The 288,358-nt window shown below is 38.4% G+C and overlaps 3 protein-coding genes and 1 non-coding gene across 4 annotated transcripts; all 4 read left to right on the forward strand.

Moving 5' to 3' along the window:
* The first annotated feature begins 34,695 nt into the window (after positions 1-34,695).
* Positions 34,696-72,102, forward strand: DSG1 (desmoglein 1). The gene is made up of 15 exons (XM_036874485.1): positions 34,696-34,998; positions 44,530-44,565; positions 44,830-44,961; positions 46,152-46,307; positions 47,916-48,060; positions 53,285-53,451; positions 58,422-58,556; positions 58,861-59,046; positions 61,205-61,464; positions 62,894-63,033; positions 65,109-65,384; positions 66,601-66,734; positions 66,970-67,042; positions 68,760-68,968; positions 71,046-72,102. The coding sequence occupies exons 1-15, from the start codon at positions 34,951-34,953 to the stop codon at positions 72,084-72,086; spliced, it is 3,138 nt and encodes a 1,045-aa protein (XP_036730380.1). The 5' UTR covers positions 34,696-34,950; the 3' UTR covers positions 72,087-72,102.
* Positions 72,103-72,965: 863 nt separating this feature from the next.
* DSG3 (desmoglein 3) lies at positions 72,966-184,805 on the forward strand. The gene is given in 28 exon segments (XM_036874293.1): positions 72,966-73,096; positions 99,368-99,403; positions 100,912-101,037; positions 102,579-102,734; positions 103,076-103,220; positions 106,124-106,290; positions 106,552-106,686; positions 107,535-107,720; positions 112,733-112,998; positions 114,313-114,477; positions 116,789-117,006; positions 118,577-118,877; positions 155,314-155,557; positions 162,402-162,437; positions 162,959-163,090; positions 164,740-164,895; positions 165,484-165,628; positions 166,622-166,788; positions 167,651-167,779; positions 168,054-168,239; positions 170,709-170,980; positions 172,132-172,271; positions 173,349-173,573; positions 175,241-175,498; positions 179,038-179,177; positions 179,481-179,544; positions 180,931-181,178; positions 182,111-184,805. Coding segments are annotated over 28 exon segments (5,046 nt in total). The 5' UTR covers positions 72,966-73,060; the 3' UTR covers positions 182,678-184,805.
* Positions 184,806-200,375: 15,570 nt separating this feature from the next.
* LOC118880420 lies at positions 200,376-200,482 on the forward strand. Its single transcript, XR_005016292.1, has one exon. It is a non-coding gene; the product is annotated as a U6 spliceosomal RNA (small nuclear RNA).
* A 7,039-nt stretch (positions 200,483-207,521) lies between these two features.
* DSG2 (desmoglein 2) lies at positions 207,522-255,768 on the forward strand. Its single transcript, XM_036823688.1, has 15 exons — positions 207,522-207,611; positions 224,944-224,979; positions 227,375-227,509; positions 231,570-231,731; positions 231,877-232,021; positions 232,835-233,001; positions 235,128-235,265; positions 235,380-235,565; positions 239,337-239,602; positions 241,993-242,135; positions 242,428-242,655; positions 247,467-247,694; positions 249,589-249,710; positions 250,926-251,261; positions 252,910-255,768. The coding sequence occupies exons 1-15, from the start codon at positions 207,573-207,575 to the stop codon at positions 253,930-253,932; spliced, it is 3,354 nt and encodes a 1,117-aa protein (XP_036679583.1). The 5' UTR covers positions 207,522-207,572; the 3' UTR covers positions 253,933-255,768.
* Positions 255,769-288,358: the final 32,590 nt, after the last annotated feature.

A 288,358-nucleotide genomic window follows, 5' to 3' on the forward strand; every position in this document is an offset into this window, starting at 1 on the left:
CCTCCACGCCACCCTCCGTTTCGAAGGTGATGAATCAGAAAATCCACTCACCTCGGGAGTGGTTTCTGCCCTGGTAACTGGCAAAGTGCTCCACTTGAGGGTTGATAAACACTTTTTGAAAATGGTGGTGATGACGGACTTGGGTGGGCTCTTGCCATATAGCTGATGAGAGTCGAATTTTAGAGGCAGGATTTGGGATGAAGGCCACTGCAAGTGAAAAGAGCTACACAGAATCAGTAACGTGTGTGGATGTAGGAATAAAAACAGAAGTTTGAAAACATTTCTGTCTTCCACATGGTCATAGCCTTTACTTTTGACCCAGAAAATGAATGACTTCCTTACATGTTAAGGTACTTCTGACAAGATAAAACATATAAACATTGCATCACTATGTCATTTGTATTCTTTCTGAGTTTGGAAGAAGGCACAATCGGGCAACACAGATCCTTGTGGTGTTTATTATTCACCAACTAACCTCTGGTTTGGAAAAATTTGAAAAACTTGTCTGACCCCTTATTTTCTGAAAATTCCCCCCATTTCATAACTTTAGCCAGCTAAGAAAACTAGGTTTCTTTAGTCTCCTTTAAGCTATGCCAAGATCTCAATCAAATGAGGTAGGTTCCCGTTTTATTTTTCACAGAATCCAATAAGTGCAAACTTGCATATTGCCAGGTGTCACAGTCCACATCCTGTCTGTAAATGAATCTCAGGGAGCATTTTACAAACAGTAGAGTAGAGCTTTCCATTTTCCTGAACCATATTCCCTTTTCTTCCCTTATTTAATGTCCTTTTATAGTAAATTCTTTATTAAAAAGAGAGATACATTAACATTCTATTCTGATACCCCAAATTCAAGGTTGTATAAATGGTGCTACCTAATTGCATTTTTCAACTCAATAAACTCTGTGCCCAAATATCTTTCTCTTTCTTTCTTTCTTTCTTTCTTTCTTTCTTTCTTTCTTTCTTTCTTTCTTTCTTTCTTTCTTTCCTTTCTTTTTTTCTTTTTTTTTTCATACTGTTATCCTCTATTCTGGAAACAATCCACAAGAATTTACCAAGCACTTTCCATGTATTTATTCTCCAACATTAATTTCTTCCTTCTCTGAACACTTACTAAATTATAATATAAAAGGCTCTGTGAGACACAAGTAAGCCCTAACCTTTTACTTCTAAGCTTACATTTGAATGTGTGCGTATGCTTGTGTGTGTGTGTGTGCGTGTAAAAGAGAGGAGTGAGTATAGGAGGGGAAAATATGTAAACAATCAATTGCAATTCAAGTCAGAATGAAAACAGCGGTAGAAGTATTTTAGATGCGTTCCTTCTGATTGTAAGACACATCCAAAATGTCAACGGAAGGAGGCAGCCTCTGTGTCTAGAGGTGGAAGCCGGATGGTGACGTGATGGGCAGAGAATGAAGCGGAGGAATTCTCTGCTGAGGCAGCAGCGTAGGGAGAAGGATGACGTGAGCCCTGCGCGGGGAAGCTGAGCTGCCTCTGTAGGTAATTTAGTGCATTCTCATTTGCCTTTGTCTCTAGGGAACTATAGGTCTCCAAGGGATGACTTTGATGATCACACATCATGTCAAGTTAATCCACGTTCACATTAGTCCTGAACGGGTTGGATTTCATCTCTATCAGAAAGTAGCCTCTCATTCAAGCACTGTTTTCTTTTGTAGTTGGAAGTTTCCCATTTAGTTTAGACCTTGGGAAGATAATGTTTTGGACTGGGTTTGAGCCTTTAATTTTATGTGCTTTGAAATCTTCATTTTTTTAAAAAAGGAAACTTAAAAGCTAACAATATCCAACAATGAATCTAGAAAACTTAAAGTGATTTCCCAAGATTACTTTTCTGGGGGAGACCTGAAGGAGACTTCCTTGAACCTCTTTGTGGATTCTCAATATCACTTTCTCCACATCATTCTCCTTACTCTCTGATCACTTTTTTCTTAAACAATTAAAAATTGTTATTTTACTGATTTACTCGCTTACTCAGCTTGTATGATCATATAGTATTTCAAGTACCGTGGGAGAACTTGAGGAATTTAAAGGATTTTTTGTTGCTATTGGTTTTGTCTTGTTTTGTTTTTCAGGGGAAAACTAAAAACTAAATAAAGAGGGATAAATGCTGTGTCAGGGAAGTCCAGAGCACTCTGGGCCTTGTTGTTGGAAGAGTTTTTACTGCCTGTCTAGAGAGTGAGGAAAGATTCCACAGCTCAGCCTAAGCTGACTCTGAAGATAATAAGTAATCACGCAGAGGGAGCAGAAAATACAAGCACATAAAGGTGAGAGAGAACGTTAAAAAGTGAGAGAATCTGAGGCTGTAACCAAAGGACTGAGCAAAAAATGAAGTTGGAGTGGCTGGCGATGCCATGGAAATAAGGGCAGGATGACCAGTTTAGAGTTAAACGTGTTGAGTTCATGGTGCCTGGGGCCATCCCCATCTACCTTTCTTTTCCTCCCTGGAGTAACCCCCCTCTTAGAACTCTGTAATAGCACCCTGTATACAGGGCCAAGTCCAAACTCTGTAGAAGACATTCAAGGTCCTGCAGCTGTGTCTCCGGTGTTAACTTTCCACCCTAATCTTACAACACCCCTGATCTCTCTATTCTCAAATACATCAGGAACTCTCAAATTCTGAGTCTTTGCTTCACAAGTCTGTATTTAGCTTTACTCTACCTGGTAAAGTCTGACTCATTCTGCAAGGTCCATTTAAATGTGCCTTGTAGCTAAAGCATTCTGGGACCCTTCCTGACCTCTAAGTCAAAATGAACATCTGTCTCTTCTATGCCACAATGATACTCTAATCTTACCTCCATTAAATGAGCCCATATAACATTTGACTAATAATAGCGAATTTGACTAATAAATAGCTATACACACCACTTGCTATGTTTAAGGCATTTCTTTAACTATATTTAATTCTCATAACCGACATATAAGGTACATACTATTGTTACTCCATTTTACAAATGTGCAAACTTAAGCAAAGAGAGTTTAAGTGACCCGTCCAAGTCCACACAGCTAATAAGTGGTAGAGCCAGGATTCAACCCAACCAGCTCCAGTGTCCATACTCTTAGCCACTGTCCTATAATAAATTCCTGAAAACTAAAGACAGGGGTTTACTCATCCTGTCTCCCCAGGATCTCTAGTGCTGGGAATACTTCATGACCATCTATTACATAATTATTTATGTTAATATTTTTAAATGTAAGAGGGTAAGTTTTAATAACTTCCTGTGATACTATGTTCTGATCATGAAGTTCTTCCTAATATTCACCTTAAATCTCCTTTAATATAGTGAAATGCATGCCCTTTGGTTCAGTTCTCAATGGATACCAAAAAGCCCTCTGGCCTTTCATTTTTCTTTTCTACCAGATCATTCCAATCACCATACAAATGTATCTCCACTTCTCCCATCAAAAAAAATTTTTAAACAAACATACAAAAAAATCTCTTGATCCCACTTCTCCTTGAGCTACCTCATTTCCCTTTTCATCCTCTATAGCACAACTCTTGGCAAGAGGTCCATACTCAAATTTGCCATTTCATCTTATCCTATTCTCTCTTAAACCCATTGTAATCAGGCTTCCACTCCCATTATTTCTCAGAAATTGGATCCAACTGATGGTCAGTTATCATCGTTCATATACTGTGACCTATCAGCCTCATTCAATACAGTTGATCATCTTCTCTTTGGTACACCTTCCTCACTTGAGTTCCAGGATACCACACTCTCTTTTCTTCTCCTCTTCCTATTCACCACTTCACAGATTTCTTTTATTGGCTCTGCTTCTTCTCCTTCAGCTCTCATTGTTGGAATTCCACAAGACTCAGTCCTTGGTTCTTTTCTCCTTTCTTGCTACACTCCATTGATTACATCGTCTTGTCTCATGGCCTTAAAAACCATGCAGATGCCAATGACTACCAAATTTATATCTACAGCCCAAACCTCTTTCCCGAACTCCAAATGTATTTCTCCAAATGCTTATTCAACAGCTCTTCTTAATATCCAGCAGACATCTCAAACTTAACATCTTCAAACTGCTTCCCTCTTTGGCCCCTTCACTCTGCCCCAAACCTACTATAGCCATAGTTTGTCCCCATCACAGTAAATTGCAACTCCACACTTCAAGTCATTTGGACCCAAAATTTTGATATCTTTTACTCCTCTCTTTCTTTCATGCCCCATATCCAACCTGTGTACAAATCCCTACTCTACTTTCAAAATTTATCCAGGACAACTTCCTTCCACTTCCACTGCTACAATACTAATACTGGCAACCAAGATCTTTTACCTGGGTTACTGTAATAGCCTTCTAGCTGGTATGACTGTTGCTCTTCTCCCTCTCTAAAGTCTATTTTCCACATTACAATGAGAGGAGTCCTTTGAAAATGGAAGTCAAATCGCATCAATGCTCTCTTTAAAACCCTGCAGTATACAGTATTATTAAGTACAGTCACCAAGCTGTACATTACGTCCCCAGGACTTTTATAACTGGAAGCTTGTACTTTTTGACACCCTTCACTCATTTCGGAGCTACTATTTTTTACTTTGTATACGTTTTATTGTTTGAATTTTTGTAATAAAAGCTAAAAAAAGATATTTACAAAAAAAAATCCTGCAGTATTTTTTCATATAACAGAGTAAAAGGTAAATTCCTTATGATGCCTTTAAGATGGCCCTACATCATCTGTCCCACTCATTATCTCCTCCCCTTCAACTCTATGTAAGGTATTTCTGCTTTAAGATATTTGCCTTGCATATTTCCTCCACCTGAGATGTTCATCCTCCTGAAATCTGCATGGATAACTCCCTTTCCACCTTGAATGATGTGCTCAAAAATCATGTGCTCAGTAAGCTTATCCTGATCACCTGTGTAACTGTGGCAAATCCCCACAGCACTTAACACTTAAAATTTCTCTTCCCCTGGTCTAATTTTTCCACAGCACTTAACACTTTCTTATGTGCCACATAATTTACTTATTATTTTGTTATACTTATCTTCTCCACCCACAAGACTGGAAGCTCCGATAACTCAGGGATTTTTTTGGACTATTTATTTATTTACTCCTGTATCCCAAATGCCTAAAATAGTGCCTAGCAGATGGTAGGAAATGACAACTGTTTGCTGAATGAATAGACATGAAAATAACTACCCTTCCTCAAGCTCTAGCTTTCTAGACTGAATAAATACAGTTCATTATATTAAGCCTACTTTCCAACATGAATAATTTTTTATGATTCTCCTCCAGATTTTCTCCATATTCCTAGAAGCTTACATGTTATGTATCCAAATGAAACTCAGCACTTCAATAAAGTCTGTACAGTCTGAGAGTAGAAGAATAGTCACAATGAAATTCTCCAAGTACTCTTCCATATTTATCATGGAATTGCTACTTGATTTCTGATATTATTCCAAGAACTAGAAACAAATATTTCCTAGAAGAAGAAACAATAAACCTGAGCTCTTTATTCAATGACAAATATACCTGGCCTCTGATAACCATATGATTTTAATGGTAGATTATTTGTTCACTAGTATAATCTCTCCCTGACCTCCTTATCGATTATTTCTACTGTACTATGAAACCCTATGTTTCTATATACAATAAAACCTAGAGTAGTTATCTACCAGCTTCATATACCATTCCATAGTAGTGCCATTTGTGCTTCAAAAGGACATGTGACCCTTTCCTGTGGCCTTTTCTTGTCGCCAAAAAGAAACAGCTAGATTATTCTGGAAGATATACAAGGATCTTATTTGCTACTTGAGTGTAACTATGATCCAGTTGTGTCAAAGAACTGAATATGTCCAAATTTCAGAGCTAATAAGAACTAAGAAAATGCAACCTTGAATCTAGCATGATTTTTACCTTGATGCCACATTAATATCATTATCTATCAAAGTGGCAGGGTGGTAGAGTTTTGATATTTTTGGTCTATTCATGTATTGTAGAGTATGATGCCTTGGCAGCAGGATTTGATGATAAATTTCTGTTTACTTGACTAAAGGTACATACTAGTTTTCCCTGTTAAGATTTTACAAGAGATCTTCTCAGAGACAGCAGCTGGAGCCCAACTTCTTTTGCCCCATAGTCAGTTATCTCTCTTCACGCTAGAGCCTGAGAGTCAATAGGGCATCCTGGAATCAACAAGGGCTTTATAGCCGCTTGGAATTTGGCTTGAATACCAGCTGCGTCACTTCAGCAAACATGTATTGAGTATCCATTTTATGCCAATTCTGGTTTGGATGCTGCGTATAAAATAGTTCAAAAAGAACACAAGTTTCCTGTTGTCATGGAGCTTAAATCCTGCAATTTAAATCTCTTTGGTTAAACCTAGTGGTGTTACTCAGAGTTCAACTGAGATAACTTACCAAAATAACTTATGTCAAGTGCTTGCATGATATATGTCACATTCTCGGGAGAATGGTATCCTCATACCTTACATAGTGATGTCTAATGACTGTTCGAAACATTGCCAGTCTAGTGTTCACTCTTTGGGAATGTTATGAAAGACCATGTTGACAGAATAAAGTATTGATCTTTATGACATCAGCTTCAAAGCTTAGCGGCTTACAGACAGAGGTGGTTTGCCTGAAAAAAAGAAACCTCATTATTAAATTGTTATTAATGTATTTGTTTAAGCATTTTTTTAACAAGTTAAGTGTCTAGCCACACGTCATCTCCTGGGGGTAACTTTCTTCTGAATCGTTCTTTTGTATAATGTGTAGAGCACTTGAAAGAGAGGAAGCCTGGTATTCTCTCAAATTTTAGGGAGAAAATGAGTCAGTTATTTCACTTCTCTGGGTCTGCTTCTTCTAGAAGATGAGAGAGTAGGACTTGATCTAATGACATCAAAGGTCCTTACATTTGCAAGATTTCCTGGCTTTACTTTAATTGTCCAAAATTTATGCTTTTTATTTTATTTTTTTAACATCTTTATTGGAGTATATTGCTTTACAATGTTGTGTTAGTTTCTGCTGTATAACAAAGTGAATCAGCTATACATATACATATATCCCCATATCCCCTCCCTCTTGCATCTCCCTCCCACACTCCCTATCCCACCCCTCTAGGTGGTCACAAAGCACCAAGCTGATCTCCCTGTGCTTTGCAGCTGCTTCCCACTAGCTATCTATTTTATATTTGGTAGTGTATATATGTCCATGCCACTCTCTCACTTCGTCCCAGCTTACCCTTCCCCCCTCCCTGTGTCCTCAAGTCCATTCTCTACGTCTGCGTCTTTATTCCTGTCCTGCCCCTAGGTTCTTCAGAACCTTTTTTTTTTTTTTTTAGATTCCATATATATGTGTTAGCATACGGTATTTGTTTTTCTCTTTCTGACTTACTTCACTCTGTATGACAGATTCGAGGTCCATCCTAGGTGACCTATTTCTTTAAAGTAAACATGGCATTTTGGATATTATATTACTTTCCTCCAACTTAGTCAACCCCTTCTCTTCAGACCCTGCTCTTATGAGTTAACAGTCTAGTATGGAAGCAGACAGATTAACAGGAAATTACATAGCAGAATGTGATAGGTACAGGCATGCCGCATTTTATTGCACTTCACTATTATACTACGCAGATACCGCATTTTCTACACAGTTGCAGTTTTTGGCAACCCCGAGTCAAACAAGCATATGGGCGCCATTTTTCCAACAGCATTTTCTCACTCCATGTCTCTGTGTCACATTTGGTGATTTTCACAATATTTCAAACTTTTTCATTACTATTATGATATTTGTTACGGTGATCTGTGTTGAGTGATCTTTGATGTTACTATTGTAATTGTTTTGGGGCACCATGAACCACGCCCATATAGGATGACGAACTTAATTGATAAAAGTTGTGTGTGGTTTGACTGCTCCACCAACTGCCGTTTTCTGTTTCTGTCCCTCTCCTTAGGCCTCCCTATTCCCTGAGACACAACAATATTGAAATTAGACGAATTAATAACCCTACAATGGCCCCTAACTCTTCAAGTTAAAGGAAGAGTCTCATGTCTCTCACTTTAAATCAAAAGCTAGAAATAAGCTTGGTGAGGAAGGCATGTCAAATCAAAAGCTGAGACAGGCCAAAAGCTAAGGCTTCTTGCACCAAACAGTTAGCCAAGCTGTGAATGCAAAGGAAAAGTTCTTGAAGGAAATTAAAAGTGCCAGTCCAGTGAACACACAAGTGATAGGAAAGTGAAACAGCCTTGTCGCTAATATGAAGAAAATTTAAGTGGTCTGGCTAGAAGATTGAACCAGTCATAACATTCCCTTAAGGCAAAGCCTGATCCAGGGCAAGGCCCTAGCTCTCCTCAGTTCTATGAAGGCTGAGAAAGGTGAGGAAGCTGCAGGAGAAGAATATGAAGCTAACAGAAGTTGGTTCTTGAAGTTTAAGGAAAGAAACCTTCTCCATAACACCGAAGTACAAGGTGAAGAAGCAAGTGCTGATGTAGAACCTGCAGCAAGTTATCCAGAAGATCTAGCTAAGATAATGAATGAAGGTGGCTACATTAAACAACAGATTTTTAATGTAGATGAAACAGCCTTACATTGGAAGAAGATGCCATTTAGGACTTTCAAAGCTAGAGAGGAGATGACAATGCCTGGCTTCCAAGCTTCAAAGGACAGGATGACTGTCTTGTTAGGAGCTAAAGCAGCTGGTGACTTGAAGTTGAAGCCAATGCTCATTTACCATTCTGAAAATCTTAGGGCCTTTAAAAATTATGCTAAATTCTCTGTCTGTGCTCTATAATGCAACAACAAAGCCTGAATGACAGCATATATGTTTACAACACTTTACTGAATATAAGCCCACTGTTGAGAACTACTGCTCAGAAAAAAGGATTCCTTTCAACATATTACTGCTCATTGACGATGCACCTGATCACTTAAGAGCTCAGACGGAGATGTGACATGAGATTAATGTTGTTCTCATGCCTACTAAAACAACATTCATTCAACAGCCCATGGATAAAGGAGCAATTTCGACTTTCAAGTCTTATTATTGAAGAAATACATTTCATAAGGCTGCCATAGATAGTGGTTCCTCTAATGGATCTGGACAAAGTCAATGGAAAACATTCTGAAAAGGATTCATTATTCTAGATGTCATTAAGAACATTCATGATTCATGGGAAGAGGTCAAAATATCAGCATTAACAGGAGATTGGAAGAAGTTGATTCCAACTCTCATGAATGGCTTTGAGAGGTTCAAGACTTCACTTCAGGAAGTAACTGCAGATGTGGTGAGAATTAGAAGTGGAGCCTGAAGGTGTGGCTGAATTGCTTTAATCTCATGACAAAACTTTAATGGATGAAAAGTTGCTTTTTATGGATGAGAAAAGAAATTGGTACCCTGAAATGGAATCTACTCCTTGTGAAGATGCTGTGAAGATTGCTGAAATGCCAACAAAGGATTTAGAATATTCCATAAACTTAGTTGTTAAAGCAGTGGCAGGGTTTGAGAAGATTGACTGCAATTTTGAAAGAAGTTCTACTGTAGGCAAAATGCCTTCAAATAGCATTGCATGCTACAGAGAAATCGTTCGTGAAAGGAAGAGTCAGTCGATGAGGCAAACTTCATTTGTTCTCTTATTTTAAGAAATTGCCACCCCAACCTTCAGCAACTACCACCCTGAGCAATCACCCTGAGCATCAACACTGAGGCAAGACCCTCCACCAGAAAAAAGATTCTGACTCAGTGAAGGCTCAGATGACAGTTAGTAAATTTTAGTATTTTTTCATTAAGATAGGTACATTGCTTTTTCAGACATAATGCTATTGCACACTTAATAGACTACAGTATCACTATAGTGATAACTCTTTTATGCACCAAGAAACCAAAAAATTCCTTGAAGTGCTTTATTGTATTTGCTTTATTGCGGTAGTCTGTAACCGAACCCCGAGATACACCTGTATTATAATAGAAATGATATTAGAACACACTAGTTCTTCCCAGGGAGTCAAGGAAGGTTGCAAAGACGAGAAGCCATTTGAGATGCATTTTAAAAACTAAGAAATAATTTGTCAGACTGAGAAATGAGGCGAGGGCTGGGGGAAAGACATCCCAACAGGATGAAACTACATGAGCACTGTCATAGAGGAATGAAAGGGTTTAGCATTTGGAGAAAGGATATGTAGTTCAGTGGAGAACATGCTGGAAGCTGGAAGTGATGAGGGAAGAGAGGAAGATTTGGGTCAGATATGAAGACCTGAGATACCAAGTAAAGAATAATACTCTTCTAGCCAGTGACCTGCCCTGCTCACTGGTTTATAGAAATGCAACCTCGTGGAAGCACACTTACAGGGGCTGTCTAGGCAGCTCATTGGGTATTATACTAATGGTTAAGATCCCCAGTTGTCACTCTCAACTCATTTTCCTCAGGATGGGACTGCGGACAACCCAGAAGAATTTTGGTGCAGTTTCCAGCACTAGCTCTGTTACATCGGGACCCTATGACGGTTTGCATAAAGAGCTGTCTTTCTCAGACAACGTATGTATTCTTCCTTATAGGAGATGTATGTGTTGGTATTTATTGACCTACAGAAGCTATTTGAACCCCATTCAACTAATTTACCCCTTTAAATGACTGATCTAACAGGCTAAAGGACCTGAATACCCGTACAGAATGTACCTTTGCTCCACCTGCTTTGTTGGTTCTTGTTTCCAGCTGTTATGAGAGGACCTCCTTTCCCTACAAAATCTATCCTGTGCCCCAGCTATGTCTAGAACACCCAGAATTCCCAAGATGTCTCATGCATGTTCATGAACGTGTCCACCCGAACATTCCATGACATCTACCATTTTCTTCCTCTCCTCGCTGGCCCCTTCCAGTGACATTTGCTCCAGGGGGCTACAGCACTCAGAGATAAGCCACTTTTACATTATTATCATCACCTTCTGTGATACATCATAGTCTCCTCCTGGAATCCTCAAAATGTAGAAGCTACAATGGGTTCTGCAAAGAAGAGTTATTAGACTTTTCTTTCCTATTGGGAGCCATGTTTTAGTGTTGCCAGTAATTAGTGTTTATAGGTTTTACTGAAGATATCATTTCAGTTTTACATTCAAACCCTCCTTTTCCAATGGAATCAGGTACGCACTGAGGTCAAGAGACAGACTGATACATGAACAACATGGTGTATTCATGATTGTTTCTACTTCTCAAACAACCGATGATTTGTTTCCTAGACCAAACTTGTCTTCCTGTCTCTCTTCACAGGTGAGAGTCTCTCCCAGGTAGCTCATCAGTCCCTCATGCATGCCTAAATTTCTGATGAGCCCATCCACACATAATGAACCCAGAGGCACACAACTGGGTGGCAGGAAGGGAGCTTTCCTTGTACTTCAGTTCATGTCTCCCACATGTCAGCAGCCCTTGCCTTTGAGGAAGGGGAGAACACATTTAATGTAGTTATATATTTATTCATTGAAATTACCAAATTCTAAAGGAGCTTTCTATGAAAAAATGCTTTAAAAGCTCTAAAATGAAAAAAACATATCATTTTATTTATCTCCCTTTAGCATCCTTTGAAACGTTTAAAAAATAACCAAGTGGAGTCATTTACAAAAGATACAGTGATAATCAACATGAGGTCAGGAGGAGAGACAGAGACTTCATGTACTGGAAGCAGACAAGCATAGCATGGCCCAGGAGCAAAGCCTTGTCCTGGAAGAGTGAAGCACACTTGAGAACAGCACAGTATGTGTCACTCAGAGTTCTTCCTGCCCTGCCCATGCCTGAGATTTAGGGAGACAGCGGTACAGAAACTTTCACCTTTGAAAGATGCTACAACGCATTATTAATTTGATGTCCTTCCATAATAAAAGAGGGCGACATTCTCTTTTCCTCTCCCCAGACCATTGCATCATGGGATCCAATTCTTTTCAGTGGGAGAGGAGGCACTGTCTGGGCAAGGGCAGTGGTGCACTTGGCATCACTAGATCTGCTCATGAACACTTTGATGAAATCCTCCAAGAAATCTCGGAAATGCTTGGGGGTTCGGAGGGTGGTCTATTTGCGATCGAAGGGCATGTATTAGCAGATAGGGGCCCTGTCTGACAAAAGATCAATTACAATGAAAAGAACCAGAACTACTTATCCACCCCTTTTCCCCACAGTCTGTTCTTTATTGCCTCTCTACCATTCGTTTATCAGTTTTAGTATAACTATAACCTTTGGCATGTTTCTTGGGTGGTTCACTATCTCCTCAGAAAAGTCCCTGAACAGATTGTACTGTAAAGCACATCATTGCCATTTGTGCTTCTTCAATTCACTACGAACGTTACAACTGGACAGAGTTCCTCATCAGCTACAGAAACCCAGTTTTGGACTTTATGAATGCAGCAACAGCTTTTTGTTCTTATATACTGCCTCCGGTCCAAGTTCGTTCAATTAGCTCTTAATTGGCTTACAAGCAGTGCCTAAAACACACCATCTTGAGTCATAAGGATTCTAGCGTGTCAGGATTGTTAACTCGACTGACTCCAACCTTTCTGTATCTCTTCCCTCAACTCCTTTCACCACTTCACCCCTCCCACATCTATCCCTCTGTCATTTCCCAGAAAGTGTGCAAGAGTGCTAGCCCCCTCAGAACCACATCTCACGCCATGCAAGCGTTAGCTTACATAAACGTTTTTTTTTCCCTTCTCTCAACCTGCCTCCTTTCAAGAACCGAACATGTTTAATCTCAGCAGAGCCTCTCCACCCCTCCTACAGCCCAACCCAGAGTCTGAGCACAGGTTTTTGCATGCTCTGGGCTTCTCCTCCTCCACCCAGCTATACCTCTCCACCCACTGCCTCTGTCCCCCGCCCAGTCTACGCCTGGATGCGATCCCTGCTCTCCCAAGCTACTTACACCAGTATCTTCACCACTCCCCATCCCAAGAGCCAATTTTACTGCTCATTTGTTCACTAGATGGGGAAAAAAAACTTAGCACCCAAGTAAATTTCAGCAGTTGAGGAGGAATTCAGATGCTCTAGACAGCCACTTTCAATCCTTCAAGCATACCCCATCACAAAAAATATTTTATATACTGATCCAGTACATACACATATATACTGAAGAATATATAAATTAATACAATACACCAGAGGAAATAACAGGGTATACCAAGTCTATCATCATGCACAGAATTAACTTACATCAATTCAATCACACATTTTTAAAAAACTGGAAACTTACATGGCGGGTGTGTACTCTTTATTATATTCTGTACATATCTGTGTTATAATGATGATAACTGACACTTATTCAGTACTTACTCTGTGCTTGGCATGTATATTAAATCATGAAATTCTTCTAACACTATGAGGTAGACACTGGTGTTAGCCCTACTTTACCAATAAGGAAACTGAGACACAGGGAAGTAAACTAACTTTCCCAGGGTCACAGGGATTGGAAATGATCAGACTAAGATTTGAAACCAGGATGCCATACCCTGGGACAAGTGCCCTGCCCTCCTACATTAGACATGTGTAACTTTAAGTCACTACGTAGGGTTATGTTCACAAAACAAAGTGTATTGTTGTTGATGGATAATTTAAAGGTTTTTATAGGTTAACATCAATGTTATTCTGGTTCCATCCACTTACTTTACAATAATCTTACTCCCTGCAGGGTGAAGTTCATAATGCAATAAATTGATGTTAATAAATAATATGATGTTTCTAGTTAAATATAAAGCACTTTTAATAAATTCCATTTCTAGATCTCGGGACTGATTGATATTATGAATAGAATGCAAAAGACTTTAAACAGTAATTTACTAGTGCGTCTTTCTATTATTCTTTTAAACAAAAAGGGGAAAGCATTTACATTAATGCCATCATTCTCAATTGAAAAACAAATTTAAAAACCCACCTTTACAAAACCATAACTATGTGCTAGTGTCCAGGCATCTTAAAATTATAAGCCTTGGAAAACTTAACAAAGACCAACTTCTTTCACTTAACAGAAAAAACCAATAACAAAGTTTTATTGTTATTTTATCAATAACAATTTTTATCAATTATTAGCTAAAATTTTCATTCTATTTATAATTGTGAAGATAATATAACTCTTTTGGTTCCTTTAGTTCTAGGAATGCCTGAGTAGTATCTTTATCCATCATCCTGATTGTCATGATAGGTTGTAATAATTTCAATCTTATATCTCAGTGGTATTTTTTTCTGTCTTAATAAAAATGGCTAAATTTATGAAAACTTACATTGAGAGTCTACGCCAGTGCAGAAAGAAAAGCACTAAAGGCGTCAAAGACATGAGCTGACCTTGGACAAGTCTGTTTTGCCATCTCAGGCCCTCGCGTGTCTTTTGTGAACTGAAGGGGTAGACCAGGCAATAATCATGGTTGTTTGCAAAAATTTGATTATTCCAAAAATATATTGAGTTCATATTGTATGCTAAGCACTCGGGTATAGAAAAGTAATAATTTATAATCACATAAGATAGAAAAGTTTACCACACAAAAAATCATCAGAGAATTATGCATTATGATGAGAATTAACCTTGCAGCTTCACCTAATGCAATTCCAAAGTTCCCTTTCTCTTAAATTTACAACAAAATGTAATTATAAAAATATTTATTTCCTAGAATCACAAACTGTTAGAACTAGAAGGAGCCTCATTTCGTTTAATGTAACATAACATTTCCACTTCGTGGAAAAGAACTCTGCCACCCAGAAATATGTCAACCTTGCTCAAGGTATGACTTACTTAAAAATGAGCGGTAGAGAGCTTCCCTGGTGGCGCAGTGGTTGAGAATCTTCCTGCCAATGCAGGGGACACGGGTTCGAGCCCTGGTCTGGGAAGATCCCACATGCCGCGGAGCAACTAGGCCCGTGAGCCACAATTAACTGAGCCTGCGCGTCTGGAGCCTGTGCTCTGCAACAAGAGAGGCCGCGATAGTGAGAGGCCCGCGCACCGCGATGAAGAGTGGCCCCCGCTTGCCGCAACTGGAGAAAGCCCTCGCACAGAAACGAAGACCCAACACAGCCAAAAATAAATAATAAATAAATTTAAAAAAAAAAAAAAGTTGTGCTCTAAGATTTAAAAAAAAAAAAAATGAGTGGTAGGAGGGCTTAAAAAATAACCACAATTTTCCTCGAATATTGCCAAGGAAAACTCATGTTTAATATCATAAAATTTTAAATAAGACTTTTAAAATTCGGTTTGTCTTCTGTATGTTTCCATGCCTTTGAAGTATTTGAAATACTTTGTCTTCAAAACTAAGTTCTATGTGAGTAATTTAAGTTGGTACCGAGAATAACGAGTATGTCTGTGAAGTGATACTAATTGGTCACACCCACCAGAAAAAAAAGTTTAACAGGTTCTTGCTGAGAACATAAATTTATTAGACTTATTAATTTAGCAAAATAATATTAATACAAAGCACCTGTGGCAGGTGGTAAGCTAAAAGACAGCAGTGGACATGGGATAATGGTCAAATCCACAAGTGTGATTCCAGTTCAACATGTGCATCTACACGGGCTGAGTGTGAGATCACATTTACGGTTATGGTCAGAGCTGGGAGGTAGCTCTGAAGGGACAAATATGGAGTTAAGCAGTAAAAGAAAGTCCATTCAGGTTCTAGTAGTGTCTCTAATTTCAAAATTATTTTGAAATCAAAGTACTATTTAAATCAAATATTCACCCCAACTTAGAGAATTCGATGACCTTACATCACCACTTTGTCCCGATACTACTTTCAGGCGGGGGTCTGGGAAACTCTAGTGTGTATCAACCTCACAATTTATCAACTGTCAAAGTTCAGGAAGGTCATTACCTGGCTAGATTCTGCAAATACCGTCTTGATGTATTAATAGCCCCTAGTAAGCAACAAGCTCTTAATTCAGTATCTATGCAGTTAAGTTGAAAAGATGGATAAACTGTCACAATCTACTCATTTGTTCATTGCTATCAAGTATTGGCTGGTTCTAGACATAACCCAGACTACTGAAGCATCCACTTATCTTTCAGCAAGTTTTGATAATCTTTAATTTTAAGTGCCACAACATCCTGAAATTCAAAGACAATTAAATAAACTAAAACAAAAAACAAAAAAAATCTTGTATACAGCTATTCATAGAAGCATTATTCATAATAGTCAAAAAAGTTGAAGCAACCCACTGTTCATCAACTGCTGAATAGATAAACACAATGTGGTATACCATATAATGGAATATTATTCAGCAATAAAAAGGAATGATGGATGTTAATTAAACTTATTGTGGTGATCACTTCTTGATATATACAAATATTGAATCATGTTGTACACCTGAAACCAACATAATATTATATGTCAATTATATCTCAATAAAAAATAGATAAATAATGAAGCATAAATAAATAAAATAAAATAAAACACAAAGACAGTTAAATAAACTATATATAAGATCCCTAAAAAGAAAGATGTCTTAAAAGATGGTGAACGATTCATTTCATAATGCGTGCAAAAGTAGTGAATGTTTCATTTAAAATACACTTTAAATTTAAGAGTTAAGGAGGTTTTCAAGTACTTTCATTAACTTTGAAAGTCTTTTGGTTTGCTACCTCTATTGCAGTAAAATGCATATGGCAGATAATCACACTACCAGAATTTATTTTATATTCAGTTTTTATTTTCAGTGCTTATATTCTATTACTAATTGTAAATATAAAACAATATATTTTTTTTCTCTTGGCTGCATTGGGTCTTCGTTGCTGCACATGGGCTTTCTCTGGTTGTGGTGAGCGGGGCTACTCTTCCTTGCAGTGCACGGCCTTCTCATTGTTGTGGCTTCTCTTGTTGCGGAGCACGGGCTCTAGGCACACGGGCTAAGTAGTTGCGGCTTGCGGGCTCAGTAGTTGTGGTGCGTGGGCTTAGTTGTTCCTCGGCATGTGGGATCTTCCTGGACCAGGGCTTGAACCCATGTCCCCTGCATTGGCAGGAGGATTCTTAACCACTGCACCACCAGGGAAGTCCTAAAACAATATTACTAGTGATTATTTCAATAAATTTATTAATTTTTGAACTTTGGAAAGTTTAAAACTATTTAACATTTTTGCATCAAACATGTGGTTTAAGAGGGTAATTCAAGTATCAGGTCAAAAAGCAACTTCGAGGAAATCTAAGCATCTTTCCAGTTTTATAATAAAGAAAAAATTTTTGCTGCATCCATTTTTTCCTGCATTCATTCTTGAAGACCATATTATTTATCAGGGTCAATAACATTTTATTTGAAACATTAACAACTTTATGTAAATTAATGAGAAAAGTAAATTCATTGCAAAAAAGTAATTTATCAGTATAGCTTCCTAAATGGTTAATCTCCCCAATATTTGTCAGGGTTTTATGCAATATTCTGTGCTAGATACAACATTGAGTACTGGATTGTAGGCACTCAATAAATACTAGTGGAATAAATGAAAGAATAATATTAAATTCTCAAAGACTCTTGGAAAATTCCTTGCAGGTGAAAAGAAGAATATTAAGGAATTACTCATTATTTGTTTTAAAATAAACATGGCTTAGGCTCATTCATGTTAACAGTTTAGGGGTCAGTGGTTCTTAGCGGTTTCTGTTTTTAAGGTATACAGCTCTCCTTTTAAATATTTATATAGTTTGCATTTATATAAAAGCTTTTTACTGGATAGTAATACCATTAATTAATATCTGTCAAGAAAATACTCAATTACTATAGTTACAGTTAATTAATTTTATTTGTATTTTATTAATTTTACAAATAGGATAATTTTCATAAATATGTGAACTATTTGATAAATATTTGAAAATTCAAACTAATTTTTGGAATTATCACTGTTTAAATAATAAACGGATAATATATAAATTTGGGTCTATCTATTTTGTCTACAGACGATGATGGGAAACTGTAAGATATCAGAGGATCCTGGCAATAATTTCAGCCTGCCAAGTTCCTGGCTTACAGATTAGGCTACACTGACCTAAGGATAATAGATAATATAAATAAATTAATAAAACAATGCCGTCATTTTCTCCACAAGGGCATCATGCTCTTTGAACTGTGACCTTCTTAAGGATATGCTGGATCTCCAACACCTAGCATAGCATCTGATACATAATCAAAACACAATCCCAGCTTACTGCATGAATAAATAAATTATTGAATTTCATTAATTGGTAAGTGTCTATAAATTCATTATCCATCACTTTCCTAAAATATTCCACTGACAGAAATTTTTTTTGTTTTAATAACTGATGGGTGTTCTTATACCAAGTTTTTTTTTTTTTAACTTATTTATTTATTTATTTATATTTGGCTGTGTTGGGTCTTCGTTTCTGTGCAAGGGCTTTCTCTAGTTGCGGCAAGCGGGGGTCACTCTTCATCGCGGTGCATGGGCCTCTCACTATCGCAGCCTCTCTTGTTGGGAGCACAGGCTCCAGACGCACAGGCTCAGTAGTTGTGGCTCACGGGCCTAGTTGCTCCACGGCATGTGGGATCTTCCCGGACCAGGGCTCGAACCCGTGTCCCCTGCATTGGCAGGCAGATTCTCAACCACTGAACCACCAGGGAAGCCCTATACCAAGTATTAGTTAGGACCTGAGCATAGGTGGAAGAGGGGCATTTTGAGGAGCAGGTGGAATGCCTGCTGGCTCATGGACCACACCATGCTGGGGATGTGGTCCTATTTGTACCCCCTGCCTCACAAAAAAGAAGGCCTCTGAGAAATGGTCTCTTTAAAGAAGAACTAACTGCTGAAGTCAAACTGCTTTTTCTGAAACATCCTGTCATGCAGGAACCCTGGCCTTAGCAGGCTTTATAAGTAAGGTCATATTCAGTGCCCAAAAGCCCCTGTTTCTAGAATTAGGAAGAAAAGCCTGTGGAGATTTCACAGTGGAATATCTAGCCCCATGAGACTTTTTCTAAGTCTAAAAGTCTTGACAATAAACAAAAGACAATGAGAGAAGGAGAATCTTTAGTACAGTGTGAGGAGTTTACAGCAAAGACATACACACCAACACACACATACACACACAAACAGAGGCTGAGATCATCCATCCTCCAGAAGGAAGATGCAAAACAGATAAACAACAGTAATAAATTGTTAAACAAATATTTGGAGAGGAATATCCAGCATTTAAGAGAGTTGTTTTGGATTCTGGTTGTATAAATAAAATGGGCATGAAACTTTCCCATCCAGAGTCTCATCCTCAACTTGTGTTGAGGAGAAGCACCTTATCACAGGGCATCTTAAGATGCTTCACAGATTAGTAACTTAAACCAACTGTTGAACAAACACCAGAAAAGTAGTGCTTGGCCTTCAGAAAAATAATTCTGATGTGGGCTGACGTGAACAGGTGAGTGATGGTTGCAAAGACACCTGCCACGGTGTGTCCCGATGAGGCAATGGTTGAGGGAAGGCCATGCCTGTGGGGACCTTTGCAACCCACTCTATAGCAGAAAAAGGAAGTTCACCCTTGTCTCCTCTTGGAGTAAAACAAAGCACAGCCAGTTACAGTAGAGCTAACCCAAAGACCAATTACTTGCCAAATTCTGTCTCTTTCAACTCTCCAGGCTTTGGCTCATTGTGACTTTGGCATAATCTGTTCCCTCTAGGATGCTGCACTTCCCCCAACCCCACATCCCTCTCCAGGTACAGACATCCTCCACATCCCATCAGGATTCATCTCAAACGCTGACTCCTTTATTAAGACCCCTCTCACTCTTTAAAGCAGATTAGTGTTTTCTCTTTACTCTTCTCCTAGAGAATTTTGTACAAACCTCTATTATAGAAGTTGTCATGTGACACTGTAATTCATTATTACCTGCATATATTCTCCCAATAGACTGTGTTAGTTAACAGCACACGGACCTCTCTTATCTTCGTATCCTCAGATCCTTGCCCAATGTGTGCTCAGTGAATACTGGCTGATGCTTCGGTGCCAGTGATTATAACTCTCCCTGATCCCTGGCACCCTCCTCTGAGACTGCTCAAGTTATCACTGGCAACCCCTCCTGCTGGCGGCAAGGTTAGCACTACCTCTTTTCCCTCCTGTGCTCTCAAGGATTCTTGAAGCCGTGTCCTTATCACCTTCTTCAGATTTTTAGATAGTGAGGCTTGGGTTAAACGGGGCCGAGATTATTCAAGGAGAGGGAAGAACTACCTGGGTATCATTAACAAAATAAAGACCAGGAAGCAACGTGCTGGAATTTGGAAAACTATCCATCATCAGGCTCAAATGACTTCTTACAAGACCATTCATCCCCTGGCTCCTGCTTATATTTCTGGTTTTATCCCTCACCAAGTCCCTTCACAGGCTTTGTTTCACCTCTATGGAACTGCCTAATTCACCATGATTTCTCATGCTCTCATTTAATTCCCATAAACTCTTGCCTATTATACAGACATCATTATCTCCATTTTTCAAATGAGAAAACTGAGACTCTTGGAAAGTGATTGATTTGGCCAAAGTCACGCAGTGGAAGATCCAGGATTTGATCTCAATTTGTCTGACTCCAAAGTTTGTCTTCTTTGCCTCGATGTCAAGCAATTTCTCCTCATTAACAGAAACACTCAGATTGTTCTCCATTGCTGGAAATGTCAGAAACTGGCAATAACAACTTAAATTATAGAATACCCCCAGGATCATTGTGTCTGTACTCATTTGTGTAACAATTGTGATATATGCACCAAGACAGTTTAGGAATAAAATCTTGTTAGCTAAACTTCTGTGTCAGAGGTTCTTGAACTTTAAGGTACATCCAATCCACTTTGGACACTAACTAAAAATATAATTGTCTGGCTCCCACTCTCTAGAAATATGGATTTAGTAAATATAAGGCCTGAGAATCAACATTTTAAGAACATTTTGAGACACAGTTTTCCTTTTTTTAAAAAATTAATTAATTAATTAATTAATTTTTGGCTGTGTTGGGTCTTCGTTTCTGTGCGAGGGCTTTCTCTAGTTGTGGCGAGCGGGGGCCACTCTTCATCGCGGTGCGCGGGCCTCTCACTATCGCGGCCTCTCTTGTTGCGGAGCACAGGCTCCAGACGCGCAGGCTCAGTAGTTGTGGCTCACGGGCCCAGTTGCTCCGCGGCATGTGGGATCTTCCCAGACCAGGACCCGAACCCGCGTCCCCTGCATTAGCAGGCAGATTCTCAACCACTGCGCCACCAGGGAAGCCCCCAAGACACAGTTTTCTATATACTCTTTATTTAATTTTCAATGAATCAAACTTAACACCTCTGAATGGAAGTAAATATGTTTGATGGTAAAAACTTTCATAAGATCTTGTAGTTACTCCTTGATGTGATTAGTCCAAGATAAAAGTTGGTGATATAATATTGACACATGATTTCTGATAGAACTGGGCATTTCTCTTATTCTTAGCTCACAATCAATGCAGATTTTCCTGGGTGTTCTTCTCACGGACTCTAAGTCCACAGTTCTGTGACTCATACTAGTTTGGCTGCTTGGATGTGCAGTTCCAGGCGTTAGTCATCAGCATTTCATAGTGACTAGTTGATTATATCATGGAATTTTGATGATGTTTGCAGTTGCTTGAGTTGAAAAACCCTCCCAAGAACCAGACACATGTTTTAAAAACCTGTTCCCAGGTTTCTTGTTGTTAATTTTGTCATAATTGCCAAAAAATATGCACTGCTCACTGACTGGCAACAGCAAATTTATTCTGGAACTCCCCAATGGCATGAAAATGAAAAAAAAAAAAATCACTGCTTGAGATCAAGTGATGAGAAAATGGATACAACAGATACTAATTTCTTTTCAAGATGTTGTGATGGAAGTAACTGTGGGATGAGTTTAGAAAAATGCTGTAAGAAGTAGGGTGGCAGAATTGCTTTAAAATAGGGCTTTAATTCAATTTAACTTCAAATGTTTATTGGGTATTTATGGGACCCCAGGCAACACTAGGGAAGCAGAGGGAAGAAGATATGCTCCCCAACTTTAAGGAGATTTTAATTTCTTAAGAAGCATGTACATAGTATCTAGAGTACAATTCATATCATCATAAACACCAGTTCTTACGCATGCCACACCCTAAGCCTTGTGAAATTGTTCCACTTCTAACATTTAAATTCTAGGAAAGTTTTAGGACCACAACTTATTCTTCTTCCATAAATCTCATTCATTTGCTCCCAATACATATGTCTTTGATCTCATGAGACCTCCATACCCTTATACCCTGCATTTCTCCAAAATTAATCACTCATGTGATCTGTTCCTCATTCCCTTCTTCCCTTTCCAGAACATACTCCATAGTCTTTTTGGATTCTCTTGTCAATACCTACCTTCACCTCTGGAATTCACCAATAATCATCTATTTTCAAATTTGCTGGCTGCTTTTTAGAATTTACCATTATCCTCGTAGATCTTTCAACAAAGTGTGAAACACACATTCTTTCTTCTTGAAAGTACCTTTTGCTTTCATTCATGTATTTATTAATTCAAAAATATTTATTGAGTACTTTTATGTGCTAGGTTCCAGGAATACAATTTTGACCAAAAAAAAAAGGTTCCTATTCTCATGGATATAACAGTCTAGTGGTGAGGACAGAGAGTAACAATCACAAAAATACATGTAAACTTGCACCTATGAGACCTGTAAGGGAGAAGATGTATAAGAGCCCTGCAAACTCCTTACGAATAGAATGTGGTAAAAGGTGAAACTGAAAAGTGGACAAGTGTCAGATAATCCAGGACCTTCTAGCCTAAACTAAAAATTTTTGTTCCCTTTTATGCTAAAAGCCATTGAATGGTTTAAAAACATATTTATAGGCGTGGGTTTTTGCTCTTGAAAATGCCTTTTCCAGCACTCATGTATCAGTAGTAAACAGATTGGAGGCTGGCCGGAATGGATGCAGATCTGTTAGGAAGTAACAACAATGATAATCCAGGTGAGGAACCATAATAACTTGCCTGAGAAAGACAGTGATGGTCAAGATGGAGAGAAGGGAATGAATTTGAGAGATGCTTTAGATGTAAAATCAAAAGAATTTGGTGACAGACTGGAAATGGAAGGTTAAAAAGAAAAAGGTATCAATAACATCTCTTGGGCTTCAGTCTTGAACAACTAGATAGAGATAGATGGTGGTCTTATTGCCAGGGAAGTGGACACTGGTCAATGTGAGAAAGAGAACATGAGTTTTCAATACAATGAGCTTGAGCTGCATTTGAAATTTCCAAGAGGAGACGTCAAGTAGGCTTTTGGATGTATAGGTCTGGAGTTCAGAGTAAAACAGGCCTGGACTCTGTAGATCTACCTGTAGGTTTTTATTGCATGAGACCAATCTAGAGACTCCAGATAGGGAAAAGGAACGTAGGACCAAGCCTCACAAAATAATGCATTGAATAGGCTGAATTCAGAGAATAGAAATTGTTGCATCAAAGGGCATGTATATTTAAATTTTTGTTAGCTATGGTCAAATCACCTTCCCAAAACGTTTTACCAGCTGGAACTTCCACTTTCAGTCAAGGAGATGATTTCCCATTTTCCTACTTCCTCCCCAGCAACGGGTATTATCAATGTTTTTGTTATCAAATGTTTAATCTGATTGGTGACATATTTTTACTTGTTTTTTTTTTTGTTGTTGCTGTTGTTGCTATTATTTATATATCTAATAATGACTAAGATTGAGCAACTTCTGCCTATGAATCATTTTATGTCCTTTTAAGTGAAAGATCTACTTATGTCCTTTGTTGGTTTTTCTTTTGGGTTGTCAACTTTTTCTTACAGATTTGCAAGAGCTCACTACTTATTATGGGAACTGAACTTTGTTACACATGTAAACAAATTTTTTCTAGCTTATCTGTCTTTTTTCTTTGCTTATCTGCTATATTCATGTTTTAATTTTTATGTTGCTAAAATTCATCAATCCTTAACTCTATGGGATTTAGATCAATATCCCCTACTTCAAGGTATTTAAATTTTTACTCAGTTCTTTTCTTCTATGACTGGCTTCCTTTACATTTAAATCTTTTCTCCACCTGGAATTTTTTCTGGTATAAGGAGTAGGTTAATTTTGTTCTAAGTGGCTGGCCACCTGCCTCAATACCATCTTTTGAATTATGTACATTTTCTTAGTGGTCTGAGACGCCATCTGTATTTCAGACCAGAGACCTTTCTTTAATTATACGTTAAATCTATACCTGAAATTCTTAATCTATTTCATTGATCTTTTTCTTCATTTTCCAGTTCCAAAATGTGTTAATTACTGTAGTGTCATATTTAATATCTTGTAAGGCTTGACTTCTCTCATTACTATACTTTTCATATACTAGAATTTAAATTTCTATTCTTAATTATTTGTTACTTGATATGAATATGAAATCATTTTGTCAAATTCCACAAAAAAGAATTTTGGGGGGTCTTTTTGTCATATTGCTTTTCTGCACAGAAACAAGTACGTCTTTCTGTTGGTTCATGTCTTCTCTATGTCCCTCAGGAAAACTTTAACGTTTTCATCATGCAGATTCTACACATTTCTTCTCTGCTTCATTATGAGGTAGTGCATTTATAGTTGCTACTATAAACTAGTATATTTCTAAATAATTGTCTAGATTATTGAATTTTGTTATTAATTAGGGACTCAGCCACCTTAATAAATTTTCATATTGTTTGCATTAATTTTTAATTGATTCTCTTGGAATTCCCATGTAGAAAAATGTATGTTTTATGAATAATCATAATTTTAACGCCCTTTCAATATTTGTATTTGGCTATCACTTCCAGAAAATATTATATAATAGTGGGATCATTTTCCTGATTTAAAAATATGTGTTTACCATTTAACATTAAGCATAATGGCAGATTTTTGTATGATACATCATTTTTATAAAGTTAAAGATCATTCCATTTCTTTATATTTCATTCTTTCATTTTAAAACAGCTGATGAATTACATCAAGCTTTTTTAAGCACCTATGGAAGTTATTTTTTTGAGTTGTTACGATGGTTAAATATTGTAATAGATGCTTCTAACTTTGAACCACCTTACTGTACTAGGTAGAATTTCAATTGGTCGTGACTTATTCTTTTAATGTGCTCCCCAAATTCATATGTCAATATATTATTTCAAACTTCAGCAACTTTATCAGTGAATAATATTGTTCCATTTGGTTTTGTTGTTGGGTTGCTTTTTGTTTTTGCTGTCTTTGTCTAACTTATTTTCAGAATCATATTTTTATAATCTGTAAATGACTAAAGATATAAATTAAAATCTCTTAGTTCTATCTCTTTCCTTTGCATTTTTTCCTTTGAGCATGTTATGCTATTTTACTTGATGCAAAAATATTCATGATAATGACATCTTCACCATACTTAATTATTGTCTCCTTTAAAAATGTCTTTATTTAAATTTTATCAATAATATATAATGCTACTCCTGCTTTCTGCCTTGTGTATATTGGTGCTAAAAATATTTAGAAAACTGGACAGTAAAAACATGATATTTTCTAGAGTTTAAAATGTCACAACTCAAATTTTTTTCATTGGTCTCATAAATGCCCTTTATTGCTATTCTTCATTGTCATTGGATGTTCTATGATCCAATTAAGAATCGAATACTGTGTGGAGTTTTTTTTTTTTTTTAAAGTATTTTTTTTTTTAATTTTATTTATTTATTTTTGGCTGTGTTGGGTTTTTTCGTTTCTGTGCGAGGGCTTTCTCCAGTTGCGGCAAGCGGGGGCCACTCTTCATCGCGGTGCGCAGGCCTCTCACCGTCGCGGCCTCTCCCGTTGCGGAGCACAGGCTCCAGACGCACAGGTTCAGCAGGTGTGGCTCACGGGCTCAGCTGCTCCGCGGCATGTGGGATCCTCCCGGTCCAGGGCTCGAACCCGTGTCCCCTGCATTGGCAGGCAGACTCTCAACCACTGCGCCACCAGGGAAACCCCTGTGTGGAGTTTTGATGTCCCTTTAGTCTCCTTTAATCTAGCACAATCCCCCACTATATTTTGTATATCATAACATTGACATTTTTGAAAAATTCAGGTCATTTTATTGTAGAACATTCCAAAATTGAGATTTTTTTCTGATTGTTTTCTCATTTGAAGATTCAGGTTAAGCACTTTGGGCAAGAATATTACATGGGTGACATTATATAATTTTGATTGCATCATGCAAGGAGGTGCATGTTTTCAGCTTGTCCCATTTTGGGCAATGCTTAGTTTTACCCATTGGTGAGATGATGTGATATATGGAGACCATGTAAATACCTGGTTTCCCAACAAAGCTTCACTCAATAATATTAACACCCATTGATGATCTTTACCTGAATCACTTATTACATTGCTGGGTGCAACATTAAAATTTTCTAATCTACGATTTTTTCTATATTTATTAGCTGACAGCCTTCTCTAAAGAAGAGCTTACTTTTCATCACCACCATTCCTTCTGAGGAACACTGTGAACTCACGTATTCTTTTTTATTCAATGTGTCATAGCTCATTAACATCATTATTCTTTTTGATGCTTTTTGCATCATTATTCTTTTTGATACTTTTTGCATCAAGGACACTGAAACTGATTATACAGCAGAAGTCTTTGTTATTAGGAGTTATATACTGTAGAAATGAAGTGTCATGATATATGCAACTTTAAAAATATTGAAAATATTCAAATACACAAATTATACAAAATATACCAAAAAAGTGTATTTGTACATAAAGAGAGAGTTAATGTGGCAAAATATTAACAAATTTTAAGTCTGGATAAAGGTTTGAATCTTTTTAAGCAGAAAAGGAAAAAAAACAGAACACAAACAAAATGTTAAAAACTGATCAGTTCTTACACTAAACCTCAGGTAGATTCCTTTTTCTTCCATTGCACCCAATTTCAAAAGGAGGGAAGTGTTCCCCTCCAGTGCCCAAACCTTATTCGTCCACCTCCATTAAGTCTATCATTCGGTACTGTCCATTTTACCTCCATCATACATCTATCTCTTTTTCCCTTCCCACTGAAACCACACTATTTCAGGTTCATTACCTAAACCATTATGGTGACCTCCAAGTTTATCGTTCTGTCTCTAGTGTCTCTTCTCTATCCATTAACCACAAAGTTTCCAAGACAAATTCCTTAAGCACAGCTTTGACTAGGTAAATACCTGTTCAAAAGCCCACAGTGGTTCTTTGTCTGCCATATAATACCATGCAGATTCCTCAGCAGGGCATTCAAAGTCCTCCGCATTCTGTCAACTCATCAGCCCTGCTACCTTCAACAACATAAATAATATACTTAGGTCCAACTGACTCCTTTTTGGCCTGAAAAATACATATCCCTTTCTGCCTTCTTTCCCATCTACATGTCCATTTGTTGAGAATGTAGTCATCCTAAAAATTTCAAAATCTACCTCTTCCATGAAGTGTTTTCCAATTCCCTTAATGCGGAAATTATTTCCCTTTTGCAGGACTCAGAACACTCACTATATGCATTTCCTATCGCACATACATCAATGTGCCTTGTAATAGAGACAAAACTCATCACCCCTTTGAGAGCCAGTCAAGATTATAGCCTTCTTAAAGACAGGAACCTCTTTTTTTTTCTTTTTCAGTATTTCAGCTTTGTTTTATTTATTTTTTTAAATTGGGGTATAGTTGTTTTACAATGTTGTGTTAGTTTCTACTGTATAGCGAAGTGGAGTTTCCTGTGCTATATAGCAGGTTCTCATTAGTTATCTATTTTATACATATTAGTGTATATATGTCAATCCCAATCTCCCAATGTATCCCACTCCCCTTCCCCTGCTTGGTGTCCATACGTTTGTTCTCTATGTCTGTGTCTCTATTTCTGCCTTGCAAACCAGTTCATCAGGACAGAAACTTCTATTACCCATTTTTACCTCTCCTAAAAACTAGTACAGTCCCTAGTAGGGCTCAAGGATGTTGGTGGAACTGAATTTTTTAAACTGCAGTCAAATAACAGTTTCTGAAAATAATGAAGTAAACTTTTTACCATCTCATAGGCTATATGGTCACCCCTAAATGGCAAATATTCTAGACAGCCATCAATGAATTTATTACCCTGAAACATATCAGTATCATCATCATCATCATCAAAAGCAGAGTCTTCAAAAATGAAAGGCAATGGTGGAAAATCTTGAAACGATAGAGGGTGATTGCATTTTGTTTGCACCAGATACAGTAAATAAGTTGGAGACATAAATTTGCCTCTGAGAGGTTGCAATATTAAGATGTTTTGATTTGGGAGGAAATATGATTACTGTAGTTACCCAAGAAGAGGCATGACGTAAGGAAAGCAATGTTTCAGAAACAATATTCTGGAAGAGGAATACAAAACTAAAGGGAAGAACGCAGCGGCGCAGTTAGAGGTGTGGCCTGGCAATGTCAGGTGAAGAGAGCCAGGAGGGGATCTATGACAGCAAAAATGAAGACAGAAAGGCACAGATACAAATTTAAAGTATATCAAGAGTTGATTTAGGTAAGCTACAAAGAAAAGAAGAAATCAAGCATTTTAGGGATTAATTCTATTGTATCATAAATGTGTAGGATTCCCAAAGCACCTTGTGCATGTTTCTACTTAGCAAGTTGGGGAAAAGTGTGTTTTCTTTCTCATCCCAGCTAGCTTGGAGCCACTTAAGGGCAAGGACCATGTTGCGTCCATCTTTGTAACTCCCGTGCCTAGTCTAGGCACAGAGAAGGCCACTGAAAAAAATATTGTAGAACTGAATTGATGACAATTTATTATAGGTAAAAGGGAGGACTGAACTTGCACGTGAAATTCAAAGAGTACCCTGGGGTGGTAGCTGATACACATATGTGTGTGAGTCGGACAGTCTTCCAGAAAGGAGTAGTAATACTTTTGTTTCACGATGTTTGCAACTATGGTGTAACCTTTTTAAGAATAGGGTTCAAAATTATTTTGAACATTACATAGCACCAAGCATAGTACTGAGCATGCAGTGGATGTTCAATTAGAAATATTTTTAAATATTGTTTTAAAAACTGACAATAAAAACAAATCTCTTTCACCATCTTCATTTTATCATAAGATATTTAAGTAAAGTCCAGTGTTCTCAAAATCACATGAGATTTTCCCCTGCTAATGAATATTCTTTCTACATAGAGAAAAACACATAAAGATGTGATGATGTTGGACTCTCATTCCAGAGCTGACTAGAGAAAAATGAAAAAGTTTTCCTTATATCCGATTTAAAGAAAAGGAAGAAGAGTTAGACTATAGATTATTCTAGTCAATTAAATAAAGTCGTTCTGAAAATATAAAACTAAAAATATAATTTGATTATCAAGATGTCTCTTTTCTTCAATAATTAACTGCTTCCTGATTTCTGTGCACACTCTCCAGATCAATCTTCTGAATTCTCCTAAAATCAACTAATGTACTAATGAATCATATTTTGTATTACAAACTATTCATCTGATGCAGAAGTTAGCAAACTTTTTCTGTAAAGGGCAAGATAAGTAATTATTTTAGGCTTGGCAGGCTACTTGGTCTCTGTCATAACTACTCAGCTCTGCTGTTGTAAAGGGAAAGTAGCCATAGACAACACATAAGCCAATGAGTATGGTTGTGTTCCAATAAAATAGCAAAGAAGGCAGTGAGCCAGATTTGGCCCATGGCTATAATTCGCCAACGCCTACTTTAGTCCACTATTTTTAATTTTATTATGAAAATTCTCAAATATAAAGAAAACAAAGAGAAAACCATATGCTATCATTTAGCTTTAACAGTTAACGTTTTGCCATATTTACTTCAGCTATTTTATTGCTGAATTACCATTACAAAAATTTCTGTCATCATGAGATTTTGTGCCTACATAATTTAGCATGTATCTTTAAAAATAAAGACATATCAATAAATATATTAATAAATAGAATTATAATTAGCCAATCATAATCAATTGTATAATTTTATATAATTATAATAAATAAATATCATCATAAATCTAAATTAATTGATACAATAAATGATATTAATAAATTATTAATAAATAAATAGGACATAGTTCTAATAAAATTTATAATAATTCCCCAACAGTCTATATTTAAATGTTCCCAAATACCCCCAAAGTTATTTCTATAGGTGTTTTGTTCAAGTCAGGTTAGTACTAATAAAAGTTATAATAATTCCCCAACAGTCTATATTTAAATGTTCCCAAATACCCCCAAAGTTATTTCTTTCTCTTTTTTTTTAACATCTTTATTGGAGTATAATTGCTTTACAATGGTGTGTTAGTTTCTGCTTTATAACAAAGTGAATCAGCTATACATATACATATACATATATCCCCATATCTCTTCCCTCTTGTGTCTCCCTCCCTCCCACCCTCCCTATCCCACCCCTCTAGGTGGTCACAAAGCACCGAGCTGATCTCCCTGTGCTATGCGGCTGCTTCCCACTAGCTATCTATCTTACATTTGGTAGTGTATATATGTACATGCCACTCTCTCACTTCACTCCAGCTTACCCTTGCCCCTCTCCATGTCCTCAAGTCCATTCTCTACATTTGCATCTTTATTCCTATCCTGCCCCTCGGTTCTTCAGATCCTTTTTTTTTTTTTAGATTCTATATATGTGTGTTAGCATACAGTATTTGTTTTTCTCTTTCTGACTTACTTCACTCTGTGTGACAGACTCTAGGTCCATCCACCTCGCTACAAATAATTCAATTTCGTTTCTTTTTATGGCTGAGTAATACTCCATTGTATATATGTGCCACATCTTCTTTATCCATTCATCTGTCGATGGACACTTAGGTTGCTTCCCTGTCCTGGCGAGTGTAAATAGTGCTGCAATGAACATTGTGGTACATGTCTCTTTTTGAATTATGGTTTTCTCAGGGTATATGCCCAGTAGTGGGATTGCTGGGTCATATGGTAGCTCTATTTTTAGTTCCCAAAGTTATTTCTGTAGCGGTTTTGTTCAAATCAGGAATCCCATTAAGTATCAGACATTGCATTTGATTGTTATACACGAAGTCTCATTTAATCTAAAGCAGCCTCCATCCCCCAGACTTTTTTATGTGACTCATTGAGGAATAGTCTGACTTTAAACAATGTGAGCAAGACCTAGAATCAAGGGACTTCCCTGGTGGCACAGTGGTTAAGAATCCACCTGCCAATGCAGGGAACACGGGTTCGAGCCCTGGTCCAGGAAGATCCCACATGCTGTGGAGCAACTAAGCCCATGCATCACAACTACTGATCCTGTGCTCTAGAGCCCGCGAGCCACAACAACTGAGCCCGCATGCCACAACTACTGAAGCCCGCAAGCCTACAGCCCGCGCTCAGCAAGAAGAGAAGCCACCGCAATGAAGAGTAGCCCCTGCTCGCCGCAACTAGAGAAAGCCCACGTGCAGCAATGAAGACCCAACACAGCCAAAAATAAAAATAAACAAAATAAATAAATTTATAAAAAAAAAGACCTGGAATCAATACATCTCATAGGAACATTAATATAGAGGGAAATACAAAAGTTTCTGTTCCTATTATCCTTAACATTTATCTCAATTCTCCACTTTTAAGATTTTTAAAAAATCTTTCACCTATTTTTTAAACAATTTCTAGAGCTGATTAAGGTAGTTTAGATACATATACGACACCAGAGGCTCACATATAACATAAAAACATATTCCAAAGTTTTTCTCTGGAATATATGAGTCCATGCTATGGGTGCTGTGTAAATGAAGGGAGATAGAATAGTCACTTTAATAAGGGTTAAGAAATTCTAGATCAGTAGAATCCATCACCTCTTGTGAAAGATGCTGATTATTCTGTCTTTCAAGAGGGTATTACAGTATCCCAAGCTGTGAAAAAATATAGAAATGTAGACACTTGGGATGACATTCTAGGGTGTGCAGTGCCTTATGAGAGAGCAAAATTATTTCCCAGGGGAATTTTGATCCTTGTGAGAAAATCTGTCAGCTTACCAGAAAACACCAGAAAAAAAAAAAAAAAAACAACAGAAAACTCACCCCAAATTTCATAAAATTCCCATGAAGTGAGAACTGTTGGTATGTAAGTGGAGGTGCACATAATGAACATTGTTCATAGTAGAAATAGGGTACAGTGAGACCAGAGAGAAGGAGCAACCTTATACAGCACTTATGCCACAGTGGGGTGTGAGGTTACAGATAAAGGGCCTGGAAGAAATACCTGAGAAAACATGACCATAGAAATGAGAGAGGTGTGTGCTGTTGCCTACCTATGTTTTAAAGTTTCTCAATTCATTGGCATTAAGAAATAGGATCAGCAAGTAGTCAAAAATAAGGGACTTGGCAACTGAGATGATAGAAATGCATAAAGGAAAAGGAATCACGTGTGCTGACTGGAAAAGCAGAAAGCTAGAGTTCCCTCAACTGAGAAAAAGAATAGGGTAGATTTAATTAGAAGGAGCTGAATTTATAAAGAACAGGAATTAAGGCTTAGAATAAGATAGAAGATAATAAAAGCAATGTTGCTCTAACCTCTCTGCACTGGGCAATATGGTAACCACTGGCCACATGTGGCTATTTAAATTTAACTTAAAGTTAAAAATTCAGTTCCTTAGTCCTATTAGTTACATTTCAAATGCTCAATAGCCACATATGGTTAGTGGCTACCATACTGGATGCACAGATAGAGAACATTTCCACATTTCAGGAAGTTGTCTATTGGACGATACTGTTCTAAGGACATTAAGATGAGTAGGAACGAAAAACGCAGAGAAAGAGATGAAGGAGGAGGGATGGTGATTCATAAACTCCCTTCCCCACTTCTTGCTTAATGTCACTAGTTCTCATGTGACAATTAACATAGCCACTGTTCTGCAGCATCGGAGTTCTGCCACCCCTCCTCCCCAGAAAGCTGCTGGAGACTTTGCTGCCTTAGGATGCTTTAGTTGGTTGGTACTGTGGAACAAGGCCTTGAGTTAGGGGTGGAGTCAGAACTGGGTGTGGGGAAGAGTCATTCCATGCATGAAGAGGCCCTGTGTACATCTTAGCAACATGCCCAGAATTCAGGGTGGATAAAACATTCACTGGCCCCTGGAAAGCTTGCAGGAGCAAGTCCTCTCACCTCCAGCGCCCAGTGAGTCTTTAGTCATTCATGGTCAGACAGGCCTACTACTAATACATTGCTCAGACTAAGTCATCGGTCGATACTTATGTTCTATCTTACTTGATGAATAAGAAATTTGGCCTGATCATCTCCTTTTATTTTATTTATTCACATCAACCAATTCCTATCATAAGCATTCTTATGCACAGCAAGTCAATACAGGGAGCCTATCTCCTTCCCTCTAAACTCCATGATGAATAGTATGAAATTTCAAGTCAGTGTGGAGTAACCTTCTTTGCCACATACCTACAGTGAAATGACAGCATTCTAGAGAACCTCTGACCCTCAGAGATATCCTTCCTTTCTGGGACAATTTTTAACACCTTTTGACCATAATCAACATCTTATCAGATAGATCTCTTTTTCCAGACTGCCATTTCGATCTCCATAGACTTCCTGCCACTCACAATGTTTATACGAGACATTGCCAGGTGAAGAGGAGGTTACCCCAGAACACTTCCGAAGGCTTCCCTGTGAGAGTCATTATTTATTTTCACAGACTTCAGGGCTGCATTCAGTTTCCCGTTTGCATGTGTGGGCAACCTTTTCTCCAGTGTATTCCCTGTGCTCTAATTGGCTCACTATATAGATTCTTGGCTCTGGGCTCGGGAATCCTCATTGACTTTTAACCCACTTCACCTGAAGAACAGATTTCTGTGTTTCCATTAGTATTTCAGGCTCTGATCCTCATTTTTAAAATTATCAACGGGACTTTTTTTTTTTTTTAATTAATTTATTTATTTATTTATTTTTGGCTATGTTGGGTCTTCGTTTCTGTGCGAGGGCTTTTTCTAGTTGCGGCGAGCGGGGGCCACTCTTCATCGTGGTGCGCGGGCCTCTCACTATCGCGGCCTCTCTTGTTGCGGAGCACAGGCTCCAGAGGCGCAGGCTCAGTAGTTGTGGCTCACGGGCCTAGTTGCTCCGCGGCATGTGGGATCTTCCCAGACCAGGGCTCGAACCCGTGCCCCCTGCATTAGCAGGCAGATTCTCAACCACTGCGCCACTAGGGAAGCCTATCAACAGGACTTTAATTGGTGGTTTTGATTGTTTACTTTTAAGCTGGCTTAGTGATATTTTAAATTTTGTTTTACTGCATTTGAAGAGGACAGAAACTTAAAGAGAGAAAAATAATTGGGGAAAGAAGACATTCATTTAGAGAGAAAACAGAGACTTCCATAGACTTAGGCTGGTCACTTAAAAGGAATTGTGATTTATGCAAGGAACATTATAAGTATCACAGTTTTGCTTGTATGAACTAATGCTTTAAAAAAAAATCCTCACTTTTACATTAGCAAATTTTCTGTCTCTTAAAAAATAGCTTAGAAAATGACTGACTGTTTCCTAACGACCACTGAAATGGAAAGTTTATAATTTTCTACTGTGACCTGAAGATCTGGCAAGGAGCATGGGCCAGATAATCCTCTTTGAATAATATAAACTTCCAGACTCCACTTGCCTTTTTAACATGGGAAGAAGCTAAACAACCTGTAAATAAAGCATAGGGTGAAAAGCCCCTTTCAGTTGTACAACTCTCCACACTTCTGATCATTTTAAATGCCTGCCACTGGAAACCTTCAATAAAGGAATGAATCTTCCATGCCTCACAAAGAGCTGCCTTTCGGCTAGAAGAGGGTGTGTCCCCAAGCTTTTACCTGCGAGCAATGATGATCTTGTTAAGCACTGCAACGAGACCAGCCCAAGTTTTTAGGGTGGGGATCTAGACAGGTTATCCGCACCTTCAGACCTGCTCCCAGAGAAGAAAGAAACACCTCAAAGCCTGCACATAAGAACATCTACTGAGAAATTATTTTAAGCAGACACCAGCTGAGTGGGGGGAGGAAAAAGAACAGAGAAGAACAAACAAAACTCCCTTGGTCTTGGTTGTAAGAGAACCCAGCAGCAATGAACTGGCCCTTCTTCAGAACAGCTGCAGTGCTGTTCATTTTCCTGGTAAGTGGATCCTGTTAAAAACTTTCCACCATCATTTCATTGTAAACAAGTGAGGACTTTTAAGACAATGTTTTTTTATGTTACTTCCAACCTAAACCCGTTAAAGGTTTATGTTAATGATAAGGTGATTTTATAAACTAGATTTTTAAATAGTGTTTCTCTCCTTAATTGAAGACTCAAGATCATATTAATGCATCACATTAACTCATCATATCACATCTCTGACATCGAAGTCATTGCTAAGTCATGCCAGGAAAACACTGAATTTGGGAAAGTCATATCACTACTTAATAGCATTTTGTTGTTCAAATTCTCTTTTGCAGGTGGGCTTTGAAAACTAATCTCACAGGTGTATCTTGATTTTTAACCTAGACATTTTCCCATACTTTTTATATCTTTGCTAGTAGATTCACTCTAATTTTTAAAACATAAAATTAGGATCCATACAAATTAAAATCATAGCTGTTTGTGCCTGGCTTCACCATCCAAACAATCTCAGCAGTTCCATATGTGGTTGGGGGTCCATATCACTAATATCAGAAGCCCCACACTGCTAAACTGTAACTTCATTTAAAACAACATTTTTTAATTTCAAAAAGAATGGCAGTACAGGAGATTTATAAATGACATAGTAGGTGAAGGAATGGCTATAATTAAGGAGTAAGTATAATTATTATGATACTGGTTCTTACTACTGGAAAGTCAGTAATGACTGTGACATAAAAGTTGTACATTTGATGATCAGAGAAATGTAACAGAATGCTTTATCATTGCCCCCCTACATGTTACTCGTCTTCTCTTTAGAGATAATTCTAAGGGCAACACCAGTGTGTTGCCTCAATTTCACTTATGTTGAAAAATTGAAAATCGTAGTCTCTCTCACAATAAGGTTAATATAATCCAAAGAGGCGAGTGTCAGGTAAATTGTCCTCCAGTTTGGCAAGATGTAGTGCTGTGGTGCATATGTGTCTCTACTTGCTTAATTTTTGAACTGGATTGTTGTGTTTCTATAACAAGGTAGATCTTTGATTCAACATATGCTGGTTAGCTTGAATTCACTTTTAATTGAGAGGCCATAACCAGTGAATTTAGTTATAAATGAGCATCAGTAAGCTGTAGCTGTAGTTCCAAACTGCCCTTCAAACATTAGCCTTATTCCATGGACGTGATCCTGAGGATCAGACGATATCATAATTTGGGACACAGCAGGGATTAATGAGCACCACAGAGTACGTCATTTGAACATAGGAGGGCTTGTTAATTATGCAATAATAAAATACTTTTATTTTTAATTTCATATAAATTTGATCCAATTAAGGCCTATTATAGTGTCAGTTGATTAAAGTTTATTCAGATGCTTATGTACTTTCATTGAATCTATACGATGCCTTCTTTTACTATTTTTATGATTATTTCTAACTGATTACATCCTATGGAATTCCTTTAAACAGCCAATTGTAACTAGTCGGTCTTCAGTACAACATATCATTTTATCAAAATCATGTATCCTCGTTGAACTTTCTTTGTAGAGAGATTTCTGGGCACTTGTACTTTATTTTCTGAGTCTGGATAGTTTTTGTTTGTTTATATGTAGATTGTTTGTTTGTTGCCATATTTTGCTTTGGAATCAATCATAAGTTTCTCATACACCTTATGAAAATTATTTCTCAAAGAACTTATTTTATAAAGACTTGAGATGTTTCATTTCATGTTATCGTAACATTTTTTGTAAAACATTTCACTTTCTGAGGTTTAGAAAATCACAATTTATTTTTACTACTGATTTTACCAGATGATTTGGATAAATGTCCTTTGGAGTTATCCAATCTATTTTTGCTTTAAAATACTTTTTTCTGAAAATTAACCATCACTACAGCAAACTCTTCTTACTTTTCTGCTAGCCTTATTCTGAATGTTTGCTTTTACCAATTAAAAAAAAAAAAAGAAATGAATCTATGTAAAGTCTTTATATTCTTCTCTGCTCAAAGTTGGTAAGTGAAAATCTAAATTAGGGAGCATATTTGGACAATTTTGAAGACCTTTAAGACATTTAAGCTGGTAGTATCTTTAATGCAAACCCACTGAGAGCTGGGCAAACATGTATTTACAAGTATGTTGTGTAGTCTGCTCAATGTACCTTTAAGTGTTAGACCTTCTTCAAATTAATGGGTTAGATCAGGGAGAATAAAGCTGAAGAACCTGCTCTTACAGAGACCAAGACTGTCACACAACTATTCCATTATTTAGACAAGTTGGCTGGACAGACGATAGTTTGCAGCTGTTATAACACTGCAAGCCAAATAAATGTTATTGATGCTACATTTATTTTTCTTTCTTTTTTGTTTCCATGAGATTAGTGTGTGTGGCTGGCAGGGGGCTGAGTGGTGGTTAGAATGAATTCTAGACCAGAAAACAATGTTACCTTTGCATCAAATATAAGAAATCTCTGTGAATGGTTGTAACCGTGGTATGAGGTATGGCATGGTGACTGTGGGAAAGCAAAGTAGAACCAGTAGAATTTTTATAGTTCTATTGATTTCTAAAACTTACTTGCGACTTTACCAGGTCCAATCAGTCACCTCAAATCAATACAAATCTCAAGATGTCTATTTCTATAAAAGCCAACTTCTGCAGCTTACACTCAAAGAACAAATAAACCTATCTTTATCTATTACCAGGATTGATCGGTTTTTCAGTTCATCATACCAGCCTAGCTTCTCTTCTTTCCATGGTTAATACTTCCTTTTAAAAAAAACCCTTCTGACCACTTGATAAACTAACTCCACAATTTGAACTTAGCTGAAATTATTAAGGATAAAGCAGGTGTTTTTAGAGTATTTCTCAGGACCAGTGCTAAAGTACACAGAATGTAATATATACTTTATTACATAGTTCATCAACTTAACGTGAACCAGTCATCTTAAATTTCCATAATTGTGTTCACTGATGCCTAAAGCAAGAGAAGGACTAACAAACTAGTACAGACCAAACAGAAGAGAAGCAAAAGAGAGGATTCTTTATGCTTTCTTGTGCACATATTACAGTGAAACATATTATAGACATTAGAACTTCAGTAACATATTTTATAGAAAATGGAAGCAGCATTTCAGTTCACCTGTTAAGTTTATAAATTGTATTTAAGCAAAATGATGATGCTCTTAAAAGCTTTGGAATTTCACAGCAGATTTAAGATCAGCATGTTCTTTCACTTTTATGAAAACAGAGAGTACAAATTTGTCATCATTTAATTGGTTTGAGTTGCCACAGAGTAAAACATTTTGCTGTGTCTGATTTAGGTAATAGAAAAACCTAAAGAACTAGGAAATGCTAACTGGATAAATCTGAAGGCATGGCCCCTAAAGGACAAGATTTACCTACTTAACAAGGCTCATGAATCTAGAAAAATAACACTCTGTCTATAGCCAGAGCACTTAATTTCTGATAACTCTTTTCTCCACTACACATTCTTCAAGGACACTGTTGCTGAGGTTCCCTGTGTCCTAACAGGCATGGCCTAACACAGAAGCAAGATGCATGCTCAGTAATGCAGTTAAACTCACTATGCTTCCCTCAGTGAGGGAACATCCTTACAGAACACTGGGTCATGTCACCCTTGCTGGCTATGCTTGGCATGCCAGGTCCTTTAATGGACTTAGGCAAGTCAAAGTGGTTTGAATGCCACTGGTTGCTGATCCATACTCTCAGTTGGTCCATGAGCACAGGGCACAACCTTGTCTAAGGAAAAACCACATCTTCAGAAATGAATGGCTGCCTGCTGCTCATAAAACGACTTGACTGTAAGTTATTGGAGGGCAAGTTCTCTTCTGATTCACATTTGTATCCTTCACAGTGCCTTGCACCAGTGCAAGGTTGCTCCGTAGATGTCTAATTCACAAAGCAGAGGCATCAAAAGGGAATTTTTGGATAGTTTTGTCTTTTTTTTTTTAAAATAAATTTATTTATTATTTTTATTTATTTATTTTTGGCTGTGTTGGGTCTTCGTTGTTGAGCGTGGGCTTTCTCTAGTTGCGGTGAGCAGGGGCTACTCTTCGTTGCGGTGCGCGGGCTTCTCATTGCAGTGGCTTCTCTCGTTGTGGAGCACGGGCTCTAGGCACGTGGGCTTCAGTAGTTACAGCACGTGGGCTCAGTAGTTGTGGCACACGGGCTTAGTTGCTCCGTGGCATGTGGGATCTTCCCGGACCAGGGATCGAACCCTTGTCCGCTGCATTGGCAGGCGAATTCTCAACCACTGAGCCACCAGGGAAGCCCGGATAGCTTGTCTTTTTCTCCCCCTACACACGCCAAAAAAATCATCAGGGTATTAAACATGAAAATAATCACACTGAATTTCCCTAACATGTATTTTTATGATGCACTATTACATTTACATTTAATCTAAGGCTTACCGTAATAGTTTTAGGGCTTAAGCCCTTTGAAAGCCTTTTTTTATTTTTTATTATTTATTTATTTATTTATTTATTTTGGCTGTGCTGGGTCTTCGTTTCTGTGCGAGGGCTTTCTCTAGTTGTGGCAAGCGGGGGCCACTCTTCATTGCGGTGCGCGGGCCTCTCACTATCGCGGCCTCTCTTGTTGCGGAGCACAGGCTCCAGACGCTCAGGCTCAGTGGTTGTGGCTCACGGTCCCAGTTGCTCCACAGCATGTGGGATCTTCCCAGACCAGGGCTCGAACCCGTGTCCCCTGCATTAGCAGGCAGATTCTCAACCACTGCGCCACCAGGGAAGCCCCCTTTGAAAGTCTTAATCCAGCCTTGGGTCCACACCCAAGTATGGATATACATTTGATATGTATTTGTCAAATAAATAAATAAACCAATGAACAAATATGAGGAATGAGCTATCAAGGTGTTGTCAACTCCAGACTGATAGCTATTGTCCAAGTAATACAAAGGAAAGACAAAACAAGAGGTTTTTTAAAAGAAGCAAATTATTATATTTTAGCTTTATCTCAGGTTCATCCTTGTGATGTATAAAACAGCTAAACAGTAGAATTTGATGCTTAAAAAACTGTCAAGAGACTGTGGAAGACTACCTTACAATTATTAAATGCGAGAGGTTTTCCTTATAAAAATCACTTACTACTTTCAAGACCATTTTTATTACATGCAAAGAAATGTAAACCTCAAAATCAAAAGAAATAACTAAAAATGAGTATAATTAGAGAGACATTGAAATTAGCATGCAATTTTGTGTCTTGTGGCTTTTTAAAAAAATATGTGGATTGGCTCCTAAAATAATGATTCAGGGAAGACCCATTGAGGATGCGCTTTAAGTGAATTATGCACTGCTTTCTTAGAATGTCTTAATTGGAAAGGGCTTTAGTCTCATATACAGATGAGGAAACTGAGGCACAGAATGGCTAAGTGACTCACTGCAACACCCACAGGCAGAGGTCAAGAGAGTTGAAATGTAGTCAGCTTGACAACACTGTCTTCATCTCTAAGTGATTCTCTGTCACAATCTCTACAGACCATATTCCCAACTCATTTCAGAATCCAAACTAGTCCCCTAATTGCCCCCAAATAACCTTATCTTTATTCTAGGGACAAGGTCTAGATCTTGTCTAGAAGGATAGTGTCCTTCAACTTCCCTCTCCAATCAAGTGATTTTCATCTCCATCCTCTCTTCCCTACTCTCTGTCTTCAAAGTCTTTTCTTTCTGCCTATTCCCTCCCATTCTCCCCATCACGACATCTCCATCAAGGACTTTCATTCTGAACCTCTCTACTTTCAAATCAAAATTTCTTACTCTCCTCTTTCTCCTCCTTTAAAAACCCGTCTCCCTCTCCCAAAATATTTCCTTGGACACTACGTCTAATTCTACCATCACATATTTCTGTTTTTTATTTTTTTTTAATCACCAAACTTCTTAGAAAAGTGACTATCTTTATGCCCTCTTGGGAATTCCCTGACTGTCCAGTGGTTAGGACTCCATGCTTCCACTGCAGGGGCACGGGTTCGATCCCTAGTCAGGGAACTAAGATCCCACATGCCTCGCAGCATGGGCAAAAGAAAATAAAATGGTTTATGTCCTTTTCCCCTCCATCTTATTCCCCAGTTTCTTTCAGTCAGAAAGGGCCTGTTCCATCCAACTGAAAGCATCCTGTTCAAGGTCACAGAAAATGTCAGATTTCCTCAGGATTCACTCCGCTCAACTATTTCATATCTGATACAGTTCACACCCATCTGTCTTTCACTTTTCCCTTCCTTTGACATCCTTGACATCCAATGATATTTTCTTCCTATTTTTTTCAGCCACTTCTTCTTTTTTCTCTTTTTGTTTCTCGTTTCTTGTCATTGTTCCCAGTTATATAAATGTAGGGATTCCCCTAGTTTCATTCTCACCCACAGGCTGTTTCTTTGCTGTATTCTTGAGGGATTTCAAATTCTCCCATGATTTCAACTAACCTACCTGCAAAGATATTCCTCCATATATCAGTCTTGGACCACCATTGTTCACGGTGTTAAGTCGTATTTCAAACTGCTAAGCATCTTTGCCCAGGCCTTTTTCTAGCGTCTCAAACTTGATGTGTTCTAACCAGCTAAATTCTGCTATGGCCTTGCTCCTGATCTGCCCATTTAAAACTGCTGCCACCTGAGATTCTTCCCTCTCTTGACTCCCACATCCCATTGGTTCTCAAGCCCTGTCAATTTCAACCATGCAGTATCTCTCCCTTGATCTTGTCCCCTTCTGTTCCCATGGCCACTGCTCCTGTTCAGATCCTCACCTCTGGCCTGATTTCATGCAAAACACTCAGCTGCTGGTGGCCTGTAATCACTGACTCTTCCCACCACTCTCACCAATTGTTGGCAGAGTAATCTTTTAAACCCACAATTTTATCATGCCTTTACCGTGATCAAAAAACTTCCATATTTTCCTACTGCACACAGGGACTTGATGTCAGAATTGAAAAGGTAACTGTATAAAATTTAGTCTACCCCCATCATTTCACAAATGAGAAAACTAAAGCTCAGAGAACCGAGGAAGTACACTGAGAGTTTTCTGACTCTACCAAGTCCTCCTTTTATCTCATTGTTTTGCCTTTGAAAGTCCAAGAGTGACTTTGTTTCAGAGTTTTTTCTGGACTCTGAACAAATCACAATAAGGTTATCTCAACAAAACACATTTTAAAGCAGACTCGGCAGTTTTTTAATTACTAATCCAGTTGAGAGCCTGACACTGTGGTGAAACCTGCTTGGTCTTCTGCCTAAGTTGCTACTCATGGGAAAAAGAATGACCCAGCTCCATAAAGTTGCAAGGTTTCTTAGTCATCTGGCATAGTTCTCCAAAACAAACAGCAGGCACTGACACTTCAGTGTGGAAAGGGAAGTACAAGACAGGTAACAGATGCATACACAACTCTGTAGCTATGAAGAAATGGCTTCCAAACGGACAAATTAGATACACCCACACCCCAGTCCCACTCTCACAAACAAGAGGAAAAAGTGTTCATGAGTTCACAGGTAGCAAGAAATACACATTTGCATTAACATCATTTCAATTCTGTGCCCAAGAAGGACTCTACAATAACATTTCAGTTACTTGTCCAAAGTAACTTGGATGATTTGGGCCATTTATTTTTCTACCCCATCCCCTACCCCATAGTATTACTATTATTGTTGTTGTTATTATTGTATATAAGCCTTCCTAATTCACAAGGATATTATGAGATTAGATTAAAATCAGAATTATTTTGAATTCTCAAAGTTGTAATAATGTCAATTCTTTGTAGTATATTTTACTTAGTAATTTACTTGGAATAGGCTCTTATACTTTATTGTAAAACCCACACCTCAAGAACAAATTTAGACTGAATTGTGTTGGATTGTATTTAGCCCTAAATTAATATCCAAACCTCAATTTCTTCATGTGTAAAATGGAGAGAATTATACTATTGACCATATGTACTAATGAAGATTGAATGCACGTATTTCTCTAAACACATTGCCTAGTACTTAGTTATCATTCAGTGAACTGTAATGGTGATTAATGATAATGATTAACATTAAATAGATACCAGGAGTGTATAATTCCTATAATAAAAACATTATCTCTTTACACACTCATATTAACCATAAGTACATATATTCCTGAATTATCAATTATGGCAATTTTTAAAAATATGTACTTGGAGACTAAAATTTTGTTTTTCTTTAATGGTGAAATTGAAACTAACTGTAAAAAGTAATTTACTATATTTTGAAATTACTATTACTAGTATTTTTTATTTATTTTTTTTTAAATTTTTTTTACTAGTATTTTTTAAAATGCAAACTATAATTTTCTTTTATCAACAGTCCAGATAAAGTCTAATTGTGATAACAGTTTTCGTAATTAACAATTCTGAAAAAAAAACAGATAAAGTTCAAAACTTCTTATTTAGGGAAAAATAAAAACTAAGAATTTACACTATCTTTAATTGATTCTAAATTAAATTTAAAATTTAATAAATGTAAACAAACCCTTCAAATCCACACCTAATTTTTATTTTTATTTTATTTTTTCACACCTAATTTTTAGATAGATATTTTACAATGTCTTAAGCATATTGATATATTAGACTTAATATGTAAGTGTGTGTGTTTTTAGAAATGCCTTTGTTTTTAGAGAAAAATAATTTAAATTATATGTATGATTTTCACTAGAAATCATATGTAAAGATCAAGGCCAGAGCTGAACCTAGGCTGAGCTCTGTTTGACTAGCTCACTTGTTTGACAGGGAAATTGTTTAATGCAGGAGAAAAGACTAATGAAAGTTGCTTACACAGCAATTTCTCCCTACAGTCTTGTAATTTATTTTCATTGCTATGGGGGGATGCATTTATATCATCTGTTTTGTTTAGTGCCAACAATAAAATATCAAATATGAACTCATTTTTACATAAAGAAAATTGTTTTTATTTTAGAACTTTTTATTCTCATATTTCAAAGCAAATTAAAGATTTATAATCTTAAGATTTTCAAGAATACTAGAAAATCTTCCATCTAGAATTGGACAGTGAAAAAGCAAATATTCCAAAGCTTTCCTGATATTTTCTGCTTTATATCCTTTCTTTACTCCAAAATTTTTTTTCTGTTTCCATCTGTGGCTAGTCAGATCCCAAAACTATCATCAAATATTTTAGTATCATAACATGCTGTTGAATCACTAAATAGCATCCGAGTATCTCCAGCTTTTCAGGCACAAGATTTACTAAGAGGTCCTGAGTTCCCAACCCTCATTCTCCCTGGGTTCTAGCTTCAAATGTCCTAGCTCATATGATTACAAGTATCTGCATAGGCTAAGAATGAAAAAGAGGTTAACAATAAAAGTAATGAAAAGAAGAGCAAAATTGAAAGGTAAAAACCAAACATAAAGGAATCCTTAGCATTGTCATCAGAACTGGAGAGATAAACCAAATTCACCTGCTAATAACCCACAAGACTATTGCTTAATTTTTTTTTAAGCAGTGAGATAGCATGAATTACAAAGCATTCAATTAAAAATTAATTATGGTTATCTTATTTTTTATAGGTGGTGCTGGAAGTTAACAGTGAATTTCAAATCCAGGTAACATATAGCAAATTAATTTTTTCCAAATTAAAAATAAGAAAAATGGTTTGGGAGAAGCAACATATTTTCCAAAGAAAATTCATCCTTATAAGTAAAGTTAATGTTATGCTAAAATTAATAGATTACCAAAATTAACAATTTTCCCAATGAAACATCCTCTCTTTCTGACATTATAATTACCCCATCCTCCAAAAGCTCCAGTGGAATGTGAATTATGAATAAAAGTTAATAGATATTATTACTTTATCCTGCCCACCCAAGGTCAGAGATTATAACACTAAAAATGGCACCATCAAGTGGCATTCCGTCAGGAGGCAAAAACGTGAGTGGATCAAGTTCGCTGCAGCCTGCCGTGAAGGTGAGGACAACTCAAAGAGGAACCCAATCGCCAAAGTAAGTATCAACCCCAAAGCATAAAATCAAAAATCAGAATGGATAGAGCTAAATTTTCAAAAGAACCTGTCTTTTAAATATTTTATGAACACATCTCACTGAGAAGTTATTATACAGAACAAAACTATAGCCATTCAGATTATGAAAATTGAAGCCATTAAAAGTATAAATTAAGAAATTTAGGCACTTGGGTAAACAGTTAAACATTGACTCACCACACCGGTGAAATTAATATACATGATCATATGTCACCCCAAACTCTAGATGAAAACAATATAGTGATTTATACAATGAATTTAATGCTCAGCACATTCACAGGAACTATTTCAATGCGTGCTACTTCTGCCTCCTAATTTCTTAGAATTGAATTCCTACTTTTGGCTTTGTTATGAACATTCACCATGTACCCTGTTTCATACTCTCTTTTCCTTTTATTTTCCCTTTTCTTCCTTTTGCACACATGGGCTCACACACGTGTGCACGCACACACACGGAAACATATCCCCACACACAGATTCACACATACAAACATATATACACAAATTTACACAGAGATTTCCCCATAAGATTGCTTAACAGTCATACAATTTTTTCAAAGAGAGCCCTGGTTTCTCTAACCTTTCATTTGGGGTGGTCTTCTTACTTTTCTGCTAATACATCCTCCTCATTTTCAAAATTAAAATCTTCTACACAGAGTCAGATAACTCTTGTCACCTACATAAATCTACTTTAAACTTTCTTCTAAAACTTTACATTAAAAAAAATTTTTAATCAAAAGATAAAAGTTATGTAATAATATTGGTAAACTCCTTAAGACTGCAAGGAGTTCTCTACTCTAGCCCCAATGTTAGCACAGAGACTAAAAATAATACAATCCATTGTAAATGTTGAATGAATGAATGCATGAAAGATGACTGCATAGATTTAGATTTATTTGAGTGATATTTTACTTTTTTCTAATTTGGTAGAAACAGAAATTGAATTTCTTTTATTACATTGTCATTTACCATTGAAAATATAGAGCTGTTATTATTCCTCTTATCTAGGAAAATAATTCTCTATTTCCAGCATTTCTCAAAAGATAACAGATACTCACATTCAACAATTCTCAAGAAAGATAGCTGTCTTATATCAAACATAGCACTCTTGATTTGCACCCTGTAATGTTTTCACCTGTGCTCTTTCTGCAGATTCACTCAGATTGTGCTGCAAACCAGCAAGTTACATACCGCATCTCTGGAGTAGGAATTGATCAACCACCTTACGGAATCTTTGTTATTAATCAAAAAACTGGTGAAATTAATATAACATCCATAGTTGATCGAGAGGTCACCCCTTTTTTCATTGTAAGTGGGTGAATATGTATGTTCAGGCCTATATTATTTTTGGACTATCTTAAGCTCAGATCATACTTGATTTGATTTCAAGAGTCTCAATATTAGGCATTTTTGGTTGTCCCTTATTCCATGAGCATCTTATGACCCAAAACAAACAAAAGATTAAGAGAGAAAGGAGTGTTTGCTTAACTGCCTTAGCAAAAATGCTAACCTCTGGTCAGTCCCCAGTGTCAAGCTAAAGTGTTTGTTTGGAAGAGCAAGCACCTAACTTCTTTTACTTTAATTCAGTTGAGAATATCGGTTCCTCTTAACTCCAATGCCAAATGATGATTCTGGAGCTCCTGATGGAGCCTTTCCTGAGTGAACATACTTTATGATAAAATCGCATTGCTCAAGCTCACCTGAGCTCAGAATGTGCCTTGGAGATAATTTAATTCACCCTTAACGAATCTCACTCTATTCTTTACAGTTACTGTGACAAAACTTCAAACCCTCCACCTCATTTCCACTTTATGAAGCTGACCTGTGACCAACTTCATTAAAAAGTCTGAGGCCCTTCATCACAAACTCCCACAATTAATTCTCTCTCCTCCAGTTCAGAAATGTTCTGAATTAAATCCAAACACGGGATCGATTTTCTTCTTTTTCTCAACAGCTTATCCCAAGAGCTATCTATTTTCCCATAATTACCTGTCCAAGAACCTTAATCAATCAACTTTGTTTTTTCATCTTTCTTCTGCTTGCTCCATTGGCTGTTAATCCATTTGCATCTATCATTAGGGTCAACACTTGTTAATACTTGAAAAATAAAAATACAGACATTTTTAAAACTTTCTTTGATCTTTTAACCTCTTCTATTCAAACCCCATAATTTTCCAAAATGCCTTCAAATAGTAATCTACGCTTGCAGGCTTTCACTCATACTGCTTTTCCGTCTGCCTCAAACTACTTTAATTCCTTAGTCTTCTGTTCCAAGTCTGTATTCCTGCCTTGTCTCCCACAATGTTTCCCTGAAAACTCTAAATCAACATGCCAGCCTATTAGCTTTTCTTGATGCACAATGCACTTTTATATGAAAAATATCACATAGGCAAAATAGTATACATTACACTTACATACACCAAATAATAATATAAACACCCACATAGCCACACCTATCCCATGAATGCTATATTTCTCTGAAGCCCCCGTGTGATTCTCCTTTGTCACATTCTCAAGCCCCATAACCCCTATTCCTAATTCCAAACAACGAGGTTTCACCACTCCATTTCCTTCCTCACGTGAATCCCTTTGCTTGAAACACCCTGCCAATTCCCTGCTCCACCTGTTGAAATTTTCTTTGAAGATCTCTCAATCATTACATCCTCCTATGAAGTCACAGTAATTTTGTTCTTCCTTCGTGTAACTTATCATGTTACCTTTTCTCAAATGGGATTTTGAGTTAGTGTTTGCTTCCCCTTACTGATTATAAGTACTACTTGTGTCTACCTTCAAGTAGGAAATAATATGTCTTACTGTTCTTTTAGTGTCCCACAATGCCTAGCATAGTGTTCAAAGAAAGCAAGAACTTAATAAATATGTGTTGCACCAAGTAATTATTCCTCTTTTCTCTCCTAGATCTATTGTCGGGCTGTGAATTCACTGGGCCAAGATTTAGAGAGAGTTCTTGAGCTCAGAGTCAGGGTTTTGGATATAAATGACAACCCTCCGGTATTTTCTATGTCTACTTTTCTAGGACAAATAGAAGAAAATTCTAATGCCAGTAAGTCATCTACTTTATTAAGTAAACAAGACTATTTTGGCTTCCAGATCATTCTTAACAGCCAGACAACTACAGGCTAAACTCTGTCAAGGTACTATATCACGAATGTAAAAGATAAGGTTGGAAAAGCATGTAGAACAGGAAGGCATGAGGAAATCTCCATAATGGCTTTCCCTTCAACTGTGGAAGCAGCTCCAACTGTCATACACAAGGAGCAACTCTAAAGTAATAGGAAACATTTTCTCACACACCAGCTCTGTAGTAGATTCCTAAGGAAAAAATCCAAAAGTACTTTGCACAGTGGTGACAGAGGCACTGGGAGAATTTAGCCTCCCAACCTGACTACTTTGAAGGGGAATCTCATCCATTTCTATTCATACTGCCTTTTTTTTTTTTTTTTTTAAATTTTAACGACTCTAAAGTCACTCATAGAAATCACTCCCAGACAAGCTATTTGGTAGCCATAATCTTCAAGAGCTTTTCTTTGACAACAAATAAATGCAAAACAAACATTGTTTCCCCTTCCTATATATGATTTAGTAAATATGGGTTTTGTTTGTTTTTACTCAAGTCACTGATATTATGTATTTGAAATGGATTACAAACCTACTCCTCTTTGGTCCTCCATGTACAATATATTTAAAGATGACCATCTCAAGGAATGACAGTGGAGGGGCACCAGAAAATCTAGAAACTAGACCCAGTATTTACACAAGGGCTTTAAAAATCTAAATGCGCTATTTCTTCCTTATGGATTACTGTAAAAGGCAATATTTTAACTGCCAAATATTCAGTCACTTGGGCGGGATAGTATATTAACTGCTTAGTGTACCATTGAAGATTGTCCTAGGTATATTTTTAAAAAGCAGAGATAATGTCTTATTTGAATTCAAAACTTCAACTTACCATAGTTACTTTTAACTGTTAAGTGGTGTAATTTCTTGTAAGTTCAAATAATTCTTACATTTTAATTCTATTCGTTAAAATACTATACCTACAGTTTAAACTTTTAAAAATGCTGCTATAAGAATGATAAACCATTAGCCAGACTCATCAAGAAAAAAAGGGGGAAGACTCAAATCATCAGAATTAGGAATGAAAAGGGAGAAGTAACAACTGACACTGCAGAAATACAAAGGATCATGAGAGATTACTACAAGCAACTATAGGCCAATAAAATGGACAACCTGGAAGAAATGGACAAATTCTTCGAAAAGCACAACCTTCCGACACTGAATCAGGAAGAAATAGAAAATATGAACAGACCAATCACAAGCACTGAAATTGAAACTGTGATTAAAAATCTTCCAACAAACAAAAGCCCAGGACCAGATGGCTTCACAGGCGAATTCTATCAAACATTTAGAGAAGAGTTAAGACCTATCCTTCTCAAACTCTTCCAAAATATAGCAGAGAGAGGAACACTCCCAAACTCATTTTACAAGTCCACCAGCACCCTGATACCAAAACCAGACAAAGATGTCACAAAGAAAGAAAACTACAGGCCAATATCACTGATGAACATAGATGCAAAAATCCTCTACAAAATACTAGCAAACAGAATCCAACAGCACGTTAGAAGGATCATACACCATAATCAAGTGTGATTTATCCCAGGAATGCAAGGATTCTTCAATATATGCAAATCAGTCAATGTGATACACCATATTAACAAATTGAAGGAGAAAAACCATATGATCATCTCAATCGATGCAGAGAAAGCTTTTGACAAAATTCAACACCCATTTATGATAAAAACTCTCCAGAAAGTAGACATAGAGGGAACTTACCTCAACATAATTAAGGCCATATATGACAAACCCACAGCCAACATCGTTCTCATTGGTGAAAAACTGAAACCATTTCCTCTAAGATCAGGAACAAGACAAGGTTGCCCACTCTCACCACTATTATTCAACATGGTTTTGGAAGTTTTAGCCACAGCAACCAGAGAAGAAAAAGAAATAAAAGGAATCCAAATCGGAAAAGAAGAAGTAAAACTGTCAGTGTTTGCAGATGACACGATGCTCTACCTAGAGAATCCTAAAGATGCTACCAGAAAACTACTAGAGCTAATCAACGAATTTTGTAGAGTAGCAGGATACAAAATTAATGCACAGAAATCTCTTGCATTCCTATACACTAACAATGAAAGATCAGAAAGAGAAATTAAGGAAACAATCCCATTTACCATTGCAACAAAAAGAATAAAATACCTAGGAATAAACTTACCTAAGGAGGCAAAAGACCTGTATTCAGAAAACTATAAAACACTGATGAAAGAAATCGAAGATAACATAAACAGATGGAGCGATATACCATGCTTCTGGATTGGAAGAATCACTATTGTGAAAATGACTATACTACCCAAAGCAATCTACAGACTCAATGCAATCCCTATCAAACTACCAATGACATTTTTCACAGAACTAGAGCAAAAAATTTCACAATTTGTATGGAAACACAAAAGACCCCGAATAGCCAAAACGGTCTTGAGAAAGAAAAATGGAGCTGGAGGAATCAGGCTCCTGGACTTCAGACTATACTACAAAGCTACAGTAATCAAGACAGTATGGTACTGGCACAAAAACAGAAATATAGATCAATGGAACAGTATAGAAAGCCCAGAGATAAACCCACACACATATGATCACCTTATCTTTGATAAAGGAGGCAAGAATATGCAATGGAGCAAAGACAGCCTCTTCAATAAATGGTGCTGGGAAAACTGGACAGCTATGTGGAAAAGAATGAAATTAGAACACTCCATTACACCATACACAATAATAAACTCAAAATGGATTAAAGACCTAAATGTAAATCCAGACACTATAATACTCTTAGAGGAAAACATAGGCAGAACACTCTATGACATAAATTATCGCAAGATCCTTTTTGACCCACGTCCTAGAGAAATGGAAATTAAAACAAAAATAAACAAATGGGACCTAATGAAACTTAAAAGCTTTTGCACAGCAAAGGAAACCATAAACAAGACAAAAAGACAACCCTCAGAATGGGAGAAAATATTTGCTAACAAAGCAACTGACAAAGGATTAATCTCCAAAATATACAAGTAGGTCATGCAGCTCTGTATCAAAAAAATAAGCAACCCAATCCAAAAATGGGCAGAAGACCTAAACAGACATTTCTCCAAAGAAGATATACAGATTGCCAACAAACACATGAAAAGATATTCAACATCACTAATCTTTAGAGAAATGCAAATCAAAACTACAATGAGGTATCACCTCACACCAGTCAGAATGGCCATAATAAAAAATCTACAAATAATAAATGCTGAGAGGGTGTGGAGAAAAGGGAACCCTCTTGCATTGTCGGTGGGAATGTGAACTGATACAGCCACTATGGAGAACAGTATGGAGGTTCCTTAAAAAACTAAAAATAGAACTACCATATGACCCAGCAATCCCACTACTGGGCTTATACCCTGAGAAAACCATAATTCAAAAAGAGACATGTACCACAATGTTCATTGCAGCACTATTTACAATAGCCAGGACATGGAAGCAACCTAAGTGTTCATCAACAGATGAATGGATAAAGAAGATGTGGCACATGTATACAATGGAATATTACTCAACCATAAAAAGAAACAAAACTGAGTTATTTGTAGTGAGGTGGATGGACCTAGAGTCTGTCATACAGAGTGAAGTAAGAAAGAGAAAATCAAATACTGTATGCTAACACATATATACAGAATCTAAAAAAAAAAAAAAATTGTTCTGATGAACCTAGGGGCAGGGCAGGAATAAAGACAGATGTAGAGAATGGACTTGAGGACACGGGCAGGGGAAGGGTATGCTGGGACGAAGTGAGAGAGCAGCATTGACATATATACACTACCAAATGTAAAATAGATAGCTAGTAGGAAGCAGCTGCATGGCACAGGGAGATCAGCTCGGTGCTTTGCAACCACCTAGAGGGGTGAGATAAGGAGAATGGGAGAGAGACACAAGAGGGAGGGGATATGGGGATATACATATGCATATAGCTGATTCACTTTGTTATACAGCAGAAACTAACACAACACTGTAAAGCAATTATACCCCAATAAAGATGTTAAAAAAAAAAGAATGTTTGTTGTAAAAATTCACAAAATATGAGTAAAAACAGAATAAAAATGCATACTTTGCTCTCCCTAGCACCGTTTTTCAAGGGCAAGTACCATCACTAGTTACTTAGGTACATACTTTCTATAATCATGTAAATATATATAAACATTTCCAAAGAAGAAACAAATGTGACCATATTTTACATACTTATCCACAATGTGAGTTTTTACTGAAATATATTTTGAACACATTTCCATATTAGGAAATACATGTTTCTTCATTCCTTTTAACAATTTCATGAGATTTCGTTGTATGAACGCACCATAATTAATGAATTAATTTCCTCTGAAAACATTTTAAAAATGATGCTGAAATGAATACACACACAAAGATTGAGAGAGAGAGAGAGATGGGAGCTGGTAGTTGGTGTCTACAGACAGGCCAATTGTGCTTGGAACAGAGTTGATTGTAGAGAAGTCTAGTTTATGAATGCTGGCAGCTTTTCACATTCTCCAGTGTTCTTCATCAAAACTGCTAATAAGATTACTGGAAGAAGTGAGGGATAGGACAAAGTATGTAATTAAACAAGCATCTTTTTAAACCTAGCATTTTACTAGAGACCACGCAAAATACAACAGTAATATATATTTATTGAATGTGCATTATTCAATAGGAACTTCACATAATTTTCTTCATATAGATGTTTAATTCTTTCATGAACTCAATGAGGACGGTACTATTATCATCCCTGTTTATAGATGTGGAAACTGAGGCCAAGATCACATAGCTAGAAAGTGCTATAGTTGGGAATGAATTGGTCTGGCCTTATATCATTTTGTTTCACCATAGCAGCCTTTTAAAAAATGAATTATACTAGAATAAGAAATGGAAAGGCAGAAGAAAATATTTCTTTGTTTTCTAGCTATCAGTAACGTCTAAGGTCCCTGGTAAAATGTGATCTTTTCATCAAGACAAAGGTATAGAAAGGAGCTAAGATACTGGTATGTCGAAGCAGTAGAAAGGGAAAATGGTAGAGTGCCCATTATATGGACCAACTAACCCTAACACCTTGTTGGAAAAACAATATATATTATACTACAACAAAAATGCAAACTGTCCATTTGCAATCAATTTCTCTTGATTTCTAGATACACTGGTGATGATACTCAATGCTACTGATGCAGATGAACCAAATAATTTGAACTCCAAAATAGCCTTCAAGATCGTAAGACAAGAACCTCCTGATGCACCAATGTTTATTATCAACAGATACACTGCAGAAATTCGAACAATGAATAATTTTCTGGACAGAGAGGTAATTTTTTTTCTTTGAGTGAGTTGTAGTCTCAAAGGAACTGATTCTAAAAGCAAGAGTTCTAAGAAAAGAAAAAGAAAAAGAGAACAATACTTTAAAATTTTAATTACATAACGTTTCCACATAATGGTAATGACATAAATATCTGTGAGGTGAAAAAAATAGGAATCCCTCAAATAGATTTTATACTCATTTTTCATTTAATCTTACTTAGCATTTGTCTCAATTTAAGAAAACTACATTCTGAGAGTACATAAAAATACACACAAGGTAGAAGCAAAAGCTGTATTTTTTTTTTTAAAGTATGTCCTATAATGAAATAAATTTAAGAAACAATTGCTATTATGTCTCCCATCTTGGTGAGTTACAATGCGTGTGAACACGGTAGAAGCTCCGAGAATTTTTACAGGCTAAGAAACTTGTTTATCTTTCTTTTTTGTTTTGTTTATTTGTTTGTTTATCTTTCTTTAATCCAGCATATCCTAAGCGTATTTAAGAGAACTCTTTTTTTTTTTTCTCTTCCTATATCTCACCTACTGACAGCCCACTGAGTACTTTGGGAAATGAATCACAGAATCAGAATGATGGATAAGGATTAAGTAACATCTAGACCAGTCTTTTCATTTACAAATAAAAAAAAAATTACTGATTGTTACCAAATTAGAACCAGCATTGCATGGTTTCTATAATGCCATGTGGTCCCTTGATTTAATTTTAAAATATCAACTTTTTCCATTATGTTTTTTAATGTGGATAGAATATAACTGATGTGCATATATTTTAGGGTTATAAATGAGGAAGTTTTATTTTCTATTTGATATTTAATTAAATTACATTTTAAGTATTATAGTTATTTTAAAATGACATCTCCCTGCTAATGATTCCTAGATTTAAGATAAATCAGATTATTTTAACACTCTTTATTGATCCAAATGCCATCAGTTTCTAGGTTACCATTATGTCCTTTTTTACTTGTTTGAAAATTACCATAAGAAGAAATTGACTATTTAGATATTTCTCTCTCAAATTTTCCTAAAGAGCCCAGTGGGTTTCCTTTAACATGAAAAGAGTTGTAATGGTGAAGAGCTCTAAAAAGTAAAGGAACTCTGCAATCACTGGCAAGCCACCAGAGCAGATATTTTATTCTTTCTAATTTTTATTTTTTATTGGATTATAGTTGATTAACAATGTTGTGTTAATTTCAGGTGTGCAGCAAAGTGATTCAGTTATACGTATAAATGTATCTATTCTTTTTCAAATTCTTTTCCCATTTAGGTTATTACAGAATATTGAGCAGTGTTTCCTGTGCTATACAGTATGTTCTTGTTGGTTATCTATTTTATTTTTTTATTATTTTTTTAACTATTTATTTTTTATTGGAGTATAGTTATTAACAGTGTTGTGATAGCTTCAGGTATATAGCAAGGTGATTCAGTTATACATATACATGTATCTATTCTTTTTCAAATTCTTTTCCCATTTAGGTTGTTACATAATATTGAGCAGAGTTCCCTGTACTATACATTAGGTCCTTGTTGGTTATCTATTTTCAACATAGCAGTGTGTACATGTCAATCCCAAGCTAACAGTCTATCCGTCCCCCCACCCTTCCCCACTGGTAACCATAAATTCATTCTCTAAGTCTGTGAGTCTGTTTCCACTTTGTAAATAAGTCCATTTGTATCATTTTTTTTTTTAAGATTCTGCATATAAGTGATATTATATGATATTGTCTTTCTCTGTCTGACTTACTTCATTTAGTATAATAATCTCCAGGTCCATCCATGTTGCTGCAACTGGCAGTATTTCATTCTTTTTAATGACTAATATCCATTGTATGTATGTACCACATCTTCTTTATCCATTCATCTGTCGATGGACATTTAGGTTGCTTTCATCTATTGTAAACAGCACTGCAATGAACATTGGGGTGCATGTATGCTTTCGAACCATGTTTTTCTCCAGATATATGCACAGAAGTGGGATTGATGATCATATGGTAGCTCTATTTTTAGTTTCTGAAGGAAACTCCATACTTTTCTCCATAGTGGCTGTACCAATTTACATTCCCACCAACAGTGTAGGAAGGTTCCCTTTACTCCACACCCACTCCAGCATTTACTGTTTGTAGATTTTTCATGATGGCCATTCTGGCTGGTGTGAGGTGATATCTCACTGTAGTTTTGATTTGCCTTTCTCTAATAATTAACGATGTTGAGCATCTTTTCATGTGCCTTTTGGCAATCTGTATATCTTCTTTGGAGAAATGTCTATTCAGGTCTTCTGCCCATTTTTGGATTGGATTGTTTGTTTTTTTGATATTGAGCTGCATGAGTTGCTTGTATGTTTTGGAGATTAATCCTTTGTCAGTTGCTTCATTTGCAAATATTTTCTCCCATTCTGCGGGTTGTCTTTTCGTCTTGTTTATGGTTTCCTTTGCTGTGCAAAAGCTTTTAAGTTTCATTAGATCCCATTTGTTTATTTTTGTTTTTATTTCCATTTCTCTAGGACGTGGGTCAAAAAGGATTTTGCTGTGATTTATGTCATAGAGTGTCCTGCCTATGTTTTCCTCTAAGAGTTTGATGGTGTCTGGCCTTACATTTAGGTCTTCAATCCATTTTGAGTTTATTTTTCTGTATGATGTTAGGGAGTGTTCTAATTTCATTCTTTTACATGTAGGTGACCAGTTTTCCTGGCACCACTTACTGAAGAGGCTGTCTTTTCTCCACTGTATATTCTTGCCTCCTTTATCAAAGATAAGGTGACCATATGTGCGTGAGTTTATCTCTGGGCTTTCTATACTGTTCCATTGATCTATATTTCTGTTTTTGTGCCAGTACCATACTGTCTTGATTACTGTAGCTTTGTAGTATAGGCTGAAGTCAGGGAGCCTGATTCCTCCAGCTCCGTTTTTCTTTCTCAAGATTGCTTTGGCTATTCGGGGTCTTTTGTGTTTCCATACAAATTGTGAAATTTTTTGTTCTAGTTCTGTGAAAAATGTCATTGGTAGTTTGATAAGGATTGCATTGAATCTGTAGATTGCTTTGGGTAGTATAGTCATTTTCACAGTGTTGATTCTTCCAATCCAAGAACATGGTATATCTCTCCATCTGTTTGTATCATCTTTAATTTCTTTCATCAGTGTCTTATAGTTATCTGCATACAAGTCTTTTGTCTCCCTAGGTAGGTTTATTCCTAGGTATTTTATTCTTTTTGTTGCAATGGTAAATGGGAGTGTTTTCTTAATTTCACTTTCAGACTTTTCATCATTAGTGTATAGGAATACAAGAGATTTCTGTGCATTAATTTTGTATCCTGCTACTTTACCAAATTCATTGATTGGCTCTAGTAGTTTTCTGGTAGCATTTTTAGGATTCTCTATGTATAGTATCATGTCACCTGCAAACAGTGACAGCTTTACTTCTTCTTTTCCAATTTGTATTCCTTTTATTTCTTTTTCTTCTCTGATTGCTGTGGCTAAAACTTCCAAAACTATGTTGAATAATAGTGGTGAGAGTGGGCAACCTTGTCTTGTTCCTGATCTTAGTTGAAATGGTTGCAGTTTTTCACCATTGAGGACGATGTTGGCTGTGGGTTTGTCATATATGGCCTTTATTATGTTGAGGTAGGTTCCCTCTATGCTCACATTCTGGGGAGTTTTTATCATAAATGGATGTTGAATTTTGCCAAAAGCTTTTTCTGCATCTATTAAGATGATTATATGGTTTTTATTCTTCAATTTTTGATGTGGTGTATCACACTGATTGATTTCAGATATTGAAAAATCCTTGCATCCCTGGGACAAATCCCACTTGATCACGGTGTATGATCCTTTTAATGTATTGTTGGATTCTGTTTGCTAGTATTTTGTTGAGGATTTTTGCATCTATGTTCATCAGTGATAGCGGCCTGTAGTTTTCTTTTTTTGTGGTATCTTTGTCTGATTTTGGTATCAGGGTGATGGTGGCCTCATAGAATGAATTTGGGAGTATTCCTTCCTCTGCAGTTTTTTGGAATAGTTTCAGAAGAAGAAATCCGTGTTAACTCTTCTCTAAATGTTTGATAGAATTTGCCTGCGAAGCCATCTGGTCCTAGACTTTTGTTCGTTGGGAGTTTTTTAGTCACAGTTTCAATTTTAGTACTTGTGATTGGTCTGTTCATATTTTCTATTTCTTCCTGGTTCAGTCTTGGTAGATTGTACCTTTCTAAGAATTTGTCCATTTCTTCCAGGTTGTCCATTTTATTGGCATACAGTTGCTTGTAGTAGTCTCTAATGATCCTTTGTATTTCTGTGGTGTCCTTTATAGCGTCTCCTTTTCCATTTCCAATCTTACTGATTTGAGCCCTCTCCCTTTTTTTCAGAGCAGATATTCTTAACCTGGCATTTGTGGAGAGCCCTCAGGACGTCTCTAACTATGAATTCTCTAAAATTATATCCACAACTTTGAGTGAGGATGCATATATGCATGTGTCTGGGAAAGACTTCATGGCCTTTACCAGCTTCTAAAAATTTAAGCACCTTTGTGTAGATTCAAGAAAACAGATCATCAATAACTGCACTGCCACCCCCCAAAAATGCAAACCATTTGCTATCTCTTTATTCTTCAGGGGTTGATAATTTGGGGTACAGAATTTTAATTCCATAAATTCTTGGTAAACCTTAATCTCTCCCCTCCTGATCATTTTGTTCTGCTTCACCCTTTACAAACTTTTGCAACATATATTAAGGAATGATGTCTTTTAAAATTTTTGCTTCTTTTATATGATGCTGGATAAGAATTTTTGGGAATCGAAGTGGCAACTTCATATTGATTCATGTGAGATTTGTGAATTTTCAGTATTCTGTGTTACCTCTATCTTCATCATAGATTTATGTAAACGTTGATACAACATTTTAAAAGATCTTTGTATGAGACAAAATAAAAACTGTCTACATCAACTGTGGTATTGTTTGTTGTGCATATTTTTAGCAATATGGCCAGTACTCTCTATTTGTAAGAGGCTCAGACCGAGATGGTAGGGCAGATGGAATGGCAGCAGAGTGTGAATGCAGCGTTAAAATCCTCGATGTCAATGATAACATCCCATACATGGAACAGTCATCAGTAAGTATTAGTCCTTGAATTTAACAACAACTTTAGGTTCATTACCTTCTCAAATTTGTTCAAACAATTCTATTTGTATATGTACATGTTATCTTTAGTCACACACAACCCAAATGTACACAAATATTTCATCTCATGTTTGTTTATATAATACATATGAAAAAACCCCTATTTGAACAATGAAAAGTGAGACCACATAGATCTCTTTTCTATATCATGAATAACTATAAACATTCTATATAAAACTAATATAGTTCTATTTCTCACATAGTTTGTGCTAAAATTTTTTTACTTCTTGTTTCAGTATTCCATAAGTATTGAAGAAAATGCTCTAAATTCAAATTTGCTCCAGATTAGAATAATTGATTTGGATGAGGAGTTCTCAGCTAACTGGATGGCAGTCATTTTCTTTATCTCTGGAAATGAGGGAAATTGGTTTGATATAGAAATGAATGAAAGAACAAATGTGGGAACTTTAAAGGTTATTAAGGTATGGAATAATTATCCTAAATATTTTGTTTTCTTGGTTTTTTTCAAAGTGTTAATCTTAAAATGATGTCAACATTTCACAAACTTGAGTGGGTGAAAGAATAAAAATTAATGTGTTTTAGAATTATACATGATATAGAGCTTTTTTATAGAGAGTTTTTCTGCTTATATAATTTCGTAAAGACAGGCATTGAACTTTTTACTTGAAACTCTTTTCTATCAATACAATATTCCCTCACAGATCATACATTTTTAAACACAAATCTTATTTTATGCTTACAACAAAGTACGATTAATCCTTTAGGTTTGTTTTACACATTTGAAGAATATTTTTTGAAGCAGATTAATCATTGCCTAAAAAAAAGGTGTCCCTGTCAACACTGTACATCAATTATTATTCATTAATAACATTCATAACATAAACTAAAAGTTGTTAGTTCATCCAGTGTGTTTCCACAGAATTAAAATTAAATAACTGTAATTGTAGGATTATCACATTCTCATCTCACTTCTGCAGCTGACCCAGGCTTATTACAGACATAAGTATACTAGAGACTTGTTCCAAGTCATAGAGATTTGGTCCAAGTCAACACAGTTCTCCTGTGTCCCCTCTACATTACCGATCCACCACATTTACCTGCAGTAGAATTTTCTCTGAGATTCGAGGGGGAAAAATGTCTGACTCCTAGGGAGCTGATAGTGAAGATTTCACCCTGGGCTACAAGACTTGTCAGTCTATTTTTTAAAATCTGCAATAGCTGTGCATGTATTGTACGTGATGCATGCAATACGTATTCTTCATGGTAAAATGTAATCCCTTTTTAACTGTTTTCTTCCTTCAGAATTGCTCTGGGAAATAAACTCCTAAGGAATTCTGTCCCTATAGGAATGTGTGATCATTTGTCTCATATGTCTTCATAAAGTGTCACCATGCCTACAGCTTCCATTCACTGAGGCAGTGTGCGGATGATTTAGTTTATTCTCTACAGCATCCCTGTAAAATAGGTTATATGCCCACATTACAAATAAATACATTGAGGTTCAGAGAGAGTTTGTAACCTGCTCAGTTCTCATCACTAGTAAGTGGGACAGCTGACATTCAAACCTAGGCTTCTCTAGCTATTAAGTTCACATTCTTTCCACTACACTATCTAGGTTTCCCTGCTGGGGAAACTGAGTCCTAATCTATTTCACCCCAAACTATGATATTACTTTAGAAAATTAATTCATCTATCTGGCCTCAACATCTCTGTCTGTAAAATGGGAATTATGTTGATTTTTCTCCCAGACATGACATCATATATTAATTCTTTTGTTAGGATTATATATATATGTAATACGTGTGTGTGATGTATATGTATACATAATTTTATAGCCATTCTTGGAGTTGCAAATAAAGCTAATATTAGAGCAAAGACTGAAAATTTTAGCTAAGTAGAGAGCTCAGTGTGTGAATCGATGGTCATCTAAACTACTGTTATGTGAAAATTTTAAAAAATATGGTTGGTATTTATAGGCAAAATGCATAGTTGTGGATTTTATGAGTAGTGGATTTTGACACTGTCTTTCATAATGAAAATGACTACTTGATAATTTTATAATATAAAGTGAATTTTTCCAGGATATGTTGAATAAAATATGGATTTCTTTTTATTATTTATATACTACATTCTATTATTTGATTTATTGAAAGAAGTCACATATACATAGTAAAATTTCTTGTAAATAGTTCTTTATGGATAAAATCAGTCAAATGATTGAACCTACGATATACTTGGCCCATTCTTCCTAATAAATAGAGCTATTTTCTGAGAAACCTGAAATGATAGCATCTAACATAAGCTCTCTTTGCACTACAAAATGCATGGATTTGACCACCTGTATTATTTTAAGTTTTTTAATTTGGTGGACAATTGGAACTCATACATTTTCAACTTTTTCAACAAAAGATCGAAGACAATTGGACTTTTTCTTACTGTATTTTCATGTGTTTGTATTGAATTGAATATAAAGTAAGAATAGAGTGTGTATTTATATGTATTTATATTTAATTAAAGAAAAAGATGTAAGAATTTTTTTGCCTATTATCAAAGAATTTCTCTTTCCTCTAGAATGTTTTTTCCCCTTAGAGTAAAACTATTTCACTCTGTATTTTCTAGCCCCTAGATTATGAAGCTATGAAGAATCTGCAACTTAGTCTTGGTGTTAGAAATAAAGCTGAATTTCATCAATCAATTATGTCTCGATATAAACTCACAGCAACTGCAGTCTCTGTGACTGTGTTAAATGTAGTTGAAGGCTCAGTGTTCCGTCCAGGTTCAAAGACATTCAAAGTAACTAGTGAGATGGGACAAAACTATCAATTGGGAGACTTTACAGCTACTGATCTGGACACAGGTCTACTTTCAACCACTGTTAGGTAAGACTGACATTTTCCAACTAATTTTCATCACATATTGAACTTAAGTAAATATGTTCTTTTTAGAAATTTGAAGTACCTGAATTAAAATATTTGTCACTATTTTTGAAATTCAATCATAAAACGTACTAATTGGGAAATTGTTACCTAATTTAGACTGTTTAACTTAAGAAAATATATAATTTGTGCAAAATGTAAGATGGAAAAATGTGAAGGTTTAAAATGTGAAAATATTGTATCTGGAAAGTTTGACGCTCCTGTGTTTATATATTTTATTGACCAGTTAGCTGATTACTACATATCATGGTTATTCCCCTTGGAAGATTTGATGGATTGATTTTCCCATTGCAAATTTGCCCAGATTGAAATCAATTAGATTTAGTTAATGCATTTCAGTTACTTTCTCTCTTTAATCAGCACGTAATATTGGTCAACAATCACCTTGATATGAAAAATTGGTTACATTAAGGAAAAATTAAGCTGTGTAGTTTTTTTTTTAACTCTACGTATCCGAGTGTTTCTACTTGATCATGAAAAATCTGTGTGTATATGTGCACAGGTATTTTGCAAATGTGCTTGTGATCAGGAATAATGGTGGAGTGGAAAGACCTCACAAATGAGTTTTAAAAGTTCTTTCTCTGTGTTCCTCTCACTCCATGTGAGTATTTCAGTTATAGCTCTTATCACACTGCACCGCCATTACTGATAAGCTCTCTTGTACTCCACAGATGTGAGTTCACTGAGGGAAGACCACACCCCTATCTGACTCCTTATCAAGTTCTATTTCCTGAGTTTAGCACAATGCCTGACACAGAGAGTTATCTAACCAATGTTTGTCTAACGAACATGTAAATGAGAAGGAAAACTTCGAAGTCAAAGATGAGAAGAGAAAGAGAATAGAGAATAGGATAGAGGCACAAGACAAGGACAGAGTTTGGAATCCACAAGAAGTCCTGTATATTCACTGAGTATATGAGATGGGGAGTGGAAATAGGGAAGGGATGAAAGCCAAGCTGCTGAAGAAGTAACTTCTTTGGTAAAAGAATAGTTTAGAATTAGCAGCAGCCCAGGAAGTCCCAGCATCTGGGCTGTCCAGGACAGTTCTGATGCTACCAAAATCAAATGAAAATGAGACTGCAGGTATCAGAGGATTATTCGTACATCTAAGTGGGCTAGGTGTAATAGACATTCCATTACAAGTGGCTGCTCAGTAATTCTTTTTTCTTATATTTAAATCTTCATCCATTTCTGAATGTCCTCAAACAACTGGAACTGCCCCCCCCCAAAATAAAGTCTCCAATAATTGAAAATTATATCCAGGAGTTACAACTACTGGCTGGAAACATGGTTTAAAATCAAAATCTCTCCTTCTCTCCCCCCTGCCTTTAGATAGCTAACATTAATTTGTACCATTGTCTTTCAAATACAGATATGTAATGGGAATTAATCCAGCTGGCCTAATCACTATTGACTCAAAAACAGGCACAATTATTTTGAGAAATAAAGTTACTGTTCAACAATACGAAAAACTTAAGGGAAAATACCAAGGAACAATTCTATCTATAGATGGTAAGAAATCAATTTAATTTTTTCCCGTCTACTGGAAGTTATATATACATTCAGAAACTAAAATTTTAATTACTGTCTTTTGAAGTAACCCTTTTTCCAACAAAAGTTATCATACTGGGTATTATACAATCAAATCCTGAATGATACAAGAGACATTATAATTTAGGGTTTAGACCGTGAGCTCTAGAATTAGACTGGATTGGTATCTCGTAACATCACTTACTAGCTCCAAGATTTTAGAGAAGTTATTTAACCCATTTATCCCTCAGTTTTCTCTTCCATAAAATAGGCCAATGACATTATGGATTTAGAAGTACTTAAGGAGTTACTACATGTAAAGCACTAGACGAGTGCTGACATTCAATAAATGTTAGTTCGTATTAATGTCAGTAATTGAAAATTTTTAATTGTACTGTAAAATTATTTTCAAACAGACCTAAAGCCAAGCTAACTTAACTTTACGTGATCCTTGGAAAGTTGATGTACAATTTCGTGTAAACAATTCGGAATTAGCATGCTTATATTACTTTTCAAAACCAACAAACTTAAATTAGGCTAATCACTAGGAGGGAAGTTCCTCGAGGCTAATTCTAAGCAATATTTGCTGCTTCACTTTCTCTTCCTCCCTTCTTCCTCCTTCTCTCCCTTTCTTCCTCTTTTTCTTTCAATTGTCCTAAAAAGGGATTGACAATTTCCACTTGCTTCACAAGTTTAAAAGAAAGAAAACAGCATTTCTTTAAAGTCATTCAACAACTCAGAATTTTTACCAAATTATGCTGGTCTTTTCCACAATCAGTCAAAATAAATGTAGTTTTAAAAATGTTTATCACAAATCGAAATGTTTATTCCATCTACATATAAAGTTTATTTCAGTGCTGAAATTGTCTTAAGCAGTTGCTAGTTTACTCCTTTTCTTACATCCAACATCAAGCTTAATTGGACACATGAAAGAGAAATTGGAACTTTAATTTACTAAACTGTAGGCTGATGGCAAATAGGGAGCATTCCCTTTGTCATTAAAAAATACCACCTTCTGGGGGTAAACATTAGATCCGATGATAATAATAAAAATAACAAAAACAGTAACAGTACAATAGAATTGTTGTATTCCAACAAAACAGTAACAATAGAATCAGCATAGCTGGGCTGAAAGGGCATGGGCTTTGATATCAGATAGACTGTATGTAAACCTATCTCTGTTATGTACTTCCAGGGATATCTTTATTCATTTATCCAGAAACTAAGTATCGAATTCTAACCAAACGTCAGCCATTGTGCCAGATTCTAGAGTGACATCGATGGACAAAGTCTGACAATGGCGCTTACATCTATATAATAGAAATAATAATAACAATAATAGTAACTTGCTGAAGCCAACAGCAAGTGTGGAACCGTTAAGTTGAAACAAATCACAAATGTCTCTCCTCCTGTGTTTAGTCAACAAACACAATAATTTACTGAAACTTTGAAGGATAAGAAAAAAGCAAATTTGGAATATCTGCTTGTGAAACAAAAGTGCTTCATTTTATTGATATGAAGATTCCCCTCCCCCAATAGTGCCAAATTCCCTCTCCTATGAGTTGTTTGAACTGTTGGTTGTGAGTTTGAGGATATGCTACTTTATCAGTAGGAGATTTTTATACAAATGACTGACCAATCTGCCCAAAGTCTGTTGGTTTTGTCAGCCCATAAAAGGAAAAAAGACAAGAACTGAAGATGAAAGACAGTAAAACAGCAAACAAAATCTAGTCTAATGCATGGAGAAGTGTGCAACACATGGTCTAGAAATGTCTCCACAGTGGCTTATGACACACTGCTGACCAATACATAATGTGGTGTTTACTGTGTATGTTTCTCAACACATAGGACAGTTTTTCTCAAGCACTAATATTTATTCATAATGGTTTGATTTAAAAACTGAGTCACAGACAAGAGACAATATGCAGAGTTACTGAATTGGTGGGAATAAAGACATTGAAATAAGTACTGATGCAAAGAGAAAATAATTTTGTATTGTCCAACAATTATTACGCTAAATGTATAAAATATTTCTTTCATTTTAAACCTTGTTACAGATACTCTTCAAAGAACTTCTACTGGTACAATTATTATTAAACTTGAAGGTAGTTCCTGGAACGGTGATGAACCTTCTAATAACAATACCAGTACTAGCACAAATGGCCTTAGTTCCTCAGATGTTACCACTAATGCCTACAAAAACGGTGGCATGGTTGGCACTAATACTTTTGATGTAGGTCACTCCACTACTTTTAAGCTAAAAGACAATGATAATGTACATTTTGGTGCTGCTGGCATTGGACTACTCATCATGGGATTCTTGGTCCTAGGATGTAAGTACTTTAACAGTCCCGTTTTTATGTGTCCCCTAAAAAATTGTGGAGAGGAAATAAGTTTTCTGATCATTTGATGAAATATATTTTACAAATTCTTATTTTGTGCAATTATCAAGAAATTTCTATGTTTGGTGTTGGGTTTATGACACGAAAAAAAAAATCAAACAACTTGACCCCTTAGAGTGCAGTGGAGGATAAAAACTTTTTTGCTTTGAATCTCAATGTAATAGGAAAGTACCATAACAGACAGGTTCAAATTGCTATTTGAGTGAAGAAGACAGTCAGAAACAACTGACTGAAACAATCAGAAAAGGCTACATAGAGAAAGTAAACTCTGGGTTGGGTTTTAACAGATGAATAGGAGCTAGCCTAGTGGACAAGAAAAAGGGAACACAATACAAGAAGAAAAAAAAATCCATGTGCAAAATCCCAAAAGAATGAGAGTGCAAGTAACTGAAATAAAGGACTCCAGCATAGAAGAAATAAAGGATGTGCTTGATAGCATGGTGAGAGTTGAGACTAGAAAGATAGGCAAGGGCTAGACCTTGAAGGGATTTCATGCTGTGCTAAAGCTGCGCAGCCTAAGGAAAGGAGAGCCAAATAGATGAAGAATTAAACTCCAGCTGCTAAATTCAATTGTCTGAGTCCTTCAAAGGTTACCCAAGTTTTCTGAGCCTTGCCTTTGCCATCCGTGAAATAATAAAACTTACTTCACAACAATACTTAGATAATGAAAAGGAAGTACCACGCATGGAAGCATTTAGAGATAGACCACATTGTATGGTCACTAGAGTGGACCTAGTCAAGGATCTAGACATGAGGGTATAATATCCAATGGATTCTTCAGGTGGTCTTTAACATTGCCTTGGATGATGATAGAAATTAGAGTGGCGATGAGCCAGATGCTACAGTCTCTGAGGAACATTTTTCTTTTAATATTTTCCTAAGTAATGACAGGGAAAAGACTCATCTGTTTTAACAGTATATGATCTGTAATTTGAATACTATATAACAAGTAAAAATTGATTGCAGTCTGAGGCTCACATTGATTTTGGTATCTCACTATTATTCAGCTTGTTTTCTGAAACTTTCATAGTAATGTTAGAATCAAATAAAGTTATATTAGGCATTCAAATTTAATCATAAAAGCAGGTTGTTTTGTTTTAATCTGGTCCCACTGCTAATTGCAATATTCCTATCTTTTCACCATCAGTGGTCCCACTTTTGTTGATGTTTTGTGACTGTGGAGGTGTCCCTGGTATCGGGGCCAGATTTAAGCCTGTTCCCGAATGTATGGATGGAGCAATTCATTCGTGGGCTGTGGAAGGAGCGCAGCCCAAACTTGCGGTAAGTGCTCACTAACAGTCTAGGTTGTTCTTTGTTCTGGGATAGCCGATGGGGAAAACGAAGAGAAAGGTACATCAAAATTAGATGACAGTAACCAGGGAAGCCTTTCTAAATGAGATTCAGATTACTTTCAGTATCCTTTTAGAAAATCTGAGGTAATTTGAGAACAAACCCAGTGTATAATTATTGGAAGAAAAGAATCATTACAAATAGGAAAATGTTTCCTGTCCTCTAGGATTTGACCAATATCTCTGCACCACGAATACCACCCAATAATGCAGATATTATTGAGTGCCTTGACAACTCAGGTAAGAAAATTTATTTTTTAAGTTTTCATAGTTCAAATGACTAACAAGGAACTCTATTCTCTGTCTTTGCATACCTTACCATTTCTCAATTGTCTTATCTTTACAATTGTTCCCATCATTCTTTTTTAAATGACTAATTTGCAAATTAAATGATAAAGAAAAACCTAGAATACTTATTATTCTTTTAGGTTGTATTTTTTTTAATCTTCTTCAATCATCAGAGAGTACACAGGAGATGACCTGATTAGGATTTCTATAAATAGGAGAGAAGTACTGAATTGTAACCGGAAGTCAATTTTGGCTGAGATTTTTTTGTCTAATAGAACAATTGTTATTTATTAAAAACCACTAATTTGAATTAAAGTACAGCCCTATTAAATAGATGTATGCTCATTTATTGAGGCTAGCATCTGCCTCCACAATTCACAAAGGTCAGTCTAAGAAAGAGAGGAATAAATTTTAAAAACTCATATCTTTGGAAATAATTGTACCGTCTTGCCTTGTTTCAAGGTAAATAAATATTATTGATTCTCTTATTTTTCATTCAGTCTTTTTCAAACTTGTGATCATGACTTTTCCACTTTGAACTCTTCAAAATGTAAAAGACATAGGAATGTTTATGACTTATAGAACTGGACCACATTCAGAAGACTGGAGATGCTAGTCTGTAAACTCATTTCTCCCCCTGAGGTGTCCATTTTTGTTAATGACCCCAGCACCCTCCACCTTAAAAGCAGAAGCTCATTTTTGACTCTCTTATCTCCCTATTCATTGACACTCAGTCAGTTCTCAAGACTTGTCAAATCCTCAGATCCACCAGGATTTATTTATGCATTTATTCTCTCATTAAGTCTACAAACCTTGAACAAAGCACAGTGAGAGGCACCAGAGTAAGAAGTATGAAACACTGTACCTAAACTCAAGATCTTCAAAATATGAAAGCCATAGGACACCTGCTCCATGGTCCACACTTTCTCTGTCCGTGGCGCATCCATAGTCTGGGCCATCCTCTTATCTCACCTGCCTGGAATTTTGTAACAGACTTCTACTCACCCCTCACAATCAAGTGCAAATCCCAGAGTCTCCATGCAAACCTATCCCTCACCATAGCCATGGCCTCTTCTCTGAATGCCCTGGAGGCCCTGTGCTTCTAATAATACATTGAGTATTCTTACATTGTTTTTTTTTTTACGTTTTAGAATTTGGGTATTTTTCCCCAATTTGAAATCAAACTCTCTAAGGCATAGATAGGGATTTTTTTTGTTTTAATTTTTATTTATTTATTTTTATTTTTGGCTGTGTTGGGTCTTCATTTCTGTGTGCGGGATTTAGCTGTGGCGAGCAGGGGCTACTCTTTGTTGCGGTGCCTGGGCTTCTCATTTTGGTGGCTTCTCTTGTTGTGGAGCACAGGCTCTAGGCGTGTGGGCTTCAGTAGTTGTGGCATGCGGGCTCAGTAGTTGTGGCGCACCGGCTTAGTTGCTCCTTCCTGGACCAGGGATCGAATCTGTGTCCCCTGCATTGGCAGGCAGATTCCTAACCACTGTGCCACCAGGGAAGTCCCATATTACCTTCATTTTATTTCTTTGCTCACTCACAACTGCGTACTTAAATGGAGAAACTATACATTACAGTAAGTTACTAATTTTTAGTTTACAATACACTAGAGAAAAAACAGTTTACAGGAGAAAGTAAAATTTAATTTGATCAACACTTTTAGGGGTTTACACAAATGAGTATCGTGGCAGAAAAACGCAAGATCTGGGAGGAGGAGAAAAAACGACAGCATTGGAACTAGTGGATGGAGTTAAAACATCAGGAGCACCTAAGATATGTCAAGAATATTCTGGAACATTAAGAAGAAGTTCTATGAGGGAATGTAGAGAAGGAGGGCTGAATATGAACTTCATAGAAAGTTACTTCTGCCAGGTAAGCTCTCTATCCCCATGCCTTCCTTTCCATCCTGCACCCATATCTCTACCCCAGGCTCCTGCTATTTCCCAACAGGGCTTTGGTGGGCGTTTCCTAACTAGGTTCCCAGCCTCTGGTCTTTACGCCTGACAATCTATATTCCTGCTGAATAGTATTTCTCAAACTCTGACTTGAGCACTTTACTCCCCCACTTTAAAACAACCAGTGGCTCCCAGCTCTGTTTTGTCTGTGGCGTGAAGTCCAAACTCCTTTACACAGCAATTAACCCATTGACCTCTTCCCTCACACCCTCACACCTCCAATTACTCCTTACCAGCCACCCCACTTGCCAAGCCCCTTTGCCTTATTCACACTGGTCTACTGCCCTCCATGTCTTTGCTTATGATGTGCTTGTCCTGGAATGCTTTTACCTGATCTTCTCTCTCACAAACCCACACTCATCTTTCTATCCAGTTCAAACACCCCTGCCTTTCTGAAGTTTTTACTGTGACTCCTCTCATCCAAAATAGCGTTGATGTTTCTTTATGTGTATCTCTGTAGTACTTTGTTTGTACATTTTATAGAACATACCATTGCTAAAATCTGTTGGTTACATGTCCACCACTGTTTCTAGTGCCTCGTCTGCATGGGCTCTACATTATGTTGCCAGTACCTGGCTCGGTTCCAAGCACAGAGTAAACACGCAATAAGGGTGGGTCCAAGAGCCATAGTACACTTCCAGGACATTCTAAGAACCAGAGAGAATTAATTTTGCCATCTTCAGGTGGAGACAGAATTGCCCATGGTTGTACCCCATATGATACTTAAACCTTCAGATATTTCCTACCTCTGATACTGTCTCTGATACATTTATGTCCTTCTACACACTGGCCTAAAATACAGTCATTAACTCTCCTAATCAGAGGGTGGCTGATATTTTGAACTGAAATACTAGTAAAAGCCTTCCAAATAGCAGCAAATAATAAGGGGACTGTTGCTGAAATCCATAGGTATACTTTCTATCCATGTCCCTACAAATGAATATCATTTTCATGAAAAGTTCCATTTCTGCCTCACAACTTTTGCAATTGTATCTCCTTCTGCCCAGAACACTCTCTCTGCTATACTGTCCCCGTGACTTTAGTCTCTGAACAACCATCACTTTATGAGATTCTGCCCCTGACCGCTCTGTCTGAAAGAGCAACGCTATCCCTCTCTATTCCTTTACTCTGCACCTCTTAACAAATACGTTTATGTCTTGTCTGACTCATCCTACTGAAATGTAAGCCCTGTGAGAGAGGGACGTTATCTGGTTCTGTTCATTACTTTATTGCCAACTTCCTAAGAGAGTGTCTGCCAAATAGTAAGGACTCAAAAACTATTTTTGAACTGAAATGGCACAATGAGTTGGTTTGCTAATAAAGGTATTTCTGCTTAACCTGAAAGTTTGCAATCCAATATTACAAACAAGAGAGATGAAATAAAAGTACACGTGTCTGTGAGCTTTCACTTTGAATTGGAGGAGATTCTATTTTTAATAACTGTCTTTGGTCACCTTCAATTCTGAATCCAAAAGTGGCATAGACCCAGAGTCAAATTTTCCTGTTATTTTGCTTAAAAAGCCACACTGAAATAAATCTTCATGGAACCACCATATTCACTTCATCTGGAGGAAGAAAAGCACAATCCTGAATGAACCCAAATCAACTATGAGCTACCTAATTTGAACAAATCCAAAAAAATACACAATTTTGGTATACTTTAAGTTCAGTGTTTTTAAGTATACCTCCTTCTAACTTGGTTGCAAAATCATTCATGTGATTCTTTTTGTGCTTTTGTGTCCCAAGTGCACTAAGATGAAGAAGTCCATCTAAATAAATATCAAAATGTATTATCCAAATTACAGGTAAAATAATTCCTAACCAAATTCTTTCAAGTAATTATATAATAACTTCTAAACAGTCTCTAGAAGATGTTAGAATTTTGTTTTATATATTTTTTTTGGTAAAGCTCTGGGAAAAAATAACGATAAAGACCTCTATTACTGTTAAAAATGTATTCATCCTTTCATTTTCTCTTTCTTCTACAAATTCAGAAAGCATATGCTTATGCAGATGAAGACGAAGCACGCCCATCCAATGACTGTTTGCTCATATATGATATTGAAGGTGTAGGTTCCCCTGCGGGCTCTGTGGGTTGTTGTAGCTTCATTGGAGAAGACTTGGATGACAGCTTTTTGGATACACTGGGGCCTAAATTTAAGAAGTTGGCAGATATCAGCCTGGGAAAAGGAGTTGAACCATATCCAGACCCTGATCCCTCTTGGCCACCTGACAGCACTGAACCAATCTGCCCTCTTCAGGGAACAGAGCCCATTGGTAGTGGACACCCACACATCTCCCCACATTTCGGCACCACCACCATCATTTCTGAGAGTACCTACCCCTCGGGACCTGGGGTACAGCATCCTATTCCTGATCCTCTGGGCTATGGTAATGTCACTTTAACTGAGTCTTACACCACCTTGGGCACTCTGAAGCCCTCTGTCCACGTTCACGATAACCAACATGCATCAAACGTGGTGGTGACAGAGAGGGTGGTCGGCCCAATCTCTGGTGCCAATCTGCATGGGATGTTAGAGATGCCTGACTTGAGAGATGGGTCGAATGTTATAGTGACAGAAAGGGTAATAACACCCGGTTCAAGCCTGCCCTCCACTTTGACCATCCCTGATCCTAGAGAGTCTTCAAATGTAGTAGTGACAGAAAGAGTAGTCCGGCCAAATTCCGGCCTAGTGGGCAATCTGAGTGTGCACTCCGATTTCTCAAACACCCACAATGTGATTGTGACAGAGAAGGTAGTTTCAGGCTCCAGCATAACTGGCATTAGTGGCCCAGCTGGGCTAGGTGGAGGCAGTGGCATAGGCAGCAGTGGCCTGGTGGGCAATGGTGGTGGCATTGGGCTGAGCAGCCTGGGAGGGGGCGGGGGCCTGAGTAGCAGCATCGGGGGCACATCCACCATTGGCCACTTGAGGGGCTCCTCTGAACATCACTTTAGCAATACCCTAGGATCTGCCTCCCCTATCACAGCCCAAAGTCGAATCACAAAGTACGGTACAGGACAATATGCCAAGTAGCCAGGACCCCAGCACGCTTTTTTCTCAGTAATTGTGACTTAGGTTTAATTCCCACCACCCAAAAACTAACAATGTGATTTATGATGCACAACCAGGTGCTAAGAAAGTTGTGGAACAAGGTGAGACACCTCAGTGAGAAAAATAGATGGAAATAGTGCTGTTGGGCAAGAGCTCTCCTGAGCATTTGTAAACTTTTTTCTTCTAGTCATACTAACAGAACCATGACCGTGAACTAAAACTTGAGACAGGGTCTTCTTTGTGCCTGGATGGCCTGTAGTGTCTTCTTGGCTTTTGTGTGGCCTGTAGTGTATCTCCAGCACATGGAATAAATAAAACCTGGTCATATAAAAACACTGGCCTTAAGATGGCAATTGGCATCATTCTCCTTGCTCTGTTTTGAATTGCCATGTAGCTCAGGCAATATTTAAATAAAACTAAACGTGCAATATGCGCTCAAGTATGTGGGAAGAATTTGAAATATGCCCCAAATGCCTTGTCAGTTTTGCAGATAATATAAATAAAAATCCAATCACATATTTAGACCAGGGTTAACCATTAAAGAAAAATAAATGGCTACCCAGCCAAGTCCACAAGCCACCAGGCACTCCCACCTTAATAACTGCACTAGATGAAACAAACTTCAAATTAGGAAATGTTTCCTGGGAGGGAAATTCCATAAGAGGGTGAACATAGTGAGATTGATTGGGAGTGAACTGGCATCGTCTGAGTCTAGATCTTGAGATGGGGCTTCAGCTATAATTCCTATGGAGTCAAGGACTTCTCTGATTCTAGTTTGTGTTTAGTGGTAGATGCAATATTGACGTATACTGCATACTGGTGAAGTTGCAGGATATCACACGCATTTTTCCCTTTACCAGTGTGACTCTGACTTAATGAAGGAAAACCTGCCAAATATACTTCTCAGGCTGAAGCAAGTAACACCTGACATGGTGAATTACCTTCCAAAGAAGTAGATGGGAATCGCATTGTATTTTCAGATTGTGTTTTTAGTAAGTGTTATTCATTTATATCCAGCTCTTTATTACACATCTCCTAAGATAAAATAATTGACTTAGACTGAGCTGTGAAAAAAAGCCTGCAGTATAGTTACGCTTTGGGGAAATATTTTAAGGGGATATAAAAAAAAGTTTTTAGCACACGTAAAATATTTAATGGGGGAAGTTAGAATTGTTCAGTAAATAATACCGTACTATTAGTTTTAATTGAGTTTAGTACTTTTTAAAATAACCCTCTGCTGCTATTTTGAAGAGATCAACTAGGAACTTTTAACAGAGTTTATGACATTGTGTTAATGGGAATGAAATTGTACTAGACAATCCAATTTCCTTACTCTCTCCCACCTCCTAACCGAATTTTCTCACTAGCCTAAATTTTACATTCCTGATTTGATTTGTCAATAAACTCTTGGATTATATATGCTCCAATTTATAGATAGTTTCTAAATTATATAGTATACTTTTCTAACTTCAAAATTTAATAATGTCCTATTTATGATGTCATTTCTGTGAATTTGCTACATACTGTTACCTGGTTAAAATCTCTAAATAGAATCAAAGCATTCTTAGAGGTAAATTTACTATTGTATGGTAGAGGAATTTTTTTCTCTTTTCTAAATTCAATGTTAATATTTGCTCACTAATGTGAAACTGGATATGGCAAAAATATCTTAAGGATTAGTCCCCCCAGTTACTCAAATTTCCCAGAGTGTTACAAGATCAAAGAATAGTGATTGGACTTCCAACACTTGTCAAAGGGGGATGGCGAGTGAATTATTTTACCCAGAGCTATTTCACTCTGTGTTATAGCAGATGATGTCAATATTTTCAAAGCCACAACACACATCTTATTTTAACTCTGTAGACTATGTAAAATTTTGATAGTCTGTAGCATGCCAAAATGCAGAGGTGTAAATAGAGTCATTCACAAGGAGTCTTTCTTTTATTTCTTTCTCCCATTTGGAGGTTCCATTAATAATGGGTAATCTTTCCAGAAATAAAGTCAAAAGCTACTTATTGAAATATACTTGAGTATGCCTGGGTCCAGGAGTTTGAAGAAATAAAACTAATTATTAATTAATTTGTTAGTATTTGTCACTTTGATATGACATATCATCAGAAGTGTTTTCTTAAGACTCCTGATATCTTCCAGAAATGTTTTTTTAGATTGTCTGACAAATGCCAGAGCAACCATCCTTAATAACTATTGTTATTAAGATCCATTAGTTACATAAAACCATGGGAGATACAAGAAAAAAAAATGGCAGTATTAGTCATCAATCTTTCTAGGAAGATACTTTCAAATCAGACTCCTTTTTTCATGTTTACACATTGATGTTCTAACTCATTATCCCTAAATTTTAAAATTACCTTTTTAAGACAGCAACCATTCTAACAGTCATTTAAAGGCATGTAATTTTTTTTTAATGAACAGCCTTTAGGAAGAATTTAATCCTTCTCTTTAGATGCTTTACTCTAACTCACATACTTTATGTCATTCCATAGATGTAAAGATATGAAAATTATTTTATAAGTGAACAGTTATAATTCAAACCCAGAATGCAAGCTGAGTCTCAGATCAACTTGCTCCTAACAAAAGAGAAGGAAAAAAGAGTGATTTAATGGTTATGTGTATATAGTTTGAAAACAAAGCATTTAATATTTATAAAACATCTCACTTTCCAAAGAGGTAGTCCTTAGAGGCAAAAATTAGTGTATTATAAATACTTTATTGTTTAATATCAACCAAAATACCATCTTGAGCTAATTTTGACATTGAATTCCAAATACATCTGCTACATATTATTAGCCTCTCTGTACGTTGCCTGATGTAAATGTATTTGCTCTGAAAAATTTACAGAAAAAGTATCTATTTCAGGTTATTTCTAGGGCTTCATCTGGACATCTGTTCTACATTTGTATATAAAGTTTTTAGCCTTATAATGTTCATTCAATGTATAATGTTCTGACAGAATTTTAATTATATAGCTTCAAAGATTACATATTCACTCTGACTGGATGTTTCTAGTTATAGACACAATTCATTTCTGAATTTATACCAACATTTGAATGTCAGCCAGTGTATAACACATATGACAGTCTTTGACTTTAGCAGGAGTTTAAAGGTGTTATAATCTTGGCTAAAATGGCCCTGGCTTTTTCAGAAAGACATTTGAAGCCCAAAACAAACGTTTGAAAGTATTGCCACATTTCCCCATGCCTATTTAATCAATTCCAACCTTTGAGGGGACTTCTGGTGTTTGTAAGACCTATTTCACATTGCACTAGAATACACCGGTCCATATAGATTATTAGTATCCATGAAACAGAATCTGTCTTCCAGTTCCAGATTATTCAATTCATGTTAGGACAAAAGCATAAATGGATCAACCTGTTCTCCATCAAATAATTTTAAAACAATGAATAATCTTTTGTTTAGGTGTCTATATTCCTCCATTTAGTTATATTTGAATTACTAAACACTGTCATCAAGCTGTACTTAGTCTAACCTATTTTTCTTTCGCTATTTTATGAGTATTTTTAGACTTTAATATTCATCTTGGGTGATGTTTGCAACAAGGTGCTTTCCTTCAAGTTTCAGTATAAAAACTCTTGGATTATTTGGGTGCTAGCTCCTTGCTTGGTCATCTGTTGGCTATTTTAAGTCGGTCTGTAATTTCTAAAGAGTTACGTTTACAGCAATAAAATGCTTAATATGCCTTCATTATCTTTTCTGAATTGCAAGGTGGGGATGGGTCTTAGAATATACGGAATAATGAGAGATTATCAAATCTAGTTATTATTTTTAGTCCATAGAAGTCGTTATTTTATTTTCACACTGTTAAGATTTTTCATTTTCTGTTTCCTAAATCGTTTTTTCTCATGTTTACCGGGGAAACTGCTCTCCAGAGTGCTGCTTAGTAATGTCAGAATACAGCCTTAAGCAGCCTCATGCAAATAAGTAAATGATCAATAACGTGCATTTTAAGCTTTTATTTGATACTTTTAGCATCTTTATGCTTTCACATTTTTCTCTTTCATACTCTAATTTTTTTGTTTACACCAGCATTTTATTTCTTTTAAATGGCTTTTCTTCTTATTTGCTTTTAAAATCAAACACTTTCCTCTTTATTGGGGTGCATCTCCTGTTTGCTCTCCAATGTCACCTTCAGAACATTATCATCTTCCTCGTGCACAAAACCTTCCCCTTTTCAGACACATGCGATCTGCTTATATCCCCCTCCCACTCTTCTCCTTGTGCCATTTCCTGACCTCTTAATAATGTCCCCACTTTTACTAAAGACTCTTGTATTCTGGCTCACAGTCTGCTGTGGCTTCTCCAACTCCGTGGACGAGGCACTCAGCATCCCATATTCTCAGCTCTTGCGCCTCCATTCCCCCAGCCACCTCAGTCACTTGCTTCTTCTTCATAACCCAGCATGGCAGGACCTTGGATGCCTCCGTTTCACTTCCTCCTATCCTTCCAGCTCACTTGCTTATGAATGCCGATTGTTGCAATTCCTCCACTTCATCAAAGCTTCCATTCTTTGGACTCGCACCGCTTTCTCAGTATCTGTCAGCTTCACTTCCCTCCTTGTCTAATCAAACTTTATGAGTCCAACTACTGTCACCTCTTGGAGCATACCTTCTACCTCCTTGCCCTGAGCCCCCTTTCATATCCCAAATCTTTTACCCCCGCATTTCTGTCTGCACATCAACAGCTAAACAAATGATTCAAGTGAGTTGACTTTTTTCATTTTAAATAATCGATTTCAGATCTCAGGTTAACATCAAATGCTTCCCTAATCCTAGCTGATTCTGTGAGAGGCTTCTCATCTCATTACACTAGATTACTATTCCATACTGTCTCTGTCCTCAACCCTCCCACACCTCCTCTTCCCTCCTTATTCTCAGTTGATGACCTAACCCTATTGTTCACTGAGAAAATAAAAGTCATCAATCTCGAATCCACTCATCTTCTTCTGCCAAACCTGCACAGCCACCCTTGACACCCATATTATCCCCCCACCGTATTGCAATGGAGTGTCCTACTCATATAAAAAGACAATTCCCCATTTAAGCTCAAGGACTTCGCTCCTTCCTTAACACTCTCTTTCCTATTCTCGTTCTCTCTCTCTCTCTCTCTCTCTCTCTCTCCCTCTCCCTCTGCCTATCTCTCTGTATCTCCCTCTCTTGCTCTCTCCCCCACCCCAGAACACTTCCATCAGCACCCTTCCCTGTGGCTACTGTCTCATTTTTTCTTTGTTTATTTCACCAAATTTCTTAAGACTCATGTACACGTGCTTTCCTTTCTTTACCACGTCCCATGAGACTACAACATTCACCCATCAGCCCATTAGAATGGCCCTGGTCAAATTTGTCTAAGACCTATACAACGTCAAATACAAGGTCTACTTTTCTGTTCTGGCCTTTCTTATTTGTTGTAAAGAATCTGAAAAGAGTAACTGTTCTCTCTTCCTTGAAACATTCTTCTTTCGTGGCTTTTATAACACCATCCTCTAGGGATATTGATTATATTTCATTGGTCACTCTCTCTCTTATTATTTCTTGTTTATTCCCCAACTACCCAATCTTTAAATGGTAATATTCCCCTAAAGTTTGTCCCAAGACCTCTCCTGTTAACACTCTACATTATCTCTATGATAACTCATCCAAGCCCCTTTTTAACTGTTCGGGATTAAAGCTTATAATTTATCCTCTAATATCCTTCATCCCAGTAAATATGACTACATTGACCCAGTGCTCAACGCAGAATCTAAGTAGTCCGTTGATTTTTATCCTTTCCCTCACCCCTCACATTTAATCCATTAGTAAGCCCTGTTGATTTTATAACCAGAATATATCTCAAGCTATCAAATAGTTTCCAACCCCATCTGCCACCCTACCAGAACTACCTCTTAAGTAGTCTCTCTACTTCCATACTGGACTCATTTAAACAATTTTCTACAGATGAGCCTATGTGGCCTTCTAACATATAAGTTAGATTAAGTCAATCCCCTATTTTAAGAATTTCAATGGATTTTCATTGCATGTCTTAGAACAGCCTACAGGGACCTGCCTGATCTGGCATAAAGGATGGTGGTGGGTAGACGATGGTGGCTTGGACTATAATAGTTATAATAGAGAACGTGAGAGGAAATGGATTGAGGAAATACTTTGGCCTTTGCAACTGGTATTCACTCTGCATGGAACATTTCCCTCCTCATTTTCATATGGTTGCATCCTTTCATCATTTATGTAGCAATTTAAGTATCATTTCCTCATAAATGATACTTTTCTTTCCTTGTCCAAATTGTTCATTCATTGATTCATTCATTGATTCATTCCACAGATGGTTATTAAATGCCTAATAGTTTTGCCAAGCAGTGATGATATGGTAGTGAACAAAGCTCCTCATGGAGTTTATGTTCAAGATGGGACGGGCGTTCTGACAATGAACAAGTAAGTGTATAGTATGTTAGATGGCAAACATGGTCAAGAGAAAAAGCAGGGCAACTTAGGCTAGGGAGTGCAGGATGGGAGGGATACTCTTTTATATAAGGTAATTGAGGCAGAGTTAGTTATAAGGCAATATTTGAGCAGACACCTGAAGAACATTCAGGAACAAGCCATGTGGCTATCTGGGTACAGGGCACTTCAGGCAGAGAGGACTACAAAACTGCAAAAATTCTGAGGTAGGCATGTGCTTGGGGTATTCAAGGAAGAAGAAGGAGACCTACATGTGGCAGTGAAAGAAGGAAAGCAATAAGAAATGAAGTCCGAGAAGTAACAAGGGATGAGATGGAGTTCGACCTTGCAAGTCACTGTAAGAATTCTGACATTCTCAGTGAAATGGAGAGCCACTGGAAAGCTTGGACAGAGGAGTGCTCTGCTCAGAATTGTATTTTTAAAAGGTCACCGGTTGCTAGCTCTCTTATGAGAGAGACCTATTACCTGGTTTGACCATACAATTTGGTAGCAAAACAAGTGACAAAAATAAACCAAAAGCCCTAGATAGTTTAATAGCAACATGCAAAAAGAAATTGGAAAAAGGGCACTGAGCAATAGATTAAATTAAAATCTTACCATAGGGACTTCCCTGGCGGTCCAGTGGTTAAGACTTCGCCTTCCAATGCAGGGGTCGTGGGTTCGATCCCTGGTCGGGGGAACTAAGATCCCACATGCCACATGCTGGTGGCCAAAAAATAAAACATAAAAGATCTCATTCTTTTTATAATATATAAAAATCTCACTTGAAAGAACTCAAGCATAGTAAATACAAATGGAGAATATTAAATTGACGTTAAAAAGTTTGAAACAGATGCCAGTTTCTGGGCAAGTACTTGGTGATTGTGTTCAAATAAGACAAACTGACTGACAAACTCTCCAGCTGACTCTGGGAGACCTACTTTTCCTAATTTTACAAACAAAGCTTAATTATACCAAACTTGGAATATCCCGGTCTGCTCTGTGCCTGTGTGGTCCCAGCCATCCTGCTTATATAAAACCTAGGGAGGAAAGCCCCTGCCTCAAGAACTTTCCCGCAATTGCTCAAAATATCAGACTCCAATTCTTATCAAAGTTCATATCTGGTTGGACCCAGAATGTAACTGGTCACATTTTTCAAAGGAAAATACTTTGCTGCATTCAAATTAATAGATATCTTTTTCAAAATGTATGCTAGTTTCTGCTTGATAAATGACTGACCCAGGCTTCTCAGTTGGTTTTGATCACATGTTCAGTTGGATTCACCCAGAAATAGACCCTGAGACAGGATGTGAGCGCAATCTGGGGGGAAGGGATGGAGGTGAAGAAACCACTGGTAGTAAATGGGGAGATGAAAGAGGGAAGGGGAAGCAGCCATTAAAAGCCAGTTACCACCATGGACAACTGAAGCTCAGCGCTCCTGGGAAGGGAAAACCCTTCCTAGGAGCTGGTATGGTACTTGCACCATAGAGCTAAATCGTCCCAGAAATGAAGGTGATTCTGTATTCAGACAACGGCTACCATCAATTAGTAATTAAGAACCGCCTCTGGGCACAGAATTCCCTGCTGTGCTTGCTGCACAAGTGGGTAAAGTGACTATGGCACCAACGAAATGAAGAAACACAGGAGCTGGCAGTTAGAAATCGGGCATGTGGACACTGAAGTGATAAGGGCAAAATATGGAGATGGTACCGAAAGGATTTGCTACAACCACTGGTATGCTCTACAGAGCATTCTCTGATGAAATATGTGACATAGAACCTCAGATTTTTCTGATTTGACAGGCCTTTCTTGAACATTCCACTGTAAATAAGAATGGATGGATAGATTGGATAACGAAACCCAATGGTATAAAATAAGAAAGTCTTCAGGTTCCCCTTGTCATTAATTTGTACCTTTATGATATTATATCATTTATGTTAATTAGATGCTTCTCTCTGTAAAGTGTTTAGACATATAATCATTCTCCTATAACACATGACTTAGCTTTACTGTTACACATTTAGGAGTGACCTTGATAGATAATTGGGTTTGATGTCTATTTACTGCCAAAAAACAAGGGCTATGAGTCAAAGTCATTATTTTTTGTATACATAGCCCAAACACTTTAATAGCTTATTTCTAACAACAATACAGTTCACTCTGTTTCTAAGACATATTATTGCAAAAATTGAAAAAGGTACCTCAAAAATTCTATTGTCATTATTTGAATATGGAAGCAATTAAATAAAAAAGTTTGAATTAGTGTATGATGCAGAGAGGTCAACACAGTGACAAGCAGAAATTGAAAAATTATTTGCTGGATACATGAATAAATGCAATCCATTCACGCCTCAGTTCTAAAATCCATTCTTGCCTTGGCATTCTATGTGAGAACTGAGCCCCTAGATTACATCATAGTGCTTCTCAAATTCCCGCCATTCCCAATAGAACTTCTCTTTCGAAGTTATTCTTTGGCATAATGATGCCTCTTTAAAATGAGGGACAATATAATTTAATTTTCTTAGATTGTAAAATGTATCTTTACCAAATGTCTTAAAAAAGACTAGATATATAAAAATTTAGACCTTACTAGTATGTAGTTAGAATTAAATGGTTACCTAAAGAAAAATAGTTTATTTCCAAATATAACTAAATATTTTCCAAGTATTTGAAAAATGAGTCCAAAAATATTGGAATGAGAATGTAGCTTTCTTCAAATGACAACGATCATGGTAGCAATAGAAAAGTGCTTCCAGGACCCTATGAGATTAACAAATCGTATCAACTATCACCTGATAGATGAAATCAAATATATGTAAGTTCAGACCTTTTCACATGCTGTTCTCTGGGAGAGTAAATAAAGATATTCCTTCTCACAGGGGAAGAATATTTTACTAGACACCCTTGCAGCTTAGATGAAGGGCATGTCAAAATATCTATCCATCTTTGCTCTCTATTCATGATCAATAAACAATTTGGGGGTTGGTACCTTGCTGGCTAGGGCAAGTAGAGGGCATCTGGAGAGAAAATATTAACTTTACAGTTATCCCACCATGGAAAAATCCCCCCCACTGCAAACTCATAAATTAATATTCTACTTTATAAATCATCTATAAACATGATTATTGAGCATCAGTCACCAGGAAAACTGATCTGTTTTCAATATAAAGACAAAAATAAATGTGAGCCTAGAAAACTCAGATGTAAACCATGCAACGGGGAGCTCAGGCCAAGTTAAGTAATTAATAGGTCCCATTTGGGTGACTAACTGGCTGGACTTCTCTTTGCAACACTCATCACTAACAACCCAAAAGCTTTCCTTCTAAAACATTCTTATTTGCAAAGTAAGGATAATAAGCCATATTTTTTAAGATATATCATGTATTTTAAAAATTATTAAAACCAAAATGAGGATTAAAAATCAATTAAATAGAATAAAATTTTAAACACAGATACAAAATTGTCAGAAATGAATGTGTTATAAACTAGAGTAGCAAACAATAAGAAAATCATATTTAATGACTAACAGTAAAAACTGAATACTAGTATATAGAAAAAATAACTTATATCTACACCTAATGCCAGAGGTTTTAATAAATGGCAAGTCTGTTAAAAATATATACACTCTATAAATTATGAAAGAAAGAATACTACTCAAAGAGAATGCACTGTGTGCTAGTTTTTTCTATTAAAATGTATCTAATTTAATGTCCCAAAATCTTCCAGGGAAGAAAATAGATAAGGAATTTGCTATTTACAGAGATAAATTAACTCACTCATGGAAACAAACCCAGTTAGTGAAATTCCTGGCATCTGAACCGTATCTAAATCTTTATCCATTTCAATATGCCACACTGGCATAGCACATTGATCTTAACTGTAAATAGATAATTCTACATGCTTGACAAACAAGATGCTCTAATTAGAGATAAGACACCTTAAATAAATAAAATAAAAATATATTTTAACTTCTATACAATAAAAACTAACAAATGTGTTAAAAATGAAGACAATGAAGACTTCCAATTAATGATAGTTGAGTCAAGATATTTTTACTCTACTCAACTTTATGAAATAAAATAACAATAAATAAAATAATAGTTGAACATAACAATCCACCTTCAAAAAGCAAACACACGCACACACACAATGTCTGCTAAGTACACTGAAATGTGGACCAAAACTAGGAAGTTCTAGAGGTAGTTAATATTCCTCCAGATCTCCTGTGGAGTGCAGATTTCTCTAAAAGTAAATGACACAGTCTTTCAAGATTCAGTGATGTAGGCAAGTTATAGAATTATCAGAGAACATTCTTATAGGAAACCCGTTCCATATCACTGGTCAGTAGGTGAGTCAAAGCTGAAAGACAGACTCCTTAAAGATGTCATCTTTACTTCCTGACCCCATAGACATGAGGAAGGAAGAAAGAGAATACTATAGCACATTCAAGGTAACCCAGGGACCAATCCAACTAAACTTCATGAGTAAAAACCAGCAGAAACAACAGAATGAAGAAAAGCACCTTAAAACACTTCATATATTGAAATCATCAGGCATGTACTATCAAATAAAAATCCAATAAAATTCATATACCTAGTATACTATACTAGATCAAAACAAAAGAGAATACACAAATTTAAAATATAAAGAATTCTTTAAAATAGGACTTAACTATAGATTCCACAGATATTAGGAAAATAGTAAGAGGCTATTATAAACAACACGTTGCCAATCAACTAGAAGATTTAAATGAAATGGAGAAATTCATAGTAAAAAGTACAATTTACTCAAACTGTCTTAAGAACCAAACACTCAAGGAGGAAATAATTTCAATCTAATACAACTCTTCTAGATAAGAGAATAAAACATCACAATCCTCAACTCATTTAAGAAGGCTAGCATAACTTTGACCAAAAAATTCAACAAGATTAGCGTAAGACAGGAAAACTATATGCCAATTTCACTCATGAACATAGGTGGAAAATTCCAAAACAGAATCTTCACAAACTGAATCTAGTACTATATCAAAATGATGATGACCAAATCTGGGTTTACAACTGGAAACACAAGGCTGGGTTAACATTAGAAAATTCAATCCATGTAATACACCACAGAAACAAATTAAGTGAGAAAAATTATATAATCTTCCCAATATATAGGACATGTTTAGTAAAACATATGCTCGTAGTAAATTAAGAGTAGAGGAGACTTTCTTAACTTTATGCAGACTATCTATAAAATCCCCCAAATAAATATCATACTTAATGGTACAAACTTTCTCTATGAAATAGAGAAATAAAATAGTGATGTTCACTATCAAAGTTTTGTTTAATATTTTGCTGATGGTACAAAAGTAGGGGGGAAAGGTTATGGGATTGGCAAAAAAGAAACAAAACTATCATTATTGTCAGATTAAATGATTGTGTAGTTAAAAATCCAAAAGACTCTTCAGATATATCATTCAAATTAAAAATAAGGGTTTAGCAAAATTGCTGGATACAAATATCAGAAGGCCAAAATCAATTGTACTTCTATATGTGAGAAAATGTGTTAGAAATTGTAATTAAAGAAAATATATCATTATATTACTATACTACTACCAAGGAATAACCTTTAAAAGGTCTCTGTAAGACCTTAATAATGAAAAAATAAAACTTCATTAAATAAAACCTAAAAATATAAAGAAATCTCCTTGTTTGTATATTCCGATACATGACTCAAAATTGAAATTTTGACAATTCTTTCTAATTTCTGTTAAAATATTATACAATCCTGATCAAAATTGCAGCTTGTTTGTGAAACACTTGGTTCTAAAGTGTACAGGAAATGCTATTGGCCAAGAACAGCCAAAACACTCTTGAATAGAACAAAGCTATGCAATTAAAACAGCTTAGCACTAACATAAGAATAGATGAATAGGCAAAAGGAAAAAGAGGGAGAGACAGAGCTTAAAAACAGATATACACTTTTATGCACACTATTATTTTTCAATATTTTATTTATTTAAATTTTTATTTGTATATTATATATTTTATGTACACTCTTAGATTTATTATAATTGGTACTACAGAAAGCAGTGCAGAAAGCAGGCTCTTTTTAATGAATGTGCCTGGACATTAAGGTACACATATAAAAAATAAAAATGAAATCGATCCCATATCATTTACAAAAATCATCTCCAGATGATTTAGGAACTTAACTTTGAAAGGCAATATCTTATAAGTGTGTGAACAGCTTTCTTAAGACACAAGAGCACTAACCATAAAAGAAAAGACTGATAAACTTGACAATTTCAAAAATAAAAATTTCTATACATTATATCATCTTAAAAAGTAAAAAGCCAAGCCACAGAATGAGTGAAAAATATTTGCAATGCATGTATCCAACACTGACACACAAGATGTGTAATGTAAAGAACAACAAATCAATTTTTTAAGAGGCACAATCTGATTAAAAATGGAGAAAAAAACCTTCAACATGCCTTTAACAAAAGAAAAAATCCAAATGGACAATAAACATACTCAAAGATATTAAACTCAACAACAATCAGAGAAATGCATAGGAGATACAGGTACCCACCCTGAAAATTGGATAAAGTTTAAAAGTCTGACAATGCTTTTGCTTTCTGTATGGGTGAGCAAAGCAAACTCTCCGAAACTGATGATGGGAACTCAGCCCAGGTCAGTATAGCCACTTGGGAAAACAAGTTAAAGAAAATTAACTTATGACCCAGAAATTCTGCTCCTTGTATACGTCCCAGGGAAACTGGGTACATGTACTGATATAAAGGAGATGTGAGAAAAGAGGCAAAGATGATAGGATTGCTGGAAGGGGGCCATGAACCAAAGAACTGAAGGCATCCACTAGAAGCTGGAAAAGGCAAGGAAACAATTCTTCTCCAGAGCGTCTAGAATTGCAGCCCTGCTGACACCTTTATTTTAGCCCCATGAGACTTATTTTGGACTTCTGACCATCAGAGATGTAAGATTATGAATTGGTGTAGTTTTCAGTCACTGTTTGTGATAACTTATTAGAGCAGCAATAGGGTACTAAGAGATAGCAGGATTGTTTATAACAGCCTATTCTATGTAAAAATATAATCATTCTCAATCGCAAAATTAAAAAAAAATCCAAAACAAACTTAAAAGAGAAAAAAATAAATAAAAATAGTTGCAACGCATATGACAGAGGTTAATTTCCCTTACATAAGAAGAGTGTTTATAAATCTATAATTAAGACCTCAGTAACACAATGGGAAAAAGGAAAAAGGAAGCAAGCTTTTCACATAAAAAGAAACACTAATAGCCAGTACCGCTTCCCTCCCATGAAGAGGTGCTAATCTTATCATGTTAGAAAAATGTCCATGTTTACCTGCTGCCGTTTCGGGTTACCCATAGGCCCAGGTTAATTACCATGGCTCAGTAGCTCTTAAACTTCAGCCTGCAACTCCAGAATTACCTAGAAAGCTTGTTAAGAATAAATAATTCTAGTTCCCGCCTCCAGAGATTCTGATTCAATAAATCTGGCGCCGAGAAATCTGCTCTTGTTACGTACTGGACCATACGATTTTGCAAGTGGCCCAAGAAATATATTTCTAAAAACACTGCCTAGCTTTTGACCTTCCTATATCCGGATTTCTTCCAAAACAACCTGAGCCCAGATCCCATTCAGAGTCTGCTAGATGCATAACTACACCAAAAGCAAACTATATATATACTATATATATATATATATGTACATTACAGCTTTGCCAGAGCAGGACACTGCCAGTGTCATCAAAGTAGCCAGAGTGACATCTAAGTAATTACCATATTGTGGAACCGCTGCCACTGCTGTCATGATCAAGAGTCAGGGGTGAACTACAGTGACATTTTGGGGAATGAGTATGTAGTAAGTATGCAGTAAGTACGTAAGTAATGCACCTTAATTAATACAGAGCTAGAAGCCACACTACTCATTCTGCCCTTATTTGGAATACATCCCACACCAAGGGCACGAAGTCACAGAGAACCAACAAGGTGCTTCTGTCTGTGGGTAAATATGATTTTAGGGTGTAAACTAATATCATCCTTATGTCATTAGCATAACTCTTCAGGAAACTGATGTTGAATTCCATGATTTCTAACACCCGCTAAATAACCTGGTTTGCCAGAACCCTTGTTGCCATACATAAACTGGATTTAATGAGGAGACAGGTTGTTTATCTTCAATGCCATTATCTCAAGGTGAACAGACACGTATTCACAGTAACTACTCCAGGTCAAAACCGAGGCAGCTTTGTTTACGTTTTATCCATCCCTCCAGGCCCATGCTAATGAAAACCCTTTTGCTTGAGTCAACTCTAGAACCTCCTTGCCTGTAGCATTTGACATAGTTTGGGACCATAAATATGTTTTAAATTTTCTTTCCTCTAACACCTGTTTTCAAGAGATTAAGCTGCCCTTAGGTACTTAAAGAATATCCACCAGTAACCCTAAACTGTGATAATTTGATGTAAAACTTTGTCCTGACACCATTTTCATAATATCTTTGCCCAAAGCTCACTGGCACCATTGATAGAGGATATATCTCGAAGAGTAAAAATAATTTAATGCTGCTCTGACCTAGCTATAAAAGAAAATTTTTATGGTAGATACAGTTGTCACATTTCAAACCTCTGGACAAAAACTTGTGAAAACAAAGAAGGATGGAAGCTCAGTTGGATATAAACAGTTACAAGGGAATGTTTTAAATGCCTATTTACTCAAGCATAGGTTTCCATAACTCTTGGTTTAAAGACTAATCTAGCATACAATGAAATAGTGGGTTAATATCCACCCCATGAATGTATGTGTATTAGTTCTAGACAATCTGGAGGACCACCTAAAGATGCATTTTAAAACGTGAACCATATACATGATTTATCAGGTCAGCTTATACATTTTTGAATTAGGCAGATATCCCCAAATATATGGTTTGGCTTAGGCAGATATATCCAAATACTGCCTCTTCATAACAATTCATTTTTTCCCCATTGCTTAAGTATAATTTCTTGCTCTCTGTCCCATAAATATCTTTAACATATAATTCATTTCTCTTCATTTTAGAATACTATGCCAGTCCTCCAATTGCCTAGATTCTTTCCCATGCTTGCAAAAATGCTAAACTAAGGTTCTAGAGGAACTAAGTGTTATTTGGAATACATTCCCTGACTAGGGATAGACCTGCCTTGTTTCTGAATTGCAGGGATGGGGTAGTGAAGGCAAGATGTGGTCTCCCTTTAAAATTCTCCAACCAACACCTATTAGCAATTAGAGAACATTTAACTACATTTTCTTTTTTATGTTTGTGAGTGTTGCTGCCAGCCTGAAATTTTTTATTTTTCAGCATGAAATTTTTTCATGAGAAAACTATGCGTATACTAAACCCAGACAAACAAAGGAGAAGAGAAAAATGAAAAAGGGAAAATGATTTTCAGAAATATCCAGATGCTGCTCTGGTCTTTTCCCCTTAAATTCTCAGGTTTCCAATTTCAGCTTCTTCTCAATAAATATATTTATGAAGGTTTAAAGGTGTTCCTCACCCATATTATGTACTTTTTTATCAGTGGAAATGCCATGAGGAGTGAACACACTCTGTATTGTGGTTACCTTAAAACAATTTAGTTAATGTTATACCACACTGGTTTGACTGTATATTGAGGGAAAAAGTTGCTAAAATGTGGAAACAAATATACTAGTGAAATCAGAGTTTCTTTGTCTTAACCTTATTTTTAGAAGATCTTTAAAATTGAAGAATGCAGCTCAACTATAGGACTTCTTAAGGAGGGAAGCAGGAATCACCAGAATTAAGAGATGAGAGTTTCATTATTCCGTCTTTCTCCCTACACCGTACTTAGGCCTGGTGCCTTTTCACAATATCCTCTGCTCAGAGTGTCAAGTCCTTGAAGTTGCTTCTGTAGTGGACATGTGTGTGTGTGTCAGTATATGTAATTTTGCTTTTACAATGTTGGCAGTAAGAAGCCTACTAATTTTATTCAGCATGATGACAGGCCCTAACATTTTAATTATTTTTCATGTCGTGAGTAATTTATTATTCAGTGGGTATCTTCCCTGTAAATCTTGTCCTCACTCTGTAAGATTTTTCTTTGGTGTCCAACAAAGGGTTTCATTGCAATAAGAATCAAGGTCTGTCTATGCTCTGACCCAGAGCCCAAGCAATGCCAGCCTTCCAGACCAGCGCAGGAGCTCGAGGTGGGGAAACAAAGCCATTATAGAACATCTTCGTTCCTCTGCCCAGACAGCAGCAGAGTTATCGCCCAGGCCCCCCTAGAAGGGCATCTCGAAGCACATCTTGCTGAAGAGCCAAATTCGGGACCCAGAGGACCAATACTAAAATCAAATCTCACTGGGGTTCCTGTGCAAGAGAGAACTGGAGGAATGGATTGGCTCCTTTTCAGGAATATTTGCCTTTTGATCATTTTAATGGTAAGTAGAATTTAAAGGCCTGGGAAAGAAATACAAACTTGAAGCCTTGCCTCCTATGTCAGTTGTTGGACTTTCTACAGGGGATTCACTCCATTTTTAAACCCCTTCCAGCAAAGGCAGTTCTATGAGTTCAGCCTCTGGTGACTTCAAAGGACTCTCCATGCTTGAGGGAACAAATGCCATAGAGAAGCAGGGTGTAATCTGGTTGAATTAAATGTAAATGACATCAGAGACATAATCTAATTCAGAAAATATGCTGCAATAATTCTAAGATGCATAATCAGAAATAAAATTATTTTTCTATTTTCTTTTACTTATACTTAAATCAGGCAGATTGCTGTCAAAATTCCCAGTGCAAATGGGTTCTACATTTGTAGGGAAGTAAAGTTGATCAAGCCCATTTCTTTTAAACAGTTATTTCCCTGTGAGTTTGTTTCAAGGTGGAGGAATGTTAGCTATGTCAAGATTACACTGCAACTAATTATAAAATATTTAAATCATAAGAATTTTTTCCGGTAAGAAATGGCTAAAGAAAAATGAAGAAAACCAAGCCATTACGACAAACCCTTTCTGGAATTATCAAGGCATTCCTACAGTCCAGGAAGGGAACATTTAGGTGACCTATTTTTTTTTTGTTTTTTTTTAACATCTTTATTGGAGTATAATTGTTTACATTGTTGTGTTAGTTGCTGCTGTATAACAAAGTGAATCAGCTATACGTATACACATATCCCCATATCCCCTCCCTCTTGCGTCTCCCTCCCACACTCCCTATCCCACCCCTCTAGGTGGTCACAAAGCACCAAGCTGATCTCCCTGTGCTATGCAGCTGCTTCCCACTAGCTATCTATTTTACATTTGGTAGTGTATATATGTCCATGCCGCTCTCTCACTTCTTCCCAGCTTACCCTTCCCCCTCCCTGTGTCCTAAAGTCCATTCTCTACACTGCATCTTTATTCCTGTCCTGCCCCTAGGTTCTTCAGAACCATTTTTTTTTTTTAGATTCCATATATATATGTTAGCATATGGTATTTGTTTTTCTCTTTCTGACTTACTTCACTCTGTATGACAGACTCTAGGTTCATCCTAGGTGACCTATTTCTTTAAAGTAAACACGGCATTTTGGATATTATATTACTTTCCTCCAACTCTTCAGTGCCCAAGGCGTGAAGTTCTTTCCAGATAAGCATCATGCATAGCGAGTGTCCCACCCTTGAAAGAGGTAAGGCAGCTCCTAATGCCAGATCCTTAGAGGAATAAAGATCAGGTTAGTCAATTCACCAAACTACTGCCAATTCAATTAGAAAAGTCTATTTAAAGAATAAAGTAAGATAGGTTAGATTAGACTAGACTTAAATCCATCAATGGTCAAGTGACAGAACAATTCAGTCAAAACAGTTACGAAAAAATAAGTGGAAAGATAGAAGAGGATTGTTAGGAAATTGTACGTATTTTTTTCCAAGCAAATAAAGCCAAATACCTATAGTTGGCTGCACCTCAGTCTCCCAGGAATGTCAGCAGTGGTGCTACAACATAAGCTTGGAAAATGATTTCCGCCCTACTCTCAGGCAGCAGCGTTATACAGGACTCACGTGAACATCAGCTCTAAAGTGCAGAGGGCAGCCAAGCTGGGGAGATAAGGGAGCACATCGTTGTATAGTTGGCCTGGCAGGCGCCCTTCTTCTGGAGTTCACGTTTCTATGAACTTCAAAAGCAGTGCAGGAGCCTGACACTGCCAAAGGGCACACAGCCCAAACCTGGAAGGGAACAGTGGTAGAACATTCCATTCTCTGAGCTTGGGAGACAGAGTACAAGATGACAATTTTTGAAAAATATTTGTAACCGAAAAACTCCAAATAAAATTGCAATGCCCTGTTACAATGATCACTGTTTATTCACACTACTAAAGGAAGAGGGAACACTCTGACTCAAGCTTTAATAGAAATCAAGAATCATCAGTGTAGACCTCTTGTTACACTTCTGTGGGCCACCTGCATATTTTCACTCAGATAAGCCTTTTGCTTCTGTAAGGAAGACTGATTGCATGCATCAAGATTTTAGAGGCAACTTCTGAGCGCTAAATTTCACCTGCTATTCCTCTCTGCACAGGCATGCTTTATGACAATATTATTTAACTGAAGAGTTAATTGTTCTCCTTGATCTTGAAAGAGTATTATATTTCAGATTCTCAAGATCTCTGTTTGGTAGTATTGATTTATTATCCTTAGTAATTTTAGTGTTTTTGATACTAAACTTTTCCCTACTCCCCACTGATACTAAAGTATCCGTGTTTTACATTTCTTTGGTAATTGTGATAGACAAGTTCTTTTTGCATTTCTAATAGATCACTTAAGATAGCAGTTAATAACTTTTGGAATTGGGAAGTAGAAACTTATCAACATTGGAACAAATGCAAGAAATGTTTAAGTAGAATCAATATAATATTATAGATGTTGTGGAAAATAAGCATGCTTGCTTGTCTTTCATTTCCTGAACTTGAACTCTGCCCCTTTTTCATTAACTAAATCAAAAGCTCTCTGCAGCATCATTGCAGCTTACACTAATGGGTGTGACAGCCTCTCAGAGACGGTACTTTGTGTCATCTATCTCCCAACCACAAAGAGTACTTTAAACAAGATTTTGACTGACTTGACCTATAAAAGATACCCCAAAACTCTAAGCTACAAGAAGGCGTTTCATTATACGACGTGAGTCCTGCGGCATCTTCTTCCTAAGGATGTTCATCAGGTACCTCTGCTATAAAACGAATTAAGGTGGGAAGGTGCAGGCAACACTGAACCGAGACTCAGAAGCCGCAGGGCTGAGTCACAGCTTCCCCTCAAAGGGGCTACGTAACTTTGACGAAGGCACCCAACCTCGCAGGGCCTCACCGTGCCCCACGTCTGGACGCACAGACATGATGCCACCAAGTTTCTTCCAGTGCAGAAACTCTGCAATTCTATAATTATCTCAACTGAATAGTTATGTCGTAGAAGTGCAGAACTGGCTCCTGAATATTATTTTCATAACTTTGGCTAGAGAATCTAAAGGTGTAAGTCATGCTATGGATTATGTAAGTTTTACTAGGAAGGAATCACTTAAGGCAGAGCAGTTATTAGCTGTGAGAGGATATATTTTATCAAGCTGATAAGATCATTAAAAACAGCCACATAGCTTTTTATCAGATAAGAATTTTTGTGCACATATGGTGATCATTCATGTTACATATAAGATGTAAACATTACAGTGAAATATTCTGGTTGTTGGAAAGTAAATAAGGTAGGTGGCAAAGCATATAGATATTATCTCACTGTAAGTTGAAAACAGGCATCAAAATTTTAAAATGTATTTAGAACTAACCTATCAATTTAGTTCTCACATAAAACAATGTGATTCTGATACGTGGAACAGAATTTTGTTCTTATTTATTTTATTGTCAGGCCAATGTCTAGAAGTATAGACTAGTGGGAAAAAACCCTTATCTGATTTGGTTTTTTATTTGTATTAAACAGAATACCCTAGACAGCCTTAAATGGTTGGTTTCAGTTCTGCTTGTTATAGAAGCATTAATGTCCTCATCACCCCAAAAGTTACATGGAAGCAAATCTCACCTCTATTATTTTTTTGTTGATATAAATGGCTAAGGAATTATAAATTTTAAACCAGTGGGAAAAATTATATTTTTGCCTTCAAGTTCCTGCAGAGTTCATGGTAAACTAAAAAAATAAATGTTATATTCCAAGATATATCTAGCATTATTACCATAGTCTGACCTACAATTTTAATAGTCTTCTAAATAATATCTCCTTGAAGAGTTGTAGCATAAAAATCCTGCTCTAAAAATATTTCATGGCTCTTGAGATTCTATGATGCTTTTCAAAGATATTTCTCTTTTTCTTGATTCTTGATGGATCCTGAGTACATAGTCTTATGACTGCTTTCTATCCTTAAGTATCCAGGGAGGAGTCCTTGTAAAGCAATGAAACTGTTGTTTGAGCTGCAATGATGTTTCCTTTTCTTTCCCACGTGGGATGGAAGTTGGAATTCACTCACAGAGAGCAGCTCTGTTGACAGGGCTGTTAGAGGAGGGACTGGAGTGAAACTTTCAGATATTATCTGCATGAGAAATGTTTGGCCTTTCCTTCTACACAGAAAATTACATAGCTTCCAAACTAAAATGCCACTACTTAATTAATATACCTTCAATTATAAACCAGAGTGGTATAATTAGGCTTGAACTTGGCATCTCCACCATCTCCCTGTGAGAACAGCAATTGCTTTACTCAATTATTTTTACAAGTATTATTCAGGAGAGAACTGCTTATTATACACTACCAAACGTAAAATAGATAGCTAGTGGGAAGCAGCCGCATAGCACAGGGAGATCAGCTCGGTGCTTTGTGACCACCTAGAGGGGTGGGATAGGGAGGGTGGGAGGGAGGGAGACGCAAGAGGGAAGAGATATGGGAACATATGTATATGTATAACTGACTCACTTTGTTATAAAGCAGAAACTAACACACCATTGTAAAGCAATTATACTCCAATAAAAATGTTAAAAAAAAAAAAAGTTGGTCCTAGGTGTACAAATGACTAACTTCAAAAAGGTAAGTTATGGAGGTGAAAAATAGCCTTGTTCTATAGCTATTACTTTAAATACACTCAGTATGTAATAGAAAAATATGTATTTCAACACTGCAATAAGCACAGGTAATGACTTAGATTCCACAAATCTTACATAAAATCATCATATTCCCTCTAGAAGAAAGTACTGAGAAAGAAAACTAGACCCAGAAAAACTTCAGCAATTTGCCAAAAGTTATATGGCTACAGAATATTGTATATCCTATTACTCTCCGTGGAATGTACACATCATAAAAGGTTGGAACTTGTACACAAAAGACAGTGCCTGTCACAAAATATTTTATAGTTAAAAATTTTTGAATGAATGAATGGATTTGGTTTCTAATTTATCTTTCTTACCAAGGCCCTTTACAGTAGTTCCCACCTATATGCTAATAGGCAACTTCAATGGGGTTGTGAGATTCAAAGTGAGATTGAGGTTAAAAATTGAGACAACCAAGGGGTTGGTTGTCTGGAATTTGGTCTGTCACTGCTGTCCCATTTCACCACCTTCCACTAGCAAAATATTTCACAGTTAACAAAGTTATTTCACACACGTAACAAAAATCCTGAAAGGTAAATAGAGGTATTCTCATTTTACAAATAAAGAAATTTTGGGGGCATAAATGATTCATAAGTGTACATAAGTGGTACAGTGGAATTTGAACCAATATCACATGTCCCAAGCTCTATCTACTGTTCCAGAATTGACTAGTTTCCCCACTTGGGCCAATGCTGTATCCTATATATGCTTCTTTTACAATGTGTATAATATTCCATTATCTTTTCTCATCTGTTTTCCTCCCTCTTTTAACCTACGAGCTCTTTCTGGGCAGGTACCCCATCTTAGTCTTTATCGTATTCTTGGAGATTAACACAGAAACATACATTTTAGTTTCTTAGGCACTTTTACATTGCTAGAAAAGGTCCTGTTCAGGTTCCTTCAGTTAATGCAATTTATTGTAAGGACATCCAAAGAAAAAAGGAGGACAAGAAACTCTCTCATCAACTAGGCCACAGAGACTGGGAGTGACATTGCTGGGTCATATTTTTACTTTTCTGAGAAACCTCCATAGTGTTCTCCACAATGGCTGAACCGATTTACATAACTACCAACAGTGTAGGAGGGGTCCCTTTTCTCCACACCCTCACCAACATTTGTTATTTGCGGTCTTTTTGATGATAGCCATTCTGACAGGTGTGAGGTGATATTTTATCATGGTTTTAATTTTCATTTCTCTCATGATTAATGATATTGAGCATCTTTTCAAGTGCCTTTTGGCCATATGAATGTCCTCTTTGGGTAAGTGTCTATTCAAGTCTTTTGCCCATTTTTTAATCTTTTTTTTTTCATGTTCAGTTGTATGAGCTGTTTATATATTTTGGATATTGACTCCTTACCAGTCATAACATTTATAAATATTTTCTTCCATTTACAAATATTTTCTTCCATTCAGTATGTTGTCTTTTCATTTTGTTGATGGTTTCCTTGGCATCAAATGACTACAACCTTTGGATTCTATTGGCTACATTTAAAAAGTAGTGTAACAGTTTATTTTATAATATCAACATTTATAGTATTCTTAAATTCCATTCTTTACAGCTATTTAAACGTATAACAAAATTTTTTAGATGTCACTATAGAAAATTTTGAAGAAGCACGTCATTTTCCAAAAAAATTTTCGGGCTACATAAACAAAAATTTTTGAAGATGTCTGCAAGACAGTATTAGGAATAGTCAACACAAACACCAATATTTTCCCAAAGTCAGGGACCACAATTATATGACACCAAAATTTAAGCAAAACCAGAGCAATTTGGTAAAATAATATCAGGTGATTCAATAGAAGCTTCAGGAGTTGAGTAAATGAATTGTTAAAAGATAAACTGAAACATATTAAACTTTTAAGAATTTATTTGAACGAAAATCAATTCAAATCAGGCATTGCCAAACCGGAAGTAGTTAGAAATGCTCCACCAACAGAAGCTGGGGACAAACTTTTATAGAGAAAAAGCAAAAGCAAAGTAAGGAAATTATTGGTCGGCTACAGCCTAAAGCCTAGATGACTCTTCGTGAACAGCTGTCCTTAAGTTTCAACTTTGTCACTTTGAGGCATTCACAAGCTTAGATTTTGGTCTGCTTGCCTCGGCACCACGGCATCAAAGCCACCCCAGTCTAATAGCCTCCTTGTTTAATTAATGTAACAAAAAGAATCAGTGATTTGGGTCCATCCTCCAGCGGGTGTTTTCACACTGCGCAGATCCAATATTAACCTTGCAGGCTTGTAAACAGGCAGAAACCAGGGTGAGGATACATTGGAAAATACCTGCCACACCACTGATTGAATTATGAGCAGAACCCCAGCTAAGACTCACTCCCACTACCTCTCAGTTAAAATTAGGTTACTGGGTTGATTATAGCTCTGAAAGGAAGCAGCATAATGAGGCTTGCGTGATTCTCCGTCAAGCCTGAGACAATGTCAGGAAGGGCGAGAGCAACAGGTGGAAGAGAATATCAAAGAGGAGGGAGAAAAAAAGAGGAGAAGCAGAGGAGAAGGAGAGAAGCGAGACAAGTGGAAAGCGGAAGATGAGGAGGGAGAGCTTCTTATTAACCGCAGGCTCATGTGCTGAGCTCACCAACCTTCTGACATCCACCAAGACAGCCCTTAACCTCCCACTGTAGGACAGCGCCTGGGAATCGCACGTCAGAGTTTAGTCTCCAGCTCTAAACTGCAGAATCTATACGATGCCCTGAATGGAAGACATCTATAAACGTGATACATAAGGCAACCTTCAAAATGTATGATGTCTCTATGCGTTCACTGACAACGAACTTTACCCCAATAATCAAGTGCAAAAACCAAATTACCGAATGGCGTGTTATAATATGATTTCTTCTGGGTTAAAAAAATACAATTTATGTAAGTATGTGTTTTTGAAAAAAAAAAAAAAGTCTAAAAGAATTTCTCCAAATATTAACCATGATGATCTCCAAGTAGTGGGATTCTGGGTGATTTTTACTTTTTCTGATACCTTCTAGAATCATCTACTTTTCTAACACAAAGAATATCTAACCCCCGAAAAGGCAGTATTTATTATAAAATAAAACATCTTATGCAGCCATCTTCTATTAAATATGAAGCTTTTTCCCAGGCCTAGATATTTTACTAATGTCTAATAAACTTACACGTGAGGGAGAAAGTGAGTTAAAAGAAAACCTTGTGTTCTACTGCCCAATTTCTAGTCTGTATCTTACCCCCTTCAGGACTCAGCTGTCATTCCAAATCCCCACCCACACCCTGCACTCCCTCCTACGGCCCCTCACACCTGCAAAATCTGCTCTGCCCCCATTTCACCTGTCCCAGGCTCTCTCTAGCCTCAGTTCACTGGAGCGCCCTGACTCACTGGAATTCACAATAGTGTCTTATCATCTCCCTGAGTCTCCACTCTGCCTTGACAACAATCCCCAGTGCGGGGACAGCCCTCATATTCCTTCTCCTCCCACTCCCAGGTTGTCAAGTTCTACTAGAAAAGGCACAAAACGAACGGGCTACACATCATATTCTTGCTTCCTAATCTCAGCCGGTCATCACACTCTTCACCAACTATGGAATAATCATTTATTTTCGGTCTCTAATTTTCTGTGCTCAAGTGTTCCCTAACTCAAGAATGCTAGGTAGGCCTACAGCTCTTCTCTGATTTGTGCTGTTGGGCTGGCTTCCTGTCACCTTCCCTCTGGCAGATTCTAGAAGTCTTTGACAGTCTCCTCTAGCCCCTTCCCATGCCTGCTCACTCCAACCCTGCAAAACTATGGAATAGGTGTGTGCGTAATTTTCCTCCAGTTATACCTCCAAATGATTTTCTCTCTTCATTGTGTTCCTCTAATCTTCTGTTTCAAAGGAAGAAATAGTCTTCCTCACTATCAGGTCTCTGTTACCCACAGTTCTGATTCAGCCATCCTGTTCTCTCTTAATCACAATTGTAACTACTCCTTGATTTCTTCCTCCTTCTCCCCCTCGATTTTCTCCTTCTCTTTCTATCACTGTTTCTCCACAACCCATTTCCTCTCCCTGTAGACTGTATACTTGGTCATGGTTTCCCAGCCTTAAAAATATGATTTGATCTAATTAAATCCTCAACTGTTATCTCACATTTTTTAAATCTCTTAACTTGAAAATGTAATCTATTGTTGCTATTTCCATTTTCTCAGTAACTTATTCCTTGACTCCTGTAATTTGACTTATGCCCCTGGGAAAAGTTAACAATGACTGCTTACTTTAGATCCCATGATGTCCTCAGTTCCCATTCTCCTTGACCTTGTTATGGCACATAAACTATTAAATATTCCCTCTTTGTCTAACTTCTTATCACTCCACTCTACTCATTCTGCCTGCTTTTTGGCTACTTCTCCTCCACCTACTTATCCAACCTCTTCTCCTTTCTGAACTCAGCTTCCTCTCCAACCCTCCACCACAAGCACCACAAGCCCTGCCCTTTCTTAGCAACCTCACACTAACAGAATCTGCTGTGCACCCACAGTACAGCCTTGGTCCCTTGACCTCTCTCTTCTCTTAGTCTCCGGGTGCCCTCTGGTTTTAGACTTCTTCCTTCTGCCCCCGGCACAAATATAAGCATTTCCCATAAGATTCTGTTCCCTGCCTACCTCTTTATCTTAAACTGATTCAAGTCATAGCCTCATTTCCTTCAACTTTAAATAACACTCCTGTTTGGATAAATTCTACTTCCGTAGCTTTTATATCTATCCCAAATTTTAAAAACACATTGAAAATAGATAAAACAAACTTCAGCCACCATCTCCCTGCAGTGATAATCTCCTGCTGAATTTTCTGTTTCTATTAGTAGTACTTCGATTCTCCCAGAAAGCCAAGCTCACATCACCGGAATCATCTGACTCTTCCTCCCCTCCTACCCCACAGTCCACAAGCCCTATCCGTTCTTTGGTAATGCCTCCATCCTCTCCCCTTCCCAGCGCCACTTCAGCACCGATATTCATGTTCTATGTCTTACCTAAGCAATGGCTAATTCCTAAGGGTCTCAACTTCAAGTGCTTTTCCCTTGTAATCTTCTCTTCGTATCAATGACATGTTTCAAAAATCATGCTTTTGTCACTCCAAGTCTCTTATCCAACAAAGTTCAGACTCCTTAGTCTGGCATATAAAGCACTTCATGATCTGCCTCCAAGCTGACATTCCAAACCTTGTCTCACATGTCTTCTCACACTATTTCCTCTACCTTCCAGCTAGTTTATTTACCATTTCTGGAACATCCTCTAAAACTTGGTGCCTTTACAACTGTGCTCACATTTTACTCTGGCTGAAATTTTCTTCCCCATCAATTCCTCTTATCAAAGCAGATTCATCCTGCAGACCTCTTTCAAATCCCTACTCTCCTATGAGGCTTTCCCAGAACTCACCTTGATAACTTGAGCTGTCCACTCTACCCTTCCACTGAAGCATGTATCCTAACCCACCTTGCTGTAGTTACGTGTTTGTCTTCCCTAAAGGTTAAGACTTTAGAGGGCAAAAGGCCTGTATTATTCACTTTGCATTGCCCATGTTTATTCCATATTATTAACAAAATGTGTATTTTACAAATGAATTAATAAGAGAACATTGTCAATGGTTTTATGATACTGCTTCCTTTAAATTATGCAAATTTATGCTAGTATTTTACCTTCTATAACAGGTGGTGCTGGAAGTAAATAGTGAATTCATTGTTGAGGTAATGTATAATAAAACTATTTTCTCAATTTAAAATCAAAAGAACAACTGAATTTTGTAATGCATCACATATCAAAAATCAGAGCATTTGAAACCATAATTGTTGAGAAAAAAGGTAAGCGAGAGAACCTCTTCCAAATTGAAATAGCAATGGCAAAACCCATATTCCCAAATAGCCATGCATTTAGCCATGGTTGTGACAGCTCAGTGTAGTAACTCCTACTTATCAAACTATCCTATTAGCTTATTTATACATTTCCCAACCCAAATCAAAGAAAAAGAAGCAACGTAACATTTTAGAATGGGAATAGGATTTGTAGACAGTTACATCAGCAAGAAAGACAATTGATGGTAAATTAATGAGAGAAAGATACAAAAATTTTAAAAAAAGTAATCACAACTAAATAAAACAACAGAGAATCTGGTGCCATTTAGAGCAGGACTCAGGAAATAAAGCTACTGTCCTCTATCACCAGCAAGACTTTATTTTATTTCCGTAGTTAAATTTTCATTTTGATGATCTTACACCTTTGAAGAAATAAAATTACTTTTCTAATATCTGTTGACAAACAAGGGAATATGTGGTACATTTCAGGAGGTTGTATCAAAATGAGGAAAAATGCAAATACTTTGGTTCTTGAAAGGATAAGCTCCATTCACAGGGAACGTTTCCTTTCCCCAAAGTGGTAATTAAATGAAGTCTTAGCTTAAATAAATGCAGAACATTCTATGTCTCAATAAGTACATTAGGAGTTATTTTTTAAAATATGTCTATGCATATACATATGTTTACGCATGGAGTAACATTCTTAAACTCTTCAACTATAAAATTCTTAAACATTTTCTAACAGCAGCAGCATAAGACTACAAAGAGAAAAACATATAGCAAGCAGAGATACAAATGGAGAACACTAAGAAGCTATATAGACATCCATGGGATTACTGCAGGTACCATTAATTCAGTTAAAATATTCTTCTAATCCTGCGACAATATATTTGGATGCTTAGCCAGAGTTGTGTCCTTATCAGGAGAAGAGAAAAATCCCTTCCCTCTTTTAGGTGAGCACACTCACCAGCACAAAACTCCTTTTGCAGGGGATGCACACACATGGAACACTGAAATGTTTTACACTCTGGAGACCAGAAATCCTGGTCAGAGCACAGTGAAGGGTAAGGTGGGCAGGACCTCTCATCTGGTGAGGATAGACTGAAGAAAGAAAAACCACACATATTATTCAATGGAACACACTATGAGCTCCACACACAATTTCTAATGAAATTTGTTTCACTAGAATCCTATAGTTAGAAAAAGGACAATTCCAAAAGAAGTTGCTAGTCAGGGTGGCCAAGCTGTATCTATCTAGAGTTCAGAACCAGTAAAAAACTTTCTTTGTTCCTCAAACTCAATACTGTTACTTCTTCTGGGTGCACCTTACAGTGTTGAATAAATGTCCTTATTGAGTAAAACTGTTCTAACACTGTACAAAATGGGAACGCTTTTTGCTTAAGGTGAAAGAAGTAGACATGGAAAATGGCACCGCAAAATGGCAAGTGGTCAGAAGACAAAAGCAGGAGTGGATTGCTGCAACCTGTCGAGAAGGAGAAGATAACTCCAAGAGGAATCCGATTGCCAGAGTAAGTGATGAAATAAACAGGCGTAGGCTGTGCTGATAACAAGGGCTTCTGCAAGGCAGGAAACCCTCAGACATTTCAAGGACTTGCAGCCTTCAGGACACCACAGTGATTTAGGAAGATGGGTGACGTGGAGTAATGTGCTCACGCTGATGAGGCATCGTTTTGAATATCACCTTCTGGGAGCTGATACAGAGCAGAGGGTCCTTGAGTGATACTGAGAGATTTGGATCTCCAGCACAGCTGGGCTTTATCTGTTCGTTTGCGTTCTGGGTATTGTCACATGTATATGTTATAGGAAAGGTATGCATGGCGTAATAGTCTTCAGACTATCCCTCCCCCAAATCAAAGTTTACAGTACTGATTAATTCCCTCCAAAAGAGTAAGGATAGTGTCAAAAGTTCCCACTAGATCCCTACATCCAGAAATTAGGAGAGTCTTAAAGAGTACTCCAAATAATGGCAATCAATAAGGAAGGAGAGTGAAGAAAAGAATGTATAATAAATTGATTCGTGAAGGATGGGACCCACATTAACAGCCTCACTAGCTCTTTTTGGGCATCTTGGCCCTGCCCCACTGGTGAAATCAACAGTAGAGTGATCTACCAGAATTCTCTCCTTAAAGTGTTACATGTATACATAGCTTAAATGTATATATAAATCTCCACATATATAGTAAGCATCAGCAGTGATATTATAGCTATAACCTCAGCTCAAGAAAAGAGATTATTCTCTCTCAGAAGTTTTCAAATTTTTGGAAAATTTTGGAAAGCTTCAAATTGTTATTGTTTCCATTCAGCTTACAGTTATAGCTTTATGTTATCCCACTTTTATGGCATGTTCTTTTCTTTTTATTTGCATTTGGGGGATTTCTTGGATTTTCATCTATATAAATAAGATTTTTAGATTAGAGGGGAGCTAATCCAAGTTGTATTTCCAGCTGTCATTGTTTAACTGTGGATATTTGGGCAACAAACCTTAGTATTTTACTGAGTGTTCTCATCTTTAGTATACAGGTGAGATTTCAAAATTGAAATATCTTTGTTTAAATTTATGAGCAATAGATATAAAACTATAAATTTTCTTAATTTATCTGTAATTTTTATTAAATCTCTAACTAAAATCTAGACAGTGTACATATTAATGTGAAACAACATTTTAAAAACAGTAAGGATGGTGATTTCTTCTGTCAAACTTTCTTTAGATGCAAAAAGAACCAGAGAATTGGACAATGTACCCTTAATAATAACAAGTCTAGCATCAAGCACATATGTGCCATATGCCAGGAATTGGGGTGAAGTGACTATATGTTACCTCATATAATCCCCACAACAAACCTAGGATATAGGTGGTATTATCCCATTATAGGTTGGTGCTTGGCAAAGCTAGGTGAATTTTCCAAAGTTACACAGGCATAAGTCAAGGTGCCAGGTTTCAATCCAAAGCCCACTAGGCTACAAAGCCTATTCCCTTCTCACTCCACTACACTCTGCAGATCATGATTTGCTCTAAATTAAATCACAATCCTGGCCATTTTCCTCACAGATTCGATCAGACTGTGAAGTGAATCAGAAGATTACATACCGCATCTCTGGGGCAGGAATTGATCGACCACCCTATGGAGTATTCACCATTAACCCTTGGACTGGGGAAATTAACATCACCTCAGTGGTGGACAGAGAGATAACACCACTTTTCTTGGTAAGTCACAGCAGTATGTTTTGATTTATGCATATTATTTTTCTACCCTTTTTAAAAAAATATATCATCTCAGGACTAATGCTTACTTTTGATAAATCACAGTAGACTGAAATCAAATGAAGGGCTTGAATAGATGAAAAGAGTATGAAAACATAAGTTTATCGTTCAGAATTGCATATGTATGTGATCAAATGTCTAGACAATATTTAAGTTACCAGATTGTAATACAGTCTGAATTCACTGAGAAAATTATCTCTTTGCACATTTCCTGGTGTATTTTCAGGCATGTTACTTAATTTCCTTTGGTAGAGAAAGACATTTTTTTCTCCAACTTTCCACAGATCTATTGCCGAGCTCTGAATTCATGGGGTGAAGATTTAGAAAGGCCTCTTGAGCTTAGAGTCAAAGTTATGGACATAAATGATAACCCCCCCGTCTTTACACAAAATGTGTACACAGCCAGCATCGAAGAAAACAGCGATGCAAGTAAGTAGAATGACACTCCTTCTCTGCATTACGCCATCTCTACTTCTCTTGGTCAAAAGCTTTAGGAGATTGAAATACAGGTGGTAATTTCAATATCAGAAAAAGTCAAACCTGCATTTTGAACAAACATCACAAATTCTAACTTAAAATTTACGTAGAAGAAAAATCATATCTAAAATGCTAAACATCGTGTTCGTGGAGGATTCTTAAATATGTGATTTACCAGAAGCCTAATGCCTTCCTCAGAGATTGTCACTGGGCTCATGATTAACTTAATCTAAATGAGTAAACTGGGGAAGAAACCATGCATGTGAAAATGGGCTCTGTTCTGGTCTATTTCTCAAATTCTAGGCTGAACCTCACCAGATAGAGAGTGGTGAAGGGTTCATCTGCAATTGCCCCCATCAGATCACTCACAAAGGACTCACTGGCCTTCACAGTCTACACAGCCAAGTTACATTATATTCTCTCATATTTTTTTTTCATTTTCTCATCCTGCGTAATTCATTCTCCAGCTCTAGTACTCTTCTCTCTTTCCCTCTTTCTATCACTTCTCCTGAACTTCCTTCCTTTCTGTGCTTATGCTTTTCCTATATTGCTACTTCCTTTCTTCTCTCCCTTTTTGCCTTCTGCCTCTTTCTTCCCCCAATCCTCTAATATTCCTTTTCCTTTCACATCTATGTTTGCTCTTAAACCTCTAAATAAATTTGGGAAAACAAGAATAGAAAACAGAAATTTCATAAGAAAGACAGATAAGAAAGCAAATTATAGGTACTGTTGGAGAGTCAAAGAAAGGATGGAGAAGTCCGGGGGTAGGGGAAGAAAAGAGACAAGAATGCTGGAGGAGAGAATGAAAGATAACAAGGTGCCGCAGACCGGCTGCAGAAAGCTAGAAGTTCCTGGCGGTGAGGGGTAAGGAACTGAAAAGCACCAGTATGGGGTCAGAAGGGCCAAGACAACTGATGGTTGCAAGGCAAGTTTATTCAAAGAGCATGAATGTATATATAGGTTCAGCACGGAACGAACACTAGTCAACAAATCAGTAAACCTTGTATTTCCACATAATTCTGTCGCCACTATCTATGCGCCACTATCTATGCGCCATTATCTATGCGCCATTATCTATGCACCACTATCTATGCACCACTATCTATGCACCACTATCTATGCTCCACTATCTATGCGCCACTATCTATGCACCACTATCTATGCTCCACTATCTATGCGCCACTATCTATGCGTCAGCATGCCTTATGGGCCATTCTTTGGAGATACAGACTTCCCCCTCAGGGCAGCACGTCCTTCTTCTGGGGAACAACCAGGGGCTCTTAGATCCAGAGCAGGCACCTGGAACGAAACTGGCCGCAAGCCATTTTCCTTTTTTACGCTCAATACCGCAGCGTCAGGAGTGCATACCAAGAAAGAGACAAGCAGTTCTCCGGAAAGCAGAAAGCTGAATAAGCTTACAGCTTGGGGGCCACCACAACAAGGAGCAGGGGTCGAGAGGGGGTGTGAGGAGAACTCCTTTCTTAGATCTCCTAAGAAAAGTATTGTTGAAAATAAGAAAAACAAAATGTTTTATAACATAGGATGGGAGTACGTAAGGAAGTAAAGCAGGGGTTCTGCCTAAAAGAGGCAAAACAGGGAGGGGGGGGCCAAAGTCCATCATTGTTTCCTCACTAACACACTTCAGCACAACCTTGGTGAAGGAAGAGAGGGTGAAACCCACACCCAAGTCCACATCCAAGTCCACTCTCTTGCTGATCAGTAGCCTTGTTAATGTCCCTCAGGTGAGGAGAGTTACCCACAGGGCCAGGGCATACTTTCATCAACTAAGAATTCCACAAAACCTGGCTATTTCTCTTCAAGGGGTCCCTGGTTCTCTGCACTAGGCTTCTTCACTATGAATCCTGGCTGGAAAGCAGAAAAACATAAGGGACCAACCAACTCTGGAAAATCATCCTGTGGGCTGATGTCCTTGGGGATTGGCCTAGGATGCCTGTGCTTTGTCCCCATGAATAACTAAGACTTCTTATATTCCTGTGGAAAAATCTTCTTTTCAATCATTCTGTATTTTTGACTGTTTGATAAAGTACTATTATCTTCAAAGGTAAACAATAATAATTCTCTGCTTTCTGGATGAGTGAAAATAATGAATTTAAATAAATTCTCTGTAAATAATTGCAATGTTGAATTTAATTAAGCTATAATCTTTCCTAATTAAGCATTTTAAAATAATTTCACAAAACTGTGGCAAAAGCAAATTGATAAAGTCAATTTTTCAGCTTTCTGATAAAGGCTGTTGAACTTTTTCACACATTAAAGATTAATTACTTTACAAACTATTGAGTATAAGATAGGATCAGAAATGTATTGTACAACATAGGGAATATAGCTGATATTTTGTAATAACTGTAAATGGAAAGTAACCTTTAAAAACAGCATTAAAGAATTGTAAAAGTTTTTTTAAAATACATTTGCAAAAATGTGAGACAATGCCAGCCTTCCCGCTAAATTATGTTTTGATATAGTTCATTTTTATAAAAAGGCTGTGACATATGTAAACACGTAATGAGTTTATTACAGTTACTTTAAATAAATTGATAAGTACATACTTTAAATAAAAATTATTGATTTTTAGAAAGGATTACTATATTTTGCTAATTTACCATTTAATCATTTAAGGAGTGCAAGTACTTTATAAACAGTAAAGGATTTTATAGAAGCAAACCACCATTATTTTGTAATTAATGGTGTTGCTGAAAGTTATGGTAATATATTCTCATGGAAAACTAGAACAAGAGAATTCAGGAGAAAGCTGACCACTCTTCCTATGCCTGATAATTTGCTGACTTGATTCTAACAGAGTCCCAAACATTCTTCACCTCCATCTTCATTTCTAGACACTCTGGTAGTAAAGTTAAGCACCACAGATGCAGACGAAGGCAATCATCTGAATTCTAAAATTGCCTATAAGATCCTCTCTCAGGAGCTGGCAGGTGCACCGATGTTCATCCTGAACAGGTACACTGGAGAAGTCTGTACTATGTCCAATTTCCTCGACAGAGAGGTAAAGCCTTCTGTGGATGAATTTTAAGAAATAAGGAATTCAATTTTGAAGAGACAAAGATGAAATGATTCATGTGTGCCTCTCCTCCAATGTAAAGGAGAAAAGTAAAAAGCATCCATCCATTATTTTTAAATGAAAATGATGAAAAGATAAAATTGTATTAAGATTATAGAACATTATAAAAGAAAAATGGAATAATCAGAATGTGTTGGATTTTATTCAAAACAAGATCAAAGTCTTAAAATTCTCTTTCATCTTAAGCAACACAGTATGTATAACCTCCTTGTGAGGGGCTCAGATCGTGATGGAGCTACCGATGGACTCTCTTTGGAGTATGACTGTAGAATCAAGATTTTAGACATCAATGATAATTTCCCCACTTTGGAGAAAACTTCTGTAAGTTGTTACTCTTATAATCCTTTTTCCATAAGTATCACTAATAGATTTACTTTCCCGCTAGTTTGTGAGCCTGGTTCTGTTACATGTATAGATGTACTCAACTTACTTGCTGTATAAACCTTGGAACTTCTTATGTATAATCATATATCTTAATAGTACACGTTTGCCTTTGAGTCACTATTCTGTGCAAATCTCTTCTGCAAAAGCAACAGACCATCTCCTCCATGCTCTCTACTCATGGAAATGTGGAAATTTATTAACATAACTCTGGGAATCATGTAACAACATAGAGGTATCTTTCTAGGCCTGATGATTTGCTGAATTAAATCTATAAGAGTCCCAAACATTCCCAACTTCCATGGTCATCTTTAGGCATAAAGAAGCATACAACTGAAAACAGCAGGGCCAAACTTGGCTCACTGCCTATTTTGGGTAAAAGAAAAAAGTTTTATTGGGCCACGACTGTCCTCATGCTGTCTGTGTCTGCTTTGATCCTACAGCAGCAGTGATGAGTAGTTGCGACACGAACTCTCTGGCCCACGAAGCCTCATATAATTACCATCCAGCCCTTTTACATAAAAGGAGGGAGTAACTTAAGGGAAATTTAAAATAAGCAAGAAAAATGAAACATAGTGACAATTTGATCTTGATTTCACATACAGGACAAGAAAATCAGTTTTATTATCTTATAATCATTTTACTCTTATATTTCTGATTGGACAGATGGCTGATGCAAAAATCATTGGCATAGTCTGTTGTTAGTATTTTAAATGATAATTCCGTATTAGTAAATCTCTTTCCTCTTGAAAATTCATTGATGATAAAATTTATCTATGTCATTTCAGTACTCAGCAAGTATTGAAGAGGATTGTTTAAGTTCAGAACTGATACGATTTCAAGCAATTGATCTTAATGAAGAAGGAACTGACAACTGGTTGACAAAATATTTAATTCTCTCTGGAAATGATGGGAATTGGTTTGATATTCAAACAGACCCACAAACCAATGAAGGCATTTTGAAGGTCGTCAAGGTGCAATATGGGATCTGCAATATTTTCTTCCGAAGAAAGGTTAAAATACTCAGAGAGAATCTCCCTGCAACAAATACTCTACAACCTTGAATACTATCTGTATGGACACATGCCCTTAGTTAGCTGACTGTGTCAGTCTGAAACTCCCAGCCCAGCAACACAGTATTTATTACCAAGAGAAATAAGAAGGCTGTTTTGTTCTCATAATGCCCAACACCTAGTTGAGAAGATAAGGCAAGTACTCCCAAACTAGATAACAATATGAGTTAAAAACAAAATAAATAGTAGTATAGATGTTATGGTATTAAATGTAATTAATAGCCAGATGGGTGAAATATGAAATAATGCCTAAAAGGTGAGATCCTTCTGAGCTAGATGTGGCTGAAAAGGTTTCAATCATGGAATCAGGTTTAAGCAAGACCTTATAACTGAGATTGCTAATGTGGGTAATGGAATAAGCAAACACACTGAGGTGAGGAAACATAATGCATGTTCAGGCATAACGAGCAGTTCCGTGGGACTGTTGCAGAGTATTCATGGAGGGAAGAACAGATGTAGTAATAGATATTGAGCTGGAGTCAGTCTGCTGAGAACCTTGAGTACTGGACTACAGGGTTTGACATTTTCTTATAGATTAATTTTTCTTAAACTACTTTATGGACAACAATAAAATCTAAAAACGCAAATTAGAAACAAATAAAACTACAAACCAATAAGATTCAAATTAGTATTTATGCAATAAGCGAAATTAATTGTTCTCAAACAAAATTACTACCAACAACATAAATAGAACTTATAGCTATGAAAATATATACTAGCAGACCTATGCTTAGTTTACCATGCAGTGTGAACTGCGATTATTCAATTGTTCCTACTTTTCTCTATTCCAGTTACTGTGAAACTTTTTTTCAGACAGTAAATTAGGAAGCGACTTAGCCTTCACCTAATGCAAACATATTATTTATATATTGAGTTTTTCTCTGTCCTTTTTGCAACTGTTTGAAGAAATTAAAGTATTACTACCTTACCACAAAATACAACCACTACCATTGAAATCATGCAGGGTATTAATTTATGAGGTGGTCATTAAAATTATGACAAATATATATATATGTGCTTTTTTAAATTGTCATTCAAATGAACACACATTTCAAAATTCCTTGAGAGAACACAAGGACTCCAAGAATATGTGATGAACTTCCTGTTTGAGAAACATGGCTTTGGGCCAGAAGTCAGCAAACTATGACTCACAGACCAAATCTGACCTGCCACCTTCTTACAAATAAAGTTTTATTGTAACACAGCTGCACTCATTCATTTGTGTATTTTCTATGGCTGTTTCCACACTCCACTGGCTGAATGGAATGCTTGAGACGGAAACTGTATCTGACCTCCAAAGCCTAAAATATTTACTATCTGCCCTTAACCAAAAAAATTTACCAAGCCCTGCTTATAGACCAAGGAAAGCTTTGGGGTATATTTTTAACTAGCAGTAACATTATGAGCTTAACTCCAGAAAGATTAAAGAAAATAATTTTTATATTAATCAAGTCTTGAGGTGCTAGGAACCTGACCTAAAGCAATAGCAGTCAAAATGCAAACGAGGGAACAAGAATAAGAGCCACCGCCAAATGTAACATGGATAGAAAGAGACAAGAGGTCACCTATCACCTTATCAAATTCTGAATACTTAGTCAAGTTTCTTTCCAGGGATCAGAATTTGTTCCACCTTGCATCTTGGTTAAAAATCAAGATCTAGACATGTCACGAAATTCTTACCTATCTTCTTACCATGTTTACCACTGACTTTGTATATTATCTTGCAATATGTAACTATTCTTTGCTTTTAATCTGCCTCCAAAACTACTAAACTAAGAGCAAAAAAAATCCTTGAGCATAAATAACTTGACCTAAATATCTTTGTATCCTTAGCACCTGGCCCCCGTCTCCAGAAGATAGTAGTGACTCACAAACCTTTAAGGATAGTGTTGATGGTGACATTTACTGAAACTGCAGCTCTTACCCAAATGGGAGTCACTGAGCAGAATTCATCATTTCTACAAAATTATAAAAATGAAAAAGAAAACACGTTCATAACTCAGGCAATGAACTATCTATGACTTATATAATGTGTCTTCTGTGAGAGCTAAAAGTTTTTAAAAGATATACTTACTTTATTGCCAAAAAAACTATTGGAAATTCAATTTCATGAAAAATTGGTCAAGGTAGTATTAGACATTGTGTAGACAACGTATCTATTTTTTTTTTTCTGGATGATAACTTCCCAAGTTTTTTAGAGAGAGCAGAAAACAACATGCTTTAAAAACATCAAAATCATCAACATCTACATCAATAATGTAGAAAGGCTAACAAAATTTAAAACCTTAATATGTGTGCTAGCACATAGCCAAAAGAACTATGTATTTAGAGAACATATGTATAATTTTCCAGGATTTGGCATGTGGAATGAGGTCACTAATGTCCCCTTGGTCCCTCTCCATTTTCACTCAAGCTACCACTTAACCCTGTGGGAACTGACCTCTAAGCCATGGGCATTTGACTAAGATTTCTATAACCCTTTTCTTAGCCTGAGGACATTACAAATGATTAGTTCAACCCTAATTTGAGAAATGAAAGGTGCCAGGGATATGAATGGTCCCTGTTCTCCAGGAACCATCCCACTTACAAGAGGGAAAAGAAAATCCTAACAGATCCATCCGAGTGATTTTACCTTTGTTCTAGAAGGCTTGCTCCTTTCAGGGTTGTGGTATCCTTAGGTTAGAAAACCTTTTTCTCCTTTTCCTCACCCACTCCCCAGTATTGCCCATAATTAATTAAACTGTTTCTTGGGTATGGAACCCTGGCAGTTCTACCCTCCTTAGGTTTGGCCCCTGCAGCACAGCTTAACAAGAGAAAAATCTCTAAGAAAGTAAAAAAAATCCCCTTTTCAATAATAACTTCCTCTTGGTATTTATCAATACATGTGTATGGATTACTAACAAACAATATAAATATATGGGGGGGTATGTACACATTCACTTCAACATCAAGAAGAAAAGCAAATGCTACCCAGTTGGAATTCTAACAAAGAAATATTGGTTCTCTATTTTTATAATAATTCTAACTAAGGTTTATTAAGCACTCTCTGAACACCAGCTATTGGGTTATATTCTGTGTATAGAAGCTTTGTGCATATTATCTCAATCATCACAACTCAAGGAAGAAAATACTGTGATTACTTTTTTAAAGAAAGTGAAACAAAATCAAAGAGGAAAACTAACTTGTCTAAGTTCACCCAGGTGTCAAACGACAAAGACAAATTCCAAAGTCTCTCAGATTCCAAAGTCATACTTAACTGCCACCTCCATGCCTCGCCGTGTTATCTGGGGCCAGTAAACCAAGTTTTAGGAAAGAACTAGTGCCTTGAGATTTTTCCCTCTGTTCACCTCTGTAAGCTCCTTCCTGACTGTGTGTGCCCTGCTTGCCTCTTCCAGACATACTTGTACCAGAAAATGCCAATTCCTGTAAATTTCAGCAATTAAAGTCCCAAATCTCAAGGGTTTTAGCTGAAATTTAAGTGAGGCGTGTTGAGCCAGCCCCAAACAAGAAACCAAGTGAATTCCTGTGAATATTTCTGTCTTATTAGCTCTTGTGAATAATTTCTTTTTAATTAATTTATTTATTTTTGGCTGCGTTGGGTCTTCATTGCTGCACACGGGCTCTCTCTAGTTGCAGCGAGCGGGGGCTACTCTTCATTGCGGTGCACGGGCTTCTCATTGCGGTCGCCTCTCTTGCTGCAGAGCACAGGCTCTAGGCACGTGGGCTTCAGTAGCTGGGGCACGCGGGCTCAGTAGTTGTGGCTAACGGGCTCTAGAGTGCAGGCTCAGTAGTTGTGGCGCATAGGCTTAGCCTCTCCGCAGCATGTGGGATCCTCCCGGACCAGGGCTCGAACCCACGTCCCCTGCATTGGCAGACAGATTCTTAACTCCTGCGCCACCAGGGAAGCCCCAGAAGAATTTAACTATAATCTAAAAGAACATTCATAAGGTCATGGAATATCCCTGAGAAGCAGAGATTTATCTAAGGGTCTTGCTGATGGCACTGATATCTTACGTTCTATTGTTAGTAAATGTGTTGCAAGTGATGTTTTACATTAGCTTCCAGAGCACTTCTAAACAGTGCCCAGTACTCCCTTTTTTACAATTTTTTTTTACTTGTTATAGAAAATGGATCTCTTCCAATTGAAAATCCATTTTTGAGTCCACAATTCATATTCAGCTCTGTGCTGAATCGTTGGGGGTGACTTTTCATGTCACCACATCAATCATTCTGTATCAAGAGATTCTATTCATGTTTTATCCAAAGAACCCATCTCAAAGGTGGCTTTTCTCTGGGCATCGTATTTACTTATTTGAAGGTGCCCTATGAAGGAGTCTTCTTGTCCCCCAGACTCAGCACAATTAAATTATAGTTTAGGGCTGACTATAATAGTCACAAATTCTCCTTTAGAAGTTGTTTGCATCATTTTTTAAAATTACACATTCAATTGCATCATACATATTGGCTTCTTGATTCTCTGATTATGCTTCCAAGATATTCTCAGATAGGCATTCTACAAAGGAAACCTGGCTACTATTTATTCATTCAATAGTTGTGAACATTTTTATTTCATTCTAAGTTTTACTTTTTATTTTTCATAAGCACCTCATTTGAGAAAGAAGGATCATCTTTCATTTCAGGGTTTTTAACGTAAGAAGTTCAAAACTCCAAAAATGGAGTCCACTTTAAAGTCACAGGCCTAAATGAACCCATGTACCTGATTATGCCAAAAGATAAAGGAAATAACACGTCTGAAATACCTAATGCAGTAATAAATAAAATATTATCAATTCAGATCAGAATTGCATAGCTCCTGGCCTTTATTCTAGTGTGCTGCTTTTTTATCTTGGCTTCTTATTCTATCAAGAGAGTCCTTTTGCCATTTCAGAGTTTTTTACTTTCTGTCTTTTCAGAGGCTGGATTATGAACAAGTGCCTAATATTCATCTTAGTATCAGAGTTAAAAACCAAGCTGAGTTTCACCACTCAGTTGCCTCTCAATTCCGAATGCACTCAACCCCTGTGAGAATTCAGGTTGTTAATGTGAGAGAAGGACCCGCATTTCATCCAAATTTTATGACTTTCAGTGTGCGAGAAGGAATAAAAGGAAATTCCTTATTGAATTATGTGCTTGGCACATATACAGCTATAGATTTGGATACAGGAAATCCTGCAAAAAAATGTCAGGTACTGCAAATATTTTGCTCGTGTTTAAGAGATAAAGCACGGTTCTGTCCTATGTTAATTCACTAGTATGTGCTAGTGTATATGGGTTGAAATACTTTCGGAGTTTTGCTTTGCTTTTTGTTGTTGTTTTAGAAGGCTATTGTGGTATTACCATTTTTTTCAGAATTTTAATAGTGTTTTAGAGGCAGTAAGGGCTCCAACTGGTTAAAGGAGTAATTGTGTCCAGGGAGCAACTGTAAGATCAAAGAGCCACCTACAGTTACTCTATGAGTCTCTTTGGTCTTTTATGCCCTGTTGTACTACCCTGGACTCAGGATGATTAAGCTATTTTATAAACAGTAAGACATCATTAAAGATGAGTCACTAATTTTTTCCTTTAAAACTGTGTTATCGGATGACTTTGCGGCTAATTTCAATCTCCTGCTTGACCTAAAACAAACAAAAAAATGATAACGGTAGAAGCTGAAACACAGGTATCTCAGAAATTTGATGAGCCTAAAGAGAGGTCAGAATTGGAACAATAGAAAGGTAGGTATTATGGACACCAGATACACAGATTATACAGGAATTAGACCTATATAAGATATTCTGGGAAATAACGATAGTGAAATATATAAGTATTCTCTCTGTCTTTTCCTTGTCTTTCTTATTTTCTTCCTTCCAATATTTTTGGAGTGAACAAAGTCTACTGACCTGTAAATTACTTTTGAAATTAACAGTTTTGATTACTTAATCAGTTAATAAATTGACAGACAACAAAAATTATGAAGTCTATCAGGGGAAAGAATATGCCAGATAAATGCTTTGGACGTTTGAATTTATGCCTGGTACAGAGACCAGATTTTCTTTCAATAATGTCAAGAACTTTGAATCCATTACATGTAACAAAAATCCATATACACAAGCTGGCTAGATGACACCACAACCCCTAACAGGCCAACAATGAGGTGCTCTGAAACCAACATGCCTTAAAATCTAAGAAAAACAAAGTGTACCACATGTGAAAATGAATAAAGCATATTCCCTCAGGAGACAGTGCTGTGATTTCATGAACAGACCTGAAATAAATTCATACATTTTATTAACAATTATATTAAGAGCCAGAAGAGTAATAATTATAAAATTATAAAATTCTGTTGTGAATCTGTGCACTAATATGTTCAATAGTGGAATTTTATTCTATTTACATTTTATAAACCAAGTCAATTATCACCATAAAGAATGCAAACACCATATATAAGTTCAGCACATTGTGTGGCTTAAAATGATTAACTTTCATATAAGCAAATGATGAATGGATGAATGACTTTATTTAAAAACAGGTGTATCATGGGACATGATCCAGGCAACTGGTTAAAAGTAGATTCAAGGACTGGTGAGATACAATTTTCTAGGGAATTTGATAAGAAGTAAAAATATATTACCAATGGGATATACACAGCAGAGATCCTGGCTATAGATCATAAGAAAACTTATTTTCAAATTTTAATAAAATTATTACTATTACATTCAATACAAATATTATTCTAATGTTGATGTTAGATTGACTCAGATAAAACATACAGTTTATTGGTGTCTGTAAGACTCACAGAGAGCTCTAAATACCTTAGGTCAAGGACTGAATTCAGTATCCTTTTAACCATAATTTACATTTAAGTCATAATTTATTTCACCTATTTCCAAAAAAGAATTGTATGTGACTTAACAGTGTAAAGCATAAAAGTTAAAATATATAAATAAAATTCAGTTTCTGCTTACGACCTCATCTCTTGAGATGGTTGATCAGCTTGTAGAGTATGTTAGAAATATTTACTTAAAGTAAGTGCTACAAGGGTGCACAAAATTCACCTGGGGATGACCTGCAGGAAAGGCAGTGTCCCGAAGTGTATAGGTATTTTAGAGCCACTAAAACTGAGCTACAATAAGAGGCCTGTGTGAGTGTTGTTGTCCAAAGTAAGATGTTAAAGACCAAGAAAGGATGGACCTAGAGTCTGTCATACAGAGTGAAGTAAGTCAGAAAGAGAAAAACAAATACCGTATGCTAATACATATATATGGAATCTTAAAAAAAAAAAAAAAAAGGTCATGAAGAACCTAGGGGCAGGATGGGAATTAAGACGCAGACCTACTAGAGAATGGACTTGAGGACACGGGGAGGGGGAAGGGTAAGCTGGGACGAAGTGAGAGAGTGGCATGGACATATATACACTACCAAATGTAAAACCGATAGCTAGCGGGAAGCAGCCGCATAGCACAGGGAGATCAGTTCGGTGCTTTGTGACCACCTAGAGGGGTGGGATAGGGAGGGTGGGAGGGAGGGAGACGCAAGAGGGAAGAGATATGGGGATATATGTATATGTATGGCTGATTCACTTTGTTATAAAGCAGAAACTAACACACCATTGTGTTATAAGCAATTAAGCAATTATATCCAATAAAGATGTTAAAAAATAAAAAATTGAATAATGTTTGAGGATGGATCAGAGACAGCAGAAAGTGAAGTAAGTTGAGTCACCTTAAGCTGCTAAAAAAGGCAAAAACAAATGCAGAAAAAAGAGTGCATAAAAAAAGAAATCTTGGAAGAACATAGGGGTCAGAAGTATCTGTGATAGGGAGGAGTTCATAAGCTTCTCTAAAAAAGGATGATTCAAAAGATTGAGAGTTTCCTGCTATGTAATGTAATTGTAGAAGGAAAGGCTGATAATAGGTCGTGTTTTCCTTAAAACTGAGTGATGGGAAGATTGTATCTATTTTTGTTTCAATTTGCTCCGATTTCCAACAGCTTTAAACATAATGCTCTACTTTATTTGTAGCTCACTTACCAATAATCAGACTTATTCAAGCATAAGGAATACCTTAATATCCCAAATGTACTTATTCCCTTATTACCTGCTAGTAAATTATGCAATAAATGTTACTTTCAAATATGGAAAAAATAAATAAATAAATAAATAAATTAATTAATTAATTAAAGACCAAGAAAGCACAAGGTTATTCCAAATATAAGATCCAAATTAAAAGTCGTTAAGTGCAGATGCACTGAATTAACTTGTAATTGAGCTGCTTCTCACATGGGAAAATCTATTAAACATTCCTCTTGGTGAGTAGCAACAGGAATTTGTTTATTTAGCGATAGTTAATGATTCTCCAGAGCAATGTCTGGGAAACCAGCTACTACATAACAAAACAACAGAAAAAGATCAGTAACCAGGAAAGAAGGGAGAAAATAGATGTCCCAGATACATGCCTAATAGAAGATAGATATTGTAGGTTTGCATTAAGTTTATATCTGAGATTTACAGTAGCCAAACAAAGAGAAAGATAAACGGGCAGTATAAGATTGAAAGAGAAACCATGGTAATGCCCAAACAATTACAGTCCATACATTCTAATCTTCATCCTATGAGTGTCACTTTTAACATCTGGGTGGGTGAGTTATAAAAATATTATAGTCTTATTTACTATCAGTATTCTAGAGGGCCTGTTCCTAAAATGAATTCTAGCCAGGTTGACCAGAGCCAGTGCTTGTACATTCAAGTAAATAAAAAGAAAAATACATCAAAATGTATCCACAGAAGCCTAAAAACAAGGGCCATTGTTTATTCATCTAAGCAGAATATCTTCAGGAGATTGAAGCAGGCAGGAACCTATCACTCACCATCTCAGGAATCAGTCATACTATTCCTCTGTGCTGTGGCATCATCATGGGATATGAGAAAGAATTTTCTCCCTGACATCATTTATCCCAACACCCAATATGTTTTGCTGCTTCAGATGGCTCTGGGAAAACAGCCACGGAACCATATGTATCGAAGTTCCTGATATCAATGATTACTGCCCAGTCATCGTTGCTGAGAGGGAAACCATCTGCCTTGCCTCTTCCTCCATCCTTATCTCTGCAACAGTCATTAACGATCACTCTTATGGGTCTCCCTTTACCTTCTGTGTTGTTGATGAACCCCCAGGGACAGCGGACAGTTGGGATATCAGATCAATAAGTGGTAAGCAGAATGCAAAGTTGCTCATACTTTAAGACCAAAAGCAAAAATAATTACCAAATAATTAGTCAAGTCACGCAACAGTACTTTCTAACTCTATTTCCACCAAGAGTGTAAAGAGCCCATAATAGTATGTGCGTTTGTACCAACTGTTGCTACTTTAAAATGAAGGCCTCACATCGATAAAAATTGAGAATAAATTTCAGGCAACATAACACTATATACCTTGGGTTCTTTTTCCTGAGATGTTAAATGTATAATAGAAAATGAAACATTATGAGAGAACCTCATTTGGGCTACAATAGCTCCCTAATCACATATTCATTTGGGGAAACAGGAAACTTCAGGAGGTAGGGTGGTAAGATGGGGGTCAGACTACAGAGTCCAAGGTAAGTGGAAAAACCCACCTTTCTGAGGCCACCAAGCTTCTCCATTCATCTTAAAATGATGCCAGAAAAAAATGCCACCATTAAGGACTTGGAGGAAATTAAGTCACCTGTTTTCTAGCCCTTTCCCACAAAACAACTTTAATATTTTAAAAAGCTAAGTAATTCCATTAAAATCAAGACAACTCTGAATTCACCTTTCCCTACAAAGCCCAATATGCTATTCTAAATAATTGCTAACCACTTTTCCCTCATTCAGATCCTAGATACTATGAGTAAAAACATAAGAAAAAATGTTCAGCATGAAGGTTTGTAAAGGTATTTAAATGATATTATGCATTTGCCTGTAAAAAATATAGTCACATTGGAAAGAATATTCTCAGGTCCTATTTACATGTTGGTGTTGAAGAACAGAATAAAATCCCACCTTGAATTGGGAGATTGGGATTGACATATATACACTAATATGTATAAAATGGATAACTAATAAGAACCTGCTGTATAAAAAAATAAATAAAATAAAATTCAAAAAAAAAAGAATAAAATCCCGCCTAACAGGTTGTGGCCATGCCTTATTTGACTCTTATTTTGACCACAGGTCACATTTTGGTAGACCTAGCCAGCTTATCACATAACTAACTGAAAGTAATAACCCATAATAATAATAATAATAATTGACCGTTAAGGATTAATCAATTACTATTCATGATTTAGGAGTAAATCACCTCTAAACCCTCCTCGGGTTGATAAGCAAATTTCAACCTATGTTTTAAGCAATAGTTTCTATAAAAATCAATAGGTAATCATAGCACAAAGAATTAGGAAAATAATAGTTATTGGAATAATTTTAAATAATAGGACAGCAGTTTTGAATAAGAGGTAACAACAGTCTTCAGAAGGGTATTTGTAAACTACAATTCCAAATAGAAGACTTCCAATATTTCCTTTCAGCTCAATATTCTTCATTCACTGGACAAATATTCATTGAGTGCATATTATATGCTAAAGTATAATAGGATATAATATTATACTCTGGAAATAAGCATCATAAGCATTAATTTTAAAAAATACAATGTACTCTATGATTGAAGGAGCATGAAAAAAAATCAGGCCCTAAGTTAGTCTTGGGTATTAGGAAGGGTTACCCCCAAGAAATTTTATTTTCTCTCCCTTCTCTTCCTTCTCAGCTACCTCTGCAATCCTGACAGCTGAGCAGCCTTTATATCCCTTATATTACGAGATCCCAATCCTACTAAAGGACAGTTTTAACAGAGCATGCGAATTGCCGCAGATCGTGGAGTTAATGGCTTGCGACTGTGACATCGACAACATGTGCTTGTACCCGAGTACCACCGGCATCAGCACTGGGGACGGCAGCTCCGTTACCAGTGTGTCTGTCACTGATGACCAAACTGGGGGTTCAAATGTTGGTCTCGGACCAACAGGGATTGGCATGATTGCACTGGGCCTCTTACTACTGCTTCGTAAGTACTGGATTAAATCACTGTTTTCAGCAGTTCTTCAAAATAAGAATGTAACCAGGTTCACTGGAATGGCTATGTTCAGTTTGGCCATTTCTTTATTTTTTTTAACATCTTTATTGGAGTATAATTGCTTTACAATGGTGTGTTAGTTTCTGCTTTGTAACAAAGTGAATCAGTTATACATATACGTATGTTCCCATATCTCTTCCCTCTTGCCTCTCCCTCCCTCCCACCCTCCCTATCCCACCCCTCTAGGTGGTCACAAAGCACTGAGCTGATCTCCCTGTGCTATGCGGCTGCTTCCCACTAGCTATCTATTTTATGTTTGGTAGTGTATATATGTCCATGCCACTCTCTCACTTTGTCACAGCTTACCCCTCCCCCTCCCCATGTCCTCAATTCCATTCTCTACATCTGCGTCTTTATTCCTGTCCTGCGCCTGAGTTCTGCAGAACCATTTCTTTCTTTTTTAGATTCCATGTATATGTGTTAGCATATGGTATTTGTTTTTCTCTTTCTGACTTCACTCTGTATGACAGACTCTAGGTACATTAGCATGCTTTTCTTTTGTTTTTTTTTTTTAGCACCTTTATTGGACTATAATTCCTTTACAATGGTGTGTTAGTTTCTGCTTTATAACAAAGTGAATCAGTTATACATATACACATATCCCCATATCTCTTCCCTCTTGCGTCTCCCTCCCTCCCACCCTCCCTATCCCACCCCTCTAGGTGGTCACAAAGCACCGAGCTGATCTCCCTGTGCTATGCGGTTGCTTCCCACTAGCTATCTATTTTACGTTTGGTAGTGTATATATGTCCATACCACCCTCTCACTTCGTCCCAGCTTACCCTTCCCCCTCCCCGTATCCTCAAGTCCATTCTCTAGTAGGTCTGTGTCTTTATACCCGTCTTGCCCCTAGGTCCTTCATGACATTTTATTTTTTATTTTTTTTAGATTCCATATATATGTGTTAGCATACGGTATTTGTTTTTCTCTTTCTGACTTACTTCACTCTGTATGACAGACTTTAGGTCCATCCACCTCGCTACACATAACTCAATTTCATTTCTTTTTATGGCTGAGTAATATTCAATTGTATATATGTGCCACCTCTTCTTTATCCATTCATCTGTCGATGGACACTTAGGTTGCTTCCATGTCCTGGCTATTGTAAATAGAGCTGCAATGAACATTGTGGTACATGACTCTTTTTGAATTATGGTTTTCTCAGGGTATATGCCCAGTAGTGGGATTGCTGAGTCGTATGGTAGTTCTATTTTTAGTTTTTTAAGGAACCTCCATACTGTTCTTAATAGTGGCTGTATCAATTTACATTCCCACCAACAGTGCAAGAGGGTCCCCTATTCTCCACACCCTCTCCAGCATTTATTGTTTGTAGATTTTTTGATGATGGCCATTCTGACCGGTGCGAGATGATATCTCATTGTAGTTTTGATTTACATTTCTCTAATGATTAATGATGTTGAGCATTCTTTCATGTGTTTGTTGGCAATCTGTATATCTTCTTTGGAGAAATGTCTATTTAGGCCTTCTGCCACTTTTTGGATTGGGTTGTTTGTTTTTTTGATATTGACCTGCATGAGCTGCCTGTAAATTTTGGAGATTAATCCTTTGTCAGTTGCTTCATTTGCAAATACTTTCACCCATTCTGAGGGTTGTCTTTTTGTCTTGTTTATGGTTTCCTTTGCTGTGCAAAAGCTTTTAAGTTTCATTAGGTCCCATTTGTTTTTTCGTTTTTATTTCCATTTCTCTAGGAGGTGGGCCAAAAAGGATCTTGCTGTGATTTATGTCATACAGTGTTCTGCCTATGTTTTCCTCTAAGAGTTTGATAGTGTCTGGCCTTACATTTAGGTCTTTATACCATTTTGAGTTTACTTTTGTGTATGGTGTTAGAGAATGTTCTAATTTCATTCTTTTACATGTAGGTGACCAGTTTTCCCGGCACCATTTATTGAAGAGGCTGTCTTTTCTCCACTGTATATTCTTGCCCCCTTTATCAAAGATAAGGTGACCATATATGCGTGGGTTTATCTCTGGGCTGTCTATCCTGTCTCATTGATCTATATTTCTGTTTTTGTGCCAGTAGCGTACTGTCGTGATTACTGTTCCTTTGTAGTATAGTCTGAAGTCAGGGAGCCTGATTCCTCCAGCTCCGTTTTTCTTTCTCAAGATTGCTTTGGCTATTCGGGGTCTTTTGTGTTTCCATACAAATTGTGAAATTTTTTGTTCTAGTTCTGTGAAAAATATCATTGGTAGTTTGATAGGGCTTGCACTGAGTATGTAGATTGCTTTGGGTAGTATAGTCATTTTCACAATGTTGATTCTTCCAATCCAAGAACATGGTATATCACTCCATCTGTTTGTATCATCTTTAATTTATTTCATCAGTGTCTTATAATTTTCTGCATACAGGTCTTTTGTCTCCTTAGGTAGGTTTATTCCTAGATATTTTATTCTTTTTGTTGCAATGGTAAATGGGAGTGTTTTCTTAATTTCACTTTCAGATTTTTCACCATTAGTGTATAGGAAAGCAAGAGATTTCTGTGCATTAATTTTGTATCCTGCTACTTTACCAAATTCATTGATTAGCTCTAGTCGTTTTCTGGTAGCATCTTTAGGATTCTCTAGGTAGAGTATCGTGTCATCTGCAAACACTGACACCTTTACTTCTTCTTTTCCGACTTGGATTCCTTTTATTTCTTTTTCTTCTCTGATTGCTGTGGCTAAATCTTCCAAAACTGTGCTGAATAATAGTGGTGAGAGTGGGCAACCTTGTCTTGTTCCTGATCTTAAGGGAAACGGTTTCAGTTTTTCACCATTGAGAATGATGTTTGCTGTGGGTTTGTCATATATGACCTTTATTATGTTGAGGTAAGTTCCCCCTATGCTTACTTTCTGGAGGGTTTTTATCATAAATCGGTGTTGAATTTTGTCCAAAGCTTTCTCTGCATCTACTGAGATGATCATATGGTTTTTCTCCTTCAGTTTGTTAATATGGTGTATCACATTGACTGATTTGCGTATGTTGGAGAATCCTTGCATTCCTGAGATAAACCCCACTTGATCATGGTGTATGATCCTTTTAATGTGCTGTTGGATTCTGTTTGCTAGTATTTTGTTGAGGATTTTTGCATCTATGTTCATCAGTGATATTGGTCTGTAGTTTTCTTTCTTTGTGACATCTTTGTCTGGTATTGGTATCAGGGTGATGGTGGCCTTGTGGAATGAGTTTGGGAGTGTTCCTCTCTCTGCTGTATTTTGGAAGAGTTTGAGAAGGATGGTATTAGCTCTTCTCTAAATGTTTGCTAGAATTCACCTGTGAAGCCATCTGGTCCTGGGCTTTTGTTTGTTGGAAGATTTTTAATCACAGTTTCAATTTCAGTGCTTGTGATTGGTCTGTTCATATTTTCTATTTCTTCCTGGTTCAGTCTTGGAAGGTTATACCTTTCTAAGAATTTGTCCATTTCTTCCAGGTTGTCTATTTTATTGGCATAGAGTTGCTTGTAGTAGTCTCTTAGGATGCTTTGTATTTCTGCGGTGTCTGTTGTAACTTCTCCTTTTTCATATCTAATTTTATTGATTTGAGTCCTCTCCCTCTTTTTCTTGATGAGTCTGGCTAATGGTTTAACAATTTTGTTTATCTTCTCAAAGAACCAGCTTTTATTTTTTTTGATATTTGCTATTGTTTTCTTTGTTTCTATTTCATTTATTTCTGCTCTGATCTTTATGATTTCTTTTCTTCTGCTAACTTTGGGTTTTGTTTGTTCTTTTTCTGGTAGTTCCTTTAGGTGTAAGGTTAGATTGTTTATTTGAGATTTTTCTTTTTTCGTAAGGTAGACTTGTATAGCTATAAACTTCCCTCTTAGAATTGCTTTTGCTTCATCCCATAGGTTTTGGATCGTCATGTTTTCATTGTCATTTGTCTCTAGGTATTTTTTGATTTCCTCTTTGATTTCTTCAGTGATCTCTTGGTTTTTTAGTAACGTATTGTTTAGTCTTCATGTGTTTGTGTTTTTTACGTTTTTTTTGCTGTAATTGATTTCTAATCTTGTAGCATTGTGGTCAGAAAAGACGCTTAGTCTGATTTCAGTTTTCTTACACTTACTGAGGCTTGATTTGTGACCCAAGATGTGATCTACCCTGGAGAATGTTCTGTGCGCACTTGAGAAGAAAGTGTAATCTGCTGTTTTTGGATGGAATGTCCTTTAAATATCAATTAAATCTATCTCGTCTATTGTGTCATTTAAAGCGTGTGTTTCTTTATTAATTTTCTGTTTGGAAGATCTCTCCATTGGTGTAAGTGAGGTGTTAAGGTCCCCCACTATTACTGTGTTACTGTCGATTTCCTCTTTTATAGCTGTTAGCATTTGCCTTATGTATTGAGGTGCTCCTATGTTGGGTGCATATGTATCTATAATTGTTATATCTTCTTCTTGGATTTTTCCCTTGATCATTATGTAGTGTCCTTCCTTGTCTCTTGTAACATTCTTTATTTTAAGTCCATTTTATCTGATATCAGTATTACTACTCCAGCTTTCTTTTGATTTCCATTTGCATGGAGTATCTTTTTCCATCCCCTCACTTTCAGTCTGTATGTGTCCCTAGGTCTGAAGTGGGTCTCTTGTTGACAGCATATATATGGGTCTTCTTTTTGTGTGCATTCAGCAAACCTGTGTCTTTTGGTTGGACCATTTAATCCATTCACGTTTAAGGTAATTATCAATATGTATGTTCCTATGACCATTTTCTTAATTGTTTTGGGTTTGTTTTTGTAGGTCCTTTTCCTCTCTTTTTTTTTCCCACTTAGGGAAGTTCCTTAAGCATTTGTTGTAGAGCTAGTTTGGTGGTGCTGAATTCTCTTAGCTTTTGCTTGTCTGTAAAGCTTTTGATTTCTGCTTCGAATCTGAATGAGATCCTTGCCGGGTAGAGTAATCTTGGTTGTAGGTTCTTCCCTTTCATCACTTTAAGTATATCATGCCACTGCCTTCTGGCTTGTAGAGTTTCTGCTGAGAAATCAGCTGTTAACCTTATGGGAATTCCCTTGTATGTTACTCGTTGTTTTTCCCTTGCTGCTTTCAATAATTGTTCTTTGTCCTTAATTTTTGGCAATTTAATTACTATGTGTCTCGGCATGTTTCTCCTTGGGTTTATCCTGTATGGGACTTGCTGCGCTTCCTGGACTTGGGTGGCTATTTCCTTTCACATGTTAGGGAAGTGTTCGACTATAATCTCTTCAAATATTTTCTCAGGTCCTTTCCCTCTCTCTTTTCCTTCTGCGACCCCTATAATGCGAATGTTGTTGCGTTTAATGTTGTCCCAGAGGTCTCTTAGGCTGTCTTCATTTCTTTTCATTCTTTTTTCTTTATTCTGTTCCGCAGCAGTGAATTCCACCATTCTGTCTTCTAGGTCACTTATCCGTTCTTCTCCCTCAGTTATTCTGCTATTGATTCCTTCTAGTGTACTTTTCATTTCAGTTATTGTATTATTCATCTCTGTTTGTTTATTCTTTAATTCTTCTAGGTCTTTGTTTAACATTTCTTGCATCTTCTCGAGCTTTGCGTCCATTGTTTTTCCGAGGTCCTGGATCATCTTCACTATCATTATTCTGAATTCTTTTTCTGGAAGGTTGCCTATCTCCACTTCATTTCGTTGTTTTTCTGGGATTTTATCTTGTTCCTTCATCTGGTACATAGCCCTCTGCCATTTCATCTTGTCTGTCTTTCTGTGAATGTGGTTTTTGTTCCACAGGCTGCAGGATTGTAGTTCTTCTTGCTTCTGCTGTCTGCCCTCTGGTGGACGAGGCTATCTAAGAGGCTTGTGGAAGTTTCCTGATGGGAGGGACTGGTGGTGGGTAGAGCTGACTGTTGCTCTGGTGGACAGAGCTCAGTAAACTTTAATCCACTTGACTGCTGATGGTTGGGGCTGGGTTCCCTCCCTGTTGGCTGTTTGGTCTGAGGCAACCCAACACTGGAGCCTACCTAGGCTCTTTGTTGGGGCTAATGACAGACTCTGGGAGGGCTCATGCCAAGGACTACTTCCCAGAACTTCTGCTGCCAGTGTCCTTGTCCCCACGGTGAGCCACAGCCACCTCCCGCCTCTGCAGGGGACCCTCCAACACTAGCAGGTAGGTCTGGTTCAGTCTCCACTGGGGTCACTGCTCCTTCCCCCTGGGTTCCAATGCACACACTAATTTGTGTGTGCCCTCCAAGAGTGGAGTCTCTGTTTCCCCCAGTCCTGTTGAAGTCCTGCAGTCAACTCACACTAGGCTTCAAAGTCTGATTCTCTAGGAATTCCTCCTCCCATTGCCAGACCCCCAGGTTGGGAAGCCTGACGTGGGGCTCAGAACCTTCACTCCAGTGGGTGGACTTTTGTGTTATATGTTTTCTCCAGTCTCTGAGTCACCCACCCAACAGTTATGGGATTTGATTTTATTGTGATTGTGCCCCTCCTACTGTCTTATTGTGGCTTCTCCTTTGTCTTTGGTTGTGGGGTATCTTTTTTGGTGAGTTCCAGTGTCTTCCTGTCAATGATTGTCCAGCAGCTAGTTGTGATTCTGGTGCTCTCACAAGAGGGAGTGAGAGCACGTCCTTCTACTCCACCATCTTGGTTCAGGGCCACAAATTTTGCTTCTTCTTTAGTTTTCTCCCACCAAAATTATCAGCTCTGTGAAGGCACCGTCAGTGGCTGCTTGTTTGTTGTATTTCCAGTGCCTTGCTCTGTGCAGTTCTGGAGAGGAGAGGGCCCCACACCATGCAGGGCTGCACAGGGAAACGGTGAGGGTGGTCTCCAGGTACAGAGAAAGAGGCAACTTATGGCTGAAGCCTTTACCGTGCTTTCTTTGGAAAGAAACAGGTGAGGCAGATTCCATCCAGAAGTCTTGATTGGCAAAATGAATGAATTGAGTGCTCAACTGAGCAATCAATGAATGGACCAACTAGGTCTCACATTGGTAGCACAGATGCTGGTACTCACAAATGGCTCTTCATCTGGGACAAAGGGATGGACACTTCCTCAACAGCTAACAGCGAAGGGAAGCATCGCAAAAATCAGACTCCACCGTGACCTAACCCGACAGCCGTGCCAGCCGCCGAGCCTCGGTTGAGCCCTTGTCTTTGCCTAGGGCCGTGGGCTCAGCGGTCGGGACCCGGAGGCCGCCTGTGGAGCTGGGAGCTACCTAGGCGGCCCCACGCAGGCTTAGCCGGGTGAGCGCCTGCCACCAACAGTTCTTGATAGGACTTGCTTAAACACAAACTTAATAATAATTGATTTAAACAATTCTTAAATTTTTAATAATCTAGTAAGAATTATGATTACCTGATGTATACCCATCATTTATGCAGATTCTGACAATCAGTAAATGTAAGTTGATTGAATAAAAGAATGAACCATTAAATGATTATTATAAATTACCATATATGCTTAGATACATTTCTAGTCTCTCCTTTATTACACTAACATATTATTAAGTATGCTGATAATTCTGACTATTGTTACAGATGTACTACATTGTTTTTAGTATGTTTTGATATCTGCTAAGTGCAGTCGCCACCCATTACCTTTTATTTTTTTTAATTATCTTGGCACTTCTGATACACTCAAGTTTAGAAAAAATAGCAAACTTGATGGAATTTTGATTAAAAATAAAATTAAATTGAATGTATAAATGAATAACTTTGAGCCCTTCAAAAATAGCATTAAGCTAATGCTTTGCCTTTTCTAGTGTGATATTTTACACAGGATAAATACTTCAGAAAAAAGTTAAAACTTCTGGAAATTTGAGACTGCTGGTAAATACTTTTCATTATAACCATTGACTGATTGATAGTTTTTATTTTCTTTCAAAACTATTTCCTCTATTTCTTATATATAAGCTCAGTAACCAAAAAAAAAAAAAAAGAACCAGGAGAACAGTGACTTCAAAATCACTTGTGAAGTTTGCTCTGGAGTAGATAGGAAGAGGATGAGGCTGTTGGTGAGGCGATCAGAGGAAGTTCTTTCAATGAAACAAAGCAGTGAGGGACTGCTTTGAGTTTCATCTACACGTCCTGATCCCTGGGCTAACTGAATAATTAACTGTCCACGTCACAAAATCATATTTGAATTGTGCATTTCACATCATCAGCAAATGGTGGCAACCAGTTATGCCAGCTATGTCCCAAAGATGGCACTCTAACCTAAAAACACCAAGCCAGTAAATGCCCTTAAAACTGGATGACCCTCCCTGGAAGACCATCTGCTGAAGGAGCAGAACATGAACACTAAGACCCAGGCTTTCACCTCAAGAATAATATGCTTTCTACTTTTACAAGGAATAGAAATGAAATCAATAGAAAAGTCAGTGTTAGGATTTTAAGACTTTTTTTGCTATTGGTGCACCACTGATTATATTCCTAGTATAAAATTAATGTGTGCTTACTGTAGAAAATTTAGAAAATATAAAAACATAAAAAGAGACAAGCCTCTTAGATAGCCTCGTCCACCAGAGGGCAGACAGCAGAAGCAAGAAGAACTACAATCCTGCAGCCTGTGGAACAAAAACCACATTCACAGAAAGATAGACAAGATGAAATGGCAGAGGGCTATGTACCAGATGAAGGAACAAGATAAAACCCCAGAAAAACAATGAAATGAAGTGGAGATAGGCAACCTTCCAGAAAAAGAATTCAGAATAATGATAGTGAAGATGATCCAGGACCTCGGAAAAACAATGGACGCAAAGCTCGAGAAGATGCAAGAAATGTTTAACAAAGACCTAGAAGAATTAAAGAACAAACAAACAGAGATAAACAATACAATAACTGAAATGAAAAATACACTAGAGGGAATCAATAGCATAATAACTGTGGCAGAAGAATGGATAAGTGACCTGGAAGATAGAATGGTGGAATTCACTTCTGCAGAACAGAACAAAGAAAAAACAATGAAAAGAAATGAAGACAGCCTAAGAGACCTCTGGGACAACATTAAACGCAACAGCATTCGCATTATAGGGGTCCCAGAAGGAGAAGAGAGAGAGAAAGGACCCGAGAAAATATTTGAAGAGATTGTAGTCAAAAACTTCCCTAACATGAAAGGAAATAGCCACCCAAGTGCAGGAAGCGCAGAGAGTCCTGTACAAGATAAACCCAAGGAGAAACACGCTGAGACACATAGTAATCAAACTGCCAAAAAATAAAGACAAAGAAAAATTATTGAAAGCAGCAAGGGAAAAACGACAAATAACATACAAGGGAAAAACGACAAATAACAAATAACATAAAGATTTTTCAGTACTTAAGGCTGACCCTTTATGCCAGGTTAACAGCTGATTTCTCAGCAAAAACTCTACAAGCCAGAGGGAGTGGCATGACATCATTAAAGTGATGAAAGGGAAGAACCTACAACCAAGAGTACTCTATCTGGCAAGGATCTCTTTCAGATTCTATGGGGAAATCAAAAGCTTTACAGAGAAGCAGAAGCTAAGAGAATTCAGCACCACAAAACCAGCTCTACAACAAATGCTAAAGGAACTTCTCTAGGCAAGAAACACAAGAGAAGGAAAGACCTACAAAAGCAAACTGAAAACAATTAAGAAAATGGTAATAGAAACATCCATATTGATAATTACCTTAAACGTGAATGGATTAAATGCTCCAACCAAAAGAAACAGGCTCACTAAATGGATACTAAAACAAGACCCATATATATACTGTCTACAAGAGACCCACTTCAGACCTAGGGGCACATACAGACTGAAAGTGAGGGGATGGAAAAAAATAATCCATGCAAATGGAAATCAAAAGAAAGCTGGAGTAGCAATACTCATATCAGATAAAATAGACTTTAAAATAAAGAATGTTACAAGAGACAAGGAAGGACACTACATAATGATCAAGGGGTCAATCCAAGATGCACCCAACATAGAAACACCTCAATACCTAAGGCAACTGCTAACAGCTATAAAAGAGGAAATCGACAGTAACACAATAATAGTGGGGGACATTAAAACCGCACTTACACCAATTGACAGATCACCCAAACAGAAAATTGATAAGGAACACAAGCTTTAAATGACACAATAGACCAGACAGATTTAACTGATATTTATAGGACATTCCATCCAAAAACCGCAGATTACACTTTCTTCTCAAGTGCGCACAGAACATTCTCCAGGGTAGATCACATCTTGGGTCACAAATCAAGCCTCAGTAAATTTAAGAAAATTGAAATCAGATCAAGCATCTTTTCTGACCACAACACTATGAGATTAGAAACGAATTACAGGGGGAAAAACGTAAAAAACACAAACACATGGAGGCTAAACAATACGTTACTAAATAACCAAGAGATCACTGAAGAAATCAAAGAGGAAATCAAAAAATACCTAGAGACAAATGACAATGAAAACACGATGATCCAAAACCTATGGGATGCAGTAAAAGCAGTTCTAAGAGGGAAGTTTATAGCTATACAAGCCTACCTCAAGAAACAAGAAAAATCTCAAATAAACAATCTAACCTTACACCTAAAGGAACTACAGGAAGAAGAACAAACAAAACCCAAAGTTAGCAGAAGGAAAGAAATCATAAAGATCAGAGCAGAAATAAATAAAATAGAAACAAAGAAAACAATAGCAAAGATCAATAAAACTAAAAGGTGGTTCTTTGAGAAGATAAACAAAATTGATAAGCCATTAGCCAGACTCATCAAGAAAAAGAGGGAGAGGACTCAAATCAATAAAATCAGAAATGAAAAAGGAGAAGTTACAACAGACACCGCAGAAATACAAAGCATCCTAAGAGACTACTACAAGCAGCTCTATGCCAATAAAATGGACAACCTGGAAGAAATGGACAAATTCTTAGAAAGCTATAACCTTCCAAGACTGAACCAGGAAGAAACAGAAAATATGAACAGACCAATAAAATTGAAACTGTGATTAAAAATCTTCCAACAAACAAAAGTCCAGGACCAGATGGCTTCACAGGTGAATTCTGTCAAACATTTAGAGAAGAGTTAACATCCATCCTTCTCAAACTCTTCCAAAAAATTGCAGAGGAAGGAACACTCCCAAACTCATTCTATGAGGCCACCATCACCCTCATACCAAAACCAGACAAAGACACTACAAAAAAAGAAAATTACAGACCAATATCACTGATGAATATAGATGCAAAAATCCTCGACCAAATACTAGCAAACAGAATCCAACAACACATTAAAAGGATCATACACCATGATCAAGTGGGGTTTATCCCAATGATGCAAGGATTCTTTAATATACACAAATCAGTCAATGTGATACACCACATTAACAAATTGAAGAATAAAAACCATCTGAATAGATGCAGAAAAACCTTTTGACAAAATCCAACACCGATTTATGATAAAAACTCTCCAGAAAGTGGGCATAGAGGGAACCTACCTCAACATAATAAAGGCCATATATGACAAACCCACAGCAAACATCATTCTCAATGGTGAAAAACTGAAAGCATTTCCTCTAAGATCAGGAACAAGACAAGGATGTCCACTCTCACCACTATTATTCAACATAGTTTTGGGAGGCCTAGCCATGGCAATCAGAGAAGAAAAAGAAATAAAAGGAATCCAAATTGGAAAAGAAGAAGTAAAACTGTCACTGTTTGCAGATGACATGATACTATACACAGAGAATCCTAAAGATGCCACCAGAAAACTACTAGAGCTAATCAATGAATTTGGTAAAGTAGCAGGATACAAAATTAATGCACAGAAATCCTTTGCATTCCTATACAGTAATGATGAAAAATCTGAAACAGAAATTAAGGAAACACTCCCATTTACCATTGCAACAAAAAGAATAAAATACCTAGAAATAAACCCACCTAGGGAGACAAAAGACCTGTATGCAGAAAACTATAAGACACTGATGAAAGTAATTAAAGATGATACTAACAGTTGGAGAGATATACCATATTCTTGGATTGGAAGAATCAATATTGTGAAAATGACTATACTACCCAAAGCAACCTACAGATTCAATGCAATCCCTACCAAATTACCAATGGCATTTTTTACAGAACTAGAACAAAAAACCTTAAAATTTGTATGGAGACACAAAAGACCCCAAATAGCCAAAGCAGTCTTGAGGGAAAAAAATGGAGCTGGAGGAATCAGACTTCCTGACTTCAGACTATACTACAAAGCTACAGTAATCAGGACAATATGGTACGGGCACAAAACAGAAATATAGATCAATGGAACAGGATAGAAACCCAGAGATAAACCCACACACCTATGGTCAACTAATCTATGATAAAGGAGGCAAGAATATACAGTACAGAAAAAACAGCCTCTTCAATAAGTGGTGCTGGGAAAACTGGACAGCTACATGTAAAAGAATGAAATTAGAACACTCCCTAACACTATACATAATAATAAACTCAAAATGGATTTGAGACTTAAATATAAGACCAGATACTATAAAACTCTTAGAGGAAACCATAGAAAGAACACTCTTTGACATAAATCACAGCAAGATCTTTTTTGATCCACCTCCTAGAGTAATGGAAATAAAAACAAAAATAAACAAATGGGACTTAATGAAACTTAAAAGCTTTTGCACTGCATAGGAAACTACAAACAAGACTAAAAGACAACCCTCAGAATGGGAGAAAATATTTACAAACGAATCAACAGACAAAGAATTAATCTCCCAAATATATAAACAACTCATGCAGCTCAATATTAAAAAAACAAACAACCCAATCCAAAATGGACTGAAGACCTAAGTAGACATTTCTCCAAATGTCCAAAGAAGGCATAAAGATGGCTAAGAAGCACGTGAAAAGCTGCTCAACATCACTAATTCTTAGAGAAATGCAAATCAAAACTACAGTGAGGTATCACCTCACACCAGCTAAAATGGGCATCATCAGAAAATCTACAAACAACAAATGCTGGAGAGGGTGTGGAGAAAAGGGAACCCTCTTGCACTGTTGATGGGAATGTAAATTGATACAGCCATTATGGAGAACAGTATGGAAGTTCCTTAAAAAACTAAAACTAGAATTACCATATGATCCAGCAATCCCACTACTGGGCATATACCCAGAGAAAACCATAATTCATAAAGACATGCACCCCAATGTTCCTTGCAGCACTATTTACAGTAGCCAGGTCATGGAAGCAACCTAAATGCCCATCGACAGACGAATGGATGAAGAGGATGTGGTACATATATACAATGGAATATTACTCAGCCATAAAAAGGAACGAAATTGGGTCATTTGTAGAGACATGGATGGATCTAGAGACTGTCATACAGAGTGAAGTAAGTCAGAAAGAGAAAAACAAATATTGTGTATTAACGCATATATGTGGAACCTAGAAAAATGGTACAGATGACTGGTTTGCAGGGTAGAAATTGAGACACAGATGTAGAGAACAAACGTATGGACACCAAGGGTGGAAAATGGCGGGGGTGATGGGGGTGGTGGTGTGATGAACTGGGCGATTGGGATTGACATGTATACACTGATGTGTATAAAATTGATGACTAATAAGAACCTGCTGTTTAAAAAAATAAATTAAATAAAATTAAAAAATAAATAAATAAAAAGAAAATGGAAATCATGTTCCATTACCCAGAGACATCTACTGCTCACACCATGATAGTTTTCCTTTCAATTAATGCTATCATAGCTCTACCCTTTGGCTGACAGGTAATGCCTAAGAAAACCCAATCTGTAGTTAGTACTTAGTCTCTACACCCTTTCTCTACAACCTTATTCATTGCATATAATTTTAAAGTTGAGATTATTATATACAAAAGTTTGCGCCTACTTTTTATATTTAAAATTCTTTAAAAGTATTTTAGGGGATCTTTCATTCCATGAATGAACATTGAGGTTTCTTCCACTTCTTTTATATTGTAAATAATGACGTGATTAATATCTTTGTGTGTATAGCTTTGCATGCACTTTGCATTATTTCCTTTTGAATTGAAATTTCTGGGTCAAAGACTATGCACATATTTAAGAATCTGTATATTACAACACCTTATTAACAAGGTAGTCCAGGATGTTAGTGAAAACACCTTATACACTACAGTGCAATAATCATAGCTATATTTTTTACATTTCTGGAGTTCCAGTTTCCCTTCCAGTTCTGAGATTGAGTCCGAGTGTCCAATAGATGTTTCCTATTACTCTGAAGCTTATATTCATTTGTAAGGATGCCACCACTCTAGAGGATATTTAGATAGATATCCCATGCTATCAAGGCTTAAGTTGTCACAGGTTACTTTTGATGGCCTTAAAACTTACTCAGTTTTTAGACTGAAGACGATACAGGCTCTGCTGTCTTTGTATAATGTGTTCAGCCCTGATCTATGTAGGTATAATCCTAGAACCAAAGTATTGAGCTATAATTTTCTTTTAAAATACCAAATTATCATCTAACAATTTAAGCCCTGAAAAGCATCTCTCCCCCCAAAAAGTCATGAGAAAGTCTGAACCACAATGCCACACTGGCACACCCAGGTGCCACCTGTGGGCTCACTGATAGAACTAGGTTAACCATCCAACAGAAAGAATCCTTAGATTTAAATATGTGCTTTAGAGGGAAGAAAGATTCCCAGCAAAAATAGGACATGGTCTGACATGATGATGGTAAATCCCATCCTGGGATGGCACTTATTACTTACCTGTGGTCTTAATTTCAAAAACTTTGAGATTTTTACAGTGTCCAGAATACATTAAACCCTGACTAATCTTTCACAATTGGTGGATTTCAATCAAGTTCTAGCCTGTTCCTTGTTATTTTACATTTCCACAGTTTGAAACTACTATTTCCACCCCTCACCCAGCCTCCCTTAATTTAGAGAATTTACATCTTCTGCTTCACCTGCACTGAGATACCGGGAGGAGAGAAGATATTGTGACAAATGACACTGAAAAATTAAGATTAAATGTTCAACTCTTGAATGGAGAGGACGGAAGACCTGGACCCGTGGGGGAAATTTGGCTTATACACTCATCCTTTTCACAACAATTACAAGCTGGAGTGCAAACCCCAAACAAATATCACAAGCTAACAAGATTCATTAACTGCTGCTGATGGCTGTTATCTATTCATACAGAGTATAATCTTCACAGAATGGTTAGAATCAAGATGCTTCCAACTAACTACCGACATCGACGAGTACTTTTGGACCAAATCACACAGCAAGCACTAAAACAGTTAACTGGAACCTTAACACTTTTCCACCCATTCCAATTTCATAAAATTTATCAGTGAAAAACAACTGATTGCCTAAAGAAATGAAAAAAGAAAAAGTTAAATCCTTTACCATATTCTGGTAATCAACTATTTTAGGGAGTTAATGCCTTCCTCTCTCAATCTTCAGACTTTCTGATGGGAGGCTCAGGGGAGCCTCATTTTCTGCTGAGAGGAAGCAAGGATGAGAATCTGAAAGAGGAGCTATTCTCTACCAGAACAAGAGGGAACAGGACACCTACCCTCCATTAACTCTGGCCTCTCCCAGTCTCTCTCCAAGTCAACAGTTCCTTTCTGCCCTGCACCACAGGCTACCTCAGAAAGGAGTACCCAGCAGCAGGTAAGGAGGACACCAGACCCCTCCCTCTACACTTTTCCCTCCCCTAGAGAGAGAAAAAGGAAGGGGAGAAAAGACCACAGAAAATCCCACTGGCTTAGCAATTATGGTTTCCCTAGAATCGAAAGGGATGTCCTTTTTCTGAAGGTAAGGGTGTGTGCAGCTCACTGCATGTTTTGGCAAAGTACTTGTGAAGCATCCTCAGCTAAGACAGAAAAACATGTAGCTTAGCAGGAAAAAAGGGCTGAGAAATGATACCTGAAATTAAAACCACTAAGCTCCATGATAGACAGTGATTACTTAGAAAACATCCATCACGTTGTCAACTGGAAAATCTGTGCAGAATGAAAATTGCTTTATAAGGAGTTTCGAAATCTGGAACAACTGTTGATTTTAAGTGTCGCGTACAATAATTAGTAGTAACCATACCTCCTGATTTTCTAGGATGGGTTCACACTGATCACCAGCTCTTTCAGTCTTAACTTAAAATCATCTATCTGTTATCCCCTTATGTACTCATTCTTGTTAGACTAAGTTGAGTTTTAGAAAATACAGTCACCCTTATAAGCATCCATTAAATATCTGTCAATCTCATATGACCAGTTAGTCATCTAAAATCTTTCATAGCATGAATTGAATTAGTTCATTTCTTTCCATGCCTATGGATACACCTTGATCCAAGACTCTACCACTGTCTCATTCATCTTCGTGTCTCAAGATCGCCAAAAGGCACATGAAAAGCTGCTCAACATCACTAATTATTAGAGAAATGCAAATCAAAACTACAATGAGGTATCACCTCACACCAGTTAGAATGGGCATCATCAGAAAATCTACCAACCATAAGTGCCGGAGAGGGTGTGGAGAAAAGGGAACCCTCTTGCACTGTTGGTGGGAATGTGAATTGATACAGCCACTATGGAGAACAGTATGGAGGTTCCGTAACAAACTAAAAATAGAATTACCATATGACCCAGCAATCCCACTCCTAGGCATATATCCGGAGAAAACCAGAATTTGAAATGCACCCCGATGTTCATTGCAGCACTATTTACAATAGCCAGGACATGGAAGCAACCTAAATGTCCATTGACAGAGGAATAGATAAAGAAGATGTGGTACATATATACAATGGAATATTACTCAGCCATAAAAAGGAACGAAATTGTGCCATTTGCAGAGACGCGGATGGACCTAGAGATTGTCATACGGAGTGAAGTAAGTCAGAAAGAGAAAAACAAGTATTGCATATTAATGCATATATGTGGAATCTGGAAAAATGGTACAGATGAACCAGTTTGCAAGGCAGAAATAGAGATACAGATGTAGAGAACAAACTAATGGACACCAAGGGGTGAAAGTGGGGTGGGGGGGATGAACTGGGAGATTGGGATTGACATATATACACTAATATGTATTAAATAAATAACTAATAAGAACCTGCTGCATAAAAATAAATAAATTAAATTAAATTTTAAAAAATTAACTTTTATAATCTGAAAAATAAATAAATAAATAAATAAATATATATATTCCATATACATGGAAAATATACTTGATTGAATTACCCTCATTCAATCAATTCTTAACATTGTTATCAAAATTGTCTCTTCTAGTAGCTGTAGATTATGGGAGGATCTATGCTTCTAAAAGAAAAATCATGAAGAGATATTATTAAATGTCTACGTTCCAAGGCTTGCAGCTCTGCATATCTAGACTGAGAATTCTATTCATATTTGGGTTCAATTCTTGGACAAGTCACTTAAGTTTCTTCACCGTACTTTGCTTATTTGTGAAATTAGAGAATTGGATTAAATCAATGTTTTTATACTGTGGGTCACACCCCCCAATAATGAGTCATGAAGTCAATTTAGCAAGTCTATATAGGGAAATAATTTTAATGGAATTAGATAGAACATAAAAGAAAAGGAAATAGCAGAGTATATCACAAATAGTAAGAGTATGCGTTTGTATATGTGTGTATTGGTTGTTGACATAACTATATTTTTCACCATGGTTAAAAGAAGTTTGCACACCACTAGACTAGATCATCTTAAGTTTCCTCAGAGTCTCAAATGCTTGAATTTTAGGGATAAGTTGAAAGAGGAATAGGAAGGCCTTCAGTGGTAGGATTGGGAAGTTAGAGTAACAGAGGACAGTGTCTCTTGGAGCAGAGCAAAAGCTGTGCAGGTAAGAGATAATTCAGTGCCTTTAATATTATCCACATCATATGAAGATAAGCAATAGGTAAATCTTTTATACAGAATACCTCTTCCTGGAGAGCATTGGGAAAATAAGAAAGTTATCAAATCCCTGGAGGACTATAGAAGAGTTTGTAAAAATTAGCACGCAGTGATCCTCATTTACCAAAGGCCTATTATAATTGTTACTAAGGGAAGACCGTTTATGTATATGGAGGAAAGGGAAGCTCCATGTAGGTTGTAGGTATATCCTATCTTCATTCATTTAAATTGAACGTAGCAAACCCCACTTCTGACTCTCTTTGCTTTGATCTTCAACTTCTGGAGTATGAAATAGCTTTCACTTTGTAGATGACGAGACACGTGCCCATAATTCCTGCCCAGTAGTGACTTGTCATCCTAACCTGGACACTGGGGATGGGACTGGTGCCCAGTCTCCACCATAGACGAACCATGCAGTGATAGGCAAGTCCCATACCTCTCTGGGCTTCACAAGCATCCCCTTCAAAATGTGAGTTTCTTGGACAACATATGTCTCTGTGTATGAAATTGCCCAGATCTCATCTGCTCTTACTATATCAAGTCTTTCCTAAAATGAGAATGACCTGAGGCATTCCAGGCATTTTGTTCAAGAAGAAACCAGTTTCGGAGGATCCCCTTTGGGAGTAAAACCCCAGGTATGCAATTTCCAGGATATTTTATGGTCAACTGAGAAAATTAGGAATGAAGCTTCATGGAGAGAAATGAACTGTTGTTCCCTGAGGGATAAGTTTTCTGAAAGAAATTTCAGAATTACTTGAGATTTTGTGTTACCCCCGCCCCTTTCTGTGTGCTGCCCTTCTTAAGGGACTCGAGAGGGGGCATCAGACTTAGTGCGCCCACTCCCACACGCTCAATCCCCTCCCCCCCCCAATACACACAGTAGCTTGCTTTTCTTCAAGCTCTAGCAGAATGGGTTTTAATTAAGTCTAAATGAATACCAAGCAATTTTATTAGTTGGATCTTCTTTAAGAGTGAAAAAAACTTTGGAAGAGGGAGCATTTACATTTTCTAGTGAAAATACAGAACGTAAAATTTCCTCTGATAAATAGAGTAATACAAATTTCAGATCTACATTCTGCCCAGAGGTAGCATGGAAAAGGGAAAACTAATAGAAAGAAAAGACAGAATGGATGGAGGTGGTGAGGGCGGCTTTCCTCCTGAAGCAGCAGGAAGAAAAGTGTTGAGAGGGAGGGAGAGGGACTAGGAATCAGGAATGGAGAGAGCAAGCTGCATCCAGACAGCAGACTGGAAGAGGGGTGCACCCTGAAAGGCAAACAGGAGCCAGTGCTGTGCTCACTAGCCCCAAGGAGGCTGCCACACTATGGAACCAGTCACACTGGCCCAATCTGATCTCTGACCTCACCAGGAAGGCTGCACAAGACAGAGCAGAGATAATCCTTGTTCTAGGATAGACAGTCATTCGCTGGTTTGGAGCTTGTTAAACTGACTAGTTGCCTGTTGTGATTCTTGTTCCTAATTTGTACTCCATTCCCATTTTTGTCGTTGTTGTTTTTCTCATACGAGTCCTAAATGCCAAACTCTTGACTTTTATCCTGACTGCTTCTCCCTTAGACCTGAGTTGGATTTCTGAGTGCTAGCACAACAAGAACTTTTCCAGATACTGAAAGATGCCCACATCCTACAGTCTCACCTGGTAGTTCTGACCCTGATCTTAGACTTTCTCCCAGCATTCCCAGATCCATTCTTTCAGTGGACCACTCAGCGGCATGATTCCTAACCCACATTTTGTTCACACTTTCAATCCACTGACTTCATTTCATTTCAAAAATATTTATTGGGTATCTGGCATGAACAGGCGAGGCACTGGGACTACAAAGAGGAACCAGACACAGTCCCACCCTTGGGGATGCTACAGACTAGTAAGAGGGATCAACTCTTAAGCAAACATTCCAGGATAATCTTTAAGAAATCTCTACCTATGTGCTATGTTTGGACATGCAGACCCAGAGCACAGGCTAGTTCGGGAGATCAGAGATGGTATCTGCAGAAGATGAATCCTCAGCTCATTGTTAGGGAAGCATGTAGCAAGGTGGTGAGGAGAAGGTGGTGGAATTGGGGTGAGGCAACCACCAGCAGTGTGCAGCCTGGTGTGACACAGGCATAAAGAGCATCACGTACATGTGGGAAATGGTGGCCATGAGACCTAGATGTCCATTGGAACAAATCATGGAAAACCTTGTGTCCACGGTAAAGGGCTGGCAGTTTATCTTACAGGAGTTGATGAGACACTGAAGGATTTAAGCAAGGAAAGCAAACGCTCAGATTTGTATTTCACATGTGTCTTTTCAGTGCCTCTGTGGTGCTAAATTTGTGGAGAGTAAACCTTGATGAAGGGAAGGAATTGGGTTGATTCTGCTTTCGGTTCTGCACCTCCCAGCCCACCTCCTCCTGTGACAGTCTGTGACCAACTGAGCACAGCTGGAGGCAGCTTCACAAGCCAACTGCTTTGTCTTTTGACATTGAAGGGTATTGCTATTTAGCCAGTTTAATATCTAATATATATATATATATATTTTTAAATGAAGTATAGTTGATGTACAATATTATATGTTACCAATGTACAGTAGTAATTCACAATTTTTAAAGGTTATACTCCATTTATAGTTATTACAAAACATTGGCTCTATTCCCTGTGTTGTACAATATATCCTTGTAGCTTATTTTATACCTAGTAGTTTGTACCTCTCAATCCCCTACACCTATGTTGCCCCTCTCCCCTTCCCTCTCCCCACTGGTAACCACAAGTGTGAGTCTGTTTCATTATATTCACTAGTTTGTTGTAGTGTTTAGATTCCACATATAGGTGATATCATACAGTATTTGTCTTCTCTGTCTGACTTATTTCATTTCGCATGATACCCCAAGCCCGGGCTTCCCTGCTGGTGCAGTGGTTAAGAATCCGCCCACCAATGCAGGGGACACGGGTTGGAACCCTGGTCCAGGAAGACCCCACATGCTATGGAGCAACTAAGCCCGTGCACCACAACTACTGAGCCTGCACGCCTAGCACCCACGCTCTGCAATAAGAGAAGCCACCGCAATGAGAAGCCTGGACACCGCAAGGAAGAGTAGCCCCCACTCGCTGCAACTAGAGAAAGCCCGCACGCAGCAACAGAGACCCAATACAGCCAAAAAAATAAAAAATAAATAAAATAAATAAATTTATTTTAAAAAAATACCCCCAAGTCCATCCATGTTGTTGCAAATGGCAAATTTTCATTCTTTTTTATGGCTCAGTAGTATTCTATTTTATATACATATATATATTATATATATATATAAATATAATATATAATATATATATTATATATATATATATATACCACTCTTCTTTGTCCATTCATCTGTTAATGGACACTTGGGTTGCTTCCATATGTTGGCAATTGTAAATAATGCTGCTATGACCATCAGGGTGCATGTATCTTTTTGAAGTAGTGTTTTTGGGTTTTTTCAGACAAATACCCAGGAGTAGAATTTCTGGGTCATATAGTAGTTCTATTTTTAGTTTTTTGAGACACCTCCACACTGTTTTCCACAGTGACTGTACCAATTTACATTCCCATCAACAGTGTATGCAGGTTCCCTTTTCTCCAAATCCTCGCCAACATTTGTGATTTGTGTTCTTTTTGATGACAGCCATTCTGAAAGCTGTGAGGTAATATCTCGTTATAGTTTTGATTTGCATTTCCATGATTATTAGTGATGTTGAGCATCTTTTCATGTGCCTGTTGGCCATCTGCCTGTTCTCTTTGTAAAAATGTCTGTTCAGGTCTTCTGCCCATTTTTCAATTGAGTTGTTTGCTTTTTTGATGTTGAGTTGTATGAGCTGTTATATTTTTTAGATATTAACCCCTTATCAGTCATATCATTAGCAAATATTTTCTCCCATTCAGTAGGTTGTGTTTTTGTTTTATTAATGGTTTTCTTTGCTGTGCAAAAGCTTTTAAGTCTAATTAGGTCCCATTCGTGTATTTTTTTATTTTATTTCCTTTGCTTTAGGAGACAGATCCAAAAAAATATTGCTACGATTTATGTCCAAGAGTGTTCTGTCTATGTTTTCTTCTAGGAGCTTTACAGTTTCTGGTCTTACATTTAGGTCTTTAATCCATTTTGAGTTTTTTGGGGGGTTTTTTGTATATGGTATGAGGAAATGTTCTGATTTCATTCTTTTACATGTAGCTGTCCAGTTTTCCCACAATGTTCTTCTTAATCATTTTTAATTACAGTAAGCCCCATACATGCGAACCTTCAAGTTGCGAACTTTCAAAGATGTGAACGTGCATTCCATCCACGTCAGGTATGAGTCAAATTGCAGCTTGCCCTCCATCTCCTATTGCTGTTGACCCTTCAGCTCTACCATCTCCCACCTCCTCTCCCTCCTCCAGTCAGTAACTCTTCTTGCTTGTTCACTTGATGCCAGCCCCTGTATGCCAGCTGTTGTCCTGTACTATTGTACTTTTCAAGGTACCATACTGTGAAATTAAAAATGTTTATTTTTTGTGGTTTTTTAATGTATTATTTTTGTGAAAAGTATTATAAACCTATTACAGTACAGTACTACATAGCTGATTCTGTTAGTTGGGTACCTAGGCTAACTTTGTTGGACTTATGAACGTGCTCTTGGAACGGAACTCATTCGTATGCAGGTGACTTACTATAGCTGCTGGGGGCATATTTTTCTTCCAAACAGACTTTAAAATATTTTTATCCTCCACCTTCGTCCTTCACATAGGCTATGGGTCAAGTCTGAGACTGCACTGAGAATTTGTCTTTGAGGAACTGACATAGCAATTCATTTCATCCAGGGACACATTAATATCTTTCTATTTTCTTAGATCTTATTTCACGTCCTTCATTAATAGTCTTCTAACCATTCTTAAGAAAATTACTTCCAAATATTTTACTGTTTTTACCTGAGACTATGAATGAATTCTTTTTATCATTTCACTTTCTAGACTCTTATTACTAGGGAAAAACGTTACTGCTTTATTATATAAAAATCCACCTTAAAATTTCTAAGAAAAGTGCTACATGCAAATGTGTGATAATAAATTTGAAAACTCTAGAAGATATGGATAATTTCCTTGCAAAATATAAATTATCAAAATGTAGCCCCCAAAATGGAAAGCCTCAACAGACCAACTGACCATTGAGGAGCTCCATATAGTGAAATTTGGAGTAACTGGAGATAAATTTCATAAGCTCAGAACACTTCCTTAAAACGCAGGCTGACTTACCCAAATTAGTATAAACTGCATCACTTCAAAGTCTAAAGGAATAAAAAGGTGTTTTGAGAATTTGTCAATCCTGACTTCACATGGAGAATTGAAGATTAACATTAAGTCAGCATGTTGAACAAGTTAATCAACATGCGCAAACATCCATAAAATTAGCCGTGTGTCTAAGGAATCAAAAATGAAGCCCAAACTGACTCATGAACCTGCTGTGCGAAAAAGGGAGACTAGAGGTAGAGTTTTCTCTACCTTGAATCTCTCTTTAGGTGTATCCTTCCAGAAAAAGACCAAATATGTTGCAGCTGTGCCGGCACTGGATCAAAAAAATAAAATCATACTGTAAAGATGTGCTTTGAGAAACGTTCAGCCTAAATGAATCCATAGGAATCTTCAGAAGTTTCAATAAAGAAAAGTAAATTGAAATGATGTTCAAAAAAGTTAATGTGAAATAATATAGAACAAAATTCTGTAAGCTAAACAACATTTTGCTGTAAGACATGGATTTATTCCCTATTCAGGTAGGTAATGGATTCTGATCGTCTTCTTAATGTCAGCAAATAGAATAAGGGTGTTTATTCAAAGGAAGGCCAACTAGACATGTCCAAAACTGTAGAAGAAACACGTTCATATGTTTGAACGGGAAGTTCAGTGCCTTCTTAGGTACTGTGTGAATACAAAACAGATCCACATGATACAGGAGTTACTGTGCCCCTGAAAAACAAAAGCAACAAAATACACTTGAAATTTGTTTCCTCTCATTAATCTTTTCAGGAGGCTTTTTAGCTCCTAGTCAGGACCCCAATGGTAAAATGCCCAGGACAATAAGTTGTGCAAGTTTTACAGGTTTGAGACTTACTTGCAACTTACTAATCATAAAAGTATCAGCATATGATGCCTCACGTAAAAAGCCAGTAACACATGAGTCTTTGGTAGAAAAGATTAAACAGATGACCCAGCAGAATAAAGAATGACAGACGGCTCATTTTTCAGAAGCATCCTTCCTTTCCATGCTAGAGCTAGGAGTTCTTAACCACAAATACTCCTGTAATCCTTGGAGATCATTTTTTAAAATGTTCCATGCTGTTTTCAGATCCCATCTACAGATTGGCGTCTAAGGCAGACCAGGGAGCATAGATCCTGCTGTGTACGATGCAGTGTATCCATTCCACTGGCAGCCACGCCTCATGGTATGTGGTTTTCTTCCCATGGGTGGAGTGGTGGGTTGAGATTTAAATTTTTTTAATTATAAAAAAGTTTTGTTTTCTTTCCTTAAGAATTACTTATAATAATACTGGTACGATTTGAAAACATAAGTCATGGCTCCCATAATACTTAAAAATATTCAAGGACTTCTGTGAAATGTGCTCTTTATCATCAAAAGGAATATATATATATATACAAATAAAGGGATATAAAAAGAACTAGAGAGTATAGGAAATTAATATTTGACTTTGCATATTTGATTGTCTTATCTTTTCAAATCTTTTTTTTTTCACTGTTTTCAAGTTTGACATGTCATTTACTAACCAATGTAATGAGTCTGTTTTCTTTAACATTTTTTTTTATTCAAACAGAAAGTCACAAAAATTATAATCATCCTCATCAGTTCACTTAGTCCCATGTAATTATTTTTTCACCTTGATCTTTTGTTAGCACTTTTATGAATTCATCAGTTTTCCATTAGAGTTCTGAAAATGCTTATTCATTCAGTTCAGCAGTACAGTCAGTTACCAAAACCTGCACTTGTCAGAGTCTTTTCCATGAATTCCTTGAAGATGAAACCCTTTTATAGGAACATTTTTGCAAAAGCATCAGAGTACACCCAGAACTGTCTGTAAATGACAAAAGACTTAAAAATGACCACGGTTAAAGATTTGATGAAAGTTCATAATAATGCAGTTGACAAGGAAATTTAGTTATTTCTGAGATATACATTTTAAAGTAATAACTAGAATTATGACTTATAACATTATACCAGAACATATAAGATTTTTAGGAATTTCATGTAATGTCTGAAACATTTATATTAACATATTTCCAGGCAAATAGCCCAAAGAAAGTTTAGTATTAGGTTTTTTTGTTTTGTATTGTTTTGTTTTGTTTTATACAGCAGGTTCTTATTAGTCATAAATTTTATACACATCAGTGTATACATGTCAATCCCAATCGCCCAATTCAGCACACCACCATCCCCAACGCCCCCCCCCCCGCGGTTTTCCCCCTTGGTGTCCATACGTTTGTTCTCTACATCTGTGTCTCAACTTCTGCCTTGCAAACCGGCTCATCTGTACCATTTTTCTAGGTTGCACATACATGCATTAATATACAATATTTGTTTTTCTCTTTCTGACTTACTTCACTCTGTATGACAGTCTCTAGATTCATCAACGTCTCAACAAATGACTCAGTTTCGTTCCTTTTTATGGCTGAGTAATATTCCATTGTATATACGTACCATGACTTCTTTATCCATTCGTCTGTTGATGGGCATTTAGGTTGCTTCCATGACCTGGCTATTGTAAATAGTACTGCAGTGAACATTGGGGTGCATGTGTCTTTTGGAATTATGGTTTTCTCTGAGTATATGCCCAGTAGTGGGATTGCTCAGTCATATGGTAATTCTATTTTTAGTTTTTTAAGGAACCTCCATATTGTTCTCCATAGTGACTGTATCAGTTTACATTACCACCAACAGTGCAAGAGGGTTCCCTTTTCACCACACCCTCTCCAGCATTTGTTGTTTGTAGATTTTCTGATGATGCCCATTCTAACCGGTGTGAGGTGATACCTCATTGTACTCTTGATTTGCATTTCTCTAATAATTAGTGATGTTGAGCAGCTTTTCATGTGCTTCTTGGCCATCTGTATGTCTTCTTTGGAGAAATGTCTATTTAGGTCTTCTGCCCATTTTTGGATTAGGCTGTTTGTTTTTTTAGTATTGAGCTGCATGAGCTGTTTATATATTTTGGAAATTAATCCTTTGTCCATTGATTCATTTGAAAATATTTTCTCCCATTCTGAGGGTTGTCTTTTCGTCTTGTTTGAAGATTCCTTGGCTGTGCAAAAACTTTTAAGTTTCATTAGGTCTCATTTCATTATTTTTGTTTTTATTTCCATTACTCTAGGAGGTGGATCAAAAAAGATCTTGCTGTGATTTATGTCAAAGAGTGTTCTTTCTATGGTTTCCTCTAAGAGTTTTATAGTGTCCAGTCTTACATTTAGGTCTCGAATCCATTTTGAGTTTATTTTTGTGTATGGTGTTAGGGAGTGTTCTAATTTCATTCTTTTACATGTAGCTGTCCAGTTTTCCCAGCACCACTTATTGAAGAGACTGTCTTTTCTCCATTGTATATCCTTGCCTCCTTTGTCATAGATTAGTTGACCATAGGTGTGTGGGTTTACCTCTGGGCTTTCTATCTTTTTCCACTGATCTATGTTTCTGTTTCTGTGCCAGTACTATATTGTCTTGATTACTGTAGCTTTGTAGTATAGTCTGAAGTCAGGGAGTCTGATTCCTCCAGCTCCATTTTTTTCCCTCAAGACTGCTTTGGCTATTCGGGGTCTTTTGTGTCTCCATACAAATTTTAAGATTTTTTTGCTCTAGTTCCGTAAAAAATGCCATTGGCAGTTTCATAGGGATTGCATTGAATCTGTAGATTGCTTTGGGTAGTATAGTCATTTTCACAATATTGATTCTTCCAATCCAAGAACATGGTATATCTCTCCATCTGTTGGTATCATCTTTAATTTCTTTCATTACTGTCTTATAGTTTTCTGCATAAAGGTCTTTTGTCTCCCTAGGTAGGTTTATACCTAGGTATTTTATTCTTTTTGTTGCAATGGTAAATGGGAGTGTTTCCTTAATTTCTCTTCCAGATTTTGCATCATTAGTGTATAGGAATGCAAGAGCTTTCTGTGCATTAATTTTGTATCCTTCAACTTTACCAAATTCATTGATTAGCTCTAGTAGTTTTCTGGTGGCATCTTTTGGATTCTCTATGTATAGTATCATGTCATCTGCAAACAGTGACAATTTTACTTCTTCTTTTCCAATTTGGATTCCTTTTATTTCTTTTTCTTCTCTGACTGCCGTGGCTAGGACTTCCAAAACTACGTTGAATAATAGTGGTGAGAGTGGGCAACCTTGTCTTCTTCCTGATCTTAGAGGAAATGCTTTCTGTTTTTCACCATTGAGATTGATGTTTGCTGTGGGTTTGTCATATATGGCCTTTATTATGTTGAGGTAAGTTCCCTCTATGCCCACACTCTGGGGAGTTTTTATCATAAATGGGTGTTGAATTTTGTCAAAAGCTTTTTCTGCATCTATTCAGATGATCATATGGTTTTTCTTTTTCTTTTTTTTTTATTTTTATAAATCTATTTATTTATTTCTTTTTGGCTGTGTTAGATCTTCATTGCTGCATGTGGGTTTTCTCTGGTTGCGTCGAGCAGGGGCTACTCTTCTGTTGCAGTGCGCGGTCTTCTCATTGCTGTGACTTCTCTTGTTGCAGAGCTCTAGGCACGCGGGCTTCAGTAGTTGTGGCTCGTGGGCTCTAGAGAACAGGCTCAATCGTTGTGGCGCATGGGCTTATTTGCTAAGCGGCATGTGGGATCTTCCCGGACCAGGGCTCGAGCCCGTGTCCCCCGCATTGGCAGGCAGATTCTTAACCTCTGCGCCAACAGGGAAGTCCGATCATATGGTTTTTCTTCTTCAATTTGTTAATATGGTGTATCACAATGACTGATTTGCGTATATTGAAGAATCCTTGCATCCCTGGGGTAAATCCCACTTGATCATGGTGTATGATCCTTTTAATGTGTTGTTGGATTCTGTTTGCTAGTATTTTGTTGAGGATTTTTGCATCTATGTTCATCAGTGATATTGGTCTGTAATTTTCTTTTTTGGTAGTGTCTTTGTCTGGTTTTGGTATGAGGGTGATGGTGGCCTCATAGAATGAGTTTGGGAGTGTTCATTCCTCTGCAAATTTTTAGAAGAGTTTGAGAAGGATGGGTGTTAACTCTTTTCTAAATGTTTGATAGAATTCACCTGTGAAGCCATCTGGTTCTGGACTTTTGTTTGTTGGAAGATTTTTAATCACAGTTTCAATTTCATTACTTGTGATTGGTCTGTTCCTATTTTCTGTTTCTTCCTGGTTCAGTCTTGGAAGGTTATAGCTTTCTAAGAATTTGCCCATTTCTTCTAGGTTGTCCATTTTATTGGCATAGAGTTGCTTGTAGTAGTCTCTTAGGATGCTTTATATTTCTGCAGTGTTTGTTGAAACTTCTCCTTTTTCATTTCTAATTTTATTGATTTGAGTCCTCTCCCTATTTTTCTTGATGAGTCTGACTAATGGTTTATCAATTTTGTTTATCTTCTCAAAGAACCAGCTTTTAGTTTTATTGATTTTTGCTATTGTTTTCTTTGTTTCTATATCATTTACTTCTGCTCTGATCTTTATGATTTCTTTCTTTCTGCTAACTTTGGGTTTTGTTCGTTCTTCTTTCTCTCGTTACTTTAGGTGTAAGGTTAGATTGTTTATTTGAGATTTTTCTTGTTACTTGAGGTAGGCTGCTATAGCTATAAACTTCCCTCTTAGAACTGCTTTTACTGCATCCCATAGGTTTTGGACCATCGTATTTTCATTGTCATTTGTCTCTAGGTATTTTTGGATTTCCTCTTTGATTTCTTCAGTGATCTCTTGGTTATTTAGTAACATATTGTTTAGCCTCCATGTGTTGTGTTTCTTACTTTCTTTCCCTGTAATTCATTTCTAATCTCATAGCGTTGTGGTCAGAAAAGATGCTTGATCTGATTTCAATTTTTTTAAATTTACTGAGGCTTGACTTGTGACCCAAGATGCGATCTATCCTGGAGAATGTTCTGTGCTCACTTGAGAAGAAAGTGTAATCTGCTGTTTTTGGATGGAATGTCCTATAAATTTCAATTAAATCTATCTGGTCTATTGTGTCATTTAAAGCTTCTGTTTCCTTATTTACTTTCATTTTGGATGATGTGTCCATTGGTGTAAGTGAGGTGTTAAAGTCCCCCACTATTATTGTGTTACTGTCGATTTCCTCTTTTACAGCTGTTAGCAGTGGCCTTATCTGTTGAGGTACTCCTATGTTGGGTGCATATATATATATATAATTGTCATATCTTCTTCTTGGATTGATCCCTTGATCATTATGCAGTGTCCTTCCTTGTCTCTTGTAACATTCTTTATTTTAAAGTCTATTTTATCTGATATGAGTATAGCTACTCCAGCTTTCTTTTGATTTCCATTTGCATGGAATATCTTTTTCCATCCCCTCACTTTCAGTCTGTATGTGTCCCTAGGTCTGAAGTAGGTCTCCTGTAGACAGCATATATATGGGTCTTTTTTTTGGTATCCATTCAGCGAGCCTGTGTCTTTTGGTTGGACCATTTAATCCATTCACGTTTAAGCTAATTATCGATATGTATGTTCCTATAACCATTTTCTTAATTGTTTTGGGTTTGTTTTTTTTTTTTTTTAATTAATTAATTAATTTTTTTTTTTTTTTTTTTTTGGCTGTGTTGGGTCTTCGTTTCTGTGCGAGGGCTTTCTCTAGTTGTGGCAAGCGGGGGCCACTCTTCATCGCGGTGCGCGGGCCTCTCACTGTTGCGGCCTCTCTTGTTGCAGAGCACAGGCTCCAGACATGCAGGCTCAGTAATTGTGGCTCACGGGCCCAGTTGCTCCGTGGCATGTGGGATCTTCCCAGACCAGGGCTCGAACCCGTGTCCCCTGCATTAGCAGACAGATTCTCAACCACGGCGCCACCGGAGAAGCCCTTGGGTTTGTTTTTGTAGGCCCTTTTCCTCTCTTGTGTTTCCTGCCTAGAGAAGTTCCTTTAGCATTTGTGGTAGAGCTGGTTTGGTGGTGCTGAATTCTCTTAGCCTTTGCATGTCTGTAAAGCTTTTGATTTCTCCATCGAATCTGAATGAGATCCTTGCCAGATAGAGTACTCTTTGTTGTAGGTTCTTCCCTTTCATCACTTTAAGTATATCATGCCACTCCCTTCTGGCTTGTAGAGTTTCTGCTGAGAAATCAGCTGTTAACCTTATGGGAGTTCCCTTGTATGTTATTTGTTGTTTCTCCCTTGCTGCTTTCAATAATTTTTCTTTGTCTTTAATTTTTGGCAATTTGATTACTATGTGTCTCGGCATGTTTCTCCTTGGGTTTATCCTGTATGGGACTCACTGCACTTCCTGGACTTGGGTGGCTATTTCCTTTCCCATGTTTGGGAAGTTTTCAACTATAATCTCTTAAATATTTTCTCTGGTCCTTTCTCTCTCTCTTCTTCTGGGACCCCTATAATGCGAATGTTGTTGCATTTAATGGTGTCCCAGAGGTCTCTTAGGCTGTCTTCATTTCTTTTCATTCTTTATTTTTATTCTGTTCTACAGCAGTGAATTCCACCATTCTGTCTTCCAGGTCACTTATCCATTCTTCTGCCTCACTTATTCTGCTGTTGATTCCTTCTAGTGTTTTTCATTTCAGTTATTGTATTGTTCATCTCTGTTTGTTTGTTCTTTAATTCTTCTAGGTCTTTGTTAAACATTTCTTACATCTTCTCAATCTTTCCCTCCATTCTTTTTCCAAGATCCTGGATCATCTTCACTATCATTATTCTGAATTTTTTTTTAGAAGGTTGCCTATCTCCGCTTCATTTAGTTGTTTTTCTGGGGTTTTATCTTGTTCCTTCATCTGGTACATAGCCCTCTGCCATTTCATCTTGTCTATCTTTCTGTGAATGTGGTTTTTGTTCCACAGGCTTCAGGATTGTAGTTCTTCTTGCTTCTGCTGTCTGCCCTCTGGTGCATGAGGCTATCTAAGAGGCTTGTGGAAGTTTCCTGATGGGAGGGACTGGTGGTGGGTAGAGCTGACTGTTGCTCTAGTGGACAGAGCTCAGTAAAACTTTAATCTGCTTGACTGTTGATGGTTGGGGCTGGGTTCCCTCCCTGTTGTTTGTTTGGCCTGAGGCAACCCAACACTGGAACCTACCTGGGCTCTTTGGTGGGGATAATGACAGACTCTAGGAGGGCTCATGCCAAGGACTACTTCCCAGAACTTCTGCTGCCAGTGACCTTATCCCCACGGTGAGTCACAGCCACCCCCAACCTCTGCAGGAGACCCTCCAACACTAGCAGGCATGTCTGGTTCAGTCTCCCCTGGGGTCACTGCTCCTTCCCCTGGGTCCTGATGTGCACACTATTTTGTGTGTGCCCTCCAAGAGTGGAGTCTGTTTCCCCCCAGTCCTGTCGAAGTCCTGCAATCAACTCACACTAGGCTTCAAAGTCTGATTCTCTAGGAATTCCTCCTCCCGTTGCCAGACCCCCAGATTGGGAAGCCTGATGTGGGGCTCAGAACCTTCACTCCAGTGGGTAGACTTCTGTGGTATAAGTGTTCTCCAGTCTGTGCGTCACCCACCCAGCAGTTATGGGATTTGATTTTACTGTGATTGTGCCCCTCCTACCATCTCATTGTGACTTCTCCTTTGTCTTTGGATGTGGGGTATCTTTTTTGGTGAGTTCCAGTGTCTTCCTGTCGATGATTGTCCAGCAGCTAGTTGTGATTCTGGTGTGCTCGCAAGAGGGAGTGAGAGCACCTCCTTCTACTCAGCCATCTTGGTTCCTCTGTCTCAAATCTTATTATTATATCACCTGAGATGGTGAAAAGGCCAGGATGAGGTTAGATCCAGGAGGGATGCCAGGTCTTTTGGATCTAACCACGATCCAGAAGTTACTTAGTCTGGGTCCAGTTTCTTAGATTGCTATACTCAGAATCTTAACTTTATTTCCATTTATTATAATCTGATAAATTATTAGCATTTAAATGAACATTTAAATCTCTTGGTAGAGCTAAAATATATTTTTTATACAAGTACTATTTTATCATAAAAGAAGCAGAAAAGAATTACCTATAATAAACATTATGCCTGGGGGAGAGGAGGGAGGAAGGACAGTTTCTTACACTATCAGTGGGAATGTAAACTGGTATAGCCTTCTGGGATGACGACCTATTAAAAACTGTACTACATGTGCCCTTTGATCCAGCAGATATACTTGCACAAAATTTTTAAAGATATGTTCGTTTAATCACCCTGCAAATTGCTGGGAATAAGGTACTAAATGAAATAGACATGATACCTCCCGGATAGAGTGCACAGTCAAGTGGAGAAAGGCAATATAAGCACTCCAACTAAGAAATAACAATGGACACATGGTACTAAGCCCTATACAGACAACAAATTGGGATGACAGATAAAATAATGGGGATGAGAGTGCCCACGTTAGGGAGTAGGAAGAAAGGATCCCTCTGAGAAGGTCTCATAAGCTACCAATTGATGAATGAGAAGCAACCAACCAGGCAGGAGAGAAACTGAGTGAAGACCTGAGGCAGGAAAGAGCTGGTGGTTTTTGAAGAACAACAGAAGGTGCATGTGAGAAGGAAGGAGTGTGTGAAGTGGCTGGAGAGGAACACAGGTAATGGACCAGGCAGTTCCCTGGAAGCCACAACAGGCAGTTTTGATTCTGTTCCAAGTACATTGGAAGCCACGATCCTTTCAAAAATAGCAGTCAGGTTGCTGAGTGAGAGGAGGATTGGGTGAGAGGCGAGAAGGGAACAGGAGCTCAGTCCTAGGCCCATTGCCTAGGCTGCCTGAGAGATGCCAGGAATCTGGTGAGTGTGGATGCCCAGAGAAGGAGGGAACTAGATGGATTCAAAATAGATTTTGTAAGTAGATTCCACCTGGTCAAGTTTATCTCCAACCAACCACAAGAACCGAAGAAAAGTTTCCTAAAGAGGCACGTTGTTGAAGTGAACATGAGGCTCATTTGGAAAATTCCTCCATTCGCACTCTTTATTACCTTATAAAAATATTCCCACAAATAAGCAATTGCCTAATCAGACTAAACAAAGCCAAAAGATGTTGACCCTAATCCACGGCATAAGTAAAAAATTTTTAAATGTGCATTCACCCATATTTACCCTTCCGAAATTTGGGCTTGAATCAATATATGATAAAAAAAATTGCACAAATCTTTTGAAAGAAAGAGTTCCAGGAATTACAGAACCATGGTGACCATGTTGCATACTATCTAATAGAAAATTAGATCAATAGCTCTATTTTCACTGATTTTTAAAGTTGCAGACTGTTCTCTGCAAATGCACAATTATTACATTCTCTGACATTTCTGGATGCCTTCAAGTGATGATCCTAATGAAAGAAGTGTATGATTTCCATCATCTTGAATAACAAAAAGTGATGGATCACTACATTGGCAGGCCATTTCAGGATGTATGTATCATTTTGTTAATGCATGATTTGTGGAACTCATACCTTAATTAATGAATTTGTGGACATTCAAGAACAATTAAATATCAAGAAGTAGTGATGTCTGACATATAAGATATATTATATACATGTTTCCAGTCAGAACAAACAAAAACAAGTGAAGGCTTGCCAGTGAAAACAGTCTTATTAACATCCTCTACTTGGTGAATAATAGAACTGCTGTAGACAATGAGCATTAGAAACATCATGGAAACCTCTGAAGCCACTGCCTCTTAAATAAACACTCATTTTTATTGCTTCACTTCTTATGCCATGGTTCAGTTTCCAGCAGATTGAAGAATGGTCTCTTCTTAAACCTACGATGTATTGTATCTATTGTCCAATTCTTATATTTTTAATATGATGCATCAAATGAAGCACAATACACACATACAATGAAGCTCCTTTTTAATGATTATGATTATTATTGTTATGATCCTCATTTTTATTTCAGCTTCTTGAGTAAAAGCCAGTTTCAAGTTGGGCTTATGTTTCCAAAGCCATTATCTGGAGAGTAATAACATAACCACTCAACAAAAACTATTGGAAAATTCTCCCTTCTTTCCTTTTCACAAACATAAACATCAACAAAAATAGCAAGTGAAAACACTGCTTAGTCCAGAAGGCACAATGCAAATGCACTCCGCAGCAGGAGTAACCTCCAGGCCACCTTCCTATCACCATGTGAATGTGGCCCCAACACAAGGATGCTTTATTACCTTTATTACCTTTATTACTGAGGTTCCCAATCCTGCAAAGAAAAAGAAGTGTTGGCTTAAAACACTGTCAAGAGCACATAGAAAGAAGATTAGGGGAGTCCTGTCTGCCTACAGAATGGACAATGGGATCCGTCCTTGCTTTCTACAACCTTCCTTAACAGGGACAAGTAAATGGAGCCAGCCTGAATCAGGCCAAGTCTGGTACATACTCTCCTATAACGGTGCCCATACTCTATTTACACCACCCAACCAAGAATCCTTAGATGGTATTTCAAAATACAAAAATGAAATACCAGTTAAGTCCTTAACCTGTGTTCAGGTGAGGAAAGAGTGAAGTGATAATCAACATTTTTAAGGCTAATTAATTAGAATTGTCAAAGAAGGGACTTCCCCGGTGGTCCAGTGGTTAATACTCCCCGCTCCCAATGCAGGGTGCTCAAGTTTGATCCCTGGTCAGGGAACTAGATTCTTCATGCCGCAACTAAGAGCCCACATGCAACAACAAAGATCCCACGTGCCACAACTAAGACCCAGTGCAGCCAAATAAATAAATAAATAAATATTTATATAATTGTCAAAGAACTGGAGTTTTAGGAAAGGTAAATCAGAAAAAAAAAAATTGAGTCATATCTAGAATTTAGTCCACAATACAACTTATGGGTATTCCTAGGAATATCATAATTCACTGCTATCATTTTTTTAAAATTTCTTTTGTCTTTAGCACAATAATGCTTTGAAGAAATTGCAAGATATTAAATTATGGAGAAGGAAGGCATTGAAAGCTCATTATGTTTTTCTCTTTTTCCCTGCCCCAAAGTTTAGAATGTTATTCATAAAAGCTTTCTGTACTCACATTATTTTTAAAGAAGTTACTTTTTTAATGATAAAACTAATATATTCTCATTACCAGAAATAAGAAAATATATACAACCATAATGAAGAAATAAAATACATCCATAATCACTTCATTCAAAAAATAAGTTCTAGTATATTAAGGTGGTTCATTCTAGTCTTTGCCCATATGTATGTATTTTTCATTATGCTATAAGAAAAAAGCCCCAGTATACATACATATAAACCCAAAACTCTCACCAATGTTAAAAAAATTCAGATACTAAATTGAGAAGCAACCAACACTTCAATTGCTGAATTCTGCATTATGCAAATCACTAATAAGTTCAATAAAGCTCATCCCAGCTTCTATCCCTACATTTGTTAACTAGTCCAGTCACAGACTAGTTAACATACTTAATGCCACTCATCTGAAACTTAAAAATAGTTAAAAGAGTAAATTTTGTTATGTATATTTTACCACAATTTAAAAAAAAAAAAATCCCACAAGATTTTTACCTATAAGGTGTTTTTTTCCAACTCCTAGACTATAAAATCCTTTCTGTCTAAAATACTCTGATTAAATGGTTTCCCTGGTACTAAAAAGCTTCCAAAACCTGATGCACAAATACTTATAATATTGTTTTTCTACCAAACATTTTAAAAAATATTCTGGAATGTTAAGAGTGCTCTTAACTCTAGTGTTATAAGCAAACTAAAAAGGTGCTTTAGTAGCTTTTTCCCATCCCATAACTTGAGTTGGAGTCCAGGAGTTTAGAAGTGCACAAGTAAACAGCAGTGAGCAAGGTATCTGCTCTAGAGGAAATGTAATTAAAAGTGCACAGAGTTAACCTACTTCACTAGGCAAATTACTTTTTTAGAAAACTTATAAATGAAAAGAAATAAAATAGAAAGATGTCATCTGAGTATTATCAGGGATCTGATTTTGCAATGCACAGCTTATATATTTCAAATATCCAAGGCACCATATGTGTTTAGTCCAATTTTATTTCCAGTTGTTTTCATTCAAAACCTGTATTAATAACTGCTTGATGTGATGGTTTTCTTCTTCAGATTTGTAGTTTCTTTCAATAAAATATATTATTGCTTAACACCTAAAATATATTTTGCTTAACTTTAAATCTACTCACATACACTCAGGCTAAAAATAAATGCTCTTCCACAAGTTAGATTTGGGGGAATTTTGTAGGTTTTGTTTTATTTTTCAGTTTTAATTGGCACCATGAGAAGCAGCCAACTAGATCCTTTTTCAGTGTAGTCAAGGTTAACTTTTTCACTTCCACACCATGATTAATTTATCAGCTGGTACCATCCTATGAAAACTGGTTTTTAGCCTGCAAACTTTTCTTTCAGCTTCCAACAGAGGATTTCATTGCTTCAGGAATTGAGATGTGTCTAAGTTTTTACCTGGGAGCAAAAGTGATGCAAGCGTTTCGGGTTTAGGGTGGGGAGGAGCTGCAGAACAGGCCATCTGCAGACTCCTGAAGACTCCTGCTGTCCTGAAGACAGCAGAGACGCTGAGAGGGCTTTCCTTAGACATCGCATGCAGGCGGTTGGAAGGACTAAAGCAGCAGCTCCCTTGGATTCGTTCACCAAGGAAATCAGAGACAATGGCTTGGTTCCTTTTCAGAACCACAGGGGCTCTGACCATTTTAATGGTAAGTCCTATTTTTTTCTAATAATTGCAAACTTTCCCTGTTTCCTTCCTTGTTAGAGAATGCTATATTTGACTGCTGAATCCCTATTATAAATTCTAAAAAGAGTTCAGTGGAAATAAACATTTTAAAATGAAATTGCAAAGATTACCGGTTTCCCCCTTTTGTTGTTTTTTTTAAGGTTGTATTTTCACATAAGAAAATAAGCCAGATAGAAATGAATTTGAAAGTTGCTATTTAGCATTTCTTCAGGTAAATAATTAACTAAAGAATTAAATAATCCTGGTCTCAAGTCTATTTTCCACAACACCTTGACTTTCTTCAAAGTAATGCTTTTATTCATCTTTTTATTCATGCTTTTATTCTAATACACAAACTAAAACACATAAAAGAGAACGAGGTCTATTTTCCAAGGTTTTATATCTCTTAAGCATATGGCTAAGAATTGTACATGCCTGGTCTTGATTCCTGACATGTTCTTAAGTAGTCAAAGACCATGGAATTAAAATCAAAGCAATGTTTGACTCTAGAGAAGTTGCGAGGGTTATTAAGAAAACAGTGTTTTATGTTTAGCCTTTATGTGCAAAAGACATCCAACCTTTGGGTACAAAAGAAGACAGAATATTTTATAAGCCAGTTTTTCAGAAGAGTAATACTTTTTTGGATTGGGAAAGATTTATATAATATTACATAAAAGAGAAGTGGAATCTGGCGAGCAAAGCACTAGCCTGGATATTACAGACTAGTTTTTTCCTTAAATGTGTTATTTTAGTAAAGAAGAAAACTTGTCACAATATTATCAGTTACACAAAGATATCAAAATAGTGAAATACGCCATAATGAATATTTTTTAGATTCTTAATACTGATTCCTCATTTTATCAATAATAAGTTGGGTTGGCCTACACATCAGTTTACCTCATTTCCTCATCTAAAAAAACTGAGATAATTGAACTTCAAGAAGTTATAGGGAGATAGTTCTCAAGGAAGAACGTTCTAAAAATTAAATACGTTTAAAATTAGAATAGACTGCGTGTGAGCCAGTTTCCCAGCCTTCCTTCTCATGGCAATGGTCAAGCAGAATAATTGGTATCACACCCTTCTGTTTGAGTCTGTTTCTATTATGACAGTTTTATTCATCTTTGTATCCCCAATGCCCACCATAATATCTGTCTTACAGTGAATGCACAATTGTTTGAAGAATGGATAAATGAATGATTGAATGCGGCCTCTCTCAACTATAACTTCCCCTCATGGTGCTTCTATAATGTTAGTCATGGAAGAAGCTATGAGAGGTTAGAACATTTTGCTCCCCTCAGGAAAATTTTACAGGCACACATACACAAACACACAAGCTATTTAAACAACAATATAACTTCATACATAATTGTTAAACTGAGAGGTCTGGACCTGCTCTTTCCAATATGGTAGCCAGTAGCCACATGTAGCTATCAACCACTTGAAATGTGGTTGATCTGTATTGAAATGTGCTGTTAAGTATAAAGCATACACCATGTTTTGAAGATTCAGTATGAAAAAAAAAAAGTAAAATTTATCATTAATAATTTTTATGTTGATTACATATTGAAATGGCAGTATTTTGGATATATTAGTTTAAAATATATTAATAAAATTAATTTCACCTTTTTAACCTTTTTAATATGAGTAATAGAAAATTTAAAATTATATATGCAGCTCACATTTGTGGTTATTATATTTCAACTGGAGAGTGCTGGTCTACTCTTAATGCTATTAGTGGAAGGCGGTGTCAGTCAGAGGTGGGGTAGGCAAACAAGTCTCCACGGACCAGGTGAGATTTGAGCCGCTTTTTGGTAAGTATAGATGGGCCACAGGGAGATATCTGCGGTTGTCAACCCAGCACATGCAAAGGCAGGCGCCATTACGGCACTTGCCTAGAGGCAATGGACACACTGATTTGGCTGGAATGATAGTCTGCATTGGAGAATCTGGACATGAAGTTAAAAAGGCAGATGAGGGTCAGACTGAAACGTGCGTTCTGTGAAGGGTAATGAAACCCTTTTAGAAGTGGGGAGCCACCCAGAGTTTCGAAATAGCTTGGTGATGGGAAAAAACAATGCTTTCAAAAGCACTGCGGAGTGGGAAGGCGCATCTTTTGTTATTAAAGGGTGGGGTCTGAAAGTTGGAAGACCTGTTTGGAGGTTTTGAGTTAATGCCACCAACCTATGACCATACAAGTGTTGCCTAGAGAGGTAATATATGAAAGCTCAGTCACAGACTTCAATCTATGCCTGTACCACTGACTCACTCCAGGCCTTGCTTCCTCAGCTGTCAAATAAGAATAATCATATCCCCCTGACTAACGAGAGTGACCACAGTAAGAATAAAGGAGCTATGTGCATAGGAAAGTGCTCTGGAAAACATAAAGTGCTTTGTAAGACTCTAATTCCTATTATTTGTAATATTTTAGTAATAAAGATGAATCTTGATTGATGAAGCAATCCAATTTCCAGTACTAATAAATATATGAAAATAAATTTCCTCCTGATCCTCTCCAAAAGTTAAGATTCTAAAATCAGAATAACCTTGCCAAGAAATTCCATCCAGCCCTGCCTGACTTGAGCAAAACTTAGGAAAGATGTCATTACTTCCACCTATTACCGCTCCCGCTTACTTAATACCCGAAACCGGTTTTCACTTAGAACACTCAGTGTCCATGACGTTTCTCATAAACCTCTTAGCCTTTGTCTCTACCTTTCCTGTTAAGAGTCATTCTGATAGCCTAAGGTGAGGGCTTGCTTTGGGAAGTTCATCACAAGAATTACATAGGCAATTGGCTACTATCCATAATTATACTATGAATAATGGAATTTGTATAATATGCACATTTTTCTTGCATGGCCACTGCACAGTTGGCCAGGCTGTACACTGCACAATGCCAGGAAGTGCATTCACATAAACTACAATGTGAACAGTGCCCCCTGGAGTTGTGCAAGGAGCAACCTACACAATTGTACGGTGGAGCGCTGGTTCTTGTCTTTTTCTGATGCTCAAGAAAGAGAAAGTCCTTATGTGCCTTGACATGAATAATAATAATAAAAGGTCACTTAATATCACAGTGGCTCTTTTACACCATTTTTTAAAAGTCTGGACAGAAGTAATTAACACTTATTAAGCAGTTACTGTAGGCTAGGGATCATCTCCATGCTTTAGAGGTGTTAATTCATTTAATCCTCACAACAAACCTATAAAGTAAGTAGAATTATTATTTCTATTTTACAGATGAGGAAACTGAAAAATTAAGTAATGTTCCTAAGTTATTCAGCTGGTACATGGTGAGACTGGGATTTTAATTCAGGGATTCAGGATCCAGTGTCCAATTTTCTATTGCTACATTTGACTGCATCCTACACAGTCTTTAAAACGAGCTCTTGAAAACAGCCATGGGTATTTGTTTTTCTTATCACCTCTATCATGATACAAGGCTTAACTTTCTAAATTGAGCTTACTCTAAACATCAGTTATTAAAAATTGAACCGTCCTAAATTACTTTTTAAGTAATTAAACATATATCATTTTATTTCAATTAAAGAATTTGCCTTGATTAATACAAAGCTTATTAAAATACTTTCAGGTTTTTAAATTTTAATTTTAAAAAGTCTATATATATATATAAAGCTATGAGGTATCATAAAATATAAATCACTCATTTCTTCTGAATTGTACATATGAAATTTATTCAAACATGTATTGAATGACCTCTATGATCTGACACATAAATAATCATTGTTCTTAACCAATTATAAAAATATCACCAACCTATGTATATATATTTCATGAATTTTTCCAAAAATAATTAATAATTTTAAAAAATCAAGTTTAAAATTTGTAATGATTCCTTTGAATTACCCAATTCATTCTACAAATTTCCCAGAGGGGAGTGGGTGTGATCCACTCTTATCCCATTCTGAGAAGAGTGGCCATGCCCTAGCCTGGCTAGGACTAGCTCTGTGGATCCAATCCACAGTCTAACAGTCTGTCCTTCCCCACACTAAAGTAACAGATTACTCTAAACAAAACCTTGGCCAGCTCAGTAAAAAGCAATTGTTATTATATATGATATTTAAAAATCCAGTCACCCATATCCTCAAAATATATTTATTGTTGACCTACCATACTCAATAGGAATCTTAATGATATAACTACATACATTTTAATTAGCAAATAGGGCATGTGAATATCAAATCACTTTATGTCATACGCTTTTTAACCTAATAATCTCATTTGCTTTTAATAAAATATTTCTAATTCTTACGTATGCCAAGGTATTTAGACCATATCAATGCTTTAAAAATCATGTAGTCAAAATTATAAAAATAACCAGGAAACAAAGGGAAGAAAGAAAAGTAAAGAAATTCTCAAGATATGGAGTGTTTTCTCCACATTGGTATTTCCTAGACTCTAGGCCACAAAAAAAGAAAACTTAGTTGATTTACATTGTCAAGAAACTATTGAAATATTTATTACATATTCAAAATACGTATATGAACAAAGTAACTAAAACATCTAAGTAGCCACATATAAGTATTAATTAACTAAAATAGGAAAGTTTTTTAAAAACACTATTCAAAATAATGTAAGCCTATGATTACATGTCTCAATACATATATAAAGAACACTGCATTATTCAGAAGTGCCCCCGTATTCCTAGAAATACAAAAATAATCCCATTTTCACAATATTCCCTAAAATTGGAGAACATTCTTGTTGGTCTGACTTTAAAAGAGAGGATGGGAAACAGTAAAGGTTTGGCTGAGTAACTTCTCTAGGGGCTCTGATTCAGTGAAATGATTGAACAAATAAGAAACACCTGTCTGCAATGCTCATTTTCCATAGTTTAGGGTTTGTCCTTCCTTTGCTTCCCAGGAAAACAGAAATCATGTCTTAATGTCTACTAGAAGAATCATTCTCCATGGGGCTAGTACAAACATGATTCATATTTTCTGGATGACTCTTTCTGGTTTTCCTGTAAAAGAGATTGTGCCTGGTCCATCCCTCCTCTCACATGTGGCTGAGTTGTTCTTAAGAACTGAGAAAGTAGTACAGTGACTACATTGCTCTGGTCTTTTCTCCCAAGTAACTCATGATATTGTTTAATAAAGAGCAGCAAAGCTGTAAAATCATTTTGAGACCTGTTAGAACCACAGTAATGGTTCTTTTTCATGACAATTTTAACAAACACCCTTTGAAATAAAGATTTTACTGAAATTTTTAGAATGGAAAGGTCCTGGTGTTCTATGTCTGGTATGATTATTCCTTTGGTTCAGACTGGGGCCTGCCTCTTTATTATAACCTTCCAAAATAAACAATGTAATAAATCTACATTGTTTCAGGAATAACTGCAGCCTTTGCCAGGAAGAAATCTAAACTGACTATCATATAACTTTCTTTCTATGACTAGTTTTTTTCTATTTATCTATGTTGACTTTGGTTAGAATCTAGTGTAGTGGTGATGTGCACGCTTTAGAGTCAGGCTGCAGGGGTGCAAATCCTGGCTCTCCTGGGGCTGTTAGTTGGGGCAAAGTACTCATTCTCTCATGTCTCCATTTCTTCATCCATGAAATAGGGATTACAATAAAAGAATCTCCTTCAGATGACTGCCATACTAAGTGAGATAGTAAACATAAAGCTCTATGAATAGCAACTGACACAAAAAAATAATCATTTTTTTCTTCTGATTTATTTTTCACAATCTTTTCCCTACCAGATCCTCTTCAGATTAGGTAATCAGTGAGTCACAAAATAGTGGTTAAACATCTACTGAGGGACAGGTATTGTACGAATTGCAAGAAGAAAAATAATACAGAAGCAATGATTTGGGAAGTTTGCAATTCTCTTGGCTCGATATCACAATGCACATAAAACCATAAGAAATAATAAATCATGGTAAACCATTACGAGCAAAACTGCATGTTATAGAATATGTGTTGTACAAACTCAGAAAAGGAGACATCAGTAAGGACAGTTTCATGGAGACTGTTGGAACTTGAAATGATCTTAAAGGATGAGTAATACTTAAGTGTGTGAAGGGAAAGAAGAATGCATTCCAGGGGGAAAATGACACAGATGAAAGTCCTGTATGCTCTTGAGAAAGTGAAGACCCTGGCCCACCTGGCTTCATTTTATCTTTATTTTTAGTTTTTTTCAGATCAGTATGAATATTAAGCTCAAATTTAAATTGAAGTAGTAAGGCAGAGATGCGCAGATCCATGTCCCACAGAAAACAACACTAGTGACTGGAATAGCATATCCCGATCTTTTACGTTTCATTCTCTAAATTAGACTAGTTCCTTTCCACTCTCTCCACTCTTATATGACTAAGAAAATGCCTTACCCTGCAATTGCAACTAACTAATACAGCATTGCCTTTGTACAAGTCAGTAGCGTAGGTCGTGGCTTTTAATAATCTCCTATGGCACTTTCTGAAGTTTATCACAATGATGCTCACCATTGTTTCCCAAAGCAATAGCTTCCATAGCTCCCAGGAAGTGTTTATAGAGCAGCCAGGTAAGAAAAGTCTGGTTGTTGCAACAACTGTTAGAATTTTGAAAAGTCCAATAGATTCTCCTGTGTATCATTGAAATGCTGTAGTCAGATTAAAGAACTGAAAGAACTTGTTTATACGAAGAGTATTTTCTTTTTTTTGGAAGGATTTTGCCCTTTGAATACTGTGTCTCCAAATCTACTTCTTTTGAAATAGAAACAAACTACAATATGAACAGCAGAATGTAAAAACCAGGATTATCGTCTTATATAATTGCTTATTTGAAGAATTCACATTTAATTTGACTTTATTTAAATGTCTACAGGTGGTCCTTTTGGTTCATGGAGAATGGAGAATAGAGGTAAAGTATGAAAATGTTTTTTGTAATTAAAATAATAGTTTAGTTAAAAAATTAAAATTGTACTCAGGAAAAATAAATATTTAATGTTTTAAATTATTTAATAATTTAATTGTGAAAATATAATTAAAATTCTAATGGCTAACCTAATAATATTTAAATACTAGCAAGAATAAGTGTCATTATTGTAACTTATCGCATACATTCTTCTTATCTTAAATAAATCAACAGGTTTTCATTAAACCTGTCTTTTATGCACAGAATAGTTAGATGTTGTGGAATATATATAGAAAATATAAAATATGATTAAATGCTAATATTAAAAATCATATAGCTCTGTAGCTATTCTAGTTATTTAATGTTTCTTCTTTGCTTGACAGTGTGAGGGAGAGAAAATTAGATATTTAACAGTCTTAGAGATCTTGAAACATAGGAGGCTCCTCAACCTAGGTGTCTATAATTAATACTCATAGCAAAAATTTCCAACAATGTGCATAATAAAATGGAATCCCTTTTTACATAAGACAAAAGGGCAACATGGAGAATATGAGACAGCGGTACAACAAGGCAAAAGGAGATACAAACGTGAATGGGTGAAATTTGCAAGACCCTGCAGAGAAGAAGAAGACAACTCGAAAAGAAATCCAATTGCCACAGTAAGTATTATGAGCAGAAGTTATGTTTTCAGAATAAATGTACTAGATGTAAATTAAAATAATATGGCAATTCCAATTAGCAAAATGCAGACTGAGGAGTCCACAGAACAAATAACCTGGTATCTTCAACAAAACAAAAAACACAGTAATAATAGTAATAACAATTTAAAAGAGAGACAGATGAAGGAGCTATAGCTTCTAGAGTAATAAAACATAATTAAGAGATATTTCAATCAATTTCAATGGATACACCTTTTTGGATTCAGATTCTAGCAAACAAATAGAAAAATTATATGGAAAGTGCTTTGTTTGGGGCAGCAAATTATGCTCCGAGAATAAGATTTTTACCAGTAATTTATTTAGCACGGGTTCACTGCAGGAGTTATAATAATTTCACAAGCCAATGACATACAAGATAATGTCTCCCAATAAACCAGTACTCCTAACCACAAGTAGATTAATCACACTATTGTTCCAGGCAAGGGAGAGGTGAAAGGAATAGAGTACAAATGTAGTTGAGTTGTACTTTTCTACGAGTTGGTTCTTGGGAGAGTCAGTTTAGTCAACCACAAGCTGATGTCCAGTGCAAAAGCACAAGTCCCTTATCACTAGAGCACGTTACTAGGGAACAGAGGCTGTGGTACTGGCAAGCAAGATCGTGGTTTTCACCACTGCCAGGCAAAGAGCTGCCTTGCCCAGGCAGGAGCTAATAATGCCTCAAGGTCTTCAAGAGAGCTATTTAGATCAGCAAAGAGTTGCCTTGCCCAGACTGAACGCTCTCAAGAGGTCCTCATAATCTCCTGATATTTAAAGCTTAAATGTCCCTCAGCCATAATGGCTGCTCCACATGTTCGTATCAATAAGCTCCCAACATTGCTCCCCAATAGCTGAGCTACTGAATGTTTATTGACAGCCACGGATGTCCATGATGACATCCTGACACAGCTTCCTCAACGTAAGCAACTTCACTCTTAGAACAAAACAACTTTATTCTTAGATTTTTTTTTTTTAAGTGGATTTGAAATCATACCATACCAATACACAGCAATAAGATAATTAAAGATGGTTGAGAGTCAACATGGGATTGGCCATGTATTCAGAATTGTTGAAGCTGGGTGATGAGATATATCAGGTTCATTATACTCTTCTAACTTGATAATATATTTGAAGTTTTCCCTATTAAAAAGTTTTAAAAATAATAATAAAAGCAATGCATTCTAATATTAACACTTACTATATAATCCCTTTCCCTTTTTTTCTCCAGCTCCTCCTTTTTAAACTAAAATAAATGTCTATTTTGTTTTTTTAATGTTACCTGCGAAGGAAAGGAGCATTCAGAAGTAGGCTTGTCAATATGAAGTGTCCTTGACTTTCTCTCAACCTTTTAACATCACCATGGTGACCACAATCCGGGCAAATATTCTAAAGCCAGAATGATTAACGACACATTGGTCCCTAGTGGTCAACAGAAGCAAAAATTTGAATTTATTTCACATTCCTACTATCTATCAAGGCAAAAAAGTAAACAGCACAGTGTCAAGAAAGTGTGAATAAAATGAATAGATTGACTTGAGAGTATGGAGGAGAGGAGGGGAAGGAATAGGCCTGAGTGATGATCACCTTAACATTTTGGGTATTTTGGGCTACAGATTACTTCAGATTTCCAAGTAAGCCAGGAGATCACCTACCACATTACTGGAATAGGAATTGATCAGCCCCCTCTTGGAATCTTCATTGTTGACAGAAACACTGGAGAAATTAACATAACAGCCATAGTTGATCGTGAGGAAACCCCAAGCTTCCAAGTAAGTTTGTGTCCTCGATATCGGCCACCCTTCCCCTCGTGCACAGTGGCTTTAGAAGGTTAATTTAGAAGAGAGATCAGTGCATGAATCCATCCACCAACAAATAACAATATTAGTCCCTCTACAGAGAGCCTCCCCTGGACTTCCCTGGCAGTCCAGCGGTTAAGACTCTGCGCTTCCTCTGCAGGGGGCGCAGGTTCGATCCCTGGTTGGGGAACTAAAATCCTGCATGCCTCGTGGCATGGCCAAAAAATTAAAAAATAAAATAAAACAAAGAGCCTCCCCTTATGGTTGTGCCCCTGAAGGAATACCCCAGGAGGGTGCATGAGTGCTCAACTCCAGCACGCTGCTTGCCAAGAGCTTCATGCTGCCAGGAGACACGTACCAGCCTGCAGGAAGGGGCAATTTGCCCAACTGGTACTCCCAGAGTCGGCACTTTTTCCTGCTTCGTCTCCTCTCTGGGGAAATACTTTTCCTCTTTGCACAAAAGCACTGTACATGCCAGGAGAGGCCTTATCTCTACAAGTTTTAATAGTAGGCAAACTAAAGTTTGTAGAATGTTAATTAACATTTCCCCTCCTTTTCTAGATTACCTGTCATGCTCTCAGTGCCCTGGGACAAGATGTAGAGAAACCGCTTATACTAACAGTCAAAATTTTAGATATAAATGACAATGCTCCAGTGTTCTCAACAACTATGTTCATGGGTGAAATTGAAGAAAGGAGTGCTTCGAGTAAGTCTTTTGCAGTAACTACCATTTTAAATTTTTTTTTTTCAGATACAAGTGTCACTATAGTACATCATTTTTACAAGCTAATTTATTCTCTTAGTTTCATCAGTAGTTTTGAAGAAAAATTCGTCAAGATAACCTGAGTCTTCCTTTCTAATATTTGTGGTTGAGCTACTTGTTCACTGCCAGTGTACTATATTTCCAAATTGTGATTGTGTTATCAAGTCAAAGCTTATCCTAGTCACAAAGATAAGGAGGTGGCTTTAGGCAACCTGGATGCATCAGCTGGGCTTTTTTAGGTTATAAGGGACAGAGATATACTCATTACTTGGATAATGGGGGGGAAGGGAGAATTATAAGGCCATCCAGCAAGGGAAAAAATAAAGAGAAAATAGTCCCAACCTCAACACAACCAACCAAGGCTTAGTGAGAAGTGGAGGATTTTTACCGGAAGGCACCACAGCTCACCTGATTGAGAGAGACAGTAAGAGATATTGCAAGTGACATGTAATATTTTTTTAGCACACAGATAGTTTTAAGATTTTTTTTTAAATTTTTAAAATAGATTTATTTTATTTATTTATTTATTTAATTTTGGCCGCGTTGGGTCTTTGTTGCTGCGCACGGGCTTTCTCTAGTTGCGCAGAGCAGCTTGCAGTGCGTGGGCTTCTCCTTGTGGTGCCTTCTCTCTTGCGGAGCACGGGTTCTAGGCGCGCGGGCTTCAGTAGTTGTGGCGTGTGGGCTCTAGAGCACAGGCTCAGTAGTTGTGGCGCACAGGCTTCGTTGCACCGCGGCAGGTGGGATCTTCCCGGACCAGGGCTCGAACCCATGTCCCCTGCATTGGCAGGCATATTCCCAACCACTGTGCCACCAGGGAAGCCCTCTAGTTTTAAGATCTTAAAAGACAAAAATCAGTTTGAAATTGTGCTGAACATTTCATGTGAACATAGTGTCAATCTTTACATATTCCTTAATAAACTTCTTCCGTATTCCTAGACTCACTGGTGATGATCCTGAATGCCACAGATGCAGATGAACCGAACAACTTGAACTCTAAAATTGCCTTCAAAATTATCTCTCAGGAACCTGCAGGCACACCCATGTTCCTCCTAAGCAGACACACCGGGGAAGTCCACACTTTGACCAATTCACTTGATCGAGAGGTAAAGCAAGGCACTGGGGAGCGTTCAATAACTCAGGATTCGGTTGTAAGAATGTTAAGAGAGGTGACTCCTTTCTACCTGAGAATGAAAGGAGGAAGGAATAGAGGTTCCCAGGACTCACTTGGCCCAATCTAGGGAAACTCCTTGCATCCTAGTGTGATTCTGCTGGAGTGGGATGTGTACTTGAGACCTGCACAATCAATTGTACCTAAGGAAACAAGTGTCAGCATACCCTTGGGAGTTAAAGCGGGGGAGTGAGGGAAGGCATTGCATGCACGACAGAGACTGAACTGGGGTTAATCCCTCATATGATGGAGGAGAAGGAAATTTCTTAGATGGAGGGAGAAATTTCTATCTGGAGTAAAGCCTTCTCTGGTGTCATGCTTTTTCTCCTGACTTCTCTCAAATTTACCCCTACTTCCGGAATACTAAAGAATCCCCTTCCTCTCTCTGCTCCATTGTCCTACCACCACATCTCCATCAATGCACGCTACCCCATCAGACTCTGTATAACTTTTATACAAGTGATTTTCCAAACAGACCAGCAGGGAAGCTCTGTAAGTGAGTTTCCCTCTGATAAACATCCCACCACCCTCATTGTCTATTTTTGCTCTAAGTGTACTATCCTGCCCTAAGAAGCTCAGAGAAAACCTGTACTAGCCTCGTAAAGACTTCCACCCAACCATCCAGAGCCCCACATACCTCCTCTATGATGGACAATGAACGGTGCGTGTGGTCCTTCTAGAGAATGAACCATGAACTTGAATATTTTCACCTCCTTCCCATAGGAAGCAAGGAGTTGTCATTCGTACCTCTGGCACTAGAGATTAATCATTTTTCTTTATTTTTTCTCCAAATTTAGCAAGTTAGCAGGTATAATCTGGTTGTGCATGGTGCAGACAGAGATGGAGAAGGACTAGCAACACAATGTAAATGTAACATTACAGTGAAAGATGTCAACGATAATATCCCAACGTTCAGAAAACTGCAGGTGTGCCTTTCATTCCTTGAAAAATAATTATATATTTTTTTATGTTATACCTTGCCATCCTAATCCAGGATTTGCCTGCTTGCTGGCTTTTATTTGAGCTCTCTGCACTTTTCTTTTAAAATAAGCTATTGTAAAATATAAGAATTCAGTAAACAGCAAAGAGGCAATACATAATTAGAGAATTAATGACTAATGCCATTCAGAATGAATATAATTCATTTAGATAAAGCCTGCCAGTGAGTCTTAAATTTCGCTTTTTTTTTTTTTTTTTTAGTATTCAGCAAGTATCGAGGAAAACACTTTAAGTTCTGACTTGCTTCGATTTCAAGTAATAGATTTGGACGAAGAGTTCACAGATAATTGGTTTGCAGTGTATTCCTTTACCTTTGGAAATGATGGGAACTGGTTTGAAATACAAACTGATCCCATAACTAACGAAGGCATCTTGAAGGTGGTTAAGGTAAGGTCTGATTTCCCTTCAGTGGGAAAAATGTTCTGTATTAACCAAAACTATTACTATATTTTAACCAAAACTGTCATAAATAAACTTTATTCACTTATGAATAATAATACCACTTCTTTATAGAAAACGTAAAAAACACATAAAAGTAGATAGAATTTTGAAGACACACATAGCCCCATTACCTAAGGAAATTCTCTTAACATGTTGATTTGTTTCCTTCCAAGCTATCACACTTTCTATAGAAACACAAACACACTAATATACATATATTTATCGGTGTGCCTGTTTTATGCACAAGAAAGTAAAACGCACTTCCCGACTTAAACTCGGGAACAGACAAGAATACATGGAATAGTTGCTTGTGAATTTGTCAACTTACTTTAAATGGATTAGCTACGGTCCTCAGAGGGAAAAAAAAAATGCGACTTTTTCTAGAAAATGGAAATGTAAAAACTAAATCTGCAAAACAAAAAATAAATAATTGAGTAACACTTCCATTTAACAGGCTTGGCTACAATAGACCCTTCATCTGAAATAACATAAGGCTATTTAATGCCTGGATATTGTATAGACTAGAAGAATATTACCACTATTCTGTGACATTCCTTGTCATAGAACACTGGACTCTATGGGAGCTTCTCTCTTTAATTCTGTGACTCCAGTAGAATGACAGATCCATAATATTCCTTAACAGGGAGATCCCTGGAATTCTAGATTGTTGGAAGCCACATAAGCGGTTGCTATTACTCTGCTTTTCAGAGTGGGTTACAGCCATCCTCAGTTGCAAGGGTTTTGTTATAAACTCCCGACAATGCCTAGGAATGAGATATTCCCAGTCTTCTAAGTTGGTGTCATCCAGTCTCCCAAACTAGAAACCTGGGCCTTATCCTTCAATCGTGGCATTTTCTCACCACCCAGAGCCAGACATCAAATTCTGCCCTAGAAACTGTCCTTAAAGTCTAGCCCTGGTCTTCCTTCTCACAGCCTGTGCTCTTCTCAGCCTTGCCCCCTCTCCTCCTGATTGACGTACCTACCTCCTGTGTATACTTCCCTTCATTCTCCTTCGATCACATTTTTCTTAAAGCCAATTGGGACCAGTTACTCTCCTCTTTAAAAACTTTCCTTGTTCTCCATTGGCTGTGAAAATGGCCCTCAATCAAGATTGTCCATGTGAATCACCTGCAGCTTCTCCCAGCCTGTGGCAAGTTAGGAACTACTGGTTCAGTTGGTCTGCAGGGAAGGCCAGGCAGCAAGCGGCTCTTAAAGGCTCCTCAGGGGACTCTTAATATGCAGCCAGGGTGATGACCACCTGCTGGCCTTTGAGAATGACCTTCAACCCCCTCAGAATTGCATCCAAGGCCTCTCAGCAGCCATCTCCCTATCACCTTCTGTAACTCTGGTATTTGCAAGTGCTTTCACTCTGCCTGAATAACTCCTCCTCAGCCCGAATCACTCTGCTCACATGAAAACCTCTCGGAAGCCTTTCCTGACTTTCTCCAGTACAAGTCTTCACTCGCTTTCACACATAGACTCTGTAATCTCTTTTGTCAATTACCCCTTATATTATAATGACCTATTTAAGCATCGTTCTCTTCTTCTCCAATAGGAAACACTTGAGCCCACAAAACCAGTCATTGCAAAGTTAAAACTCAAATCTGGATCTCATACCTTAATTATTTTCAGTTATACACAAATGTAACCTAAATGAACATTTCCTTATCCCATCACCCTTAAAAAATTTACTAGTGAATGGAAAAAACTATCCTGGGATACCTCAGGCCTTGATTTGGGCCACCTCAATAACAGGGTCAAACAAATAGGTAACACACAGGACTATCTGAAAATGGTTCTATGAAGAGTCGGTGGGCCACCCACTCACTGCTTTGCAGAGGCCTATTTGCCAACCAAGTTTATTAAGATAATTTATCTTTGCCAACAGGGAATTTTTAAAGCCAGAAAGGATATTATTGCACAGGAATCCAATAACTATTCTGTGAATGGACGTAGCTGCCATTTACAGGAATGTATTATGGGCCTTAATTAGTTCAGTCCTTACAACAATCTGATGAGGTAACAGTGTTTTACCAGAAGCAAAAAGTTGAGGATCAGAGATAGTAAATGTGCCCTGAGTCACATAGCTGTTAAGTAGCAGAATCAGGGTTCAAACCACGTTACCATAGAAAATTTGTGATTCTTCCCACTGTACCACACAGCCTGAAGAAACTATAAAGGTGTTTTGTTAGTCTATAAAGAAGTACTCTGCTTCATAAGTATCTGTTACCAAACTGAGGTTTCATGAGTTACAAATTCTAAAGGATTCTCATCACAGCATTACAATGATCTGTGAAACCGTTTCGCTGTATAGAAATAAAGGATTCATTCATAGCACGTAGCATAGAGCTCTCTTGTCCTCTTTCCAGATATTTTTGTGACGCCTCTTTCCTTCTAATTTTACTTTTACTCTAGTCTCTAGATTATGAACAACTACAAACTTTGAAACTTAATGTCACCGTCAAAAACAAAGCTGAATTTCACAAATCAATAATCTCTCAACATGGAGCCCAGTCAGTCCAACTCATAATCCAAGTAATAAATATGAGGGAAGGAATTATATTCCGTCCTCCTAGCATGATATTTGTTGTCCCAAAAGGCATAAGCGGTATATACCTGATCAGTTATATCGTGGGATCATATGAAGCCATTGATGAAGACACTGGCCAAGCTGCCTTAAATGTCAGGTGAGATTTTATTTTAATATTTTATTATTCCTTGAATTTTTTTTTATTTTATTGAAGTTTAGTTGATTTACAATGTTGTGTTAATTTCTGCTGTACAGCAAAGCAACTCAGTTATACATATATAATCTTTTTCATATTCTTTTCCATTATGGTTTATCACAGGATATTGAACATAATTCCCTGTGCTATACAGTAGGAACTTGTTGTTTACCTTGACTAGTTTTAATTTATAAACTATTACAAAATAACATCTAAACTATTCTGAGCCAAGGATACAAAGGGATACAAAGGCAGCCAACTCAAGGAACCATATAACTCAAGAAGAGGCATGCTATGAGCAAAGGTAGCATAAGCATAAGTTAAAGTGGAAACTAAGAAAACAATGACTTAACCTGTCTAGAGAGATCAGGAAAAAGTTTCATGGAGACTTTCAGTTGAGCCTTAAAAAGGAGTAGAATTTCACCAGAAGACCGTGGTGCAGTCAGATAGAACAGCACATACAAGACACATATGCCTAAAATAGTAGAGCACCATGCAAAGTAGCTGCTGCAGTATAAAGAACAAGGACACAGGGACTTCCGTGGTGGTGCAGTGGTTAAGAATCTGCCTGCCAGTGCAGAGGACATGGGTTCGAGCCCTGGTCTGGGAAGATCCCACATGCCACGGAGCAACAAAGCCCATGCGCCACAACTACTGAGCCCACATGCTGCAACTACTGAAGCCCACGCACCTAGAGTCTGTGCTCCACAAGAGAAGCCACCGCAATGAGAAGCCCGCGCACCACAACAAAGAGTAGCCCCCGCTCGCCGCAACTAGAGAAAACCCATGCAGCAACAAAGACACAACGCAGCCAAAAAGAAATTTAATAATAAAACAATAATAATAATCTTCATTAAAAAAAAGAACAAGGACACAGTTATTTTACTGAGCAGAGCAGAAAATTGAAAAACCAGGCTAACATATACTTAAGGATTATGAAATACTGCTTGTCTGTGCTAATATGTTAAGCTTCTGCTGCTTTTATAAAAGTATGTTTCATAGTCTTATATTAAGTATAGATATATTAAATACTAATGAGTCATTTTCATTAAATAGGTAACATTCCATGTTTGAAAAAAAAAAACCTATTCTTGTCTTCTATTACAAAACAGATACATCTTGGGACGTAATGATGGTGGTTTGCTAATTATTGGTTCAAACACTGCTCAAATCGAATTTGCCAAAACCATTCGTTGGGATGCTACTTTCATGGTTAACAAGACAATCACAGCTGAGGTCCTGGCCATTGATGGTAAGCAAAAATATTTCATTTTTAGAGAACTGTTACTCCAACTGGCATTTCTTGATGAATAGATGACTGTGATTATTAACATATTACCTTTATCATTAGATGAAGTTAATTATCTTAGGGGCTCTGGGTCTCAAGTCTGAGGTGGCTAAATCCAGGAGAAGACTGAGCATCCCAGCCTCTCACTTGAGTTTGTTGGACCAGTGAATTCTGTGTTTGGTCCTGTTGTTTGCTGTTGGGGCAGGAATTTCTGGGTTTGAGAAGGTGGATAAAGATTGAGACAGAAAGCCTGTCAGGGAAGCTCAGCTCAAATGTGAGGAGTCTTTGTGAGTTACTTACACACAGAGTGAGTTACTTACAGAGACCTCAAGCACTTATATCATTGAACAATAAAAATCTTTTGAAATGTTTTAAAAATAATATTCACTGACTATGTGTGTTTCCCTAAGTGTAAAATTAATTTATGCTCAAGGCGATCAGCAAACATAAAAATAAAACAAAAGAATAAACACCCAAAATCATATTATCTGGGAAAACAGAAAAAAGCACTAAGGGAAACAACAGAAATAATTCATAATCCCACCACTGAGAGATTTTTATTTTATTGTTTTTGATAGTCAACATTAAAAAATTTTTCTTCAATAAACTTTATATTTTGGGTAATAAAAATAAATCATAATTTATTCCAAATACTTTGGCTCAAGCTTTAGAAGCGAAAATATTTCATACAGTCTGGGCTCGTGCAGTAGGATACGTTTAAGAAAACTATTATTTTTATGTTGATTTCATTCATAATCAGTGAATTTATCATCTTATAGGTCTTGGTTCCAAGCATATTAAATTAATAGCCATGCTTCTAATCAAGACATCTGCCAAGTTGATAAATTTAAATTTGCTCTCAACAAGGTGTGGAAATTGGGTGACATCATTTTACTTGTGGGAATAACGAATACAATTTCTCACGAGTAGATACACTAATCTGGCTGCATGTGAGAGAAATTTTAAAGGTTTATTTATTTAGTTATTTTTTGTACAACTTGTTCTGTATATTTCTCTAACTCTAAAATGTTATTCTTATAGAAATAACAGGTAAAACTTCTACAGGCACCATATATGTCCAACTACCTTATTTTAACGAAAATTGTCCAATAATTGTCCCGGAAAAGGAAATAATCTGTAGTTCATCACCTTCCGTGGTTGTCAAAGCTACATTACGGGGCAAGGGTGAATATACTGGCCCCTACACGCTTTCGCAGAAGGAGAATACTACAGAACTGCCAGTGTGGGAGATCACAACACTTGATGGTGAGTACTTGTAAAGCTGCTTCCACAAATGAAAGTTGCTGCTTCTTTATATTTCCAGAAGGTTAAGAGAGAGTTCATTTGGGAGCAGTTCCTTTCCAAGAGTAGTTTTTAAAATTCTTTGTAATGAAGATGAGGTCCTAGCCTCATGAATTTCTTCTCTCTTCAGGAAAGAAAAGGGATGATATAATATAATATTAGCACTATTTAATATTTTCTGCTTGTCATGTGGACTCCAATTTTTGGATAGCTTTATATTTTTAATTTTTTATCTGTACCTTCACAGCACCCCAAAAAAATAAAAATAAGATTATAGTCAGGCACCTATTTTATTGCAGGGCTGTTTAGGTTTCTAAATACAGCCTTCATGTCTGCAGGCTGTCAACAGACATAAAGCATTGACGGTGTCAGCCTGCTCAAAGCTGTCACTAGTCGGTCACTAGTCAGGAATCTTGAGAGCATGGTGGACTGAAATTTGTAAACCTATTAGCCAATGGGCAAGAGCTAATCCATCCTTCCTTTTCTCCTAACCTTTATCATGCTAATTTCACGTTTCCTCTGTTTTCCAGGAGTCTCACGGAAAAAGCCATTAGACAATAAGAATCTTCTCCCTTTTAGGATTTTATAATGACCAGCAGGCCACTTCAAATCCTTTGTAAATGAACTCACTTATCTCTAGCTCTTTTCTGAACTAATCTTGCTTCCTTTCATGAATGTGCTTACTCTGTGGTACCCTAGTCACAGGGATCTGCCATTGCCAGAGTCACCAAAGGCATCTTGTTCTCCGTGGCCTTCTTTCCTGGGGTCTTACTGATCCTGGTGTAGGGATCTAGCTCCAAATTGTGCATGTAGCCAAATGGGTTTACCAGACACATGTCCAGCGAAAAGCCTACAAAAGAAACATCGTAGAGAGACAGGACCTGGCACTAGACACGCCTGTGTGGGTGAGGGTGGGCAAGGTAGCAGTGGTTGGACGAGGTGGATCGGGCACAATGTCAAGGGGCATGGTGGGGTCAAGAATGATTCAAGGGATACAACCCTACAGCTTATGAGAGCTGCTGCTGGAGCCCACTTAAGGGAGAGCATAACAATGAAGAATGGAGAACGATCATTGCTCTTGAGTCAGAGAAGCAACAGGCCTTCACCACAGGGAGTCCCATACAACTGGCATTAGGCTCATGGGTTGAGGACCGACAAGAGCAGCTGACGTAGCAGCAGCCAAAGCAGAAACTCAGTCTTGATAAGTCAGACACAAAAGCCTGGAGTGAGGCGGAAGGGATACATTCAGAGGTCTACACCAGGGTCCAGGGGTTGGTGCAGACGTACAGAAGAGTGGTTAAGTCCCAGAAGAAGGAGGCCTGGGATTTAAATGATGCCCATCTCCCCTCGTCTTTTGGGGGAAAATCAAGATAGGACTGAGTTTTCACGGGGGAGAATAATGGGCCCATCTGGGGCAGACAGGAGGACAAGGAGGCAGTACAACCCCATACACCCACTGATCTCCGATAGCCCTCATATCTGCTCAAGCCTCACCCTACTATTTGTGACAGTGATGTCTATGGCAACTGTGGTTCTGTTCACCAAAAAGAAAAAAAAAACCCATAGTTTTCAGAGCAAGGAGCAAGATACGCCTTGTCCTACTGCTGATTTGTTTGGTTGTTTCCCTTCAGCCAACTCTGCAATGCTACGAGGCACACAGCAGGTATCTCCCGGTGTGTACAGAATCTCCCTGGTCATCGTGGACAGCAAGGGCATGTGGTGCGAGACCCCGGAGAGCTTGGCTCTGGAAGTCTGTCAGTGTGACAACAGTGGCACCTGTAGAAATTTGACCCCGACCAAAACCCCTTATCTGCCTACTGAAGAGAGGCCTGTTAGGCTGGGGCCTGCCGCCATCGGCCTGCTACTCCTCGGTCTTTTGCTGCTGTTGTGTGAGTATGCCGCATCATCATTCCGCTTGCACCGGGTGTCAGCACATGCAGAGGCCTTCCCGCTGCATGCACAATGCATTTCCGCAGTTGTTTTACAGGCAAAGCTGGGGGAAAATGGCATTTTCAGGAAAAATCAGAAATGTTTAAAGCTAACACGTCACCTGCCAACAATCTGTATTTATAATACAGAAAAGCAAGTCGTATATGTTAGACATATAGAAAACAGCATGAGAGATTCAAGAAGGAAAAAAATGAAGCATGAATAGTCTACACACTGGCCATGATGTTCATGGTCAAAATAATGACTTTATCCATGAGTGTGGCACTTTCTAAAATGTCTTTTCCATATACAAATCTCATGAAATTCTAAAATAAAATAGAACCCTGACCAAATAAAATTAGGGAAAATATATATCATAAGCCTTGAGCTTTACAATGCACATAAATATATCACAGACTCTGAGAAGTTATTGCTTAATCTAGAATTTCCTCAGAATAGCTTTCTACCTGAAAATATACTCCTGTAAGGCTCTCATACTTAATATATTAAGTTTATTGAACACATTGAGGGAAATTACATACATGTATTATTTTTCAATAAAACTAAAATTTATTTTTTTTAATAGGTAGGTTTCAAAAAGTTACACTTAAAATCGTGTGAATCAATTAGTATTTTGAATGTAACAAGTCTCTATTTAAAAGAACTTCATGGCAAATTCTTATAGTATAAATAAAAGAAATCCTTGATAAATTCACAGTCACTTCCCTAATTTATTATAGAACCATAGATTTTTAGAGTTAAAAAGATTATTCAACCTCTTAATTTAATTTGTTTTAATTTATGAGATATTTTTAAGCCACAAAGAAGAACAGAAAATTGCCATGACAAGCACAAATATAACCACAACTCAGACTTAACAGATATTAATATTTGCACACATATAATCATATAACATATAACCATCACTCAGACTTAACAGACATTAATATTTGCCATATTTATTCAGATCTCTTTAAAAAAAAGAAATAAATTGCTATCCATACATTTAGTGGCCTCCTACACATGCCATATATTCTCCTTCCTCTTTCCCCTTAAGTGTTTACTATTCTAAAGTTATCATGCATCATTTCATTTAATAGCTGAAACTGACACTCAGAGTTTCAGTTTTCCAATGTCATGATTAGTCAATTTCAAAACCAAAAATTTTTCAAGTACCTGTATATGAGTCTTTATGGTACCTTCCAAGAAAGGGAACTTGATTCTGGTTTTCATGTAGTAGTAGATTTATGCATGTCTAACTCTATGGAAAACATATACCATGATAGAGCTGTAATATATTTAATAATATAATATAAAATAAAAGTGAACACTAAGGAATATTGCAGAGGTTTCACAGACTCAGGGGAATCGTCCATTTGAGCCTTGGAAAATGAGTAGGATATAGCAAGTACAAAAAGAGGGAAAGGTGTTTCCAAAGGGTAACAGCATGAGCCAAAGCCAAAAAATGCTTGGCAGGTTTTAGGAAGCACACAGCCTTGGGAGGCTAAAGCAAGGGGAAATTGTGGAGAGTGAAGGAGTTGAAACTGGAGAATGCTTTGGGACTAGTTTGAAAGAGCTTACACACACATGGAAAGGAGAGTTGCTGAGAGTATTTGAATAAAAGACTAACACGATCATATTTGTATTTTAGAAAGATAACATTGGCACAGTGTGTACTGTAAATTAAAAAGGAAAGAACAGTTTTTTTTAGGAGGTTATTGTAATAGTTCACAAGGGATGATGGAGGCCAGGTTTTGAGCCATGGCATAAGACTGGAAAGGAAAGAATTGATGTGCAAGGCACGATGCGGGTACATGGAGAGGATCTGGAGACAAATGGATGGGAAGAGTGGAACAGAAGTCCAGATGCACCACTGAATTTGGCTGCTACTGAAACCATTAAATGAAATTGAAAATATCAGAGGAAGCACAGATAAGTAGGGTGGCAATGATAAGTCTGATTTTGAAATGTTGAATTTTGAGGTATGCATCTATCCTCTAGGCTACTGTACAGGATGGCTGTATAGTAGCTGTGGCTCAGGATGACAGTCAGAGGTAATATACTCCATTATTCCCACAATCACGTTTGCTTCATGTGAAATATCACCATTTGCAAAATGTCGTATCTTGAATTTTGGGCAGGACAGAACTTTCTCTGGATGCATATGTAAAAACATAATACATATTGCACACACAATGATAAACAAGATTTCTAAAAGACTATTATGGCCCTCTTAAAAATACTGACCATACAGATATATATTCATCACTTTTCAAAACTAATTTGTCCATTTATAATATTCAACCCTTCCCACACATTTAACAAAGTCATAGAATTAAGAATGGCAATAAGTAAAGAAAACCTTTAGAAGTATCACTTATATGAACATTATGTTAAACTTTGAGAAAATGTATTATGTCCAACTTATTTTATTTTATATACTTGGCCTAATTTTTTTCATTTATGTATATATAAAATATATAAAACTGACCTAATTTGTACAACTGATGTAGCCCATCCAAACAATACTGGCAAGTCCTCATGGCACTCAGTACCATCCTTTATCTATATTATCTCATTTAATCCTCACAGCAATCTATGAGGTAGATACTATATATTCTCCCATTCTTTGGATCAGTTAATGGAGGCAAGAAAAGATGACATAATTTGTCCAGCTGGTGTATGGTGGAACCAAAACTCAAACCCTAGAAGTCTGACTCCAGAGGCTATATACTCTTAAATCTCTCACTAAGCTGCCAGTAAGTGAACAGAATTCAAACATTAGGATTCAGGCGGCCTCAGCAGGCCAAAGGTGGAGGTGTGGTCACTGACTACCTAGACCGAGAAGTGCCTCCTTTCTCTCTTGGCCCATTAGCCTGAGAATGATGTTAATCTTTATTGCTAAGATGTGACTGATAAGCACAGAAAGAATGGTTATTACCCAGGCAGGAAGGCCCCTCCAAGCTAAGAATTCCTAAGTCACAATTAAGAGTGCAATGATATTAGATCATCACTCGAGTTGCTGAGGGAGTTTGCAAGTTAATGGCTATTCTCTAAGAGATCATTAGAGACCAGATTACCAAATCACTATAATGCCCACCTAAAATCTTGACTCTTCAGGTGTGTATTCACTTGACACCATACACATAGCCTCAACATGTACAAATAAATGCAATAATAAAAAAATATATATGACGGAAAATGATTGAGGAACTGAATGGCCACCTTTATCATTCATCAAACAGTGCCTATTTTAAGAAAACAATATACTTGTCTCAAGAATAATCTGATCTGTCTCCTTCAGTTTCATAATCATGTGAAATTTTAGTATGCTTAATTTACCAAATTTTATTTTGTAGAAACTAATTTTGCTTTCTATTAGATTATCCATAAGCGTTAAAAAATACTGTATTTTCTTTGTAATGTTTCTGACAATTGCCATGTCAAATTGTTTCCAAGTGATTCAAATGTGCTGATATTTTGTTTTCCTATATACTAGTGGCCCTCCTTCTGCTGCTGACCTGTTACTGTGGGACCGGTCCTTTCAGGGGAGTGACCGGTGGATTCAACCCAGTGCCTGATGGTTCAGAAGGAACAATTCGTCCGTGGGGAATTGAAGGAGCCCAACCTGAAGACAAGGTGAGGATACACTTCGTAAAACATTTATTTCAATCATACAGAACAAAATTCGATTTATATTCATATAGAAAAAGAGGTAATGGGGTATAAAAATGATACTCCTGACCCTCAAGGACTCATGAGAGTCAGTACTAAAATGAATGGAGCCTTTTAGGATCTTAGCTCTTCAGATGTCAAATCATAAAAATGGTTACTCCTGGAAGAATTTGGAATTCTTGTAATGTCTCCATTTGCATATCTTACTTATATTGGTGAAATCTGGATAATTTTTAAATGTATTTATTTTTTGCATATGGTTTGTAGGAAATCACAAATATCTATGTGCCACCTATAACTGCCAATGGAGTTGATTTCACAGAAAATTCTGGTAAGTGAACATAAAATTTATTTTTGAAAGCAATAATGGGTTAAATAAGAAATATTGAAAAATAAGAAATGTTCTAAATTCTTTTCTTAATAATTTGCATATTTGTGCACATACTGAGAGATGTTACCCCTGAAATAGGGTTTCAATGAAATGGTTTACTGTTAGTATATCAGTCAATTCTGTGACCTAGCTCTGGCTTCAATAAGTTCATTTGTCCACTGATGTCACCATTTTTTACTAGCTGAAGATTTGTTATACTTTTCCAAACTTTAATAAACTGAAGTAGAGCTCTCAGGGGGTTAAATTATTAATTTGTTAATAAGCAAAGATTTCACACATACAGGAAAATGTAAAGGAAAATATAACAAACACTATGTACTCACCACCCAACTTTGCCTATCAACATTAGTAATATTTGCAGTTAAAGCCTCATGTGTGCACATCCTAGGTCTTGTTGCCCTTCTTCCTTCCCCAGAACTAACAGGATCCTGATTTGAGTTCAATTACCAATTCTTATATTTAATCATTATGGGACAAGGATCGCTTATTTGTCATATAGGTGAAATTATTTATTTCTTTGGTTTACCAGATGACTATTTTATTCATCTTATCTCAATGCTACAACTAAGGTGTAAACTAGAACCATAAGACCTAATGCCTAATATTCAATTTTTTCTTAATTCCATGCTTAGCAATAGATTGTTTTTAAATGTCCAGCCTGAAAAATCCGCATAAGATCTCCCCCAAAAATGTAACTGTCTTTATCAGCTACCTTAATCCTTAATCCTTACCTGCTTCTCCCATTATAATTACATAGCAAAAACTATATTCAGAATTTTCTAGAAAAAATAGCTTTCCATGAAAATGTAAAAGTAACAGGCAAAATAGTCACAGCTTATTAAATTTTCATTAAGCACCAAGACACCAATTAACACCTGCTAATTTGCATGATTACATTATGTATGTTTCCTCTTTGGTTTCCATATTGAGCCAATATGACAGCTTAATTACAATTTCTTTTTTCCTGAAAACAAACAAGCATTGCATTAGAAGCTTTCCATTGCTGTGTGCTGAATATTCTGTTTTTACTTTTCCATTTCTGGCCGTTGTCACTGAAAATCTATTTCCTTTGTATATTTTTCAATTAGCATGTTTTCAGAGCTATTTCATCTGCTAATATCCTCTGTTACGTCCTCACCTCCTCTGTTACTCTCACATAACAGACTGCGGGATGTTCTTATCACCTCGAGTCATAAAATTGTATTTTCTCCCACACACTTGCTTTACTTGGCAACTGCTCACGGATATCAAAGACCAGGAAACAAAACAAAACAAAACAAAACAAATCACAGCATGAGATGTTATCGAATTTTCTCCTGTTTTTAGAAGTTCGTACAAATACATACGCTGGAGGGACGGTGGTGGAAGAAGCTTCGAGAATGGAAGTGGCCACCAACCCTGGAGCAGCTTCAGCATCTGGAGCTGCTGCAGAATTCGGAGCAGCCGCTGGACTTAGCAACGATTCCACAGGACGGTCCGGAACGATGAGAACAAGGCATTCCATGGAAGACACCAACAGGGACTATGGTGAAGGGGCAATAAACATGAACTTCCTAGACTCCTACTTTTCTCAGGTAATTTGGTGGAAAACTTTGTGGCTTTGTTATCTTGTTTACATTAGAGATCTTTCTACTTGACTCTACTTCAGTTTTACAGTTCGTTTGTTTGCAGCTTGGTGAAATACAAGAAAAAAAAAGTAGAGGCTCCTTGTAGAATAATACAGATAACCTAAGATGGCTGCCAAAATCAGGCTACTGGTCAAAAGGAAGAAGGGGCCGGTAGACATAAGATGAGAGAATATGGCACCTCATTCCTCCAACTGGAATAACAACAGAAAGCAAAACCTTTTGCATTTCAGATCAGCAGCATCCTCTTTAGGAATACAAAGCAGCTTATTTTCTATTTCCAATACCATGAAGTATGTCAGAATACATCTGCAAACATTTTTCTGAGAGGGTTATAGATAGTATTCTTCACGTTGTCAAGGAGTCCATGTCCAAAAATGTTGAAGAACCATTGAATTAATGACCCAAACATAAAAGGGGGAACAAGGGCTGTGGTCCAAGATTAGGTGAAGTGTCAGGAAGCATAGAATCAAAATGGGACAAGGGTGCAAGAACAGAGAGGACTTTGGGAGGCAGGTTGCTTGCCTCTTGGTTGGTGCATCTTTAGAACGGATCTCACCTACAGTTTCGGTATCAGAACTGGCAAGTGCTGGCATCTAGCCTGGTAGAGCAGATGAAAGCTGACACTGCGTGTGAGGAGAGACTGGCGGGAAGGGCTTGTTTAGGATGAGGATTCTAGGAATATTCCGGGGTGTGGCATGGGCCCTATTTACGGGTCAGGCTCTCACAAGATTGCTGATATAGAGGGTGCCCTTACTTCTATGGATTACCTAAGTCACGCATTCTTGATCAAACCTTGAGTTCTAAGAATGGTATAATATTACATTCTTCCACTGGGTGTCTCTTATGATTCATTTTTTCCCACTTTTCTCCACCTTTAGAAAGCATTTGCCTGTGCCGAGGAAGACGATGGCCAGGAAGCAAACGATTGCTTGCTGATCTATGATAACGAAGGAATGGGTGCCCCTGGTTCTCCCATCGGCTCCCTGGGTTGTTGCAGTTTTATTGCTGATGAGTTTGATGACAGCTGCTTGGACTCACTCAGTCCCAAATTTAAAAAACTTGCAGAGATAAGCCTTGGGATGGATGAAGAAGCCAAAAACTCTCAGCCACCCACCAAAGAGAGCGGTTCTGGGATTGAATCCCGTGGCCAATCCGTACAAGTCCAGCAGTCAGAATCTGTTAGGTACCAGACTTTGTCAGGCAGCCAGGGAGCGTCTGTTTTGTCTGCTTCTGGCTCTGTCCTCCAGCCAGCCATTTCCATCCGTGACCCTTTGCAGCATGGTGGCTATTTGGTAACGGAGACTTGCTCAGCTTCTGGTTCCCAAGTGCAGTCTTCCACTGCAGTCTTTGATCCACTTCTCACACAAAATGTAATAGTGAGGGAAAGAGTGATTTGTCCCAGTTCCAGTGTTCCTGGAAACCTACATGGTCTGGCAGAGCTATAAGGGTCAGGTAGTAAAATCTGTACAGAAGATCCTTGTTCCCTTCTGATGTGACCAGAATGAACTGGAATTATATACTGGCCAAATATGGATATGTGAACCAAATTATTCAAAATAGCATAGCAAATCTCACAGTATTGGTCTGATTTGGCACTTATTTGCTACTCTCATAAACTGATCATGATTACAGTCTAAATCGTCTAGTTTATATCCCCAAACTGGATGTGTTGTCACTCTTACTTCTCAAATACTATTCAAGGCCTAGTAAATCTTAATGCTTTACAAAAAATCTTGAGATCATATTCAGTGGGAAATTTTCCTAATAATTTTTAAACTGCAAATGCCATGTGTTTTAGTGGATTAAGTGCTTGGAGTCAAGAGCCCCAGTTGTTGAATCTTTCACCTTTTCTTATATCATTAATAATGATATGTCATAAGGTCTTTGCTAAAGCATTTTGAGCTGCTTGGAAAAAAAGGAAGTAGTTGCAATTGAATTTTTGCTATCTTCTTGGTGCTGGGAGACCCTGGGTACATCTTTTGCTCAAGCTAATGGTATTGGTTTATGCATTAAACTCGCTGCATCTATATTCCTTATATTCTCACAATAAGACAATTTTGAAATAGAAGTATCACAGAAAACTTAGGAAAGTTTAGTATGGTATAAATATTTTGTGTTTTTTTAAATCACCTTGAAAGGATCTACCTAAAGAAAATATTTTACATTAAGCTCCTCCCTACACACTTCTCAGTAACAGTAATCCTGTGTTAATAGTCTTTGAAAATTACTCTTTATTTTTTAAATGTCAGTAGGTAGCTGTAACTTACATATCACTTACAGTGTTGTTTATCATGTTAACCGTGTCTACAGACTTCACGGGAATACAAAACATGGCTTTTCTCATAAGCAAAAGAGGCCTCTGACTAGAATAACACAGAGTGAAATTTGTGAATGTGTATTATACACAGTGTTTCTGGTCAAAAAAGGATACAGAAAGGAATTATCAGTAACTCTGTTTTATTAAGCCTCACTCCTTTTAAATTAAGCTGCTACCGCAATTTAATTCTTGAGCATAACAATGTTAGGTAAGCGACGGCTTAGAATATGTCATTTCAGGGGTATTATCCTGATGGCAACGCAGTTCTTCAAATCATTTCTGATCATTCAAGGTCTTCAGCCTTTAGCCCATAGAGAGCACCCTACCTCTTATCAACATTTTTGTCCTTAACTGAGTCTTTACAAGGTCATTGTCTGGCTCTATGCTCTGTTATCTCTAATTGTATATAAAATACTCCTTTCTGGTTTTTGCCATATTCAAAACCTCTATTTGTTTTTTAGACGGAATGCAAAGTAATGAAGCGTTTGTTTTTTAACCCAGAAGGGTACAGTCCTGAGGGTTCCTGGGGGTGGGGGGGAAGAAACCCCCTAAATATCCTTACATCTAGCATTCTTCCCTCTCCCTGGTGCCATGACCACCAAGAAGGCATGTGCTAAGACAGCCCGAGAAGCACAGACAATCTGTTCTTCCAAGACTAGGCAGCTGTGGCAACAAGGCTTGCAGGGTGCCCATCTTGAAGTGAGGGGAGCTAGACCCTTTGGAGCAGCCTGCCAGGTCCTGAGGAAGTCACCTTGCTATTACCACTAGGGCCTCTTCTCAACAGAGGGGTCTTGCTCTGGGATCTAGAACACACAGAGTTGACTTGTGACTCTTGTTTATGCATGAGAATTAAATTATAATCAGAATAACCCTTGTTCCAAGTTCAAATGTGTTTTCAGGATCCTCAAAGTATTTTAACATTGCCTCTTAAAATCCAACTTATGAAATGGGAATTTTGCTTCGTTGTCAAACTGCAGAGGAAACTATGCCATAGTAGTAAAGACTAATAAGGGAAAAATTGAAATTAAAGGAGTTTTAAAATAAAAATAGATCAATCTTGTCTAGAAGGACCTAAAATTGATTTGCCATGTAAACGAAATTCAAAGCAAAAATGTATCTGTATTTTTTCACTAAAAATAAAAATTGTTTTCAACAGAAAAACTTTTTAAAAACTGTCTTTTGACTTAATGTATTATAATTTTTAAACAGTATATACTAAAACTTTAAGTCAAACATTGTTATAATAAAACTGTTTTGCAACAAATTTATGAGTACTTCCTTAACCATTTAGCAAAAGCTGAACTACTCTCTGCAGTTAATAACTGTTAAGAAATATGATGTAAAAAAGAGATTGCACATGCATTTTTATCAGTATTCTACATTGTTTTTCTAGCTGATACTTTTTCTGCATCCTCCCAGGCAGGAAGGAAGTACTGGGGGACTCAGGATCTCTTCTTCGGGTAGAAATAGTGCTGGATAAGGTGCTGGACGAGGTCAGGGCAGACTTATTAACTGGATGATTTAACTCATTTATTATTTGTTTGGTAATTTGGAATGGTCTGTCAGGCAAAAAAAACTGACATTCTATGAAGACTCAGAGAGAAGTTGAAGTAAAGAGAAGGTAAGGTTTCCAGCCTAACATGGTGACCAAAATGTACCATGACCTTGGTGACAGCCATCAGCCCCTGCAGTGAGTTTGTCTCCCAGTAAATGCCTATTATTTTTATGTCTTCCTTTAAAGGGATGCCACAAAACAACTCCCTTCAGAACTCAGATCTTGCTTTGGTTGACCCTCCTCATTCTTAAATGCAGACAATTCAACCTGGACCTGGGGTATGGGGAGCAGAAACTGGATTAGAGTGAATGTTGAGTGAAGAAAAGTGGATGGCTTAACACAGGCTTCCAAATCAGTCTCAGGAAAATGAAAGCTATGCAGGTAAATTCCAAAAAAATCACCAGTTCCTCTTCTTCACAGAAAGTTGAACAAATAAAAACAGCAAGATCAGTTTCTCTTATCTTAATTTTCAGAAACCAAGTAAGAGTGTAAAGGAGTACATTCAACTGACTAGCTTCACTGCAACTAGCAATTAAGAAACAACTAGAAATTAAGTAAAAATTACGGATCTTTCCTTCTTGTTATTAGCAATCCAGTATTTTCTCAATTCCTTTACTGAGTCTATAAAGAGTAATTCTGAATCCGTGATCACATGATTTAAGACTTGCTCAACAGCACAGTCTGAGATCATTTTTATGTAAGGGGGATAACTGATGAGAAAAGAAGATAATTATTTAAATTCCAGGTGCCAGAAACAACACGTTTTCCACAAAGAACACTGAGATTTCTTCTGCTTTGCCTGATTCAGAGTGCACTACAATTCCCTCCATGACAAGACATAGGCCATTCCAGGTTGGTGTCTTTGCTTTCTTTTTCTTTTATACATGGACTCTTTTTTTCTTTTTTACAAATGCAAAAAAAAAAAAAAAAGAATCTAAGCACAATGCAGGTGTAGTTAAAACTCAAGATAATGATGGTCTAAAAGTGTAAAGGATGCAGTTACCAGAGCAGGAAGAAACATGACATTGGTGAGGTCTACCAGATGGCCAAGAGAGTTATATTCTAATTTATTTCTTACAGTAGCCCTGAGATTACAGTCGCAAAAACAGAGACCCAGAGAAGCAAAGTAACTTCCTCAAAGTCATGCAAGTGACACAAATCTAATTGTATTATTCTAATTATTAATTATAATAATTATTATAATTTATAATATATTTCAATATATTTATAGTAATAAATATATAACATTTATAATATACTTTTAAAATATTTATTATAATAAATATATAATATTTATTATATTATAATAATATTATTATATTGCTGAATTATATTATTCAGCAATAATAATACTTTTTTTTTTTTTTTTTTTTTTGATGTGTTAGCTTCTGCTTTATAACAAAGTGAATCAGTTATACATATACAATATGTTCCCATTTCTCTTCCCTCTTGCATCTCCCTCCCTCCCACCCTCCCCATCCCACCCCTCTAGGTGCTCACAAAGCACCGAGCTGATCTCCCTGTGCTATGTGGCTGCTTCCCACTAGTTATCTATTTTACATTTGGTAGTGTACATATGTCCATGACACTCTCTTACCCTGTCACATCTCACCCCTCCCCCTCCCCATATCCTCAAGTCCATTCTCTAGTAGGTCTGTGTCTTTATTCCCGTCTTGCCACTAGGTTCTTCATGGCCTTTTTTTTTTTTTTTTTTTCCCTTAGATTCCGTATATATGTGTTAGCATACTGTATTTGTTTTTCTCTTTCTGACTTACTTCACTCTGTATGACAGACTCTAACTCCATCCACCTCATTACAAATACCTCCATTTCATTTCTTTTTATGGCTGAGTAATATTCCATTGTATATATGTGCCACATCTTCTTTATCCATTCATCTGTCGATGGACATTTAGGTTGCTTCCATGTCCTGGCTATTGTAAATAGAGCTGCAATGAACATTTTGGTACATGACTCTTTTTGACCTATGGTTTTCTCAGGGTATATGCCCAGTAGTGGGATTGCTGGGTCGTATGGTAGTTCTATTTGTAGTTTTTTAAGGAACCTCCATACTGTTCTCCATAGTGGCTGTATCAATTTACATTCCCACCAACAGTGCAAGAGTGTTCCCTTTCCTCCACACCCTCTCCAGCATTTACTGTTTCTAGATTTTTTGATGATGGCCATTCTGACTGGTGTGAGATGATATCTCATTGTAGTTTTGATTTGCATTTCTCTAATGATTAATGATGTTGAGCATTCTTTCATGTGTCTGTAGGCCATCTGTATATCTTCTTTGGAGAAATGTCTATTTAGGTCTTCTGCCCATTTTTGGATTGGGTTGTTCGTTTTTTTGTTATTGAGCTGCATGAGCTGCTTGTAAATCTTGGAGATTAATCCTTTGTCAGTTGCTTCATTTGCAAATATTTTCTCCCATTCTGATGGTTGTCTTTTGGTCTTGTTTATGGTTTCCTTTGCTGTGCAAAAGCTTTTAAGTTTCATTAGGTCCCATTTGTTTATTTGTGTTCTTATTTCCATTTCTCTGGGAGCTGGGTCAAAAAGAATCTTGCTGTGATGTATGTCATAGAGTGTTCTGCCTATGTTTTCCTCTAAGAGTTTGATAGTGTCTGCCCTTACACTTAGGTCTTTAATCCATTTTGAGTTTATTTTTGTGCATGGTGTCAGGGAGTGTTCTAATTTCATACTTTTACATGTACCTGTCCAATTTTCCCAGCACCACTTATTGAAGAGGCTGTCTTTTCTCCACTGTATATGCTTGCCTCCTTTATCAAAGATAAGGTGACCATATGTGTGTGGGTTTATCTCTGGGCTTTCTATCCTGTTCCATTGATCTATATTTCTGTTTTTGTGCCAGTACCAAACTGTCTTGATTACTGAAGCTTTGTAATATAGTCTGAAGTCAGGGAGCCTGATTCCCCCAGCTCCATTTTTCGTTCTCAAGTTTGCTTTGGCTATTCGGGGTCTTTTGTGTTTCCATACAAATTGTGAAATTTTTTGTTCTAGTTCTGTGAAAAATGCCAGTGGTAGTTTGATAGGGATTGCATTGAATCTGTAGATTGCTTTGGGTAGCAGAGTCATTTTCACAATGTTGATTCTTCCAACCCAGGAACATGGTATATCTCTCCATCTATTTGTATCATCTTTAATTTCTTTCATCAGTGTCTTATAGTTTTCTGCATACAGGTCTTTTGTCTCCTTAGGTAGGTTTATTCCTAGGTATTTTATTCTTTTTGTTGCCATGGTAAACGGGAGTGTTTTCTTGATTTCACTTTCAGATTTTTCATCATTAGTGTATAGAAATGCAAGAGATTTCTGTGCATTAATTTTGTATCCTGCTACTTTACCAAATTCATTGATTAGCTCTAGGAGTTTTCTGGTAGCATCTTTAGGATTCTCTATGTATAGTATCATGTCATCTGCAAATAGTGACAGCTTTACTTCTTCTTTTCCGATTTGGATTCCTTTTATTTCTTTGTCTTCTCTGATTGCTGTGGCTAACACTTCCAAAACTATGTTGAATAATAGTGGTGAGAGTGGGCAACCTTGTCTTGTTCCTGATCTTAGTGGAAATGGTTTCAGTTTTTCACCATTGAGGACAATGTTGGCTGTGGATTTGTCATATATGGCCTTTATTATGTTGAGGAAAGTTCCCTCTATGCCTACTTTCTGCAGGGCTTTTATCATAAATCGGTGTTGAATTTTGTCGAAAGCTTTCTCTGCATCTATTGAGATGATCATATGGTTTCTCCTTCAATTTGTTAATATGGTGTATCACATTGATTGATTTGCGTATATTGAAGAATCCTTGCATTCCTGGGATAAACCCCACTTGATCATGGTGTATGATCCTTTTAATGTGCTGTTGGATTCTGTTTGCTAGTATTTTGTTGAGGATTTTTGCATCTATGTTCATCAGTGATATTGGCCTGTAGTTTTCTTTCTTTGTGACATCTTTGTCTGCTTTTGGTATCAGGGTGATGGTGGCCTTGTAGAATGAGTTTGGGAGTGTTCCTCCCTCTGCAATATTTTGGAAGAGTTTGAGAAAGATAGGTGTTAGCTCTTCTCTAAATGTTTGATAGAATTCACCTGTGAAGCCATCTGGTCCTGGGCTTTTGTTTGTTGGAAGGTTTTTAATCACAGTTTCAATTTCAGTGCTTGTGATTGGTCTGTTCATATTTTCTATTTCTTCCTGGTTCAGTCTCGGCAGTTTGTGCATTTCTAAGAATCTGTCCATTTCTTCCAGGTTGTCCATTTGATTGGCATAGAGTTGCTTGTAGTAATCTCTCATGATCTTTTGTATTTCTGCAGTGTCAGTGGTTACTTCTCCTTTTTCATTTCTAATTCTATTGATCTGAGTCTTCTGCCTTTTTCTCTTGATGAGTCTGGCTAATGGTTTATCAATTTTGTTTATCTTCTCAAAGAACCAGCTTTTAGTTTCATTGATTTTTGCTATTGTTTCCTTCATTTCTTTTTCATTTATTTCTGACCTGATCTTTATAATTTCTTTCCTTCTGCTGGCTTTGGGGTTTTTTTGTTCTTCTTTCTCTAATTGCTTTAGGTGCAAGGTTAGGTTGTTTATTCGAGATGTTTCCTGTTTCTTGAGGTAGGCTTGTATTGCTATAAACTTCCCTCTTAGCACTGCTTTTGCTGTGTCCCATAGGTTTTGGGTCGTCGTATCTCCATTGTCATTTGTTTCTAGGTATTTTTTGATTTCCCCTTTGATTTCTTCAGTAATCACTTCGTTATTAAGTAATGTATTGTGTAGCCTCCATGTGTTTGTATTTTTTACAGATCTTTTCCTGTAATTGATATCTAGTCTCATAGCGTTGTGGTCGGAAAAGATACTTGATACGATTTCAATTTTCTTAAATTTACCAAGGCTTGATTTGTGACCCAAGATATGATCTATCCTGGAGAATGTTCCATGAGCACTTGAGAAAAATGTGTATTCTGTTGTTTTTGGGTGGAATGTCCTATAAATATCAATTAAGTCCATCTTGTTTAATGTATCATTCAAAGCTTGTGTTTCCTTATTTATTTTCATTTTGGATGATCTGTCCATTGGTGAAAGTGGGGTGTTAAAGTCCCCTACTATGATTGTGTTGCTGTCGATTTCCCCTTTTATGGCTGTTAGTATTTGCGTTATGTATTGAGGTGCTCCTATGTTGGGTGCATAAATATTTACAATTGTTATACCTTCCTCTTGGATCGATCCCTTGATCATTATATAGTGTCCGTCTTTGTCTCTTGTAATAGTCTTTATTTTAAAGTCTATTTTGTCTGATATGAGAATTGCTACTCCAGCTTTCTTTTGATTTCCATTTGCATGGAATATCTTTTTCCATCCCCTCACTTTCAGTCTGTATGTGTCTCTAGGTCTGAAGTGGGTCTCTTGTAGACAGCATATATATGGGTCTTGTTTTTGTATCCATTCAGCCAGCCTGTGTCTTTTGGTGGGAGCATTTAATCCATTTACATTCAAGGTAATTATCGATATGTATGTTCCTATTCCCATTTTCTTAAATGTTTTGGGTTTGTTATTGTAGGTGTTTTCCTTCTCTTGTGTTTCTTGCCTAGAGAAGTTCCTTTAGCATTTGTTGTAAAGCTGGTTTGGTGGTGCTGTACTCTCTCAGCTTTTGCTTGTCTGTAAAGGTTTTAATTTCTCCATCGAATCTGAATGAGATCCTTGCTGGGTAGAGTAATCTTGGTTGTAGGCTTTTCTCCTTCATCACTTTAAGTATATCCTGCCACTCCCTTCTGGCTTGCAGAGTTTCTGCTGAAAGATCAGATGTTAACCTTATGGGGATTCCCTTGTGGGTTATTTGTTTTTTTTCCCTTGCTGCCTTTAATATGTTTTCCTTATATTTAATTTTTGACAGCTTGATTAGTATGTGTCTTGGCGTGTTTCTCCTTGGGTTTATCCTGTATGGGACTCTCTGTGCTTCCAGGACTTGATTAACTATTTCCTTTCCCATATTAGGGAAGTTTTCAACTATAATCTCTTCAAATATTTTCTCAGTCCCTTTCTTTTTCTCTTCTTCTTCTGGGACCCCTATAATTCGAATGTTGGTGCGTTTAATGTTGTCCCAGAGGTCTCTGAGACTGTCCTCAGTTCTTTTCATTCTTTTTTCTTTATCCTGCTCTGTAGTAGTTATTTCCACCATTTTATCTTCCAGGTCACTTATTCTTTCTTCTGCCTCAGTTATTCTGCTATTGATCCCATCTAGAGTATTTTTAATTTCATTTATTGTGTTTTTCATCATTGCTTGGTTCCTCTTTAGTTCTTCTACGTCCTTGTTAAATGTTTCTTGCATTTTGTCTATTCTATTTCCAAGATTTTGGATCATCCTTACTATCATTATTCTGAATTCTTTTTCAGGTAGACTACCTATTTCCTCTTCATTTGTTAAGTCTGGTGTATTTTGACCCTGCTCCTTCATCTGCTGTGTGTTTTTCTGTCATCTCATTTTGCTTATCTTACTGTGTTTGGGGTCTCCTTTTCACAGGCTGCAGGTTTGTAGTTCCCGTTGTTTTTGTTATCTGTCCCCAGTGGCTAAGGTTGGTTCAGTGGGTTGTGTAGGCTTCCTGGTGGAGGGAACTAGTGCCTGAGCTCTGGTGGATGAGGCTGGATCTTGTCTTTCTGGTGGGCACGTCCACGTCTGGTGGTGTATTTTGGGGTGTCTGTGGCCTTATTATGATTTTAGGCAGCCTCTCTGCTAATGGATGGGGCTGTGTTCCTGTCTTGCTAGTTGTTTGGCATAGGGTGTCCAGCACTGTAGCTTGCTGGTCGTTGAGTGAAGCTGGGTCTTGATGTTGAGATGGAGATCTCTGAGAGATTTTTGCCGTTTGGTATTACGTGGAGCTGGGAGGTCTCTTGTGGACCAGTGTCCTGAAGTTGGCTCTCCCACCTCAGAGGCACGGCCCTGATGCCTGGCTGGAGCACCAAGAGCCTTTCGTCCACACGGCTCAGAGTAAAAGGGAGAAAAAATAGAAAGAAAGAAAGAAAGAGGCTATAATATAGTGAAGTAAAATAAAGCTATTGTAAAGCAAAGCTATACAGACAAAATCTCACCCAGAAGCATATACATATACGCTCACAAAAAAAAGGAAAAGGGGAAAAATTAATATATCCTGCTCCCAAAGTCCACCTCCTGAATTTGGGATGATTCGTTGTCTATTCAGGTATTCAACAGATGCAGGCACATCAAGTTGTTTGTGGAGTTTTAATCCGCTGCTTCTGAGGCTGCTGGGAGAGATTTCCCCTCCTCGTCTCTGTTCGCACAGCTCCTGGGGTTCAGCTTTGTATTTGGACCCGCCTCTGCGTGTAGGTCGCCTGAGGGCGTCTATTCCCCGCCCAGACAGGACGGGGTTAAAGGAGCAGCTGCTTCGGGGGCTCTGGCTCACCTAGGCCGCGGGGAGGGAGCGGTACGGAGGAGGCGGGGCGAGCCTGCGGCATCAGAGGCCGGCGTGACGTCGCAGCAGCCTGAGGTGCGCAGTGCGTTCTCCCGGGGAACTTGTCCCCGGATCACGGGACCCTGGCAGTGGCGGGCTGCACAGGCTCCCGGGAGGGGCGGTGTGGAGAGTGACCTGTGCTCGCACACAGGCTTTTTGGAGGCGGCAGCAGCAGCCCCAGCGTCTCACGCCCGTCTCTGGGGTCCGCGCTGATCGCTGCGGCTCACGCCCTTCTCTGGAGTTCGTTTAGGCAGCGCTCTGAATCCCCTCTCCTCGCGCACCAGGAAACAAAGAGGGAAGAAAAAGTCTCTTGCCTCTTCGGCAGCTGCAGACCTTTTCCCGGTCTCCCTCCCGGCCAGCTGTGGTGCGCTAACCCCTTCAGGCTGTGTTCACGCCGCCAACCCCAGTCCTCTCCCTGCGATCCGACCGAAGCCCGAGCCTCAGCTCCCAGCCCCCGCCCGCCCCGGCGGGGGAGCAGACAAGCCTCTCGGGCTGGTGAGTGCTGGTCGGCACTGATCCTCCGTGCGGGAACCTCTCCGCTTTGCCCTCCGCACCCCTGTGGCTGCGCTCTCCTCCGTGGCTCCGAAGCTTCCCCCCTCTGCCACCCACAGTCTCTGCCCGCGAAGGGGCTTCCTAGTGCGTGGAAACCTTTCCTCCTTCACAACTCCCTCCCACTGGTGCAGGTGCCGTCCCTATTCTTTTGTCTCTGTTATTTCTTTTTTCTTTTGCCCTACCCAAGTACGGGGGGAGTTTCTTGCCTTTTGGGAGGTCTGACGTTTTCTGCCAGCGTTCAGTGGGTGTTCTGTAGGAGCAGTTCCACGTGTAGATGTATTTCTACTGTATCTGTGGGAAGGAAGGTGATCTCCGCGTCTTACTATTCCGCCATCTTCTCTCCTCCCCCTCCAATAATAATACTTATTACTCTCTCGGAATAATCTGTTTATTTTCAGCTCTGACTTGAGTAGAACATGAAAAATTGGAAAGAAAACAATGAAAATTATACAATAAAAAGATTATAAATCTAGATATAATTCTAAAGATTAAAGAAGCAGTACAATGTAGGCATATATATGTATACATATATACAATTGAAAGATAGAGATAGAAAGATAAAAAGGTAGGGATAGATGAAAGAATGCAAATACATGAGTTGCTGCTGTTTTGAAAAATATTTGGGTTTATTTTTCAGGCCACAGTGAGCTGTTCTCCTCCACATTTAATAACAGAAACAAGCTACCTGGAAGTCATGGAATCTCTTTTCCGGTAAGCTCCTGAAGACTTACTTTGACAGCACACTATTTAGAAGAGGTTATGTGACATGTGTCTAGATATAAAAAATAACTTTATATTTAAAATTTTTTATTTGATATTTATATATATTGCAAAATGATCACCACAATAAGTCTAGCTAACATCCGTCACCACACATAGTTACAAAAAAATGTCTTTTCTTCAGATGAGGACTTTTAAGATTTTAGCAATTTTCAAATATGCAGTTCAATATTATTAACTATAGTGATCCTGCTGTACATTACATCCCCAGGACTTATGTATTTTATAGCTGGAAGTTTGTACCTTTTGATCCCCTTCACCCATTTTGCCCACCTCCCAACCCCTTACCTCTGGCAACCACCAGTCTGTTCTCTGTATCTATGAACTGGGTTTTTGTTTTGTTTTTTTAAAATAATAACTTTAAATGGTTCCTTCCACCTCAGTGTTTCCATGATTTGTGAAAAACAACACATTTTAACGACTACAACAAATGTTTTATTCCCACGAAAGACATGGGACCACTGTATTTTTAATTTTATGCCTCGGAACATCTCTGATGTTTTCTGTGAGCTGAATTTTTATTAAATTAGCAACAGTAAATTTTGTATGAAAACAGAACATCAAATTATGATAAAAGCCAAACATTGATATTGAAAGAATATGTCCTCATTTCCTCAGAAGTCAGAGGAAGTATTTATATTCTTTCATAATCAAGAGAAGATTGCAAAGAAGTTTCTTAATTATAAAGCAATACAGAATCAGGTAATCTTGGATTTATTTAAATGACATAATGGTATGGTTTCAACTCCTGCCAGGAGGCATTGTTACTAAGCCAAAAATGAGTATTTAAACACAAAATGTGAGATTAACTTAGTCATGGCTTCCCATGTCCTACTGACTAGTATTGATAATAAGATTGTATGGTCCTGACTAGGAGGAGAAACATAGACACACACACACACACACACACACACACACACATATGCACACATATGCATACATATTTGCCTCCAGTAACTATGTAGCTTGGTATAGCTGAAGCAGTGTCTTTCCATCATCCAACCCATGGACCAGACACTAATGCTCAGTGGTACTGCAGAAACAAAGTTTCTATACATACATATATATATATATATATGTATGTGTATATATATACACACACACAATACAAGGAGTCTACTCTGTAGATGTATGATTAAAAAGAAAAGAATCACCTAAATTTTCCACCTAAATTTCTTTAGGTAGGACACAATGAAGAGGCCTTGCTTGACCAAACTCTTAATTATTCTCATCCAGGGCTGACACCCACAACTTTTGATTAGTAAAAACATGTGAAATAAGAAATGGAGCTATTAGTCAAAGGTACAAAGTTTCGGTTGTAACTGATGAATAAGTCCTAGAGACTAATGTACAGCATAGAGCCTATACTTAAAAATACTGTATTGTATACTTAAAATTTTGCTAAGAGGGTAAGTCTTATGTCAAGTGTTCTTGTCACACACACAAAATAACAGTAACAAACAAAAAGGTAGGAGGAAACTTTTAAAGGTGATAAATAGGTTTATGGTATAGATTGTGGTAATGGTTTCATAGGTTTATTCTTATCTCCAAACTCTTCAAGTTGCATACATTAATTATGTACAACTTTTTGTATGTCAAAAAATTTTAATGTATAATAAACCCTTAGTCTAATAAATTTTGACAATATTTTTCTTCATCTTCCCTTTTCCTCTCAACTGTTATAAACTGCTATGGATTCTTCCTCAGAAGATATTTTATGGCTGCTAATGTTTGAAATCTAAGTTGATTTTCTAACTAGCCACTCTTTCTATACACATTTTCTTGAACCCTGGAACTGTCCTCTTTGTGCTGGTCTTTGAATATTCGTTTGAATTGCAAACCAACAACAAAGGCATATGCTGTCAGGATGATCCAAGACCTTCTCTATGCAACACTCTCCCAGGGCCTCCAGAGCAAGCCAATGCATGCTATTGCCACCTTTGCCAGCTCTAGCTAGGGAAGGATGTCTCCACTGAAAGAACAAGTCAGGAGGTGTTATTGAATATTTTGATAGGAAACTGTGAGCTGTCAGGCAAAGAAAACCTGCTAGTTTGCATAAAATGAAAACTTACTACTGGAGGACCTAAGAGAAAATTTTTAAATTTCATTCCATCTGTTAGTCAATCAAAAATAACTGTATATTATATTTTAATGACTAACAAAAGATAAACTTGAAATTTTTGTTTTGTTTTGTTTTTCAATTGTGTGTTTTAAGTTAATGGTTAAGAGTTCAGGCTTTGGAGACAAGTACTTGAGTTCAAATCCCAGCTTCACCACTTACTAGCTGTGTGTCTTTGGCAAGTTACTTCACCTCTTTGCACCTTTCTGGACTATTGTTATAGAGATAATAACATTCCCTACCTCATGAGGTTTCTGTAAAGAAGTTACAAGAATGCACTTGGGACACAGCACTCATAAAGATTTGAAATAAAAATAATTATTACTATTTTTTCAATCTTTAAAATGGACTCAAAAAGTTGAGTGGTGACATGCAAAACTACTGAAACCATACAAACTCAAAACATCTATATTATCTGATCCTAAGTCCTGTTTTACGGATGCTCAAACAGGCTGAAAAGTAATTTGTCCAGGGCTTCCCTGGTGGCGCAGTGGTTAGGAATCCGCCTGCCAATGCAGGGGACACAGGTTCGAGCCCTGGTCCGGGAAGATCCCACATGCCGCGGAGCAACTAAGCCCGTGGGCCACAACTACTGAAGCCCGCGCGCCCTAGAGCCCGTGCTCCGCAACAGGAGAAGCCACCGCAATGAGAAGCCCGTGCACCGCAACGAAGAGTAGCCCCCGCTCGCCGCAACTAGAGAAAGCCCGCGTGCAGCAACAAAGACCCAATGCAGCCAAAAGTAAATGAATAAATAAATAAAATTTGAAAAGAAAAGTAACTTGTCCATCAAAGGTAGAGTTAGGAATTAACTAGGCCAATTCTCTTCTTGTGATTCCAAACTGCCACTGTAATATTTCTTTTTCACTAATCTTTTGCCTTAACCACAGAGCTTGTCCTGTCTACTCTACTCTGCACTGGAAATTCCTCTGAATACACAAACAAATAGAGATGAATTCATTCAAATCAAACTGTGACTTGTAGCCAAACTAATGAGAATTTGACCAGGTGGCTGCAATATTTCAGTTGAGCTCCCTTGGAAAAGGACAGAATGGGAGGCTTTTTTACCCTAAGAGTTCTAACTATGTCATTTCCACCAAGTAAAATAGGGCAGCTAGGTGGCTTTGGGCAAAAAAAATCGTTACTTCCAAATTAGCATAAAAGGAATGGTGCTACTGACCCAACCTCCAGTAGGATACGCATGTTAGGGAATGCTGGTAGAACAGTAATTACTGTACAAAGAAAACGACCACACTTTACATCCAGTTTCTATAGGATTTATGGTGCCAGGTGAAAAGAAGTTTTATTTACAAAAGCTAGTTGACCCAACATAAAATAGAAGGAGGTTAAATTGTCTTTACCTTTGCATATTTTATTACCTTATTTCTAGAATAGGATATGTTTAATGTTTTCATAATCACTACTTCCTCCTTCCTTTAAAAATCTGACCATAACTAGTTGATAAGTTTTTTAATTGTTTGATAAATTAATTCACAGCAAAGTATAAATCACAGAAAATGATTTATTCTCCTCCTTGGAGTATATACCTTTAATACTTAAATATCTGCAGACTCAAAAAACAAAGCGAAACTTCATTATCATTAGGTCATAGGTCAGGAGGTGGAGTGTTTAGTGCACAGACACTTTCCTGTCAAATCACATATGTGGCACCTATCTGTCCATATAGGACCACGGAGCATACCCGAGATTCAGGTTTCACATTCTGACCAATTGACCTAATGCATCTAGTCTCTAAGAAATAAAAGTAAATAAAATATTCCATAGAAATTCCATCATCTTTTTATTCCTGAAGCCTAGAGTAAAAATTGTCCTCTGATTTTTAAAATTTTTTTTTGGTTTTAGATGGCTTATTCATACTTCTAAAGTGAAAATCCGAGTTATAAAGAACAATAAACGATACTCTATGGACTTGAGATTCCACTTACTGAAAATTCCAAGGTCCAAACAATGGAAACTCACAATGGCACTTTTATGAACCATAAAACAATTCTTCCATATGACCCTTCACATGGATTTTTCTTTGTTCAACAGGTTTTCCCTGTAATACTGCTCTGCTTAACTTGTTGAGTTGTCATAAATTTACTGATTACTTCAGATGAATGTTCTAATCCTAAAGTTAAGCAAGAAGTATAAGGATACACTCTCTTCTTCTTTCATACCCACAGGAGAGTTAGTCACAAGAAGTCTTTGTTGGCTGACTTGCCTTTATTGTAGCTGATTCTGCATGAAATGGGTGTGACTCTCTCCAAAGGTATGAATCATTCAGACATTGTTTCAGTAGAAGTTAAGAGAGGTCCGCCTAAAAAAATGTTATAGCAAATTAGCAGACAATTCCCTTGTAAAATAAGAGGTCTGCTTTCAAGGCATATAGTAATGTTCATAATAAACACTATGATTTTTTAAAAATCTTTAACCACAAATGTCCTCAGACCAGCTGGTAAGTGTTACTGTGATCGTTAAAACTAAAATATCAGGAGCAATTTTTTTCCCACTGCCTTTTTTGTATCAAAGTTTTGCTTAACTGGTTTGATAATGTTTGAACATATTTCTGTCTAATAAAATCTCTGAATGGGAACTAGAGGAGGTGATGAAACTCAAACTAGGTCCACCGCAAAAAAAAAAAAAAAAAAGTACAGTTCAAGCAAAACGGGTTTAAGAACACTTTCCTGAAATGCTCACATACCAGGGACATTTTGATTTTCTTTCTTATGGTATCTGAAAGACTGCTTCAACTCTCCAATTTCCTGGGTGTGTACAGATGTAACTGAGTTAATTAAATTATTATATATCATATTAAAAGATTTTCAATTGCTTATGCTATAAAAGCAAAGTTACATATAAATAATTTGCATTCGTAATATCAAATTTGGGATTCAAGAATAACAATATCATAACTTTTGCTCAGCAGGGTAGTAGTTCCCAATATTTCGTCTGTGTAACATGTGTGACAAATGACATTCACAAGCTCACACCCTCCCATGGACAAGTTCACCCTCAGGCTCCGTTTGCCTCCCCCGCTGGAATCAACCCTTTCTCCACCCAAGGGGGATGTCAAAAATGCAAGTAAGTAACATCATTACTGAATAACTTTAAATGTGCTCTAATGACTTTAACAAGTAAATGAATCACAAATTTCAGAACTTGATAATTAATAAGTTACTGCATCGACTTGCATGGTACAAAAGTTTTTTAAAAACCACCAACAACGTTAGTTTTGAAAGTAAATTAAAATCAGTTAATTTCTTTGAATCCTTGTTTTTTCTTTAACATGGAAATTGTTATTTATTTTTGAAATTTTGCTTCTCTCTACTACAGTATTTATAATTATCAATCAGATCATTTTGAAAAGGTCTTTAAAGCCAGTATTTTACTTCCACCTTTGCTCTCCAAAGCCATCGCATCGCTTCTATTTCACTTTTTCTTGATATGCAAGAATGTCACTTGTCTACGTGCAAATGAATGAAGTAACTGCCGAGAAACCAGTATTCTTTTCTGTCTTCTGAGGGGTTTTTTGGTGGATCTCCCTAGGCTCATTAGTCACATTTGGGTCAGCACGATGGTTTCTGTCTGACACTCTCAGTAAACACTCTTGTGCTGCCCTGTCACAAGTCCTGTCACACAGTCCAGGGCTGCTATTAGCAACCAAACTCTCCTCCTCTCTTCCCCAGCCACTGCTACTTCCCTTATCTTTCCAAGAATTCCTATAAACAAACCCTAGGGTGAAATCAAAGCTAGAGATTTATTCTGAAATTTTTTTCAGAAAACGTAGGTGGAGAGATAAAATCAACATTGTCAAGTGGCACACTCTTGTAATGAATGCTAACTTTGTTCACCTCCAGAGGGAAAAGGGATTTTCCATATTGTTTATGGTTTCTGGTTTCGCACTTTGTTCCCCCTGTAAGGAAGGGAGTCTTGAAAAAGAGGACGAACACAGAAATGTTCTCCAATGGCCTCTAAACTCCTCAAACTTTACACTGTTCGGGAAGCCTTAGCAGGCCCATCTGTGATAAAACTGTGAGGTAGGGGGATTTTGTCCACAGTGAAGCAGGCCTCCCAGCACACCCACACCTCAGTTTGGGGAAATTTACTCATGTCCTTCCAGGAATATAATGCTCTCTTCTCTTTTCCCCTTTACCCTCATTTTACACACAGACATACACACACTTATCCTCCAAAATAACCTTGAAAATATTGGGTTGGCCAAAAGGTTTGCTCGGTTTTTTCCATAAGATGGCTCTAGTAGCACTTAGTTGTCTTTAACTTCATTGAAACAATTTTGTTAGATTGTATGTGACAGCTGTCATGTCAGCGTGCATTTAAAAAAACACTTGTGCTCGCTTTGGCAGCACATATACTAAAATTGGAACGATACAGAGAAGATTAGCATGGCCCCTGCGCAAGGATGACACTCAAATTCGTGAAGCGTTCCATATTTTTTGATTCACTTTGTTATACGGCAGAAACTAACACACCATTGTAAAGCAATTATACTCCAATAAAGACGTTAAAAAAATAAAAAATACAAAAAGACTTATCAAAGTTGGTGAATTTTTGTGTAGCCATTTTATTATTGAAGGTGGAAGAAAAAAAGCAACATTTTTGGCGTATTATGCTTTATTATTTCAAGAAAGATAAAAACGCAATCAAAACGCAAGAAAAAGATTTGTGCAGTATATGGAGAAGGTGCTGTGACTGATCGAATGTGTCAAAAGTGGTTTGCGAAGTTTTGAGCTGGAGATTTCTCACTGGACGATGCTCTACCATTGGGTAGACCAGTTGAAGTTGATAGCGATCAAATCAAGACATTGAGAAAATCAACGTTATACCACGCGGGAGATAGCCAACATACTCAAAATATCCGAATCAAGCACTGAAAATCATTTGCACCAGCTTGGTTATGTTCATCGCTTTGATGTTTGGGTTCCACGTAAGTTAAGCAAAAAAACCTTCTCGACCATATTTCCACGTGTGATTCTCTACGGAAAAGTGGATACTGTACAATAATGTGGAACAGAAGAGATCGTGGGGCAAGTGAAATAAACCACCACCAACCACACCAAAGGCCGGTCTTCATCCAAAGAAGGTGATGTTGTGTGTACGGTGGGATTGGAAAGGAGTCCTCTATTATGAGCTCCTTCCGGAAAACCAAAAGATTAGTTCCAACAAGTACTGCTCCCAGTTACACCAACTGAAAGCAGCACTCAATGAAAAGCGTCTAGAATTAGTCAACAGAAAACGCATAATCTTCCATCAGGGTAACTCAAGACCGCATGCTTCTTTGATGACCGGCAAAAACTGTTACAGCTTGGCCGGGAAGTTCTGATTCATCCGCCATATTCACCAGACATTGCACCTTCGGATTTCCATTTATTTCAGTCTTTACAAACTTCTCTTATTGGAAAAAATTTCAATTCCCTAGAAGGCTGTAAAAAGCACCTGGAACAGTTCTTTGCTCAAAAAGATAAAAAGTTTTGGGAAGATGGAATTATGAAGTTGCCTGAAAAATGGCAGAAGGGTGAATACGTTGTTCAATAAAGTTCTTGGTGAAAATGAAAAACGTGTTTTATTTTTACTTAAAAACCAAAGGCACTTTTTGGCCAGCCCAATATATTCACTATTCTTTCAGTCACATGTTTCACTAGTATATACTGAAGACCTACAATGGATCAGGCACTGTTTAGGTGCTGAATACATAGCAATTCATAGAGAAAAACCCCAGCCCTCATGAAGTTTACATTCTAATGAATGGTGACAGATAATAAATAAGTAAATGCACAGTCTTTTAAATTTTGATGTGCCAAGAAGAAAAATGAAGTAGGAAAGGGCGATGGGGAGCCCTGGGGGTGGGAGCAATTATAATTTTTATATGGGTGGTCAGAGAAGATCTCACTGATAAGGTAATATTTGAGGGGAAAAAAGTGAAGAGTAAGTAAACCTTGTACATGTCTGGAGCAGAACCTTCTCAGGAAAAGGAACAGAGAGTACAAGGGCCCTGAGGTGGAGCATGCTTGGTGTATCTGTGGCGTCATGTTATGAAGTAAATAACTGATAAGAGATTAGCATGCCACCCTCCCAGGAACATGCATGTATCAGCCAAGGGAACCTTCAGCTAAAGGATTTCAGACCTTAGTCAGTAGGAGGGAGAGGCATTCTGATGGGCCATGAAGACCTTGCTGAGGTTTTCTAGACAATCGTTGCTTTGTACACACCTCAGTGCAGCATTATTATAGTCTCATCACCTTGTAAGACTACTGTATGATTTATTTCGAAAAAAAATCTCTGACGATGTTGGTTCAGCACTCTACTTAGACCCAAGGATAGACAATTTTGTTTTCTTTGCTGAGCCAAATCTCGTTTTGCAACTGTAGTGTCTTCCTCTAATTCTCTGGCCTGTGAACACTGTGGACAATTTCCTTAAGTCACTTTGGTTCGGCACTTTGCATCTGAGGAGTCAGTCCTCATCTACTGACTCACGAGGAGGAGCCTCTGGGCAACAGCTCAGCTAGAGCCTGTGACTCACCGCGCGCGGCTCTCTTATCAGGCAGGGTGCTGGCGGTGACTGTTCACCAAGGGTGAGCTGGTTTCTTTGCGCTAGACCACGGGGCTGGCAGTCTACTGGGCTTGATTATTACTCTGCAAGTTCTAGCTCAGAAAGGCAGCAAAGCTTTTCCCACCCTGCTGTTAGAGGCCCCACCCCCCAAATCAGCCAGTGCTCCTCTCTTACTGCCTAAGGCAGAGGCAGCTCTTGGTCCAGCTAACTGGAGAATCCATGAAAATTTCAACATCCTGACACCTAGTGTCTGTGATGTCCCTCTTGCCTTGGCCTCTGTGGAAAAAGACCATGACTCCTTCTCCAGGGCAAAGGGGAAGGACGATCCTCTCCCATTTCTCCACCCCTAGTGTAATACACTCTCTTCTCAACCTGACCCTGAACTCCTCCAGCTTTGCCTTGTCCATGTCCTTCCTGCCACACTCAACTCCGGAGATACTATATCCCAGACACTTTGACCTCTTAGTTATCAGCCAGGCCACTGTGAAACTCTGACTCACACCCACCATCCGCTACTCCTCTCCAGCTCCTGGGCTGCAGTATCGATGGGGGAAACAAACACCCACCAACACACGTGCGTGTGTGTATGTGCACATGTATGCATATGCATCTCACACACACACACACACACGCACACACACACAATCCCAGACCAACATTTTCTGACCAGATCCACTATTAATCCATCCAGAGTGGATATTTCAAACACCTTCCCCCTATAACTCTCCTTTTCCACTTGTAATTAGTTCCTTCCATGTGGGCTTGGTTCAACAAATCTTTTTTTTTTTTTTCCCTTAAGGTAAAGTAGTTTTATCTTTTTTTTAAATTTAATTTAATCAATTTATTTTTTATACAGCAGGTTCTTATTAGTTATCTATTTTATACATATTAGTGTATATATGTCAATCCCAATCTCCCAATTCATCACACCACCACCCCACCTCACCCCACTTTCCCCCCTTGGTGTCCATACCTTTGTTCTCTGCATGTGTCTAACAAATCTTTATTGATCATCTAATATGTGCTGGACGCGAGGGGCTGGGCCCACTATGAATATGATATGGCCTCTGCTCTTAAAGAAGTAACAATCTTGAGAAAGGAAAACAATCGAAGCAGCAGACAGGAATGAACTAACTATAAACCACAGTGACTGCTGCTATGCAGGTTGTGTGAGTCACTTTGAACACAGCCACAGAGAATGAAAGGGAAGTTAAGTACAGTAATTGGAGAGAATGCAAAAAGGAGAACTGAGGATGACTGTCAGGTTCCTGGCTTGGGTGGCCAAGTTGACAAAGCATATGAGGAAGTAGCAAGCTTGAGCTGGAGAGGTACACAGGGATAGGGAAATCTTTTTTGTCAGTATGCTGAATTTGATATCCCTACAAAATTATTATGGTAGTTTGATGTCCCTATGAAATGTCCAAATGGTAATGTCCCATGTTTGAAGCTCAGAAGAGAAAGTTGTGATGGATCTGCACAATGGGAGTGGCTACAGAGTCATGCTAGGTACCAAGTAAGAAGAAAAGATAGAAAGGAAAGAACTCAAAAGGCATAAACACTTAACAGGTTGGCAGAGAATAAGAAATGTATTGAGAAAGAACAGTCGAAAAGAAAGAAAATTAGGTGACTCTTTCTGCCTCCTAAATCTACCTGCAAATGTGTTCTCATTTCAAACTACTTGCTAGACTTTTCTCATTGGATATTGCTCTAATATCTCAAATTCAATTTTCACACACACAAAAAAGCCTTTACTTCTGACTTTCCTGTTTGTGTCAACATTATGAAAAAAAAAAATGCTTTTTTCTCAGATAAATCTGAAACCCCTGACTCTTCACCAACAGCCTTTATGCTTTGAGTTACTCTGTCCTGACAGGTTCAATGTCTCCTTCACAATTATTCATCCTTTAAGAATCAGCTCACCACACCACTCCACCCCAACCTCACGGTCCAAAGTGTGAGTTAGGTACTCTCTTCCCTATGTTCGCTTTATACCATGCAAATAGTTCTACCACTGCACTTATAACAGTTTATATGTTAGGTATAGCTATACTATTTCATAAGCATCTATTTTTGTTTCTTGGACTACTTATCTTTGTATTGACAATAAAAAGCAAATTATATGTTTGGTGAACAGAGACAAACTAAATGTTGAATAAATGAACAAATGAGTGGAACTAAACCAGAAAATAAACTCCTCCTCTTTTCGCCCTTCTCCCTTTACCTAGATATGTGTCATAGTTTTTCCTGTATCCACATACCCTTTATTTTTTTCATTTTTTAAATTGAGATATAGTTTATGTACAATATTATACAAGTTACAGGTGTGCCATATAGTGATTCACAATTTTAAAGGTTATGCTCCATTTATAGTTATTATAAAATATTGGCTATATTCCCTGTTCCACATACCCTTTATTAATCAACATTCTATGAGAAAGCCTCTTGACCATCATAACCAGTTTTTGTTGGTCTTTATGAAACCTTTTTTTTTTACATTTTTGTTTTAGATAATACTAAGAGATGATTCTAATAAGCTAATCACCTGTGTGTACATGTGAAACAAAGTATGCTGGGAAACAAAACCCAGATAGATATTTTGAATATATCTAGATGCTAAAGCTAATTATTTGCACAAAGTACGTTTTTTAACTGATGCATTATAAGTACGTGTCTTAAAAGTACATTTACCATAATGTTCAACTAATTTAGGGGGAAAAAACCTGCAAGTTAAACCTTTCACATCTTGTTCACACTTCAATTTATTTTAAAGCAATCAGCACTTCATTGGGAATGGCATTTGTTCTTGTGCAAAGAGATTTATGAAATAGATTGACTCTCATGCCAGCAGAAAAAAGTCAGGACCTAGAGAACTAGCTGTGGATGATCTGACTTCCAACAAGTCCCTTCAACTCACTGAGTCATAAGTTTCAGAATTTTTAAAGAGGAACTAATTCAAGAATGACATACTATGGCATTGGATTGTACACGTATTGACATCTTCTCTCAAAGTATTACAATAAATGTCTTATAGAGGAATACTTTCCTGAAACTGCCTTTGACAGCCTCCAGGAGAGAGTAAATAATCCAACAGAAATAAAATTTGCATTAGCTTTTCTCATTCTGGAAGCTACAATTATCTTCATTACTAAACAGAGATCAAACGCTAGATAATGAAGCATAAATACTTGCCTATAGGAGTCAGTTGCAAGAGCACTAATTTTAGGTAGGACTTATGTATAGTTTCCAGGGATGATCTGTGAGTGTTTTGGTAAAGCCTGCCTTGTTTAATTAGTAACTTTCCCAGCAGTGATGGGGAATGAGAATTATCACCAAGGGTGCTACCACCCTCACCTAACTCAAGAGAAAGGAGTGGAAACTAGAAGACATTCTTCCCTCCTGACTCAGCTACGTAACCAACGTTTATTGAGAGTCCATGATGGTACTCAGCACTGTTCTAGTCACTGGAAACAGTGGGAAACTAAGCAGACACTCCTCCTAGATACTTAGTCCTCAATTTAGCCACTGATACTTAAGTAACACTATGAGAAAAGTCACTCTGCATTTACTTCCTAAAGAGAGGAAGATGTGGTTCTCCACTCAAAGAGGGAGTGGTCCCTGGCAGCTTAGGAAGAAAGGGACTAAGGCAGAGATGGCCATTGTACTGGATCTGGAAAAGGGGCAAGATTTGAACTGGGGAAAGAAGGGTAGGAGATACTGGGGGAGGGAGAGGAAGGCACTTTTAACCACAAAAGGAACTCTGCTATTTTGGCCAACTCTGATGCCAAATGTCTCCTTCTAGTAGCAAATCAACCCTTTATACTTTTATAGGCTCTTCCAATACTTCATTGTCAATAATTAGCCTTTCTTAGAAGTTTCCTAATCTGTTGCTGATTCTAGAGTTTCTGTTTTTACAAGAAGAAACCAACTTAATATTTACACTTGCAAAAATAATTACAACACCACTGTTTGTTGAACCCAGATGTGCTAGACACTACAGAACGCATCATATAGATTTTCTGATTTAATCTTCACAACAGTCCTATTTGTTGGATGCCATTAATCCCATTTGACAGATCTGGAAACTGAGGCACAGAGAGGTTGTCCAGGTCACACAGCTAAGTAACTATTGCAGAGAGGATTCTGACCTCTAGTGATGCTTTGTGTAAGAGATTCTGTAAATCATATCGAAGCGTATATGTTTCCCTGAACCCCTCTAGAGTTTTCTCCCAGTCGAGGCCAGTTAACAAGGGGTCGAAGAACTGTCCGTTTGGATCATGTGTGATTCTTCTAATAACCGCTTCTCCCTGAGCCAGACAAGCGGCAAACCTGTGGAAAGCACTGAAGGGGCCAGGGGAAGAGGTAAGAAGCCTTCGCGGAGATAACCACCTGAAATCCTGCTCCAGAACCTTCGCTCCCGGAGAGCTGGCCCCACGCACCCGGCCGCGGTGAGGACGCGGGTCCGAGCGTCACTCGTCTTTCTCCTCCGCGCCACCTGGGCCTCGCGCACAGTTACAAAGCGCTGGACCTTCCGGCGGCCTCGGGCGGCCGGGCCGGCTCACTGGCCGCCGCGGGCCTCGGCTGCAGAGCCGGGCCACCCTCCGGCGACGAGCGGGGCGGGGAGGGGAGGACGGCGGGGCGGGGCCTGCCACTCCAAGTCCCCAAGCCGGGGACGTCACGGCTCCAGGTGCGTGTGCGGCGGGGGGCGGGAGTCCACCGTGCGCCTCCCTCCTCCACGCAGGTCCCACCTCAGCGCGAGCAGCTCGGCCGGCCTCCGGGCTCCCGGCTCCGGGCTCCATTTTCTCGCGGAGGCCACACCTGGAACCGCGCCTTTGGGCAGGGCCGCGCGGCCGCCGCGGGGGAGGGGACCCTCGGGGCGGGGGCGCCGGGGAGGAGCGGGCGCGCGCGCGCGCGCGCGGGGACGCGGGGAGCCGGCGGCGCCGAGGGGTGCTGGCGGACCGAGACGGAGGCTGCGACGCGATGGCGCTGGGCGCGGGGGGCGCGCTGCTGCTTCTCCTGGTAAGTGCGGGGAGCAGGGGCGCGGAGCCTCGGGCGGGCCTGGGCAGCTGCGGGCGCCCGGCCCGCGCCCCGACCTGCCCGCTTCCGCCGGGCAGGGATCGGCCCGCCCGGCGCTCCCTCTTTGTGCCCCGAGGTGGGAAAGGGCCGAGCAGGCGGCGGCGAACGCGGACCCTGCGGCTCCGCTGGGAAGGAGCGGGCGTGGGAAGCTGGCTGAAGTTCCGTTTTTCTTGCCGCCACGCACAAGCCCTGGCGCGTTTCTGTATCTGCGATCCGCGGGTGTAGTGAGCCCTGGAGCGGGGACACCGTTCCTGGAGGTCGAGGGCTTTGTCCGGAGTCTCCTCAGACGGCAACATGGAGGCGGCGGGGGCAGCGGCCGCGCCTCCTTCCCGGGGCTCCCGCCACCTGGGCGCGGCAGTGACCTGGGGAAACACCTGTATCCCTAGACTGCAGGAAAGGGCCCCAAATAGTTTCTTTAATGTATTTTACAAAGTGTAATTTTTTGGTTAAAGCCACGTTACTCTTGAAATCACCCACATATAGTCTGAACTTAAAGTTCTCAAAGTTGGTGTTTTAAAACAGTCGCCTAGTACTAAAGGTAATGAACATATGTAATAGCTTTAAGATTTTTTTCATTTTAAAAGATTACAGAAAATCGATAGGCAGCGCCACAGTCAAACGGGATTTTCAGAGGTTCTTAAAGGAACTGGCAAACAGTGTTCCGTCTCTCGATCTGCATTTCTTATGCCTGGCTTCTGCATTCAGATGGGTTTTTAAATATGTTTGTTTTGTTTGTTAAAGGAATTGTACATAATTAAGAAATGTATCTACTTTGTAAGGGTTTGCTAGATGGGTTTTGATAAAGTGACAGTTATCCTATTCATATAAGTGTGCATTCACCTTCCAGAGACTTAACAAATGTATGTTCAGAGAGATTAGGTACAAAATCATACTGCTTTCTTATATAATGGTGAAAATTAAAACTACAAGTACATTCTCTGTATTGAAGCCGCTAACTTCCAAAAGATTGCCTTCTCTCTATCCCAGAATTACAATGAAAGAGGGAAAATATTTTTTTTCCTGTATATGTGTATATATATATATATCTCACACAGGAAGAAACATGACTAATGAAATCTAGGGATTTCAGTGAACTCTCACTTGCGTGCTGTTTAGGACCTGCGGACCTTTGGCACACCAGTTAATTTTCATGCTTTTTATCCATTTCATTTTGCCTAAGTCATTGAGGTAATTTTCAATTCAAGTTTATTTTGTTAATAAAACTTTTCAAAGATAATTTGTGGTTTCCTTTTTGGCCTCCAGAGTAGCAAAGCAACTAGTTCCCTCATCATGGTACTTCCTGACTAAGGAGATTACAAAACTAGCATAGCACCTAGCTTAGTTTGAGGGTTAAATATTAAATCCTAGAAAAGAAATTGCCTTTGTTCTCAAATGATATAACAAGCAGGCCAATTCAAGTACATTTACAGAGAAATAGGTATATAATTTAGGCATATTTTTTACTTTAGCAATTCAGTATTTTTACTTTATTGAGCAGTGATTGCTCCTTTAAAAAGTGATTATAACTAACTGAATAAGCAAAATTCTTGGACACTTCTTTGTATTTTCTGCAATACTTTGCATGATATAAATTTGAGTATGTTTATTTTTGGTCAAAGAACAGTGGGCAGTTCAGCATTTTGCCCCTGATGTGTTTGAAGTTGGAAGTATAGATTTTAGTGAAGAATATTTGAAAGCAGCTATGCTGACAGAAGTACTTCTCCAGGACACAACTCATTTATAGAAGGTAATAGAAATTGTAGTGCGTATGGGTCAGAGTTCAGTTGTAGGTCACAGAATTCACTCTAGCTAGTTAAAGCAGGAAGATATTTATTTCAGGGCATTGTGTTGATTGCATCCGTGTGGCAAGGACTGAGGAAACACTCCATTTTGAGCTGTCAGTAATGACTTCAAAGCCATCCAGCAGAGCCTAAGCACTTAGGGAGCTGCTGCCTCTCCTGTGATCAGGAACCAACACCGCCACCCGGCAGTGTGGAAACGGCCATGATCCGGGTGCTACTTTTGCTGCCAGCTCCAGAACCATGCCACGTTTGCTAGGATGCATACCAACGAAATGTGCCAGGACTCTGCGTCTTGGTACCCATGAATCTCGTATGGAATCTACTAGATGAACACCAGAGCCCAGAGTAAGATAGCTGCAAAAACCCAGCTCCATCCACATCTATGCTGGCCAGCAAGAACAGCAGACACGTAGCTTCTGCTTCACTTCCTTCTTTCACATCTCATGTAGATGCTGGTTGTTGAACCTAAATCACATTCAGAACCTTAGCTGCTGGGAGTCTATGATACGTGGTCTCTAGGTTTCCTCTGAAGTTCAGGGAGATAAACCAGAAGCGAGATGTTGAGTGGCACCCACATAGCTATCACACAGATAGAGCCCAACTCTATCAAAATGGGAAATAGAGGTAATAGTGTAAATAAAGTCAGAGAACCTTTCCTCACCAAGAGTTCTTTACCTGGGATTTACTGACTCCCAAATGGTCCATAGATAGAATTCAGAAGGTCCTTAGACATGGCTGGGAATACATTACGTACCTGTTCTCACTAATGTTTAACTGAAATTTAACATTTCTTTAAATTATGTGTAGGAAAGACACTGCAATAGCATAGCAGTACTTGTGACTTTAGACAATAGAAATCACAAATGTTTTCACATAATACTATAGGTATCTTAAAATACCATTTTTCTCATCATTAATAGACTTTCTACTATATTTTATTACTTACTGTGTTGATAATGAAGTACATGATATGACTGCATCACAAATTGGTGTTTTTTAAAGAATTCTGCTAACTTTCAATATAATTGAGTTCATTCATAATTCGATGTTTTTTATTTTATAAATTTAAAAACATTATTCTGAGAAGAGGTCCACAGGCTTCAACACCCTGCTAAAGAGGGCACTTGGGGGAGAGATTTTCTGGTGGTTGCCTCAATTTTGCCTTTGACTAATTAAGCTTGTCCTTCAAAATCAAACTACATTTTAAAGATTCAGTGGGAGCAAATTATACTGTGAATGGTTGTGTCTACTAATACGTTAGTTTGTTAGGGCTGCTATAACAAAGTACCAAAAACTGGGTGGCTTAAAACAGAAATTTATTTTCTCACAGTTCTAGATGCCAGAAGTCTGAAATTAAGGTGTGGGCTGAAACCTACAGGTTTCCTTCCTTGCCTCTTTCTGGGGTTGGGCGGTTGACCAGCAATCTCTAGGATTCCTTGCCTTGTCGGTGCACACTCCAGTCCTCTGTCTTCACGTGGCATTCTTCCTATGTCTCTTCATATCGACTTCGTCTGTGCATGTCTGAGTCTGTGTCCAGATTTCCCTTTTTTATAAAAAGACTGGTCCTGTTGGATCAGGGCTCACACTAATGACATCAACTTGGTTAAATCTGCAAAGACCCTGTTTCCAAATAAGGTCACATTCGGAGGCACTGGGGGTTAGGACTTCAATATATCTTCTTTTGAGAGACACAATTCAACCCATAACAAGTAGGTTCAACTATCTATAAATTATCAACAACTTTGGAGTTATACTTAAGGTTCTAATATGCAAGTGGATAACAGATTTTAGAATAAACTCAAGTATAAGTGAGATGGTAAATATTGACGCTTACAAGAATAATCAGTTATATTCAGGGATTTTAGAAATGTATGATTTCACATTTGTTTTTGTTTCTAAAAAATTAATAGGTAATGGGGAAATGGCAACTCTTAACAGAAGTTTCTTTAATTTTAAACTTAGGGGAAAGTACTTTACAAAAAGACATGAGCATTAATTTCATTTACATTCTCCCTGATCATTAGAAATACCTGATGAGCAAAATTTAAATCTCCAAGGTTAAAGTCCAGAAATGTATATCGCTAGAAACTTCCCAGTTAATCTAATAATTAGACAGGTGTGAGAGAATTACCAATCTAAATTTTGCAAAATAGTTTATTCATGAATGAAGCATACAAATATTTATATGGAAAAGAAATTACACATTGAATAGGGGTTCATATTTTTAAAACCGCCAAATTGCAGTAAAAGTCAGAAAACTTAACTGAAATTGTAAATGAGCTGTAGATCAATTTTAGCATTTCTCAATCACAGCTTTTTTTCTGTCTTTCATTGTGCCACAGACTTTAACAGCTGATAACACTTTTCAAACATACAGTCCACATATGATGAAAGATTGTTTTCTCAGTTAAGTTTATCATAAAGTTTCAGATGTATACCACATACGACATTGCTCTCTTTTTGTTTACTTCAAATTATTTTAAAATTTATTGAGATTTTTATCATATGCAAAGCTTGATGGTTAGGGTGAAGGAAGCTGGAACACCAGGATTTGTACCATAGTCTAATGGTAAGATGAATGATGCCCACAAGAAAATAAACTAGGTAGGAACTAACCCCATATGACCACTACTTAGTGATTCCCCGCTCAATTCTAGACCTTGTGCTAGACATTGGGAGACCAGTAAAAAGTCAGATGGGTTCTGCCCTCATGGTGCTTACAGTCTAGTAAACAAGTAAATGGCTAAATTCCAAATGGGTGATGGTAAGAAGGGTAATGATAAAAGAACACACGGTACCATGGAGCCTACAGAAGGAGCCCCAGCACTGAGCATCCCAGCTAAGACCTGAGAATAATTATAAATTGGTGAGATGATATGAAGAGAAAGAGGGGGAAGAATGTTGTAGGTAGAGAGAAGAGCATATGCAAAGGCCTGAAGACAAGGATGCATGGTTCCTTGAAAAAACAGAAAGAGTCCATGTAGCTGGAACACAGTATGCAGAGCAGAACGACATGCTGAAAGATGTCTGCAGCCTTCTTGATACCAAGGGAAGCCACAGAAGGCTTAATTGACAAGTGAGTGTTTTGGGGGAGGTGTTCAAATCATAAAGAAAATGAAAAGATGAATGTTAGTTGAGTTGGTCAGGAAGGGGTGGAGAAAGAAGAGATGGTAGTCAACTGGGTACAATTTTGCCTCATTATTAAAAAAAAAAAAAAAAAAAAAAACCTTCCAGAATTTGGGATGCTGTGACCAAAGACGGCAGAAAAGCCCAGACAGTCCTGTGGAGGGAGGGTGCAGCCTGGCAGGAGGGTTGGTTTGGGAACAAGGGTTCTCAAGAAAATGTCGGGGTCGGGGGTGTGGTGGGAAGGGTGTGAAAGGGGCGTTTTGATTGCCACAAGGTGCAGGATGCTACTGTCATTTAGTACTCCAAATGCAGGGTGGCTAAACCTCCAGCAACGAACAGAACCTTCAAGAAAAAATTGGCCACTCAGGAAGACTTTTCCTATCAGAAATGCCAATAGCTCCCCCGCTGAGAAATGGTGATAGGCAAATAGTGAGAGATTCTAATCAGGGATTCATCTTACTTACCTCTGTCTTTTTTAAATGCAAATATCCTCTCAGTTGATTAAGCCTTGATACATTCATTTATTCAACAAGTATTATTGAGCACCTACTCTGTGCCAAACACTTTTCTAGGTCTTACCTCAAAATCGCACCTTCATGGGAATTCCTTTCATCAGTCTAGCAGGTGCCGCCTGGCTGATGGAATGAGAAGGCAGATTTGGGCGCAGACGAGAAGAGAGAGGTCCCATTTCCCCTATTCTAAAATACCTCCATCCCACTACTCTTTCAAGTTCCCTACGATACAAACTAAAAATACACAAATAAGTGGCCCATAAACTCCCTCATGTTGGAGATCCACCCTCCTTACACCCCAAAAGTGCTAACTGGGAAATGGGGCAGGGGGCCTAGCTCAATCGTCATCTTGTTCTAACACTGTCGATCGGCTCTTCTTTCAAATATCTCCTTCCTTTGCTTCCATAGTACTCTGCTGGGGGTCCTTTCACCTCCGGGAGGCTGCGGTGGTTTTCCCACCCGGCACCGGAGGATATGCTGTACTCACATCACCAGGAGGCACAGCAGGTACGTGGGGGAGGCAGAGCGTGGCCGGTAGCAGCGGTGGCCGAGGGGCGCGCCCCTGGGACCGCGCGGTAAGCCCTGCCCCTTGAGCCGCAGCGCCCTGCTCTCGAGCCTGCTGCTTCCTCCTTACGCAGAGCGTTTCCCCAGGATTCTAGCTGAGCATTTCTACAGGCTGTGCTCGGAGAATCGCATCCTTCTAGCTCCTCAGACTTAAAATTTTGGTACCCTCTGATCCCTTCCCCTATCCTCCACACGCAGGGCACTGCCAAGCACTAACGTCGTCCCCAGAAAGACTGTTGCCTCCACCCACCCATCCCGGTGCCATTACCCTATTACGGGTCCTCATCACATCTGCTCTGGCTTATTTAACCTTCAAACTGTCTCCTGCCTCTCGTCGTGGAGCACTGCCAAAAAAATCTCTCCGAAGCTCTGGGGGCATAGTATCCCTCATCAGAAGCTGACTCTTATAGGATCAGTGAAGATCCTTAGCACAACTTTTTGTCCTCATTTTCTTACTCACTACCGACACACGGTCTAGGTGTCAAATTGCACGCCTTCCTGTTCTTTGCCCTCCCTCTGCAAGTTCTGGCCGGTGCGGTCTTTAAAGCAGATCATTTCCTTCCGCCTCCCATCTGCTCCCGCACCTAAACCTCTCCGGATTTCTCTAGAAGGAGGTCATTTCTGCCTTTTCTGAGCTCCCCAGAACTGCTTTTGCAGCTGCCCTTCATACAATGAATTTTTTCTACCTCTGTTATAGTAATTTATGTACACTTTATCTCTCCTGCTAAACTTTAGAACAGGATCTACGTACCATTTATCTATACTAGCTCAATGCCTTGGACACAGAAGAATCCTTTAAAAACCTAAAAGCTAATGTATCTTTCTATGTTTGGAAAAAGGTGGAATAATAATCTGAATTTCATTTGTTTAGAAGAAACATTTAACGCTCAGCTAGTGTGGGTGGTTAAGTTTTTGTTTGACCTTTAACACATTCGGCAATTACTAGGTGTGCTTTCGCTATATGCCAAACAGCCTTCTAGATGCTTGTGAGCTGTCCCACTATCATGAAGCCTACAGTGGGGGAAAGGAGAATGTAGGGAAACTAATTTGACATTTTTTGAGCACCCACTGTGTGCCAGTAACTGGATTTACTGAATGTTATTAATGGATGAATCTGGGTAGAACCCAAGTCCCCCGACACCAAATGCCTCTCTGTCAATCCAAAGGCATCACTGTGACCTCCTTTACAAGCAGTTTTCAATAGTTAGTCATATGTAAGGCCTGAACTTCTGGAACTAGATAATTGGTTCAGTTTCATTACAAGATAGAATCATTGTAGAAAGGAAAAAAAGGAGAAGAAATGTAAATTGAAATTTGCCTAATTGCACAGTCCTGCAGAAGTATTCTAAACAACTTTCTAAAACCATTGATTTTTCACTGTTCAATTTTGCCAGTCCACTTATTTGAAGCCAATTGAAAATGCCTGTTTTTCACTTTGGACCTTGGAGTCAATTGTCGGTCAGTTTCTGGTAGTTCCTGCAGTTTGACTTACTGACAGGACAGTGCCATCTATTGATGAAAAAGGACAATTTGAAGTTCTTGGTTTTCTTAAGCTTCTGTGGGGGGAAGAAATCTGGTTTTCTTCATTCTATTTTTTAGTGTAATTTTCAGGAATATATTGCAGCAAAAGGGTGGAGACAGCCCATCATTTTTGTTTAAGAAATTATGTATTATGTAGATGTCTCTGAAAAGATATATTTTACAGGTTGACTTGTATTTTACCTGATTCCAAAAGCATTTGTAGCAATTATAGAAAACACCAATAAGATGGTAAAATATTTCAGAAATGATAAATGCTCAGGATCAGTAAATCTTCAGCTAGAAGAAGAGGTATGAACCAGGAGGAAACACTGTTTAAAGCAGTTTTATTGTAGTTGATTACTACTTGTAAATTGGAAAATCTTGTGATGGGAATAACTCAGTTGCTGAATTTCCTTATTTGGAATATATCGTTTCACACATCTCTGTAATCAAGGGCTAATTCTCCAGTCTATGAATTATGCAGGCTCTCCTTCCCTTTCCTTTGCTACTCTGTGATTTTACACAATTGTTTTCAAAAGTGGGGTCTCTGGACCAGCAGCATGAGCATTACCCGGAAACTTGTTAGAAATACAGATTTTTATACCCCACCCCAGCCCTACTGAATCAGAAACGCAGAAGTCTTGTGTTTCAACAAGATGATTCACGTGCCACTCAAGTTTGAGAACCACTGTTTATTAACATCCCTATTAGAAAATAATTGGGAATGGAAAAAGAAGATTAAATATGAAAAAGCCCACTTTTAGCTATTTATTAGCAACTCTGATTTTTTTTTTTTTTAATGTTTTAGGGGCCAAGGAAATTGACTAAATAAAATAATGTTGACTTTTTTGGGTCTTCTGTTTATTTGTCTATGCCAAGTTAAAAATAGGAGCTGTCCATGATTACACAAAAGGCAACTTGAAAGGACAGTTCACAACATGCTCTAACAACTCAAGTGTAGCACAGCATTGCTAACTCTGTATTTTAAAATTCTTGGCACCAATAAATGTTTCCAAGGAAAATATCTCTCCCTTTAAAGTTAACTTCAATATGACTCACCCCAAATCATATTTATTACATTAAGATTAGCCCAAACATCTGAAGAGCAGGCAAAAGATTTTGATCAATTTATAGAATTTATGATCAGTTATAGAATTTATGTCAGACTTAAAGTATATAATTTGACTATCTAAAATTCAAATTCAGAGTTGAAAAATTAAAGTTCAAAATATTGCTTTTCTTGGTTGTTGAGTTTTTTTAAACAGCAGCCATGAAAACAAATGTATGTTTAAACTAGCTGATTGAGGCTGCCCTAGGAATTGTACTTATGTATGGGTCATTTATAAGTTGGATTTTTAAGTTGGGAATTTCTAAATATGGTATAATGTTTAGCCATAAAATAAGAAATTTTATAGACCACCTCTCCTCCTTCAAAAAAAAAAAAAAAGACCAGAGGAAAATAGTATGATAGGTGAAATTCTAACATAAGTCTAACATCAGGTTTATCAGACCTTCTTGTGAATACAGGGTCTACTGAGGACCAGTTCTGTCTATACAATTAGAAAATTCAGGATATGTAATCAGAGGAAATAAACAAGTGGCATCCATGACCTTTATTTTATCTCGTTTTGTTTCCTTTAAATTATTTTAGCCAAAGCTGGAAACGCTTTAAGAATGGGTTGGGTGTAAGCCAGGGACCTTAAGAGCAATTTCTTATTCTGCCTTCTGTACAATGAAAGGGAGAAACAGAATTTTAAAACATTCTGCGTGGTTGGAAGGATGGGTAGGAAAGGGAAGTAACAGGTTTTTCTGTGATTGTCGGGGGTGGGCATGAGGTTCATGAGCAACAGCGGGCATGTGTTAGGTCACCTCTATTTGGGTACCGAAGATCATCCGTTGACCACCCTGCTAAAGTAGGCTAAAGTTCTTTCTGGCTGAATGGAAACAATAAGCCATTATAATGCCTCAAAGTTAAAACAATATATATTTTTTTAAATGAACAGCATTTTTTTTTTTAATTTATTTATTGGGCTGTGTTGGGTCTTCGTTTCTGTGCGAGGGCTTTCTCTAGTTGCGGCGAGCGGGGGCCACTCTTCATCGCGGTGCGCGGGCCTCTCACTATCGCGGCCTCTCTTGTTGTGGAGCACAGGCTCCAGACGCGCAAGCTCAGCAGTTGTGGCTCACGGGCCTAGTTGCTCTGCGGCATGTGGGATCTTCCCAGACCAGGGCTCGAACCCGTGTCCCTTGCATTGGCAGGCAGATTCTCAACCACTGCGCCACCAGGGAAGCCCCTAAAACAATATTTTTAAACTACTTTGTACCCCTCTACATCTCATCTTCAGTAAGTTATCTGTTGGTCTGAGATATTAAAGTTTAAGGGGTCACCTAACCTTGGACTCATAGAATCACAAAAGAAAGCTTCAAAAGCCTCTACTTCAGGCCGACAGCCTATTAGCCAGGAAGAACTGTCATCAGTGACTTGTAAGTCCTCCAGAATTCTGTTTGTTAAACTCATCAAGGTGACTTCAGAGCAGGAAGTCTTTTCTAAAGGTGCCGACCTTGGGAACAAAGAGTCATTGATTGATTGTATTTTTTCAGTGATATTTGACCTTCCCTCATGGCTCTGCCAAAAAAAAAAGAAAATTATTTTCTTTCCAGTTACCAAGAAGGCCAGTTTTTACAGGATGCATGGGATCTAACGGTAGAAATTTTTAAAAAAATTTTTTCTAAACTTCAGTAAATTGGGAAAGCTTTTGAAGGATTTTTCTGGTTCATCTAAAAACACTACTTCTTTGACTACAGAGACTAGAAGCTTACTTTTCATCTTCAGTCTTAAAGGCATGTCACACATGACATTTTTCTATCACCAAGTTCCTTGTGAGAAAAAAGAATGACAGATTTCATAGTTGGGAGAAACCATAATGGTCACCTTGTCCAGACGTCCTTCCAATTCTTGAAATCCTTTTACAACATCCCCACGGGATGTCACTCAAACTTACAGAACTGAAAATGTTTAAAGGGAAGTGGGAAGGAGTGGGAATGGAGGACAGAAGACAGAGTGTGTCAATTACTCCATTTATATTGTCTGCAATATGCTGCCAGTTTGGAAATTTGCATAAATCCATGGTCCTCCAGAACTTGCATGACCTTCTTGACCCTAGCTATTACAGTAACTTGCAATCAGAGAAACATGGTCTAAGTTAGGGTTTCTCAACCTTGGCACTTTGCATTTAGAGCCAGATAATGCTTTGTTGGGGGAGGGGCTGTCCTGTGCATTGTAGGATGTTGAGCAGCTTCTCTGGTCTCTACCCAATACATGCCAGTAGCACTTACTTCCTCCCCCGCCCCCGACACACGCACTCTAGTTTCATAAGCAAAAATGTCTCCACACTTTACCAAATATCCCAGGTGACCACAGGATGTCACAGGAAAGGGGTGGGGGAATTTGTGTGCACAAAATCTCCCCCAACTGAGAACTACTGTCCTAAATTAAGAATGTGTGCTGTGAGATACACATTCCTAAGGAAACATCCAAATCGTTTACTTTAGGAAGGAGTAGTTAAGACCTCAACTATTTCCTTAGTCAAATAAACAAACAGTTCCACAACTGACAAAATGTTGGTACAACTCTCTTGGGTTGTTTGTACCATGAATGTGGAGCAAATATTTCAGTCTATCATGTCTTTATTAAGTGTCTGTGAAAACAGGCTATTGCAATAGATGCTCTAAAATGCAAACAGCAGAACTATTAGGTAGATTCCAAAAACCCTCAGCTTTAAGGTGCACATCAATTTTGGTAACTTTTTAGTGAAGTGTACTGAATTACTGAATTTTCACAAACCGAACATACCATGTAACCAGCAATGAGATCAAGAAGCATAACCGGCACCCTGACACCGTCTTCACTGAATCCCTCCCCTCTACCACCACCACCTTGACCATAGCGCTCTCATTCCCACCTCCTGGTCTGGCTATTCCTTTTGCAGGGCTCCACCTGACTTGCTCCCTCACCCCATTCCGGTCTCTATGCAGATATAACCTCTTCTCAGAGCCTCCCCACAGTCTTAAATCTCTCTACCACCTTGGCCCTGCTTTAATTTTCTTTACAACTTTTATCACACCCTACTTTCGTCTCTCTCCCCAACATGTAAGAATCCAAGAGGACAGGAACATTGCAGGAGCTTGGGAAATTGAAGGCATGGATAAATCCAGATTTCAGAAATTTTAAGATGAGGAAAATGCAAGTCTTAGAAATGAGGAAATACCATCATAATGAGTGCGTGCTATGTGCCAGTCATTGCAATAAATACATTTATGTATTATTTCTTTTAATTTGTATAATAACTCTGAAAAATGGTACACGTTAGGCTGCTTTCAAATGTAAGCACCAAAACCCAACTAAAAGGTTAATTAAAAAGAATGTTTAATATCGCATAACAAATGGTCAGGAGATGGGGTGGCTTCAGATTTGACCAATTTCGTAACTCAAAGATGTTATGGTTTCAGTTTGTCTTCTCTGCCATTTTATTAGCTTTCTACTCATGGTCACAGATGGCCGTTGCGATTCCAAATGTCACATCCTTGCTCAGCAGTCTCCAGAAGCAGGTAAAAAGAGAGGCTATGCATATGTTTTTCTTCTTATCAGAGAGAAGAATCTTTTTCCAGACTCTCCTGATATCTCATTGGCCAAATTCTCTTACACGTTGTTATAGACTGAATGTTTGTGTCCCCCCAAAATTCATACGGGATAGTGTTTGAAGATGGGACCTTTGGGAGTTAATTAAGTTTAGAGGAACCTTTCGCTACTGAAAAATAATTAAAACACAGCCTCTGGTAACAACAAAGTTAAAAAGAAAAGCTCTATCTTTATTCCCTCCCCTTTAAAGTGGCTGAGGAGACTGGAAACAATTTTATAATGTGTGCGCTACACCTACACACCCAGATCTTGGCTTCTAAATGCCATTCAGTATTAGAAATCAGGGCTCCTTGATGAAATGGTTGATTCTAAAGCTAGGACAGGGAAAATACAAGATGAGCCTAGAGCATCTTGTAATACTAGACGGTAAGAAAGAGCTCAAAAAACAAAACATGGGGACATGTCAAAGGGACACAGAATCTAACCATAAAGATCTTTCAATGGCCAAAGCTGGAACTATTTAAACAATAAAATAAATTAAATAGTATTGGATTATAACCCGCAGAATAAAATCAACATGCATGAGTCCAAGCTGATAAAAATGATTGAATTAATAACCAAATAAATGAGGGAAGAACAGACAAATCTTTCTTACTAAAGAATTCCAAATAATATATATAGATGCCCCTCCCCTCGGAAGTGGAGCTTAACCTCTCTCCTCCCGGCATCCCTACTCCAAGGGTGAGCTAGACTTAATGATTCATTTCTAAAGAATACAGCATGTGAAGGGAAAAACAGCAACTTTACAGTGGAGAAATCTACAAAGGCTACCTTAACAAATATTGTCAGGTGAGTGTCATGTACCCCTGATATGCTGTGAGGAAAAGGGCACTTCACCACCACTCTGTGGTGTTCTTTACAAAAACACATCACCTGGTTCTAAACATAAGAAAAACAACAGATAAATCCAAATGAGAGAACAGTCTGCAGGATAATTGGCCAGTACTCCTCAAAACTGTCAAGGTCATAAACAAGGAAAGCCTGAGAAATGGTCACAGACCAGAGGAGATTAAGGAAACATAACAATTTCATGCAACGTGGGATCCTAGATTGGATCCTGGAACAGAGAAAGGACATTAGTGGTGGAAACAGTAAAATCTGAATAAAGTGTGGAATATAGTTAACTGCGCATTATCTAAATACACCAATTTTGATATCTTAGTTTTGACAAATGTACCACAGTTATTTAAAATGTTAGCTTTAGGGACTTCCCTGGTGGTGCAGTGGTTAAGAATCCACCTGCCAATGCAGGAGACACAGTTTCGAGCCCTGGTCTGGGAAGATCCCACATACCGCAGAGCAACTAAGCCTGTGCACCACAACTACTGAGCCTGTGCTCTAGAGCCCACAAGCCACAACTACTGAGCCCACGTGCTACAACTACTGAAGCCCACGTGCCTAGAGCCTGTGCTCTGCAGCAAGAGAAGTCACCACAATGAGAAGCCTGCGCACCACAACAAAGAGTAGACCCCACTTGCCCCACTTGCCACGACTAGAGAAAGCCTGTGCTCGGCAACGAAGACCCAACGCAGCCATAAATAAATTCATTAATTAATTAAAAATTTTTTTTAATAAATAAAAATAAAATGTTACCTTTAGTGGGAAATGAGTAAAGGCACTCTTGGTACCCTCTTTACAATATTTGTGTAAATCTAAAAATATCCCTGAATTAAAATTTTATTTAAAAAGAAATGTGTGCTGAAACAAATATTGTATGTCAAATGTACTTCAATTTTTTTAAAAAAAGCATTTAGGGAAATTCTCAAAAATCAAATGCTGCTATAACTAAAGCATTAACAATAGTAAAGTGTAAATGGGATAAAACCCCTTCAGAAGCAATGGGGCAAAGAAAAAGAAAAGTGTGTGCTAGGCAGTTGTTGAAACTGGGTACTGGCCATGTGGATGCTCATTGTACTGTTTACTATGCTTTTGTATATACAGTCATCTCTCCGTAACTGCAGGGGGTTGATTTCAGGATTTCCACCGCCCCCCGCCCCCCGCCAGAAACCAAAATACGTGGATTCTCAAGTCCCTTATGCAAAATGGCGAGGCGCGTCTTACGTATCTGTGGGTTCTGCATCCGCGGGTTCCGCGTTTGCAATATGGAGGACTGACCGTAACTGCAATTTAAAAGTTTTTAAAGGTTAAAAATAAGTAAATTCATGAAATAAAAGATTCTCTGCTTTCAAGATATTAGCAATCAAGAATGACAAAGTTTCTTGTGTTGAGTACTGAGATAGTAATGAATAGGTGGACTTCGTTGTCTGTATCCCTCAACAAACGAATGATACTGCATATCACAGGTCTACAACTTTGCTACTTAAAGTGTGGTTCAAGAACCTGCAGCCTTGGCATCATCTGAGAGCCAGTTAGAAATACAGAGTATAAAGCTGAACTCCAGGCATACTGAATTGAAATCTTCATTTTATCATTAACAAGATCCCCAGTGAACAAAATACATGTTAAAACTTAAGAAGCACTGTTTATAGTCATGTAGTTTTCTTAACAAGTCACATCTAAAAAAGTACGTTCCAAAAAAAAATGAAGATACTCTTATAAAGAGTTTATGTTTGACTAGAAGACTATAAATTGGCCCCTTTTGCTTGCATCCTGGCACACATGGTATTTGGTCAGAATGATAACATTTACTTAAAATAACACATATTTAATATCACACCTTTGCTAGGCCCAATAAGATTCTAGGGAAGAATAAAAGTGGTAAATATTTTATCCAGCCAACTCCTCAGTGTGGCCCGTACAGAGAAAAGAAACCAGTAGTTAGGAGGCTGGGCAAGAAATATATCACTTTTTAAGAATGTCCCCTGATGATGTGACAATGAGGAATCCTGGATCTAGTCCCTAGTCTTTCCCTTCAAAAATACCTACCAGAGAAACATGCAGAGAGGAGTGATCCATTCAGCGTTGCTTTCACTTGTTTTTTTATACCATGCCACCTTTGAAAGTACATAAATTTGGGGAGCACGACTTTGGTTGGAGATATCTCTGGCCATTGCTAGCTGGTAAACTAGTAATAGAGAGGATGAGGAAGAAATAATATATCTGACCATAAAATAGAAAATTAGCCATGGTGGTTCATCTGCCCCAGAGAAACTCATATTAGAGGCTGAACATCCACTATCCTTAAGTATCTCTTTGCAAGGGTGGAAACAAGAACACGTGCTACAAGGTAGAGGAAAGAAAGGAAGGTGAAAGATCCATGTGTAGAACAGACCCTGCAAGAAGCCTTCAAAGGGATGTGAGTAAGCAAAAGAGACTGAAAAATTTTAGAGAAAGCCCTGCTTTCCATGATTTACCAACCAAGGCTTCATGGATCTGTGTGACCTGAGATGCACATGAAAAAAGGCAGAGAAAAATCCAAATTTAAGACAGATTACAAAGAATTAATACATAAATAGCAGGTGAGGAAGTAAAGGCAATAAATATAGACAACTATTTCAGGTTGGAATTATAGTAGAAGAAGGATATGGAGCAGTAGATTAAATGTTAACAGAAACAAGGAAGAGGTTTGTTTGTTTGTGTGTTTTTAAGATGGGGAAGATCTAACTTTGTTTGACCAACCAACGGGAAGGGAATAAACATGTTTGATTGAGCCAGCAGCAAATGAAGATAAAAGATTGGTGAAAGGAACAAGTTTCTTGAGAAGATAAATGTGGGAGAATAAGTGGAAAAGATGAAAATAAAGCACACAGATGGTGGTTAACCTTGGAAAGGCATCAGGACACCTCTTCCTTGGAGAAAGAAGGGGAAGGAGAGGGTGATGGAAGATACAATCTCAGTCAAATAAAATGTGGGATCATCTAAGAGTGGGTTCAGAAGTGTGGTCAATGTGATTGGGGTATTGCCTGGAAGTTTGGGATGGTATGATAGGGATGCAATACAAGAAGCAAAGATAGAAGCAAAGATAAGGCCGTTGTATAATTTATGGTCTGAATGAGCACACTTTGGAGAATGAAAGGGGTGCTAACAGATGGGATGCCTGCACAACAGGACTTGCCTGGGCAAACATAAACATACATAGTCACCCTAGAAACAAACATCACCCCTGTGGAGGGAGCATGGATGTGTGACGGGTCTGTTCAATCTCTGGCCCTCTCTAGCAATGTCAGTACAGGGTCAAAAAGAATCATAGTTAGGCTTACAGAGTTGGGGGAAAAAGTGAGGCAGGAATATTAGAAGATCAAGAGATTGAGGATCCCTGAGTCTTTGGCAATATCTTTGGAATGGCTGGCAATGGTGGAAGTGTTCTTAAGCCACTTGCCTCTTGCGGCAATTGAGCAAATTTATCAATTTCAAATAATTTAAGTGTAAATAGCCACATGTGGCTACCCTGTTAGAAGTGCTGGTTCAGATTAAACCAAGAGAAGAGGGAAGCCAAGAGGAGATTAATGGACTATAAACAAAGTGCCACAAAAGTCAAAAGGCAGGATGGGGGTTTGTTGTGCAGATTTAGAGTAAACATAACTGTATTTAGTTCTGTATAATGATGTGTAATATAAGTCCAGAGTGCTTGATAAGAACCAAAGAAAAGAGTTGGTAGGACCGAGGAAGCTGAGGAATGAAGTCTGAATATGGGCAGTCATGTGTGACCCGACTATGGGGCATGATGGGAGTTAGCGGGGGAGGGGGGGGAGGGCATCTCACCCTAAAGGCCTTGAGGAAAGGTATGTGGGTCCCTGAGAACATGAGGTGAAAACCACAGGGTAAGGAGGGAAGGACCAGAGAGTGGCTAAGATTTCAAAAGGAGAGTTTGTGTCTTTGTTTTTCAGATATGAGTTGTGTTCTGAGCTTCCTGGGGGACGGAGTATGCATATAAAAGAATATGGATTCCTCTCTCTGGCCCTGGTCATGGTGGGAAGCAAAGGGGAAAATTAAAATTTGTTTCCTTTTGACAAAGATGGATAGTAGTGGTTAAACACACCCCCCCCCTTTTTTAATGTCTATAGTATCCTAGATACTATGTTATTCATTAACAAAGTATTTAAGCTGAATTGAGTGATAAATTGTATTAAACCACAAATAATTTTATTTTCCAGATCTGCTTTAACTTTGGAGATGGACTCCATTTAGAGGTAAGGAACCGAGGGGATTATTCCTGTCTTTTGGACTCAAGGGCTTAATTTCATGGAAGACAGTTGTGCCTTTCCCAGATTGAAAGCACACACTCCTGCTGAAACTGCTAGGTGGCGTTTCGGGGGGGCTCCAGGGAGCTCCGGTCCTTTATGTCTCAGTGCAGAAAGAATTCAGCGAGAGGCAAAGTGATAAATAAGAAGTGATTTATTAGAGACTAGGACACTTGTGAGGCTTACAAGGGAGCAGGCAAGCATTGCACTGCTCCGAGTACTTAGTGGGCTACATTTTTATAATCAGAGGAAGAGGAGGGAAGGGGAGAAGACCACCTTCTTTTTCATTCTTTGAGTCTTCAATCATTAACTCCTCCTACATGCTGGGCGGGGGAGTTTTTGACCCTATATGGTGCATCCAGGACCGTCATGGCACTATGGAAAAATTATTTCAGGTCTCAGTACAATGAGGGTCTTTCACTTTGAAATGTCACCTTTCCATAAATTACTGTTTTCTTGTGTGCAGAGAGCATGTCCTAGGGGTCATTAACTTGTTGACATCACTGGGCAGGTTGTAGGCCTTATTTTCCACTAGTGTTTGATTGTTTTGGGGCATGTCTCATGCTTCTGTTTTGCATGGTTTTATTGCTAAGCAAGCCGATCTGGCTTTGATGCTAAGTGACTTGCTCTGCTTTATGAGTCAAGCAAGCTTGTTTCAGGATTTTTCCATTGCTTTCCTGAATGATCATTAACCTACTGGGGTCTCCCAAAGTCCCCTAAAGTTCTCTCTCTATCTACAATCCCCTAGTGGGATTTCTGAGCTAACTACTTGATTATCCTACTCTATCCCTATAACCTCAGACTCAGCCATTCCCACTCAAACACATGCACAGGAACATCTATCCAGGGATGTCTGTGCAGCATATTTTGACAATCTAAATGTCCATCAATGAGAGAATGGTAAAACAATTTATGGTACATGGAAGAATGTCCATGATGAGGTACTGAATGAAAAATCAAGGGGCAGGACTTCCCTGGTGGTGCAGTGGTTAAGAATCCACCTGCCAGTGCAGGGGACACGGGTTCGAGACCTGGTCTGGGAAGATCCCACATGCTGCGGAACAACTAAGCCCGTGTGCCACAACTACTGAGCCTGCGCTCTAGAGCCTGTGAGCCACAACTCCTGAGCCCACGTGCCACAACTACTGAAGCCCATGCACCTAGAGCCCGTGCTCCACAACAAGAGAAGCCACCACAATGAGAAGCCTGCGCACTGCAACCAAGAGTAGCCCCCGCTCGCCACAACTAGAGAAAGCCCACGTGCAGCAACGAAGACCCAACGCAGCCAAAAATAAAATTAAATAAATAAATAATGAATCACCCTTAAAAAAAAAATCAAGGGGCACAATGAGATGTACAGTATAATTGCATTTTTATAAAAAAAGAGACCTTTTTACATGTGCAGATGTAAGGTCATAAGAAAAGATCATAAAAGATATTTATCAAGCTGTTAACAGTGAATGCTCCAAAGTATGAGTGGAAAAAGTAGGAGGATGTTTTACATTTTTACATTATAAACTTTAATGTTATTTTAATGTTTTGATACATAATTTAAATTTTTTTAATTATAGAAGAATTTTTCCACTAAAAACAAAGAAAAAAATCAGTGACCTAGTGATAACCAGTGTAAATATTTTGAAATAAAATACTTGTTATATACAGCAACAAAATGAGTAAAACTGTAAACCTAGTGTAAAAATCATTTCTGATCTTAAAATACTAGGTCAGCTGTATTAAAATTTTCCTTGGATAAAATATATATTCATCTATTAAAGCACAACTGAAAATTTATAGAATAGTTTTCTACCTAAAGTTTTTGATAAACCAAAGATGGGTGATTTAATCCTTTAACATTCTTAAAACAATAAATTCATTAACTGACACTTGCACTAGTTTTAGTTAAATTGATATCTTATCAACAGGTTGCTGACATTTAGTCTTAAAACATTAGTAATTCATTTTTAAATTATAAGCCACCACAGAAAAATAAAACTTCATTTTCAGTCAGTAAGAAAAAAATTCTTGACTTGGTATGTTAATTTTAATTTGCCCATTTGTAAGATCACTCAATTACTCTACCTTTTTAGCTCTTCACTCTGGGAGATCTCTTCTAACTGATAAAAAACTGCTTTACTGCTTTACTGGTTTGGAAACAAGCTCTTCAGGTATATAATGTTTGCTAGAGTGTATATATTTCCTCTTTGACAATGAAGCCTGTTAAAAAATTATGAAATTTATACCTTTAAATTTGCACAGCCCCCTTTCAACTTTTACTAAATTTCAGGATGCCATACTAATGTCTTAGGGCACTTAATCATTTGGGGGCATTATTTTGTTGTTTTAGGTCTTACACTCAAGAAATGAAAATAAGCTGCTTCCTAAACATACTCACTCAGTGAGGCAAAAGCGCTCTTGGCTCACTGCCCCTGTGGCTCTTCGGGAAGGAGAGGATCTGTCCAGGAAGAATCCGATTGCCAAGGTACCTTCTGAAGAGGAACAGGAAATGCATGCGTATTGCTAAAGTGTGGTCTGAGGACTTTCATGTTCACTTTAAAATTTTAGGAAAATTATATGATGTACTTACTGAGGTTTTAATATTCCAGATACCACCTGGAAGAGCCTCTTTCCCATTCTGGAAGATGCAGCATTATTGGTGAACATATATATATAATGTAGGGCTTTGATTCAACTAAGAGTTGAATCTGGCACTAGTTAAATCTTTGTTTAACAGAGTGTTACTATGCTCAAAAGGAGATAGTATCATGTGTTGGGGGCGGGGCAGTGTTCTTTTTCCTACCACCCTCCTAGTTTCTCTGGCTGGAGCCCTGGAAGTTGGACTGACAAAAAAACAGATTAACAAGAGAAAAACAAACAAGCTTAGTAACATGTCTATCACGCATGTAGCACATGGGAGTACCCAGAGGTGAGTAACTCAAAGGTTTGGTTAGGATTTGGGTTTATATAGCTACTTAGCAAAAGAACAATAAATTTTTAGAGAAGTGACAAGGCGAAAAGGACCTTGAATCTCCAGGAGCAGCAAACTGTGGGAAGGCAACTATATGGGCAACTAATAAGAGAAAAAGCTAGTTAGTCAGGTTTGTTTTGTGGATTCCTCTGGTCCTGTCTCCAGGCTGATAAGGATCTAACTCCTGTGATTAACTTTTGTCCTTCCTCATAGAGAAGGGTGGAGAGGCACCTTTACAAATTTATGTCCTGCTCTTAGGCAAATAGGGGGAGGGCAGAGAGCTTTCTTGTATCTGCTTCTTCTCAATTGCTTTCGGCTTGAAATAATTCTTATACCAGAGTTGCATATTCTGCCACCTATGAAGGTAGTTTTCAAAATGAAAAGAACTGATATCTAATAGGTGGTAGGGTGACCACACATCCTGCCTGAAACAGTCTGAGTTTGTAGCCATTGTCCTAGCCTAATCATTAATAACTCCCCTTTCACTCTCAAAATGCCCATTGTTTTGGATAAATTATATGGTAATTCTATTAATATGTATCTCAGACTTAGCATGTGCAAAGTCTGAACCCTTGATTTTTCCCAAAAGCTGTTGTCCATAAGTTCTACCCATTTCAGTAAACGGCACCATAATTCTACCCAGTATTTCAAAAGTGTAGCAAGTACTGTCAGTTCTATGCCAAAAATGTATTCCAGGTCTGTCCACTTCTCCCCACCGCCACCCTCCTTGTCCGAGTCATTGTCAGCTCTGACCTGTGTTACCAAAAGTGCCCCGACTTCACCTCCCTGCCTTCACTCTTGCCTCCGCCTCCCCCCACCACAGTCCATTCTCCAGAAAGCGGCCAGAGTGATCTTTTGGGGGGTTTTTTGTTTTGGTTTGGTTTTTTTAATAAATTTATTTATTTTATTTATTTATTTTTGGCTGCGTTGGGTCTTCGTTGCTGCATGCGGGCTTTCTCTAGTTGCGGCGAGTGGGGGCTAGTCTGCGTTGCGGTGCGTGGGCTTCTCATTGCGGTGGCTTCGCTTGTTGCGGAGCACGGGCTCTAGGCACGAGGGTTTCAGTAGTTGTGGCGTGCGGGCTCTAGACGCAGGCTCAGTAGCTGTGGCTCGCAGGCTCAGTAGTTGTGGCGCACAGGCTCAGTAGTTGCGGCTCACTGGCTCTAGAGTACAGGCTCAGTAGTTGTGGCGCACGGGCTTAGTTGCTCCATGACATGTGGTATCTTCCTGGACCAGGGCTCGAAGCCAGGTCCCCTGCATTGGCAGGTTGATTCCTAACCACTGCGCCACCAGGGAAGCCCCAGAGTGATCTTTTGAAAAGACAAATCAAAGCATCCTCTTAGTGAGACACTTTCAACAGCTGCCCACTGCAGTGGAAGGAGTAAACTCCTCACTGCGGCCTACAAGAGCTCTTGGGATTCATTGGCCTTGACCTCCTCTCTGACCTTAGCTCCTATCAGCCCCCAGCCCCCACTCTGCCACCTCCCTAAGCTGACACAAGCCATTCCAGCCTCCCACCCTTAGCACTTGCTGTTGCCTCTGCCTAGAACCCCCTCCCCACAGATATTTGCAGTATCTCACAGCATCAAGCCTCTAGCCAAGAGTTACCTCCTGAACGAATTCCCTTCCCGGCCTCACCCCATCTCGGTCCCCTCACTCGTTCTGCTCAGTTTATAGCTCATTCGCCTCCAGGACATTATGTCATAAATTGCTTGCTTGTTGTCTGGTTCCCTCAGTAGAGTGTAAGCTCCCCCAGGGCAGGGGCTTAGACCTTAGGTCTCATAGCTCATGCCCTGTGCCCTGAGCAGTGCCAACATCCAGTAGGTGTTCAGTAAACATTTGTGTGAATGAATGATTGTTCATATGCAAGTTGTACCTTCATCTTTCCCATCTTATAAACATTGTACGTGATGAGCTTAAAAGAAAGAGCAGCTACAGAAGACAACACTTTCCTTTTTCCAGCAGCATGTTGTTTTCATAGAAGCCTTCTAAAATCTAAATGTTTAATTACGGTTTTACATAATAGTACGTATATAAGGAGTTAAGCTTTTCGGTTTGCTTTGGTTTGGTTTGGTTTGGTTTGATGAGATATCTGAGTCATTCACACATTCTTTCCCTAAAATGCATTGATTCTTTGGGGTTCAATAAGTGTTAGCTATTCTTACTAATTTTAATTATAAAAGTTATTCATCTTATTGTGGTAAATATTTCACAATACATATGTGTATCAAACGATCACATTGTACACTTTAAACCTACACAATGTTATGTCAATTATATTTCAATAAAGCTGGAAAAAAGTGAAATAAAAAGTCGTTCAGAGTAAAATGTACATAAAAAGCAAAAGATCTTGTATTTCCCCAACTTTCCAAATTCTCTGTCTAGGAGTAATACTGTCAACAGTTTAGTATCTTCCAGATCTTGTGAAATACATAAGTATGTATATACTTACATACTCTTACATGCATACGTATATATACAAACCAACTGTTATGTCCACACACAGTTTGGTTTTATTTTTAACATAAGTGAAATTATATAATACATATAACTAGCACATAGAGATCTAGAATATTCTCTATAAATACTGAAGTATATATGTATATGCACATACACATGTGTTGTGTGTGTATATGCATGTACTTGGCAAAAAAAGAGAGACAGACAAACAGAAACACAGAGAACAAGAAAGACAAACAGAGAGAGAAGCTCGGTGAAAAGTGATCATGGGCTGCCCCAGGATCACCGTTCCACTCTTGGAGCAGAGCAGCTGTAGCAGGAGATTGGAGCCGCATTGATCATTCTCAGCAGCAACCCCCAGCCCCAGTGCATGTTGAGAATCCTCTGGGAAGAATGTGTAGCTAATCCTGAGATTTCAGGACAAAGAATTGGCTAGGCAGGTGGGTGGTGATGGCTTCAACGATGTCTGAAGAAAAGAAATTGAGGATCCAGTAGGAGACCACAGAGACACACTTACTAATGAAGAATGAGAGATACAGAAATGGCAAACAAACAAACGAATTAGAGATACAAATAAAGCTGTTCATAGAGGGCAAAAGTGTTAACTACAGAAGACCCAGCATGTTAGAAACCCTGATTTGCTGAAGCATTCCAAGCAGGCAAACACTTGACTATTTTAACCCTTCTATGGAAGGATGCCTTATTCATACTGTCCTGATGATTGAACGGAGTTATGAAGGTGATTTTGACTCTGCAATTTTTACCTTATGTGCTAAATTTAAAATCCACCCCCACCAAGATGTACCCCCCCTAATGATACCTTAGTTTCATAACAACCCTGAGAGGTAGGCAGTAGTGTCTCTTCAGGTTACAGATGAGAGCACTGAGACACAGGAGGGTAGGTAACTGCCTCAGCATCACTACCTGGTGAGTGGCTGAGACAGGACCAGAACCAGGTCCTCTGACACCAGCACCTCTGCTCTGGAGCACCTGTGCACCGCCCACCCTCGACCCATCAACATCTGACAGCTTCAGAGCGAAATTTTCCATTGAAAACAATTACCTATAAGTTATAGAGAGTTTAACTTGAGGCATTCCTTTCTTATTTTTATGTTAGATACATTCTGATCTTGCAGAAGAAAAACAACTAAAAATTACATACAAATACACTGGAAAAGGGATCACAGAGCCACCTTTTGGTGTGTTTGTCTTTAATAAAGACACCGGAGAATTGAACGTTACCACCATTCTAGATCGAGAAGAAACACCATTTTTTCTGGTAAGAAGAACAATTTTACATTTATTAGTTTGCAGTTCTTCTTGGGTAATAATTATGATATGTTTTATTATTGTTTTGAAACTATGGTACTTGAATGACCTCAGCTTAAATCTAATCCCTTCTATTATTTATGTCGTGATTTCAGCTAATTGGTCATGGTTTGGATGAGAAAGGAAACAACTTAGAGAAACCAATAGAAATCCGAATTAAAGTTCTTGACATCAATGACAACGAGCCAGTGTTCACGCAGGACGTCTTTGTTGGGTCTGTTGAAGAGCTGAGTGCAGCAAGTAAGAGGTTATTTTTTTTTACGAATGAATATCCAAGGCCAGTTTATCCCCATTGTGTAACTGAACACTGAAACCTCTGTCTTAGTGGAGGCTGAGTATTACCCACAGGACAAATAATAATAAACGTATTGCTCTAGGTTTGGAACTGCTTTTTTGTTATAAATTTTTTACCCGCAAACAGGTGTGGTAGATTGATGTGATAGGTTAGGTCTCTATAGCAACTATTCAGTTTTAGTCTGTATCAGGAAAGCAGCCGTAGGTAACATGTAAACAAATAGGCATGGTTGTGTTCCAATAAAATTTTATTCACCAGAGCTGGTGGCTGGCTGGCTTTGGCTCGCTGGCAGTAGTTTGCTGACCTTTGACATATTGTTTCAGCTGTCAGACTTCAACGCAAGTGTTAAATGCTGGAGAGATTTCTCTTTGATCAGAATGTAAAGAATAGCTATGCTTCTCCTGAACTGCTTATATTTTAATAAGCATGTATTTGTATCTGTTCATTCTTCTTTCTTTGAATGGGTTATTAGATCTATTATAAACAAATTTGTGACCCTCCTATAGCAAATGTTCAGGACTTCATCCTAAGAATTGTATGTACTAGCCTCAGCCTCACCCTCACCTTATTTTTCCTACTCCTACCTCCATTCACACTTATTTCCTCAAACAATTAAATGTTTTGATCTTGGTAAACTGATTTTGATAAATACCTGGAATCCTTTTTGGAACAAGTTGATATTATAAATAAAATAGTAACATACATTAAGTGTGCTAAAGGTTGAGTTTCATCTTGGACACCTTTGTTTCTGATGCCAGATACACTCGTGATGAAAATCACCGCAACAGATGCAGATGAGCCCAACACTCCGAATTCTAAAATTTCCTATAGACTCGTATCTCAGAAGCCTGCTAATTCTCCATTGTTTTACCTAAATAAAGATACAGGAGAGGTTTATACAACCAGTATTACCTTGGACAGAGAGGTAAATTAATATTTTATGTTATTCATCTTTTCAGCTCTCCTCTATCTTTCCAGGTTATTCTCTATTTCTTTACTAATTTTCTGACTTTGGTCTATGTTACTTACTCATAGGATAACTCGGAATGATCCTTCTCTAGGGATGTGCTGTCTAATATGGTAGCCATCAGCCATATGTGGCCATTGACCACTCGAAATGTGACTAGTCCAAATTGAGATGTGCTGTAAGTGGAAAATATACACCAGATTGGGAAGACTTAGTATGAAAAAAAAGAATGTGTAAAATATCACCTTAATAATTTTTTTGTTGATCACTTTTTGAATTGATTATATTTTGGATACCATGGGTTAAATGAAATATATTTGTTTAAAATTAGTATTACCTGTTTCTTTTTACTTTTTTTTATGTTTATTTATTTCTTTCTTTGGCCACGCCACTCGGCTTGCGGAATCTTAGTTCCCCGACCAGGGATTGAACATGGGCCCCGGCAGTGAAGCACCAAGTCCTAACCACTGGACTGCCAGGGAATTCCCTCTTCTTACTTTTTTAAATGTGGCTGCTAAAAAATTCAAAATTACATAAGCACTGTCCTAGGGCCTCTCCAGTCACGATCTGTTTGCTAGTGAGTTCCAAAGCAATGTTCCTTAATTTGTGGCTCTATAATGAAACGTCAGGAATCTTTCGTACTACTAATACATATACAGAGAGAGGAAAAAAGTTTGAAATAGGAGTCCTATTTAGCATAATAGAAGTATTTGTAAAGGAAAGAGTTACTGTAAATCCCAAATTGGAGGAAAATTTGAGTCAGTTTCCTAAAAAGGGTGCTTTCTCAAACATTTCACTTTTTGTTTCTAAGTCAAAGGGAACATTTTAGTTGAAAAAGGGAGAGAGAATTTTTTTAAATGCTACATACATAAAGGTCTTAACAGCATGCATAGTAAAATGTTGATGATCCTAAGAACAATGTATTATCGTCAAATATAAATCATCATCCAGGCACAGTCAGCGTGTTTTGTATTACTTGGAAAAATGATTTGACTCTGGCCAGAGACGGAGAGGATAGTGCTCAACATTCCTATCAAGGTCTTCGTAAAATTAAAACATATTATTACTCCTAAAATTCTACTCTACCTTTTTGCATAAAATGAGAATGGAAAAATACTATTTTGAATTAGTAGTGTGATTTTTTTAATGAGCTTCTGTCTCTGGAAAGTTTAACCAGAAAATACTGGCTGTCACTTATTGGGCGCTCACCACATGCCTGGTGCTATTCCAAGCCATTTACGTGGATTAACTCAAATTAACTTCACCTGCAAACCCTGTGAAGCGGATACAATTACCCCCACTTTACATAGAAGGAAACCAAGGACCAAAGGGATAATGTGTGTCCAACACAGCTAGTAAGTCAGAATTGGAACCCAGCCAGCTGGTTCCAAAGCCTCTGCTGTCCTGCCTCTCACTGAGCACAGGGTCCCCAGGCATTGGCACTGGCTGCCCGGCTCCAGTTTGCCCTGCACAGGGTCCCCAGGTATTGGCACTGGCTGCCCGGCTCCTTAAACAACACCCACACTGAATGGAGCCATCGGAAGGGGACCACGTGGAAGAGAGGCTTCCCTTTGGCGTAATATCTGAGACGTTATTCTCTAGGACACGTTCTCCAAGAATCTAATCTCCCGGGATGTATGGACAAAGTTCACCAAGTTTTGCCTTCACTGGTCAAGTGTTCTTGGGGGATTAAGTTTTCCTGGCTTAACTTTTAGCTGAAAATGATGTGTGGGATAGAAAAAGCCAAGTCCTAGGGTCCCATCACTTCCAGTGTAGCGCAAACTACATTTTGAACGCACTCTTTTGTGCTCAGACTATTATAAGGAGAGACTCATCTCCTGATAAATATCACCAATGACATAATTAAGAATTCGATATCAACAACTGTATTGGGCTTTTCTGCACTTTTAGAAAAGCTCTGATGGCAAATAAACAGCATCTTCACAGGATTAACAGTAGATCATGAAACTTATTTATGAATAAAATGTACTGTGGTTCATTCCCTTGATGATACAGTGAACTAAAACCAGAAAGACAGAGCCATTCATTTTCACCCCAGCTGGGTATTTTTTATTGCCCTGTAGGAACACAGCAGCTATACTTTGACGGTAGAAGCAAGAGATGGCAATGGACAAGTAACAGATAAACCAGGAAAACAAGCTCAAGTTCAGATTCGTATTTTGGACGTCAATGACAATATACCTGTAGTCGAAAATAAAGTGGTAACTATTATTTTTATAACAAACATGCCTATGTATATTTTAGTCATAAGCTAAAAATATATCACCTAGGTTTGTGTTACATCAGAATAAAAATTGCCTGTTTATGTTTTGCAGTATGAAGGAACAGTTGAAGAAAACAAAGCCAATGTAGAAGTTTTACGCATAAAAGTGTTCGATGCAGATGAAGTAGGCTCCGATAATTGGTTAGCCAATTTTACTTTTGCATCAGGAAATGAAGGGGGTTATTTCCACATAGAAACTGATACTCAAACTAATGAAGGAATCGTGACCCTTATTAAGGTAAGTACTTAGTGTTCAAAACTGGAATGGGAGAATTTGGTCCAGAGGAGGGGACTGATATATTTTGAGCTCCACATATTTACAAGTACTTTTCATAATCAGTTAACTGGCACCACAGTTGTAGAGATAAGAGCCATCCCTACTTGCCCAATTTCTGTGGTTAGTAAGTGGTTACACTTTTTGTGTTTCTAATGTCAGTAGTAGGAGGGTCACATTTTGAAACACAGTGTTATAAGTGTGCTTAGTTGAATCAATGAACAAAAATTTAATAGTGTTATTAAGCATATGGGTCTTAAACAATTAAAACCCTTACTCCCACAGAATTTCTTAAACAAAACTTAAAGGATGGATCTTCATCTAACAGAATAAGTAAAGAAGAATATCAGTGTATGTTTAAATGGTTTATGATAGAATTACCTTATCAGATTTTAAAATAAAAAGCAAAGCTACCGCTTTCCAAATACTGTTTCATTAAGTCACAGACAAAAATTGATTCCAGAGGTTTCCACATTTTTACAAAACTTAATATATGGCATAGTAGGTAAACCCTAATAGCAGGAAGAGGAATGATGATAATGTATAACCGAATAGAGAAAAATTAACTTGAGGTTTCATAGTAATAATTATTGATACCATTTATCAATAGGCTACTGTATGCATTTAGATTACTTTTTGTAAAGCAAAGGAAAATAGAAAAAGATTAGCTCATGTTTGAAGGGAAGACACATTTTATGATTATTGAATACATGGATAATGGCATCAGAGATGAAATAGATTTACCTGCTTATACAGAACTAAGCATACTTTTTAGTCATAGATTATAGGTGCAACCATGCTAGATGCCTGAGATAAAAAGCCAGTAATACACATAAGGAGAAACAATCACTTAGTGATGAATAATAGAAATATCCTCAATGCACCATGGTAGCACAAAAAGGGGTTATCAAAGGGGGCAGGAAAAAAAAAATAGTAAATTTAGTATTAAAATGACAGCAACAGATGAAGAAAATTACAAATTTACTTTTGCAATTGTATAAAGAATCACTTCCAAATTATAAAGGCGGTAATCAGATTTCATTCAAATGAATGGACAAGGAAGTTAGATAAAGAAGATATACAAATAGCAAATGTGTGCATAAAGGATACTCAACATCATTAGTCATTAGGGAAGATGCAAATTAAGACTACGTGAGCTACCACTGCACACCTGCTAGAATGAGCTACAGTCAAAGAAAGACTGACAACACCAAGTATCAGCAAGAATATAGAACTGGAACTCCTATATATTGCCAGTGGAAACATTAAATGCTACAGCCAGTTTGGCAGTTTTATAAAAAGTTAAACATAGAGTAGTTATCCAGTGACCTAATGATTTAGTCCTAGGTATCCACCCAAGAAAAATAAAAACATACGTCTACAAAAAAAAAAACTTGCATGCAAGTGTTCATAGTGGCTTGTATTCATAATAATGAAAAACTGGTAACAGTCCAAATGTCCACCAACTGGTGAGCTGATAAAATGTGGTCTATTGATACAATGGAATACTCTTGAGCGATAAAAAGAAATGAAGTACTGATACATGCTACAATGTGGATGAACCTCAAAAACATACTTTATACAGACACACAATACTATGTACTGTATGATTCTATTTGTGTGAAATTTCTAGAAAAGGCAAAAAGCGCTTATAAAGAAAACAGATCAGTGGTTGCTTGGGGTGGGTTGTGAGTTGGCTACAAATAGGCAAAAAGGAACTTTTGGGGAGTGATGGAAGTGTTCTAAAACCAACAGTCTTGATATTTGCAAAACCATATAGGCTTATGAAACATCCTCATGTTTTACACTTAAAATGGGTAAATTTCATTGTAGGTAAATCATACCTCAATAAAGCAGTCTAAAAAAGATACAGGAGAAGAATAGATACTTTAAACTGTAGAAACAGAGATAGTGAATCATCACATGAGAAAAAGCCTCAGCTGTGTTAACAAATAAGTTTAGTATCTTTAATGCTATTGAAGATAGCAAAAATGGGAGTGATAAAATTTGCTAACAGTTGTAAAAATAGAGGTATATGCCCTCATACATTGCTCTTGATGCTGAAAATTTTTCCATTCCCTTTGGAGCACAATGGCTATTTATTTATTTATTTATTTTAATTAATTAATTTATTTATTTATTTTTGGCTATGCTGGGTCTTCGCTTCTGTGGGAGGGCCCTCCCCAGTTGTGGCAAGCGGGGGCCACTCTTCATCGCGGTGTGTGGGCCCCCCCTGTTGCGGAGCACAGGCTCCAGATGCGCAGGCTCAGTAGTTGTGGCTCACGGGCCTAGTTGCTCCGCGGCATGTGGGATCCTCCCAGACCAGGGCTCGAACCCGTGTCCCCTGCATTAGCAGGCAGACTCTCAACGACTGCGCCACCAGGGAAGCCCCACGCTGGCTATTTATAACAAACACTATGAAACAGTTTTTATGTCGCTAGTACCTAGCTCATTTTTTTTTTTTACCACTGTCTTGTTCTTCCATGGTCTTTGAATACTAATGACATATGGCTGAAAGATTTTATTTCTCATCCGGCATACTTCATACCATCAAAATAAGTGTGTGAAGTGCAAGAGCAACTTAAAAAGACAATAACTTTCACAAGGATTCTACAGTCACAAAGAGTGTATTTTTCTGTAGTCAATTTGTGTTGTGTTATTGTCCCAACACCACAGTGACCCATATAATAAAGGGGGCAGAAGTTATATATCCGGAACTCTATAGAGAGGAAAACGGATTTTGTAATAAATCATCCAAAAACAAAAGTGAACGTTGCAGTAATTCATGTAAACACATGTAATATATTTAATGATATACTGAAGAAACAGCAAAAATGGTCAGTCAGTACATCTAAATGGTCAGGACCACTAGAAATAAAAAGCAACAGGACCTACGTAAACTTTGACTGGGTACTTCTTCCCTCTGTAGCTCAACAGGGGAAAAATAATTTGTATAAAAACGTTCAGAGCAGTATTAACTGCAAATAGTCGAAATGCCTAATAACAGAATGGCTAAGTAAATTAAGTGTATCTAAATAGTAGAATACTATAGAAATGTTTTAAAAAAGGAAATGGACAAATTGGAACATAAAATATGCATAGAGTGATAAACTGATTATATCAAATGTACTTAATAAATACCACAATTCACAAAGATCAAAGTATTTAGAGGAGGATTAATCTTTTATGGCATTAGTAGCAAACCAGATATTAATAGACATTATGCTAAAAAGGAGGGGGTTAGATTCTCTGTTTAAACAAATTTGAAAATCCCTGGGCTTAACAAAGCTAAATAGTTGTTTTTTCTACAGGAGGTCTCGGTTTTATGATATGCCATGGGATAGAGCTGGCAGTGCTGCAGCTACTTATGTAGCCCTTTTCATCAGAACAAACCCCTGGAACACATTTTAAGGAATATTAACTTATATTGGATGTCCATTAACTTTTTTTTATTAAGGAAAAAAAATCACTTCAGATTGCTAAAAATAAAAATGTATACATTTTAAATGATTTTGACCTTAAATAAATTGGGGATGCTTCCTAAACATCCTTAACATTTATGAACATCAAAATTGACAGACTTTTTAATGACATGGTACCAATATAAGAGTTGGACTACTCAGTACTGCTGTATTTTTCATGTTTTAAATTACTATAATCTGACACTAAAACCACACATGTGTGTTCTAGTTGTTTTCCCTTTTAAAAGTATTCCCTTTGATTTTGCCTTTCTAGGAAGTAGATTATGAAGAAATGAAGAATCTTGACTTCAGCATTTTTGTCACTAACAAAGCAGCTTTTCACAAATCAGTTAAGAATAAATATAAGCCTACATCCATTCCGATCAAAGTCAAAGTGAAAAATGTGAAAGAAGGCATTTATTTTAAAAGCAGCATAATCCGATTTCACACTAGTGAGAGCGTGGAAAAATCAAGCCAAAGCCAAATAATGGGAAAATTTCAAGCTTTTGACGGCGACACTGGACAAGTAGCCCGTGTAAAGTAAGAGATAGTTATGAATATTGTTTCCTCATTTTAAATGACTTTGAATGCCTATTTTCAAAAATCGTAATGAAATTTTAACACTTCACTCCTTCGAGTCCCGCCATTATAATCCCCCAAAGGTCTATAGATTAAATTTCCTAGAGTTGTACATGTCACTGAGAGGCAAAGAGGAGTTTTCCCAGGATCCCCTTCCCTCCACCACCCGAGTATGAGGCAGACGCTGGGTTGCTCACCTCAAAACAATTCTGGGTAGAGAAGGCTAAAAAGAGAAAGAGAATTTACATCTTAGATCTCAGAGCCATGCCATCAAAAGATGACTCTCTACAGAGCTATTATTTATGAAGTTCTACCTAGCTGTAGTTATTTGGTTGAATTTAAGAATCCCCACCTGCCACCCAAGACACAACAGCTTCTATGTTTTCCTGCTGTCGGTGCCAGAGTTGTCGGTTGCTTCACTCTCCTTAAGCCTATGTCCCTGGGTGCCAGCACTCATGAAACATTGTATTTAGATGCGTGGGCAACCATAGCATGAATGGGAATATGGAGGAAGCTCTTCAACAATCTCTTTCCTTTTAGTGAATCTCCTTTTCATGGAATTCATCAGCCAATAGTAGCAAGTGACCTTTTTCCAAAATAATGTTAACAAACAGCTTCCATTGTGTTTTCTGCAATGTCTTGGTGACCCCTTTTTGCCCACCTTAACTTCAGGAACCAGTCCAGCTTCTCTCGAGTTTTATAGTCTAGTTTTTATTTCCATGGCTCTAAACTTAAGAAGGCAGTCCCCACCTAAATCCCCGGAATTGAGAATGAGTGTTCCTTATGATTCCTCACGCTGTCCCCTGAGAGGCTTAGATGTTCTAATTAATTATCCTCCAATAATATTGTGACTCTCTATTGAAACTTCTATTTCCATCTAACTATTTAATTTTGGTTGCTGTTTTTAGTAAGAGTTACGACTGTATCAAAAGATCATATGTTCTTCCTTGAAAAATAATGAACCATGTTTCTTTACTCCTCAAAAGTATTTTATTTTTAGCATACACTTACAGAACTTTAGAATAAGAATGATCTTAAAGATTAATTTGAACCTACTATTTTACAGATAAGGAATGAGAGGCACAGCTAAGTGAAATAATTTTCCAGTATTCGCCTAATTTAGAAATGTTGATAAGGACAGCAGAAGGATCACTCTCTTGACTTTGTCATAATTTACTCTTTTATTGATTATTCATATGCATCAGTTGTTATGGATATTTGACATGACATGTGAGCTGCTATCCTACTTTGAATGGTGTCTAGTTTTCACAATAGAAAACAGAAAATCCCTTAAATGAGACCACACAAAACATTCCATTGTGCAATGTGATTCTTATTACTTTAACTTTGTCTTTGTTATAAGCATTATGTGGGAAAACATTGACAGCAGCTAAGTTCAAGCTTTAAAATTCCAGCCATGAAATTCAGAAATATTTGTGAAAATCCAAATGTATCATCATTTACTGGTATAAATATTAAAAGACAGGAAAATTTAGTTCTAGTGTATAATTGAAATTTTTTTAAATAGTCACTATAAACAAATATTGCCATATATTAGCCCCTCATTTGTGTATGCCTAAACAGCCACTTAATAGAAAATAAATCATTAATATGATTGGTTGAATCAAATTCTCATATGTTTGGTTTATATTTGTATTTGGATACATTTTAAACTCGATGGTATTAAATTACATATATTTCTGAAAATGTACTATGAATGTTCTCCTTGCCTTCCCAAAGCTGTCTCTTTTTGCACTAATTCTCCTTTGCTTTGAAGGAATAAACCCAGAAATCACCTTATCAGCATTGTTTTCACTTTTAACCATTTCTAACTGAAAGAAGCCTATTGCTCTGAACAATCAACAATATCCCAAAATTTAAAGTACTTCCATTTAAGGCAGTCATTGATTTTTTAAATTGATATTTTTAAATATTAATAATATGCTAATAAATAATAGACTGTAAAACTGCTTTTCTCCACGAGTTCTTGTTGGGTGACTAAGTTATCCTCCAAGGTTAACTCCAAATTTAAGGAAAACTAGATTGAAAGCTGTAAGACAGACTGAAGAGCAACTCGTAAACCTCCCGGGTGAGTAGGCAAGGGCGTCGCCCTTGCACATATGTCTTGGGTATGTTACAGAAATAAGGAAGGGTCCAAAGTAGGTGTGATACACAGTAAACAGAGGGGCTTTTAGGATAGTTTCAAGAAATTTGAAAACATTCCAAACTAATGCTGGGATAAGAACATATATAATAAAGCAGAAATTAAGCTTAAAAGAGTTGTAGATATTAGTTGTAGATAGTCTCATTTTATCCAGAACTCAAAATTAATTTTGTCTGCTTTCTAACAGATATGCCAAATTTGAAGATATAGACAATTGGATCTCTGTGAATTCTGCCACCTCTGAAATTAGACTTGTAAAAATTCCTGATTATGAATCCAGATATGTCCAAAATGGTACATACACTGCGAAGATTTTGGCTATGACAGAAGGTAAGTTATTAAATAGATATTTTTTCTTGGTTATGTGCATTTAGATTTTATTTTCCAGCATCAGAGACCTTTGTTTTGATCTTGTAGGAAGGCCAAATGGGTAAACCGTCACATTTCTACTTATTTAGTGGATTAAAAGATATTACTTGATCTGAATATGAAAACATATCTAAGATAGAAAGCATCCTAATTTGGTTACTACCTTCTCCTTACCAAATTGGCAAGAGAATTCAAACTATGTCCATATGAGCAGTATAACCAGAATATACATTATCTTTTTCTTATTTTTAAGAATATCCTAGAAAAACCATCACTGGCACTATTACTATCATGGTTGAAGACATCAATGACAATTGTCCCACACTGGTCGACGCTGTGCAGACGGTCTGTGATGACGTGCAATATGTGAACGTGACCGCAGAGGACCTGGACGGACCCCAAAACAGCTGGCCTTTCAGTTTCTCTGTCATTGACAAACCAGCTGGAATGGCAGAAAGGTGGAAAATAGTAAGCCGAGAAAGTAAGCAAAATCACTGGACTGTATGTTTAAACATGATAGAAATCTAAAATCCTTATAATACAGGCTTTTTTCTTTGCATGAATTATATTTCCAATACAATTGAGTTTATAAAATGAGGATCTGAACCTCAGGCATAGTGTCTTTGATCTGCCTAATAATAAATACCCTATTTGGAGAGAGTGAAGGAGAATAGATATCTAATATCTTTAAGGTAACTGGGTATTCTCCAAATCGCTCTTGAAGTAGTTGTCTCATAAGCTGAGGAATATTTCCTTTCTAAGCACAGCAATCAGAGTAGGTGCCTTCTAAAACTCTTGATGTACGGTAACGATGATTCCATTAAAAATAACTCTTACCGAACATATACCATGTGCCAGGCACTCTGCTATCCCTTCATATGCGTTATCTTGTTTACTTCTTACCCCATAACATTATTCCCTGATTACAGCTGAGGAAGCTTTGGCTTAACTAGAGTTAGATAGCTTGTTTGAAGTCACAAAGCTGGTAAGTGATGGACAAAACATGGAAAGGAGTTTGTCTGTCCCCTTGGCCCCCATGCCAAGAGGACGTGTGCATAGATCCGTATCTTGGGACATACCCCCTTATTGACGTGCTCTTTTGGCTTCCTTCAAGGTTGTTTCAAATGTAGAAAAATCTATCCAGAAGACTCTTTTTGTCTTAAACAGGTAGTGCTCGTTTCAGAAAAGTTTTAAATGTAATACCCCAATTTTTCTTAACTTTTAAGTTTATTGTTTTCTTAGGCTTAGCAAATTTTACAGTCATTTTAAGAGGCTTTGAATCATGTTTGGTCCAATTTACAAATTAAACACCTTTAACATTTCAATATATTTATAAATTTAGTATATTTGGCATCCTTTTTATGTATTTCAATGATCTGAATGAACAAATAAAACTTTCTTGTGATTCCTATACTCTAAAGTTCCAGTAAATTTAACTTATAAATACATCAAACCTGAAATCCTCTTCAATGGTCCAATACTGAACAAACCAGTGATATTTCAACCTAAAACCATAAATCTAAATTAGGAACATAATTACACATTTTAAATTGGAGTTACAAAGCTGTCACGTTAATAGGGCTAATTGTCCTTAAAATATTACAAGTGTATAAATAGCAAATGCAAATAATTTCTTTACAATGCAAAAATATTAAAACTAAGTCTTTAGTTTGTTTAAATATTCCTATACTTAATTCTGAATCTTCTTAGGGTTTATGTACTCACTTGCAAAAGATAGTTATATTGTTGGTTAACTCAAGTGGTCTCCCCAGTAAGGGTGACAATCACCATCTTGATTAATTGAGGTTACTTAAGATCAAGTTTTCAACTAGCATGAGCCCTGGGATGCAGACATCCAGATGGTTCTTCTTATGGTAATTAAGTCACAGGCCTCAAGACTCATGACAGGGTTGGTCCCCTGGCTCACATTATCTCATTTTGTACTCACAGCAGTCTGGGACTCCCACCTAGGCTGACTGCTTGATTGGAGTTTGCACTTTCTTTGACTAAGATAGTAAATGTGTTTTGCATTGAACTTGCTGAGATTCCAAGACTTAACTTATTTTTATCTAAGAAACGTGATGTTTAGGAAATGCCAGGCATTGGTCTAAGCACTTTACTAATATTAACAACCCTAGAAGTTTGGCATTACCGTCATCAACATTTTACAGATGAGGAAACAAAGGTGCAGAAAGTTTAACTAACATTCTCAAAGTTACAGCTAGTTGAAGAGCTGGAATTAGTATTTGAACCCAAGCACTCTAGCTGTGGAGTCTCTACTCACTACCTTTATGCTCTGTTGCCTTTCCAGATACACAGTGGATTTTCTGTCTAAAGATAAAGATGTTTGAATTTGATGGGCTCTTGAATTTTTTCCTAGCCTTAGAAACATAAAACTCCTTAGGATACACATACATGTTAGAGTGTTATAACAAGAAGTCACTGAGCTTATACTGTATATATCTAGACAATTGAGAGAGATAGGGTTCTGTAACCCAGGCTTTTTTCTCCTTGGCTGTATAATGAGATGATCGACCAACTATCATGATAATAAATAGCTCCTAACTGTTTTATTTATTTGGGAAATGTTTTAAGTACAGAAAATTACAGAGACTTAATAAGGCAGATACCTTTGTACCTCCCACCTAGAATTAAAAGAATATTAACAATTTGTCGCATTTGAGTCAGGCCTTTTTTTTTAACGATCACTGACAAAGTAGAAGTCCCCTTTGTGCCCTTCCTCCCCTTTCCATCTTTCCCCTCAGAGCCAATCATGAATTTAGTTACATTCTTCCAGGCCATGTTTTCCTATACTTCTTTTAATAAGCTCATATTCCTTAAATGAATGACTAGATGCTTTCCTCAGTTCTCCAGAGCTTTGGGGATGATTTAATAAGTATAGTTCTAGCTTTGGAGATCAAATTCCATAAAATATGGACCTTAAAATGAGAAGAGGATGTCTCTTACTTCCAAAAATAAGTAAATAAAACAAAAAAAACCTCCCAAACACCTCATTTTTTATCTTTGTATTCATCCATCTTTGCCTTGCAAGTAAATTATCTTTTAATAAATGTTATACATATATTAGAAAAAGTTTTAAGCTATTCTAACTGATCGTTATTTTTACTCATGGGAAAACTGGTCATTATTTTTATTCATGTTGAAAGAAAATTTCTTAAATAACCACCAGTCACATTTTTAAAAAAATAAGATAAAAGGTCATTTGAACAACACTTTCTGTGTAATATTCTTGCCAAAAATGTGTAGCCTGAATCCAATCATGAGGAAACAGTCAGACAAATTCAAACTGTGGAAAATCCTTTAAAATAAGTGGACTTCAAAAAGGTCAAAGTCTTGAAAGGCCAAAAGGAAGTTAGGACTGTTATAGATTATTAATAGAGACTAAGGTGACAGCTAAATGCAGGGCATAATCTTTGATTGGATCCAGGATCATAAAAAAACAAAAGCCAGAGAGAGTAAGAGCAAGAACTGTAAAGGGCGTTTTTACAACAGTTGAAAAGTTTGAATATGGGTCATGTATTAAATATATTATTATATCAAGAATGAATTTCTTGAGAGGGTTAATATCCTTTGGTCTTAGAAGATTTATGCTGAAGAACGTCATGAGATCTGCAACTTACCTTGAAATAGTTCAGGGGGAAAAATGTGTGCATGTAGAAAGTATTGTTGTAAAATGTAAACAATTTATGAAGGGTTTATCAATATTCATTGTAATAGTCTTTCAGGTTTTCATATATACAGTGAAATTTGAAAAATTTCAAATATACAATGTTGGGAACAAAAAGGATGGGACTGGATGAAACAAGATTGGCCCATTGTTGAAAATTATTAAAGCTGGAGATGGGTACCATGGGAGTTAATTATGCTCTTTCCTGGATTACATCTGTTTGAAAATTGCCTTAATAAAGTTCTTTTAAGAAATAGTAAAATATGGGGACTTCCCTGTTGGCCCAGTGAATAAGACTCCGCACTCCCAATGCAGGGGGCCAGGGTTCAATCCCTAGCCCGGGGGAACTAGATCCCACATGCCGCAACTAAGGAGCCCTCATGCCGCAACGAAAATCTGGTGCTGCAACTAAGACCCAGCAACAGCCAAATAAATAAATAAATACATATTAAAAAAAAAAGAAATAGTAAAATAAGGGTCATTCGATGGAAATGTCATTTAACTTTCCACTTGTTTGTCACTGTATCCCAGTAATGGAAGAGTTCCTAGCATCTGGTAAACCACACAAATTTGTTAACATTAGTCATCATAAAAGGAAGGTATGTCCAGATCTGATCCTTTGCTATTCACCTGCATATGTGGACTAGTTTCATCAAGCACACAGTGTGAATTCAATAGAGAAGTTATGAAATAATAAAGCTTCTAACTGGAGCTAACAATGAATTAGCTATTAAAGAATGTTTTCTGTAGACTCACAGATGTAAGAGAACAAACTAGTGGTTACCACTGGGGAGAAGGAAGTGGGGAGGAACAAGATAGGGGTAGGGGATTAAGAGGTACAATAAATAAGCTACAAGGATATATTGTACACCACAGGGAATATAGCCAATATTTTATAATAACTATAAATGGAGTATAACCTTTAAAACTTGTGAATCACTGTGTTGTACACCTAAAACTTATATATAATATAATCAACTATACCTCAATAAATTTTTTTTAATTAATATTAATTTATTATTTTTGGCTGTTGTGGGGTCTTTGTTGCTGCGCACGGGCTTTCTCTAGTTGCGGTGAGTGGGTCTACTCTTCGTTGCGGTGCGTGGGCTTCTCATTGCGGTGGCTTCTCTTGTTTCAGAGCGCAGGCTCTAGGCACGCTGGCTTCAGTAGTGGTGGCAAGAGGGCTCATTAGTTACGGCTCATGGACTCTAGAGCGCAGGCTCAGTAGTTGCGGCGCATGGGCTTAGTTGATCCGTGGCATGTGGGATCTTCCCAGACCAGGGCTCAAGCCCATGTCCCCTGCACTGGCAGGCAGACTACAATGAGGCATCATCTCACACCAGTTAGAATGGGCATCATCAGAAAATCTACAAACAACAAATGCTGGAGAGGGTGTGGAGAAAAGGGAACCCTCCTGCACGGTTGGTGGGAAAGTAAATTGATACAGCCACTATGGAGAACACTATGGAGGTTCCTTAAAAACTGCGCCACCAGGGAAGTCCCTATATCTCAATAAATTTTAAAAAAGAATGTTTCTGTAATTTAATCTTGCCCTTCCTTGGTAATCACTCATTTTTATTTCCTTTTTTATCTTGTCCTTGCAGGTACCAGCGTGCTACTGCAACAAAAGGAACCAACGCTTGGGAGGAGTGACATTCGCTTGCTGATTGCAGATAGTAAAGGCTTCAGCTGCCCTGAAAAGCAGGTCCTTAAACTCACAGTCTGCAAGTGTGTGGAAGGCGGTAGCTGTGTAGAAATGTGGTATGACTCCTCCGTTGGCCTCGGGCCTGCAGCAGTCGCGCTTATAATGTTTGCCCTTCTGCTCTTGCTGCGTAAGTATTTTAAAAGCTACACTTTAGCTCTTTTAGTAACGTTAGTGCCTTTTTAGGGTTTTTTTTTTTTCTTAGTATTTTGTTACTACGGTAGTCATTGATTTCTTTTGTTTTTCTATAATCACACTAGAATGCTATTGAGGGTGAGTAAGGAAGCAAGGATTGATCATTGATAAATTCACCAAAAGTTATTGAAGTGCTCTTCAGAATTTTGTTTTATAAGAATGTATCATCTCCTGATTTAAATAACCAAGGTTATTGTACATGCTCTTCAGCAACCTTTTAACCTAAACCTTTTTGGTGTCTCCATTTTGATAAGCTCTGCGTGAGGGAGGGATGTCGTCTGTTCTTCCATACCCAGTGCCGCGAACAGCACCTTGTGCATAGAAAGCTGTCAGAAAAGATTTGTTGCATGCATTTAGATTATGGTTACAAGGTTATTTTACAAACTCATCTTTTTCCCATCGATCCTTGCTTTTCACATTCATCTTGTCAGAGCTCCACCTCCCCAGACCCTCTGCTTGGCTTGCCCCTTCACCTGCACCAACAGGAGCCAGACCCTCTGAGCACTTGTATGTTTCCCAACAGTGACAACCAGCCCTGCCCTCCCTGCACGCCCTCCAATGACCTTGGGTTTCCTTTCACTGAAGAACAGAAGACTGCAGCCTGGGGTCGTGTGGAACGAGTCCACTTGACCACTGCTCATGGGCAGAGAACCACCTCCAAGGCAGCCTCAGTTATTACAGTCTCAGAAGACGAGCTTGTCAAAGCCATTAGTAGATGTTCAATTGAATGCACAGCACTCAACAGTTTATAGTGCACTTTTATACCATCATCTCCATTTAATGGGTAAAAATACAGACATGGTGGTAAATGACTTGTCTCAGCTTACCAAGTTTATAGGTGGGCAGGACTACATCTTTTACCTGGAGATTCCTTGCATTGCCTTCTCACCTCAGATTTCCCAGCACCTAACATGGTGCCTCGCACGTGGCAGACACTTGATAAACATTTGTTGAATTACCCCTGGCTGATTTCAGTCTTTTCATTACGCATAGTAACTATCGTGACTGTTACATAAAAAGGATCCTAGGGAGTAGTCAGCTCTTCCTTGGAAGCTGCCACATGGGAGCGTCAATAAAAGCCAATTTGGGGTAGGCTGCTTGCAGATGTGGTTAATTCTTTACTCTGTTGATCAAGGGGCCAGCATTGGCCTTTACTTCCTCCTGGAGGTAGAATAAAATTGAAGGAGGGAGCTCTGAAATTTTATTAACTTCTAGATGAAATGTTATATATATTCTAAGGGTTTTTAATGTGGAATCGTTTTAGAAAATAGTACTTAGGTAATTCAGAGGTTAACTGGAACCTCAGTGAGTCATGCCTTCTGCCAAATTCTACTCTAGGGTAAAGTGGTGCAGTATTATAGAAGTTCTAATGTTCTAGAATATTTGAATATATTAAAGCTTTTCTACCCTTAGGGACTTCTGATTTCTTTTTTAACACATGTATATATTTTAGATGGTGAATTTTCTCATATTAAAAATTAAAGTGGTTTAAAAAAAACCCAAAAATTTAAGCCTTTAAGTTGGTTTTGATGATTTGGATAGTATCAAATCCAGTCTCGGTGTTCCACTTGTTGACCACAGTCTTTGTGATGGCCAAGAACCCTGAATCCATAAGACTCCCTCATCCTGCCTTTAGGCTTAGGTATAACTCACCCGAAACAGGCTTGGTGACGTTAGATCAGGGGAAGAAAAGAAAAACAGAAAAATAGGGCTGTAAATAAGTGAAGACTGAACTCAGGAAGAGATATGCAAATTCCAAAATTATGCAACATAAATTTGAAAATCTGTCGAGACTAACCTTCTCTGTACTCAATTTTGTTTCTGTCCAGTTGTACCACTTCTACTACTGATGTGCCATTGTGGGAAGGGTGCCAAACACTTTACCCCCATCCCTGGTACCATAGAGATGCTGCATCCTTGGAACAACGAAGGGGCACCACCTGAAGACAAGGTCAGATAATCAGATGTCAACAGAACATGTCTTCTTTTCTGCTTTAAAGGGGCCTTGGGAAGTGTTTCTAACACCTTAGGTCATGAAAGAGTAAAGTGATTACTACAGATTTCATTCACATGCCTTCGTTAAACACAGGGCTCGAATAACAACTTACTTTGTATTTGTTGCCAGGACAGAGTTGAGGTGGTTTTGCTCTACCCTGACAGGTCCTAAGTTACAGAGAATGTAGAAGAAGCATCGGGTAGTGACACCGAGAATGTAGAAAAAAGGTTAAAGAGAGGAAGAGTGTGTAGGGATTTAGGTAGAAATGTTTGTCCCGATATTAAATGGTTGTCTTCCACAGCCAGGTGCTTCTCCATTTCCATTCCACGCGATGCATAGGGCCGGCAGAGGGGCACCCACAACCCCCAAGACAGTTGTAAAATGTTGCAAAATCCCCTCCCCTACCTACTTAATAGCCATCTCCCATCATCTCTCTATTGCATCTTCACCCGGGGGTCTCTTCATCATCATCTGCCGTAAGCATCCTGCCTAATAAGATATGATTTAGTATCAAGTGTCAGAGAACTCGGAATAACAGTGGCTTAAATATAAACATGGGCCGTCTGGGACCAATGTGATGATTCCTCCATGGCATGGCCCCAGGCTCCTCCTCTCTCCCGTTCCTCCATGGAGGAGTTCACTCTCCTGCTGGCCCCACCCTCCAGACACCAGCTACCATCCCACATTCCAGCCTGCAGATGGAAGAAAAATGAGGAACCACTTTTTAAGAACACGTCCCAGAAGTTGCATGCACCATTTCCACTTGAAATCCCATTAGCCGGAACTTAGTCTAGCAGCAATGGAGGCTGGGAAAGGTAGTCTTTATTTGGGGCAGCCATGTGTCCAGAATATAAAACAAAATAAGTGTTGTAGAACCGTAAAAGAAGGCATCAAACTCTAGAGGAAAGTTGAAATGCCACTGGTGCCAGTAGAGTGAATGGGCTGAGACCATACTTTAAAGTTTTTTGTTTTCTCCTTGGATTAAAATCAGCTCACAAAACCAGAAGGTAGAGCGGAGATCTTCAGAAGACTCAAACAGCAGTCATTCAAGCAAAGTTTTCCTAATTTGCCTCTGCGGAAATATCTTATTCCCTGCATACGCTCACTTAGCTCAGGTCCTTCTACCAAGCGTACTGACCGTCCGGGACTCGGCTGTGTTTGCTCTCACAGGCAGTGGTGCCTCTTCTAGGGGCAGACCACAGAGACAGTGCAGCTGTAGGCGGTGGGACAGGAGCTGTGACAACCAAGGATGCTACCGTGAAAGGAAGCAGCTCTGCTTCCTTTATCAAAGGGCAGCATGAGATGTCCGAGGTGGACGGCCGATGGGAAGAATACAGAAGCCTCGTCTCAGGGGGGGCCACCCAGGTTACAGGGACAACAGGAGCCTTGATGACCACGGAAACCCTTCGGACCACGAGAGCCGCAGCGGCTTCTAGAGAAGTGGCCGGAGCTCGAGCAGCTGCGGTGGCAGTGAACGAGGAATTCTTAAGAAGTTATTTCACTGAAGTAAGTGTTGGGTTTTATGTATTGGTGGGGAAAGGGGGGGGGGACATTTCTATGTGAACGTGATGTTATTAGGGTAATCATTTTCTTGGATCTAAATGGGACATTGTTCCTTTCGTTAAGAGAAGGCTTACAGGCAATGAGAAAGGAGAGGTGTGACCTACTGGGTCAGTCAGTCAGCTCAGTTATGTGGTGACAACAAATGACCCCACGATCTTGCTTCTCGCCAGGGCATATTTCCCACATTCATGCTTTTGCCCCTTGATGCATCTCTGCTCTGCTCCATGTGGTCCGCATTCCAAGATGTGTGCTGAGAGCACAGCTTGTGCCCAGGAAGCTGGCATCCTTGGGGCGCAGGGAACAGAGCAATGCCAAACCTGGTAATGACCCCCAAAGCCACTGCCTTTTCCCACTCACATTTCATTGGCCAAAGCGAGTCACATGACCAGGCTGATGTCAGTGGGTCAGAAAGTGCTGTCCCTCTGCAGGAGCAGACTTGATAGAGATGCGCCGGGTAGGGTGGGAGGGGAGAGACTATATGACCTAAAAAACACCATCTGTTATGTCCGTTTAAGTGTTTTCTTTTGAAGGCAAGTACTTGGTTCACTATTGAGGTGGTTCATAAAAAATTAGAAGGAAAGTTGCAGGAAAGATGATGGGATGCAGTCAGAAAGCTCATGCCTGGGATTAGGAATTAGAAGCTTCTCTTGAGAACCAGGTCATGCCTGGGAATGGGATGGGCAGAGTCAGATTGCTAGGGACCTGAAGGACCCTTGAGAGGAGTGAAGGGATGGGCTTCCATAGAGGCCAGTTTATTTCTGTCCCCTCCCTTCTGCATGGCTGCAAATTACCTGAGTGCTTTCCCACTTTCTGTTCCCTCCCATCCTCCCTTCTTTCATACCATCTGCCCGCCCCCAGGTAGACGGGGAAATGGTGATTTGGTCAGTGTCAAGGAAGAGCACTTCTCCTCCATTTCCTATCTCACTGCCAGGCCCCACTCTGGTGCCCTGTTTTATTTCAGTATCTTTTTCCCTCTCTGCTCTAATCATGCATGAACCAGTCTTGATTATGTATGTGTGCTCAGCTTTTAATTTGGAAATCATTTCAAACTCATCAGAAAATTTGCAAGAATAATGGAAAGTTTGAACTCCTATATACTCTTTACCTGGATTACCCAAATATTAACATTTTGCCACATTTGCTTTTTGCCTTTTCTCCCTCCCTCCCTCGTCCCTCTGTCACTCTCTCTCTCTCTCTCTCACAGACACACCCACACACACGTCTTCTTACATTACCACAGTACAGAGATTGAACAGTGACACATTGCGTATTTCAGTTTAGCCAGTTATCCCAATAATGTCTTTTATAGCCGCTGTTTTTCCCGTCTAGGGCCCTGCTTTCCATTTAGTTGTCATGACACTTCTGTCTCCTTTAACCTGAAACAGTGCCCTCTGCCTTTCTCATCTTTCATGATATATTTTTTTTAAGAATACAGGCCAGTCCTGTTGTAGGATGTCCTTCAATTTGTGTTTCTCTGGTGTTTCTTGTCTAACTACAAGACTGAGGTTAAACATTTTGAGCAGGAATCTAGAGTCTTGTTCTTAAAGGAAGTGCGTCACTCATTATATGCCTGTTTTTCTTTCCGTTTTAGAAAGCTGCCTCTTATACCGAGGAAGATGACATTCACGCAGCCAAAGATTGCCTTCTGGTTTACTCTCAGGAAGAAACTGACTCTCTCCAGGGTTCCATTGGCTGTTGCAGTTTTATTGAAGGAGAGCTAGATGACAGCTTCTTAGATGACTTAGGATTGAAATTCAAGACACTCGCTGAAGTTTGCTTGGGTCAAAATATAGAGATGGATATGGAAATCGAGCAGAGGCCAAAACCTGTGAGAGAAACAGACATGAAGGCAGCTTCACATTCATTCTATGAGCAAACCAGGGTTAATTCCGAGAATACTTATCCCTCTGGTAGCAGCTTTCAAGTTCCAAAACCTTTGCATGAAGCAAACACAGAGAAAGTCACTCAGGAAATAATCACTGAAAAATCCGTGTCTTCTAGGCAGGCTCAAAAGGTAGCTGCACCACTTTCAGATCCATTGGCTTCTGGTAACGTGATAGTGACAGAAACTTCCTATGCCACAGGTTCCACGGTGCCACTGAGCAGTGTGGTCCTGGACCCCAGACGGTCCGAAGGCCTGATGGTGACGGAGCGGGTCTATGCCCCGGCGTCCCCCTTGGGAGAGCAGCAGCACGCTAGTGAGGGTAGCATCGTGGTTACCGAGAGAGTCATCCAGCCTCACGGGGGCTCACCCGGCCCCCTGGAGGGCACCCCGCACTTGCCCGATGCACACTATGTTATGGTGCGGGAAAGAGAGCGCTTCCTCGCCCCCAGCTCCAGTGTGCAGCCCCCTCTGGCCGCGCGCAGTGTAGCCGTAGGACAGAACGTGACAGTGACGGAAAGAGTGCTGACACCAGCTTCCACTCTGCAATCTAATTACCAGATTCCTGCCGAAACCTCTGTAATGGCCAAAAAGACTGTGGTTTCTGGAGCTGGAGTCCCGGGCCCTCTGCCAGACTCGGGCTTCGAGGAGTCTAGTCATTCTAATTATACGATAACCACATCTTCCACCAGGGTCTCCAAGCCTGGCACAGTCCAGCAGTCCTTCTCCTAACCACACACTGCCCCAGAGTTTAGCTAGCAGTGACTCATTTCATGTTTTCAAAGGACCTGGCTTTTCATGAGCCTTACAGATGTAAGAGGCACATATACCTTGGGCTGCAAATTTTTCTCAGTCACTAATATGCAGAGAACCTCACTGTCAGCTTCTAGGAGTGCAATTCAGAAATGCCCCAGGGCTTACTGAGGGGGCACGATGATGATGCTGTGACTTAGGTGCCTTTGAGTGACTTATGGCCGAACAATACTCACAGTACTCACAGTACTCACAGTACTCACAAAGCAAGTTAAATAGAGAGTAAATCTGGTTTCTAAGAATTTTATCAAATTAACAAAATGTCCAGTTCATGAGCCATCCGATAGAGCCCCCCATGAAACTGAGTGGGCCTCTTTGCCTACCATGTTAACATTTAACATTGCTGTTCTGTATTCCATACGTTCCTGCACCTAGAAGATTATCAACAACTTACTTATCCAAAGATACATGCACAGTTTGAGTGACCCGTTTGGCTTGTTTGATTTCCTTAAAACTAGAGACCCTTCAATCCACGTAAGGTTAATTGAATTTTGGAACACTGACACGGTAAGAACACACATTGTGTGTTTCTGTGCACGTAACTGTGTGTGTGTGTGTGCATTGGACTCTGAGTATGTGTGTGTGCGTGTGTTGTATGACCTCAAAAATAGCATTGCACCTTCCCTTTGTCACTCAATAATCATGAAAATATTAAATACTTCAAATTCAGTAGAATAATTCAGGGCGAAATTCATAAATATAAAATCACTTTATTTTTTATAGGAATAATATACTATTAAAAAACTCAGGATACATTATCTTCTAATTTAGTACATCTAAATTAACTATATACACGGTGGTAAGAACCCTTTTCACTGCTATAAATCCTCAGTGCCTACCATGGGTGCCAAATCAATATTTGTAGAATTAAACTGAATTTTAGAAGCTACTCTTTTATCTATACTTGCAAAAAATACTGAAAGACCCTATAATTTCTATAATTATGAGTTTGAAATTATGATTTATTCCATATCTCAAAGTCATTGACTAGCTGGTCATGACTTACTACATGGAATATTAAATATTATATAGCTGACCTGAATTTGTACATCATGCATTTCTTTCTGAAAAGTGATTTGGGTGTTTTGGCCAAATAAATAGAGTATTTTTATTGCTCCCTGAAGAAATGATCCACTTCAGGTTTCAAAGTATAAGTGCATATCAGTAATCAATTATATAAATATCCTCCACAACAAAATAATTTCCATAAATTTTAAAGGCTGTGATTTCATGAATTTTTAATATATTTACTAGGAAAATGAATCTCTAAAAATTCATTTTGTGGCACACTTCTAAAAATGTGTTATGCAAAAGGTTTATACTTTTTTACTCCCACTGATGTGTATGAATAAAAGGCAAATATTTTTAGACACCATAAGCCTGTGGCCAAAATGAAGGTCACTGTTCCATGCTATAAATTTTTTATTCTCTACGTACTAGTTGTTTTCGCTTTTTTTTTCATTATAGACTTAGTAGTTATTTTTTGCCAAGTCTGCAACAAGAATATCACTACTGTGTGAAAATGTGAATGTGATCTATGTACTCCAAACAAAACTTGGTCTTAAGTTTCCTCCTCAGACAGGCTTAAAAAACCTAACATGTCTCCTATATATAAAGTCACCACATTTTCTAAATGATTTTCTTTGTTCCTGAAAGGGTGATTTGTATTAGTTTTTACATTTGTCCTACAGGAGAAACGTTGTATTTGTATGTGTATCATCAAAATATTTAAATAAAAAGGCGACCTTCTCTGCAGCCCTTGGCCCATATCTTCTTATTGCCCCCATCTTCTTACTGCCCCTATCTTCCTTTTTTTTTTTCTTGTTAAATAAGGTCTATTTTTTTTGAATTTTATTTTATTTATTATTTTATACAGCAGGTTCTTATTAGTCATCCATTTTATACACATCAGTGTATACATGTCAATCCCAATCTCCCAGTTCATCCCACCACCACCACCACCCCCCTGCTGCTTTCCCCCCTCGGTGTCCATACGTTTGTTCTCTACATCTGTGTCTCAATTTCTGTCCTGCAAACCGGTTCATCTGTACCATTTTTCCAGGTTCCACATATATGTGTTAACATACGATATTTGTTTTTCTCTTTCTGACTTACTTCACTCTGTATGACAGTCTCTAGATCCATCCACGTCTCTACAAATGACCCAATTTCGTTCCTTTATATGGCTGAGTAATAGTCCATTGTATATATGTACCACATCTTCTTTCTCCATTCGTCTGTCGATGGGCATTTAGGTTGCTTCCATGACCTGGCTATTGTAGTGCTGCAATGAACATTGGGGTGCATGTGTCTTTTTGAATTATGGTTTTCTCTGGGTATATGCCCAGTAGTGGGATTGCTGGATCATATGGTAATTCTAGTTTTAGTTTTTAAAGGAACCTCCATACTGTTCTCCATAGTGGCTGTATCAATTTACATTCCCACCAGCAGTGCAAGAGGGTTCCCTTTTCTCCACACCCCCTCCAGCATTTGTTATTTGTAGATTTTCTGATGATGCCCATTCTAACTGGTGGGAGGTGATAACTCATTGTAGTTTTGATTTGCATTTCTCTAATAATTAGTGATATTGAGCAGCTTTTCATATGCTTCTTGGCCATCTGTATGTCTTCTTGGGAGAAATGTCTGTTTAGGTCTTCTGCCCATTTTTTGATTGGGTTGTTTCTTTTTTTAATATTGAGCTGCATGAGCTGTTTATATATTTTGGAGATTAATTCTTTGTCAGTTGATTCGTTTGCAAACATTTTCTCCCATTCTGAGGGTTGTCTTTTCATCTTGTTTATGGTTTCCTATTCTGTGCAAAAGCTTTTAAGTTTCATTAGGTCCCATTTGTTTATTTTTGTTTTTATTTCCATTACTCTAGGAGGCAAATCAGAAAAGATCTTGCTGTGATTTATGTCAAAGAGTGTTCTCCCTATGTTTTCCTCTAAGACTTTTGTAGTGTCCGGTCTTACATTTAGGTCTCTAATCCATTTTGAGTTTATTTTTGTGTATGGTGTTAGGGAGTGTTCTAATTTCATTCTTTTACATGTAGCTGTCCAGTTTTCCCAGCACCACTTATTGAAGAGACTGTCTTTTCTCTATTGTATATCCTTGCCTCCTTTGTCATAGATTAGTTGACCATAGGTGCATGGGTTTATCTCTGGGCTTTCTATCTTTTTCCATTGATTTATATTTCTGTTTTTGTGCCAGTACCATCTTATCTTGATTACTGTAGCTTTGTAGTATAGTCTGAAGTCAGGGAGTCTGATTCCTCCAGCTCCGTTTTTTTCCCTCAAGACTGCTTTGGCTATTTGGGGTCTTTTGTGTCTCCATACAAATTTTAAGATTTTTTGCTCTAGTTCTGTAAAAAATGCCATTGGTAATTTGGTAGGGATTGCATTGAATCTGTAGGTTGCTTTGGGTAGTATAGTCATTTTCACAATATTGATTCTTCCAATCCAAGAACATGGTATATCTCTCCATCTGTTGGTATCATCTTTAATTTCTTTCATCAGTGTCTTATAGTTTTCTGCATACAGGTCTATTTGTCTCCACAGGTAAGTTTATTCCTAGGTATTTTATTCTTTTTGTTACAATGGTAAATGGGAGTGTTTCCTTAATTTCTCTTTCAGATTTTTCATCATTAGTATATAGGAATGCAAGAGATTTCTGGGCATTAACTTTGTATCCTGCAACTTTACCAAATTTATTGATTAGCTCTAGTAGTTTTCTGGTGGCATCTTTAGGATTCTCTATGTATAGTATCATGTGATCTGCAAACAGTGACAGTTTTACTTCTTCTGTTCCAATTTGGATTCCTTTTATTTCTTTTTCTTCTCTGATTGCTGTGGCTAAAACGTCCAAACCTATGTTGAGTAATAGTGGTGAGAGTGGGCAACCTTGTCTTGTTCCTGATCTTAGAGGAAATGCTTTCAGTTTTTCACCATTGAGAATGATGTTTACTGTGGGTTTGTCGTATATGGCCTTTATTATGTTGAGGTAGGTTCCCTCTATGCCCACTTTCTGGAGAGTTTTTATCATAAATGGGTGTTGAATTTTGTCAAAAGCTTTTTCTGCATCTATTGAGATGATCATATGGTTTTTATTCTTCAATTATTTAATATGGTGTATCACATTGATTGATTTGCATATATTGAAGAATCCTTGCATCTCTGGTATAAATCCCACTTGTCATGGTGTATGATCCTTTTAATGTGTAGTTGGATTCTGTTTGCTAGGATTTTGGCATCTATATTCATCAGTGATATTGGTCTGCAATTTTCTTTTTTTGTAGTATCTTTGTCTGGTTTTGGTATCAGGGTGATGGTGGCCTCAAAGAATGAGTTTGGGAGTGTTCCTTCCTCTGCAATTTTTTGGAAGAGTTTGAGAAGAATGAGTGTTAACTCTTCTCTAAATGTTTGATAGAATTCACCTGTGAAGCCATCTGGTCCTGGACTTTTGTTTGTTGGAAGATTTTTAATCACAGTTTCAATTTCATTACTTGTAATTGCTCTGTTCATATTTTCTATTTCTTCCTGGTTCAGTCTTGGAAGGTTATACCTTTCTAAGAACTTGTCCATTTCTTCCAGGTTGCCCATTTTATTGGCATAGAGTTGCTTGTAGTAGTCTCTTAGGATGATTTGTATTTCTGCGGTGTCTGTTGTAAATTCTTTTTCATTTCTAATTTTATTGATTTGAGTCCTCTCCCTCTTTTTCTTGATGAGTCTGGCTAATGGTTTATCAATTTTGTTTATCTTCTCAAAGAACCAGGTATTAGTTTTATTGATCTTTGCTATTGTTTTCCTTGTTTCTATTTCATTTATTTCTGATCTGATCTTTATGATTTCTTTCCTTCTGCTGTTTGGGTTTTGTTTGTTCTTTCTCTAGTTCCTTTAGGTGTAAGGTTAGATTGTTTATTTGAGATTTTTCTTGTTTCTTGAGGTAGGCTTGTATAGCTATAAACTTCCCTCTTAGAACTGCTTTTGCTGCATCCCATAGGTTTTGGGTCATCGTGTTTTCATTGTTATTTGTCTCTAGGTATTTTTTGATTTCCTCTTTGATTTCTTCAGTGATCTCTTGGTTATTTAGTAGTGTATTGTTTAGCCTCCATGTGTTTGTGTTTTTAAAATTTTTTTCCCTGTAATTGATTTCTAATCTCATAGCGCTGTGGTCAGAAAAGAAGCTTGATATGATTTCAATTTCCTTAAATTTACTGAGGCTTGATTTGTGGCCCATGATGTGATCTATCCTGGAGAATGTTCCATGCGCACTTGAGAAGAAAGTGTAATCTGCTGTTTTGGGATGGAATGTCCTATAAATATCAATTAAATCTATCTGGTCTATTGTGTCATTTAAAGCTTGTGTTTCCTTATTAATTTTCTGTTTGGAAGATCTGTCCATTGGTGTAAGTGAGGTGTTAAAGTCCCCCACTATTATTGTGTTACTGTCGATTTCCTCTTTTATAGCTGTTAGCATTTGCCTTATGTATTGAGGTGCTCCTATGCTGGGTGCATATATATTTATAATTGTTATATCTTCTTCTTGGATTGATCCCTTGATCATTATGTAGTGTCCTTCCTTGTCTCTTGTAACATTCTTTATTTTAAAGTCTATTTTATCTGATGTGAGTATAGCTACTCCAGCTTTCTTTTGATTTCCATTTGCATGGAATATCTTTTTCCATCCCCTCACTTTCAGTCTGTATGTGTTCCTAGGTCTGAAGTGGGCCTCTTGTAGACAGCATATATATGGGTCTTGTTTTTGTATCCATTCAGCAAGCCTGTATCTTTTGGTTGGACCATTTAATCCATTCACGTTTAAGGTAATTATCGATATGTATGTTCTTATGACCATTTCTTAATTGTTTTAGGTTTGTTTTTGTAGGTCCTTTTCTTCTCTTGTGTTCCCCACTTAGAGAATTTCCTTTAGCATTTGTTGTAGAGCTGGTTTGGTGGTGCTGAATTCTCTTAGCTTTTGCTTGTCTGTAAAGCTTTTGATTTCTCCATCGAATCTGAATGAGATCCTTGCCAGGTAGAGTCATCTTGGTTGTAGGTTCTTCCCTTTCATCACTTTAAGTATATCATGCCACTGCCTTCTGGCTTGTAGAGTTTCTGCTGAGAAATCAGCTGTTAACCTTACGGGAGTTCCCTTGTATGTTATTTGTCATTTTTCCCTTGCTGCTTTCAATAATTTTTCTTTGTCTTTAATTTTTGCCAATTTGATTACTATGTGTCTCAGCGTGTTTCTCCTTGGGCTTATCCTGTATGGGACTCTCTGTGCTTCCTGGACTTGGGTGGCTATTTCCTTTCCCATGTTAGGGACATTTTTGACTATCATCTCTTCAAATATTTTCTCTGGTCCTTTCTCTCTCTCTTCTCTTTCTGGGACCCCTATAATGCCAATGTTGTTGCATTTAATGTTGTCCCAGAGGTCTCTTAGGCTGTCTTCATTTCTTTTCATTCTTTTTTCTTTATTCTGTTCTGCAGCAGTGAATTCTACCATTCTGTCTTCCAGGTCACTTATCCGTTCTTCTGCCTCAGTTATTCTGCTATTGATTCCTTCTATTGTAGTTTTCATTTCAGTTATTGTATTGTTCATCTCTGTTTGTTTGTTCTTTAATTCTTCTAGGTCTTTGTTAAACATTTCTTGCATCTTCTCAATCTTTGCCTCCATTCTTTTTCTGAGGTCCTGGATCATCTTCACTATCATTATTCTGAATTCTTTTTTGGAAGGTTGTCTATCTCCACTTCATTTCATTGTTTTTCTGGGGTTTTATCTTGTTCCTTCATCTGGTACATCACCCTCTGCCTTTTCATCTTGTCTGTCTTTCTGTGAATGTGGTTTTGTTCCACAGGCTGCAGGACTGTAGTTCTTCTTGCTTGTGCTGTCTGCCCTCTGGTGGATTGCCCATATCTTCTTATTGCCCCCATCTTCTTATTGCCTATATCTTCTTATTGCCCCCATCTTCTTACTTCCTATATCTTCTTATTGCCCCCATCTTCCTACTGTCCATATCTTCTTATTGCCCTCATATTCTTATTGCCCCCATCATAGTTTACAAGGAATATAGCTGGTCACCAGGGAGGAGACAGCACTCTGAAGGCAGGTGTTTATGGGACTTTGGCATCTTAATTCGAACTGCTTACATCCTGCTCAGCCAGCCTCCTTGCAAGAATATATTTCCCTTCCTAAGTGGGTAGAAAACAGAAGGCCCAGTTAAATTTGAGTTTCAAACCAATAATGAATAGTTTTTTAGTGTAAGTTATGTCCCATAGTAAAAAAATTATCTATTTTCTGAAATTCTAGTTTAACTGGGAGTTCTGTATTTCTATTTGTCCTGTCTAGTAACCTTGTTCTAAGGGAGCAAGTTTTGCTGTCTGCCCAGAAATTAACATTGGAGGAACCTGTGGATTTGGCTGGAGAAGGCTTGCACATCTGATCCCAAGAGATGAAATCATTCAACCAGTGTGGAGAGGCTGTTATAGTTTCTTATTATAGTTTACCAGAGAAAAGATCAGAGTTTCTGCCTATACTATATTGTCACATTAATAAGTAAGTATTTCACAAGTGCATCAAGACATCCTAAAGCGTGAAGACTGTTCTGTGACCCCAGGGCTCCCACCCCAAGTGGTCCATGGGAGCAACTGTTGATTGATTTCCTGAATCGCTACAGACATATTTCAGTCACCACTACATCAAAATTTATACAGTAAGATGTTGCTTATCAAGTATCATCTAGAAATGAGGTGTTTCACATAACAGCTGTCAGATAATTAAATCTTACTTCTTTAACATACAGAAATCTCTTGGTTTCACTATATTAGTGTAGTTCAAATCCTCTATATCACTATTGATTTTTTTGTCTACTTTTTCCATTAATTGCTGAGAGAGGAAAGTTACAATCTCCAATTGATTGTGGTTTTGTCTGTTTCTTCTTTAACTCTTCCTCTATTTACTTCTTTAACCTTGAAAATTGTTATACCTGTGTTATTAGATACAAATACATTTAGAATTATTGTGTCTTTCCAAAGAAATGACTCATCATAGAATGTCTTTATCTCTGGTTATATTTTTTGTCTTGAAATCTGCTTTGCCTAACATTGTCACCACTCCAGCTTTCTTAGGCTTACAGTCTGCATGGTATATCTTTTTTGACTCTTTTATTCTCAACCTGTCTATGTCTTTATATTTCCAATGTGTATTTCTTGTAATTATCGTATAGATAGGTCTTGCTTTCTTATGGAAAGTTTTAATTTACTTACAGCAGTTATTCACATGGATGAGTTTAAACCTACCATCTTGGTGTTTGTTTTTTCTTGGTCCCATCTGTTCTTTCATTTCTCTGCTCCTTATTTTCTGCCTTTCTTTGTGTGTGTGTTCTAGAATTCCACTGTAGCTCTTCTACTGACCTTTTAACTATACCTCCTCATGTTTATTTTTTTAACTGGTTGCTCTTGTGGAAATCTAATTAAAAACAAAATCTCCTGCCAACCCAGAAAAACTCTCACAAAGGTAGAAGAGAAAGAAAACAGATTTATTATTGAATAAGCATTAAGCCAGAATGCGATGTGCATCATAGGCAACCCATAAAGAAATTGCAAAGACAGAAGGAAATCTCTTTACCAGGCGCACAACTGATTACATGCTTGTTCACAAGATAATAAACGATAACTAGTTCTCAAGCAACATGCGCCAGAACCATTTTCATACATAGCTCATCTTAAATTCTCCTGGTAATTGAGGTGGCCATTGTGTTTGTTGACTGCCCTTATCCAAAGAAATAAAACTTGTAATATCTATGACAGGTAGCTAGTTATGATTTGGAGCCAGGAACCCATGGAGGAGAGATGGGGTCCTTTCTTCCTTGATGTTCAAAGAGATGGCTCCCAAGTCCTTGAGAAAGACATTCCTGCCTGTAAAGCTGGCAAAAGGCTTATTTAGTTTTTAAAAGATTGATATACCATCTGAAAGGGCAGAGAAAGAATTATCAATTACCAGTTTTCTAAAGTAAAAGAGGGGGTGGGGGGTGGAAATTTCTTTCCCTTTTCCCATTAGGAAAAATTCCGTTTTTTCTTTTTTAAGATTTCTACTTGCCCTTAGATTCTTGGGCTACACTGTATGTGGCAAGTGGCTACCAACTGAACAGCACAAATATAGACCATTTCTATCATTATGGAAAGGTTTTTGGCACCATAGTTCTAGAAATTACAGTGTGCATCTTTAATTTATGTAGTCTGCCTTCAAATATTCTACTGCCTCACAATGTACATAAACCTTGAACTTACACATTGTGGATCTTGCTATGTCACTAGTTCTCTGACCTTCTTCACACCCATACTGTCATCAAGAGGCCCTCAAACATGGCCTCCTGTTCCTCCCACACCTTCCTTGATACACCCCATTGACTATAATGCGTTATTGGCATGAGTATTCTGAAGAATTCTGATAGAACATTCTCTATCAAGTCCATTTATGAGTGGAAATGGACTCAAAGTTCCACAGATTAGAGAAGCTCCACCAACCCATGAGCCAAGTAGGAAAAATGAGATGAGGTATGTGTACCTCTAAAATCCACATATGCCTGGAGCTGTAGATTCCCCATGTGCCCCTTCATGTCACGCTCCGCCCCTTCTCACCTGCTTTAACCCATGGATGCTTCACCAAGCATCCTTGCCCTCTGGCTTCTAGATGGGTTTGGCCAGTGGGAGGCATTGGCTGGAGATTGGTGAGAAAGAGAACAATAAGGTCAGGGCATTTCTTCCCCGTCTCCTACTGCCAGCACCTGCCAGGCATCTCTCTGTACAAAGCAACTGCCTTTCTCAGTTCCAGGACCGACTCCCTCTCTCTGCACCTGGAGGCTTGCTGGTGATGACTGCCCCCTCCTCAAGTGTTGCCAGGCTCAGGATCTTGGACCGTCCCATGAGGTTTCCCCCCACCTGCCACACCTTTTGTATTTGATCCATTAAACTCTCCTCACTTCTGTCTGCTTCCTGGGGCGGTGGGGATGGCCGGGGTGGCGTGGGGGAGTTCACTCACTGACTCAGGTATTCAGCTGCTAAACGATGATTCATTTGTAAAGTTGTAAGACCTGCTCCCCTTTAAAAATCCTGTTATGTTAGTCTTCTCGGGCTGCTATGACACAGCACCTCAGACTGGGGGCTTAAACAACAGGCATTTATTTTCTCACACATCTAAAGGCTAGAAGTCTAATATCAAGGTGTCAGCAGGGTTGGTTTCTTCTGCGGCCTCTTTCCTTGGCTGTAGACGGCCATCTTCTCCCTGTATCTTCGCATGGTCTTTCCTCTGTACGTGTCTATGTCCAAATTTCCACCTTTTATAAGGACACTGGTCATATTGAATTAGGGCCCATCCTGATGACCTTGTTTTAACTTTACTTCTGTAAAGACCTTAGCTCCAAACACAGTCACATTCCAAGGTACTAGGGATTAGGATTTCAACAGTTGAATTTTGAGGGAACAGGACTCAGCCCGTAACACCTAGTAAACAAACAGACTTAGCTTGAAGAGCTGTACTATTTTTTCCCATGAAAGCCATGAGTTTCTTCATTCAACTATTTGGTTAATAATTAATACACATTGCTTGAAACAGTAATAAAATTTAAACCTGAGTTGAAAGTAGCCTGAACGAAGACACTGCAGAGTATCTACTGAACCTTTAGAGAAAAACTTCAAAGGCAATCAAAGCAAAGCACATCTGGTTGTACAGATTCCAAACCCGGGGACCTAAGATCGTTGACAGCACCAAATACCCCAGCTCAGCACCATAGGACGCGGGCTTCATATAGCTTTTCTGCTTCCCCAGAGGTTTCTGCAATCCATGCACCACAAATGACTCTTCAGCTAAGCGAGGGGAAGCATAATGATCCTCTCCCGTGGAACTCATTCCAAGGATTAATTTTTTTTTCTTACTTGCTTCTGAGCCTTCTCTACCTAGCTCAGTGGCCTTTCCTGGTTTTCTTTTGTATTCTAAATTTAGGTCAGTACAAATTATTCTCCCCTTATCTTCCCTTCTAGTTTTAAAAAATGTTGATACAGAGACCTTAAAATATGTTGATCTTCTTCTTCATCATGACTTCTGTTATAATATCTACGAGATAATTCACTTCATTTTCACTTCAGTGTAAGGTGTGTGATAAACATATACAACTTAGTTCTAATTTATTTCCAAGGTGTGCTTAGTGTTTGAAGGATTCTAATCAGAAATTGACACTCCGGGGGTGGTTACTTAGCCCTTCAAATATCAGTATCAAAATCCACATCGGAACTACGTTCACCATTCTATGATAAACCGTAACGGAAAAGAATATACAAAAAGATTGTATACATATGTATGACTGAATCACTTTGCTGTACAGCAGTAATTAACATAACACTGTAACTCAACTATACTTCAATTTTTAAATATATTTTTAAAAATCCACATCGGAAGATTTGCTAACTAGCATAAGGGATAGAAGTTTGTTAATTGGTGAAATGAGTGGTTTTGAGACTGGCGATTGTTGAGGCATTGGGTATACCACACCCCAACATGCAGATCCATGAACGAGGCATGAAAATACGGGGGTCCCAAGAGTCAGATGGCTCCCCTGAAGCACTGGAGCCTCACCAGTCCTGTGTCCTTCCACTCCCAGGAGACTCCTGCCATCTGGCCAACCACAACGCTGGCTCGTCCTGTCATCTGAACACGATTCCATCTACCTTTCATCAACTGCTAGTCAGAAGGGACTAGGGCAGAGTAGAAATGCCGTGAGTTACAAAATCAGGTTGTATGGCTTTCTTGAACTGTCTGCTAATAAATATTTATACATTTTGTAGACTTAGTTTAATGCTTGTTTTGTAATAAACCATTGGTACAGCCCCCTAACTATCTCCGACTAGCAGAAATTATCAATATTTAAAATCTTAAAAAGTTGTCATTTGCTAACCAGAATGTCCGCTTAATTTATTTTCTTAGAAGATGTACTGCCTGGGTTCAACCCCTTCTTTCTGTCACTCCAATTTTCTCACTTTTAAAGTGTTATTTTACCAAAACGTTTTCTTGTATCATGGGTACTTTGTTGGGGGGAAAAAAGGCAAAACACAGATTAAAGAAGAAAAAGCAAACTATTTTGTGTATATTAATCTTGTTTCTTATCCCCAACCTCACTAGGAATTGAGATCACTGAAGGCAGGAATCTGTCTTCTCATGATACGCTCAAACAGGACAATTGTGAATTTTGAAAATCCAACAAAATTTTCAAAGTAGATTTATTAAACCTACAGATGTGTCTCATCTGTCCATCCTTCATTTAACTTGCAGCCTCTAACTTGCTGCATCCCAAGCCCAAGTTTGTTCTCATTGTAAAGTCTTATCAATAAACTCTGAGAATATAAAGAGAACTATGAAGGTTTTAGTGCAGAATGGGAATTATTTGCAATGACTCAACATATGTGTTTATTTCAGAGTTCCTTTCTACATTCTGGTTGCTTAGATTGTCAAGACATTCTACTCACTGTATTAAAGGCTTGTTTTATTGTTCTGTCCTTTTACTCAAGGCTGACATTGGGATGGAACCCAGATGTCCCACTTCCCCTCATCTACTGCTCTCAGCTTCTTCCAGCAGAACGTTTGGTTTCACAACACTCTTGAGTTGGACCCTGCTGGAGTAATCTTGAGCTTTGTCATTCCCAACCCCTCTAAGGACCACGCCTACCATCGTCCCAGTTTTACACGGGCTCTTTCTCAGAGGAAAAATATTGGGGTGAGGAGGGAAAAACAGCCCTTGGAGTACTGTTATGAAAAAAATAAGAAAACGCACAAAATACAAACATCATAATTGCTTCTAAATATACTCTTGGTAGATGAAGCCCAAGCTGAGTTGGCTTAGCAGTGAATTATGTGTACGTTCACCTAGTAGTAATTCACATGCTTCCCCATTTGGAGATCCTCTGGACCACAGAAATAGATAGAATAACAGAAGCACAATGACCTAAGCAAGTAGGTGCTCAAAAACCACTGCCACAGTACCATTGGAGTAAGTGGGTGTTATATGCATTGTGGCCACAAGATGGCACTATGCATGCAGCAAAGGAATCAAAGTCGCTCAGTATCAAAACTACGAGGGAAAAAATTAAGCAATTTAATAAATTCATTAGCAATGCAAACTCACAAAGACCAATACCTGCCTTTGCTAACTGTGCTCCTCCCAGATAAAGTGTGATCTGCTTCAGGATTACCTGGGAAACGAGGCCCAGATTATGGAAGTCTGATGAAACCTGTAGGCTCCTTCGGTGGCGAAATACGCAGTGTCTTTTCCAAAGATAAGTCAGGAGGCTTCGGTCCTATTAAAAATGCTGCACTTTGGAGGATGGATTGGCCCATGGATTTACAAATAACGGACTCAGCCCGGTGTGGGCTAATTTTAAGAAGAAATGACTTTTTCTGCAAAACGAGATTTAATTAAACCAACATTTGTTGTCTTCTCACTGTGGGCAGAGCACTGTTTAGTGCCTTAAAGTTTATTCAAAGGTGAGTAAGACCCAGCCTTTGCCCTTCAGGGGCCCACACAGCAGTGCAGGTGGTAGTCACAAACACCTTATTCCGAAAACCAAGACGGCTTGTAATAAGACATCAAAGATAGAAAACGCCGAGGCTGCTAAGCGAGATTAATTCCCCTTTGAGGTTGTGGAGATGGGAATACCTAAGGAGACTTCTTCGAGAGCAGGGCTTTTCATGAAAAGTGAAGATTAAGTAAACAGGGATCAGCTGGATGAAAGGCTCACCTCACAGGGCTGCGGGTAGCTAGTGTTTGGGAAATGACATGCAGAGGACGCAGCAGAAGGCATGGATGGAGGGGTACGTACAGATCGAAGGTGAAGCCCATGGGACCAGACTCTGCAACCGAGAGTCACGTGACATTTCTGAGCAGGACAATCTTATGATCAGGGTTTAGAAAGAGCCCCCAGGTTGTAGTGGGGGATGGGCTGCGGGTGGGAAATACTAAAGCAAGAGGGCGGGGGAAAGTTAAAAATAACTCCAACCCATGGGAACCTTAAACAGTAACCTTTCCTTCTCTGACGTTCATTGATTTTTCCATGTATTCCGGTGCCTCTTTCCTTGGGGTAAAGTAAATTTTAAATGTTATGTCAACAAGGTCACTGAACCAACAGAGAGGCCAGATGTAATTATAGCAAAAATGTTTTCCTAAACAAAATGGGGAGACTGCACTTAACAAAAGATTTTCTTTCCTGATTTGTGAATATATTTATATACAAAGTCTTACAAAGTTAAGCAATCAAAATAACACTGAGTTATTTACTTAATGAACCCGTTAACATTTAAAAATAATGAAAGTACTTGCAGTTAGACTATTCCAAAAAATCATTGACCTGTGTTTGTCCCCATGACAGTTTGGGTTTTCTTTGGTCTCCCTTATGAAACTGTAAGCTTCCTGAGCCAAGTACTTTGTTTATTCTTGTATCCTTAGTACAGAACACACTGCTTTATAGATTACAGATACTCAATTATTTTTTGTTGTTGTTGCATTGACCTTAAATTAAACTGAGTACTATTGAAATTAATTGAATGGCATTCCTTGCCTCACCAGGTATTTAGCCAACATTCTATTCGGAAACTTCAAACATGCAGCGAATTTGAAAGAATTTTCAGAGAATACCTGTATTCCCATCACCAAATTCCACCATTAATATTTTACTAATTCTTTCCTTATCACATATCTATCTACCTACCCATTTCTCCATCCATCAATCCATCTTATTTTTTAATCAATTTCAAAGTAAATTATAGCCGTAAGTACACTTCCCCCTAAATTTGTCAGCGTGCATATCTTTAACTAGAGTTCAAGATTTGTTTACATTTTTTTCCCTCTGAGTTAAAATTACAGACAATGTAATGTACCAATTTTAAGTGTGCATTTGCTAAGTTTTGACAAATGCCTACACCTGTGCAACTCAAACCCCTTTCAAGATGTAGAAATTATCACAACAAAAATACTAATGCCTCTTCCTACCGAGGCCCCACTCCCAACCCCAGAGGCAACAACTTTTTTATTATTTTTTTAATTTTTTTAGTTTTGCCTCTTTATAACTTCATGTAAATTGGAGTCGTATATCATGTACTTTTGGGGATAAGTCTTTTTTCATTCAGAATAATGTTTTTGAGATTCACCTGTGTTGTGTGTATCAGTAATACATTTCTTTTTGTCGGCAGTAGTATTCTATCATATAATCACGTCAAAGTTGGTTATCCATTCTCATTTTGATGGACACCTGGGCTGTTTTCCAATTTTGTGTTATCAGGAATAAAGCTACTGTGAACATTCTTGTTCAGGTGTTTGCGGCCATATGTTTTCATTTCTCTCGGGCAAATAACTAGGATTGCAATTGCCGGTCACGGGGTAAATGTTTAGATATTGTCAGGAGCTCCTTTTTACAAAATGCTTGGCAATTCTCCCCCCTGGTTTGACAACCTAAGAGAAACCTTGAGTAAGAGCACCCATACAAGCTCACTGAATGCTATACACCTCACTCAAAACTCCAGAACATCAGAGGGGTCTTTCCACTCCATGTGATACACACCAGCTATAGACCAAATGTTTGTGTTTCCCCCAAAATTCAAACTAACTCCCAATGTAATGGTTTTAGGAGGTGGGGGCTTTGGGAGGTGATTAGGTCATGAGGATGAAGCCCTCATGAATGGGATTAGTGCCCTTGAGACCCCAGAGAGCTCCCTCAACCCTTCCACCATGTGAAGACTCAGTCTGTGAACCAGGAAGGGGGCTCTCACCAGACACTGAATATGCTGGCGCCTTGATCTTGGACTTCCAAGCCTCCAGATCTGTGAGAATTAATTTGTTCTTATAATTTGTTTATAAGCCTCCCAGCCTATGGTGTTCTGTTATAGCAGCTCAAATAGACTGTCACTACACACACACACACACACACACACACACACACACAGAACTGAAAGCTGATTAGATGAGAGAGGGATGCTTAGCCCGAGAGTAGCCATCTATAGGGTGTCTAGAAGCCGAAAAGATAAGACTGATTCAAAGATCTGCTCACAAAGCGATGATGGTAACTGGTCCAGTTAATTCCTTTCTCTGCAAATTTGAAATGGAGACACTGGAAAGAAGCATTTAGTTAAAAGTGGACACAGAAGGAAAAAGAGACCAACAAAGCACTCTTCCAATTTCTTTGAAAACAGCTAAATCGGTGGTTAAAGAGATAAATGGGGATTCTTGCTTTTCTAAGATATAAGCTTTTTCATCCAGGAGTTTCCCTTGCAAATGAAGAGGAATAATCTAGAGCATTCTCAGAAAGGGTAGTATTGATATAATCCACCTCATTATTGCTAAAGTAGGATTTAAATTCTTAAAACTTAGAAAAACTGGCTTAGAGATCCACCTACCCTAGCCACAGACAATAGCTCGGTTGAAAAGGAAATAAAGGCAATGATCAAGAGGAATATTCTCTCTCTCTCTCACTTCTGTCTCTCTGTCTCTGTCTCTCTTCCTTTCTCTCTCTCTCTCTCTCTCTCTCTCTGTCTCCAGTAATGTTTGGTCACAAGTACAAATCAGGGGGTTAGAAAAAAGCAGCAGAGAAATATAAAAGAAGTAAAAGGAACGCAGAGGGAAACAAACTCTCCAGGTCTTCCCCCCTCCAGCTCTGACACCCTGGTAACGGGGATGAGTAACCTCTGCTACCAGGCACTTCCTGTGACACTGCCAGTGACCCATCAAAAGATAATCGGATTCAGCAGCTAAGTTTCTGAGATTTCACCTCAGGAGATAATCTTACAATGAGGCCCAGATGTGTGTAGAAGGCTGTTCATCACAGTGTTGTTTATCATGCAAACATTATAAATTAAAAGTCAGCTCTGTGCAGTGCCACATGTAGATTAATGAGACGCTTTAAAGTTACAAAATGGTGATATTTCTAAATTACTTTCAGGAATTGCAAGAATACAAGGGAACATGGAATCGGTATTTCCACGGCTCCATCCAAACTTCGTGACAGTGTGTGTCAGCTACAGCGGGCTTAATGGCCCACTTTTCGGATGAGCAAACGAAAGGGTGTGGCCCTGTGTACAGGCTGCTGGGCAAAGCTTTCACATGCGGTGACCTTCGCCCCTGGGTGGTCCTCACTCTGATCAAAACTTGTAACTGCAGTCAGTCTTTAAGAGAAGAAAATAAATGCGCATTTCACTTTGGAGTAATAGTACTCTGAAGCCACAGAGAGACACTGATACTTGACAATGGCGGTGGTAGTAATAACAGTATCCAGTATTTACTGGGTACTTTCTTTGGGCAGACACAATGTTAATTAAGCATTTCTCATACTAATCTAGTTTTATCCTCTCAACAATCCTAGAGATACATCCTATTTTTTTCTCCCATTTTATGGATGAGTAAGCTGATGGTTAGTGCAGTTACACAATATGTAAAGCTAGATGATCCGTCTCATGTCTTCTGCATCATCAGAGGTTTAGCTCGGGCTAAAGAAATGATGACAGAAAGAAGAGAAAGTCAAGTGTAAGGGGCACTTCAGGACTGCAGAAATCTGTTTATTGCACCTTCCCATCTTTGGGTTTTTTGGGACAGAGAGGGGCTCTTTAAAAACAATTCAAGAGCCAAAGATGCAGGAAAGGGTTTTTTTTCCTCAAATACTCTATTTTTCATCATTACAAACAAAAGCACAAGGCAGAAATTTCCATGCACCTGTGATCTATGAGGGTTAATCCTCTTTAGCTGTCACTTAGCAACAGGGTAACAAATGGAGGTTGGCATCCCCAGGCCGATCAGCATTTTTTTTTTTTTTTAGTCAAAAGATCGGAGTTATTACAAAATACAGCCAACAGCCCTGAGGCTGACAGGGGTTTTAAAGGTCAGGCAAAATTGTTGTCGGTTTGCTTTGAGTTTCTTTTCCTTCACTGCAAAATAAGTCTTCTTTGTTTGTTTGGCTTATAAAATGCATATAGTCTTTGAAAGAGACCAGAGTCCAGGCTGTGGGGAGGGTCCCCAGCTCGCTTAGTCTCTGAAACCCCTAGGAGGTCTTGTGCCCATCACTCAGCCTCTGCAACTTCTCGGCTTTCTACATCCACAGAAATCCCCACCAGCCCATGATAGTTAAGATCAGGGGCGAAATGCTCTGAAGCCTCCAAAAAAATTGTCAAGACTAGATTGCAGCAGTGAAGAAAACACCAATGATTTGCAATAAGTGAGGAAAACACATTCACAGTCTCAGGGCTGAAATGAGCTTGGAAGGTCAGCTAGACCCAGCCTCCCATTCAGAGGCACCTCCTGACCAATGAAAGTAGGAAAGTGGGGTGTGTGGGGGTGGGCACCATTGTTCTTTGTTTTCCACTCCCATTCACAGCTTCTGTGTCCGGAAGTTCTTCCCTAAGTCTCACTGGAATCCCTCATGGAACTGTTTCAAGCTAATCCCTTCTTATACTCTTTATAATGGAAGCATCTATTTTTCTTATGATTTTCCTCAGTCTTTTATTAATTTGACAGGCATCATGAATTCACATGGACCTTTCTCTCCTCCAGGTTCAATTTTTCCATCATTCATTAGAAAGACATTTAGCGGGCCTGGCACTAGACTAAGTCCTGGACATACAAAGATCCTGACAATATGGTCCTCGCTGGCGAGGAGCTTATGGTCTCCCGCGGTGACGCAGATACTTAATGAAATAATGGCAGCAGACTATGCTGTGTGAACTGCGGGAGTGTTCTGTTTTTGAAACTTTGCATTTTGATGAGCGACCATTCAAAACCACCTTAATTTTTCCAAGTCAAAGTTTCAGCTCTATTTTTATCACTAAAATCCAATTATTTCTTAATTTCCACTTGGAGAGGGAGGAGCTAGGCTGGGGAGGGGCGGGGCCCGCCATAGCAGATGGGCACGCCCTCTAGGGGCAAAATGAGATAAAAGGAACATCAAACTGTGTCCACTTCCGTTGTTCGTGCATGGAGTGGCAGTAAATTAATATCTCTCCTGGATTTAAGGTGCCATAAATGATAAGATGGACCCTTTGCTTTAATAAGAGAAGAGGCCAGAAATGGGAGTGAGTACGACAACATATACACCCTCTGGATTCTAGAAACCCAAGGGGAGTGCAAGGAATACAGTGGTGCATTTTTACTGTTTTTCCTTTCTGGCTGTTGCCAGCTAATGATGCCTCATGAATGTAGCTAATGATGGAATGCAGAGCACCAAGTACCTGCTGACTATTTCACAAGTCATCCTGCAGAAGGGACGTCATGGCCCCCATTTAACACCTGGGGAAAGAGAGGCTCAAAGAAAGAATCTACCTCGACCTTAGACCCAGGATTTAAACTCAGGAGGTTGACTTACAAAGTCCACGATTGTTCCCCTCTCCTGAGCTTCTTTCTGCTCTCCCCCCAAATCCTGGGGCTTCCTGGCTGCCCTCCTTGAAGCCTCTCCCCAACACGAGCACAAGGTAAGTTTCCTGTGTGCTCCGTTTCAGGGTCATTTCACTCCATCCCCACTCCTGGGGAATGTCCTCGAGTCTGTCAGCTCCAGGAACTGCTCTACCTCAGAAACCTCTATCTCAAGTCCCCGCTTTCCCAGGCATGTCTCCGTTCCCACTACATCTACTCTTCAACATTCTGGAGACTGGAAACCTCCTCCTGCTAGTGGATTCTCCCTGAACTTCTAGACACTCCCGAAATGGTTCTGATAGTGCCCTGATTCCCGCACAGCCTGGGCACGGAACTGAGGAAACCTCTGGAGTGTCCAAGTGGGAGACTGTGGAGCTGCCAAGAGCATGGGTGAGCCAGGGGAGAGCTGGGGTCAGGAGACAAGGACAGAGAGGGTGGCCACCTCAGCAGCCCGGGCAAATGCCAAGGGCCTTGGGGGACTTCCCTGGCGGTCCAGTGGTTAAGACTCCACACCTCCCAACCTAAGTGCCCATGATCGGATGAATGGATAAAGAAGATGTGGCACATATATACAATGGAATATTACTCAGCCATAAAAAGAAACGAAATTGAGCTATTTGTAGTGAGGTGGATGGAGTTAGAGTCTGTCATACAGAGTGAAGTAAGTCAGAAAGAGAAAAACAAATACCGTATGCTAACACATATATATGGAATCTAAGGGGGAAAAAAATGGTCATGAAGAACCTAGGGGCAAGACGGGAATAAAGACACAGACCTACTAGAGAATGGACTTGAGGATACAGAGAGGGGGAAGGGTAAGCTGTGACAAAGTGAGAGAGTGTCATGGACATATATACACTACCAAATGTAAAATAGATAGCTAGTGGGAAGCAGCCGCATAGCACAGGGAGATCAGCTCGGTGCTTTGTGACCACCTAGAGGGGTGGGATAGGGAGGGTGGGAAGGAGGGAGACGCAAGAGGGAAGAGATATGGGGATATATGTATATGTACAACTGATTCACTTTGTTATAAAGCAGAAACTAACAACAACAACAAAAAAGACTCCACACTTCCAATGCAGGGGGCGTGGGTTCGATCCCTGGTTGGGGAACTAGGATCCCACAGGCTGCATGTTGCAGCCAAAAAAAACCCACAACGTCAGGGGCCTTGGAATCCAGCAGAAGATTCCAGCACATTGGCCCGAAGGACCATATGGAATTAGCCACATCTCAAGGGAGAGCAGTACAGGGCCTCCAGGGACAGGCTAGCTACACCACCGTGGAGATCAACATGCCGGGAGAGGGCCGTCCCAGCAGGAGTATGGGCGCCTTCCCTCGCGCCCAGGGACAGGGCACCCAGGAAAAAGAGGAGGGAGGGAGATGCAAAACAGTTTAAGTTAACCCAGAAAATGAGTGTTTGAAACTGTAAGAGGCAGGATTTCCTTAATTTGGCAAGTTTAAGTAGCATCCCACCTCCCCTTATCCTGGGGAGAGATGGGGGCACCAAACACGGCTTAGAGAAAAATAAATGAAGGCCAGCTTTGTGCATGTTTGAGTAGCGTGTGTCTCGTCCAGGCTGCGTTATGAGAGGAGAGTTGCCATGTGTGCTGTGGGATAAGATTTAGTCTAGGGAGTGGACCTGACCCTACTGTGGGAGGAGCTCGGAAAGCAAGAAACTGGACGGAAGAGTGAGACAATCAGAGAAAACGCCCTGTCCAGGCCTCGTGAAGCGCTGGCTGGGTGGGCTGACCAGAGCTGGCCAAGTGCTGGTCAGTCACTGAGGAGAACAGCCGTAGGGTTGCTTGTGTGGTGAGGAGGGACACTGCGGATCCCCAGCCACGTGGCTTGGTGCTAGATTGTCGTTCAGCTGGGCCAACAATCAGGAAAAAGAGCTGCACACCAGAGGGATGCAGCAAGGACAGGCTGAAGCCGCCGGACACCACCCATCCGGCTGCCACCATATCAGCCTGCAAAGAGCCTCAGAACAAACCAGCCACTGCTCCCCGGTTGCCCCTCAAATCTCATGCAGGTGTCTCTGTTGGCCAAATCTCACTCAGACCATAGAGGGAAGGGGACCCTGGAACACATAGGGGATTCTGTTCCTCAAGCAAAAATGTGGCCATTGAACAATCCAGCACACTGTGTATACATTTCCATCCTGCTACGGAATAGCTTGAAGCTTACTAGACACATGCACACAGAGCAGTGTCAAATGAAATCGGTGGAACGCAGAGAAAGCCAGGACAAAAGCTGACCCTGAGGGCGGATCTGATACTAAAAATCATGTTGTAGGTGGAATATCTGTCACGTGGTAGCTGGCGTGTGACAAATTCTCTGACGAGCAGTATAGTTCATGACCCACACATGTTCCATTCCTGATACCAACCCTTCCGCAAAAACCTGCACTCTTCCTTAGCAGAGAGTTCTCGACCTGGTCCTGCTGTCTCCAATTACTCCACAAACAGCAGCAGGATACGGGAAACAAGAGGATAGGAAATACCGGCTTCCTGTCTGGCTCACATTTTGGCTTCTCAAGAATAGTTTGGGTGCGTCTATAACTCCTCTCTCAACCAGGACGGAGCACAGTCAAATGGGTTGGCTGAGATGGGAATTAGCAAATGTGGTGGAACTTTATATCTTCTGAGCGAGACCTAAAAGACCCCAGGGCGTGAAAACGCTGCAGCCGGCACTGCCTGCAGAATTACAATTGCCAATCCTTGGACTGTCTTCTTTCCTGGCTGATAGAAGCCAAAAATGCCAGACACCAGCTTTACTGCCCTGCCTTGCGGCCAGGTCCTGAGCTTGTGGCTCCATCCTGGCCAACAGGCTCAGAGGGAAAGTCATGGGAAGGCTTTTCTTCCCAATCGGCAGAAATGCCCTTCTTCTGCTCAGGTTTCTGTTGTCTGAAGACAAGATGGGGACAGCCAGTGGGTGGGTGACAGCCCTCAGGGAAAGCCAAGCAAGTGGCAGAGAAGCTGGGCCCAGAGAGGTGTTGAGACAACCTGCATTCACCTACGTCTGACCCCTTGTAGGTGAGCAGAGAAGCTTGTGTGTTCCGGCCACCCTTGCTCAGGTGTCCTGTTCCACACAGACTCACACCCAAGCTTGATACCATCGTAACATTCCCGGTTTTGCAAGGAATCCACTGCCCTTCACAGACTGAACTAGGACATCCGAGCAAGGCTACCAGGGGCCACACACAAAGACCCCAGTGGCCTGCTCTGGGCCTCCAGGCTTTCCTCTCATTCTTCCGGTCAGATTCTGCTGACTCCTGGCTTTGCTGCTTTCTCTTGCCAAAGATTTGCTGGCCAGCTAGTCTTTTACATTGGTCATAGGCCTTAGGGGTGTTAACACATGTTGACCTTTGTTCTCCTTCTGAATATGACTTCCAGCTCTTGCCCAGAGCATCCTTGCACCCCAGGTAACCTCATGCCCCGGGCCTGATACTTCCAGGCTGGGCCACCCCACGCCCACTGAACCTGTCCCACTCCTCCCCACCACAGGCAGCAAAAGGGTAAATGGAGACCATGGGGTTTGGCCCAGAGGATTGTGTGTGGGAAAGCCTCGTGGGATTTTTCTAGAATTACAATATACTTTCCCCTAGGTGATTCCTTAGAGTTGAATGTATGTCCACCAGAAAAGAAGGAACTTTGAAGATCAGGTATAGTACCAAGAAGAAATCAATGCCCCGAGAGGAATAATATCAAATTCATTAGAGTCTTAGACATTCTTCTGTATCAACTCTAATCAAGTATTTGTTTGCATGGCGGTCTTCTGCTGTAATTATTGCAGCAATACTGATACCTATCAATGGATACTGCATTCAATAAATAATTCTTATCCTACTTCGTGCTAGAGGCTATCATTATCGATATAGAGAATGTAATCAAATTTTCACCGTAGGCACAGGTGAGAATTTCACTGCCACCTATTTCAAAGCTAAACATGAATTTCAGCCATTATTTATAAATTATAAGTAAGGCATCCAATTGGCCTTGAGTTTGTGCATACGTGTACTTCACAATACAAAGTAAACAGGATCTTGAGGCATGAATTTTGTTAATCACCCTTCTTGGCTGAGGACCTCAGTCTTGGCTTCAGCTCTGACATTAAATACATTTGGACACTCACTATTCTGACGTCCTTATCTAGGCAGAGAACAGGCCCAGGCCATCAAGCATTTTCCCATCACCTGTATTGAACCTGTTGCTGACATAGGGTGGCAGCTTGGGCAGGTAGGTCTGCCAAGGGTTATACGCCGCCTCTCGGCCCCAGGAATCAGTGTCAGGCTGTTCTGAGTGCTGCCCCTTCACCTGGGCCCACTTCCTATGGCCACAACCCCCTCCCCTCCCTCTACTCCACCTCTAATTGGGGTCCTTTATGTATTTATTTCCAAGTGTTAAGCTGTACCTGGACACCCAGGCTTATAAATGTAGACACACATATGAGTGCACTTTCACATGTGGTTTATTAGAATATGCACGTCCCCAGGGCTCTTTCATCAGTAACACTAGAAAGAGTCTGCCTCAGCGCTGTTTACAACAGCCAAGACACGGAAGCCACCTAAATGCCCATCGACAGGAATGGATAAAGAAGATGTGATACATATATACAATGGAGTATTACTCAGCCATAAAGAAGAATGAGATAATGCCATTTGCAGCAACAGGGATGGACCTAGAGATTATCATACTAAGTGAAGTAAGTCAGACAGAGAAAGACAAATATCATATGATATCACTTATATGTGGAATCTTTAAAAAAAATGATACAAACGAACTTATTTACAAAACAGAAACAGTCTCACAGATCTCGAAATCAAAACTTACGGTTACCAAAGGGGAAACATGGGGGGGAAATGATAAATTAGGAGATTGGGATTGACATATACACACTACTATATATAAAATAGATTACTAATAAGGACCTACTGTAGAGCACAGGGAACGTTACTCAATATTCTGTAATAACCTATGTGGGAAAAGAATCTGAAAAAGAATGGATACATATATGTATAACTGATTCACTATGCTGTACACCTGAAACTAACACAACATTGTAAGTCAACTAAACTCCAATAAAAATTAAAAAAAGAAAAATAAAGGCATCTTTGATATGAAAAAAAAAGAGTCTACCTCATTTTATTTTTCCCTCCTCTCACCTCAATCCCTTCCTTATTTCCAATATTAGCAACTAAAGAAAGGAGTATTTTAATTCCATCACCCAAAAAATTCATTCCCAGATAACTGCAGGAACATAATTTTATTTTCATTTAAAGTTTTGACTAAGGTTACCAGAAAGAATGGAGAGTAATAATAGAATGAAAAGCCTAATGGCTTGAAACAAAACATAGTGCCATCATCACTAGCATGGCTATCCAGAGGATTTTCTACAGGGTTCTTTTTTACGGAAGCAAATAAAGGTGAGAGGAAAAGAAATGAGTGTGTAAAAGTAGAAGCAAACAGAACATGAGAATTTTGCAAGTCTCAGCCCACAAGTAAAAGGGACAGGGCTGAGTCAGCAGGGTGATTGGGAAACGTGTGACAGTCTCCACAGCCCCTTTGCCTAAATAGTAACAGGACAACATTAAAATTCGGGTATGGTCTACGTGTGGTCTAATGGTTCTCACATCTGCTCTCCTAAACCTGAGTTATACTCCGGAGAGCATTAGCTGTTGAGAAACTGTTCTTTCCTGAGCCAACTTTAGAAGAAGGAACAATGGGATTGTAAGTCACGAAGAATCATGCCTGTGACCAAGGTGTCATGAATTGACTGCAACATTCCAGAATCCTCTATGTGAACGTTGTATTTGTTAAGACTCCATGGTTGCTGATTGCTTCTGAGAGTGATAAGTTCCCCTAAGTCTAATCAAATCTGGGGGCCCCGGGGACATTGTGTGAACTTAGGGTGTGAGAGGTTCCCAGGCTTCAGAGTTCTGTTAGTTATATGATATGGATTGTTCCTCTTTAAATAAGAAAACAGGGCTTCCCTGGTGGCGCAGTGGTTGAGAATCTGCCTGCTAATGCAGGGGACACGGGTTCGGGCCCTGGTCTGGGAAGATCCCACATGCCGCGGAGCAACTGGGCCCGTGAGCCACAACTACTGAGCCTGCGCGTCTGGAGCCTGTGCTCCGCAACAAGAGAGGCCGTGATAGTGAGAGGCCCACACACCGCGATGAGGAGTGGCCCCCGCTTGCCGCAACTAGAGAAAGCCCTAGCACAGAAACGAAGACCCAACATAGTAATCAATCAATCAATCAGTCAATAAATCTTTAAAAAAAAAAAAAAAGAAAGAAAACATGTGCTTGGGGAACCGAGGAATCCCTGTGTGTATTAGATGAAGTAAACCAGATTCAAATAAATAAGTGTAATTGGAGAAGTTGAGATTATTCTTAAAGCTCAGCCAATCATTCTAGCTGCCAATCAAAAACCATTTCTACCACACAAAAGCCTGCACACGGATGTGTATAGCAGCTTTACTCATAATTGCCAAAATGCGGAAGCAACCAAGATGTCCTTCAGTAGGTGAATGGATAAACGAACTGTGGTACATCCAGACAAAGGAACGTCATTCAGCCATAAAGCGAAATGAACTATCAAGTCATGAAAAGACATGGAGGAACTTTAAACACATATTACTAAGTGAAAGAAGCCAATCTGAAAAGCTATGTATCGTATGGTTCCCGCTATATGGCATTCGGGAGAAGGCAAAACTATGGAGACAGTAAAAAGATCAGGGGTTACGCAGGACTTGGGGGAAAAGGGATGAATAGGCAGAGTGCAGAGGATTTTTAGGGCAGTGAAACTATTCTGTGTGACACTACAGTGGTGGATACACGTCGCTGCATTTGTCAAAAACATAGAATGTACAACACAAAGAGTGACTCCTAATGTAAACAATGAGTTCATAATAATGTATCAGATTTTACCCATCAATTGTAACAAATGTGCCCGGCTAATGCAAGATGTTATTAATAGGGGAAATTGTGGGGTGGGGAGTTTGAGGGGCGTGTGTGGGATTCTCTGAAGTCTGTACTCATTTTTTGGTAAACCTAAAACTGCTCTAAAAATACTCTATTTTTAAAAAAAACACTCCTAGGTGTTTCCCTGTAGAGAATGCTCTCGTGGATTTAGTTAAAAGCCTTTCTTGATCTCAGAGAACACATCGTAACCTTGAGGTAGACTGTCCCATTCAGGGTGTTGGAAAGGCATCCTTGCACAGGAAAAAGGTGGAGCCTATTTTAGTATCAGCTCTAGTTTCCTCACTGAAGATTTGTATGGCCTTGAGTGGTCTGGTATAGGTCAACTGCCCAAATTTTTCTCCATTTCTCATCTATAAAATGTAGATTAAAAAAAGTAACTCTCTCACAAGGCTGTCATAAGGATTCGCTGCACATTGCCTAGCTCACCCCAAGCCCTCCATAGATGCCTGGTGGATGTTACTCTATGCACGCTGCCTCACGCATCTCACTGAACCTCCATTGTTTAATCTGTAAAGTGGGAATTTGTACTGGGGACTACAAAGGTGCCTTCCAGGCCAGGCAGTCTAGGTTTCTACAATTAAGGTCTGGCTGAAGGAAGACAATACAGTGAAACTAGGTGTTATGAGAAGCCGTTCAAGAGGAAAAAAAGGAAAACAACAGACATGTACTCAGAGCAGTTTCTTGGTTAAGCCAGTGCTTTCCATACCCAGTACCCTTCGATCCTCCCCAAGCCCCCTCAAACCCCTCCACTCACCCAGAAGGTGGTAAAGGCAGGATTTGAACACAGGTCTGTCTGACCCACAGCCCATGTTCTTTCCTCGACTCCATGCTACCCTTACGTAAATACTTCCCCACCTCATCTTCTACCTGGGACAGAGGGAGACATGAAAATGCTGGGAACAACTTAACAATACAGTGTGATTGCCTAAGGAGATTTTCTCTGCAAGAACAGAGCATAATGACTCCTGCTAACAAATGAGAGAAATCCCAGAGGGAAGTAGAGATATGAATATCTAAGAAGGTTCACAGCCACAATGTCACCCCAGCAAGACAGCACTGAACGAGAGTCTGTCCTGTCTTTTCTGAGAAGAGGAATACATTCTGAGTGCCTCTCAGCCCTGATTTCCTGCTGATGCAGCGGCTCCAGCCCTAGAGCTACGAGGAAAGAGTGATGAGAAGACCAATTTTCCTGAGTTCTAATGGCGAGACATGTCTCCCTTGTGTAGACATCACTTCCCTCGTATTTACTGGCTTTCACTGGCCCAGTTTGGCCCCCGCAGCCTGTGTAAGCCCTGAAATTGCAACCCTTATACATTCAAGTCCAGATTATCCTTCTTAAAGGGAATCAACCATTGTTGAAATCCCCAGGTAATCCCCCAACCTCATTTGCACCATTTTTTTATACTGCTTTCCAAGAAAGCCCAAGCTCTAAGTTGAAAGAACAAGCAAAGAGAGGTTGATGGCTTTGAATGTCAAGTCTAAGGCAAGAATCCAACCAAACATGGTACCAGGGCCCCGAGGAGTTCCCATATTCCCCAAGAGCTCCCAACTCTCAAGCCCATTCCTCTTCAGAAAGTCACAGACCTGGGCTTACAGCCCCAGGAGAAGCAAGGAGGCCAAGCTGGAGGACGCAGGTGAAGTGCATGAGTCCAGGTCAGAGCCCTGGCTGGCTGCCTCCGAGGTTTGGATCTTAATCTCTGATTTAAAAGCATCCAGTGCAATAACTGTAGGGCAAAACCAGGAAATAACTAATAAGGAAGAGCCAGACTGGTTTCCAGAGCAATTATGCCTGAGGGTCCTAAACACTAGGCAGAGAGCCTGGGGACTTTGGACCAGGATGGTCCCCCATGTCCCTCTCCCCAGGATGCCACCTTAATCTGGTCCCCAGCTAGAGCCGGAAGCACATGGTGGCTGACTCAACATACCCTTGTGTGGGAGAGTTACCTGCCCTGACTCTCTGCTAGAGGTAGTAGTCAGCCATAAAACAGAGACACTAAGCTAGCAGGATGGACAAGAAGTGGGTATGCGAGAGGAGGGGAAAGTGAGGAGGGAGAGGAAGGAAAGCTGGGATAGTGAAGATGGGGTCTAGATCGGCAAAGATTCATGGAAACGTCAGGATTGAAAGCCTGTCTTTCTTCTCTCCCCCCCCCCAAAAAAACTCCCCTCCACAGAGTCTTCATCACAGCCACAACCCCACATTGGCACCTGTCTTTCCCCCAAGCTTATGGGCAATTTCAGTCTGCATTGCCAGCCAAGCCCTTGATTACATGGTTTCAAGCGTATAAACCTGTTTCCTCTCTCTCCTAGCAAGAGGTTTCAGTTGCTTGAGGACAAGATTATGCTTGAAACGTCCCTTGCAGCTAAGAGCTAGTACTGCAGGTAAAGACCCTCTCCTCAAGACGTGTGTTGACTCACTAATTGCACTGGCTTCTGCCAGCACCTGTCCTAGATGAAGGCTTTGGCAGAAGGATGCTCGAGAGTTCCCCCTGCAGGACCATCTGCAGATTCAGGGGCCTCATAGATAATGACAATAGATAGGGTCTGACAGCCCAACCATTAAAGGTGATTGACGTTGATATTTCATCCAGAAATAGATGGCTATTTTTCAAACACACACACACACACACACACACACACGATTTATAAAAGACAAAGTCATTTCAAGACACTGCTGACCTCTTATTAACTTTATGTCATAGAGGTTTTTTCCTAAATAGGTAGATATTAGAAGTTCAGGTCCAAGACATTTTTTTTACCTTAGAAAAAGAATTTCTACATCATATTAGAAGGGGTTGGAACGCCTGAGCCGCACACTGAACGTTGAAGCCTCCCCCAGTTCAGTCAGGCAACATGCTGCTCACCGGAGCCCAGGGTCCCGAGTCCCCATTTATGATCTCAACCTGCTGCAGAGTTAGTGCCTCTGAATGAATATTTTTTGAACCTGCCAACGAAGCACTTCTGAATGCACAGAAGCCCAAAGCTCAGGGCAAAATGTAAATATTACTGATGCAGCTGTCACCCTTGACCTGTTTTCAGGGAACTGCAATCATACACAACCTAGAAACGTGATTGAAACAGTTCTATTTTAGCTGACAATCAACAACAAGGTCCGGCTCCAACCCATCCCTCTCCCCAGTGCAGATTATTTAGAGCCCCATTCTGGAATTCCCTGGTGGTCCAGTGGTTAGGACTCCGTGCTTCCACTGCAGAGGGCACAGGTTCAATCCCTGATTGGGGAACTAAGATCCCACATGCCGCTCGGCCAAAAAATTAAAAGTTTAAAAATTTTTAAAAATAAAAAAGAACAGAGCCCCATCCTTGCATGGCCAGGAGGAGGGGACCACGAAGCTTCCTCATATTTCCCAGCAACCACAGAAGCAACAGAGCTCCTCCCGCTCCTTGACCTAATTTACGACCTTGATTTTTACAAACTATCTGGCGTGATATCCATGTCGCATAGTGAATCCCACTGAAATAAATGGACATCACTCGAATGTCACGATTATTACTTACATTTCTGCATGATTCATAATCCAAGAGGCAACTACCAAGTTAATAAATATCCAAATTTTGACAGGACTTCCATATTTTATGATGTCAACATTTGCATTTGGGCAAAAAGGCAACAGGTCTTCAATTGAGGTATGATATAGTGATTCCTAGCCTAAAAGCTGGGAACTGGAAACGGACAGCCATGGACTTGCAACAAACAGAGCCAAAGTTTAAATTGCTTAAACAAAATCAAGGCAGGCCAGCCAACCCCAGACCCCATCCACCACTACCGACTAGACCAGAATTTATGAATTACTATGTGCTGTGCTTCCTATCCATTATTGCATTCAACCCTCCCTAACAGGTAGATTATGCTATTCTTATCACTGTTTAGCAGATAAGGACATTAATCCTCAAGGGTAAGAAAACCCGGGTAAATCACCTAATACGCAGCAAAGTTGGACTCGAACCAAGATTTTCTGACTCCAAAGTTCATGCATTGTCTACTAGGCTATGTTGCCTCTCAAATAAAATAGTATTGCTTTGCCGAGCAGCCCTCACAGCCAGGGTGGGTGTGGGCAGATTTGGAGATGGCCCCAGTATAAGAAAGTGGGGAGATGCTTTAAAGGCTTTAAAAAAGTGGTGGCACAAAAATTCAAACTGTCTGCTTCACACATGCCCCAGCCAGGTTTTTAAATCCGTATGCCCTCAACTGGCCCTGATAACAAAGAGATTTCAAAAACCAAATATGAGCAGACGTGTCCCACTTATTCATATTTGTGACCTTCTTAAAAAATGGACAGTGAGTGCCCAGTCTGGGGTTCTAAGTGCAGGTGCCATGTCTACAGCCCTTGAGGTCTCTAGGTGGAGGCCAAGTCAGAGAAGGACTCCGGGGATGGATGGGCATGGTGCCGGGCAGGGCGCTCACCTGTCTCGGGAGCTGCCTGGAGCCCCACAATGCCCCCAAGAATGGGGATAAGAGACTGTGAACGCTGTGAGCTGACTGCCACTGTGCGACTAGGAACACTGCTCTATTCAAATCAGCCAGCAGCAGCCCTTGTCTTCATGATGACTTTGGAGCAGTTCTCAGAACTAAGCGGTGGGGAGAAGGCTACGTGGGGTTAAACATGACTCAAATAAAGCTATGGATAAATGTATTTTGTCTTTTAGGAGAACATTTGTCCCAACTGAAGGATTACAGTGTTGGCATGAATATGCATTAAAAGAATAGAAACTGAGTGTGTTCCGAGGGAGCTGTATTGACCATACAGGCAGCTAATGACATGGTTTCCTTCCCTAGAAGAATCAGCACTCACTTTCAGAGTGACCTTGGAGTTTAAACTCTTGACATGGAGAACACGGAGAGCAAGCTCCTCCGCTGAATTCATAAGTAAATAACACACGGCAGCACTGAACCACTATCTGGGTAACCCTTTTGCCTGTTGAAATCTGGGTTGATCATTGTTCATGCATCAGCCCTCCCAAGCTACTAATACCTGCAAATAGTTCTTTCTTTACAGGTCAAAGACTCCCTAATTCAATAGTAGCCACATGTCATAGATCATTTGCTTAGCCACTCTCAACAGAGAACTTGGGTATGGAGGCAAGGAAGTTCTTATTTGCTTCATAGACACCTGGTCAGATGGATCTGTTTCTCAGCAAGGTTGGGGGAAGGTAGCCATGTACCTGGTCACTAGCCAGCCTAGCCCTTTTAATGTGTCTAGCCAGCCCTGAACTCTGGTTAACTGAACCTATTGAGGATTTGTATTGTCTTTGCAGGTGTTCACAGAGCCCGAGAATACTATGACTCAAATTTGTGACCAACTGATCCCCAAATTTGAATCTTATTAAAAATAAAACTAAGGATCCAGGAGGTTAAGTAACTTGGCCAAGGTTACCCAGCTAGGAGGTGGTGGAGCTGTTAAAGAAACCAGACTCCGGACTCCACGGCCCAACCTCACTCCTGTGCGTGAGTTGTTCCAAGACAATGGTTTTCAGACTTTCGAGCACATCAGAATCCCCTGGAGGCCTTGTTAAAACACAGATTGTTGGGCCCCACCCCCAGAGTTTCAGATTCAGTATTTCTGGGGTGGAACTCTAGAATTTACACTTCCTAATAAGTTCTTAGGGAATGCAGATACTGTTGGTCTGGAGCCAACACTTTAAGAACCACTGATCTAAGATGTGTGATAAGGAAGGAGAAATTGCTCCTTGGACCCCAAAGACACAACAGATTCATTCAAAAACTCAGAATAAAGCAGTTTGTTCCAGTTTCCAAATCTGTCTGGGCTAAGTAAGTTAGGTGAAATTGTCTTCTAGAATGCACATTTTGGAAGCAATGAAATGTCAGGGAAAAAGGCTTCTGCCCATCCTGCTGAACCATAGTAAAGGAGTTTTGAATTTGAGTCTGGAATCATTGAATGAAGAAATGAATCCTCAGACAAATGTAGAAGACAGATAGAGGCCCATGGAAAATAATCAGGGTGAAGACGGCAGGTGAGCACAGGTGGTTGGGCAGGAAAACAAAGGTACTGGTCAGGGGCTAAAACGAGGAGCACTGGAGCTCAGACTCAGTCTGGCTCCATCTGGCACGTGTAATCAAGAACATGGAACAATGTTGGTGCAGCCCCTGTGGAAAACAGTATGGAGGGTTCTCCAAAAACTGAAAAGAGAACTACCATATGACCCAGCAATTCCACTCCTGGGTATTTATCTGAAAAAAAAAACAAAAACAGTAATTCAAAAAGATAAACACACCCCAAAGTCCATAGCAGCATTATTTACAATCACCAAGATACAGAAGTAACCTAAGTGTCCATCAACAGATGAAGAAGATGTGATACATACATACATACAAGGGAATATTACTCAGCCTTAAAAAGGAATGAAATTTTGCCATTTGCAGCAACATGGATGGACTTGGAAGGTATTATGCTAAGTGAAATAAGTCAGACAGAGAAAGACAATTACTATATGATATCATTTATATGTGGAATCTAAAAAATACAACAAATTAGTGAATATAACAAAAAAGAAGCAGACTCACAGATACAGAGAACAAACTAGTGGTTACCAATGGGGAGAGGGAAGGAGAGAGGGGCAATACAGGGGAACGGGATTAAGAGGTACAAATTATGAGGTATAAAATAGGCTACAAGGATATATTGTACAATATGGGGAATATAGCCAATATTTTACAATAACTATAAATGGAATCTAACCTTTAAAAATTGTGAATTCACCTGTAACATATTAAACAGCTGTAACATATAATATTGTACAGCAAGTATACTTCAATTTAAAACATGTTTTGAAAAAAGAACATAGGAAAATGACAGTTAGATTGTTGATCTGCCATCAGAAATGCCAAAAGTTGGGTGTGAAGAGCAATGCAAGTTTTGGTTCACTGAGAGAGAAAGCAAAACCTACCTGCAACTGGAGGTGACTTTTTCTTCGTTTATTGAATTATCTGGTCAGCATTTTGGGGGTGTTTCCTGTGTACCAGGCCCTGCAATAACTAAAGACTAGGACACAAAAAAATCAGAAGGCATTGCCTCTGTTCTCAAGGCACTAACGCTCCAGGAAAGAGAAGTTGTGAATACACAGCTCTGACAAATGGCATAAATGTTTGAGGGAGTAACAGAAAGAAGAGAGGTAACTTCTGCCTAGGAAAAATCTAGGTTTCAGGCTTCTCTTGTTCTTATCATCAACTAAATGTTACTTTACCCCAGAGTTCTATCCTCAGACTTCTTACCGTTAAAGTCTCTCGGTGACTTCCAAATGCTGGATCCACCCCACAGGCTCGTGACCCTGAATCTCCATCTCCAACCTGATTTCTCCCAAGCTCCATCTCCCAGGCTATCATTTCCAACTGTTATCAGGGCTTGGATGCCTGGATATCAACCCTTCAACCTCAACATGTCCAAAGCTAGATTCACTTTCTTTCATATTTCTAACTGAATAAGCCAATGACTCTATCTTCTAAACAGCCTCCCAAGCTAAAATACTTGAGTAGACCTTGGCTCTTCCCTCTCACCCATTTTCCATTTGTGATGTCACCAGAATCTCTTATTTCTACCTCCATCACTGTTGCTCACCTGGCCTTTTCTCTCCATTACCATTATCTTCATCATCACTTCCCTGGGTTACTGAGGCCACCTCCTCTCTGAAACCTCTGACTCAAGTCTCACCCCTCCCTAGCGGGTTGCCTTTCACACACTAAGAAACCTCTGGGCAGCTCTGTCTGCTCCTTTGGGCAGTTAACAGGATGAGAAAGGGGTGAGGGCCCAGGGGTAGCATGTCACAGGATCTGTTCAAGGTCCAGCTAGTGTTTGAAGGACCATTGCTGTCAACAGAGATGGAGTAGAACCGAGTCTTGGCCATCTCTGAATGTCAGGCAAAGGACATTTGACTTTATTTAGCTGGCCATGGGGAGTGAGAGAAAG

Source organism: Balaenoptera musculus, chromosome 14 (genome assembly GCF_009873245.2).
Source record: "Balaenoptera musculus isolate JJ_BM4_2016_0621 chromosome 14, mBalMus1.pri.v3, whole genome shotgun sequence".
In the NCBI taxonomy this organism is placed as follows: domain Eukaryota; kingdom Metazoa; phylum Chordata; class Mammalia; order Artiodactyla; family Balaenopteridae; genus Balaenoptera; species Balaenoptera musculus.

Coding starts and splice junctions, on each gene's coding strand:
- DSG2 (XM_036823688.1), top strand. CDS start 207,573: ATGGCGCTGGGCGCGGGGGGCGCGCTGCTGCTTCTCCTG. Junction 235,266..235,379: donor CTGTAGTCGAAAATAAAGTG/GTAACTATTATT, acceptor TATGTTTTGCAG/TATGAAGGAACAGTTGAAGA. Junction 251,262..252,909: donor TAAGAAGTTATTTCACTGAA/GTAAGTGTTGGG, acceptor TTTCCGTTTTAG/AAAGCTGCCTCTTATACCGA.
- DSG1 (XM_036874485.1), top strand. CDS start 34,951: ATGAACTGGCCCTTCTTCAGAACAGCTGCAGTGCTGTTCATTTTCCTG. Junction 63,034..65,108: donor AACAATTCTATCTATAGATG/GTAAGAAATCAA, acceptor ACCTTGTTACAG/ATACTCTTCAAAGAACTTCT. Junction 65,385..66,600: donor GGGATTCTTGGTCCTAGGAT/GTAAGTACTTTA, acceptor TTTCACCATCAG/TGGTCCCACTTTTGTTGATG.